Source organism: Nuphar pumila, chromosome 5 (assembly GCF_984573655.1).
Source record: "Nuphar pumila chromosome 5, dmNupPumi1.hap1.1, whole genome shotgun sequence".
Taxonomy (NCBI): Eukaryota; Viridiplantae; Streptophyta; class Magnoliopsida; order Nymphaeales; family Nymphaeaceae; genus Nuphar; species Nuphar pumila.
Window position 1 is genome coordinate 132,417,196 of NC_143253.1, and position 231,327 is coordinate 132,648,522.

Here is a 231,327-nt window from a genome sequence, read left to right on the forward strand (position 1 = left end):
TCAAAACAAGTTTCTTACTAAACAAACAATGTAGATCACATCGGTAACATTTGATCTACACAAAATTATAATTTTTTAAAGAAAAAAGTAATTTCTACTCATTAGTTCCTTACCTTCATTATTAGCCAATATTTACTATATATATATTAAAATAGTTTTTTAATAGAGAAGAGGGATGTGATTATTACATAAAGCAATTTTTCTAAGGGCTTCAAAAATCAATGGCCCACAATGTACCAAAACTTTTATATCCCATATCCCACCCATGTTCAAAATTACAAATATTTGTATTTAAAAAAACTTTTTTACCCTTTGCACATATGAACTTATATATGCAAACTTCTTCTCAAATATGTGACTATTTTTCTGCAGAACAATATTTGTTCTCAAATATCCATCTTTCTGATCTGGCGTCAAAAACTTGTATGTTTATAGTTGTTGAAAAACTAAGACATAAGCCTATAACTTTCATGTTTTCAGTCAGAACCGAAAACCCTTTTAGGGTTCCTGATTATGAGTTTCAAAACCAGAATAGAAACATGCTTTGCAGACTGAAACGATCAAATAATCTATCTTTTAGAGAATGTTTCAACCTAAAAAATGAAGGATTTAAAAAAATAAAAAAAATTTAGACAAAAATATATGTTCACTACACCTATATTACCTTGATCGATGACCAGCTGAGGAGAAACGTCTTCTACAAGATATATTGTTTCTTCTAAATATGCTAACAACGAACAATATGGGCCAAGACAAGAAAGTCCACGTAAAATATATGCCGAGTTGAAGAAGTCTGCATAAAATATACTTGAACTTGCTCATTTGTTCGAGTTCGACTTTACGAGTTTCGCAGGTAAAACAGGACATTCTTATTTGTGATTTTGGACATGCCGAGAATATCTAAAATTACATAGGATTTATCCGTACGGTACGATCGTTTCCCGTAAATAAAATGGTCAGTCGCAGACAGTAGGGGTCGGATGTTTCTGTTCAGGGCAAAAACAGAGCCCTATCCCCTCGCTCGACATTTCTCGCGCTAGGGCATTCTTCGAGTACGGCGTCGCTCGTGGCCATCTCCTTCTCCGGCGTCGCGCGTGGTATCCGGCCGGCCTCATCTCCTGCTCCGGCGGTCTCTCTCTCTAAATTTTCAATGTAGAGAAATTTATTATCATTTTTATTCTTCATCTCTGTGAAATTCACGGTCCTCGTTTGTTATTCGTGTTAATTAGTACATCCTTATCTTTCTGTTATCTCGTTCTATCTTCTCTTGCTATCATGAAACCCTAAACCCTACTTTTTTTTCTCTCTTTTCTCACAAATCTTAGCTTCAAATGAAGTGATGATGCGCTGATTCTTATGAATTTGTAATGCATTTAGTGTGCTTTTGCTAGAAACACTGTGAAAATTACGAGCTAAAGCTTTTAAGTTATGCTTGTTGTGGCTGATTCTCGAAGTTGTTCTCTTTAATTCGTGCTATGGATGCAATTGGATTGAGGTTTTGAGCGAGTCATATTACAATTCTGGCTTCATTTAGATTCTTGTGTGTCCTGTGATAATTAAGCTGTGTTGATGTACCATGTTCTTAACAAAAGGGAAACATCAAGATGACAAACCTCGTAAAGTGATTATCCTACACTAAACCAGTGCACCGTTCTCTACCTTCAACCCTGCTTCAAAAAGTTTCTAAGCACATTAACTAAGAACATTTCTGGTGGGAATTGACATTGGCAGATGCTACCCAAAAGCGCATTTGTTGTTACCCAATCTGCTACCACCATGCTTGAACTAAAAAAGAAATTTCAGACACCATAGATGTTGCAGCCCCACATATAATAATGTGCTATCAACCTACTAAAGAATGGGCAATTGTCTCTGCATGGATAGACCTCTACAGAGTAAGGCTATGATGCTGTTTTCTGCTACAGTATGATGCTTAAGCCTTCCAATTCTGCAAGGCTCTCCATTTTGATCCTTCACGGATTCATATTGAAACAAGTTGATAGGGACGTCATGAACACTGCCTTCTTGAGATCAATAGAAAACGGTAGATACTATGCCTCCTCATTGCTGTCTAAGGTGGGGGTGGGGCAAATATTAGGATGAACTGTGCCTATCACGCTGTCTTTGGAAGCAACAGTGGGGATGGAAGGAATGGAATAGGGCTAGGTTATGAGGGTGTTGGGGCCATTGTTGTTGGTGGTGGGATTGGGTTAGGTATGGGAATTCAGGGCAATAGTGGTTATCAAAGATGTGAGTATCCCATTGGGGTTGCAGGATATTATGGAGGAGGAGTTGGTGGTGGGTGCAGGGGAGGATCATTGCCCTCTTCAACAAAATGCCCATAAATCCTCTTCATTACAGTTTTAGTCTTGAAAAGCTTTTTGCTGTAGCTACTGATTATCTCTTGAGTGGCGTATGACAAAAGACAGCAGATGCTGGAAACAAGAAGCTGGTTGGTGAATGGATGTCGAGCAGCGGGGATATAAATGTGGTCATCTGTTCAAGAAACCCAATATCAAACTGTTTTTTTGCAATCAACAATAACTATGGTGAATCTTAACATCTTTCTGGAAGTTCATTTCAATCAAAAACTTCTCTTTTACCTTCCTAATTATCCTTCACATCCACCACCTTTTCAGTTTTTTCACAAGTCTATTCCCCAAAGCTTTCATGGTGGTAAAATTTGGCAATCAATGGGCACAATCGAAATTCCCACCTCACACATGTATATACTATATGCCAATTAGTTGGTATAGTTGAATCACTTCTCCTAGTGAAGAAACACGGTTCTTTGTTATATATATATATATATATACGAACTAGAGTGTGAATTGAGATTTTCATGGTTTTTTTTCTTAAATCTGACTGTACGGATGTGATCTACATGCTTGGTTTTAGGGGAACCGGCTCTTGAATCATCCAATTGTGATGCATAAGCAAGATTTTTTAAGGCTTGAAAATCGATGGCTCAGAATTTTCAAAAACATTCAAGCATCTAAAAACCATGTTTTTTGTCGAAAAAACATGACCCAATAGTCGATTCCTAGCAAATGGATGATGTTGAACTAGAGTTACCAAAAGCTTCTCAAATAGGTGAGAGGCACACTTCTCAGAAGCTCACTTTGAAAGTGCGATACTCCTCGCTTTCGAAACTTGATGGGAATGCCTATTCTCCCATGCTTTTCCTATGCTTCCTGCACATTTTGTTCAAGTTTTCCTATGTGTTTTCTATATGTTTCTATCAAACTTCTTTTAATGTTGTCCATGTGCTTCCTCTTGCGCTGCCTGCACACTTTCCATATGCTTTCTCTAAATTGGTAACCATCATTTTTTAGATTTGAAAAAAGTTTAATTCTTACATTAAAAATTATGAAATCTAAAATTAATTATTTTACTTTAGTTTTATTTGCTTCCCATTTAATTCTCATATCGCCTTATTTTTCAATTCTTGTTTCACTTTCTAATTGATTCCTCGCTTCCCACTTCCTATAAATTTTAAAATGTATCGCTTCCGCTTTTTGCATCATTTCTCACTCTTGTTTCCTAGTTAGGGAACCTTGTGCTGAACGCATTTGTAGAGTCGGATTTGCAAAAAAGCATCGGAAAGGCCTAGTTCACATTGTAGTTCTCATATTCTAGTGGCTATATATATATATATATATTATAGAGTAATGTGTTCCTTAGGCTCCCTTTTTCATTAGATCTCGTTAGGCTCCTTCAAAAACCGTAGTTTTAAGTATTTTTTCTCACATCTAACACCATAGATGTGATCTATAGGTTTTCTTTAGTGGGAAGTGACTTTTGGATAGCCAGAATGTATACCGGTTTTTCTGGTGATCCAAAATCAATGGCTATGAAGGTACCAGTTTTTCCCAGCTCAGAAAAACATGTTTTTTCATTGAAAAACATGATCCAAGAGTCGATTCCCACTATATCGAGCATGCTAAACACATCTAATGGTTCATATCCATCATAAAACACTTAAAACTTATGGGGCAGAACAAGAAATGCGGCCTAATATGTTCAATTCTCTCTCTCATATATATATATATATATATATAATGGGATATCATTTCCTACCCTCATGGGTAAGGAGTCTGAGGACCCCCCTAGTTAGAACTCATAGGGGGAGGTTGTTCTTACCAAATCTGACCTCATAGATATTTTCAACATGGTCAAAATAGTAGGAATCGACCCTTGGATCATATTTTTTTTGCTGATAATACTGCTGTTGCAATCTGCCTGTGTGGGAGGAATTGGTGATGTATAATCTTTTCTGCTGCCTATTAGTGCAAATAAGGTGTACATTTCTTTTGTCCCTCTGTTCTTCCAGTATTATGGTTGGGTTGGTGTCAAAATTTTATTTATTTGTGAGGTTTGTGTGGTTTTATGGTAATTATGATATTTCATTTATATTATTTAAGCATCAAATGCATATTTTAGAACTTGATTGAACTCTATGAGTCATCATTCACTTCGCTTCTGTATTTTTCTTTTTTAACAAAATTGCCTGAATTTTCTTATTTTTCTTATTGTTTTGAAATTTTCTGACTTTAATTTAAAATGTGTCTTTTAAATAGATTGGTTCTAATCATTTTGATTTGATTTAATTCAGGTGGATTTGGGACTTTTTGTCGAAAGCTGATTTGATTAAAAAGTCTACTCCTAACAACATTTATGCATAACTGATGATGCTTCTATGTCACCATCTTCCTCGCCATCCCTTTTTATCCATCCTCATCCCCAACAAACAACCCTTTCGCATCATCACACCACCTTTCTCTGTCACTCGCTGCAGCCACACTGCTACTTCCACCACTCCACAACCGTCCCTCCTCCCAACTCCGCTGCTCCCACATGACTATAGTGGTGGTTTCACACCAACCCCAATACACATTCCATTAGAGAAGCTCTTCATCCCTCCTGAAGTCAACGTTTCAGCTGTGGATCCTTCGAGCTATCGGATCCTCAAGGGCTCCAACATCGTACTGGGTCCTTATACCAAGGATTCTCACATTTCCCAGGCAGAATTTATCAAGAGCAGCCCCAGGCAGGAGGATTGCCCCTCGGATGGGCTACCAGAGTTCGCCCTTGTTGGCCGCTCCAATGTTGGCAAGTCTTCCCTCCTCAACTCTCTTGTCCGCAGGAAGCAGCTTGCCCTCACCTCGAAGAAACCAGGCATGTCGCTTCTTCCTCTTTCTCTTCTTCTTCGTCTTGTTTCCGTCTTTTGTTTCTTCAAGGGAGTAAGAATCAATAAATAGTTCAAGAGGGTGTTGCCAAGGCCAACAATGTATTTTATGCAAGAGAGTGAGGGTAAGCTAGATTCCACTAGAAAGGGTGCTTCGTAATAGTTGGCCGTCAATGGAACAGAGAGGTGCAGGAGGGGCATCCTTCTGCTATTTGGCTTTGTTTTTCTTGTATTAGAAAAAAATACCATATGGTAATGGAGGTATTCATTACCAATGGAGGGTTGGAACAATATATGATATTTGGAGCTCAGGATGTGAATCATTTGCCGTAGAGGCAATAGATAGAAAGAAATTCTGCTCTCTCCAATTCTTCTTAGTACTTGGGGTAGGATCAAATCAACTACTTGGTGAGATGAAATGATATCAGCATTTAAAAAGCAAAAACCAAGGAAAAAGGAAATAGAAAAGATGGCAGACAGAGTTGCTCTTGTGCAGTTGAACTATAAAACTGTCTTCCTTGTAAATCTTGAAATGAGCAATTAAGTTACATAGAGGTTACAACCAACAGGTAAGGTGCTAAGAGCAAAAATATCCAATGAAGCATCACAATGAGAGCCTTTGTGACAATAATTTCAAGCTTCTGTTGATTCCTATGAATGGACATTCAATTTCTTGATCTTCAACCTTGTCCTCAACAAACTACTGATCTATCAGAACACACTCAGAGTCTCAGACTTTGATCTTGTTGGCAATTCAGACTTTTCAGTCACCCTTTGGTATGAACAAAAAGAAAGGTTGGAACTTGGAAGTGTCATATTCCCTAAGTAGGGTGCATTGAGCATGCTTATGGATAAACAAAACACACGATTACAGTAATGCTTATGCGAGAATGCTATATCGTAATTTAAGGCTTTCCTATGGTGGGTCATGACGTATGATCTATGTCACATGGGTGCGGGTGCGGCACAATTTTAAAATTTTTGGACACGGGGACTCGGCAAAAAAAATAAATTATATATATATATATATAATTTTATTTTATTTTTAAAATGCCACAACACAGCACTGTGACTGTGCACAGTCACAGTCACATACTGTGTGTGACTGTGCACACTGCACAGACTGTGCAGTCACAGTCTGTGACTGCAGCACAGTCACAGTCTGTGACTGCAGCACTGTCACAACACTGTGCCTCTTTTTATATATATATTTTTAAATAAAAAATATAAAAAATTGATTTTTTAGGGACATTTTTGGACTCGGTCAAAGTTGACCGAGTCCAAAATGTGGACGGACTCGGCCTAGACTCGTTGACCGAGTCCGACTCGGCATTGACCGAGTCCGGGCCGAGTCCGAAGCCGCACCCGTGTCGGGGCGTGTCGACTCGGGTGCAGCACCTCCTTAGCCGAGTCCGTGTGACATAGCTTATGATCAAGCATACTTTTTTTTTTGTCAGTTCAAGTGATTGTAGCCTAGTATACATCTGTCTTTTTTAGCATTTAGCACTTATTGTACCTGGGGATGTTCTCTGGTGGACAATGATGAAGAAAGGTGTTTCTCTCAAGTACATTAGTATAATTAAAGATATGTACGAAAGAGTAGTAACCAATGTTCGCACTTATGAAGGGGTGACAACCAATTTTCCTATAACGGTTGGGTTACATCAAGGATCTGCATTAAGCCCTTTCCTATTTGCTATAGTGATGGATGAGCTTACTAGATCAATTAAAGAAAATGTGCCGTGGTGTATGTTGTTTGCTGATGATATTGTTTTGATTGATGAGTCTAGAGCTGAGGTTAATGCTAAGTTAGAATTATGGAGACAGACATTGGAAGCAAGATGTTTTAAGTTGAGTAAGAGTAAGACAAAATATATGGAATGTCGGTTTAGTAAGCAACGAAGTAGTGATGGGAGTGTAGTGAAGCTTGGTGAGCAAGAAATACCGATGGATGACTGTTTCAAATATTTGGGATCTATCATTCAAAAGTATAGAGAAATTGATGGAAATGTAAATCATAGGATAAAGGTTGGGTGGATGAAATGGAAGAGTGCAACTGGAGTGTTGTGCGATCGTAGAATGCCATTGCGGTTGAAGGAAAAGTTTTATAGGATGACTATTAGGCCCGCTTTAGTATATAGTACGGAATGTTGGGCTGCCAAGAGACATCATATTCAAAAAATGAGTGTAGCCGAGATGTGTATGCTTAGATGGATGTGTAGAAATACAATAAAAGATAAGATTTGAAACGAGGAGATACGTAAGAAGGTAGGCGTTGCATCCATTGAAAATAAGATGAGAGAGAATCATTTACGGTGGTTTGGACATATTCGGCGAAGACCTAATGATGCTCCAGTTAGGATGGAGAAATGGGAAAATATATTTGTTAAAAGAGGTCGGGGTAGGCCTAAGAAGACTTGGATGGAGATGATAGGAAAGGATATGAATGCTTTGAACCTCACCGAGGACATGGCATTGGATAGAAATGATTGGAGGAGAAGGATTCATGTGGAAGACCCAGAATGATTTTCTTTTTTGGTTCATATCGCCGACCCCAATTGTTTTGGGATGAAGGCGTAGTTGTTGTTGTTGTATTGGCCCATAACTTATGACCCTCTTGACTCTGCTAAATTACCAACATTTCCCTAAGCATTGGCACTCTTAAGAGGAAACTCATCACTAAAGATTTTTTCTGTTCATTGTAAAATATCACAAAAAACTAGGTCGATATAATCCTCTGCTTGTTGTTTAAGTATGTCCGTAATATATATATATATATATATATATATATATATATATATATATATATATATATATATCAGAGGATTATATTGACCTAATTGTGTGATATTCCAAGATGTTGATGTCTTCCTCAATTTGATTATGGACTCATTATAGACCACTTCAAAAAGTCTAGCTGCGGGAATTTTTTGCTTAATCTGGTTTCCTAGATGTGTTTACGAGCATTTATTTACTAGAAAGAGCATTTATTTACTAGGAAACATGCTTTGGATCAAACTGTTTCAATCACACACACACACACACGTGTTGTTGATTCTCTTTTAGCCGAATGTAAGTTGATCTCATTATAACCAACATATTGTTGCAGGGAAGACACAATGCATCAATCATTTTTTGATTAACAATAGCTGGTACCTTGTGGACTTGCCTGGATACGGGTAAATTCAAGAATGATTTCCTTCCAATGTGATCCTTTCTTGTTATTTTGTTGCACGTCATGGTATGGGATTATTTGGACTACAAGATCAAACTAGATCATGGAACAGGACCTGACAAGTAATGTTCACTTTTCCATCTGTATGAATCTCTAATTGGTTATGTATTTCAATAAGGAACTCCTAAAGGATGCTTATACTCAAACCCAATGTGTCTGATCTAGAATTTCCACTGATTCTAGGCTTGGATCCAATTCAAAGTTTCATATAAATCATAAAATGGACCAAATCTCATTTGGTTCAACTTTTTTATGTTCCTAAGCTATGTCACAAAGATTCGTGGACACGAGGACATGTGACGCGAGTTTAACTCCCAAGTTCGGATTTTTCTTGGAAAATAGGACATGAGGACACGGAATTTTTAAATTTTTAATCAATAAAAAACTATTTTTGGATATTTTAGTATAGTAAAATGCATTTTTATTGAAAATGTCAAAAAGTATTAAATATTAATAAAAATTATAAAAATAATGGCCGTATGTGTCGGTGTGTCTGAGCGTGTCCACTCATGTCACCAGGGCCACACACCCAAAATGCATGTCCCTGTGACATACATAAATATACCTTGTAGATCTTAATAAAAATTGGTAAATGATCTTGATAGTAGAAATAAAAGATGAGAACTCCATTTGTACTAAAGGTATTTGCCCACAACATTGTTTCTAAAGTTAGTGTTGCTTTGTTTGATCAGTTGTGCAAGATTTCTCCAATGCCAAGTGTTTCTGTTTCTTCCAGGTTGTGTGCATATTTGTTGCTTGATGATAATCAATTCCCTAATTGACTTGTCTTTTTAGGCCTTGTTTGGAAACTAGGAGCTGGGATAGGAATTAATGCATTTGGCGAAAACTTGGTCAAACTACCTTGTAGTGGTCGTTTGGAAACTGGTAGCTGGGATGGATGTTTATGCATTTGGGATGGGAAGTGAGGTCCTCTCACCTTTATATTTACACTAAAGAATGGAATCCATGGCTACCACCTCCAAGAGGTGGTAGCTGCCAAATCCAGGATTTGGCAGTTCCCACTTCCTCAAATGGCACTTCCTATCCCAGCTACTAGTTTCCAAACAAGGCCTTATTTGCTCTCTGTCCAAGTTATGGATGGTTTTAAAATAGTCTTTTTGTTGATATTACTTTAATTATTTATTTTATTGTTTATCCTTGAAAAGAAAGAGAATGTAATACATATTTCATCAGTAACCAGAGGAATATATTTTTGGTTAGTTTGATGAATGTCAAACCATCATCAGCCCATGTTACCATGGCAGTGGAATAGCATGCAATTTTTTTCTGAAACAAGCCGAAAGCTGTGTGTGTGTGCCTTTGTGTGTGAATATGGGTTCATGTGTGCCTTCACCACACACACACACTCACAGACGGTTAATCGTCAGATTTTCTAGTGATATTCAAAACAAAATGGTTAATAAGGGGTGGAACATTTATTTGACCAACTTCTTACTTAAGAAAAAGAGTCAAGTATAATTAGAAAAGGAACCATACTGGGGGACAATTAATAGGTTAGCATGTAACGAGATATTGCGGAAATATAAAGAGTGCTTATAAGCACTTACAACAATGAATAAAGGAGACAATATCACAAGTCCACTAAGGGACAATACAAGCACAAGCCTTTAAGAAGGCAACAATATAAAAAGCCTCTTATTGAAAAGAGAGAGAGCTCTCAAGAATGAAAAATATACAAGGGGTTCACCCCTATTTATACAAGAGAGGGAGAGGAGAGAAAGGAAGGTCAAAGGCCTCAAAAGGAGAGCCCAAAAGGGGGCTCCCATGGAGTCGTTGGGAGCCCCCAACGGTCACATTTGTGACCGTTGGGGGCTCCAACGACTCTATGGTTGGAGCCCCTTTTGGTCCTTAAAAAATACAAAAAAGAAATGTAAAAAAGAAAAAAAGAAAATTACATTTTAACAAAACTCGAAAATAGTTGTTTTCTAAAACAACTATGTGAAATTATAAAAATACCCCTATCGGGTATTGATGTATATATATATATATATATATATATATATATATATATATATATATATATATATATATATATATATATATATATATGAGGTACATTTTAACACCCCCCCTCAAACTTTACGAGGAAATGACAGAAAGTTTGCCAAGAAGAAACATGAAGCGAGGAGCCGGAAGAGCTTTAGTAAAGAAGTCCGCCAACTGATATTCTGAAGTGACATACTGTAGAGCAATTGTTCATCGTAAGTATTCGTCACGAACATAGTGGCAATCCATTTCGATGTTTTGTACGCTCATGGAAGGTATGATTGCTTGCAATATAGATGACACTCTTGTTGTCGCAACATAATTTTGAGGCTTCGGTAATATCAACCCCCATGTCTTTAAGCAGACTGCAAAGCCATACAACTTCCATTGTCGTGGTTGCCATAACCCGATACTTAGCTTTAGTGGATGATAATGAAACTTTCTGTTGCTTCTTGCATCGCCAGGCAATTAAAGAGTCCCCTAAAAAGACACAAAAACCAGTAGTTGAGACTCGATCATTAGGATTACTTCCCCAATCTGCATCAGTATAAGCAAGAAGATTCAAGGAAGAAGAGGATAGAAATAACCCTTTATTGATGGTATTCTGAATGTAACGGATGATCCGGAGAACAACACTCATATGCACAGTTGTAGGAGCATGCTGAAATTGGCTAACTGAATGAACCACATGGGTGATATATAGTCTGGTGATGGTTAAATAGGTAAGAGACCCAATGAGTTGTCTGTAGGGTGTGGGGTCTTCCAGAAGAACTCCATCCTCCAACCGTAATTTGGCATTAATAACCTCGGGAGTCTCTACTTTTTTGTCATCAGAAATCCTAAACTTAGAACAGATATTTGCAACAAGCTTCATCTGTGACAAAATATATCCTCGAGAAGAGTATGCAACTTCAATTCCAAGAAAATATCTAAGAAAGCCTAAATCAGACATATCAAAATTATTTTTTAACATATTTTTAACATCAATAATACTATTTTGATCATTCCCAATGATAATCATATCATCAACATAAAGTAACAATATTATGATACTAGTACCTGCATTTTTAACAAAAAGAGCAGTGTCAGTATAACAAGAGTGAAATCCTAACTTTATCATGATATCACTGAAACGATCATACCAAGCCTTAGGAGCTTGTTTAAGACCATACAAGGCCTTTAGATGCCGAAGTGTTTGACCTTGCTTAATATTAATTCCAGGTGGCGGATCCATGTAAACTTTTTCACTTAAACTTTCATTTAAAAAAGCATTTTTTACGTCAAGTTGATAAATAGGCCATTTTTTGGTTGATACTACAACTATTAAGGTCCTGACACTGGTCATTCGAGCTACGGGAGCGAATGTTTCTTCATAATCAATGCCATATTCTTGGGAGTATCCCTTAGCGACTAATCTAGCTTTATATCGTTTCAAAGAGCCATCGCTTTTAGTTTTAACTTTGAAGACCCAGCGACATCCAATAGGTTTTTTGTGTGGGGGTAGATTAACTATTTCCCAAGTATTAGCCTTTTTTAATGCATTTAGTTCAACTTGCATTGCTTCAACCCAATGTGGTATAGATTTAGCTTGATTATAGTGAGCGGGTTCAAAATAAGAATGCAGGGTTATTAAACATGCCCGATAGTTGGGTGTTAAGGAATCATAGGATACAAACCTATTTGGGGGTATTGATATTCTAGAAGATGTCTAACTTGTGGTTCCTCAGTAGATTCAGAAATTTGAGAGTATTTTTGGAGGGCACTAATAGGGTTTTCTTGATTTCTTCTTGAGTAAACATTCATATTTGTATCACTATCATTTGAGGGTATTATATCAAGATGGGACGCCTCACATGTATCTTCTATGTTTTCAAGAAAATCTTCTTGTATGTCATCAATAAGATCATATAAAAATATGTAATCAATTTCATTTGTTTCTTCTATTTTATCAAAATCATTCTCTTCTTCTAGAAAAGTTGCATCTTTTGAAACATATAGTTTATCATTCTTTAAATCATAACATCTATACCCTTTTTGATTTTCACCATATCCTAGAAAAACACATTCAATTGCTTTTGGAGACAACTTATCACTTTTATGTAATAGGACAAAGCATTTGCAACCAAAAATACGAAGACGATTGAAATCGGGTGAAAGTTTAAAGAGCTTTTCATAGGGAGAAGCATTTTTTAATTTAGAAGAGGGCATTCTATTGATTAGATAAGTTGCGGTTAGAACGGCTTCGGCCCAAAACTTCTTTGGAATATTTCTAGAAACAAGTAACGTTCTAGCGGTTTCTATAATGTGCCTATGTTTTCTTTCTGCTAGACCATTTTGTTGAGGGGTCCTAGGACATGACTTTTGATGACAAATTTCACTTTGGGTTAAATAGTTTTGAAATTCGTGAGATAAATATTCACCACCGGAATCGGATCTCAAAACAGATATGTTATTTTGGAATTGATTTTGAATTTTTCTATGAAAATCTTTAAAGAAGGTAAATACTTCTGATTTATGACTAAGAAAATAAATCCAAACATACCGAGTAAAGTCATCAATAAAAGTAACATAATACGAATAGCTCCCTTTAGACATAACCAGAGAAGGCCCCCAAACATCCGAATGCACCAATTCAAAAGGTTTTGATAAAAGAAAAGTTCTAGTTGGAAATGGAATAGACTTCATTTTTCCAAAAATGCAATCTTTGCAATTAATTTTTTTTTCCTTACAAAATTTGTTTCCAAAAGGAAAGAGATACATTTTGGAATAACTTGGATGACCAAGTCTTTTATGCCAAGTTTCCATGTTTTTTTCTTGGACATAAGAACAAAAATAATTTGTAGGGAGATTGAGATGGTCCATATAATAGAGGTCTCCTTTTCTATGGCCTTGCCCAATCCGCTTCCCGGACCGGAGATCCTGCACAAAGCAACCATTATATGAGAAAGATATTTCACATCCATGGTCGGCAATTTGGGAGACCGAAAAATGTTTAAATTTAGTTTGGGAACAACTCTTACTTTTGGAACACAAAAATTTTGAGAATCTTTAAAAGAGCCAATACTTGAAATTTTTAAAAAGGTTCCATCGGCCGTAGAGACACAAGAGTCCTTTGAATTGGTGCAAACATCAATAAGTGCATTTTCATGGGGGGTCATATGAAAAGAGGCTCCGAAGTCAAGGATCCAAGAATACGTACCGGGTGATGATGTAGAAGCAATAGCCGCACCCGATGTGGAGGAAGAAACTTTTAGAATTTGTTGGAGAGCCATAGATATTTGCCCAAGAGTTTCCTTGAGGTCATTGTTCTTGCCTTCATCTTCTTTGATGGTAGTTTCTTCAAGAGAGGCTACCTTAGGCTTGAAAGTTCCATTAAGCTTTGGGCAAGCGGGTTTAATGTGACCCGACTCATAGCAATGATGACAAACAATCATTTTTCTTCCTCCATTGTAGTTTTCTTGTTTCCCAAAATGAGGAGGTTTATAGGTTCTTACATTGTTACCCGATTTTGATACAACAAGTACTTCATCAACATGTTTACTCATGCCAAGCCTTGTCTCCTCTTGAGTGATTTCGGCAATAGCATCCTCAATAGGAGGAAAAATAGATCTATGGAGAAGTGAGGATCTCACTTGCTTAAATTCGGGATGTAGCCCAAAAAGAAATTGGAACAATCGTTCTTGTTCCATTTGTTTTTGTCTTAAATCAATATCTTCCATAGAAACCCATTTTGGCTCTAAAAGAGCCAATTCATCCCATAGTGGGTTTAGGGCACTATAATAGTCTTGAATGCTAGAATCACCTTGTTTGGTGGTCCTAATCTTTTCTTGCAAGAAATATGCTCTTGCAAGATCCTTTTGGGTATACATACCCTTCATAAAGGACCAAGCCTCATTGGCTCTACGAAATTTAGCTATATTAGCACATACCTTAAGCTCAACATTGTTCATAAACCACGCAAGGATTTTCGCGTGATTACTTTCCCAATCTTCCACTTCTTTTTGATGATTTTCAATGGCCTTGAGGCGAGCATCTCCTTCAAGAGCCTTTTCTTGACCTCCTTCGTTCTTCGTGAGCATAAACTTAGGTTCTGGAACGGTACCCATGACAAAACCCCAAAGTTTCTTTCCTTTGAGATTATTTTTCATTGCCGATGCCCACATCATATAGTTCTTTCCATTGAGCTTGAAGGATAGGTCAATCTTTGCCTCCATGATGTTTCCAAGAAGTGAGAAGAGATCAACAAAATATGAAATACATGAACCACACCTTTCCTTCAAGAATCGAGTGACTCTGATACCATGTAACGAAATATTGCGGAAATATAAAAAGTGCTTATAAGCACTTACAACAATGAATAAAGGAGACAATATCACAAGTCCACTAAGGGACAATACAAGCACAAGCCTTTAAGAAGGCAACAATATAAAAAGCCTCTTATTGAAAAGAGAGAGAGCTCTCAAGAATGAAAAATATACAAGGGGTTCACCCCTATTTATACAAGAGGGAGAGGAGAGAAAGGAAGGCCAAAGGCCTCAAAAGGAGAGCCCAAAAGGGGGCTCCCATGGAGTCGTTGGGAGCCCCCAACGGTCACATTTGTGACCGTTGGGGGCTCCAATGACTCTATGGTTGGAGCCCCTTTTGGTCCTTAAAAAATACAAAAAAGAAATGTAAAAAATAAAAAAAGAAAATTACATTTTAACAAAACTCGAAAATAGTTGTTTTCTAAAACAACTATGTGAAATTACAAAAATACCTGTATCGTGTATTGATGTAATATATATATATATATATATATATATATATATATATATATATATATATATATATATATGAGGTACATTTTAACATAGCAGACTAATATCCTTTCTATGAAGGAACAGCCATACCCATTGTGTCCCATATTTTAGGTGCTGGGAAGAGGCATGCTAGGGTGAGTTCTAATCTCATTTTTTCTTATTGAGATTAAAAAATGAGATTTTATCATAACTTCAGAGAATTGAGTATGTCATGGATGACTAGAAAGTACTTTCATTTCTTTTAATTAATGTGATAAGATGAGAGTATCTTGAGAGTTGAGGCAAAACCAATATGGCAATATGCCTCTAAGTTGACTCTTCGGGGGTGTTTGCTTGTCAAGAGGGTGCTGCAGCACCTCTTCCACGGACTCTCCTTCCGCTGAAAAGGAATCGGATGCACCCCCCCCCCCCCCCCCAAATGGGAACCGTTTCCGCTGAAAAGGGGGGTCCAGCGTTGATTTCGGGCTCCCTTTCCTCGCAGAAATGGAACCCGATGTTTGTTTTGCCACTGTGGGCCCCACAGAAACGCATCGACGGGCATGCGTTTCCGTGGAAAGCCCCAGCTTTCGGTGACAAGCAAACACCCCTTAAGATCAGAACAAGATAATTACCTTACTGTCCATCCCCTACCAAATTTTATGGCCACATGGAAGATGCTGATGGTTTTTCTTTTCTCATCCTTTCTCTTTTAATTCTCAGAAGGCTGATGGTTTTCTTCTCAACACCTCCCTTATCTTTTTGTTAATTCTCATAAATACCTGATGAAAAGACAAAGCCTAGGATTAGATGGTATTCCTGCAGCGGCAGGATAGAGATTGTCTAATTGACAAGATTGTTCGCACTTCAACTTGATTACAAGAAAAATGTCTTAAAGGAACGATCATTTAGTTCTTCCTATGAAAACAAAGTGAAATCTAGAATTATGCTAATGCCTGTGAACTAAAAACATTCACTCCTCTGATTGTTTTGGAGAGAACAGTGGATATTGCTTCCTTGTCAAAGAAGTGAAGAAGTTTTGAGAGGGAAAGTAACTCTAGTAAAGAGTTAAAATAAAGTAGTTAACAATTTGATCTATGCTAAGGAAGATAAGCATTTCTATGGTATGCAAAAATTACCTATAAATGCATTCTAAGGCATGAGCATATGCAAACCACATATAAGAGACAAACTGTGTGCAAAAGTCCAGGTAAAATTGCCTATTCTGAGACTTGTTTGAGTTCGTTATAGATCTCCAATTGATAAGAATATTTAAGATGTTCTTAACATGGTGCATGTCTCTCTGGCTCTCGATTATAGCTAACAGAAGAATCTGAAAACAGTTCCTATGATGACTTTTTTTTTAAATGACAAGGAACCCTCGCCGAGAACCAGGTCACTTAATGGGCCCACCTCCTTGCAAGGTAAACTCTGAGTGGGGTCACCAACACCCAAGCCCTTACGGAGCCCACCAGTTCCTATGATGACTTTAAGAAGTCCTTTTAAGCAAGTGCTATGTTTGTGTGAAATGTTTTTCCTCTTTGGGTTCATTCTACATTATTAATATTTGGAATGCCAGTTTGACATCAGCATCATGCATGGTTTTATAAAATTATTTTTTTTGTATTTGTCAGTGTAAATCCTTGTAGCTATTGTTGTTGATATAATATCCATATGAATTTGATAGATATGCAGCTGCACCACAGCAAGCCCGGACTAATTGGGATGAGTTCACTAGAAAGTACTTCCTCAATCGATCAACTCTAGTTTCTGTTTTTCTCCTGATTGATGCCAGCATACCTGCAAAGCAGATTGATCTGGAATATGCACGCTGGCTTGGAGAACATCAGGTAATCCACTGGTTTAGTTCAGAGCACCGTGCACATCTTTAAGGGCTCTTTTCATATATAGGGGCAATACAAGTTTAAAACAATGTTTGAACTCTGACCAATGTTATCATTTGTGAGCACCTAATCATTTTCATAAGGTTTCTTATATCAAAATGCCCCTCATGGTTACGATTCATTTCTGATTTCTTACCTTTCCAAACTTTCTGGAACTAAGTCAGATTGGTCATTTCTGTTGTAGAAAAAAATGACATGAGAAACTGAATGTTTACCAACATTGCTCATTGTTCATTGTTCAGATCCCGATGACATTAGTTTTTACCAAATGTGACAAACGGAAGAAGAGGAAAAATGGTGGCAAGAAACCTGAAGAGAACATGGAAGATTTTCAGACACTGATATCAGAGTTCTTCCAACAGGCTCCTCCTTGGATCATGACAAGCAGCGTCACCAATCTAGGTCGGGATGAGATCCTGTTACACATTGCTCAGCTTAGAAACTATTGGCAAAAGCACTAGAAGTATGATCATCCAGCACCTTCTAAAAACTAAAACCTCTGATAGTCCAGGTCTCTGATAACATATGAGCAGGTGCCTGTATTTGAAAATTGTTCGTGCATGTGTATACAGATTTTTATGCATGATTGATCATGTATATATATTTGCTTTTTGTTCTTGTCCTAATTATGATTAGGTGTTTGTTTGTGATTGATTACATATGCACAGGTTATTGATGATTGTCTGATCTCAAAATCACTTGTTTTTTGGTTTCTTGTCATACATATGAGCAGGAGCTTCTTTGTGATTATGTATGCACAAGTTTGTTTTGATACACAGATATATCAGTAATGACACCTACTCCAGATCCAACGGCTGTGATGCATGCAGATCTCCCACTTTAAGTATACATGCATACCTTAAATGTTTCTCTCTCATCCTTTCTCATGCAACTGCCTTAAATGCACTCTCATTCCTTAAATGTTTCTCTCTCATCCTTTCCCATGCAACTGCCTTAAATTCACTCTTTCTCGCCTTTCCATGCAAATGCATTAAATGGCACACACACACACACACTCTCTCTCTCTCAAAGTTGGATACGGTGGTAGATATTATTAGACATGGATGATGGCATGTTCTCACCTACCAGCATCCATGTTGTTGTATATCTTTTGGTTTTATTTTTTGTGATTTAGATGCCGTTAATCTAGAACAGGACATATCTGAGAAGTAAACCATCCAATCATGGTGTTTGGGTTGCCTGTCCATCACATGGATGAATGGCATCCAAGGTTAGTCAGAGGATCCTCTGCCCTGATCCTGTCTCTAAAAATAAGATGGATTGTCATTGGATTATGTTCGGTAAAGATCATGATATGCCTGTCTCATTCTGTCACTTAGCATAGATCCAGCCGACCACTTCAAGTGGACGGTTGATTATCTTAATTATATGAGAACAAAATAATGAGTCGGTAGACATAACAAAAAAACTTGTTGGCTTTGAATAAGAAAAAATGTTCCTACTTGCTGCTGTACGTAGAAAGAGAGTAGGAATGCAAATTTGTCGGTGATCCAACCCATATTGTCAGATCCAGGTCTGATTCAATTCGCATCATGACTTCTGTCTGGTCACATCTGTGCTAGAATCCAGTAAAAAAATATGTTGTATCCATCTGTGATTGCACTCATTTGCAGCAAATCCACTACCGGTAACTGGATTTGTGATTGTACTATGAGATCTGAATCGGGTCCATATTGACAACTGGACCCACTTCTCAGAAGTCAGATTCAGTATTGGTTGGACATGACCGAGCACTTTTCCAACCCATTTGGTCCCTTTTGTGCGTGTGGCTCATTGTGTGTTTTGGAAACGCTACACAGCTCGCTGATGAATATTAGGCCATGAAATACAAAGCATAGTCATCAGTTTCGTTAACAGGATTTTGTCAGCAATAGAAAATCTTGCCAAAAATTACAAAAATTTATTTTTCTCAGAAAAATACAGTATATAGAGAGATGAGTGGAGCTCTCTCCAGCAATAGAGAGATGAGTTGAGCTCTCGTCCAACAGTAGAGAGATAGAGAGAGACGGAAACTAACACTTTTTTATTAGAAAACCAAAAGACACAATTACATTACATGGATGAAGGTATGTGAGAACATGCCATCGTCCATGTCCAATAATATCCACCATATCCAACTTCGAGAGAGAGAAAGTGTCATTTAAGACATTTGCATGAGAAAGGATGCGAGTAACATTTAAGGTATGCGTGAATATTAAAGTGGGAGATTTGCATGCATCACAGCCGTTGGATCTCAAAAGATCCAATGTCTAGTAAGAGAAACTAGGTGCTCCGGGAGATTTTGCATGCATCATTACTATATATATGGGTAAATATTGACTACTAATGTAGGTAAGGGACTAATGAGTAAAAACCACTCTTTTCTTAAAAAAAATTATTTTTTTGTAAATCAAATGGTACATATATGATTTATATGGTTTGTTTAGTAGAAAACTTATTTTTAATCATGTAACTATGACAAGTAATTAGGTTTTTAAAGGGGTCCAAAAATCATCTACCCGCAATGTACCAAAATTTCATAACTGAAAATATCACATTTTCACATAAAAAAAACCATGTGGAACACATGTGTGGTTATATTGAGTCGATTCAACTTTAACTCATGATTTCTAGCTCATTAGTTTCTTACCCTTCATTAGTGACAAATATTTTTCGTATACATATAGAGTCACTGAAATATTAGAACTGGAAATATGGGCATTTTCAACACTTTTTTTTGCAAATCCAACCATGTGGATGTGCTCGGCATGGTGAATTTGCTAAGAATCAACCATTGGATTGTGTATTTTTTATGAAAAAATGTGATTTTGAATGCTTGAATATTTATGAAGACTATGCGCCATTGATTTTAAAGCCTTAAAAAAATCTCGTTTATGCATCAAAAGAGGATTATCAAAAGCGGGTTATTATAAAACCAAGAATGTAAATCACATCCGTACATTTAGATTCAAGAGAAGAATAACAAATCTATGAAAATCACAGTTCACACATTAGTTCATATATTTTCAGTTCTCATATTCTAGTGACTCTCTCTTATATATATATATATATATATATATAAGAGAGAGAGAGAGAGAGAGAGAGAGAGAGAGAGAGAGAGAGAGAGAGAGAGAGAGAGTTGGTTTCTCCTAACTGTACATATGATGTGGACAGTACTGATTTTCAATGTTCCAAGTTGTGTTTTATAAAACCCCACAGATTGTATTTAACATGACCCATTTAGTAAGAATGGACTGTTGGATCATGCTTTTTTAACAAAAAAAAGAACTTATGAGCTTTTCTGACTTTTGCCAACAAGATTCCTAGCTCTTGAAAAATGAAAATGGCTCAATTCCAACCGTGGCACTAATTTTAGCATATGCAATAATGATGGTAGCTCATATGCTGCTTTTTATTGCCATTCACATTTATGTTGCTGGAGCTGTCTTCAAAGCAGAGCTTGTCATTTTTAAAATAAATATTCAATAAAATGCGTGTGTCATCAAAAGAAGTGGCCAGGCTTGGGCATGGATAGATCCACTTTCTTTTACGTAAAAGTTCAACATTTTCTTTTTTTCTTTTTGGTTAAGCCAAGGTAAAACCCGATTTTCAGCAGTTGTGACCAGCATGGGCGTGAACCTAGCTCGGTCCTCTACTCATAAATAGAGATGTATACGGCTCGGATTCGGGTCAGGTGTAGCTAATACTAAATCCAAATAAATGGATATTGGTTAATCGGATTCAGGTTTAGATTCGGATTCAGATGGAAAAAAGTTAATACATGTAATTAGATTCGGATATCCATTGGAATGGGATGTCTGTCTGATTAGGTCCTGAGATCCTAATCCGAATCTGAATCTAATTACTTATCAGATTTCAGTATTCTTAACCAAATCAAACTAATCAGGTCAGATATTGGATACCTCCTATCCATTGACATCTCTACTGATAAAACTTCTGAGATTCATTGCGCCTTTGGGCAGCACTCTCAGCTTCGACTTTCCGGCAAAGGATGCACACCTTGGGTAGACGTCCTTCTATTTGGACACTATAAGCTGACCCACATTGACATAGTTAGGTCATAGGTGTGCAAAGCCCTGAAAGGTAGTTCTAAGGCAATCACTTATTTTGGAGCCCCAAATTCAAACGTTGATCAGCTGAACCTTTGAATAGGAACTGTTTCAGAATTAATTGTAGGTGAACCACCAGAGGGCTACGATGATTCCTTTCCTAACTTGCAAGCCTTAACCTTTAAAATCTTCAAACTTGGCCTTGCATTGAGGATGTAGGTCACTGTTTGGTAGAAGAAGCTGGGGACTTTTGGTTAACGTATCTCACATGGTCATCTTTGTTGACCATCCCCTTTATCCCCTTCTTTTCCTTTTTTATTTGTCAATTATTTAGTGGATACCTCATGGGGTTCGAACATGAGACTTCTCGATTATGATAGTATGACCTAACCATCCGGCTATCTCATTTGACCTCTATTCAACTCCACTTGGTACCTTAATTTTGCCATGAAACTCTCACTTGTCAACTTCTTTCATTTTCTAGTAGCTATCATAGCAGGCATTAACCATATACTAAAATAACATGTGGGATGCTGCCCCTTTCCTCTTTTTTTTTTTTTAAAGGTGGGTTAGGCAGATCCTACCAGTTATACAACTATACCATTGGGTTTTGAACCTGCAACATCTCAACACAAGGTGACTTGCACTAGCTGCTCCTACCAGACAAGCGGAGCCCCCGTTGGTTGGTGCCCCTTTCCCTTTTGTCCACAAAGAGATACTATAAAATCACCACACTTTTGTTTGACGGACTATCAAATTGAGAAAATAGTATTTGAATGCATTCTTGGAGGCGTAGAAGTTTAATTATAATGCACATACTTATGGACAGTGGACTTAAATACAATAGTTAGGGGATAAAATGTGAATTACGAAATTTTGACTCGTTCTTCAAAAATATAGTTTGCAATGTATTTAAACTACTATGATGATCAATTTCCATGTAAGGTGCCCACAAGGGCTCCACTCATCTGGTAGGGGGGACTTGTGGGTGTCACCAAGTTGACGAGACATCACAAATTTGAAACCCTAAGGTGGCATCCCTTTCTACAAGGTCAAAGCTAGATGTACTCTCTGTTGGGCAGAGGAGAACTCAAGGGTTTTACCAACGGGTTCTCTTAACTAGAACCGCACCTGCTCCTACTCCATATGCTTAACAGAGGGTACATAGATAAAATTATAATGGAACAACACACTCAAAAAGATCACTTTGGTTCAAGAAAAATCAACTAGAATGTGAAATGCATTGTGGGGTGCTCCCTACATATAACTTTTTTTTTTCTGAAAGCGAAAAAATCTTACATATTTCTAAACTTGCTAACCTTTCAAAATAAAGTGTGGCTATAGTTTCCTAGGGTAATAAATAATAAAAAAAGTAAAAAAAAAGAAAGCAAAGTAAAGTAAAGGAGAAGACACTGCAATTATTGTTTAGCAATTTGACATCAACACTTGAAAATAAAAAAGTTCCTCTAATGGTGCAACACAGATTGATATTCATGTACACATATAGGTGTTCTCTGTTTTCGACCAAGAAAGTGAACGCTTCAAGTTTACATGATTCATCAAATCCATTCAATGTAATAAAGTATGTCGATTAGATATCCATATTTTTGTGTTACCAACAAGCAACTACTTGAGGGAGTTTCTCAAGTGACAAGCTTTTCATCTTTACAAGCAAGTAATAACTTTCACGCTCAAGCAGCCCACTTGTAGTATCATTATCAATAAAATATAGGGCACACCCCAAAAATCAAGTTTCATCATATACTGCGGCCAATTCTGCAGAATCAGGGGCACTCTAAAGTCATAACAAAAAGTTGGAGAAGACCTTTGGGAGGAAATGGAAGTGGCAGATATTTTCTTGCAGGACTTATTTTTAAAAAAAATCAACAGTTTTTAAGATGTCATTTTCTCATCTTGAGCACTTCTGGTTATCTTCAAAACTAGGGATATTTTGAAAAACACAGCTAAAGTTTGTGCATTAATAAAAAACACACCTAAATTTTAAAAGATTTAAAAAAGGCACCTAGATTTTTGCACCGTTAACCAAAAAAAACTTTAATCCATTTAACCTAGGTTATCACTAACCCAAGATGAATTAAGAGAGTTAATTTACTACTTAACCCTTCAAAGACTCCTCTCTTTTTTAGGTGTATTTTAGAAAATATGATATTGAGGGTAAAATGATAATTCTACATCACATTTAACAGCAAACATGACGATCTTGGCTTTTTTAATTAACCACTATATTTTTTAAGTGTGTTTTAAAATTTTTCAAAACTTTGGTGCCTTTTTATTAATGACCAAACTTTAGATGCCTTTTTTTTTTTTACAAAGCTGGAGTTAAGCAGACTCCTTTCAGTTATGCAACCCTTAGGATTTGAACTTGCAAACATCCCAACACAAGGTGTCACGTGAACTGAATTCTACTGCCAGACAAGCAAAGCCCCCGTTGTTTTTATTTTGATTTTTTCTGTGAGAAACAGGAAACCCACACCTTGGATAAGAAACTTAACGGCGATCATTATACATGTCATACAGAAATATAGTAGGTATGCCTGTGGCGCATCCCTTGCCCCCCAGGGAGTCGCCTGACTTGGGCATGAGCAAGTGACATGATACCCATACTCTTTGATATGCAAGGGGCTGACGGCCGTGAGAGTGGAACCCTGACCCTTATCTAGCAGTCAAAGCCCCCTCACACTTAGGGATGGCAGTGGACCGGGGGACAGCGGGGGCCTGTCCCACCTTGCCCCATTTGGACCGGAGATGAAGGGCATGAAACATGGATGAAGGTTAAAATCCATCCCCGTGCAGGGATGAACTTAAGCTTTTTCCCACCCTGCCCCGTCCCCGTCACGTTCCTCGTCCCGCTCCATCCCCAATCCTTCTAAAGGATGGCAATAGACCGAGAAAAAATGGGATCCTGCCCCGCCTCATCCCCGTTTGGACCGGGGATGGAGGTGGGGGTGGAGGATTGAATTTTGAGACGGGGCAGGGGTGGAGACCTTGTCCCCCATCCCCGCCCCGGTCCATTGCCATCCCTACTCACACTACGCTAGTCCCCTTGGTACTAAGGAAAATCTTCATTTAGAATCCCACTTTTAGCCAGAGATTCCGACAAGAGCCATGTATTGTGAAAAGACATTTGAAGATCAATTTTTCACTGGAACAGTCAGATAGATATCAGTAGCCGTGGATTGTGTAGAACAAGATTACTTAAATGCCCATATAGAATAAGAAAATAGGTAAAATACTCAACTTTTCAACTCAAAGGTTAAAAATAGTATTTTATAGGTAGATCTTAGCCATCAAATCAATTTTAAGTATCTGTTTTGCAGTTTTAGTGAGAAGTAAGTATCTGAAATGTCTTTGAAGAAAATATGAGACTCTTTTTAGTATATCAAGCAAAAGGTGGGTCTTTTAAATGGGAACTTCCCTAAAAAAAAATGGTCCTTTGTGCATTCGTTTAGCCTTTTTTGAAAGTTAACCACGCAAACGGTCACCAAGGTAGATGAGGTTCGTGAACCAAAACCTCAACAAACTCTCTCTCTCTCTCTCTCAATAAATACACATTCTCACACTATTTGGGCTGAAACCCTAGAGCTCAAGAACAGAGGGGGAAAAGTACAGAAGCCCACTTCTGCTGCTGAGAAATCAATCCAAGAGCATGACGATATCTTCAACAGCAACAGAGGCCAAAAGATGGAGAAATCATCAACAGAAGGGCACAGTATGCGTTCTTGACGCTTCTTCCTACGTGGGTTTCCACATTCTGAAATCTCTTCTAAGCAGAGGGTATGCTGTTCGTGCAGCAATTCAGACTAGTGGTAAGACCAATATCACCAATTTCACCTGCTCTCACATTTTGTTCTTTTTTCGGCTCTTGATATGGGGTTCTTGGTTTTTCAGGAGAGACGGAAATAACAAAGAAGATCAATGAGATGTCAAGGATTGGAGAAAAAATTGAGGTTTTCTTTGTAGATCTTTTGGACTATCATAGCATCCATGAGGCATTGAAGGGTTGCTCTGCTTTGTTCTACTCTGTGGACCAAGCCCATGGTTCATGTGGATACCATGTAAAACCCTCAAATGAAGTCTCTTTTGATTGACATGTTGTTCTTGCTGAAGGACTGAATTGGGGTTTTTGGGTAGGAAACAATGGTGGACCTGGAGGTAAAAGGGGCAATCAACGCATTGGAAGCATCTGCGCAGACAGAGAGTATAAAGAAGGTGGTCTACACTTCTTCCATAGCTGCAGGTATTTGGAGGGAGAACATGTGCAAAGAAATTGATGTTGATGAGAGATCATGGAGTGATACCGAGTTTTGCAGAAAGAAGAAGGTAATTAACAGGAACTGAATATCAGATCATTGTTGTCATCATCATCACCATCACCATCAAAAGCTATCGTAATTTTTTGTTCTTGTTGGATACTTTGTTTTATATAACGGATTCAGGGAAGAGACTAAGCTGGTTACCAAACTCCTAAAGGGGTAGGGCGAACCTGCCTCACCAATTTTTGTTCTTGTTTGCTATTAGTGTGGAATACTCTTTTTAACAGTGTGTGTGTGTGTGCGCGCGTGCGTGCTGGCGGGCGTGTGTGTGTGTGTGTGAATTCTTTTTCTTTAGTTACAGTAAATCACCACGGTGGCATGCCTAGAGGCTTAGACTAGTGAACCGGGAAAAAACCTCGTGGCCTTCCCTTTTCACAGGCTGCCATCACTTTCTTGTTTCTTATTTTGTTTAATGTGAGAAAAAAATTACTTGGAAACTTTTCCTTTTAATCTGCAGAATAGCTTTGGATTATGAAGAAGTGGGAATTTTATCCACTTTCCAGAAAAAACATGGTCACAATAAGCTTCTAATTCTTCTGAAATGCAGTTATGGTTCGCCTTGGCAAAAACACTGGCAGAGAAAGCTGCTTGGGCTCTGGCCGCAGATAGGATGCTCAACATGGTTTCTATCAATGCAGCTCTAATCATGGGACAAGGAGTTACTCAACTCAACTCTGGATCAACAATTTCTTATCTCAAAGGTCAATATATGCATGAGAAGTAAACTTGGCATTGGTGTAATACTGTAATCATGCAGTTTTGATATTTACTACCACTGAGTCACAATTTTCTCAGGAGCACCTCAAATGTATGAAAATGGAGTTCTAGCCCTTGTTGACATAGGCTTCCTCGTCAATGCACATATATGTGCCTTAGAAGACCCATATGCTCGTGGAAGATATTTTTGCTTCAGCAATCTTGTGAATAATGAGGAGGAAGCCATTAACTTAATTAAAACCATCATGCCTTTGATCACATTACCAGAGAGGTAAGAAATTTATTTATTTTTTCACTTTTCCTCATTGGGATCTGAGCAAGAATTTCTGTCTTGCAGATATGAATCTCAAGAAAAAATTACCTGCTCACAAAGATTAAGGAAAAATAAGTTGAACAAACTGCTGGAAGCCAATTCATCCCGAAAATTTGCTGAAAATGGTTCGTGTTAGAGAATGTGGTGATCAAAAGTTGGTACATGTTACATCAGCTGATGTAAATTCGTTCTTTCCATGCTTGAATAAATGGTTATGTGATCTTGCTGGGTATGTGGTTCGTATTAACTTGTAACTCAAAATTGGTTGGCTGTTCAAAAAGTAAGCAAAATTTCCCAATTTACTTTACCTCAAATTGCCTCCGTAAGGGTATATTGGGGGAGTTAGTGTATGCTCAAGAGTATAGGGGGCCTTAAACACCATAACGATCTCCAGCAAGAGCAACGATCAAAAAGACCATCTGGAAGGGCAATCTTCCCTTCATCTGTATTCAGCCTCGCTGTGGCTGAAAACAAACAGTAGAATGCTCAAAGCGTAAATACCCTTGGTACCAGTAGATGGATCCGATGGTTTTATATTCAGTTTCACCAGAAAAAACTCATTCTTTAGACCGACACCATTTTAACATCAGATTGAGTGCAAGCCAGTAGGGTGGCACCTATGTCACATGGATACGGCTGCGGATACAGGGATACAGCCATTTTTTCCAATATGACTTGTATATAAAGGGATACATAACGGCAGTCAAAATGGAGTATCCGTGTGACATAGGGTGGCACCACCAACCATGACCAGTGCTAACCTGGATGGTATCAAGCATGCTATCAGCTATTCACTTTCTCACCACAAGGTTGCAATGACATATTATTGGAAAGCGAGCTCTCAAATGGTAAATGCAGAGTACCATACTCTTGAAGCCCTTGTCATGAAGCAGCAAATAAACTAGCACCATCAAGGTACTAGGCCTCGACAGGTACTCAATGTGCCTTTTTTTCTCCTTTTAAGCACAGGATCACTGGCAAGAGTTGCAATCATTATGTTCCAAAGTATCCATAACAGTATATATTTTTCCCTAGGGAATTGAACAGGTATCCTCTTGCTTTTATCAAATAAAGAGCACCCTGGTGCTCATGAAATCTATAAATGCGATTATCCCTATTGGGCAGCAACTAAAAAATCATTGCTGAACTACTATAGTAAAAACCCAGAAAGGTTCTATCGTTGCTATTCATAGATAGCAGAATGGGATTGTTGTGAAGAATGAAACTGAGCTCCATCAATAAACAAAGGGAAATATGATAGAAGCCCAATGAGCTGAATAAGGGAATGGATTGAAGAAGATAGTTGAGGAGATTCAAATGCAATAGTTGGATAAGGACAGAAGCTTCAACTAGTTAAATGATACACACAGTAACAGATCAAAACAAGCAGAAAACCAAATAAGGGTAAGATATGAAAACTCTACAAGAGCAGCACACCGAAAACAGTACATAAACTATGCTTCATCAACTAACTGTAACAAGAAATCACATTCCAATCCAAACCTTATGGCTCCATAAGGAAGAGACAGAATTATAACAATAGCAAAGAAATTCTTTGATATACCAAAAAAGACATCTAAAGTCATAAGGATTATCAGGTTTTTATCAAGAAACAAAAGTACAGGTACAGTTCACTATGAATACTATCAAAGTATTAAACATCGGAACAGTTTTCCTCAGTTCATGAAGGTGCTGAAGCTATCCAAAAACAATGCAGAGAAATGGAAGAATCGGATTCATTAGAATACTGAGAAGGCAGGAGGTTGTAACTCTCTCCAGTATCACACGGAGAGGAGGCAGCTACCATTTGCCCTTGTCCAATTTGCTATTTTCACTACTCTTCTGCTTCACAGGAAATCCTACAAAACCACAAACCAGTCAAACGAAATGCAAGGCAAGAGCTAAGTAGCTAACTTCCAGGTAACTTGAATTTTTAAAATCAATATGTTTTACAAAGAATATTCTAGAAGTTGCAACGACCTCATGCTACTAGAAGTGATCCAGGCGATTCCACAAAGAAGACTACAACAAAAACTTGGAAACCCACAAAAACACTCCCAACTGTATAATGTCCAAAATGTTCTTGTCATCCTGTGTCCTCTGAAATTACTTCCTGAATGATCACCACTAGTCTGTGCGTCGATCGCTTGCTTCCTTACCTGTAACCACTGATCTGCGCATCGGCTACATCAGAACCACAAACCTGGATACATTGGCCTCACTAGTTCACAACTAAACAGAGATAGGTGATTTACCGAGCAATTGTTCGACTCACCCAACACCTCAGAATTATGGAATGGTTGCATTTCAAACTGCTTTTTCAAGCAAAGAACAAGAGTTTCATATGAAAATGCAAATATCATGCCACAAGAAACCGTATTCATGCAGGGTATCCTTGGTAAACAGATGCCTTAGTTCCTACCAATTCTTAACCAAACCCTAATTGATGACCATCCACGTAACAATACTCCCAAAATGTGGAAAACAGGAACTTATCAAAAAGCAATATCTATCGTTTCTTCAGGCAAAAAATAATCGAGATGGCAGTATGGTTATATGTTTGCATTACCCTAGCTTCCTATTCTGCTCTTACTTTTCAAGAGCTAAGATTGAACACTACCCCTCCTTTTCAAACTAAGATCAAATGCCAAACCCCAATTCTTACAAAAAGGAAGGAAATTCTCGCGTAGTCCTAATATCAAACTCGACTTCTTTTCAGATCAAATGCCAAACACCGATTCTTACAAAAAGGAAGGAAATTCTCGTGTAGTCCTAAGATCAAACTCTGCTTCTTTTCAGATTAAATGCCAAACCCCAATTCTCACAAAAAAGAAGGAATTCACACGTAGTCTTTCGATGGACGACGATAAAACGATCAGGGAAACAGCAGAGAGCCCACGAAAAATCGAGTTTGAGGGATTTACCGGATGACGAAGGAGGGGGCGACCGACGGCGAGGCGGAGCTAGGGTTGATCCCTGTAGTGGTGGGGGAGAGCGGAGGATTCCCGGCGGATCTCCCTCACAACGGCGGCTAGGGCTTCGGGATTGATCCCTCGCTCGCAGAGCGCGATGAGGACGGACAGCGTGTGCCGATCGAGCCCCGTGTTGAGGAAGTTCGACATGTGGAACGCCAGATCCAACGACTCTCGGGCGTTCTGGGAAGCCGCTGGATCCATGGATGCCGTCCGTTTCTGGGTTATGGTTTTTATTTTTTCCCCTTTTCTAAGGCTTTCTTCTCCCCCCGCCTCTCTCTCTCTCTCTGCTAAGCCGAGATGCTTGGATTTCTGTGCTATGATCGGATTTGAATTTGAAAAAAAAAACGGGCGATTTAAAGTGTCAAACGCGCCACACTTCAAAGCTGGGGTGAACGAACCGAACTTAGGGTGTTCAAGCTTGACTCGTTTCTTGCATGAGCTTGAGCTCATTTACAAAAAATATCTATTTGAACTCTGTAAACTTATTGCTCGCAGGGCAAAGACTTCAATCATCTTCATTCTATAAAATAATATATATGTAAAATATATTTATTATCAATAAATGAGTCTATACAAGCTGAGCTGAGACGAACATTAGTTGTTCATGCTCGAGATCGCATTTTAATCGCTTGGAGCAGGTCACATGGCAGAGTATCAATCTTTCCTGGGCCCTACCACCTGAACCAGGGTTTTCCTCGATAAATATAAAAAATAGGGCTTAAAAATTAAGTTGTGAAAACCTTTTTGCAGGCCACTTGTAAACTTTTGCAAATTTTCAAGGTTTTTTTTTCCTAGTTTCAAATGTATTCTTTATGAAGATGAGTAGCATTGCATAGATACTTCATGTTTGGGTTTTATGGTTCAAGGTGTCATTTTTCAGCCCTTATTAGCTCTTTAAATCTTTAAATTCTTGAGTGGTTGTGTTCAAATGTCTTATTGCATTGACATACTTTTTCTTAGAATGATCTATATACAAGATCTTGTTAATAAAGGATTTGGTTATTGGCCATGAGCTTTCATGAAATTAGTGTCTCCCACCAATGCCAACAGGACTGCAGGTAGACAATGCAGTAATACAATGTGAGAAACAAACATGAAGAACAGGTGAACCAATGTTCTGATCATGGGTGCAGCGTTACGGCTTACTGTTATACGGACATAACACCTTATAAAATTGAATGCTCTAAACTGATCAGAACAAGTGAAATTTGTTTATGATTAACTGGTTAGAAGCATAGTTACAAGAAGCACCTTTCTAAGGGGAAGCATGCTTTTGAAGCAAGAAGTGTCACACTTCACACTCGCTTCCCTCTAGCATCCCTTTCTTTTCTCACTCAATTCTCATCACTTTCTACTTTCTCTTTTTCTGTATTTTTTAAGTTAATATTTATATTTTTCATTTCCCCTTCGCTTTCTCTATGCTTCCCATTTGTTTATCCCTTATTTCCTTCACATTTCCTTTTTCGTTTCTTACTTTCACAATTGCCTTCAAAATGAATCTTGCTTTCCAGCTTCCGTTTCCCGCATTGCTTCCCATATCCATTTCGTTTTCTAGTAATTATGGTTAGAAGTGGCAATATTATAGTTGAGAATTAAAGAGTACAGGATGAAAATGCAATAAGTTTTGATTAACTCATGAAGTTACAAGACATTCATACCAACCAATATTATTACTGAGGTGGCTTGCGCGTAGGCTTTGGTGCATTTTATGTAACAGTGCAATCTGTAAATCCTTTGTGGGGTGCACAGATGAAGGTTCAGCTTCCTGTCACGGACAACTCCTCCATGAAGATGCAGTGTCACTCGGCAAAAAATAATCTGCTACAGTAATTATACCAAAAAAGCAAGATAAAAATCCAAACTATGCCTAAATTACGCAAATGAAAATGTCCTTCCAAGGAAAAAGCACTGTATCACAATAAATATGGATGGCCCTCCAAAAGAAACTCATATTTGAAGAGAACTACCATGCACAAAATCCAAATCTTTCACATTGATCATTCTAGATGAAATGGCAAAAATATTAATTAAACTTCCAGGTCTCATCGTCGTTTGGAGTGTGAAATCCGTCTCTTAAATAAAACCAAGAAACCCATTGTGGATCACTGTATGCACTTCTAATCTAAATTCTTCTGTGGTTCCTGACAAAGTTTGTTGTGATCAGCCCAAGTGCACTAGAACATCCATATGCTGCAGTCAGAAATATGGTTGTCGAGAGTACGAGAAGGGCTTTCCACTGTCTTCCGGATGCTAGAACTGCAACGCCAGCTGCAACAAGAGCTAGAACTAATAGTGCCCGTCTCCAGAATTCGAAAGCTTTCACAGCACTGCGGCATTCTTTGCAGTGGACCACATGTCTGAAGTATCGGTTGGCCGGATTCGGAGAATGTAGAGTTCCTACTCCACCTTTTGCAGGCAAAGAAGCAGATAATCCTGCCACCAGACCTGCTGGTGCTTGCTCAAAGACGGCGGGCTTCTTTGGGGGTGAGACAGTGCTGTGACCAAAGTGATAGGGCATTCCATGGCCCACTTTATCCATCCACTTTCTGTACTCAGCAACCCAAGTATCAGAAGATTTTAAATTGAGGTACAATTTACTTGTGGGGACTTTCTCCTTGATAAGAACCTCATTCTGTGATGAAAGAAAACCCATATCTTGTTCCAAAATTTTGCATTGATTCAGATGGCGGTACCATTGTGGAAACAACTTCAGTAGCGGTGAACGTACACTAAACCCGAATCTCACTACGAGAAGAGACTTACCCTGCCCAGCAGGACAACAAAGAAAGAGTCCCGAGAAGTACCGTTTCTTGCCATTCTTATCAACAAATTCTCTGTTATTCTGGAGGACACATGGAGCTTCAAATCGCATAATGTTTGGGTACTCTGTTTCTTTTGCTTTCAACCATTCACCTGCAAACCCCCTATCAGTTCGCTCAGTAACTTTGAAAGATAATGGCTGAGCATCCTCCCTTCTGGCTTTAAAATCTGTGCGGTCATGTGAAACCGGGATATGGGCCGGGTCCATGAGATTTTCAAGGAGTATTGAGTGATCATATGGGAGCTCATGAATGGAAGAAATGTGTTGAAAACCAGGCATGGCAAAGTACTCAAACCAGGGAAGTTTGCTGTCATCTGGTTTCACTTGATCTGACATCCATACCCATACAACACCTTGAGAGTCTCTGAGCTCATAGCTTTTGACACATGCAGCTCGGGGAATTTTTGCACCAGGTGGAAGCTACACAGATTTAGAAAATTAGAATCTTCTGATATTTGACAAAGGAAAGTTCAATGAGGAAGGTAATGTAAGTATTTCAATAAGAATTTCAGCATAGATCAATTTTCTCTGTAAGGTAAACCTGAGGTATCTGTACGCATTTACCATCATCTTCAAACTGCCAGCCATGGTATAAACATTCCAACCTTCCATCAACTAATTGGCCTTCAGAGAGTTTAGCTAATCTGCAATTGATCTAAAGAGTGCATTAGTAAGGAAGTTTTGTAGTTCATGCTAGCAATTCAAAAGGTATTCCAATCCATATTGCTGAATGAGTTGCAGCATGACCAACAGCATGATCATAGAATAACTATGGTGGCTGAAAGGAAAAGAAAAGCACCAAATGTTTTGAAAGCAGACGAAACATCTCTGCAACTTTTTTCTTTTAGGCTTTTAGCAGCCCCTGACATATATTTTTTTGTAATCACATCCTTCTAACATGAACAAAAACAATGAACATTTAAACGCAATTGATCTAAAAGAATGCTTAACGCCGGTTCCAAGCCTGGATAAAGGAGGAAATTTGGTCTAAGTGGCAATAGACACAACTTCAATAGTACAAAACCAACAAATAGACTACCCAAATTTGCTAAAAACAATAAAGAAAACCAATGACCTTTTTTTTTGTGACGAGAAACCCTCACCAAAGCTAAGGAAAACCCTGGGTGACACCCTACAACCACCCTGCCTTATTACCTCTGAAAGCTACGGCCAACGGAGTTTAATCTGGGGTCTTCAACTCAACACCTTCACAACCACCCCACTGGCCTCAGGGCGACCCCGCGGTGGTAAGAAAACTAATGACCTTAAGGGTTTGTTTGGTTGCTTGTGGGGTACTGTACAAATGAGATTCACTTTTTAAATCTTATGATAACTAGAATCTCATGAGGTTTCATGAGATTAGAGTTCTTACACAAATGAGATTCACTTTCTAAAACTACTCTCATTTGCAAAGACAAATGAGATTCACCTTGTCATAAGGATACTTTTTCAGTTTGGATACTTTTGCAAAGAAAGCAAATGAGATTCATGGAACCAAACCTACCCTAAATCACAAATAGATCTATTCAAAACCACAACCGGCGACCAATCCATCTAGATTCCTATAAATAGACTACTCCCAAGGTTCCAATCTGACAAAAATAATTTAAAAGAGAAAATCACGAAGTATAATTAGACCATCCTAAATTTGCTAAGAACAATAAAGAAAACCAATGACGTTAAATCACACATAGAACTATTCAGGATCAGAATACGTAACCAATTAACACCATCAAGTCTATAATTAGACTACTCCCAAATTTTAAAAAAAACATCTCATGATTTTACATGAATACAACAAAACATTTTTTTTGAAAGGCAAAAACATACATGCCACGTATCCAAGGGCGGATCCAGGGGGGCTCGAGCCCCTCCTAAAGTTTTAAAATTTTCAACGTAAGTGGGAAAATTTTCAATATAGTATAGATCTATGATTTTTTTTATGGTTGAGGGTATTGATTTAGATTTTTTTCAGACTTCATGAACATTTAATTAAGATTTTAAGGTTTTTTTGTGTTATTTTTCTTTTCAATAAGCATTAAGCACCCCTCCTGAAGTTTTGAAAATTTTCAACGGAAGTGGGAAAATTTTCAACCAAGTGGGAAAATTTTAAATTAGCATAGATCTATGATTTTTTTTTTATGATTAAGGGTATTGATTTAGATTTTTTTTTTCAGATTTCATGAACATTTAATTAGGGTTTTAAGGTTTTTTTGTATTATTTTTCTTTTCAATTAGCATTAAGCCTGATTATATTAATGACTGTTTTATAATAATTATTCTTTAAAACATATATTGTTAGTATGATTTATTAGTAATTATTTTTTTAAAATTTTACTATGCATTTTGTGCCCACCTTAAGTTTAGATTCTTGGCTCCCCCACTGCACGTATCGGTTTTGTACTATCAATTTATCAAAAGACGAAAAAAACCCATAAATCTAATTTTAAAATTTCAAACACATAAATCTCAAGTCTGAACACCCACATAAAAAAATTTGCAGAAACAGTGTAAACCAACAACAGCAAAAGAAAAACCTATGTGGGCAACGATCCTCATAGCAACGAAGTGTACCCTTCCCATCTTTATGCAAAACAAGCTGCTTATCAAACACGGTGAGGCCCACGGGGGCATCATCAGGCACCTGATCAGTGAGGTAGAGGGGGTACCACTCTTCTTCCCAGTTATACTTCACCACCCTTTCTTCTTCACCCAAAGAGCTCTTTTCCTCTGCACCAATGACAACATCTTCTTCTCTGTCGGCAGAGACACCACGGTCCACGTCTGCTATTGCACCACACAGAAGCTTTTTCAGCTCTGCCTTTCTTGGGTTCCATGAAGAAGAAGAACAAGAAGAAAGATGGGTGTTTCTGAGTGAACCAAATGATGGGGATGAAGTGGGTTTATGGGAGAAAGAAGGGAAAGGAAAGGAGCAGAGAGTGGGAGAGTAGAAGGATGCCATTTTGAGGAGGGAAAGAAGAAGGTGGGAGGTGGAATGGTCGCCATGAATGATCAAATGAGCGTACCAGTGGTGGGGTTCTGGCAGCTCGCGCTAGCTTCTCATGGCCACAAGTTAATGGTGACCAAATTATAGAAAGAATAATGGTTTCTTATTTTTCAATAGTCAATTTTGAAAACAAGGCTTGCTTATATATTTGCCACGTCCATGCGATGAAGTTTTTCTTCCCTGAAGTAGCCTTATATTTTTCTAAATGGCAAGACTAAAAGTGGCAGCACAGTATGATGGAGACTTGATGTTTGGAGCAACTACTTTTTCACAGGGAAACAGACAGTGATGACTTTTGGAAGAGGCCCAACAGTACAAACATTTCCAGGATTTTTTAATTTCCTGGTTTTTTGGGGTAAAAGATTAGAAAACATGGAGATTTGTTTTTGTCTGCATCTAAGGATAGGATATTTCTGGTTGCAAATTTGCCATTAAAATATCCGACCAGACAAGGGTAGCTTAAATATGAATTTGGATATGGATATCTCACTGAATGACGTAAACGGCTAGGATTCTGGTTGGATATCTGACTAAATCTGAATCCGTTTAATCGGATTTAGTAGGTAAAGTTGTATCTAACTAATAATCAGATATATTGAGTTTGTCATCCTAATTTGAATTAGAGTCTGCACAAAATCTGAATCTAATACATGCAAATTTCAAATTTTAAGGTAGTCAGATCCCGATTCGGTTTTAGCTGATGCATATCCAACTCTGAACCGGATTATGATAGATCCAACCTATACTTAATAATGCCTAGATTTCGACCCATTTAAATCCATAAAATCACAGAAAATCAATAATTGTTCAAACTTCAAAGTGATATCTTCAAAACTACGGCAGCTAAACATTATGAGTCTATGACGATCAACATCATTGTCCTTGATATTGCAGGACACTGACTCAAGACAGACACACATGTCCTAGGGTCGTAGGACATGAATGTGTTTCGATCCAAACACATTGACATTCTTTCCCCATAAAAGTATGCACTTATTAGTTGTTACACCTTCATAATTTTCCAAGACCAAATCTGTTAAAGCCAATTTCTAAAATTAAAACTTCAATCTCCATGGTGCTTGCCCCAAGAGGGGTTGGCCTAGTGCTTAGCAGTTAGATGGGCAGTCATGGTTCGATTTCCATGGTTGCTATGCTTAGCATAGGCCTTGGGGCAGGGGTCTTAGCCTTGGACTTTTTTTGCTGTTGGCACAACCATAAGTATGGCAGGCTGAGCCAGTGCCACCAGGTCTTTGTGTCTGGTGGGATTACTTTGGGTTATAAATCCAAAAAAAACTCCATGATGCTTCCTGCTGCTTCAAAGTAGTCACCACATTTGGTCAATGTTACCGCATTGCCTCAAAATGACAGCTTGAATTGGAGTAATCATCATCATAACGCTTTATTCCAACTACTTTGAGTCAGCTTTACGGGTTATGTTTCTTCATTTTTAAGACTCGCATTCATACGATGCTGTTAGAGTTTCATGGTCATTTTCTACTGACGGCAACTTTCTTACTTTATCCAAGCTTGAGATTAGTACTACTAATAGGTAGTATCAAAACCCCCCTAATAGTAGAGGCTTTTCTTTTAGTATGAGAAATTGCTGTACAGGAGTTGCTACAATCAGCATCATATTTATGCAAGTGCGCTTGTACACTGCATTGAACTCCAATTTAATATACTGCTAGTGGGACTTTGCAATCCCATACATGATTCCCTGGTCAAGCATTTTAATGTTACTGTTGGTGCCCTTCAATACTCAAAACAACTCACTAGAGAGGAAAAGTGTGGACGTGTAAATTGGTGAAAAAACTACAAAGCATTGACTTGACCTGATGCCAAAGAAACCATTTAAACCTAATGGGTGAAAAACTAGAGTAATTTTCTCGTTAACAAGTTTGCCAAGGAAACAAAAGTCTGATCAAGTTGTCTGTCAGGCCAAATTCTGACGTACAGAGCAATCCAAACCCACCCACCGGATTTCATTCTTATGGGCACCAAGTGACAGCAGTTTTGTGCTGATCATCTCTGCCTTAAGCTGCAGGATCACTCACAGTGTAGAAACTAACTTTCTGTCATTTATATATGAACTCATAAATGCTTGTTAAAGACTCCTAGAGATACTATTGACCCTATCTTTGTAACTATCCGCTTACAAGTGCAAGGATTTGCTTTGAAAGATTTGATATCTACACTGATTGTGGATGACCAAGTGGCAAAGGTTCATCTAGACATTATCTGAATCATTCTTGTAAGTTTTAATCCAGCTGGAATTAATGTCCTAACGATTATGAAGCCTGCAAAGCAAGAAAGTTGCGTATTTCTAAAACTGGTCTTTCTTTTACTAGCAGGGCCTGGGTTTAGTCTTGAACCATCCCTAGTGCGTGTTAGTGCAATTCATTGCCACAAATATCATTCTCAGGAAAATCTTGTCAAAAAGCAATATTGTGATATTTTAAAAAATCCGATTTTTTCGAGAAAATCTCAGAAAAATATCAGCATATATAAAAATAGGTATATGTATCTCAATGTGTTTGGATCAGTGTTATTAGTATCAGAAAATACTTTCCATGTTTTTTTTCATACATATACAAATAGGTATAAAAGAAACATGAATCATACAGAAAATATGGAAAGTATTTTGTTGGATTAATATTGTGATAAAACACTTTCCATATTTTCAAAATATCGCCAATATCTGAGACATAGGTGCAAATTCTTCCAAGTGTCTAATAACCAACAGTATTTTTTTTCTCACCTATGAGCTGAGTTCATATATAATTCATGCGCCAAAGCAAATTCTAGAAAAAGAGTAAAAAATGGAAGAGTAAATCAATAGCGTGATTGGATTCATGATGCAGCAAACATGCCAACCCATGTTCCACTTGTCTGGGAGACATAAATGATGTGTAAGAGAAGCAGATGGCCATTTACTGATGTCATAAACACAGCACCATTAGTCCATTACCCTTCCCCTCCCACAATGTCCTTGCAAAATGCTAACCTTGCTCCTCTCCCTTCCCTCAGAATTGTCAGTTTTTTCCCTGTGACCCAACATTCTCTTCTTCATGGGGAGGAACACACCAACCATAATGTCTACAATCAATCCACTGTTAATCATCCTAGCATTCATCTCCATTCCACAGCCGTCTCTCTCTAGCCTCTCCTTTGATTTCTATGCAGGGTCATGTCCAAATGTAGAACTCTTGGTGAAAAATACAGTCAGATCAGCAGCTGCCTTTGATCAGACTGCTCCTGCTAAGCTTCTGCGCTTACTCTTCCATGACTGCATGGTAGAGGTAAGATTTTGCAATTTCTGCGCTTACTCTTCCATGTCATTGTCTCTGCGTTACTGTTTTCCTTGCCAGGTAGTCATCTGCAAATTGACAACACACCCAACTGCCACAAAGTGCAGAAATAGTTCAATATTGCACATCTTTGTTTATTTTCTCTTTAATCTTTCAGGGCTGTGATGGGTCAGTGCTTTTGGAAGGGAATGGAACAGAAAGATCTGACCCTGCAAATGCATCTTTAGGGGGTTTTCAAGTAGTGGACACAATAAAATTCATGCTTGAGATGTTCTGTCCAGGGACTGTTTCTTGCGCAGATATTCTTGCTTTAGCTGCCAGAGATAGTGTAGCGATTGTAAGATGTTCTTTTCTCTTTGAGTATTAGCTATTATCCTTATGTTCCAAATTTGACATTTTACCTTTGTTGGTTTGGTCGTCTGCAGGCTGGGGGGCCCTCTGTTGGGATCTTGACAGGAAGAAGAGATGGCAGAGTTTCTTCTGTCTCAAATGTGAGAGCCAATATTGTGGACACCGTTTTTAGCTTGGAGCAGATGGCCCAACTTTTTTCTTCAAAAGGGTTGTCCCTAGATGATCTAGTAGCACTCTCAGGTATCTCTCAGTTAAATTTACCTCCCCACCCCTCTCCCAGAGAGAGAGAGAAGAGAGAGAGAGAGAGAGAGTGTGTGTTCTTCAAAAGGGTTGTCTCTAGATGTCACATTTGATTGGTAGGACAGTCATCTGTTGCAATGATTATGTCCTGCCCTGCATGGTCCCACATCTCACGTCGAGTGTGGGGGTGGCATTTGTGTCACAGCAAAAATGGGACACAACTTCGGCGAGGCGGATTGTCTGACTCCAAGGGGTCTGCTTTGTTCAAGACAAACTGTCCACTGCATCAAACGCTTCTTAAATAAATGTTGCTGAACAAAAGTGGTGGATCATATTTCAGATCACATCGTTTCACAATCAACATCATGACATAAATCAGGATATAAATCAACACGGTAATTAAGATTAATAGTTGATTGAAACGTGAACATGAAGCAAACATGTCGATATCTACAAAATATCAGAATTCAGACAAAAGCAAATGACTAAACAAATGTATAAAACATAATAGAAATAACAGAAATGTGTTAATATTATGTAATAGGCTAAGGCGTACGAAAATACTCTCTTAGAAAAGATTCGCCCTCACATACAGTGCAAATAGGGTCTGACATCCTTCCCTCAGGATACAATAGCCTCGACGATCTGGATTGGTGCACTCCGATGGTAGATCGTCCTTCGAAGACAATCTCTCGGAACCAATGTTGCAAAAAACCCTTCTCTAAAAAAACTCAGGAAAACGAGAGCGAAAGATAGCAGCAGGGAGAGAGAAAACAAAGAGTCAGGTGACTTCCTTTGTGTTTGTAACCCCAGCCCTAACCACGTTTTTATAACCCACGAACGGTTACAAAAACATGGAAGAAACCAGTTACGGAATACGAGGGGCCGTGACCCGATAACGGATCTATCTGTTATCTATTCTCTTAACCCATTATCTAATCCAAATAAAAACAAAAAATCGGGACAAAAAAATCATTGGACTCTGATTGGATATGGCCCGACGGGTAGGTGCGTGTGTGTGTGTGGTAGTCATCCCACTCTCTTGTTCTTTGAAACAAGTGTAAGAGCTTCCATGTATATTATAAAGCCCACAACATTCTTGAAACTCTTCAATATGGGACTATTCAACATCATCAAGTCCAAACATACTCCAAAAAGGAGTAGTACCTGTTAAAATGTAAACTGCAATATATATATATATATATATATATATATATTATTTAATATTATTATATTTTCTTTTATTATTTTATTTTTTTATTTTTTATTTTCTTTTTTAGTATCTAGTTCAATAGAAACTAGATATTTTGATCCAGTCAAGTTCCTGTTGGAACTTGACTGTGCAAGTAGCTGTTGGACTGTAGTTCAACAACTATAATAAATGTTGTTGGACTATAGTCCAACAGCTATAATAATAAATGCTGTTGGACTGTAGTCCAACAGCTATATTAAGAGACGTTGGAATCCAACGTCTTTTTTTGGAGAGCTCAAAATGAGCTCTCCTCTCTCTCCCATTTTTTTGTATATATAGGGGTGAACCCCTTCAATGTAATGCACAATGCTTCTTAAGCATTTTGTTCATGAATAAAGTATTATTTATTTTTCAAGTGTTCTTCCCTTTATACCCTTTCAAGGGTCATGCTTGTAGTGTCTCCAATAGACACTTGTTTGTGAGTTATTTGTGCATTTGTTGAAGACCACCATTTTATTACATGGTATCAAAAGCAACAAAAAAAAATGATCCAAAGCAATAAAGTATTAGTTAATTCACGTTTTCTTTATTTGAATTCTCTCATTTTTTCTTCCTACATCCAACAAAAAGAAATGATCCAAAGCAACGGCGCCCCTGTTTCTTTTGAAAATAGCCAGGATCAGCCATGTGTTTGGCAGATAGCTGGTTAGTTTTTATGGTTTCGCGGTCTACTTCACCACGGGTTTCTATGCATTTCTCCAAAAGGAGCACTGATATGTAATCTACCCTAGAAGGCTGAGTTACTTTAGAACCATATTTTAGATGTGGTCCTATCCAGAATGTGCATCTCTAACTTTATGAATTTTATGGTTAAAACACCAAATGCTGAATAAGTTTATGACTGCATGAACACTGTCATGACTTATGTAGGGTGCGTTTGATTGCCTCAAATCTCAGATCCTAGACTAATCTGGCATGCAAACACGCCTGATCAGACGGCTGAGCGAACAGAGAATCTTATTTAGATCATAGAGTCTGAGATCCTATGATTTGAGATCACCTCGGATCTCAACCCTGGTAGTCCAGAATAGGCACATCTTCATTTGTACTATTGATCTTTTTGCAGGAGCACACACCATAGGAACCGCACATTGCCGTGCCTTCAGTGACAGATTTGAGATGGATCCAAAGGGAAGTCTCACTCCAGTGGACTCTTCCTTAGACAAGGATTTTGCAGCAGAGCTCATTAGCCAATGTCCAGCCAATGGAAATCCAACTGTAACAGTTCACAATGACCCTGTAACTTCTCTGCTTTTTGATAATGTCTACTTCCAAAATCTAATGAGGGGAAGAGGGTTGTTCCACTCTGACTCAGAGCTGTTCACTGATGAAAGGACAAGGGGTCAAGTGCAAGCCTTTGCAGAGAACCAAGAGATCTTTTTTCAGAGCTGGGCCAATTCGTTTGTGAAGCTCACCAACGTGGGTGTGAAGACTGGGGAAGATGGTGAAATACGAAGAGCATGCGGAGCTATCAACCCATGAATGGGGCAGAGAGCTTGTGTAGAGTTTCCCTTGGCAAAAGAAAATAAATAGTTCCAATGGGGAGTTTTTCTTTTTTACTATTACCGTTGGAAAATAATAATGTTTGGCCTTGCGTTGATTATGCAAAAGGGATGGGGTTAGAATTTCTTAGAAATCAATAAATCAAAACCAAATGGGACCGATAAGAATGTTTTACTTGAAGCAATTCTTTCTGGGATAATCTTTTAGTTTTGAGGAGAGGTAATAAATAACAATGCATGGGTTTAACCAGTACACGAGCTTATCCAAGCTAGGGTCATAAATATAGATGTATTGAATTCTCCCATCAATCAATCAAGTTCAGAATTTTCTTTCATTTTCTTTTAGCTAGTTTAGTGGCAGTTAGGGAACGTTGCAGGTTGGAACCCCAAATGGTATGGTTGTATAACTGGTAGGGGTCTGCCTAACCCCAGCTTTCTATGTCGAAAAAAAAAAGTTTAGTGGTTTTCTTTAATTTTCTTATGGTCAGTTGCCAATCTGCTATGTCTTCGGTTGCTGCTACGTCATTTTAATGTTTTATTTTATAACATAGTTATTCATTTTTTATTATTAAAAATAAGAATGTCCAAGAAATATCGTCCAAATATATAATTTTTGGGATGAAAAATAACACTAAATCTTAATAAAAGTTTAAATATTAGCGTACTTTTGTTGTGTAGCATAAACACTTTTTTGTTGATTTTCTTGCCAACGCAAAGAATTTAGTGAACATGATGGCAATCATAAGAAAGAGTGCATTTAACAGTTCTTATCTGAGGACCAAAAGGCACGGCAGTAAATTTTTTTCCGCAAAACCCATGCAACTTTAGCAGAAATTAAAACCTACCAAGGCAAACTGATTGGATTTCTGTAGGGATTACCAAAATCAAGCTCTCAGCTGCTGACATCATTAGCTTCGCAGTCGAAGGCAGTATGAGGTCTTGATACTGAATACCATCGGTCAAGCAATTGACATAGGAGCAATAAGGCAAAAAACTACACATTACATGTTCTGGATGGGTCAGGATAGAGAGAATGTGCCCCCAGTTCCCACAACAAACTGAGTATGTGGGTGCATAGGTCATCAGGAGGAAATTCTAATCGAGAATCTCGAAGAAACACAAAAGATAATTTATCAGTCCTCAGTCGTTACCTCGATCAACTAGGCCAAAATACTATTTAGTGGAATTCTATTTAATTAGATAGATTTTTCATCAGTGATTCCACATGTGAGACCAAAAAAGATACACCCAGAAAAAAAAAAACTAAAGAGATTAATCTGGACCATTGGCAGTTCCTCTAAAAGGATGGTCTCTGCGACTTGTGAAAAAAAGAAAAATGAAAGAAGCATCTCTGAGAAAGACAAAGGAGACTGAAAACAGTTGAACAGCAGAGATCTGAGATTCTCACTATCAAAAGTTCACTGCCGGAGAAACTATTCTGCCACCAGATTGGCCACTGAACCAATAAGATACAGTTGGAAGGCCAACATGCCAATTTGTTCTACCTGTCAATCCTCATAATCACCAGCATTTTCTAGCAAATAGTTCACTGCAAGTTCTTCATTCTTGTCACATGCCAAGAAAGCCTCGATGACAAGTGCCCTGTCGAACCCCATTGCTTCAAGCTGAACAAAATTTAACACCATTTTTTTTTAAAGATTACCATGAAATCAATGCTTACAGATACTAAAGAACCAATACTCAGAAGCTGCTTTAGTCAGAGACTGGACCAAGCCAAACATTGTGGAGGAAATTGGGAAGAATAAAACCTATCCAAGTCTTTCCCTCAAGGCTCACCACAGGCCCCTGGTTTCAAATTTTGCATGTTTTTTTTTATTCTTTTTGGCAAGATACTTACTCGTTCGATAGCCTCCCTCTCCTCTGGCGTAACGCTTATAGATTGGTGCGCGTCTTGCTCAAGCTGTCCAAATATATCTCTGAATCTGAAATGAACATCAATGTCAGTAGCTGCAGTTTCGGGTCTTGCATTTACTGGGTCTAAGCACAACAGCCAATCTGAAAACAACTTGTATTTAAATAAATAAATAAATAATGTTAAAAAACAATTTGGGTCTGAAAGTGTCTATCCAATAGATAAATGAAATTGAAAACGTTGATATACAAACAGAAGATAAATTATGAAGCAAGTCTATAAGAAGTGTGAGAAATAAGAAAAATAAGGGAAGCATCGTGTTGCCAAGAAAGTTGAAACAAAGCAAAACAAACAGAAGGCTATCATTTTGACTCCTGAATGCTAGTCACTATGCACTTAGGAAGTTTTACTCCATACGAGGACCTGAAAATGCAGGGTCTATGACAATGCATACAATAGATATTTATCTCCAGTAATCTTTTTAGCACGACACTGCAGGTATAAGTGATAATGTGATATATGAACAAAATCATCAACCAGTGTCACTGCCAACTGCCAAGCAACATAAATTCATAATACATGGTAAACTACTGCTGGCAAAATGTGCATAATGTTCTCACCCTTCAGAGTCATCTAGTGGTTCATTAATCAGTTGAAGGAATTCTGCTTGGTGCTCCTGAATCAGTCTTAGGAGCTGTGGATTCTGCTTGCTCAACTCTTGAAGCATGGGCTGGAAGGACACTAACAGCTTCAGAAATTGATAACATGTAAGAAAACTTCAAATGTTAGAGTCGAGACAGAAAACACATACCTGTAATATCTGAGGATTTGCTTGGACCATTGAACGTAAAGTTAAGAACTGCAAGAACACGTATTAAATTTCAATTTAGACATCCAAAACAAAAGTATATCTACGTATGACAAAGTTATGCCATTTGAAACATCAATGGTCCCAACATAATTTGTCTACATTTGAAATCACAAAGAAGGGACATGCCAAACACTTTCAAGTTAATGAAGGAACCTTCGCCTTCATTGCACACAAAGAGCACCATTATCTTCCTTCACTTGGGAAGTGTAATAAATGCATCTCCTATCAACTCCTTTGAGTACCATTGTGGCCAACCGTTATACTTAAGTGTATGGCATAAATTATTTGATACCATCATACCAATAATCATGGACTTGATATATTCCAACTTAAAATTCATTGGATAATAAACAATATTCACCAATTGAACCAACACAGGATCCATGATTAGGGCTGGTAAATGAACCAAATGAACCGAACACTGAGTGTTTGGGCTCTGCTCGTTTACCAGTAGACCCAGCTCGGGCTCGGGCTCGGGTCTACATGAGCCAAGCTCGAGCCAAGCCCGAGCCAGGTGAGCCAAGTCCAAGCTGACTCATGCAAAAAAAAGTTACTGTTTTAGTAACACGCCAACAACCTGAGTCGAACTCCAAACCTCAGAGATATAAGCCACAGTGCCTGACCACCCGTCCAATACCACTTTATGATGTAATTTACATATTTATCATATATAATATCTTTTTACGAGCTCATGTGAGCCGAACCGAGACAAACACCCTTTGTTCATGCTTGGCTCGTACATGCTAAACGAGCAGTTTGTGGCTCGGCTCGCCATCTAAACAAGACGATCATGAACAAGTTTTAGATGAGTCGAACTGAACTGAACCACGAGCTGCTCAGTTTGTTTCCCAGCCCTATCCAGGATAAAAATCCCTGCTGAACTATATAACCAAGCTCCATTATTAACATCCAACTTTACCCTTGTTCTTTATACTACAGGGCATCAAAAATCAAAGCAAATCGGTGCATTACATAAATATTGGGAAGATAGGGAACATCAACCGCAATATGCATACCTGTGGATTATTCCGAAGGAAATCGAGAGAGCCACCCCCATCCCCAGTTCCAAGACCAGTCCCCTGTATACACAATATAGACAAAAGTTAGATAACAATGAACAAATATCACCTCTTCTTTCAAAACAAAGAACAAACATCTCAAAAGCACATGAAAGTAGGATCATAACAGAATTAGACCTGAGGAAACAAGTTCAGTGGAGAAGAATTAGGTCCTCCAGAGAGGGGTGCAGTTCCCTCCATGCCTGCATCTGTGGCAGCAGCTGGCACTTGACTTGGTGCTTGGCTTGAAGGAACTCGAGCTACAGGAACAGAAACTTCTGCCGCGGCTGGAATACCCTGCAAAATAATCTTTGTATGAGTTGCATGCACAACTAAGAGTGAAGAATATCCAAATTGAGCTGCTTAAATATCAGACAGAGAGTGTAGCTTACAGAATATAAATAATCAACAGCTCGTTCAGGATTGTTGTAAGCAGCTTGGAGTGCACGTATAACAGTCCCCCTGTCCCAGCTGCCTCCACCCATATCAATTAATTGCTGAATGGTTTGCTCAAGATTATTACCTGCAACTAAGTTAGATGCAGCCTGACCATATGGATCAGCAGTCACCCTGTAATTATTGATAATTAGAAGCATGCAGAGAGAATGTCACAGAAATTGATAGGACAAATGTAGGCAAGCATCCATGCATTAATCAATTTCCAGCCTAGCAGGGCGTTCCCCCAGTGTGTTTGAACCCATGAAAACAGTGTCGTCTTTGTTGCAAAAATACTAGAAGAAATTTCAAGCATCTATGCATTAACAGTTGCCAGTCAGGCAGGCCAGTCTGCCCATGTATTTGAACCCATGAAAACAGTGTCATCTTTGTTACACAAATACTAGGAAAAATTGCAGGAGCATGCATAGAGGCCATAAACGAAGATACAAGATGAGATGGATCTGGTACTGGCCTGACTCTTAACAAGCTTAGGCCAAGGTATAGTTTCTATCAGGCCTACTGCTGAATATGGACCAATTTATACAAAGTATCAGGAAAGAGAGTCCAGACTGGGTTGGGCACTAGTGGCACACATTCTGCAAGTCCCAAGCCCAGGCCTGTTTTAACATAAGCCAAGCCTAGGCCCAGGTTTGATCAAACCTGGCACAAGCTTGGCCCCTTCTGAATTGGGCACCCCAAAAGCCTTATTGGCCTGCCACAATGCTCACCCCCATACAAGATGAATGGAAGACACATTGAACATACAGGAAATGCATGCATGAAGTTACTGAAAGTACAACATCAGACATAAACACTGAAAATAGAAGCATGGCACAAGTAGAAGAAAAAAAAGAAAGGGAAAAAACTTGGCATCTATTCTCTCCAAGCGAATTCTAAAGCATTCAGTATTAATGTTTGCTATAAATGCTTGTGTTCAACAGTCTAAAATCCCATCTTGATGGATGATGTATTACGACCACTATAGCGCAAGAGGTGAAGCATGATGCATGAGACTTTTACCAAACACTTGTTCAAGCTATGATGCTTTATCTCAGAAGTCGCACTATGGATTTCGCTCTTCTCAAAGCTTATCAAGAAATGTTTTTCTTTAATAATCCATGTATCTAAGACAGTTTAAAGGATTCAAACCCAAAGTATGACCCTTAAGTTCTTAATTTATGTGTAAATTCCAAATTTGTCAAACGCAATTATCCTGGACAAAACCCAGTAAATTAACTTTGATCAAGCTCATTCATCTATTCCAGAGACAAAATCATTTAGTAAATTCCAATCTAACAGCTTACAAGATAATAATCCTGCATATCTTAGAGATCTTAAATCCTACAAATAAGCCATGCAATTGGAGGGAACATAATTTAATGAACCTATGAGCACTAAATGGGATAATTTGTACCCCATGTGTATCACGGGGCAGTTCTAGATCAAATTAAGACCTATCCTAAGTAAGTCATGGGAAAAATGCAAATATTTCAAATGTGTCACAAACGGAACCTACAACAGGTTCTTGGGAACAAGGTCACTTTGGGACTACTAAGGAAATCAAAATTGGCAATACACAATAATGACAATATCCTGAAATCAAACACATAATGAGGTTGACTATCCTCTAGTTGTGGGGTTAATGAGTGTTATGTGGATTCTTAAGATGGTGGTGGTAAACTTCATAACTCAGAGAATTTTATCCGCCAAGGCAATCAGAATGTGTTCTTGAAATAGGAACACATCCAACACAGCTGGTGTAAGTTGCCTGACCCTTCAAGGATAAGCAGAAGTAAAAATTTCAGTAAAATTTGCCTCTCTTTTATCAAGTTCATTTTGATACAAAGACAACTACATTGGAATATGATCAATTTATAACCCAACAACCAATATGTGTCTACATCATTACAGTCATATTGCTATATCTATAGTGCAACTAAAGTTGTTCATTGTTGGTGGTGAATGAAAAACTTGAATCATACGCAAGGCAATAAAATCACTGCATACTAAGAATGAATAAACAAACCCAGACACAAAATAAGTGACATAAAGCAACTAAGAGACCAAGTTCACGTTCAAATGACACCAAGGTTTTGGAATATTAGTGAGAAATTTAAAAGCAATGCCCCCTCTAGTAAGCAAAAGAACTCTAGAATAAAAGGAATTAAAAAAAAAAAACTCATACTCATTTGCTCTATCAGCACCTGCTGCAGTACTCACAGGGGTCCTGTTACAACATCATACCAGAATATGATCAAGGAATTACAACCAAAGCTGCAAGGCATTATCAATTTAATAAATGAAAAGATGGGAATATACACTGCTTGTGAAGAAGGCTGTGGTTCAGGAACTGGAGTGGGAGCAGGAACAGAACTGGGAGTTGAAGACTGTTCAAGGTTTAAAAAGAATTTAAAGAGAGCTAAAATAACAATCATAAGGACATAATGTATCATAGACAATGGGTACAGAGACCCCCATAGATACCTGAGCAGAAGAGGCTCCTCCTTGCACAGAGGATTTGCTCTGCAGCAAAAAAACAAAAGAGAGAGAGAGAGAGAGAGTAAAAAAAAGCTAAGTTAAAGAATGCAGAATATATGTCATGACCAACAGAATTATGGATCTCAAAACCACAGAGAGAAAATTGCTGATGCAGATAAATATTAGCTGAGGCAGAAAAGTATTAAATAAAGTTGGAATATCATATTGGCAACAGACAAAAATTTGCAATCAAAGCCTGGTTATGAAAATGGAACATGTTGAATCGTCACACATCTAAGGATTCTGCAGATATTATGCTTTTTTTTGTGCATAAGATTGTGCAATCATTGACTTTAAGTCTTAAACTTATTACAGACTAAGTTAGAAAAAAGTATCCTACACAGGATTCATAGCACATGAACAAAAAGATCCCAATTTGCCAAAGATGCATTAACTATAGTAAATAACATGATACAAAAAATGCCTTATTTATTATAGTAGAATCTAACAAGCTTAAAGGGATGCAGACTAATAGGATCTTTCAAAAGCCAAAAATATACATGTATACCTTACTGAGCATGACAACAAGAAAACCATCTTCACTAACATTATTTTCTTCTAAAGTTGTCTCATCTTTCAAGACCTTGCCACAGTGAATCAACAACTGCTGAGCATATGGAAAGTTGTCTTTCCCTTGTATTTCTTCTATATGCTTCTTTACAGCAATAACCTATAGGAAACATACTAGATTAAAATCCAACCAAAGAAAATTATTCATGATTTACCTCAAAAAAAAAAAAGAGGCAGTGAGAAGATAAACAAATGCATCCACCAAAAGGAAAATGGTGAATATTAATCATAGATTCAGCTTTGAAACGGCGAAACAACCAACCTGCCAATAATTTGTTCATTGTGATACACCTTTTACACTTTACAGTTATTCAGCACCCAAGTTGTTAAGTATATGCAGCTTTTTTACTATAAAATGCAAAAATAAACCATATAACAGAACTGCTGAATATTGCATATGTATAAAGCGATGATGACAAATATAACCATCAACTTTGTAATCCAACTTAATCACTCATGTACTAAGAACTCAGAAATATATTCCCGTGCAAGCATGGAATGACTTTACATCACCAATGTAAACAAGAGTATGGCATTACAAGGGGTAGCAAAGAATATGACCTGAATATAGTTTTTACGATGTTAACAGTCAAAGGGTATAGATTTATGCCCCTCAGTCACTCTATGGTTGTCTGGTGTATTGGTTAGGTACCAAACTTGGTACCAGAGCAACCTCACGTCAGTGGATTGATTCCCAAGAAAGGGAAGTCCTCCCCAAGTGTGGAAAGAGCTAAACAGTGGCAAAATCAGAGAACAGAGGGAGGATCCGTGAAAATGGAAATAATTACATGGAGTTAAGGCTAAGGCGAGACAAGCGCGTGCCCGAGGATGTTAGCAGCAGAATGTGGTAATGGCTCGAGAGACCAGTCAAGGGGAAGGCTTTTTGGTGTTCTGGTCATCTATCCAACATGGTCAGACACTATAGTGATAATTGTGCACATTATACCATACCGGATACTTAAATGTGAAGTCATCCGTAGTAGTGAAAAACATGGAACATCATATGAAATTTTACAAACAACCATCTGTGTACACTCTCAAGGGAAATTGATTGTCACAATCTGTTACATTCATAAACTACGTGCAATCGCTCCGCCAAGGACTCCTCGACTACTTCGAGTTCTTCGCTTTGCAATCACTGGGACAAGGAATTCAACAGAGAGAAAACAACAACCAAACGGGTATAGCAACTAATTACGGCTCTAGGACAGCACTCGCTGCTTGGATTGGACCAAAAAGAAAAAAGAAGAACGATCCCATCTCTCAAACAGGAAAAGGAAATACAATGGAAGCAATATTCGACAAAATTGTGCAAAGGCCAAGTCACAATTTCTTGAAACTCTCCCGTTTCCACTTTGCCCTAATTGTAGCTCTCACACCACACGACCCAAGGGACTCTGAAAGCCCAAATTGTCAACCACCAATCTAAAAACCCATCACCCACAAAGAATTATATATATATATATATATATATATATATATATATATATATATATATATATACGCAAATTATTTAAAAAGAAAGAAAAAGGGATCCCGGAGCAAATGGGACTAAACGAAAACCACGATCTTCTTTGAGGAAAAGGGACGGGGAAAGCTCACCGTATCGCTGGGCTGAACCCTAATCTCGAAATGGCTCCCCTTTAAGGTCTTCACAGTCAACTTCATCGTGACCGACGGAAGAACTCCCCGGAAAACCACCAGGAGTCGCCGGGAACCGCCGGCCGGACGAACGGATACGATCCCCTATCAGAAACAACGGGATGCTGACGGCATCGACGGATTAGACCTGTCTTCCGATTCCCACCAAAACCAAAACGCCGATAACGAAACCCTAGAGGATGATGAACGGCTCGGATCGGGGGAGAGAGAGAGTCTTGAGTTTCGTTCCTGTGAGTGAGGATTTTACTTTATAACCATGGGGCCCTACATTTCCATGGACAGCTGGGCTCTATGCGCATGTCACAATAATACACCATTCGGAGCGTGTCATTATGATGAGATTCGGTCACGGTATGACTCGATGACACGTACTTATCATGCGTATGAACATCGATTTAATATTTTAAAATGTTAATTTATTAAATTTAATAATAGTTTATTCAAAAATACATTTTTATTTATTAAAATATCAACAAATATTTTTTATTGATTAAAATATTCAAAAAAAACGTGTTGCCGTATCTTAATTTTTAAAAAATATTAAAACATGAAAAACCATATACAGACCTTATCAGGATTACAAAAATCAGACCCGGCCCACGTAACTGGGTAAAATACCAGTAGCCGGGTTATCTTCATGGCTTCTAATCTGTAGATACTATCGGAACTTGGGTTGAGACCAGGTCTGTTATGAAATTTCATAGAGCATACCTGGCTCTAGATACTAATCGGCCAGACCAAACTCTTGATCAGACCTCGCTATTTATTACCAAAACCAGATCTATCGGATCCGGTATAGGTCGGGATTGGGTCATACCAAACCACATGTCTAGTAAACACTAAAAATTCCAACATTCAGCTTACCCAGATCCAGATCCGACCCATTTAGTTGAAATTAAAACCACTAATTGAGCCTTCGAATCAAAATATTCTGCCAATTCATGGATTGAGATAACAGCAATTGTGTTCGTTTTAGAATTCATCAACATGCTTCTTTAGGAATGTTGGCTACTTGAGTAAGTCACTTGCCAACTTAGCTGGTTTTTCAATTTGGAGTTTTTTTTTTTTTTTAAATTTGGAAGATATTGAAATATTTAGATATAAGAATAAACTTCTCGTGATAGTCAGATAAGGGTAAAAATAATTACAAATGAACGTACTTCGTCCCTATAATTGTTGGGTACTCATAATTGGTTCTCACATATGTACTGTTTCACAATATTGCATGTGTACTCTCTCTCTCTCTCTCTCTCTCTCTCTCTCTCTCATGCTCAGAAGCGTTTGAGATCTAAAAAGTGATATGTTTGATAAACAATGCATGCACGACTACATTATTATCATCATGAGTGTTCATCTCTCTAAGTAGAGACATAAATTTGGTAATTTCATTTTTTACAACTTGGAGCTTTTTAAGGGACATTGATGCCACCTTTTCTTTATTGGAGGAGCAATGTACTACATTGAGGGAAAAAAAGGTATGTACCAACTGTAGAAAGGGATAAAACACCCCATAACTACCTGTGGTACTATTGGGGCAAAAGAATACATTAAACTGTTGATGGTTTTCAAGAGCTTCTCTTTCAACAAAACCATGGGTATGGAAGCTTTTCATACTTGAAAACCCACTTTATGAGCATTCATTCAATTGATGCAACTCTTGAATGCTAGTACATTCTAGGACCCTTATTTTAACTTGTCTATCCCCTTAATGATGACCTCAAAAGGATGAGTGTTCATCAAATGAGGGGTATCTTGGATGCCGTTCATAGATGGAATGAATGGACAACTCAAACAAAAGCAAAAAACCATGTTTCTGTGATTTCATTCATCCCTATGGATGGACGACATCCAAGGGACCCTTGAGGTTTATGACCAAAAGTACCCATGATAATTTGTTCTGCACTCTAAAAACGGTCGTTGATGATCTAGACATGGAAAGTTTTTTCTTTTTTTTTCAATAGGGAAGCTGGGGAGCAACCCTATGGGATTCCAGCCAGAGACATCTAAGTTATGACATTAAGATCCAAATGGTAAATGTTTGTGTTATAGCACTAAAACTCTATTATATATATATATATATATCCTTTATTAGTTGATTGCTTCACGTGCAACACCTCTCTCTCTCTCTCTCTCTCTCTCTCTCTCTCTCTCTCTCTCTCTCTCTCTCGTTGGAGGGTTGATTACCAGATTTTTGTTCTTTTGGATGATGGGTCTACGCATGCTTAAGCATTCTGGTGGGATGATGTTGATGATCTCAAACATGGGTAGCCATTTGATGGAGGATATGATGAGTTAGGAAGTTTAGGCCCCTATTAGCGCCCATGAAGTGGCTGTAACTGTCTTCAGCTTCACATTGAACCCTTATCTAATGGGTTGAGCTGAGACACGTTGTGGGCATGTGCCCACCCTGATTCGGGAAATTCCCTTTTTTATGGATAGGGTTTTTGATGATTTTTTAATTACCATTTAATTTAGGTTTTTTTAATTGGCATATAAATTTATCAATGTTTGTTAATATTAGTATTTAGGTTTTTGATGTACTTTTTCTTAAATAGTTGCATTTCAATAATTAGGGTTTAGGTTTTTTTTTTTTCAATTTTCATTTAGTTTTTTAATGAGATGGGTATTTAACTAGTTATTTTTGTATTTTTTTAATCAACATTAGACATGATTCCACATGCTTTATTTTAGTTAGAAATTTGGGGGTTTTGTTATTTTTTGTTTCAATTAGCATATGTATGAAAACTATAAATGATGTTTTTTAGGATTCAATTTTTTCATTTAGTTTTTTTTAGGTGAATGAATATTTAATTAGGCTTCAAAGGTTTTTGTGTTTTTTTTAATAATATTTAGATTTTTATTTTATTTTTAAATAATATGAATATGTAATTAAGTACTTCTTTGCTTTTTAAATTAATATTAAACATTATTCTATATGCTTGATTAGAATAATTGCATAATTGATGATGTTTGTAAGAATTAGGGTTTTGATTTTGTATTTATTTAAATGACATGAATTTTGGGTTATGCTTTTAAGGTGTTATGTATTTTTTCTTTTTAATTAGCATTAAACATAAATAATAAATACTTGACTTTGGTTAGAACTTAGAATTTTAGGGTTTTTTCATTTCAATTAGCAAAAATGAGAAATCTATTAGGATTAGGGGTTTCTTTGTGTTTTTCAAATAGCAATAATCATGTCTATCTTTGATTTCTATTATGATTTAATGGTTTTTTGTATTTTTTTTTATTTGTGTTAGTATTCAATATATGTATATTTTATGGAGGTAGTTTGATCATTCAAATATTTTTGCAATATAGACATTAGATTGATATTATATACTTAAGACTTCATTTACCAAAATGACTTTATGAGATTATATCAACCAGGCTTATCATTTTCATTGGTATGGTTACAAACTTGATTGTTTTCACTTTGCATTTCTTGAATATTTGATTTTTAATTCATTTTTTAGTGGATTGTACTTTTTTTAATTATTTATGAAACATTTATGATGTCCTTTATAGATTTTTTGAAAGATTAACTAATTAATTGACTATTTATTTGTAGGATGTTTGTGTTACTTTGTGATGTCTTGTTGAATGCAATTAAAGATCGAAACTTGAGTTTGGCCACAATTTGTCCATGAAAGGTACTTTCTTTAGTCTTTATATCAAATAAAGCTAAATTTTAGAGTATATAGACATGTTTTTATTATACTATGCAGTTATTCATTAAATTTTTTTATTACTGAAACGTTGTTATGTTTCAACAATGGTTCTTAATTATGAAATATGGCACTCTGTCATTCTTCAATTTTCTTCGCACTTGTCAGTATAGTTTATTGTCATAGTAATTATTTTATCATTTTATTGTGCATTAGTGCTCACCCTAGTTTAAATTCCTGGCTCTGCATCCTGGTTGAGGTTGTTTTTCCAAGAAGTCACAAGAAAGGGCTTTTTTGGGGGCATCTGATCATTTAAAAAAAAAAGGAGCAAAAATGTTAATTTGAATACATAACAAAGAAGAGTTAAGGGTTAAACTACAGTTAACCGGATATAGGTTGACAGAAATGATAAGTGAGAAATTTCCTAATAAGTTAGGCGCTTATTTTAAAGTTTGAAAACTTAGGCGGTTAAACATAATTTCACCATAGGTTAGGCGCTCATATGTAAATTTCCCAAAAAGTAATATGATCAAAATCACCATTTTAAATGGTGGGTGAGAACCCAACCTATGAAAATTTAGAGGTCTCATGTTTTTTCTCTTTTTTTTTACCCACTTTCAACTATATCTGAAGCCCCTCTGCACCACAAGACCATCGAAAGAACACTTAATTTGGGAAGTGTCATGGAGGTTCAAAACAGTCCCACTCATGGGCATTTTCTTCCATATCTTTCATGAACTTCTGAGCTTAGTTATGGAAGATGGAGACTCATGCATGCATGAATGCAGAAGATGGGGAAACGTAGTATTCTATAAGTGTCAAAACGAGTAAATAAAGGTCGATTGGATAAAGAAGAAAACTGAGAAGGATAGATCTGATTTTTTGTTTTAATAAGAGTAAAATGGAGATTTAAATTGAGAATGTGAACCGTCAGTCCAGGGAAACTAATCACAGGTATGGTTTTGGTTAACCACCAAATACATGAAGTACGTAGTTGAATTACCATTTTTTTGTGGTATGATTCTGAATCATCAAAGAAAACTGGGTATGTTTTTGTAAATAACCCAAAAATGTTCTTCATCTCTAAGATGAAGGCATTTTCATATCAAAATTAAAGGCATTTTATAAAATGTTCATGTCAAAAAAATTTCTCTTCTTGGAATGCATAGAAAAGTTGCCATTTTCACTTTCCAACTTACGTTTTCCTTCCATTTTGCAGCTTCCAAAATGTCTTCTTGTTGGGCATTGTAGAAAAACCAATTAAGAAATGCATCGGAACCGACAAGCCAAGTTTATTTTATTGAGCATATGGGCAAGATTTCATTTCGTTGATGAACTTCCATAATAGCTGCAGAGTATATTCAATTTGGTTCTCTCTTGATTGGTTGCAACCAATATTTGCCTTCTTTTATTGAATAACCATGCTATTTTCCTTTCAATTGCAGGAGACGGTCTTTTTCTGAAACAAAGATTCTGCAATTCACCGTTAACATCCTGTAATGCTTTTGCTGAAATGCCTTTTGGCGGTTTCCACTTTCCAGGAAACTGGTGGTCTGTATCAGGAATTTTGGAAAAGAGAATCTGTTTTTGGAATTATAAGAAAACATTGTGGGCCTGATTGAAACTTTTCCTTTTATTTTTGAAAGTAACGGCTAGTAGAGGATATCGGTGCGAGGAAGAAGCAAGAAGGGGGGGATCGTGGTTCAAGAGTAGAACAGTGTCAATGATGGGAAGGTATGATACCGTCTTCTGCATTCGTAGACTTCTTTGCCAGTAGAAGCGTGAAGGAGGTCTTGGATTTCCTCTCCCAAACAGAGAGTTTCAGATTTGCTCTGGACCAGACCGTGTACCGTTTCCTCTTCCGACGATGCGGCGAAACCCATTGTCTCTTGTTGGGCAAGCGAGTCCACTGTCACTTGGTCAAGACAGGAACTGTACCGGATGTGTATACGAGCAATACCCAACTGAACATGTATGCAAGGTGTGGAGAATTGCGCGATGCCCACCGAGTGTTCGACGAAATGCCTCAAAGAGATATTGTCTCTTGGAATTCCATCATTGCTGGATATGTTGATCGAGGGAAGAATGTAGAGGGTTGGAAACTTTTGAAAATGATGCAGAGAGATGAGTTCAGTTTTGATCAATATACTTTTGGGAGTATACTTAAAAGCTCGGGTAGTTCCAGCAATCTGAGATTTGGGCAGCAGGTTCATTCTGTTGTGGTCAAGATGGGGTTTCAGTCGAATGTTTTTGCAAGCAGTGCACTTCTTTATATGTATGCAAAATGTGGAAGGATGGGCGATGCAGAATTGGTGTTCAAGTTGATGCCGGAACGAAATTCTGTTTCATGGAACACCATGATTTATGGTTATGTTCAGAATTATGAAGGAGAAAGAGCTCTGCAGATCTTTATCCACATGGAGCATGAAGGAATTATTCCAGATCAAGCTACACTTGCAAGTGTTCTTTCAGCACTGGGTGATCCTGAATTACTTATGGTAGTGAAACAAATCCATGCGAAGATTGTGAAATATGGACTTACTTTTGATGTAGTTGTGGGGAATTCTGCTATAACTGCATATTCTGAGTGTGGGTCAATTCAAGATGCCAGATTGGTCTTCAATGAAATGGAGATCCGGGACCTGGTGACTTGGAATGCCATTCTTGCAGGTTACGCATGCAATGTTCAAGGTACGGAGGCCTTGGGACTTTTTATGGAATTGCAATACCATGATGTCAAACCAGACGTGTATACCTACACTAGTGTAATAAGTGCTTGTTGCAGATTTGAGCATGCTGGGCAAGGTAAAACCTGCCATGGGTTAGCAATAAAAGTTGGTTTAGAGGAGCCAATTCCTGTTTCAAATGCATTGATAGCCATGTATGTCAAATTTGATTACATGGATGATGCTCTTAAACTGTTCAATAAGATGCATTGCAAAGATAGTGTCTCATGGAATTCCATTGTATCAGGGTATTCTCAAAGTGGGCTTGCTGAGGAAGCTATGAAATTTTATTCCCAAATGTTGTTTCATAGTGTCAAGCTTGACCAATACACATTCTCTAGTGTGCTTCGATGTTGTGCTAACCTAGCAACTTTACAATGGGGAAAACAGATTCATGTTTCAATTGTCAAGCTTGGCTTTAGAGCGCATATGTTTGTAGGTAGTTCCCTTATTTACATGTACTCTAGGTGTGGTATGATTGAAGATGCCTTGAAGGCATTTGATGAAACTTCAAAAAAGGGTTCAGTTGCATGGAATTCAATTATATTTGCTTATGCACAACATGGACAATGTAAATCTGCACTTGATCTCTTTAAATTAATGCAAGAAGCACGTGTAAAGCCAGACCACATCACCTTTGTTGGTATTCTGTCTGCATGTAGTCATGTTGGTTTAGTTGAAGAAGGATCATACTACCTCAGGTCTATGGATACTATATATGGCATTCAGCCTAGAATGGAACACTTTGCCTGTGCAGTTGATCTTTTTGGTCGTGCTGGTCTGCTCAACAGAGCAAAATCGGTTATTGATTCTATGCCATTTAAACCTAATGCAATGGTGTGGAAGACTCTGCTTGGTGCATGCAGGGTGCATCGAGACATGGATTTGGCCAAATATGCTGCCAAGTTCTTACTAGAATTAGAGCCAGAAGAGCATTCAACATACATTCTACTTTCCAACATGTATGCTGTTCATGGTGAATGGGATGATCGAGCAAAACTGAAAAGGATGATGCGGGACAAAGGCCTAAGGAAGGTAGCTGGATGCAGCTGGGTGGAGGTGAAGAACAGAGTGCATGCATTCAATGCTGAAGATCGGTCACATCCTCAGGCAAAAGCGATATATGAGAAACTTGAGATATTAATGGAGCAGATCAGAGGGATGGGCTATGTTCCTGATACTGAGTTTGTATTGCATAATCTGGATGAAGAGACTAAAGAGAAGGATCTCTCTTACCACAGTGAGAAAATTGCTGTGGTGTTTGCAATAATGAATGTTCCAAGTGGGGATACCATTCGGATCATGAAGAACCTGCGGACTTGTGGGGATTGCCATACAGCTTTCAAGTTCATAAGCAAAGCAAGTGGCAGGGACATAGTAATGAGAGATGCAAATCGCTTTCACCATTTCGAAAGTGGTTCTTGCTCTTGTGGGGACTATTGGTAGTTAATTTATTGGGCACATGTATGTATATTTATAGAGGATTTGGATATATGGAACTAATATACATGAATATATCCTCCGTGCCAAAAGATGGTTGCTTCAAGACAAAAATCTCACACCTTTCAGCCTTTAATGTAATAGTAGCCATGAGGATTGTGCCTCTGTGCAAGAAAAGAAAGTTTTTAGAGTGCTACTTTTCTACATTTCTATCCTTTTGACAATTTTTTTTTTGTCGCCCTCCATTGATAAGTAGCTGAAATAATTTTGAATCCTCAGCAGGAGGTTTTAAATTATGGATCACGGGTTGAAACATTAGAGACTTTGGTTCATTTTCATCATAAATTGGTATTGTATCTTGCTTATTCTTGATGTTCCATTCAAGTTCTTGAAGTCTTCACTTATTTATCTTTTTGTTGTAAATTATGAGTCTCATGTTAGTTGGGGCACAGATCAGCTACTGGGCCATCAGGAATGTAAAGTTGCTAGTGGAATCAGCAGCAAAGAAAGCTGTGGGACCCGTGGTGTGCTGCTATTATGCATGTTTAATGCTGATTATACCTTAGGAAACTTTGCATTCCTGGTGCCCCGACAGCCAATTCAGTGTCTATTAATTTTTGCTTTGGTCTATTGTCTGTGCTCATCTTTGTTATGCTGTCTGAGTATGCTTGATTTTTTTTCATTAATAATCAACTGTTTTAAATGATTCTTATTAAAAAAATTCTTTGAATGATAAATCTTCACTTGTGTAAAACCATTAATTAATTGGTTAGAGTTAGTTGCCTTTTAGGTTATATTGATTAATAATATAGATTGTTAGCTTCATACAAGACATATACTTGTAGACACCATCTGCATCAAATATATGCTTGCTAGTGTTTTTTTTTTAAAGAGAACCTTTTTTCTGAACTATTTTGGACTTAGTTCCATTATTTGTTATTCTTTTTTAAGTGAAACGTAGAAGAGAATTTTCTTCACTTGTGTAAAACCATTAATTAATTTGTTAGAGTTAGTTGTCTTTTAGGTTATATTGATTAAGAATATAGATTGTTTGCTTCATACAAGACATACTTGTAGACACCATCTGTATCAAATATAAACTTCGCCTGTGTATAACTGTTTAGTTATCCACTGCCGGTCCCAAGCACGGATAAAGGAGGAGGGTTGTGGTCCAGCATAAAAACTTAGTCATACCCTATGAATATGAATCAATATGAGAATTTCGTTGGGGTGTTTCCTACTGAGCGACACGTTGTACTCTATAGGCCCGGAGGCAGTGATAAATGAGTAAGGGTTGCTAGGTTGTCGCCCAGAAGCGACGCGTCACACCGGTGCCCGGGTGTGGTGTCAAATAGGCAAGGGTTCCTTCACTTTGTTGGACGGGTGGGGGTAAAGAAGTTAGTCCAAGACTATAAAATTAGGTTAGCCACTTGGAACATAGGATCTTTAACTGGTAAGTTGGTAGAGTTAGTAGATGTTATGTGTAGGAGAAAGATTGATATTTTATGTTTACAAGAGACCAAATGGGTAGGTGAGAAAGCAAAAGTGATAGAACCTTGGGGATATAAGATTTGGTATACAAGAATAAATAGAAATAGGAATGGAGTATGGATTGTTATGAGTCGTGAGTTTATAGATAATGTAGTTGAGGTCCGTAGGAAAGGTGATAGGATTTTACTTATTAAATTAGTATTAGGTTCGGAGATTATTAATATTATTAGTGTTTATGCACCTCAAGTAGGTTTAGATGATTCCATTAAGCGTCAATTTTGGGAAGATTTAGATAGAGTAGTACAAGAAATATCTTATGGAGAAAGGCATTTCATTGGCGGTGACCTTAATGGGCATGTAGGCATTAGTAGGGATGGATTTGAGAGTATCCATGGAGGCTATGATATAGGAGAAAGAAACGAAAGTGGAGAAAAGATTTTAGATTTTGGTTTGTCCTATGATATCATCTTAGCAAACACTTGGTTTAGGAAGAGAGAGTCTCACCTAGTAACATTTAAAAGTGGGGTTAATACGAGTTAGATAGATTTTTTCCTGCTTAGAAAGAGAGATAGGGGTTGTTGCATCGATTGTAAGGTTATACCGGGAGAAAGTGTAGCTACACAACATAGAGTTTTAATTTTAGATCTTAGAATTAGACAATGCCACAAAAGGGATAGACATAGGATAGATCCTAGAATTAAGTGGTGGGCACTGAAAGGAACTAAACAAGGAATGTTTGTAGAGCAGGTAGTTAAGGAAGCTGATTGGTGTCTCGAGGAGAATTCAGAATCAATGTGGAATAAGATAGCAGGTGGCATGAGAAATGTGGCTAAGGAGGTATTGGGTGAGTCTAAAGGCGGTGCACCGCTAGGTAAGGATAGATCGTGGTGGAATGAGGATGTCAAATTAGCTATTAAGGTTAAAAGAGAGTGTTATAGAAATCTAAGTAAGAGTCGGGATAATGAGAATTTGAAGAAGTATATGATAGCAAAGAAGAAGCTAAAAAAGTAGTTCGGAACGCGAGGGATAAGGTATATAAGGAGGTTTATGACAAGTTGGATACCAAAGAGGGCGAGAAGGATATTTATAGGCTTGCAAAGATGAGAGATAGAAAATCGAGGGATTTGGCTATGGTTAGATGTATCAAAGATGAAACACAAAGGGTTTTAGTCAAAGATGAGGAGATTAAGGAGAGATGGAAAGATTATTTTGATAAGCTATTTAATGAAAGTCATGCTCAAGATCTTGGAGACTTGTCTATTCCTTTTCATGAGATGAATCGTGACTTCATGCGCAAGATTCAAAAGAAAAAAATTGTAGATGCTTTGAAGAAAATGAAATCAAGAAGAGCAGTTGGCCCAGATGGTATACCTATCGAGGCTTGAAAATGCTTGGGAGAGAAAGGTGTAGAATGGTTGACAAATCTTTTTAACAAGATTTGGCGGACAAATAAGATGCCTTATGAGTGGAGGAAGAGTACTTTGGTGCTTCTATATAAGAATAAGGGTGATATATAAGATTGCACAAACTATCGTGGTATAAAACTCATGAGTCATACTATGAAACTTTGGGAGAGTGTGATTGAGTCTAGGTTGAGGAAGATTGTCATGATATCGGAGAACCAATTTGGTTTTATGCCTGGAAGATCAACTATGAAAGCTATACATCTTCTTAGACAACTTATTGAGAGAAATAGAGAGAGGAACAAAGATTTGCATATGGTTTTTATTGATTTGGAGAAGGCATACGATAGAGTACCTAGGGACGTTCTCTGGTGGACAATGATGAAGAAAGGTGTTTCTCTCAAGTACATTAGTATAATTAAGGATATGTATGAAGGAGTGGTAACCAATGTCCGCACTTGTGGAGGGGTGACAACCAATTTTCCTATAACGGTTGGGTTACATCAAGGATCTGCTTTAAGCCCTTTCCTATTTGCTATAGTGATGGATGAGCTTACGAGATCAATTCAATATAATGTGTCGTGGTGTATGTTGTTTGCTGATGATATTGTTTTGATTGATGAGTCTAGAGCTGGGGTTAATGCTAAGTTAGAATTATGGAGACAGACATTGGAAGCAAGAGGTTTTAAGTTAAGTAAGAGTAAGACAAAATACATGGAATGTCGGTTTAATAAGCAACGAAGTAGTGATGGGAGTGTAGTGAAGCTTGGTGAGCAGTGGATGATTGCTTCAAATATTTGGGATCTATCATTCAAAGGTATGGAGAAATTGATGGAGATGTAAATCATAAGATAAAGGTTGGGTGGATGAAATGGAAAAGTGCAACTGGAGTATTGTGCGATCGTAGAATGCCATTGCGGTTGAAGGGAAAGTTTTATAGGACGACTATTAGGCCCGCTTTACTATATGGTACGGAATGTTGGGCTGCCAAGAGACATCATATTCAAAAAATGAGTGTAGCTGAGATGCGTATGCTGAGATGGATGTGGAAATATAATAAAAGATAAGATTCGGAACGAGGAGATACGTAAGAAGGTAGGCGTTGCACCCATTGAAAATAAGATGAGAGAGAATCGTTTACGGTGGTTTGGACATATTCGGCGAAGGCCTAATTAATGATGCTCCAATTAGAAGGATGGAGAAATGGGAAAATATATTAGTTAAAAGTGGTCGGGGTAGGCCTAGGAAGACATGGATGGAGGTGATAGGAAAAGATATGAATGCTTTGAACCTCATCGAGGACATGGCATTGGATAGAAATGATTGGAGGAGAAGGATTCATGTGGAAGACCCAGAATGATTTTCTTTTTTGGTTCATATCGCCGACCCCAATTGTTTTGGGATGAAGGCGTAGTTGTTGTTGTTTGTTGTTGTAGTGTTTTTTTTTTTTTAAAGTGCTTTTTTTCTGAACTATTTTGGATTTAGTTCCATTATTTGAAGTTGTTCTTTTTGAAGTGAAAAGTAGAAGAGAATTTCTGTTAAGATTCATGTAGGAATGATTGGAAACACATGGATTTTGAAATTTTTGGGTATTTATCAAACTTGTATACAGTATTGAGAATGTTTCTACAATTTGGTGTATGGTGATCGTGTATGAAGTTTGTGTTCAAGGATCGCTGCGGGGGATGGAGCGCCATCAGCTGGGGCCCCTACGGCACGGTCCTCCGACAACTCCTCTAAGTGAGCATAGGCAACCACACTCATCTCCATGCTAACCGCTGATGTCACCAAGGGGTTACTGAAAAAAAAAAAACAGAGAGGATTGGCTTTGTCCCTGGACCAGGCATAGTGGTGCCTGGATAGTGGGGGCCACACACAACCCCCATGGATGCGTTGCCCACCAGGTCCTCGAACATAACCCGCTGCTTGGCGCCGCTCCGGGTGAGAACCAAGGAGCTACCCACGGCAGGATCCGGACTTGAGGGACCGACCCCGATTAGAGGGCGTTATCCGAGGACCTGGGCGAGAGAACGAGGTAGAGGAGCCGCAACCCAGGGGGCTAGGGCAGGCTCCCCGACAACTGCAGGTTTAATACTGCCTGAAGGAAGAGCTAGGCGCGGTGAAGGCGCTGATAGCGGTATGGAAGGAGCAGGCGGTACGGGTGCCTCTCGCGTCTCAGAGCCCCAAACTGGTATGAGAGAGAGCATCGTCGTTGTCAGAGTCATGAAACCGTTGGGCGACTCACCGGCAGGGCCCATTAGAACAGCTGAGCGTCGTTGCTCCCTCATCACGACATGCAGTCCCTGCAGCGGCACCGAGGATGCCCCACTCATCCGACAAGGTGCAGCGCAGGCAAGAAAGTCCTCGCCCATGTCGCTCTAGACCTCCAAGCCCTGCAGGTTTGACACCGCTTGAAGGAAGCATAGTAGCGTAGGGGCGCAGGGAGGAAGAACTAGGTGCGGGGAAGGCGCTGCATGCGGTACGGGAGGAGCAGACGGTACGGGCGTCTTTCGCGTCTCAGAGCCCCAAACCGGCACGAGAGACAGTCATTGTTGGAGCCATGAAATCGTCGGGCGACTCACTGGCGGGACCCATTGGAACAACCGAGCGTCTTTGATCCCTCATCACGACATGCAGTCCCTGCAGCGGTACCGAGGCTGCCCCGCTTATCCGAGAAGGTGCAGCGTAGGCAAAAAAACCCTCGCCCAGGTCGCTCCAGACCTCCAAGCCCTGCAGGTATGACGCTGCTTGAAGGAAGCATAGTAAGGGCGCAGGGAGGAAGAGCTAGGTGCGGGAAAGGCGATGCATGCGATACGGGAGGGGCAGGCGGTACAGGCACCTCTCGCATCTCAGAGCCCCAAACCAGCACGAGAGATAGCAGCGCCATCGCCGGAGCCTTGAAACCGGGAGACTCACTAGCGGGGCCCATTGAAACAGCCGAGCGATGTTGCTCCCTCATCACAACATGTAGTCCCTACAGCAGCACCAAGGTTGCCCCGCTCATCCGAGAAGGTGCAGCGCAGGCAAGAAAGCCCTCGCCCAGGTCGCTCCAGACCTCCAAGCCCTGGTTCGCCCCCGCCTAGTACCCCCACATGGCGATGGTGGTGCAGGGTCGGGAGGTGGATAAGATCGGCTACAACGCGACTATGGTGGTGCAGGCTAGGAGGAAGCGATGGTGGTGGTGCAGGCTGGGAGGTGGTGATGTTGGTGGTGCAGGCTCGGGAGGTGGATATGGTCAGTTAGGTGGCGATGATGGTGGTGCAGGCTCGGGAGGTGGGTATGGGGTGGCAATGATAGTGGTGCAGGCTGGGAGGTGGCAAGGAGGTGGTGCAGGCTCGGGAGGTGGATATGGTTAGTTAGGTGGCGATGATAGTGGTGCAGGCTGGGAGATGATGGTGATGGTGGCGCAGGCTCTCGACAGTGGCAGGCTGGGAGATGGCGATGGTGGTGTCTGGGATCTTTCGGTCCCACATGGGACTCCTAAAATGATTTTAAAGAAGTATCACTTTTTTAAAGAAGTCCCACATGGCTACAAGAAACTAACGAGTAGAAATCACTTTTTTCTTAAAAAAAATTAAATTGGGTGGCAGTCATTCCTTCAGTCGTTTGTCAACTTAACTCTAAAGAAGTATCACACTTTTTCAAGATCTTTCATTTTGAATCTCTGATTCAAGAGTTGCTTGACCTCCTATCTTCTACATGTATCAATAATAAAGTAACGTCTTGGCTGAATATAAACAGGGAATGGTTAAGAAGAGATCAACTAAAGCCATATTTTTGTATTTCAAGAAAAAAACTATCAAATCAAGAACGGGATGCATGTTTCAACCCGTATATCACTCTTTTTAATTTGCACATGTATTTTCTAGAATCTCTTTATGCATATCCAGTGAGTTGCTTCATGTACACTTTCTCTTTCAGATTTCAACGTAGAAAAGTATTTTTGACATCAAGTTGACTAAGTATCCACTGATGTTCAATAGCTAAGGATAATATGACTCTAATTGTTTACATTTTTACAACTGGACTGAAGGTCTCATCATAATCTTGTCATTGCTCATGTATAGCACCTTTTGCAATAAGTCTTGCCTTGTATTGTTCGATAGTGTCATCTGGTTTGTACTTTATTTTGTACATTCATTTTGACCCAACTATTTCTATCAAGTGGTCTGGGAACAATATCCCAAGTACCACATTCATGAAGGACCTCCATTTCTTCATTCATCGCTTCAATCCATCTTCTAAAGTTTGTTGCCTGATAAAATGATGTGGGCTCATCTTCCTTGCTCAAAGAAGTTAGAAAGAGTTGAAAATCCAGCGAAAATTTTTCATATACCCATCTTTCAATCGGATGACGAGAGCAAGTGAATCTTCTAACATCGAAGGTTGGGGCAAAAGTAAAAGGTGTATCCATCTCCTAATTAAAATTAGAAGACACTTCTCTTCTTCATCGAGTACAAATGAGACCTTTATACTTTTCTAGTTTCAAGGGTGGTTTTATACTCTCTTGTGTAGTCAACCTGTCAACAGGCATAGTCTCCCTGTCCCTTTGAGCACAATCTGAAAGACAAATATCATTAGTACTAGAGAAAAGCTCAAAATTCAACCAGGGGTGATAGACTTCAACTCTGGAATTTAATTTAGAAGACATGATAGGTTGATGATTGAAGTTCAGTTAATCAAAGACAACATATCTTGATATCTTGATGCGCTTACTCGTAGGATCATAACACATGTATATCTTATAGTCATCTGCATATCCCACAAACCTACACTTCAAGGCCTTGTCCTGAAACTTATGTCTCATTAAACTGTCAATATGAACGTAACATACACAACCAAACATGTGCAAATCATGATAGTTAGGATGAACTCCAAACAGATAAAAATAAGGAGGTTTGTTCTCAAAAATAGTCATGGGCAATCGATTTATCACATGAACTGTTTAATGAAAAGCTTCTGTCCACAGAGTAACGGGAAGATTACTATCATGCATCATACTCATTGCACTTTCAATAATATACCGATGATTTCTTTCAACAATCTCATTTTGTTGAGGTGTACGAGGGCAAGACACCCTTCTGCTTATTCTATTACTTTGGAGAAAAGTAATAGTCACTTGAAGAGAACTCACCTCTTTCATCACAAAAGAAACAAAGAATATTTTCAAAAAATTGATTCTTGACAAATGAGCAAAAATTTTAGAACTTGAAAGTCTCAGACTTGTATTTCATAAAGAAAATACAAGTGTAGCGAGAATAACTTTCAACAAATATAAGATAATATCTAATTTCAGATATAAAGGCAACTGGGGCAAGCCCCCAAACATCAAAATAGATAATCTCAAAAGGTTTTAAAGCTCCTTTATTAATAGAATGTAAAGGTACAACATGACTCTTATATAAGAGACAACTAAACTAGACTTGAGAATGAAATTATTTGAGACAAGCTTCTTAATGAAATAACTACTACAATGACCTACATGACCATGCCAAAGATTTGGCTTATTAGATTCAGAGACGCTAAAAACGCATTTAGGAATCACTGAAGATGACGATGAGAAGAGCTTCAAGTTGAGATCAATGGGACGAACACGAGTAGTAGGATCTTCTTGAAAAACGTATATATTACCCTATCATTTTTCTTCAGTGAACATCTCTCTCATGCAAAGATCATTGACATGAACAGAAGAGGGAGTAAATTCAACTGAAGCATTGATATCATCAATAAGCTTAGAAACAAAAACAATATTTTTTTTTATGTTAGGAGCATAAAGAACCTTTGAAAGACTAAGAGAGGACTTTAACATAAAAATAACAGAGTTTCCAATATAAAAAATAAAATGATGAGATCCATCTTCAATGACTATATTATTTCTACCAACGTAAAGAATAGGATTTAGGAGCTTAACAGCATCACTAGTAACATGAGTCGTTGCCCCGGAGTTAACGTACTAAGTACCCTAATCATTTTATTTTAGATTTAATCATGCCAAAGCTGATAACATCAACTCCTTTACTTCTCCACTGGCTTTTGAACTATCTGTTCCTCTCTTTACTTTTGTTTGTATTGATTTTCCTTTATTGAGGATTAAACCAACAGTTAACCTTAATGTGCTCCTTTTTTATTACATAAGAAACAAGTAGGAATTGGCATTTGTCACTCTGAGTTGGGAGGTATGTTGGGCATAGGTAATAGTCCATGATCTCCTTGTCCATTTCTTTATTGTCCTCCCCTTCCCCGAACATCATAATTTCCTTGTCCTAGTCCATATGCTACCCATGTGGCAAGAACATCATGTGTAACTGCGTGCACATGTGATTCTTCAAAGAACCCTTTCAAGGTCATCTCATATCGTAATAGTTTTGCACGCAGATCTTCAAAACTGGGTAAATCAGGTAAACACAATAAAGAAGTAACAATCATGTGGTAATCAGGTCCCAACTCACTCAAAGTTTGTTGTACTATGTCTTTATCATTCACTGCATAACCCACAGCTGCTAGTTGATATGTAATGGTCATCATTTTGTTCAAGTACTTCATTATAGTAATGGGTCCTTTCTCAACATCTAAAATTCTCTTTTAAGAAACATCACCCTGGTCTGAGAATATGTCTGAACTAATCTATCACACAGTTGCATAGCTGAACAGTCATCTAAAATTGCCACAAACACTTCTTGTGACAATGTAGAAGTGATATAAGCAATCAATGCCTGGTCCATTTTCATCTAGGTTACATACTCTAGGTTTCTGACATACACTGTGATGGATGTTTTTTTAAGATCATTTTCTTCTCTTGATATAAACTCTAGCGGGACTGGAATAGATTCATCCAGATGTCTAGAAAGATCCTAACTCCTTATGAAATGAATGATATGCATTTTTCAAGTCAAGAAATTAGAATTGTTCAACTTTTCATACACGAGTTGACTAAAAAAGCTTGAGAAAAGACCAGATTGGGAAGAGAACAAGTCCATGTTTCAAAAAGAAGAAGAATATGTCCAGCACACAGCCCGACGATAATTTAAGAAATCAATGTATCAAAAGGAAACCTTTAGTCTCAAATAAAAAAAAAAATCTGCAACCTCTTCTTTTTCTATTGCAGAAACAGACTTTAGTATTTTCCTTTTACAGAGTACAAGGAGTCATGCAGACGGCTGAATGTAGACAAAAATTCAGTTTCCTTTGTAAAAGAAACTATATTGGGCTATGTGAAGAGCAACGAACTATAGGGAAGGAAGCACAGATCTGATATTGGTTCAGATCAGATATTGAGTTATGATCAGATCTGATCAGACTAACCGGTTCTTCCCTTTTTTTTAAGATTGAAAAAGAAGAAAGATGAGACATGAAATGAAATCAAATCTAATTAACGCTTTTGATCAGATCTGGTTTGATTTAGATTTGATCACGATGAGTAATATGAAAATAGAAAAATAAAAAATGCAATCCGATCTGCCTCTGATCAGCTCGTTTGATTCAGATCTGATCACGGTAGGTAATATGAAGATAGAGAAATATAAAACACAATCAGATCTACCTATGATCAGATCTTGTCAAGAAAGAAACGATGAGATTGAAGAGAAATAGAAGCAATCAAATCTGCCTCTGATCAGATCTGATCAAGAAAGAAAGGATGAGATTGAGAAGCGATTGGATGTATCAAAAAAATAAACAGGAAGATTAGAAGATCTCTCTGGTCATACCTTTTGAAAGCAATCCCAGATAGCGTGACTTTGATATCATGTTAGAATTTATGACATCCAGAGTATTATCATAAGAGAAGAATGGAGGACGCAGAGAGAGAAGGAGCTGCTGCAGAAAACCCACGATTCCCAATGCAAGAATCGGCATTCACTATTATCATTATATGTTGTGTTTAACATAAAGTTTAGGGTACTAAAATACCCTTTTACAACATAAAGAAACTACAAACATGCCTTAATGAAATGTGTCAGCCCTGTATAAATTAGAACATAATAAGACATGGAATCAGGTCTGGATCCAGACCCGATCATATATGACGTGTTTTCAATAATGCCCGTTTAAAACAAACCAATTGAAAATTACAATTACCATTATTCTGATATAGGTATCTCACCCTTCATAATTAGAGCTTAAGCCAGCAATAACGGCTCCTGTGGTGGTGAATGCCCCTAATACATCTGGGTAGTCCCTCCATGAGGTGTTAATTTGGAGGGATGGGTAGAGCCAAGAATTTACAGAGTTAATGAAAGATTCAAGATTGGGAGTAAGAATGGCCTCCCAATCCACTTGAATGCCTTTGCGGATGCTTTCAGTGACCTCCATATTGGCTGCAAGATGCAATCCCAGCAGAACCACATAGCCAACAACCGCAGTGCCTCTCGATAAAGGCATGAAATTGTACCTGCACAGATAAACATTTTTAACTTGGGCGGACATGTGAATGTGGGAAGTTCTTACATTTTCATCATCTACGCTAAAATTGAGTCCCAAAAACCATCTACAACAAAGCATATGCATTTAATGCACTCAATAGATTACGCATATAAATCACCTAATTCCAGTCTTTTCATTATGAATGAGAACATTTAACCAAGGGTATTCACAATGACTGGACAAGAAATATATACGCGTGTATGAGATTACGTTAAAATTTAAAAAGCATGATATAAAGCAATAAGCCATATCATCTTAGGTGCAAATTCTTTAAGAGCAATTTCAATCATTATAATTTAAGATAGTAGAAATGATACATTTTAAAGCGAAAACATGCAAGTAGTCACAAAATAAACAATAGTGCACAAAAAGAAACAGTGGAAAGTAGGGACATGGTGTTGACCATGACTAGTACATGTCTGATTGTGTCCAGAGATTGTCATGCATCGGGTCGTGTCCAGTGTCATGTAATAGACCATAAGCTTCAGTGTTCAAGAGGCTCACAATCCACGAAGATAAGAATGGTTTAAAATTGGCCCAAAACATCAACTTGACATGAAAATAGTAAATAGGATATGCTAAGCATGATCCAAATGTTAGTTTTTGTAATGAAATGGTGGTCTATTGGATAGTTTTTGTAATGAAATGGTGGTCTATTGGAGACACTACAAGCATGACCCTTGAAAGGGTATAAAAGGAAGAATACTTGAAAAATAAATAATACTTTATTCATGCACAAAATGCTTAAGAAGCATAGTAATTTACATTGAAAGGGTTCACCCCTATATATACAAAAAAGTGAAAGAGAGAGGAGAGTTCATTTTGAGCTCTCCAAAAGAGACGTTCTTATTATAGTTGTTGGACTACAGTCCAACAGCTATTTGCACAGTCAAGTTCCAATGAACTTGACTGGATCAAATATCTAGTTTCTATTGAACTAGATGCTAAAAAAGAAGATAAAGGAAAATAGAAAAAAATAAAAGAAAAAATATAATAATATTAAATAATATATGTATTACAGTTTACATTTTAACACTCCCCCTCAAACTTACGGTACAATGAGCGAAAGTTTTTCCAAGAGGAAGTGAAATCTGAGAGCAGCGAGAGGCTTGGTGAAAAGTCTGCTAATTGATATTCTGATGTAACATATGGCAGATCAATAGTTCCATGTAAGTATTCCTCTCTGACATAGTGACAGTCCATCTCAATGTGTTTAGTGCGCTTATTGAATGTCAGGTTGTTTGCAATGTAGATCGCACTTTTGTTGTCACAACACATCTTTGAAGCTTGCGTTGCTTCAGCTCCCATATCCGCTAGCAATCGTCTGAGCCAAACAACCTTCATAGTGGTGGTTGTCATGGCTCTGTATTCAGCTTCGGTGGAAGAAAGAGAGACCTTCTGCTGCTTCTTGTACCTCCACGAAATTAAGGCTTCACCTAGGAACACACAAAAACCAGTAGTTGAGTGCCTATTATTGGGATCACCTCCCCAGTCAGCATCAGTATATCAATTAAATTTAATGAAGATGAAGCAGGCAAAAAGAGTCCTCATGAAAGAGGAGATTTTAAGTATCTAATAATACGCAAAACTGCTTTCATATGCACGGAGGTGGGAGCATGCTGAAACTGACTAACTGATGTATGAACTACATGAGCTATATCTGGCCTAGTAATGGAAAGATAAGAAAGAGCTCCAATAAGTTGTCTGTAAGGAGTAGGATCATCAAGAAGTTCTCCATCATCAATTTTCATTTTAACATTGACAACTTCTGGAGTGTCTACTTTCTTATCTGTAATTCTAGACCTGAAAACAATATCAAAAGCAAATTTATATTAAGATATCAAATACCCCCGAGGGGAATAATCAACTTCAATGCCTAAAAAATATCTTAATAAACCTAAGTCAGTCATTTCAAAGTGAGTTTTAAGAAGAGATTTGATATTTGCAACTCTTTGTTTGTCGCCTCCGGTGATAATCATATCATCCACATAAAGAAGAAGAATAATGATGCCTGCATCAAATTTCTTAACAAACAAAACAGTGTCAGTTAAACAAGGTTGAAAACCAATATCAAACATAACATGACTAAATCGGTCATACCAGGCTTTTGGAGCATGTTTAAGACCATAAAGAGCTTTTTCTAGACGAAGAGCTTTACCCTTAAGGATACTAATACCAGGTGGGGCTTCCATGTATACTTCTTCAACGAGATTCTCGTTCAGGAAAGAATTTTTGATATCCAATTGAAAGATAGGTCATGTTCTAATGGAGGCCAAGGCTATTAAAATTCTAACAGTGGTCATATGGGTCATAGGAACAAATGTTTCTTCATAATCGATGGCATACTCTTGGGCATATCCTTTAGTCACTAAACGGGCCATATACCTTTTTAGGGTCCCCATCACTTTTGGTTTTGACTTTGTATACCCTAGTACAACCTATAGGTTTCTTACCTAGAGGAATATCTTGGATCGTCCAAGTGTTGGCCTTTTTTAGTGCATCCAATTCTATTTTCATGCCTTTTATCCATTCTATATGATTTTTGGCTTGAGAATAGGATGATGGTTCAACATAGGATTGTATTAATGTAATGGCTGCCCTATATGTGGGTGAAAAAGATTCGTAAGACACAAATTTTTCTGGAGGTCTAGTGATTCTAGACGTTCTTCTGGGTGGAACTTCGGAGTATTTTTGTAATGCTTGCTCTCTACGTCTTGAATATTGTAGACTAACATCCCTAGGATTTGCTCTTCATTATCATCATTTTCAACAACAATAGGACTTTGATCATTGTCAAGGTCACATCCAACATCACATTCATTGGATTTTGAAGTTGGATCAATTAAAAACGAGTATTCGGTGACATCCTTGGATTTTTCAAATTCAAAGAAGCTTTCTTTTTCCAAAAATGATATATTTCTTGACACATATAAGTCATTTTGAAAATCGAAACACTTGTAGCCTTTTTTATTATCAGCATATCCTAAAAGGGCACATGGGATTGCACGAGAGTTTGTTATTTTTGTTGGTGAAAACAAAACATTTGCATCCAAAGACTCTTAATCTAGAATAATCTGGAGTTAAATTAACAAGTTTTTCTATTGGAGTTGTATTCTTTAATGAGAAAAATGGCATCCTATTGATGAGGTAGGTGGCAGTTAGGACCGCTTCAGACCAAAAACTTTTTGGAACCTGATTTGCAATTAGCAAGGTCCTAGTAGTTTTCATAATGTGTCAATGTTTGTGTTCGGCTAAGCCATTCTGTTGTGGAGTGTGTGGACATGATCTTTGATGCGTAATACCATGTAAATTGAGATAGTCTTTGAATTCTTCGGACATAAATTTTTCCCCTGAATCAGTGCGAAAAACGAAAATATCATTTTGAAACTGATTTTTAACCATTTTATGAAACATTTGGAAGTTGGCAAAGACTTCAGATTTATGTTTAAGAAAATAAATCCAAGTATGTCTAGAAAAGTCATCAACAAAAATGACATAATATGTATAACCACCTTTGGAAATAACTAGTACGGGCCCCAAACATCTGAATGTATTAACTCAAGTGGTCGTGAGGAAACAAAAGTTCTACTAAGAAATGGTAACCTTTTCATTTTGCCAAAAATGCAGTCTTTACAAGAAAAATTTTCAGAATTATAAAATTTTCTCAAACTTGAAAAATATTGAATTTTAGTCATATGAGGATAGACAAGTCTTTTGTGCCATAAATCCAATTCTAATTTCTGAACATTATAACAAAATGTATTCTTGGGTAATTCCAAAAAGTCCATGTAACGCCCCGAAATTTAACCCAAATTTGTAGGAAATTTTTTTTTTTTTTTTCAAGCGGAAACCACTAAAAATTCTCGGGTTAAGCATTTCAGAACGATACAGGAAGGTAAAAGCAAACCACACCATTTATTTTCACTTTAATAATAATAAAGTCCAACATCAGAGTTTTCACATTTAGTCTCAAAACAAAAATCTCAATCTGAAAGTAAGCAGAACCGCCAGGGAACAAATGGATCAAGTCTCGGTCAGCGCCTCATCCCGCATCGCTCATAGAACTATTCTTCTCCTGAAAATAATAGAAATTATAGGAATTAGACTACCACGTCTAAGTAGGAAAACTGTAATTATTCTTGCAAGTAGATCATGTGTCAGGTGTGTGATGTGGGTGTCGTGGTTGAATTTCAGTCTAAATATAAACACATAAGTAATTCGATGTAACAACAATAACAGACCTATATAAAAAGGTAAATTATGTAACAGCTATACTTAAGCACAAAAAGCATTTTTGGCATCTTCGCCAATGGAGCAAGTAAGGTATTAAGCAATTAAAGCAGAACTTACACTAACATGAACAACATCCATAATATGAAGTCAATTAACTAATAAATACACAAATTAGGATGTCGTTTCATCATAAGCACTAAATATAAAACATGATGAAAGAGTAAGCAATGGTCTCTTTAATGACTCCCACACAGTGATACCTAACCGTTCTAGTTAGTGTTTATCTTTTCTTATCCCGCGGGTACACCCGGGCCAAGGCAACCATCACAGAAGAGAATGTCCGGGGGTATATTATTCAGGGTGGGTTTATTTACCCGAACATTCTAACTGTGACTGAAATCCCAAGGGAGCGGCCAGTGACCGAGAGAAACTCCCAAAGGCCAAAACCAAAACAGGATGCATCCCTCACTTCTGCAGAAGAACAAAAGAACTACCACCTAGGATAAATTGGTAGTCTGGGTCCCCCAACTCTGAGGACTGGGACCAACGAGTCGCTTTACGCTCGAAACCAAAACACGTGTCCCCAGAGTTTTGTACCACTTACCCTCTCTAAGGTAAGCCCAAGAACTGGGTGGGTTAATCTTTTCATCTAGTTAATTCCCCGAAGTATGGGGCCTTTCCCCAACTTCTTTCTACTATCATAGTAGTAGGATTCTCAACCTTAGTCATTCTACCCAGGTGTATATACCAGTCTTAGTCATTTGTCATTTTAATTGCATAACCCACCCACAGTGCTCCGGTGCCTTTAAACCAATCAAGCATACAATTTATTATTTAATTTCCTTACCAATATACTAGAATCAGACCACCCACCTTCATTAGGTACTCAGCCCGTATCGAGTGGTCCAATCTGTCTTGCCCATTAGGCAAGGTACAGGTCTAAAGATTTCAGTGTTCATCAAGTTATGTGTTGAATCAACATTTAATGTGTAACAACTTCTATGTATGTTCAGCATAATTTATTATCATGTAGGGTCTCAATATGAAAATTCCCCACAACCATGGTAACTACCCATATCTTCAATAGTTAACATGATTTATCATAAGCATGCCATATATCCCAACATAATACATAGACAAAATAGATTAACAGGAATTTACCTAGACAAATTAGGGTTTACATAATGAGAGTGTCAATCGGCCAGCACAAACATGCTGTAATTTTACAGGATGAAACCCTTAACATCTCTCCACATAAATTATGTTATGTTTAACATAGGTTTAAATAATGATTTAGTCAACATAGGCTGATTGTAAACTATGCTACATTCAGCATAACTTTTACAGAATAAAGTAATCAATATCAGTCAATCATAAACTATGATGGTTCAGCATAGCTTTACAGGATAACACATTCAACCTCAGCTAATCCTAACTATGATAGTTCAACATAGCTTTACAGACTAAACCATCAACATTGAGCAATAACAAAAATATCAAGTGGCTGGTCAGAATTAACATGGACAACTGATAATCACCAAGCAATAGCTGTGCTAATCGGCCAGCATAAGTATGCTGTATTTCACAGGATGAAACCATAGCATCTGTTCACCTAAATTATATTATGTTTAGCTTAGGTTTTCATAATAATTTAATCAACATGGGCTGATTATAAACTATGCTAAGTTCAACATAACTTTACAGAATACAATAATCAACATCAGAAAATCATAACCTATGATATTTCAGCATAGCTTTACCGACTAAACCATCAACATTGAGCAATAACCAGAATATCAAGTGGATGGTCAGAATTTAATATGGACAACTTGTAATCACAAAGCAATAGCTGTGCTAATCGGCCAGCATACATCAGTACAAGCATGATATAGGTTTCAGAATAAGAAAATATGATATGTTAAACAAGATCTTTCTAAGCCCAATTTGTAATACAGCATTACTAAAAAAAATATTCAGCCTGCATCATCACAAATCTGGAAACAACCCCTCTAAATTTAGTTTTATCCCCTGCTACTTCAAAAATCATCCCTTTACAAAAACTGTGAAACACGGACAGTCCCCTCTTTATCTTTATCTATTTTATTATGATTATTATTATTTTATTGTATGTTATTTATCCCTTTTTTTTTTTTATAATCTGGACCCCCCCCCTCTTTGCTAGTCGACCCAATTGGTTTTGGACAACCCACCCCCACCCAATCCATAATCGACCTGAAGAAGAAATTAGAGAAACCCTACCATTATCCGGCGAGGGTGTTGCGGCATCCACGAGAAGGGCAGTCGGTCCGGACAACACCACCACCGAAAGGGGTCGGCTCTTCTCTTCAAGTTCTCGAGTTGCAGGCCTGCGATCGGAGGAAGAGAGGTAGAAGAGAGTGAGAGAGGGAGAGAGAAGAAAGAGGGTTCGGGGTCCCTCCTTTGTAGGTGAGTAGCCTCCCGAAAAGGAAGGAGCTCCTTCTCCCCACGGCGGCTGCGGTGTGCTCCCCCCCACCTCCCATCTCTTTATGTGTTAGGGTTCGGCTGAACCCTAACACCCGTAATCTCAAGGGAGAGGGTTTCCCCTCTCCAAACTTTTATCGGGCAACCCATATCGGGTTGCCCCCCCTATTAACCCCTCTTTATTTTCTTAACACGGTGTGGGTCGGATCCGGGTCCGAACCACGACCCGCGATGCTGGATCCGATTGCGGTTTGGATCCGGGTTGTATGGCTAGCAGTGGATCCAAGGGTTGGATCCACTTGGGTCCAACAGTGGGTTTGAAGAAAAAAATTATTATTATTATTTATTTATTTATATCATATTACTAAAATACTCAAATATGCACATTTTCCTTCTGGATCCGCTAACGGATCCCAGGCCCAATTCGCGTTAATTAACTAAATATATATATATTTTTATATATATATATATATAAATATAATTTCTTTATGCTGCATAAAGTTTGCGGTTATTACATCCTTTCCTCCTAAAGAAGAATTTCGTCCTCGAAATTTACCTGTAGGTGCTTACTTGAAAAGGTTGGGGTACTTCTCCCGCATATTAGCCTCCGGTTCCCACGTGCTTTCATCGATGCCATGGTGTTTCCATCTCACCTTAACGAGAGGAATGGACTTTGATCTCAAGACTCGCTCACTTCGTTCCAATATCTCCACTGGTTTTTCTTCCATGGTTAGGTCTTCCCTTATATCTACGTCCTCATATTGGATGACATGTGACGGGTCTTGAAGATATTTTCTTAACATAGATACATGGAATACGTTATGTATCTGAGCATACTGGGGAGGTAGGGCTATACGATAGGCCGTTTCTCCAATCCGTTCCAAAATCTCAAAAGGTCCGACATATCTGGGACTCAATTTTCCTTTCTTACCAAAACGAAACACACTTTTGGTGGGTGATACTTTCACAAATACCCTATCCCCCACCTCAAAAGTGAGTTCTCTGGGCCTTTGATCTGCATAACTCTTTTGTCGACTCTGGGCTGTGAGCAGTCTATCTCTTATCATCTTGATCTGTTGGGTGTAATGTTGTAACACGATTGGTGATTCTATCGACCGTTCTCCAATTTCGTCCCAATACACCGGCGATCTACAGGGTCTTCCGTACAGAGCTTCGAAAGGAGCCATGCCGATACTCGCATGGTAACTGTTATTGTAAGCATATTCGGCTAAAATAACATGCTTATCCCACTCACCTTTCCAATCCAGCATACATGCTCGCAGCATATCTTCTAGTGTCTGGATAGTCCTCTCTGATTGTCCGTCAGTCTGGGGATGAAAAGCAGTACTCAGCTTCAGTTTCGTACCCAAAGCCTGTTGCAACTGACCCCAAAACCGAGAAGTAAATCGAGGATCTCGATCTGAGATAATAGAAACTGGTACTCCATGCAGTCGAACAACCTCTCTGATGTATAAGTCTGCTAAGCTCTCGAGGGATTGATTTATTCGTATGGGTAGAAAGTGAGCCGATTTGGTTAGTCGATCCACTATTACCCATATAGCGTCATGTTGTTTCCGTGTTTTGGGCAAACCCACCACGAAGTCCATGGTGATTTCTTCCCATTTCCACTGTGGAATCTCCATTTGCTGCATCATTCCACCAGGTTTCTGATGTTCTACCTTGACTTGCTGACAAGTCAAACACTTCGAGACATAACTTGCGACCTCACGCTTCATTCCATTCCACCAATACCCACGTTGTAAATCTTTAAACATTTTCGTGCCTCCTGGGTGTATGGTGTATTTGGACCTATGTGCTTCCCCCAATAGTTCTTCCTTCAACTTGGGATCACTAGGGACCCAAAATCGCTTTTTCATCCAAATACTGCCATCTTCCTTGAGTGAGAAATGTGACTTCCCTTGTTGGGCTAGTGACTTCAATTTCTCATATTGGGGATCCTCTTTTTGACCTTCAATAATCTTTGTAAGGATCTCCGGATGAGCAGATAAATTAGATAACTTGATGCTCCCCACGACATCTGAAAACGGTTTCCAATCCATGAATTCCTCCACCAAATTCCACCCTTTTGTCAATAGACTGGACAAACTGCAACCAGCTTTGCGACTGAGAGAGTCAGCTACCACATTTGCCTTTCCTGGGTGATAGGAAATGGTAAAATCGTAATCCTTTATAAACTCCAACCATCGTCGTTGTCGCATGTTCAACTCTTTCTGGGAAAACAGGTACTTGAGACTCTTGTGATCAGTAAATACCTCGAATTGTTCCCCATACAGGTAATGTCGCCATATTTTCAAAGCGAACACTACGGCTGCCAATTCGAGATCATGAGTTGGATAGTTTCGCTCATGAATCTTTAATTGGCGAGAGGCGTACGCTATCACCTTACCATTCTGCATTAAAACACATCCTAACCCAGTACCTGATGCGTCTGAGTAGACCACAAAACCACCATGACCTGAAGGTAAAGCCAACACTGGTGCGGTGGTAAGCTTCTTCTTTAAGATTTGGAAACTCTCCTCACACTTATCCGTCCATTCGAACTTGATTCCTTTCCTTAGAAGTTTGGTCATGGGCATGGCGATTCGTGAAAAGTCCTGAATGAATCTTCTATAATAGCCTGCTAATCCCAGAAAACTCCTGATATCACTGATATTCCTCGGTTGACCCCAATTTAATACAGCTTCAACCTTAGCCAGGTCTACAGCGACTCCGTCTCGCGATATGACATGACCCAAGAACATGACCTTCTCGAGCCAGAATTCGCACTTGGAGAATTTGGCGAACAACTGGTGTTCCTTGAGAGTCCCCAATACGATCCTCAAATGTTCACGATGTTGCTCTATGCTTTCTGAGTATATGAGTATATCATCAATAAAGACAATTACAAACGTATCCAAGTATGCTCTGAATACTCGATTCATCAAGTCCATGAATGCTGCAGGAGCATTTGTCAGTCCGAATGGCATAACTACGAACTCGTAGTGACCGTACCTTGTTCTAAAGGCTGTCTTAGGAATATCATCGTCCTTTATCCGGAGTTGGTGATAACCAGATCTAAGATCGATTTTTGAAAACACTTTAGCCTTTTGCAATTGGTCGAACAAGTCTTCAATACGAGGTAAGGGATACTTATTTTTGACTGTTGCTTGATTCAACATCCGATAGTCTATACACAGCCTCATAGAACCATCTTTCTTTTTCACAAAAAGAACTGGTGCTCCCCATGGTGATACGCTCGGTCTAATGAAACCTTGCTCCATCAACTCCTGGAGTTGTTTCTTCAGCTCCTCCAATTCTACCGGGGCCATACGATAAGGCGCTTTCGAGATCGGTGCCGTCCCAGGCACCAACTCGATATGAAAATCCACCTCACGCTGTGGAGGTAGTCCAGGCAACTCATCCGGAAATACTTCCGGGAATTCACGAACCACTTCAAGTTCTTCTAATGGTGTGACTTTCGACTCGCCGGAGAATACATTTACTAGGAATACTCGACACTCCTGTCGCATATACTTCTGAACCTTTAATATCGATACAATTCGGCCCTTCCCTGTAGGTCTAGAGAGTCGAAACTCAACCTTTGGCAATCCTGGTCGGGACGAAACCACTTTCCCTTGTCGACAGAGAACGTTGGCATAATGTTCATATAACCAATCCATCCCCAAAATGACATCATATTCAGTCATATCGAGCAAGATTAGGTCAGCAGGTAAGTTCTGCCCTTCAAGTACAATTATGACATCAGGGATGTAGTTTACACATATCGAATTATATCCTATCGGATTGTACACATATAATTCATGTTTCAGAGATTCAGTATGTGCACCAAGTAATTTTGCAAATTCTACGGATATGAACGAATGTGTGGCACCACAGTCAAATAGAACAAGTGCAGCACAGCCATTGACAAATACCGTACCTTGTACCAGATTTCCTTTCTCCAACTCTTCCGCAGTGGTGGCATATACTCGTCCCGGCACCCTCTTCTGTGCATTTTGCTGCGGTGTTTGCTGCGGCTGAGATGGTTGGTGTTGCTGTCCTCCCCCGGCATTTCGTTTCTGCATATCCGCCATCTTCTTGTGGCACTGACGGGCATAGTGACCCATCTTTCCACAGTAAAGACATGCTCCTGTGTCTCTAGGGCAAGGTTGTCCATAATGGGACCGGTTGCACTTCTGGCACACCCGATTTTGTCCTTGATGCTGCGGAAGACGATTTCCACCATTGTACTTTTGCTTCTTGTAAGGTGGCTGGTACTTCTTGCCACTGTGATGCTGCGGCGGACCGGCTCCCCGTTTCCCCGGTGTGTCTTTTTGACTCTTCCTTGATCTCTCCCATTCTTCATTCAGCATAGTAGCCACTTCAATGGCTTGTGCGAGGGTAGATGGAAGATTTATCATCACTCGTGGTCGCAATCCGTCCTTGAGTCCGCGGACATACCTAGTTGCTCTGGCTTTATCATTCGCGAACAAATTTGGGCAATACCGCTCCAAGGTCCGAAATTTGGTAGTGTATTCCACCAAATTCATATTTCCTTGGGTAAGCTCCAAGAACTCCTGATGCTTCTGATCACGAGCGTACTGGGGGAAATATGTCTCGAGAAATGTTCGTTTGAAATCTTCCCATGGAATAGTATCCACTCCAGCAAAGTGGATGGTTCGGGTTGTGTCCCACCATTTCTGTGCATCTTCCGTCAAGCGGTATGTGCCGAAGTCCGTTTGCTTATCATCAGGAACAGACAGAACCCGAAAAGCTCGTTCTGTCTCGGCAATCCAACTCTCAGCTAATTCAGGATCAGCCTTGCCTGAGAAGGTAGGCGGGTTCAACTTCAAGAACTTCTCATAGGTGATTGTGTTTGTATTATGCCTTTCACTTATGGCTGCGGCTAACTCCGCCTGATGGCGCATCTGAGTGTCCATGGTTTGAGCCAGATTACCGAGAGTTTCCATCACGAAACCCCTTTGGTCCTGCCATTCGTTCGCCGTGCTCGAACTAGCTTGGGATCGACGATACATCTAATAATCATTTCAATACACACAGTTTTACTATCTTTGAATTGTAGTGTCCCTAAAATCATCATATGTATATATCTATACTTATATAGAAAACAATGCAATTATCATGCCTAATAAAGTAAGAATGATAAAAATATACTCACAGAGCGATCTCAGGATGTGGCATGACCGTGAACTCTGATTTATTGTTCCCAGGCTCTGATACCATAACTGTAACGCCCCGAAATTTAACCCAAATTTGTAGGAAATTTTTTTTTTTTTTTTCAAGCGGAAACCACTAAAAATTCTCGGGTTAAGCATTTCAAAACGATACAGGAAGGTAAAAGCAAACCACACCATTTATTTTCACTTTAATAATAATAAAGTCCAACATCAGAGTTTTCACATTTAGTCTCAAAACAAAAATCTCAATCTGAAAGTAAGCAGAACCGCCAGGGAACAAATGGATCAAGTCTCGGTCAGCGCCTCATCCCGCATCGCTCATAGAACTATTCTTCTCCTGAAAATAATAGAAATTATAGGAATTAGACTACCACGTCTAAGTAGGAAAACTGTAATTATTCTTGCAAGTAGATCATGTGTCAGGTGTGTGATGTGGGTGTCGTGGTTGAATTTCAGTCTAAATATAAACACATAAGTAATTCGATGTAACAGCAATAACAGACCTATATAAAAAGGTAAATTATGTAACAGCTATACTTAAGCACAAAAAGCATTTTTGGCATCTTCGCCAATGGAGCAAGTAAGGTATTAAGCAATTAAAGCAGAACTTACACTAACATGAACAACATCCATAATATGAAGTCAATTAACTAATAAATACACAAATTAGGATGTCGTTTCATCATAAGCACTAAATATAAAACATGATGAAAGAGTAAGCAATGGTCTCTTTAATGACTCCCACACAGTGATACCTAACCGTTCTAGTTAGTGTTTATCTTTTCTTATCCCGCGGGTACACCCGGGCCAAGGCAACCATCACAGAAGAGAATGTCCGGGGGTATATTATTCAGGGTGGGTTTATTTACCCGAACATTCTAACTGTGACTGAAATCCCAAGGGAGCGGCCAGTGACCGAGAGAAACTCCCAAAGGCCAAAACCAAAACAGGATGCATCCCTCACTTCTGCAGAAGAACAAAAGAACTACCACCTAGGATAAATTGGTAGTCTGGGTCCCCCAACTCTGAGGACTGGGACCAACGAGTCGCTTTACGCTCGAAACCAAAACACGTGTCCCCAGAGTTTTGTACCACTTACCCTCTCTAAGGTAAGCCCAAGAACTGGGTGGGTTAATCTTTTCATCTAGTTAATTCCCCGAAGTATGGGGCCTTTCCCCAACTTCTTTCTACTATCATAGTAGTAGGATTCTCAACCTTAGTCATTCTACCCAGGTGTATATACCAGTCTTAATCATTTGTCATTTTAATTGCATAACCCACCCACAGTGCTCCGGTGCCTTTAAATCAATCAAGCACACAATTTATTATTTAATTTCCTTACCAATATACTAGAATCAGACCACCCACCTTCATTAGGTACTCAGCCCGTATCGAGTGGTCCAATCTGTCTTGCCCATTAGGCAAGGTACAGGTCTAAAGATTTCAGTGTTCATCAAGTTATGTGTTGAATCAACATTTAATGTGTAACAACTTCTATGTATGTTCAGCATAATTTATTATCATGTAGGGTCTCAATATGAAAATTCCCCACAACCATGGTAACTACCCATATCTTCAATAGTTAACATGATTTATCATAAGCATGCCATATATCCCAACATAATACATAGACAAAATAGATTAACAGGAATTTACCTAGACAAATTAGGGTTTACATAATGAGAGTGTCAATCGGCCAGCACAAACATGCTGTAATTTTACAGGATGAAACCCTTAACATCTCTCCACATAAATTATGTTATGTTTAACATAGGTTTAAATAATGATTTAGTCAACATAGGCTGATTGTAAACTATGCTACATTCAGCATAACTTTTACAGAATAAAGTAATCAATATCAGTCAATCATAAACTATGATGGTTCAGCATAGCTTTACAGGATAACACATTCAACCTCAGCTAATCCTAACTATGATAGTTCAACATAGCTTTACAGACTAAACCATCAACATTGAGCAATAACAAAAATATCAAGTGGCTGGTCAGAATTAACATGGACAACTGATAATCACCAAGCAATAGCTGTGCTAATCGGCCAGCATAAGTATGCTGTATTTCACAGGATGAAACCATAGCATCTGTTCACCTAAATTATATTATGTTTAGCTTAGGTTTTCATAATAATTTAATCAACATGGGCTGATTATAAACTATGCTAAGTTCAACATAACTTTACAGAATACAATAATCAACATCAGAAAATCATAACCTATGATATTTCAGCATAGCTTTACCGACTAAACCATCAACATTGAGCAATAACCAGAATATCAAGTGGATGGTCAGAATTTAATATGGACAACTTGTAATCACAAAGCAATAGCTGTGCTAATCGGCCAGCATACATCAGTACAAGCATGATATAGGTTTCAGAATAAGAAAATATGATATGTTAAACAAGATCTTTCTAAGCCCAATTTGTAATACAGCATTACTAAAAAAAATATTCAGCCTGCATCATCACAAATCTGGAAACAACCCCTCTAAATTTAGTTTTATCCCCTGCTACTTCAAAAATCATCCCTTTACAAAAACTGTGAAACACGGACAGTCCCCTCTTTATCTTTATCTATTTTATTATGATTATTATTATTTTATTGTATGTTATTTATCCCTTTTTTTTTTTTTATAATCTGGACCCCCCCCCCCCTCTTTGCTAGTCGACCCAATTGGTTTTGGACAACCCACCCCCACCCAATCCATAATCGACCTGAAGAAGAAATTAGAGAAACCCTACCATTATCCGGCGAGGGTGTTGCGGCATCCACGAGAGGGGCAGTCGGTCCGGACAGCACCACCACCGAAAGGGGTCGGCTCTTCTCTTCAAGTTCTCGAGTTGCAGGCCTGCGATCGGAGGAAGAGAGGTAGAAGAGAGTGAGAGAGGGAGAGAGAAGAAAGAGGGTTCGGGGTCCCTCCTTTGTAGGTGAGTAGCCTCCCGAAAAGGAAGGAGCTCCTTCTCCCCACGGCGGCTGCGGTGTGCTCCCCCCCACCTCCCATCTCTTTATGTGTTAGGGTTCGGCTGAACCCTAACACCCGTAATCTCAAGGGAGAGGGTTTCCCCTCTCCAAACTTTTATCGGGCAACCCATATCGGGTTGCCCCCCCCTATTAACCCCTCTTTATTTTCTTAACAGGGTGTGGGTCGGATCCGGGTCCGAACCACGACCCGCGATGCTGGATCCGATTGCGGTTTGGATCCGGGTTGTATGGCTAGCAGTGGATCCAAGGGTTGGATCCACTTGGGTCCAACAGTGGGTTTGAAGAAAAAAATTATTATTATTATTTATTTATTTATATCATATTACTAAAATACTCAAATATGCACATTTTCCTTCTGGATCCGCTAACGGATCCCAGGCCCAATTCGCGTTAATTAACTAAATATATATATATTTATATATATATATATATATATATATATATATATATATATAAATATAATTTCTTTATGCTGCATAAAGTTTGCGGTTATTACAGTCCATGTAATAGAGTTCTCCTTCTCTATGGCATTCACCAATTAGCTTTCCTGACAGTCGATACTGTACTCAACAACCATGAGAAGAGAATGAGATATTACATCCATAGTCAGATATTTGCGAGACAGATAAGAGATTCAAATTAAGTTTAGGGATATATCTAACTCCTGGGATAAAAAAAATGGATTTTTGAAGATTTTCAAGACATCCTATTCTTTTTACTTCAAGAGATGTGCCATCGGTTGTAAAAACCTTTGACACACTTGAGTTATTTTTAAGACATTCGGATAAACTATTAACATTTGGGGTCACGTGAAAAGAAGCACCAGAATCTAAAAAGCCAAGGAAAGTTACCTGGACCGGAGAAAGATGCAACTGCCGCTCCAGTTGAGGCTTCGGTTAAGGAGGATACCCCTTTGAGAATAGGTTGCAGGATTTTCATCAGTTGAGTCATAGATACATATGCATCTTGATCTTTTGACTCGGATTCAACAGATGCAACTCTTTTTTCTTCTCTTCTTTTTAACTTTGGACATTGAGGCCTATAGTGCCCCGGTTCATGACAATGATGACAAATAACTTTTCTTTTATCAAAGTCAGTGTTTTGCCTTCCAAAATGAGGCGGCTTGTAAGTACGAGTATGATTTTCCGGTCTAGACACAGCTAAAACTGAGTCATCATCAACTTTTGGAGTACTTTTTCTAAGTCTATTTTTCTCCATAGTGAGCTCTTCTATAGTATCAACAATAGAAAGAATTTTTCCACGATGTAAAAGGGCCGATTTGGTGGATTCAAACTCCGACCTTAGACCATTCACAAATCGATAGAAATGTTCCATATCGAGTTGCTTTTGGCGAAGCTCGATATCTTCGGCACAATGCCATTTGGGCTCAAGAAGAGCCAACTCTTCCCAAAGTTCGGACAACTCATTGTAATATTCTCAAATAGTTTTATCTTTTTGAGTCATTGTCCGAACCAGTGTTGTTAAAAACGCGCCTCAAGGCGCAAAAAGCGCGCCTCGCCTCAAGGCGCAAAAAGCGCGCCTCGCCTCAAGGCGCACTGAAAAAGCGCAACAGCCTCAAGGCGTACGCCTCATGCGCCTTGAGGCGTACGCCTCAAAGTGAGGCGTGCATTAAAAATCGGATGGCCCGGACCCGAGTTCGACCCGGATCCGGGCCCGTATTCTCGAAAGATCGAGAACCTGTGTCTTTAAAATGACACAGGCGCTTCGGGGCGAGGGAAAGCCCTCGCCCCTTCTCTCTCCACTCCGTCCCCTCTCGTCCACCGCCACTGCTATCGCTGGCCACCACTCGCCGCCGGCCACCACCCGTCGCCGATCATCACCTCTTCCACCTTCTTCTTTCCTCAGCTGAGAAGGCATCGGCGACCCGCCGCGCCAGCGACTCACAGCCACCGTCGTGCGACCACTCGCCGCCGCCACTACTGTCGCCGGCCACCACTCGCTGTCGGCCACCACTCGCCGTCAGCCACCACCCGTCGTCGATCATCGCCTCTTCCACCTTCTTCTTTCCTCTGCTGAGAAGGCATCGACGACCCGTCGCGCCAGCGACTCACAGCCACCGTCGTGCGACCACTCGCCGCCACCACTGTTGTCGCCGGCCACCACTCACCGTCGGCGACCTCTGCGTTTTCCGATGACAGGTAAAGTTATGGGTTTTCTGAAGTTAACGATTTTTTGGGTTTTCTTCTACCCTTTTCATTTTTTATTTTGTTTCTCTGTCTTTCTTTCTAGTTGCTTTTCGTGATTTATACGTAGATGTGTTTGTTTCTGAACAATATGTTCCTTTGTTTTTATGTTATTTTGCATCTAAATATGAATGAAATGATACCATTTTTATCTTTAAATGTAATCGGTATGTTTTCTTTTCATGTTGACTGATTTTGTTCATTAGAATTAGTGGGTTCCTCTTTTTATTAAGTTTCGTCTTTTTTTGTGTGTTGATTTGTGTGAACTCATCTGATTCAGGTATTTTAAGTTTCATTAAAATATGTATTTTTTATCCCTGTCGAATTACTGGAATCAAAAGATCTCAGTCCTCTGATTGGGAATTTTCCATATATTCCCCCTTTCTTATGTTTTCTTTCCCCTGTTGACTGATTTCGTTCATTAGAATTAGTGGGTTCCTCTTTTTATTAAGTTTCATCTTTTTTTTTGTGTGTTGATTTGTGTGAACTCATCTGATTCAGATATTTTAAGTTTCATTAAAATATGTATTTTTTATCCCTGTCGAATTGCTGGAATCAAAAGATCTCAGTGATCTGATTGGGAATTTTCCATATATTCCCCCTTTCTTATGTTAAGCATCTGAAATATTCGAACATAATGGTGACCTCTGTTTAGCATATTCAATATATGTTTTTTTTTTCGGCAATTTCACAATTTCTTGGGGTTGATCTCTGGAGAAGTTCTTGATATACCTTCTTGTTGAATTCTAGGGATGGTTATTTTGTTGGTTTAACATGCTCTTCTTTCTTCGAAAAAAAGGAAGACAAATTTAGTTGGTGTTTTATTTGTGTTTTTAAGGATATTTTTTGTCTTTTGTTGGTGCTTTTTTGTGATGGTATTCATTTCAATCGATGCAAAATTTGTTTGGAGTGCCTTGGAGTTGGTTGGTGTTTTCTTTTTGTTTTTGAGAAGAAATCTGGTATCCAAACCACCTCCACTCTATCTCTACTATGTGTGTGTGGCTATAAGTGTGCATTATTGAATGAACTTTGAGACCCAATTAAAAAACTGACCTAATTATATTTATTATTTTTTTCTCATCAATTATGTTTTTTTCTAGGATTCGTATATAGCTTATACACCAAGATTGTTTATTTTGCATTTGTTTTCATGTAATGTGGTTAGCAGAATGCATGATGTTAATATATATTTTGTGTTATGTATTTTTGCAGTTGAACAATGGCAAAAGATGTAGGATGGGATCATGGAGTTAAACTTACAAATCCTACTAAAGATCCCAAACTCGTAGGACATGTAATTTGCAATTACTGTCATAAACAGACTACAAGAGGCATCTATAGGCTAAAACATCACTTAGCTGGCACAAAGCATGGTGTAAGCATGTGCGAAGCAGTTCCACCTGACGTGAAAAGATTTTTTCAGAATCATCTAAAGGATCAGAGGCTAAAGAAAGAAGAGTTAGAACAAAACAAGTTGGATATCGGGAGAAGTGTTTATTTTGGATCATCAACCGGCGATAATGTGAATAAAGAAGCTAGTGGATCAGGTAGTGATGCAAAAACAAGTGCAGCTGGTCCTATGGACCTTTTTGTGAACAAAGAAGCACGACAAACCACAATAAACACTGCTTTCAAAAGGGCTGAAAGAAAAAATGCATGTCGTGCCATTGGTAGATTTTTTATGCAAATGCCTTATCATTTAATCTTTGCAGCAGTTCATATTTTGGTGCAATGGTAGAAGCTATTGCAAATTATGGGCGAGGGTTCAAACCACCTTCTTATCATGAGATCAAAACGTGGATTTTGAAGGACGAGGTAGATTGTACTCATGAAATTTTGAAAGAGTTCAAAAAAGAGTGGCCAAAGGTTGGTTGCAATATTATGGCAGATGGTTGGACAGATGGGAAATGAAGAAACTTAATTAATTTTCTTATGAACAGCTCATCTGGGACAGTATTTTTGAAGTCCGTTGACATCAGCGACATGGAAAAAACTGGTGCAAATTTGTGTAAGTTGTTTGAAGAAGTTGTTAAAGAAGTTGGTGAAAGTAATGTGGTGCAATTCATTACAGATAATGCACCAAATTATGTGGCAGCTGGAAATATGTTAACGGCAGGAAAAACATGTTTTTGGACACCATGTGCAGCCTACTGCTTGGATCTTATGTTAGAAGATATTGGAAAGATATCAATTTTTAAAGATACAGTGGAAAAGGCAAAAAAATTTACAAGATACATTTATAGTCATGCATGGGTATTAAATTTAATGAGAAAATTCACAAAGAAGAAAGAACTTCTGCGTCTAGCCGTCACTCATTTTGCCACAACATATCTTACACTTCATAGTATTGGATGTTATAAGAAAGAGTTAAAGTCGATGTTCTTATCTTCAAATTTTAGAACATCTAATTACTATAAGAAATATGATGCTAAGAACATTTCTTGTATTGTTCTTAATGATCATAAGTTTTTGGCTGCCATATCATATGCAATTAAAGCTACACTACCTCTCGTGAAAGTGTTGCGGCTTGTTGATGCAGACGAACCTGCTATGAGATTTTTGTATGAGGCAATGGATAGAGCGAAGGAGGAAATTGCTTCAAACCTTGACAATGTCCAAAGAAAATATAAACCTATTTGGGATATCATTGATAGACAATGGGACTTTCAACTTCATAAGTCTTTGCATGCAGCAGCCTATTATTTAAATCCACATTTTCATTATGTTGACAACTTCAACCCTGATGGAGAAGTTATGGGTGGCTTTTATGATTGTGTTGAAAAATTAGTTTCTGATGCAAATATTCGGTTGAAAACTACAACACAAATCGATGCATTTAAAAAGGCAAAGGACTTGTTTGGCAGAGAGGCAGCTGTTACAACAAGAAAATTAAAAAGTCCTGGTAAGTTTGCAATTATGTTGTTATTTGTCAATATTTTTTTTATGTTTTTGTTAATTATGACATTCTTAATGTTTTTATCAATTTTTTATTATTTTATTTGAATGCAGCTAACTCCGCCTGTGTATAACTGTTTAGTTATCCACTGTCGGTCCCAAGCCCGGATAAAGGAGGAGGGTTGCGGTAGGCCTGTGACAGCCAGCATAAAAACTTAGTCATACCCTATGAATATGAACCAATATGAGAATTTCGTTGGGGCATTCCCTACTGAGCGACGGGATGTACTCTATAGGCCCGGAGGCAGTGATAAATGGGCAAGGGTTGCTACGTCGTCGCCCGGAAGCGACGCGTCACACCGGCGCCCGGGTGTGGTGTAAAATAGGCAAGGGTTCCCTCACTTTGTTGGACGGGTGGGGGTAAAGAAGTTAGTCCAAGACCATAAAATTAGGTTAGCCACTTAGAACATAGGATCTTTAACAGGTAAGTTGGTAGAGTTAGTAGATGTTATGTGTAGGAGAAAGATTGATATTTTATGTTTACAAGAGACCAAATGGGTAGGTGAGAAAGCAAAAGTGATAGAACCTTGGGGATATAAGATTTGGTATACAAGAATAAATAGGAATAAGAATGGAGTAGGGATTGTTATGAGTCGTAAGTTTATAGATAATGTAGTTGAGGTCCATAGGAAAGGTGATAGGATTTTACTTATTAAATTAGTATTAGGTTCGGAGATTATTAATATTATTAGTGTTTATGCACCTCAAGTAGGTTTAGATGATTCCATTAAGCGTCAATTTTGGGAAGATTTAGATGGAGTAGTTCAAGGGCTATCTTATGGAGAAAGGCTTTACATCGGCGGTGACCTTAATGGGCATATAGGCATTAGTAGGGATGGATTTGAGAGTATCCATGGAGACTATGGTATAGGAGAAAGAAACGAAAGTGGAGAAAGGATTTTAGATTTTGGTTTGTCCTATGATATGATCTTGGCAAACACTTGGTTTAGGAAGAGGGAGTCTCACCTAGTAACATTTAAAAGTGGGGTTAGTACGAGTCAGATAGATTTTTTCCTACTTAGAAAGAGAGATAGGGGTTGTTGCATCAATTGTAAGGTTATACCGAGAGAAAGTGTAGCTACACTGTGAAATTGTCTATGAAAAGACAATACACATACGAGCACAAATAATATAGAAAAGATGTGCATGAAGGCACTCTCACAACACTTGAACAAAGTACGCAAAAGCGTAAAAATAATAAACATGCACAATGGCATGTATTTTATAGAAAGAACCAAATGCCTGAGTTTCTCAAGCTTAAGAAATACAAGGGGGGAACACCCCTATTTATACAAATGCAAGAAGGTGCAAAGGGGGGGCTCCCAAAGGAGTCGTTGGGAGCCCCCAATGGTCACATTTGTGACCGTTGGGGGGGGGGGGGGCAACGACTCTATTGGGGGACCCCCAATGCACATTAAAAAATGTCAAAAATAAAAAGAAAAAAAGAATTACAAAAAAAAAAGAAAGTTACAACATATTCCAAAAGGGAATATGCGCAAAACAGGAAATGACAAAAATACCATTTTGGGTAAATATATATAAATATATATATTTATATATAGAGAGATATATGTACATATAATATATTATATGTAAATATATCTCTATGTATATAAATATATATATTTATATTTACAATAATGATTTTTAGGAGATACATTTTAACATACACAACATAAAGTCTTAATTTTAGATCTTAGAATTAGACAATGCCGCAAAAGGGATAGACATAGGATAGATCCTAGAATTAAGTGGTGGGCACTGAAAGGAGCTAAACAAGGAATGTTTGTAAAGCAGGTAGTTAAGGAAGTTGATTGGTGTCTCGAGGAGGATTCAGAATCAATGTGGAATAAGATAGCGGGTGGCATGAGAAAGGTGGCTAAGGAGGTATTGGGTGAGTCTAAAGGCGGTGCACCGCTAGGTAAGGATACATCGTGGTGGAATGAGGATGTCAAATTAGCTATTAGGGTTAAAAGAGAGTGTTATAGAAATCTAAGTAAGAGTCGTGATAATAAGAATTTGAAGAAGTATTTGATAGCAAAGAAGGAAGCAAAAAAAGTAGTTCGGAACGCGAGGGATAAGGTATATAAGGAGGTTTATGACAAGTTGGATACCAAAGAGGGCGAGAAGGATATTTATAGGCTTGCAAAGATGAGAGATAGGAAATCGAGGGATCTGGGTATGGTTAGATGTATCAAAGATGAAATACAAAGGGTTTTAGTCAAAGATGAGGAGATTAAGGAGAGATGGAAAGATTATTTTGATAAGCTATTTAATGAAAGTCATGCTCAAGATCTTGGAGACTTGTCCATTCGTTTTCATGAAATGAATCGTGACTTCATGCGCAAGATTCAAAAGAAAGAAATTGCAGAGGCTTTGAAGAAAATGAAATCAAGAAGGGCAGTTGGCCCAGATGGTATACCTATCGAGGCTTGGAAATGCTTGGGAGAGAAAGGTTTAGAATGGTTGACAAATCTTTTTAACAAGATTTGGTGGACAAATAAGATGCCTAATGAGTGGAGGAAGAGTACTTTGGTGCCTCTATATAAGAATAAGGGTGATATATAAGATTGCACAAACTATCGTGGTATAAAACTCATGAGTCATACTATGAAACTTTGGGAGAGTGTGATTGAGTCTAGGTTGAGGAAGATTGTCATGATATCGGAGAACCAATTTGGTTTTATGCCTGGAAGATCAACTATGAAAGCTATACATCTTCTTAGACAACTTATTGAGAGAAATAGAGAGAGGAACAAAGATTTGCATATGGTTTTTATTGATTTGGAGAAGGCATACGATAGAGTACCTAGGGACGTTCTCTGGTGGACAATGATGAAGAAAGGTGTTTCTCTCAAGTACATTAGTATAATTAAGGATATGTATGAAGGAGTGGTAACCAATGTCCGCACTTGTGGAGGGGTGACAACCAATTTTCCTATAACGGTTGGGTTACATCAAGGATCTGCTTTAAGCCCTTTCCTATTTGCTATAGTGATGGATGAGCTTACGAGATCAATTCAATATAATGTGTCGTGGTGTATGTTGTTTGCTGATGATATTGTTTTGATTGATGAGTCTAGAGCTGGGGTTAATGCTAAGTTAGAATTATGGAGACAGACATTGGAAGCAAGAGGTTTTAAGTTAAGTAAGAGTAAGACAAAATACATGGAATGTCGGTTTAGTAAGCAACGAAGTAGTGATGGGAGTGTAGTGAAGCTTGGTGAGCAAGAAGTACTGGTGGATGATTGCTTCAAATATTTGGGATCTATCATTCAAAGGTATGGAGAAATTGATGGAGATGTAAATCATAGGATAAAGGTTGGGTGGATGAAATGGAAAAGTGCAACTGGAGTATTGTGCGATCGTAGAATGCCATTGCGGTTGAAGGGAAAGTTTTATAGGACGACTATTAGGCCCGCTTTACTATATGGTACGGAATGTTGGGCTGCCAAGAGACATCATATTCAAAAAATGAGTGTAGCTGAGATGCGTATGCTGAGATGGATGTGGAAATATAATAAAAGATAAGATTCGGAACGAGGAGATACGTAAGAAGGTAGGCGTTGCACCCATTGAAAATAAGATGAGAGAGAATCGTTTACGGTGGTTTGGACATATTCGGCGAAGGCCTAATTAATGATGCTCCAATTAGAAGGATGGAGAAATGGGAAAATATATTAGTTAAAAGAGGTCGAGGTAGGCCTAGGAAGACATGGATGGAGGTGATAGGAAAGGATATGAATGCTTTGAACCTCACCGAGGACATGGCATTGAATAGAAATGATTGGAGGAGAAGGATTCATGTGGAAGACCCAGAATGATTTTCTTTTTTGGTTCATATCGCCGACCCCAATTGTTTTGGGATGAAAGCGTAGTTGTTGTTGTTGTTGTTGTTGTTGTTGTTGTTGTTGTTGTTGTATTTAAATGCAGCTGATTTGTGGAGTTCATTTGGGCACGAAAATCCTGAGTTGATGAATTTTGCAATTCGAATTTTAAGTTTGACATGCAGTGCATCGGGCTGTGAGAGGAATTGGAGTACTTTCTCATTGGTTTGTGACTTTGTATTTTATTTTTGAAATACATTTTTATATGTTTAATTATCTTATATTTGATTATCAATGATTTGAAATTATAGGTGCATACAAAACGAAGGAATAGACTTGAACAAGAGAAGATGAATGCATTGGTTTTTGTAATGTACAATATGAAATTAAGAGAGAGAAATATGAAGAGGAGGGCTACCAAAGACCCTATATGTCTAGATCATATAGACTCAGACGATGAGTGGATTGTGGAGAAGGAAGATCCTGTGTTGCCAAGTGATCCCAATTGGTTGGAGGATTCATGGTTGGATCCGAACTTCAACATAAATGCCATTGAGCATGTGCCTATTGAAAAAGTCACTTCACCTCATGTTTCACAAAGTGGTTCTAGGCAAGACATGTCTTCAAGAGATCGAGGTAAAGTTATATTCCTTTTACCTAGCTATGAATATAAATGTATTTTTTTAATTACATAACATAAATATTTAATACATGATTTTTTATTAAAGGAAAAAGAAAAGCAAAAGAAGTAATTGAGGACGTGGATGAAGAAAGTGTAGATGATGAAGAGTCAGAGAATGAAGATGAAGAACCTATTTATATGGATTCTTCATATGATGATATGGAAGACTTAAATATTGATGATGACGAGACACAACAAGAGCCTAGGCCCTAATTCATATCATAGAGCTATTGGTCATTTATATGTTTTTTGGGACTTTCAGTTGTAATTGTGAATTTTAACACTCTCATTTTGAAGAATTCTGGACAAATACATTAACATTTGGTTGTTAATGTTAACATGCATTTTTTAATTATGACATGATGTTGTTAGTGCTAATATGCATTTTGTTGTTAATGTTAGTTTTTTATTGAATGAATGCTCATATTTATGCAATTAGATACTTATATAGATCAAGTTGTTGCATTAATGTTACTTTTACATGTTAATCTCATATTTTTTTTGTATTTATTTGAGATTTTTTATTTCGTGTTGGTTGGCGCTTCATCAATAAAGCATTCCTTATTTATTTATAATTTTAGATCATTTTTATAGTTTTTTTTAAGTTAAAAAAATTTATTTGAGGCTTACGCTTTGCGCCTCGAGGCTTACGCCTCGCCTCAGATTTTGGTGGAGCGCCTCGCTACGCCTCAACGCTTTTCACAACACTGGCCCGAACTTTGTCTTGTAAATTGCACACATGTGCAATATCTTTAAGGGAATACATGTTTTTGAGGTATTTTCAAGCCTTATCGACATGCTCAAACTTAGCTAGACTAGAGCATTTTTTAATGTCTATGTTATTGATGAGCCATGACATAATTTTTGCATGCCCTATCCTCCACTCTTTCCATTTCTTTTCATAAGTGGCTAACGCCTTATTCTTCTCTTCCTCCGTTAGAGGAACCTTTTTATCACCCTCTTTCTTGGTAAGAGATAGTTTAGGTTCCGAATCAGAACCATCCACTATACCCCATAAACCTTTTCTCCAAATATGGTGCTTCATAATCGAAGCCCACATTACATAGTTAGTATCATTTAGCTTCATAGGACTGATGGTGATCTTATCATTGTCATCCATCTTTTACAAGGCTAAGAGAGGAATAAATAGGAGGAGAGAGAAAAAAAAGAAAAGAAAAGAAAAAGAGTAAACAAGGGAATAAGAGAGAGAATACAAAACCAAATTTTTTATAACACAAGTTCGCCTTTCTTCAAACAAATCTTCTTGAGCCAAGAACAAGGTGATGAAACACTTTTTGTAAATGTGGCACGAAAATCGAGACGAAAGCATTTCAAGATCTAAGGATTCCGTAGCTCTGATATCATGTAATGAAATGGTGGTCTTCAACAAATGCACGAATAACTCACAAAGAAGTGTCTATTGGAGACACTACAAGCATGACCCTTGAAAGGGTATAAAAAGAAGAACACTTGAAAAATAAATAATACTTTATTCATGCACAAAATGCTTAAGAAGCATAGTAATTTACATTGAAGGGGTTCACCCCTATATATACAAAAAAGTGAAAGAGAGAGGAGAGCTCATTTTGAGCTCTCCAAAAGAGACGTTGGACTCTAGTCCAACGGCTCTTATTATAGTTGTTGGACTACAGTTCAACAGCTATTTGCACGGTCAAGTTCCAACAGATCAAATATCTAGTTTCTATTGAACTAGATGCTAAAAAAAAATAAAGGAAAATAGAAAAAGGAAATAATAAAAGGAAAAATATAATAATATTAAATAATATATATGTATTACAGTTTACATTTTAACAGTTTTTGGTTTTGGATTTAGATCCACGAAAATTAAGAGTGCACCACAGTATCTTATGGTTGTTCGATTACATACAAATTTCACGTCATATCCCTATCCATGCTAAACTCCATACGCACATGAAACCCGAAAGATTGGCTGGGTTTCCTGTGTTGGATCATAGATGATAAGAACATAATTGCCATGATTTGTAAGTCAATTTTTGTTACACAACAAAGAATGCATCAGTACAACATAATTCATGTGTGTGCGTAAGGTGTTCTTGCTATCTATGTCCATAAATATCAACAAGAAATTGACTGATTTCTGAAGATGAATGCAACTTCTAACGATTGCCATCTAATTCCATCCTGTGCCAACACCACCTGTCGCTTCAATGCCCTCTTTTTCTTTCTTGAAAATAACCTAACTCTTATCACACCACTAACCACCGTTTCCCTCCCAGTCACATCACTCAGACCTAGAAAAATAACCATTATATTTCTTTTGTTTGATAAATATTAGATGGAAACAGGAATTGGTTAAAAAAAAGGATCCGTTCTCCAATCACTGCTTCAGATGAATGATGATTGGAGCTGGTCCTCAGGCATCACAAGGACTGGTTGGTGAGCATCATGCTAAACATCCAAAGTGACAAGAATATATCTCAAAACTAGGGTTGCAAACAGGTCAGCTCTTGGCCTGATTCTGACCCAAGGTTGCCAGAAAGGGAAATGGAAATAAGAAACGTGTTGGCAAATGAAAACGGGAAACGGGACTTTTTAAAGTTCATGTGAAACGGGGAAATGTGATATATATATATATATATATATATATATATATATATATATATATATATATATATATATATATATATATATATATATATATTGTGTGTGTGGAGCAAAAGTGCAAATGTTGACAATATGGACAAAGAATATTATAAGTTCACATAATAGCTTACTTTTTTACTAATATTATGATAAATAGTAAGGACTAATAAAAAATTTAATACAATATATTACTACATTGATTACAACTAAAATAAGTAATTATAATTTTGAATAACACGTCTCAACTTTTCATTGAAAAAAAGATTCTTATTTTAAGAAAAACTTAGTAGGTTTCCCATGTGATGTGAAACGGGTTTCCCATGCCTTTTTGGAAGTTTCCCACAAGTTTTGAAAACGCATGGTTTCCGGTTACAGAAATGGTGTCCCAGGAAATGAGTTTCCCACATGTAAGTGGAGTTTCCGGTAACCCTGTTCTGACCCAACTGAAGACAATAGGAGTAGATCCAGGTCAAGAAAAGATGTTATGTTTTAAAAATGGACCGAATACAAAACCCATGCCTTTGGGTTCAGTCCGAATAAACAAAAAACTGTCAAGTTCCGATCCAACCGACCCGTCAGACCAGTAAATGTACATGGTTTGCAACAAGAGAGCATGGGTAGGTTGATTACCAGACTGCCATTGCCACCACTGTAAAAGTTAAGTATTACACCCATTGCCACCGCTGAAGAGGTTTTTCAAGGGAGGCATCTTTCACCATATGTTAATTACAAGACAGCCACCACTGAAGAAATTTTTCGAGGCACCTTTTGGGCCTTGAATCCAATAACAGAAAAGGAAGAAACAGTCCAAAATCCAGAACTCTCTCTATGTTCTGAGTCAGATCTGGATCCACTATCATAAAAGCAGATCAAGGACCCAATTTTGCCTAGGTCTGACCTGGATCCAACCTGTTTGCAACCCTACTCACAGCCGGATTCCTGTCATTCAAATGGCTCTAGTAGCATTGAAGGGCTTTGGGTAGATTTCAATGAGAAGATGCCCTCATGAAATTTCAGAAATTAAGGTGTGTGTGAGCTTGTGTGCTTGTGCTTCTGCAAATATAAAAATAGAATGAGAGACAATTGATTACCAGTAATAAACCAATCTTAATATCCCCTGCTGTATTTTTTTTAGTGCATCCATATCCGTTGATCCATATGCTTCACCACAATAATCGTTACATAGGGTCTGCATGGAAAGTTCACATGTAAATAGCATGTTGTATGCAAATCTCCAAACTGAAATTGACAAATGAAGGAGACTCACTATCTATGTCACAACACACAGACACCAACTGATAGTACAAGATACAAATTAGAAAATTTAAAAAAAAAATAAGACAGGAGGACACACACATTCACTCACTCTTTAATTCAAAATAAAAAGTTCTAAACTCACACTTGTACATCAGTCGAGGCACATCATTTTACTATTTTACTACATAAAATATAAAAAGTAACCTTCTTGGCATATAAACCCATCTTTGAGGTAGAGAGCAATTGCTTCTAGAATGGAAATGGCTCAGAATTGGTTTAAGTGTAAAAATTAACTAGAGCAAACCAAATTTGATCTGGCTTAATTGGATTCGGAGCATAGATATTCGAAGCGCTTAGACTAGGTAGGAATCCCAATTCTTAGGCTCAAAAGTACCATATAGTGGCTCACTCATGTTGTTAGCCTTAGTTGAAGTTTCCTAGATTTGCAATATATGTAACAAAGTTTGCATGAATTGCTACAAAAGTTTGCAATTAAGGTGTTCTTTTGGATATTTTGTACTTTTGTCAAAGTATATTTGTGTTACTCTCATCAAAAAAAATTCTAATAAGATGATATAGCTATTGACTGTGATTTTCATTTCAAGAAGTTCTCTCTTACCTCTATCACTTAATCAATATTTCACATGACTCCCTATATCACTTTTTAAATGATTCTCAGGGTGTCACGTCCGACCATCTCAAATAGCATGTAAAGGGGGAGAGGAGAGAGGGAGAGAGTGTCAGTATCTGATCATATTAATAAGGGAAGAGGGTGAGAGATAGGTTGCACAAGTCAATAATCTTTTGTGTTTTTTGAAATTTTAAAATGAGAAGATAGGTTGCACAACTTGTGTTTTTGAAATGATAACACCATACTTCTAATCCAACAGGATATTTCATGTTCGACCACATACAGCACAGGTTTGACCTCATTCACAACATGCAACAAACTTTGCGCCAGATGTAGTTTGGTATCATGTCACCTATGACACCAAAAATGGTGTCCCTGTGACACAACTCACTATGAACAATATGTAGCATCATGTACCTATGGCTGATCCAAGTTATACATACATATATATAATGTTTTTTTTCAAACCTAAAGATCTTAAGAGTGAGGAGAACACAAGTACATCAAGGTCATCGGTCCTGATTCTTTTATATCTTTGTTTTCCTCTACACAATCTTACTTTATATTTTCAATTTTTCACTAAAAGCTTTCACACCTTTTTGCAAAGTTCTTTCAGTGAGTAATAACAAATGTTGAATTGCAGAATGAATTAACATACAAATGTTGTGGGGATAAGATTGTTAGAAAATAATACATATATGTATATACTTGAATATATATATATATATATACACTCTTCGTAATACAAGAGTATGTGTATGTATAAGTATATGTATATAAATAAATATTTAAAGTATATACATATATTCTTGTATTTTTATTTTCTTATTTCTGTAATTTTTCATTTTATTTACATTTCACTTTTTGTGTACTCTTTTTGTACGTGTACAGTGTAGTCAGCCACTGACTGTTGCACACAGTAATTAAAATAAGAGTTGTTGGGCTTATTCCCAACTGCTCTAATTAGAGCCGTTGGGAATAGCCCAACGACTCTTTAAGAGTTGTAATGCTTTATAAATAAGGGCTGTGAGCCCATTGTAACAGTTGTAATAGTAAGAGGGGTTTTGTCCCCTTATGTTTATCAATAAGGTCCATTGACGCACTTCTCTTATTTTGTGGTGTAAAGCATTTGAATGTTATTTTATGCTATCATATGTTTTGAGTATTTGAAGTATCAAGTTATTTGAAAACTTGATTGTTTGTAAGGCTTTTCACATAGAATCAGAGCGTGGTGTATGATCAACCGTGCATTTGGTAGGCTGCCTCAAAAAGGGTGCTTATTCTCTTTCGTGGTGGTGATTATTTTTTCTCTTCTAATTCACTATAGGTGTATTTTTCCCACACAACACAAGCAACTCCAACTTTATTCCGCCAAACTTAAGAAAGCAACTATAACATTTGGGCGGGACACTTGGAAAAATTCATCAAGGGTCAAGGTTTGTGGGGATTCGTAAGAGGTACTATTCTTGAACCTACTCCCAAAATTATATTAGGTGAAAATGGGATTGAGACTAGTCTTGACAAAAGAAACAAAGCCATGAAAGAATACTACAAGAAATTGGATGAATGAGAAATGAAAAACGCAAAATTTATTTCATGGATGCTAAGTGGAGTTGAGACAAAAATTGTCTCAAACCTATTATGCTTTAAAAAGGCAAATGAAGCATGAGAATATCTTAGAGATATGTTTAACGAAAAAGATATAGCTCACAAGTATTATCTCCAAGAAAAAGTTAGAAATTTCAAACAAGAAGATAAAAATGTAAGAGATTACTTTATAGAGTTATCTTCCATATGAACCCAACTTGCCCAATTTGAACCCAAATGAGAAGGTGGGTGTATAGAAATGCGAAAAGTTCAAGTTGAAGAAGATAAACTCTTTGTTTTTCTCTATGGTTTGAGACCCGAGTTTGAACAAACAAGGGCTTCCTTGCTATTATCTTCATCTTCTCCTCCTATTCATGAGATTTTCACTAAGCTTAGTGGAGAATAAACTAGACTAAATATGAAAAAATATTAGTGTGCTTGTTATTTTTAGCAATGGCCAAGAAGAGGATTGTGCACTTGCCGCATCAAAACCAGGACAATATTGTTAAAATGTATCTCCAAAACCATTGTTGTAAGTATAAATATATATACTTATATATATAGAGATACATATACATATATATCATATATGTATACGTATCTCTCTCTCTCTCTCTCTATATATATATATATATAAATATATATATATATATATATACATATTTTATTTTCTTATACCCGAAAAGGGTATTCTTGTAATTTCACATCTTGCGCATATTCCACTTGAAATATGTTGTAATTTCTTTTTATTTTTTTGTATTTCTTTTTTTCTATTTTGTATTTTTTCCTTTTTCATAAAGGTGCATTGGGGTTCCCCCACCCAATAGAGTCGTTGGGGGCCCTTTGCTTTTGTATAAATAGGGGTGTTCCCCCTTGTTATTCCTTAAGCTTGAGAGTCTCAAGCATTTGCTCTTTTCTATAAAATGCATGCCTTAGTGCATGTTTGCTACTTTTACGCTTTTGTGCGTATTTTGTTCAAGTATTGTGTGAGTGCCTTCGCGCACATCTTTCATAAAGTATTTGTGCTTGTATGCATATTGTCCCTTCGTAGGCAATTTTACATGGTATCAGAGCGAGGTTGGTGATAGAGGATCGTAGGATTCTTCTTTTTCGAGTGCCTTGAAAAGTGTGCTTTCGAATCATTGAAGTTTGAAGTGGTGGATCTTGCTTCTCAAATATTTTAGAAGAATCTTGTGCAAGTCAGTTTTTGAAATCTTGTGTTGGTACGCATTTTCTCCCTTTCTCTTTACTCCTTAATGGGTGAAAAAGAGTCTCATTTTGCTCTTGGCTTCAAACTAAATGAGTCCAACTATCATGTTTGGGCCGGGAATATGGAGGCTCACGTAAAAGGAAAGGGGCTATAGGGTTACGTGAAAGGCACAATTCTGAAACCGGAACCCAAAATTACCGTGGTAAACGGAAGTGAAATCAAGATTCTTGAAGGAGAAGAAAGAATCAAAGCCCTTGAAGAGTATTCTAAGAAGCACGATGAATGAGAAATGAAAAATTTCAAGATTCTTTCTTGGTTTTTCTCATCTGTTGAAACTAAGATTAATGCCAACATTATTAAGTTCAAGAAAGCATCGGAAGCTTGGCATTATCTTGAGAAAATGTATACGTCAAGGGACTTATCTCATAAGTATTACCTTCAAAAGAAGACTCTCTCTCTTACTCAAGGTGAAATGACTATTAGAGAATATTTTGCCGATCTTTCTTCCATTTGGGACGAGCTTGCCATGCTTGAACCAAAATGGAGTGGAGAGGCGATTGAACTCCGTCACAAGCAACTTGAAGAAGATCGGTTCTTCAACTTTTTGAATAAGCTAAGGCCCGAATTTGAGCAAATAAGGTGATCTCTTCTATCATCGTTTACTCGTCCCTCTCTTAAAGAAGTACTCACCAAATTAAGTGGTGAGGAGACTCGTATGGGTTTATGTAAACAAGGATCAAATGTTCTTGCGGTTCCTTATAATTATGAAGAAAACAATGGGGTCAATGTCGTATCAAGACCCAGAAACAATGTAAAAACCTATCGTCCTCCTCACTTTAAAGTTTAAACCACAAAATCAAAGTGAAAATGGTGGGCAAAGAGGGAAAAAGGACTATAGCAAAATTATTTCTCATTTCTGTAAAGAACCGGGGCATATCAAACCCATATGTCCCAAATGGAAGAAGCTTCTCGCAATAGCTACCACCGGTGTACCGCAAAAAGATGAGGCATCTTCAAGTGGATCTCTCTCTCTAAGTCAAATAATGGAAGCCCTTCAACCTCTCCTCAACTATGTCACAGGGGTTTGGCTAGCAGGGTGCCGCACCCGCGTCAACGCGGGTGCGGGTGCGGGTGCGGGTGCGGGTGCGGGTGCGGTCAACCTAATCCTGGGTGCGTTGACCGCACCCAGGGTCATTTCGGTCCATTTTTGTTTGGATTTTTTCTGTGAAATGTGCTGCGGATTTAAAAAAAAATTCTGCTGACAGCTGCTTGTTGTTGCTGCTCTTGTTTTATAAAGGGGCACTTGTGTCCACAACATCTGACGAGCTTTGTTGGCATCCCATGCTATTCCTGCCTCCAAACAATTAATTCACAGCATTGGAAAACATACTGTTAACTTGGAAATGATGATCCATCTTCCTCAAAAATTAAAACCAAAATTCAAGAGCCTTTTGAAGTCTTTATGCTTCAACCATCCAAATCCTTTTTCGTCAAGTATTTTCTCTCTCCATAATAAATGATAATGGTGGTGGTAGGGCCTTGGTGGCTATTAGTATTCACTTTTCTCCTGACGAGATGGGTGCTCTAGCCGTAGCCTTGTGTAGACCTCTCTTTTCCACATGTCAAATCCAATAAATTTCTTTTAGCTGTCAACTGTGTGCAACTGTATATAAAATGAAATTTGAAGAACCCTAGGCAGTGGCGTGGCAGTGGCGTCGTAGGCCTCGTGAAGGCTCTCTCGCCAACAAACCACGTCAAACCTTTCACTTATATTTTTTTTCGTGAAGACCAGGGAGTTTCAGACGTGATTGAATCATGACAGTCAGCAGAACGCAGCAGGTTGGGTCGATCAGATTGCCAATCCTTTCGGTTCATCAATTTTGTCCCGTTGAGCCAAAGTACACAACAAGCAGAACGTGGGTAACAAGTCTTCAAACAAACACACCAGCAAAAAAAAACTAAACCCTGACCCGCGCCGGGGGAACCCCCATACCTTTTCTCTCTCTCTCTCTCTCTCTCTCTCTCTCTCTCTCTCTCTCTCTCTCTCTCTCTCTCTCTCTCTCTCTCTATATATATATATATATATATATATATATATATATATATACATTTTTGCCCCTGCCTCACCCCCGCACCCGGGTTTTTTGGAAGTGTCGAATCCCCGCACCCGCACCCATGTGACATAGCTCCTCAAGAGAGCTACCTCCGGTGCCGCCGTGTCTACTCCTTCCTCTCGAAGTAAAGTCTCTTGGCTTTTGGACTCCAGTGCATCTTTTCACGTCCCCAAACATATTTTCGCTTTCCGATTACTCAAAAAATGTTTCTCCATCTTTTGTTTTCACTGCGGATGGAACCTCTCTTGAAATTAAAGGCATAGGTAATTTTGAAAGTCAAGACTTTTTTATTCCAAAAACTAGATTTATATCTAAACTAAACTTAAACCTTCTCTCTGTTTCTCAACTCTCGGACCATGGTTGCGATATTAAATTCTCTTGTGATAAATGTTTAATACAGGATTGTCAGTCCGGGAAATTGATTGGGGAAGGCTTTAGGAAGGATGACTTATACTATATGGACTCTCTTCAAGTTCCAAAATTTTTTTGTAATGTTACCCGACACAAAGATATAAATGTGTGGCACAAAGACTTGGTCATCCTAATATCACCAAGTTATCTTATTTATACTTTACAAAAGACCTATGTAAAAGTTCATTTTTTTGTAATGATTGTATTCTCGGAAAAATGTGGAGTTTGCCTTTTGAGCAAAGAACTATGTTGTCTTCTAAAACTTTCGAAATTGTTCATTCAGATGTTTGGGGACCCGCACTTGTTGCTTCAAAAGGAGGCTTTTCTTACTATGTAATTTTTGTGGATGACTTTTCCAGATATTCGTGGATCTATTTTCTTAAGTTCAAACATGAAGTATTTTCGTGTTTCAAAATTTTTCATACAATGATCAAGAATCAATTCAACAGTAACATAAGGATATTTAGAAGTGATTCTGGAGGAGAATATCTCTCAAATCAATTTAAGAAGGACCTTAAGGATAACGTAATTGTTCACCAAAGGTCTTCTCCTAAAACTCCTCAACAAAATGGGTTGGCCGAAAGGAAACATAGGCACATCATTGAGACCACTAGAACCCTTCTTATATCCCAAAACATTCCTAAAAACTTTTGGGCTGAAGCATCTCTTGCTTTTGTTTATCTGATAAATCGCTTACCATCTAAGATATTGGGAAAAATATCTTCTTTTGAGGTATTACATAAGCTTGAACCTGATTATAATAGGTTACGAGTCTGTGGGTGTAAGTGTTTTATACTTACTGATAAAAATGACAAACTCTCTCCCAAGGCTATTCCTTGTGCCTTTCTCGGATATTCTGAAACTCAAAAAGGGTTTCGTTGTTATGACCTTAGAGATGATAAGTTATATGTCTCAAAAAATGTAACATTCTTAGAAAATGAAAGCGACTTTGAAAAAAATGTTTCCCAACAAGAAAATGTTGATTACTCCTTATTTGACTTATTGTCTAGCAATGATGACATATCTAGTGATAATGATGCATCATCAAACCATAATGGTGATGTTGGTGAATATAACTCACCCAATGAACAAGAAGGTAGAATTTCAAGTGATCCAATAACCTATTCTCGAAGAAACCAAGATACCTTTAGAAGTGCTATTGATCAATATAGTGAGTTTGTTCCTACTCTCGACCATAGAAGATCTGAAAGGAATAGGAGACCTCCAACTCGTTTTGTCTCGTTTGATCCCTTCTCGCCCCGATATAGGGCTTGTCTTAGTGCTATTCACTCTTATTTTGAACCTAGAAATTTTGAAGAAGCTAAAAAATGTATAGAATGACAAGAAGCTATGCAAAATGAACTTAACGCTCTTAGGAAGGCTGAAACCTGAGATTTTCAAACTCTACCCATAGGAAAGAAAACTATAGGTTGTCGATGGATTTTTAAGGTTAAGACTAAGAGCGATGGATCACTGGAAAGGTATAAAGCTCGCTTAGTCGCAAAAGGATATGGGCAAGAGTATAGAATTGATTATGATGAAACTTTTGCTCTTGTAGCCCGAATGGTTACAGTTAGATGTCTTATTACTATTGCATCTATTAAAAATTGGAACATTTTTCAAATGGATGTGAAAAATGTTTTTTGAATGGTGATCTTAACGAAGAAGTTTATATGGATGCCCCACCAGGCATGAAGATTCCTAAAGATAAAGTTCTTCGTCTTCGAAAGGCCCTCTATGGTTTGAAACAGGCCCTCAAAGCCTGGTATGATAGATTCACCAATGTAATGCTGGAAAATGGTTTTTTCTCCTGTTATACTGATATTGCTTTGTTTACTAAAAAATCTGATGCAGGAATTGTGATACTATTGCTCTATGTTGATGACATGTTAATTACAGGTGATGATGTTCAAGGAGTCAAGGGTATTAAGTCCGTCTTGACTTCAAAATTTGAGATGTCAGACTTGGGTTTTCTGACATACTTTCTTAGAATTGAGGTTGCCTATTCTCAATGTGGTTACTTCCTATCTCAGTCTAAACTTGCTTGTAAGATTATTGATAGGTCAGGGATTTCTGATGACAAATTTGCGAAACTCCTAAAGCCGTGGGATCAAAAATGAAGATTGATGACGGTGTTCTTCTAACCAATCCTACTCCTTAAAGGCAGTTGGTAGGCTCTTTAATGTACCTTAGCATCACTCGACCTGATTTTTCAGGTGCTATTCACATCGCCAGTCAGTTTTAGCACGCCCCTACAACAGTTCATATGAGTGTTGTTCTTCGCATCATCAGATATTTAAAGGGAACAGTGAATAAGGAAGTATTTCTATCTTCCTCTTCTGAATTAAAATTACTTGCTTATACTGACTCAGATTGGGAGGTGACCCTAATAACCGTCACTCCACCACTGGCTTTTGTGTTTTCCTAAGAGAGTCTTCGATTTCATAGCGATGTAAAAAGCAATAGAAGGTTTCTATGTCGTCCACTGAAGCACAATATAGAGTCATGGCATCCATTACCATGGAAATTGTATGGATTCGACGCATTTTAAAAGATATGGGAGTGCTTATCAGAAAACCAACAAAGTTATGCTGCGACAACAAAAGTGCAATTTATATTGCCAAGAATCACACATTTCACGAGCGAACAAAGCATATAGAGATGAACTGCCATTATGTAAGAGAAGAATACTTGAAGAAGGTCATTGATCTACCGTACGTGACGTCTGAGTATCAACTTGCGGACTTCTTCACAAAAGCTCTTTGTTCGCCCAGATTTCATTTCCTTCTTAACAAACTTGTGGTTATCGCACCGTAAGTTTGAGGGGGGTGTTAAAATGTATCTCCAAAGCCATTGTTGTAAGTATAAATATATATACTTATATATATAGAGATACATATACATATATATCATATATGTATACGTATCTTTATATATATATAAATATATACATATACATATTTTATTTTCTTATACCTGAAAAGGGTATTCTTGTAATTTCACATCTTGCGCATATTCCACTTGAAATATGTTGTAATTTCTTTTTATTTTTTTTGTATTTATTTTTTTCTATTTTTTATTTTTTCCTTTTTCATAAAGGTGCATTGGGCGTCCCCCCAATAGAGTCGTTGAGGGCTCCCCAACGACTCCTTTGAGAGCCCCCCTTGTACCCCTTTGCTTTTGTATAAATAGGGGTGTTCCCCCTTGTTATTCCTTAAGCATGAGAGTCTTAAGCATTTGATCTTTTCTATAAAATACATGCCTTAGTGCATGTTTGCTACTTTTACGCTTTTGTGTGTATTTTGTTCAAGTATTGTGTGAGTGCCTTCGTGCACATCTTTCATAAAGTATTTATGCTTGTATGTGTATTGCCTCTTCGTAGGCAATTTTACAATTATATCAAGCCATATAAACCTCATCATTTTAGCAAGAATAGAGGAGAATCAAAAATCATTTGCCATAACTGTAATGAACATGACCATATCAGGCCTCAATGTCCTAGATACAACTATAGGCCTCAAGAAAAACGTGTTGCCGTTGCACCATCAAAACAATATGAGGATACTCTGAATCTCAAAGACCTCACCAAATCATTGTCTCAATTGACGGAAGCATTGCAACCATTACTCAAAAGATCTATTTCAGGAGCGGCAATTCCATCATCTTCTCCTCCTGGTATGTGCTCTTCGCTTCTTGATTCAGGAGCTTCTTTTCATATGATCTCACATAAGTCTATATTATCCGAATGTCAACCTAATTTGAATGCATCTTTTATTTTTACTCCCGATGGCACTGCCTTGAAAATAGAGGGTGTTGAAATTTTTTAAAATAACTTGTCAAAACATAACAAATTTTACATTCCAAAAATAAGACTTATACCAAAACTTCATCTTAACCTACTTTCAGTTTCTCAAATCTCAGATCATGGATATGATGTCATTTTCTCATCAAGTAAATGTTGGGTGCAGGATCGCCAGTTCGAGAAATTGATTGGGAAAGGTTTTAGGCAAAAAGATCACTATTATATGAATTTCCTATGTATTTCAAAGGAATCAATTTGTAATACTGCCCAAACAAAAGATATACGGACTTGGCATCATAGACTTGGGCATCCAAATATAAGGAAATTAAATTTTGTACATGTTATCAAGAATCTTTATAAAGAAAATTTTAAGGTAAAGAATGTTTACTAGGTAAAATGACAGTCTTGCCGTATGGTCAAAGAACTTTTTACTCTTCAATGCCTTTTGAATTAGTTCATTCGGATGTGTGGGGTCCTGCTCCTGTTGCTTCTAAAGGAGGATTCTCCTACTATGTTGTGTTTATCGATGACTTCACTACATATTGTTGGATTTACTTTCTTAAGTTTAAATCAAATGTATTTGCAACTTTCAAAACATTCCATAACATGATTAAAACTCAATTTGAAAGTAAGCTCAAAATTCTCAGAACTGACTCTGGAGGAGAATATTTGTCAAATGAGTTTAAACAATTTTTAGAAAATAAAAGAATTTTACATCAAAAATCGTGTCCTAGAACCCCACAACAAAACAGAATTTCAGAAAGAAAACACAAACATATTATGAAAACTACAAAAACCCTTCTTAAAGTCATAAATTTTTCTAAAAATCTTTGGGTTGAAGCTGCATTAACCGCAGTATATCTCATAAACAGGATGTCTTCAAAAACTTTGTCAAATGAAATTTCTTTTAAAAAATTATCCAAATATCAACCTGGCTATCAAAGACTGAGAATCTTTGGTTGTAAATGTTATGTTTTAAATGATAAAGGAGATAAATTATTCTCTAAAGCTATCCCCCGTGCGTTCATTGGTTACTCTGAAACACATAAAGGATTTAAATGCTATGATATAAAAAATGATGAACTTCTTGTCTCAAGAAATGTCAATTTTGTTGAAAATGAAAGTGGACTTGAAGGAAACACGCCACAAGACATAAATTTTGATTATTTTTTCTTGTTTAAACTGTTGTCTAATGATGAAAATAGTTATGTAGAACCTCCTATTGAAGATAGAACAACAGTTAAACCAATAGTAAACACTAGAAGAAATCAAAATGCAACCAATGAAAGTGTAAATCAAAGTAACCATGAAGCATTAAAAATTCCTTCAGAACAAATCATCATTCGTAGATCTGAATGAACCTCAAGAATTCCAAATAAATTTGCATCTTATGACTCATTCTCCCCTAGACATAGAGCATGTCTTATAGCTATTCATTCATATTTTGAACCCTCATGTTACAATGAAGCAAAAAATTTACCTGAATGAATAAAAGCTATGCATACAAAATTAGACGCTCTTAAAGAAGCTAACACTTGAGAAATTCTAAATTTGCCCATTGGAAAGAAGACTATAGGATGTAGATGGGTTTTAAAGTAAAAACCAAAAGTGATGGATCATTGGAAAGGCATAAAGCCAAGCTAGTTGACAAAGGATATTCTCAAGAATACATAGTGGATTACGAAGAAACTTTTGCTCTTGTTGTCAGAATGACCATTGTTCGAATGTTTGTAGCTATTTCAGCTATTAAAAATTGAAATATATTTCAAATGGATGTTAAAAATGCCTTTTTGAATGAAAATCTTAATGAGGAAGTATACATGGATGTTCCGCCTGGATTGATAATTCCTTAAGGAAAAGTGCTTAAATTAAAAAAGGCATTGTATGGTCTCAAAAAAGCACCTAAAGCTTGGTTTGATACTTTTAACAATGTTATTACAAGATATGACTTTAAATCATGCTATACTGATACAGCTTTATTTATCAAGAATTCTTCTGCAGGTATTATAATTTTACTTTTATAAGATGATATGTTGATTACAAGGAGTGACAAAGAAGGAATCAAGAAAGTAAAACAGTTTTTGAAAAAATCTTTTAAAATGACAGACCTTGGGTTTCTAACATACTTTCTTGGTATAGAAGTATCATACTCTAACAGAGGGTACATATTGTCACAAATAAAGTTTGCTTCAGATATTATTGACAGGTCAGGACTATCAGACGATAAAGTTGTGGACACCCCAGAGACTGTTAGAATGAAGATACGAGCCAATGATGGAGTTCTTTTAGACAATCCAACCCCCTTCAGACAGCTTGTGGGATCTCTTATGTATTTAAGTATTACAATACCAAACATAGCTCATGTTGTACATATAGCCAGTCAGTTTCAACACGCTCCAGCATTAACTCATATGAGTGCAATGATGAGAATTATCAAATACATTAGAGGCAAAATAAATAAGGGAGTTTTTTTATCCTCTCTTTCCTCCTTAGATCTTATTGCATACTTTGATGTTTATTAGGGAGGGGATCCAAATAATAAGCACTCAACAACTGGTTTTTGTGTGTTTCTAGGTGAATCGTTGATTTCATGGAGGTGCAAGAAACAACAAAAGGTCTCACTATCATCTACAAAAGCTGAATATAGAGCAATGGCGACTACTACCATGAAAATCGTGTGGCTAAAACGACTAATTTCAGAAATGGGAATTCATTTTCAGAATGCTACAAGATTATGTTGTGACAACAAGAGCTCCATATACATTGCTCGAAATCATACGTTTCATGAAAGAACTAAGCATATAGAGATAGATTGTCATTTTGTTTGTGAAGAATATTTAAAGAAGTCTATTGATCTTTCATACGTGACATCAGAATATCAACTTCCGGATTTCTTCACCAAGGCATTGTGCTCACTAAGATTCAACTTTTTACTTGACAAACTTTCGATGATTTCACCATAAGTTTGAGGGAGACTGTAAGAAAATAATACATATATGTATATACTTGAATATATATACATATGCATATACATATTCTTCGTAATACAAGAGTATGTATATGTATAAGTATATGTATATAAATAAATATTTAAAGTATATACATATATTCTTGTATTTTTATTTTCTTATTTCTGTAATTTTTTATTTTATTCGTTTTTCACTTTTTGTGTACTCTTTCTGTACACAGTCACTAGCGGACTATGTACAGTGTTGTACACAGTAATTAAAATAAGAGTCATTGGGCTGATTCCCAACGGCTCTAATTAGAGCCGTTGGGAATTAGAGCCGTTGGGAATAGCCCAACGACTCTTTAAGAGTTGTAATGCTTTATAAATAAGGGCTGTGAGCCCATTGTAACAGTTGTAATAGTAAGAGGGGTTTTGTCCCCTTATGTTTATCAATACACTGCATTTGACGCACTTCTCTTCTTTTGTGGGGTAAAGCATTTGAATGCTATTTTATGCTATCATATGTTTACAGATGCAAGCTGAACCACAAAAAAATAGATGATAGTGATACTAAGGTATATAGAATGAAAAACTTTAAGCTTAAAAAGGGAAGCAGATACCAGCCATTAGCATATGTACAAGAAGCACACTGCACAAGACATAAAAAGATGCAAAGCCCATACTTGGCAACCATAAATTTATCCAGTACTTGAAGGCAAACTCTTAACTTATCCCAATTGATTGTCTTAAGCACATGTGAACGTGAAAAGAACTATCAAAGGACACTGGCATGTTTTTAGATGCAGTAAAAATATGAACTAGTTTGGCTGCAAATAAAAGCTGTTTTTTATTTTTCAAGTTGTAAAATCAAAATTTGACTAAACTTATGTTGTCTCTAGAGATCTTGAGACCTATGTTGTACTAAAGCCCTCAAATATAAAGAATGATGTACCTCCCAGGCCGCTATCATTTCAGCATCATAGTCCTCCCATCTTGAGGGTGTACAAGGTGTTCGAATGGCAAAGTCATATCCCTTTTTGCCCCTGCAAAAGATTAGCATTAATTCAAAGCTCCTTCCATTCTAAAGTCAATCTAGACGTGGTGGATGATACACTCATAAAAGGACATCATACATTTTTTGGACGGTAATTCTTGTACCCTCGAGGCACTTCCTGAACATGTAACCTTATGTTAAGCTCAGATTAGTCAAGGAAACAGAGACACATAGTGGCATGATCTGACCAGACAGTGACAGTAATCAGTAGTTAAAGCCCTTCATAAAAAGTTACCTCTCAAAAGCAGTACTGTGGCAGGGAGTAGCTAACCAAAAATCCTCAGCAACAATTTCATGGAGATCAGCACAAGTTTCTGCATTTACAATCTGTACGAAGTACAAAATTCATAGGTTGGAATTTCTGATGGACAAGTGTGAGAATAACACAAGCAGTAAATGACTTAAACAGTATCTTTTAGCAATGCTAAATGGCATTTGCATAATATGAACTTACAGACAGAAAAAACTCATGCTTCAGATGGGGTACTTTTCGTATGTAGATGTGTTCTTAGAGCAATCATGACTCAACGGCTGATATGGCACTAAAACTTGATGATAAAAGACCAAATTTTCTAGTTAATTGATTCAACCCCAACCCTGGCTTTTAGTAAATAAACAATGACAAGCACATTTATAGGTTTAGTTTAAGAAAAAATACCTGTAACTATATTTTCTTGAAGTGGTTAGGAAAAAAACTGTTCAGGACCTATATATACATGTGTGTATGTGCATGTTATGTGAGCATGTCCTCATTGCATGAGCAAGTCTTTCTCTGCTTGGTGCAGTATCAAACTATTGATGATGCAGGAGTAAAGAGATGAGCGAGGAAATTTATACTACAAAAGTAATACTACATTTAAAATTGGGTTGGCTGCTGAGGCTTCTTCTTGCCTTATTCATTATTTTTCAGAGAAAGCTTAAAAGAAGAGATGCACAATTGTCATTGTTCCACCACATTGATCTAAGCCATTGACAGGCTAACTTAATGGCATATAGAATTTTCTAATGATATAAAATCACAATCCAAGATACAATGCGGACAAAGAATAATTTGTCACTATAAGATTAACATGTATCATCATGAAGGATGCAAAAGAAGCCATCCAGACCAAGAAACGATAAAAGCAAAATATATAAAATGAACAGATTTGTCTGACATAATCAATACTGAGTTCCTGTTAAGTTTTGGGATTTGCTTTTCAGGAATATATATTGTTGCACTAACATTGTTGAAAAAGCAAGTTTATCACATAAACATATGCTAGACAACCTTGTAGTCAACTTTACATCTGAGATAAGCACAACTACAATGTATGCATGTAGAAGGTAGTGCAAATAGAAATAGACTCACATTGGGTAATTTTCCACCATCAGATAGGTTAATAATAGCATCTTCCTTATTGTTAACATGCATCGTTTCTTCCATGATTTTCTTCGCAACACCCAAAGTCCTACAAATGTTTTACACAAATGAGAGTGCTCTTCAGGAGAGAGAGAGAGAGAGAGAGCACCACTTACCTCTGATAATAAGGATGATACCGAACAACTTTTGCTTGTCCATTGATCAGTGGTGTATGAGAGCCAAAGCCAGCATTGAACTCCTCACTAAGCAATAAAAAACAAAGAGGTCAACCCCATGAGAAAAAAAGGAAAACTTAATGAGGAACAACACATGCATGCATGCACTTATTAGAAAAAACCACCCGATTTTCATATACCATATTCAGTACAATCCTCTAAGAATAAAGACGAACAATTCAACCTTTCTAATAAACAGAATACAAGACCTTGAATGGAAAATAACACAATTGCACATATAAGAGGTAATATTGAAACTGAATAACCACTATTCCACATTTTCACTCGATATTCTGTATTGTTAAAGCCACGGTTGGCCTGAAATCATATTGATTTTAGCAAATCACATCTGGTTTATGGATGCAGATATGAATCAAGTCTAACAATAGGTTCCAGATTGGGATCTGATCCTAATCTCTACAAGATTCAGTGACAATACTCTCTCTCTCTATCCACACACACACACACACACACACACACACACACATATATATATATATATATATATATATATATACATATATATATGGGTTAATATTTGGTTCTATTGAAGGCTTGAAACTATTGAGCTGGAAATCATAGGCTCAAGCTTTATTGACTCAGTCTGACCATATAGATGCGTTCAACACGGTTACCGGAAACTCCACTTACATGTGGGAAACTCATTTCTTGAGAAACCGTTTTCGAAACCAGAAACCATGCATTTCCGAAGCATGTGGGAAACTTCTAAAAAAGCATGGGAAATCCGTTTCACATCACATGGGAAACCTACTTACTTTATATGGGAAACTCGTTTCACTTATTTGGGAAACATGTTTTTGTACATTTCTTCCAAGTTTTTCTTAAATAAGATCTTTTTTTCAATGAAAATTTGAGACATGTGTTATTCAAAATTTTAATTACTTATTTTAGTTGTAATCAAAGTAGTCATATATTTTATTAAAAAATTTATTAATCCTTACCATTTATCATAATATTAGTAAAAAAGCAACGTTTATGTAAACTTGTAATATTCTTTGTCCATATTGTCAACATTTTCACACACACACACACACACACACTATATATATATATATATATATATAATCACATTTCCTGTTTCACATGAACTTTAGAAAGTCTCATTTCCCATTTTCATTTCTCAACACGTTTCTTGTTTCCATTTCCCTTTCTGGCAAACTTGGTTCAACAAGGTTTGTTTGCTAAGGATTAAACATTGGATCATGCAATTTCAATCTAAAAAATATGATTTTTTGAGTCATGAAAGGTATTGTGGGTCGTTGATTTTTGAAGCCATTAAAGTACCTGCTTACATGTCATAATTCAAAACTCATTGTCTATTAAAAGAAACCTTGTAGATCATATTTATAAGGTCCGATTTACCAAAAAAAAACTTAAAAAATATGAAAAGAATGATTTATACTCAAAAGTTTTGTGCATTCAATAGCACCAAATATTAATCTATATATGCATGTGTGTGTATATAGGTTAATATTTGGTGCTATTGAAGGGACGAAATTATATGAAACTATTGAGCTAGAAACCATAGGTTTTAGATTTCTTTTGTAAATTAAATCCTATGGATGTGATCTACAAGTTTCGTTTAGTGAGAAATGAGTTTTGAATCATATGATTGTGACATATAAGTAGGTTTTTTAAGGGCTTCAAAAATTAATGGTTCACAATGCAGTGAAATTTTATGACTCAAAAAATCATATTTTTGAATCGAAATAACATGATCGAAGGATTGAGCCTTAGCAAACAAACCATCCTGGACACATCTATGTGGTCAGATTGAGTTGATAAACATTGAACCTAGGATTTCCAGCTCAATAGTTCCATATAATATATATTAACCCACTGTTATATGTTTGCCCTGTTATGGTTCCAGATCCAACAAGGCCAAAGACATTCCAAACCAGACACAGATTTCAGTATGTACTACCTATATCCAATAACATGTCTATTCCAGTTCAGACCCACATCATGAATCCAACCCACTTGCAACCCTCACTAAAGGCATAAAAAAGATTGAGGGCCTTGTATACCAGAAGCAAGAAACGTCACACAAGTTTGAGGATATTAATCAAAGATTTTGAAATATGGGTTCCTTCTGAGAACATCTGAAGACCGCCTAGGTGACTCCATAAAAGAAATTGTATACATGGACTTTTAGTGCAATGAAAAGATCCAAATTTTTTACTATCTAAAAATCCAAAAGAGGAAAGAAGGCAGGCAGGCATACAAGAACTCATGAATGCAATTGTGAAGAACATCCAAAACAGTACATTAATCATATTAAGCAGTCACCCATTAGGGAAAAATAACTTCAAAAGAAAGTCTTGCAACCCCGTGCAATGTAGCTGTGGCCCTTGAGATGTATGTAGGCTATATAGGCATAACATAAAGCCATGAATCTAGGAGACAAATCTCTTCCTCAATCAAGTATAAAGACAAATGAATGGTATGAAGAAGGGATGTGGAACAAAAGAGTGTGCAATGTTTTTATTGATTAAAACATCAAGTAAAGGTCCTACCCTAATAGGTAGGATGCATGCCTCATATTGATTAAAATGTCACAAAAAAGGTCCTTCCCTAGTGGCTCAGGCTCCCTGTATTTAAACAAGCCAGTTTTGTTTGAGCTTGATTAAGCACCGCTCATAGTTAGACAGGTAAAGGATATGTGATGTTTTTATCAATTAAAATGTCAAAGAAAAAGGCTCCTGTAGGATGCTTGCCTCATGTAAAGGAGGTGCCGGGTTTGAATCATGCTCCCTGTACCACCCAACCCGTCTCTTCATATTTTTAAATAAAATGAGATTGACTCAAGCCGAGCCTGACTTGCACTTGGCCCAAACCCGAACTTGACCATGGCATGTTCAGAATGGAGCTTGACCAGCCGAAGCACGGTACAAACTTGGCTCTTGTGCAGCCCTACCCACTGCATTAGAAGCTTTTGGGGCTAAGGCTTCTTGGGTTGTGTACCATCTATTTTTCTCTCTTCTTTACTTTCCATCTAAAGCTTATAGTCTACTTGGCAACTGTTATATGTATAGGTCAGAAGACCAATATGACAATGAAACATGGCTTTTCACAAAAGAAAGAGAAATGCAACTTGTTAAATTACAAACACAAAAATCCCAAATACATTGCAAAATATCAGTCCTAAGTAAAGTGATCATACCACCTTCTTGAAAGCTTACAGAAATATTACTCAAATTATGCACCCAAAAGCTAAATTAGTTTGATAACACATAAAAGTAAATAGCTAAATTAGTTTGACAACACATAAAAGTAAATAGCTAAATTAGTTTGACAACACATAAAAGTAAATAAAAAACATAAAATTAAGCTTTTACAAGAAAGAAATAGGGATATTGATGCATTATGAATCAAACATTGATCTAGCTAGCTATAAAATTATCCTTCAGTGTAACCACATAGGAAATCCATCGGTATAATAACATTGGAAGAAAAAACAGATTAGCAATTTTGGAAGTGCAAGGCCCCAACAATTTACTGGGCATAGCTACGAAAGCAAAAAGAGACATGAATAAAACTGAAATGGTATACATCCTATCTAGGGGTGTCAACTCATCAGACCCCCACCAAATTGGGCAGGTCCGAACCCGGATCCGACTAAGAGGTGCTGGTATCAGATCCAGACCCAGATCTGATTGGATCTTTCATAAGAAAAACCATACCTGGATCCGATAAAGATTGCATAAACCAGACCTGGTCCATATCCGATAAAATAATATTTTTTGAAGTTCTTTACATTGAAATTTCGTGGAACTTAACAGGAACTTAGGTCTGACCGGGGTTTGTTATAAAATTTCATAAACCATACCCGGCCCATTTAATAACCGGACCTCATAGGTCCCACCCGAATAGTTAATTGGACCCCTTTGTTACAGACCCCACCAGATCGGTTTATACCCAACCCATTGACACCCCTAATCCTATCACAGGTTCAAAGCAATAATGTGACATATGCCTTGGGCCACATTATCTGGTACAAATGCATTTCGATAGAAAAAGTTTCCAAAGACAGAATAATTGGAAAAAAAACAAAGAATGTGCATCTATGACAAAACAATACATCAATAAAATGATGATAACTTCGATGAATTCTTTCTAGAAGATAGGAGTTAGGAGGGCAAACTGAAACTCAATTTAGTGAAAATGCAAATGAAAACAACCCCTTTATCAGGAAATGCCTGAGAAAAGAGTAGATCTGAACCAATGTGTGTGTGTCACTTTAGTAAAAATGCAAATGAAAACAACCTCTTTATCAGGAAATGTCTGAGAAAAGAGTAGATCTGAATCAATGTGTGTGTGTGTGTCACTTTAGTGAAAATGCAAATGAAAACAACCCTTATCAGGAAATGCCTGAGAAAAGAGTAGATCTGAACGTCTGAACCAATGTGATTGTGTGTGTGTGAGAGAGAGAGAGAGACCTTAGTTTGTTCACCCAAACAACAGGGTCACAAGGTTCAGAAATTTGTCTCCACTTAACAGCCAATGAGTAAACATCATGCCAAGACATAGCAAAACGTCCAGATGTTGATTGATCTTCGCTTGTGTTGTATGAGGTTGATGTCTCACAGCTGATACTGGTGCTACAACCAACACCACCGCGATTCTGACTTAGAATGTTTGGCTTCTCCTTTCTTCGGGTCTTCTTCACACCTCTTCCTGAGGGCTTATTCGAAAGTTTCCAATCTGCATGAAGAGATCGCCATGCCTTTTGAACCTTTTGTGCAATTTCTATAGCAGCCAAGCCCGCCATCCGGTACTGGACCAGATGATGAAAACAAAACAGTTTCAGATAAAAAGATATTGGTAAGGTTAACAAAACGTGACATACAAAAAGGGGGAAAAAAAGCATAAAACTACTTGATGTAATATCAGCCTATCAATTATCATAAGCTAAAACAGACAATAACGTAATCAACAGGACAGATCAAACCCCACTACAATGATCTTTAGGTGAATATCTAAAGGAAGAATGAACAAAAAACATGTGCCCGAAGAAAAGATGGAATACACTGGTTATGTATTTTAACCCGATGCAAATCCATTCTGGTTTCCCTTCAGAATTGTTTTTCAACAAAATATACTTGATGACTTGGACACATGCACATTGACATGTCATAAACAAATAACAGAAATCGCATATAACTCATGAATCAGATATTCATTTATGTTAATAAAAGTTTGTGCAACAGGCCACTATTGTGGACCTAAGAGGCTAAGACAACCCATTAGGAAAGCCAATGAGTAAATTAGCTTGTTCTTATTAGACCTGTCAACTATCACATCATGGTAGATAGCCAAAGTTGAAAAATCACGGATAATGAGTGAATTGCAGCTTAGCCTGAGACATTGTAAGTGCAATCTATTACAAGGCTTCTCGCCCATTCTATGGCTAATCATGTCATCAGATTCAAATTCCAATATTAACATGTTATGCAGATAACTTGTGGTATCCATGCACAGCAATCATTAACAGTGATAATAATGAATTGCAATCCACTAGGGACTGAAGACTTTTGTGTTTTCTTATTTTTTGTTTTATTTTTTAATATTGTAAACATCATATAGCTGTCAGAAGACTCAGAACTGGTCCAACTAGCTGTTGGACCAGCCCCAACAGCTATAAATCTAGCCGTTGGGGCTGGCACAACAGCTAGTTGGGCCAGCCCCTTATGACTTGGAGTGCCTATTTAAAGGCACTCCCTCCCTTGTATATTTTAATGCTTAATGCCAAGCATATTTGAATAAAAGCCTTATTGTTTTTATGTGTTCTTACTCTCTTTTGAGAGACTGTGTGTTGGCCGTTAGTGGCTCTTTGTATTTGGCCCATTAGAGGCTTTTGTACTTGTGAGTATCCACCTTTGTAGACGCTAGTGGCATTGTATTTGTGCACTTGTTGTTTCATTACAAACCGCCCTAAATGAGGAGAAAATTTTAAGTATTACATGGAAATCTAACTGCAAAAGTTACAATAAAACAAAAAGTCATGAAAAACATGGCAGTAGCTGTTGTTGGAGCTAAACTGGGTGGATAAAACTTAAAAAGGGGAAAAATTATAGAAGTTTTTACACAGATTTAAAAAGAGGATGAGACCAGATTCAAAGGCAAATAAACAGGGAGCCATTCAACAACCTACAAGGACTGGAAAATTTCACATACTCATGTTCCCCTGTTATTTGCAGCATGTCAAAGATTATAATAGATGATACAATTGCAATCATCTACGTCTAAACAAAAACAAAGCAATTCTGTTTCTGAACAGACATATGCCTCTCTAGCACCTTTTTTGCTTTTTGATGGCAAATCTGGGGAACAGCAACAGATGGATTTGAATTAAGATACGTCTACAGTGCTGAGACGAGAAGCATATGAGAAGATTAACACAAATAAATGCAATGATATTATTTCCCAATTATAAAATTACAAGTTAACAATTAATGTGCAATTAAGTTGGTGAAGCATGAAATTTTGACCACTAACAAAATGTTTAAAGAAAGAGTATCACATATCATATTGCCATCAACAGAAAGGCACTCTGTGTTTATTTTAACTACACCTAAACAGAGCAAAGTTCAATTTCTCTACAGTTGGCTGAGATAATAACCTGACGTCTGTTAGGTAAGAAGCCGGCACAATCATACTGTATCTTCCTCCCAATCGAATTAGCTGCTTGGAGTAGAACCTTCTTTTGCTTTGTTAATATAAAATCTTGAGGCCTAAGGCGCCCACTTTTTAAGGAAGTAGGTAAAGGAGGCTGTCTGAAAACCCTTTCACAAACATTCTTAGGATGAAGTCGTTTACACCAGTATTCCTGAGTAAAACAGACAGGATAAAGTTATTGTACAAAATCAAATTTAAAAAAAAAAAATTTATGAGGACAAAATGACAGAAAAATGACAAATTAGGACATTGGCATTTCTTGCCATTTTCATTTGAAACATCTTGACCAAGATGGAGAAATTTGGAATAGGGGCAACTAGATATTAAATGCTTCGCAGTCACTGATGACTTCCAAACAACCAGTCACTGATGACTTCCAAATAACCAGTGAAACAAGTAAAATAAGTTTACCTTAAATAGTGGATCAACATCTCCATCAATGTCGAATGAGTTGAATGGCAAATTCGCCCTTGAAGCAGTATATAAAGCAATTTCTTTCTGCAGTAGCAATTACTATCAATGGAAAAGGAAAGCAAAACATGACCAGTAATTAACCAACAAGAATTGTGCCATTGAAAAACAAGAATCAAATGGTGCTACCAGTGAAAAATATGACAACAATCACAGAAAGTGGCTTCAGAAATGTGCAAGCAGATGGATACATGGATTCCTACTTTTACACAACAAATTACATACATTCAGATTTCTATTCTTGAATAAAACCATGCAATGGAATAATTCTTTTAAATGCAACAGCCTGTAAATCATCTTTCTAGCAAATGTTAACATTTTCCAACCAAAAACCAGCATTCAATCACAGGCATTGTAATTGTTGAAGGTTAAATGTAATATAATGTTGTAGACACTGTTGTAAGTATTGCATTGTATCGTACGTATCTATATCAGCTATATTGTATGATACAGCCATGTATTGTACCATACAATACATGATGTATCGTACAATACGTGTCGAGCGGACTTCAAAATGGCCGAAACTTGACTTTTTAATTTTGGGTTTTAAAGACCTTCCTAGAGCCGATTATCTCATTTGTGTAGAGGCCTTTAGAGAAGAACCCATGCACCCTAAGAGGCATGAGAGAGATTTGGGGGCCGATTCGTGCGCAAGGGAGAGGGCTTTTGTGGATTTCTCATGTAAGAGTGCATTTTCATCCTTTTTCACTCAAGAGAGTGGACTAGGGTAAAAAAATCATATTTTTTGTTTCCCATTGAATTTTTTTAGGAAGATGGCATCAAATGATCTGACATGGCAATGGGGCACTCAAGTAGTGAGTGAAAACCGATTGAAAATTGAGTGCAACTATTGTCATCATATTGTTTCGGGTGGTATCGCTCAGTTGAAACATTATTTAGCCGTGACACATCACAATGTTGCCCCTTACATATCAGGGGATTTGTTGAATCTCATGAAATGTCAATGCCAGTAAATACTCACTAGTCTGAGAGAAAAAAACAAGAAAAAAAGATGAGTGAGGCAGAAATGGGGTATGCGCAGCCCTGAGAGGATGTGTACGATGAATATGAGTTCCCAACTTCTGATCCTACGGCCCCTAGCATAACATCTTGAGAAAAAGAAGATAATGATGATGATGTTGATGATTAAGGTTATATTTTCAAAAAACATGGTTATTTAACACTTAAGTGTTCATAAACTTGGTTATTTTGTTTTTGTTTATGTAATACAAAAGTATGTGTCTTGTGGCATGTTCTTAATTGCAACATATTTAATATTTTGCAATGTTCTCGTGAAATATGCATGCAATATTAGCTATATTTAGTTGATGTTTGATGTCTCATGTAGCTCATAAAGACATAAATGCTTCATATTGATTTTATGGTTGTATTTTGTGCAAATCATTGTTTCATGTGTTATGATTTTTTTTTCTGATTTTTCTTGAGCTTTTTTTGGAAAGTTTTTATTGAAAAATTATAATTTTTTACGATACGCTACACTACGTATTTAACTTTGGGCCCGACCGATACAGGTAACGATAAGCTACTTAAAACCTTGGTTGTACATGTGTATAATTAGAGTCAAATCTGTCCAGAAATTTTCATTTTATTTACTCTTGGATTACTTATATTGTGAGAGGCACTTTAGGCAAGTGATTGTTGTAAAAGGAGAGTCGACCCCTATAATAGTATATACCTTAAAAGAAAGGAATGAAGCTTTGAAGTTATGTTTCTCCTCTCACTTGTGCCTTCTTCCATTCGTAGCTGAACTCATAGATGGTATCAGAGCCAAATCAACTCTTAAAAGAGGCTTCTGATTGCATTGGAGGAGGAATTGAAGCTTCTGAGTTTTGTGCCGTCACTGACGGCAACATCAAAGGAATGAGTGTCTCTGCAGTCCCAGGTTTATTTAAGCTGAGTTGGGGTTCTGGTAGAGGCAGATTTTAGGAGTTCTACAAAACAAAGCTCAGTCGATTTGGTGAAGTTTTGGATTTACTGTGATTTTTCGAATATTTTCTCAGTTTTGAGAGAAAACTTGACCAGATTTCAAAAATCAGGTGAATCTGACCGGGCTCTTGGTATTTGGTGACTGGGTTTGTTTCTGTTAGCATTGTTTTTGGTCTAGAAGGCTGCTGAAGCCAGTCTCTTAGCAATAGGTGGAGTGTATTTTGAGATTCGTTGAACCTTGCTCATAGGCTAGCAGGAGGTACTTTTTTTTATGGTTTCATAGTATAGTTGATATTTGGTAGCAGTATTACTGGTGAATATAGCCTTGGCACAGTAGTGTGAGTCTAGGTATTGTTTTTTTGGTTCTGTGACTCACTCAGTGGGTGAGTATTGTGGGTTATTACTTGCGACTAGACACCGATAGTCTAGTTCTTGGTTCTGATTGTGAAGGCTGGATATTGGTAATATTGTTTAGGCATATTGTGTTAAGTTGTTTCCTATATTATATGTTGCCATTGTAGTTGAAAGTGTGGGGAATATGGAAAAGGGAGAACCCATACAATTTCTGTGAAACTAGATGGGACGAACTACACGTATTGGACAGATTTCATGTTGGCAGTAATAGAAGGGTGTGGTCCTGTGGGATACTTGGATGGAACAAGTGATAAGCCTAAACAAGGAGTATTGGAATATGAGGAGTTGATGAAGGAATGGAGGATGAACAATATGAAAGTGAAGTCATGGATACTCGGTTTAGTAGAGCAATGTATTCTCATGAACCTTTCTAAGTTCCAAGAAGCAAAGGATGCATGGGCTGTCTTGGAACAAGTGTATAAGCAAAAGAAGAGGGTAAGGGAATATTAGCTGATGCAGGAGCTTAGGGCTCTCAGGCAAGAAAATGAGACTATTGAAGGCTTCTTTTCAAAGATTCAACAGATATGGGGCGCTTTTGCGCTCATTGGGCCTAATGAGAGATGTGCAAAATGCAAAGATTGCAAGAAATGAATGGAATTGAGCAACAATTCTAAGGAAAGGACACATGTCATCGAGTTTTTGATGAGGCTACAACAGGAGTATGATAATGTAAGGAGCGCCATTCTGCACAGGGCATCTTTACCTACTCTCACCTAGACATTTTCTGAGCTCATAGCTGAAGAGACTGATAAAATCTCTTGAAAGCAAATCATCTGATGAGTCAGTGCAAGCAGTTACTAGGCTGAGTGGGACACGAGGAGCTCGTGTAGGTTCAACTGGGATGCCTAGAGGAGATATGAGTGGTGCTAGAAGTCATTATTGTAAGGAGTTAGCACACATGAAGAATACATGACTGATTCTCATAAAGAAGAAATTTGGTGCAGCTGCTACTTCTCCAGCATTTGGTGCGGCAGTGGGTGAGAATGGCTCAGGGAAAGAGGAGGTGGGCTCTTTGGTAGCAGCTACGTCATATGGATCTCAGCAGGGGATTCATACTCAGATATTAGAGGAGATGCAGCAGATTCGACATTTGTTGGCTCGGTCTTTTGTTTTTGTTGCTCCTCATATTCAGTCTTCTTGTGCCCCTTCCACTTTTGGTAGTGCCCTTGCAAGTACTTCTGGAATGCATTCAGGATGGCTAATAGCCTCAGAGCCCTGCCTATGAGTCTATATTAACCAATTGTAGACCGAGTGGTGGAGCCTTTCGCATTGCCAACGGATCTATTATGAATCTTTCAAAAATTAGTTCTATCACACCGGCCTCTGATCCTAAAAGTAAATTGAACAATTTAGAAGTTTATCATGTTCCTTTTCTTGATTACCAAACAACATTGTAATCTATGTCACAGGGACTCTTCAACTAGGTGTCGCACCCGCGTCGCACACGCACCCGATGCGGTCAACCTGACCCTGGGTGCAGTCAATGCACCCAGGGTCATTTATGTCCAACATTTGGACTTTACATATATATATATATATATAAATTTTTTTTTGCCGCACCCCCACACCCAAGTTTTTTGAAAGTGCCGCACCCCCGCACCCCCGCACCCGCACCCATGTGGCATAGATTGTAATGTTTTCTTTACTATTGTTGATTGTTTTGTGCAAGATCAGTCTACCGGGAGGAGGATTGGGACTGTGCATCGGAGGGGACACCTCTACTATGTGGATCATCTAGATTTGACATCTCAAAAAGTTGTGGAGTCGAGTCTTGGTGACGCAGTTTTGGATCCTACAGTCTTGTGACACCATCGATTAGGACATATTTCCAGTTCCAAGCTACAACATGTTATGTCAAATGATATTCAGGGAGAGTTTAGAGTCTTCGAGTATGAGCAAGTGTTGTGAGTTGTAGGCTTGCTAAAGGTCATGTTCTTCCTTTCCCATCTAAAAGGGTTGAGTATGTGAATTTGTTCAATCTTGGGCACTCTGATGTTTGGGGACCTTCTCTTGTAAGATCTAAGGGAGGTTCTACCTATTTTGTCACTTTCATAGATGATTGTACAAGATTCACTTGGATATATTTTATGAAATATAAAAGTGACTTGCCCAAAAATTTTCAAAAATTTTGCATATTTGTTAAAACTCAATTCTTTGTGAGAATTAAAATTTGGTATTCCGATTCAAGGGGAGAATACATCGGGCATAAGCTTATTTGTCAAAGGCAGTGCCTAGGCGCAGCCCCACCGCCTAGGCGATACAGTTTGGGTAGTGGGACCCTACATTTTGTCCTAAGCACCGCCTAGGCAATTGCCTAAGTCTGCAAAATTTTTTGTTTAAGTCATTGACTAATGTCAACGACTATAAAAGGGGAAAACGGAGTCCCTTTTTCCCCCTTTTATTTGAGTTTGCACTCACCTCTCTCTCGCATGCTAGGGCACGAAGAAGAAGACTTTGGGTCTCTACAGACTACAGGTATGGGTCTCTCTCTCTCTCTCTCTCTCTCTCTCTCTCTCTCTCTCTCTCTCTCTCTCTCTCTCTCTCTCTCTCTCTCTCTCTGGGATCAGCAGCCGCTCTCGGCGATCAGGGATCTATGTGATCCTTACTTGAACCTGTTCAGGAACATCATCCCACCCGTGTTTGATACCTTAGACGTCAGCCCGGTTTTGGGTACGCTCGGTTCGATTTTGAACAACAGTAAGGGGATTTGATCATAGTTTTGTTTGGCACGGTTGTTTTTTATAGATAATTCTTCTGTAGACATAAACTATATTGATTTTGTTAATGGGGGTTGTATAAATTTTGATGAATTTTTACTATAGTGAAGGAATTTTTGGAATACGAGATTGGTTCTTGTTGCTCTTCTACTTATATGATGGTCTGTTGGTTGATGTTGTCTAGACTCTGTGTCTCTGTTCATGTGATGATATGATGGTTTTTGTTTTCTTTATATGCTTGATTTCTTTGACTAAAAAATCTCATAAAAAATGTAGATTTGCAGTGAGTTTTAAGAACACCCTCCTTTTTTTTAATGATCCAATAGGAATGATTGTTTTCTGCAAGTTATAGCAGTTTGGTTCTCAAACCATCAAACATGATTGATTGTTCCCTCAATATTTTATTCACGAGAATATAAAGTTCTTGTTTAAATGAAAAGGATGAACAGGGTCCTTGTTATGTCATCATGACTGCATACTTCTTTTGCCTTTTCTTCTGATATTTGCTATGAAATTTATGCTTATGCAAAGTTAATTGATTTACCCTTTGTTAAGCAGGTTGGGGCAAAGGAGAGAGAGTGTGCTTGCAGTATTTCCGAGAAAATCTTGGAATTTGCAGTGACCAGTGAAATAGAAAAGGTGACAGCATTTGCGCCATCAAAATAAGATATTGACTATAACCAATAGATGACAATGAGTGTAGTGCATTTTAATTTTACTCTCATTTGTGGTTATGTGTGTACATGTGCATGCACCTTAGTTGACAGCATTTGTGCTATCAAAATAACATATTGACTGCAGAAAATAACACTTGCACATGCATGCTTATTTATTTGTTTCTGTAAAAAAAAATATAAAAGCCCAAAAGCATGTTTAGACTATTACTTATTATGTAATATATTATATATTTATATATATGTGATATGTGTCAATGTGCATTTTTGTGAAAGGCTGAATTCATATTTTGGGTTTATGTTAATTGTTGCTTATGCTTACTCCTGTTAATTTAGCGAATTTACATGTTCCTTTTTTTTAGATTCTTATTGTTTTTTAAAACAACGATGGAAGGGGCTTCTTCTGCAAGTGCTAGTGGGTCCACTCCCAGCTCGATATTTCCAAATTTGAAAGATATGCAGAACTTTAAGTGAAAATCAAGTGATTCGGCATGGGAGTTGGCCTATATTAAGGATAAACAAGATCTGAATTTTGTGACGTGCCTTAAATGTGAAATAACTTATAAACGAGGCATATAAAGAATAAAACATTATTTACTTGGGATTGGGAGAAACGTGAAGGCTTGAGATAAAACATCTGTATAAATCAAGCAAGTACTTTCTAAGTACATGAAGGAATCAAAGAAGAAAGATGAAAAAAATAAGAGAGTCAATTAATATATATGAAAGAAGTGAAAGTTTGTTCTCCGCTTCCATTTTTGGCGAAGGGCATGCTACAGTTTCATAGATGGAGGGGCAGCCGAGTAGTACATTCGGCTTGAGACCACCACAGGCAGAAGGGCCTACGGATTTGTACTTTTGAAGTGATCTAGCAAGGAAGGCAAGCAAACAAACAAACCACGTTAGAGAATCGCTTTAAAAAGGAAAAAAGGGAAACAGTGTGTGAATTCATTAGTAGGTGGTCTTATGAAGGTGGAATACCTTTTAATATAACGAAGTTGCCTTCATTTTATAGTATGTCTCAAGCTATAGGCCAATTTGGACTAGGAATGAAGCCTCCATCATATCACCAGTTGCGAGAACCACTTTTGAATAAAAGAACGAAGAAAACGAATGAGTTATTGGACCAATACAAAGTGCATTGGTCCAAATATGGATGCAACATAATGCCAGATGGCTTGACTGATACAAAAGAGAGTATACTCATTAATTTTTTGGTTAATTGTCTTTTGGGAACAATTTTTTTAAATCGGCTTATGCATCAAATGAAGTAAAAAATGCAGATTTGCTTTTTGCATTGTTGAATGATATTGTTAAAGAAGTTGGGGAGGAAAATGTGGTTCAAGTTGTTACTGATAATGCCTCCAACTACGTCAAAGCGGGTAAGTTGTTGATGGATAAGAGAAGACATTTATTTTGGACTCCTTATGCTACACATTGTAAAGATCTATGTTGAAAGATATACGAGAATTTAAAGAGTTGAAAAACATTTTTGAAAAAGCAAGGCAATTGGTAGTATTCATATACAAACATATTTAAGTATTGAATATAATGAGAGCACACACACAAAGGGACTTACATAGGCCTGCAGTGACGAGATTTGCTACTAAATTTTTTACTCTATAAAGCATATATAATTACAAAAAAGGCCTAAGGTCCATGTTTATTGGAGATGATTGGGCAAAAAGTACTTTCTCAAAAATGTCAGATGGTAAAAGATGTGAAAGCATGATTTTGAGTTCCCTTTGATTGACGTGCTTCGATTGGTTGATAGTGATGAAAAGCCTGCCATGGGTTACATCTACGAGAAAACTGACCATACAAAGAAATAGATCAAGGTATAAGTTAATTTTTTTGTATCCTACTAATTATAAATTTTGTTTTTAAATTTTAACTTAGCTTTTATAATGATTATTTTTAGTTATTTTACTTAATAGGTAAATTTGAGTGATGATGAAGAAAGATACGGCCCTGTTTGGAAGATAATCGATAAAAAATGAAGCAATCAATTGCACAAACCTTTGCATGCAGCAAACTTATATTTAAATCCAGCCATATATTATGAGTATGAAAATATTGAGTCCAATGAGGAGATAAAGAATGAGTTATATGATTGCATCAACCGTCTGATTCTAAGTGAAGCGGATCGAGATGCACTAGTAGACCAACTCATAAGATATAGAACTGCTAGTGGGCTGTTGGAATGGACTTAGCAAATAATAAGAGAAAATTGCAAACGCCAGGTAAGATGATTAAATTTCATATAACTCGCTTTACATTATTTTTATAACTTATATATTTTATTTACATCTAATTTGATTTTTTTTGCCATTGGTTGTCCACAGCTCCAGACCTTTGTTTTTGAGTCTTATGCCCCACATGAAGTGTATCCAATTGCGAACGTAACTTGAGTATTGTTGAAGCGGTAAAATATTATTTACAACTAATTAGTAATTATAAAATAATATTTGTCAGTTTGTATTTTTTTTTGCAGATTCATATAAAGAAAAGAAACTGACTTTTGCACAAGATTTAGTTTTTGTGCAATATAATCGGAGATTGAAGCGAAAGTATGAGCAGTGAATGAATAAAGAAGATCTCGACCCCATCGTCTTAAGAGATGTAATAACCATGAATTTTATCAGATAAGTAAACTTGAATTTCATATTAAGAAGCTACTACGAGGATGCTTTCATTGTTTTATTTTATACCTAATTGGATCTCGGATGTCCTGTTCGGATCTTCGATGTCGGATCCTTAAAATACTATTTGGATCTTCGATAATTGGATCCAGATAAATACCTAATAGTAGATTTTAATTTTTGATTTGGATCCTTGATATTGGATCCTCGATATCATGGTAAGATTTGATATTGGATCCAAAACTTATTATGTGAATCTGTGAATTTATAATCAGATCTTAAAAGGGAAAACTTTATATAGGATCCATAGTAGTTTATTGTGAATCCATATCAATCTACCGAAGGTTTGGATCCCAAAATGTATGCCCAAAAAGGTCTGGATCCAAATTACCTTATTTGGATATTGGACATTGGAATTTCTATATGAATGGAGATTCATGCATCGAAAGCGTAAGGTGAAAGGTAAATTTTATTGGAAACATTATAAATTACTTGGAATCCAAGTGAATATATTTGGATCCATAGTGATTTAGCTGGGTCCAAATCAGAAATTTTAATACTAGTAAGTTGAGGAAAAGAAAATCCGGACCCATGGATGGATCCGACCTTTGGATCCACTCCGCAACAATGTCGCGGATCCAGACCGAGTCTGGTTCCCGTGCCGCGGTTTCGGGTTCGAACCCGGACCGCGCACCGCGTACACACGGTAAGTGAATTTTCTTTTTAGTGGGCACTGTGCAGGCCGATAAACAGGGGGGGTCTGTTAGGGTTCTGAAGGAACCCTAACAAATGTAATGAAATGGTGGTCTTCAACAAATTCACGAATAACTCACAAACAAGTGTCTATTGGAGACACTACAAGCATGACCCTTAAAAGGGTATAAAAGGAAGAACACTTGAAAAATAAATAATACTTTATTCATGAACAAAATGCTTAAGAAGCATAGTAATATACATTGAAGGGGTTCACCCCTATATATACAAAAAAGTGGAAGAGAGAGGAGAGCTCATTTTGAGCTCTCCAAAAGATACGTTGGACTGTAGTCCAACGTCTCTTATTATAGTTGTTGGACTACAGTCCAACAGCTATTTGCACAATCAAGTTCCAACTGGATCAAATATCTAGTTTTTATTGAACTAGATGCTAAAAAAGAAAATAAGGAAAAATAGAAAAAGAAAATAATAAAAGAAAATATAATAATATTAAATAATATATATATATATTACAGTTTACATTTTAACACTCCCCCTCAAACTTACGGTACAATGAGCGAAAGTTTGTCTAAGAGGAAGTGAAATCTGGGAGCAGCGAGAGGCTTGGTGAAGAAGTCTGCTAATTGATATTCTGATGTAACATATGGCAGATCAATGGTTCCATGTAAGTATTCCTCTCTGACATAGTGACAGTCCATCTCAATGTGTTTAGTGCGCTCATGGAATGTCTGGTTGCTTGCAATGTAGATCGTACTTTTGTTGTCACAACACATCTTTGAAGCTTGCGTTGCTTTAGCTCCCATATCCGCTAGCAATCGTCTGAGCCAAACAACCTCCATAGTGGTGGTTGTCATGGCTCTGTATTCAGCTTCGGTGGAGGAAAGAGAGACTTTATGCTGCTTCTTGCACCTCCACGAAATTAAGGCTTCACCTAGGAACACACAAAAACCAGTAGTTGAATGTCTATTATTGGGATCACCTCCCCAGTCAGCATCAGTATATGCAATTAAATTTAATGAAGATGAAGCAGACAAGAAGAGTCCTCGTGAAAGAGAGGATTTTAAGTATCTAATAATACGCAAAATTGCTCCCATATGCACGGAGGTGGGAGCATGCTGAAACTGACTGGTTGTATGAACCGCATGAGTTATATCTGGCCTAGTAATGGAAAGATAAGAAAGAGCTCCAACAAGCTGTCTATAAGGAGTAGGATCATCAAGAAGTTCTCCATCATCAATTTTCATTTTAACATTGACAACTTCTGGAGTGTCTACTTTCTTATCATCTATAATTTCAGACCTAGAAACGATATCAAGAGCAAATTTAGATTGAGATGTCAAATACCCCCAAGGTGAATAAGCAACTTCAATGCCTAAAAAATATCTTAATAAACCTAAGTCAGTCATTTCAAAGTGAGTTTTAAGAAGAGGTTTGATATTTGCAACTCTCTGTTTGTTGCCTCCGGTGATGATCATATCGTCCACATAAAGAAGAAGAATAATGATGCCTGCATCAGATTTCTTAACAAACAAAGCAGTGTCAGTTAAACAAGGTTGAAAACCAATATCAAGCATAACATGACTAAATCGGTCATACCAGGCTTTTGGAGCCTGTTTAAGACCATAAAGAGTTTTTTCTAGACGAAGAGCTTTACCCTTAGGGATACTAATACCAGGTGGGGCTTCCATGTATACTTCTTCAACGAGATTCTCATTTAGGAAAGCATTTTTGACATCTAATTGAAAGATAGGTCATGTTCTAATGGAGGCCAAGGCTATTAAAGTTCTAACAGTGGTCATATGTGCCACAGGAGCAAATGTTTCTTCATAATCGATGTCATACTCTTGGGCATATCCTTTTGCTACTAAACGGGTCTTATATCTTTCCAGGGTCCCATCACTTTTGGTTTTGACTTTGTATACCCACCTACAGCCTATAGGTTTCTTACATGGAGGGATATCTTGGATCGTCCAAGTATTGGCCTTTTCTAGTGCATCCAATTCTATTTTCATGGCTTCTATCCATTCTATATGATTTTTGGTTTGAGAATAGGATGATGGTTCAACATATGGTTGTATTAATGTAACGGCGGCCCTATACGTGGGTGAAAAAGATTCATAAGACACATTTTTCTAGAGGTCTAGAGATTCTAGACGTTCTTCTAGGTGAGACTTCAGAGTATTTTTGTAATGCACATGGAAGATTTTGCTCTCTACGTCTTGAATATTGTAGACTAACATCCCTATGGATTTGCTCTTCATTATCATCATTTTCAACAACAATAGGACTTTGATCATTGTCAAGGTCACATCCAACATCACATTCATTGGATTTTGAAGTTGAATCAATTAAAAACGAGTATTCAGTGACATCCTTGGATTTTTCAAATTCAAAGAAGCTTTCTTTTTCCAAAAAAGATACATTTCTTGACACATATAATTTGTCATTTTGAAAATCGAAACACCTGTAGCCTTTTTTATTATCAGCATATCCTAAAAAGGCACATGGGATTGCACGAGGAGAGAGTTTGTTATTTTTGTTGGTGACAACAAAACATTTGCATCCAAAGACTCTTAATCTAGAATAATCTAGAATTAAATTAACAAGCTTTTCTATTGGAGTTGTATTCTTTAATGAGGAAGATGGCATCCTATTAATGAGGTAGGTGGCAGTTAGGACCGCTTCAGCCCAAAAACTTTTTGGAACTTGATTTGCAATTAGCAATGTCCTAGTAGTTTCCATAATGTGCCGATGTTTGCGTTCAGCTAGGTCATTCTGCTGTGGAGTGTGTGGACATGATCTTTGATGTGTAATACCATGTAAATTGAGATAGTCTTTGAATTCGTTGGACATAAACTCTGCCCCTGAATCAGTGCGAAAAACGGAAATATCATTTTGAAACTTATTTTTAACCATTTTATGAAATATTTGGAAGTTAGCAAAGACATCAGATTTATGTTTAAGAAAATAAATCCAAGTATGTCTAGAAAAGTCATCAACAAAAATGACATAATATGTATAACCACCTTTAGAAATAACTGGTGCGGGGCCCCAAACATCCGAATGTATTAACTCAAGTGGTCGTGAGGAAACAAAAGTTCTACTAAGAAATGGTAACCTTTTCATTTTGCCAAGAATGCAGTCTTTACAAGAAAATTTTTCATAATTACAAAATTTTTTCAAACTTGGAAAATATTGAATTTTAGACATATGAGAATGGCCAAGTCTTTTGTGCCATAAATCCAATTCTAATTTCTGAATATTATAACAAAATGCATTCTTGGATAATTCCAAAAAGTCTATGTAATAGAGTCCTCCTTCTCTATGGCCTTCCCCAATCAGTTTCCCTGACTGGCGATCTTGTACCCAACAAGCATGAGAAGAGAATGATATATTACATCCATAATCAGATATTTGCGAGACAGATAAGAGATTCAAATTAAGTTTAGGGATATATCTAACTTCTGGGATAAAAAAAAATTTGGATTTTTGAAGATTTTCAAAACATCCTATTCCTTTTACTTCAAGAGATGTGCCATCGGTTGTAAAAACCTTTGACACACTTGAGTTATTTTTAAGACATTCGGATAGACTATTAACATTTGGGGTCATGTGAAAAGAAGCACCAGAATCTAAAAGCCAAGGAAAGTTACCTGGACCGGAGAAAGATGCAATTGCCGCTCCAGTTGAGGCTTCGGTGAGGAGGATACCCCTTTGAGAAGAGGTTGAAGGATTTCCATCAGTTGAGCCATAGACACAGGTGCATCTTGATCTTTTGACTCGGATTCAACATATGCAACTCTTTTTTCTTCTCTTCTTTTTAACTTTGGACATTGAGGCCTATAGTGCCCCGGTTCATGACAATGATGACAAATAACTTTTCTTTTATCAAAGTCGTCGTTTTGCCTTCCAAAATGAGGCGGCTTGTAAGTATAAGTATGATTCCCCGGTCTAGATACAGCTAAAACTGAGTCATCATCAACTCTTGGAGTACTTTTTCTAAGTCTATTTTCTTCCATAGTGAGCTCTTCTATAGTATCAACAATAGAAGGAATTTTTCCACGATGTAATAGGGCCGATTTGGTGGATTCAAACTCCGGCCTTAGACCATTCACAAATTGATAGAAATGTTCCATATCGAGTTGCTTTTGGCGAAGCTCGATATCTTTGGCACAATGCAATTTGGGCTCAAGAAGAGCCAACTCTTCCCAAAGTTCGGACAACTCATTATAATATTCTCGAATAGTTTTATCTTTTAAAGTCATTGTCCGAACTTTGTCTTGTAAATTGCATACATGTGCAATATCTTTAAGGAAATACATGTTTTTGAGGTATTCCCAAGCCTTATCGGCATGCTCAAACTTAGCTAGACTAGAGCATTTTTTAATGTATATGCTATTGATGAGCCATGACATAATTTTTGCATGCCCTATCCTCCACTCTTTCCATTTCTTTTCATAAGTGGCTAACGCCTTACTCTTCTCTTCTTCCGTTAGAGGAACCTCTTTATCACCCTCTTTCTTGGTAAGAGATAGTTTAGGTTCCAAATCGGAACCATCCACTATACCCCATAAACCTTTTCCCCAAATGTGGTGCTTCATAATCGAAGCCCACATTACATAGTTAGTATCATTTAGCTTCATAGGAATGATGGTGATCTTATCATTGTCATACATCTTTTACAAGGGTAAGAGAGGAATAAATAGGAGAGAGAGAGAGAGAGAGAAAAATAAAAAGAAAAGAAAAAGAGTAGACAAGGGAATAAGAGAGGATACAAAACCAAAATTTTTTGTAGCACAAGTTCGCCTTTCTTCAAACAAATCTTCTTGAGCCAAGAACAAGGTGATGAAACACCTTTTGTAAATGTGGCACGGAAATCGAGGCAGAAGCACTTCAAGATCTAAGGATTTCGTAGCTTTGATACCGTGTAATGAAATGGTGGTCTTCAACAAATGCACGAATAGCTCACAAACAAGTGTCTATTGGAGACACTACAAGCATGACCCTTGAAAGGGTATAAAAGGAAGAACACTTGAAAAATAAATAATACTTTATTCATGAACAAAATGTTTAAGAAGCATAGTAATATACATTGAAGGGGTTCACCCCTATATATACAAAAAAGTGGAAGAGAGAGGAGAGCTCATTTTGAGCTCTCCAAAAGATACGTTGGACTGTAGTCCAACGTCTCTTATTATAGCTGTTGGACTATATTTGCACAGTCAAGTTCCAACAGGAACTTGACTGGATCAAATATCTAGTTTCTATTGAACTAGATGCTAAAAAAGAAAATAAAGAAAAATAGAAAAAGAAAATAATAAAAGAAAATATAATAATATTAAATAATATATATATATATTACAGTTTACATTTTAACAACAAAAACCCAAAGCGATGGGAGGGGGCGGTGCGCAGCCGCCGGAGTGGAAGGGGGGATACCCATCTCCTCCCTTTCCGGGGGCCACCCTCCCTATATTACTCCCCTCTCCTCACCCTCTTCCTCCTGAGCTCTCTCTTTTCCTCTCTATTTCCCCTGCTGCCTTTCTCTCTCCCTCCCTCTCCGCTCTGCCCTCCCTGCGCGTGATTGAGTCGACACGCCGGCCACCCATCGACACTGGCTCCCTCGCAGGTAAGCTTCCACGATCTCTTCCCTCTGTCTTCCTCTTCCTCCCTCTCACGCCCTCTGTCTTCTTCATCTCGTTAATTCCCTTTTTATCTCTCTCTTGACCTCGGATTTCTCTCTCTCTCTTTTGTGTTCACGGAATCAGCGCGAAGAGGGCTCAGTTTCACGGCAGCTGGAGGAAAGCAATAAAAAAATGGGGATTTTTGGTTCAAGGTAGGTTTATTGTTTTTCTTCTTCGGGTGTACCATATGTTGAGCATGTTGTGTGAGGTTTCCACAAATCCTAAATGAAAAGAGGGTTTGGGGGGGGGGGGGGAGTTAAGGTGCCGGAAACCCCAAATCGACAAATTTGGGGATTTCGGATTGCCGATAGTAGGGATCTGTAAATTTGCCGCATACTGTGTTCAAGGATGCAAGGGTACCTCACTGTTTCTTTTTTTTTTCTCTTCACCTTACGGTTGTGTTAGTTGTCATTTTGATGCTTCATAGTAAACGAGTGATGAAATTTGTTTGTTAGCATACCTGTTTCAAATTAGCCTGTCTCCACTTCATGTCATCGCTAAGCAATATAGTTGCACCTATGGGACCAATGATACACATTAAGAAGATCCTATCTTAATATTTATGTTTTTTTTCCTTTCCATCATAAGATGTAGTTTGATCATGTATAGAGTAACGTTCTTTACTGTTCAACTATTCTTCCTTCTCTGGGTAGAGACCGAACACAATATAAAACTGCTTAATATTACTGAGGGCAATGGTCTTGTGTTGATCTGGTGGATATTTGATTGGCATAAAATGAAGCATGGTTTGGGAAAAATGTTAGATCAAAACTTGCAACTGACTTTATCACAGTTGACATGACTCAAAGTTAATTATTTCCTAATTCTATAAGTCTGTGTTGTTTGGGTCTTCAGTTGTATCATTGACTACCATGTATCATTATGACTGAGTTGGCTATCTGTTTTGGAATTTTGTGCTAGGGTGTTTGGTTAGTTATTTGCCTAAAGTCAAATGTAGATTTACAGTTTAAAAGGGGGGGGGGGGTTATAAACTGAATATAATGGCAATTTCTGAATGTGAAATCTATGGGTGTTTATGTATATTTTGGCAATACGAGAAGTCTGTCTTTATTTTTAACATACATAATTTCAGTGAACCTGCATATTTAAAACATGTACAACATATTCTCTGAAGTATTCAATTGCACTAGGTATGTTTAGTCTTTCTGCATTTGATGAAGCACCAAATATGTTCGGATAACGAGTGAGAACTTGGGCTTAGTTGCTAAATGGCATTAGCAGACTCTTTAATTGTTTTTAGCAAACCTATTATTTTATAGGATGGCCTCCTCACATTGTTTCCTTCCTCATTCGATTAAGTGGTGATCCTTGGTTCTCATTGATTAATTAAGTATCTTTCTTCCCTATGGAATTTCTGAATTTCTTATTAGTAAAGAAGTGATGTTTTAGATGTAGAGGTCTGTACTTCTTTCTTTCTTCGCTGTTCATGTAAGATTTATAATCAAAGTCGGTTGCGGTTTGTGTTCTGAAAAAAGGGTTGCACAATCCTCTCAATATCATGATGCTGTGATAGCAAAGAAAAAGTTGCATTTATATCCTATGTGGTTCTTGATAATATAGACAATATATATATCAGTGTTATGACTTAATCGAGATTTCTTTTTCATTTTAGTTCTGAAAATCAGTCTTGACTAACCCTGTCAGGGCACCTTCTTAGAGAAACAAGAAAAGGCAAACAAAGAGAAGATAGATTGAAGGAAAAGAAGAGATTTAAGAAGTGAAAAACACAGGACAGATATCATCAGGTGCCTTAGAATCCATGCCCTACACACAAGAGAAAACAAAAAAGAAAAAAAAGGGCTGCAACCAACAAAATGTCGTAGCAAGATTGCATAGACTGAGCATCACACACACATATATATATGAAAAAAATTCGCTACACTCATGGGTTCCAAACTCACAAGTGAAAAACTTTATTTTTTATATTTTATTTTTCTTGCACATTTGACGCTCCAGATATGATCTACATGTTCAGTTTAGTAGAAACCCACCCTTATATAATGTTTTTCCAATGTGTAGAACAGATTTTGCAAGGGTTGAAAAATCAATGGCCTATAATGTGCCAAATTTTCAGCCCTCTAAAAGTTGTACTTTTCTAACCAAAAATTATGAACCTACCCTTATATATATATATATATATATAGAGAGAGAGAGAGAGAGAGGAGCAGCTGCCTACGACAGCCTACTGTGAGCAAAGGGGGGGGGATCCGAGTTGTTTTTCCCAAATCTGACCACACAGTGTTCGCCATGGTCGATTTGCTAGGAAACAACACTTGGATCATGTATTTTCGATAAATAAAACATGATTTTTTAAGCCTTGAATATTTATGATATTAATAAAAAATTTAAACCATTGATTTTCAAACCTTATAAAAACCTACCTGTGTGTCGGAATCGAATGATGCAAGAGTCCATTCCTATAAAATCAAACACAGAACACATCTGTATGGTGATTCGAGAAAAATATGGAAAAGACCCTTTAAAATCCCGGTAGGCAGCGGTAGGCACGGATCGGTGTAGGCTTTCTCTCTCACTATATATATATAAGCAAAACAACATTTCGGCACAACTAATTTCAGCTTATAGGACATCTTTGCTGGTCATTCTTTCCTGCTAACACCCAACAAAAACAGTGGACAAAAGGAATACAAAGTAGCTAAGATCTTGAGAAGTCGTTGACAGAATTGTTTTAATTTTGCACACACACACCAAAGTCGTTAGATCTTTAAATCCTAATCCAATAGTGTAGTTACAGGGCCAATGTAGAGACAGTGTCCATTAGCACATTACAAGACATAAGACAACAGCCATATAGCTACATGGCTTTCTTCAAGCCAACATCTGTTCTATACTTGAAAATAAATAGGAGCATCAGACAAATAAAGTTTTCACAACAAGCAGCTTGGCTGCAATTTCTTGAAACATATTATGCTAACAATGACTTGAAACTGTATGTTGGTGAAAAGCCATAAAATTTTCAATAATTTATTTGTACCTGATAAAATGCCATGCATTGAAGCACAAATTTATCAACAGAATCAAGCTCCAAATCCAAGACACCATCATAATCCTTGACCTGTAATCATGGTGACACTAAGTCAACAAAGTGCAACATCGAAACAACCAAACACTTATATGTTCTCTTTTATTATACATACTGCATCTGCAAACTCCCCAAGTGCATGGTGGCAAGAGGCACGTAAATACATGCACTCAATATTGGAGCTCTCGATGCTCAATCCAATAGACAAGTCCTTGACAGCATTTCTGCAACAGGAAAACTTGTTTCATGAACATGCACAAGTAACAATCTGTTTTGTGTGCAATACTGCAATCCATTCAAAAACGAGTAGCATAGCATATTGGTGTATGACTTAGGTGCAGACATTAACCTTTTTTGTCCGATCCTGTAAATCCTTTTAATAGACAGATGCTAGATGAACTTTAGTCAATTTCCATTCTATTTGAGCTAAATTCTGTAGTTTGTATATAGTGTTGGTTTAATCATCCAATTGGTAAGGCATACTGTATCCATCAAAAAAGTTCAATACAAACTTATCTTGCATAATATCAAGATGATGCACTGGGAAAAGATGTTTGTGCTTTTCCTTTTCCATCTCTATTTTTTCTTGTCTTTTTCTTTTCTTTTTTCTATTTTTCCCTTGGGGCCATTCAAGACAGCTGGCTTCAATATCATATTTTGTTGCCATCCTAGTCAGATTGCAACACCATGTGGCATGACTGCAATGAAGATCTATAACACGCTAGGAGAAACATCTAAACACTGGACAACATCATTACTATAGCAAGGCAAATTGCAGTGTCTTCATATGGAACAGAAACTAAATTACCAAGTATAAAATGTTAAAATATATGTAATCTATATATTTATATATATATATCTATATATATATATATATATAAATATATTTATCATACACTACCCGATAAGGGGTAGTTCTGTAAACTCGTCCAATAGGGGCATTTTAGTCTTTTTCTTTTTTCCTCTATTTTTTTCCTTTCTCTTTTTCTATTTTTTCTTATTTCTTTTTCTGTTTTTTTTTAGCTTTTGTGCATTTAATGCACAGCCATTGGGGGCCCAACGACTCCTTGTTGGGACTCTCAATGGTCCCTCTCTCTTGCTTTTCTCTAACTCTCACTCCTCTCTTGCCTATAAATAAGTGGGGTCTCCCCCTTTGTATGTGTGGCTTCTTCAAGCCTTTTAGTGCCTTTATAAGATTTTATGTTTTCTAGCCATTATTGGCTTTTATGTATGTCCTCTTTTGGACTTGTTCTTTGATTTCTATGTGTGAATGTCCATTGTAGGACATACATTTCTTTTCCGCATATTTCATTACATGGTATCAGAGCCTTGGTTGTGCTCTTGATTCATATATAGCTAGTTGTCTAGTTTTTCCTCTCTCTTGGTTTGTCCTCCATTCTTGATTATAGGATGGAAGGAGAACAAAAGATTGATCTCTCCTTCAAGCTTAATGGTACTAACTACATGATGTGGGCCGCCGCCATGGAGAACAACCTCAAAGGTAAAAAGCTTTGGGGATATGTTATGGGCACCATTAGAGAACCTCAACTTCAACTTACGAAAATAGATGGTGATCAAGAAAAAGCTCTAGAAGGAAATGCTCGCATGAAGGCTATTGAAGATCACCAATCCAAGGTAGAAGATTGGGAAAGTAAGCATGCAAAAATTCTTGCATGGTTTATGAACAACGTGGAGCTAAAGATTTGCGCCAACATTGCTAAATTCCGCCTAGCAAATGAAGCATGGTTCTTTATGAAAGGTATGTATACCCAAAAAGACCTTACTCGTCAATTCTTTATCCAAGAAAAAATCCGTACCATTAAGCAAGGTGAAATGAGTGTAAGAGATTACTATAACACTCTTGGACCTTTATAGGATGAGCTATCCCTTCTTGAACCCAAATGGGTATCTAGTGAAGATGTGGAAATGCGAAGAGAACAAATGGAAAAAGAACACTTTTTCCAATTTTTACATGGGCTTAGGCCCGAATATGAACAAGTTAGGTCCTCCCTTCTTCATAGATCAAAACCGCTTCCATTGGAAGATGCCATAGCCGAAATATGCCAAGAAGAAATGTGTCTTGGCATGATTAAAGGAGGAGATGAAGTTCTTGCCGTGTCTAAACCCGGCAATCATATGAAAGCATATAAGCCTCCACACTTTGGGAGGCAAAACAACTATAATGGCAATTATAGGAAAGCCATTTGCCATCATTGTCAAGAACCGGGTCATATAAGACCTAATTGTCCAAAGATAAATGAACCTCCAAAAGGGAAAGTTGCTATTATTGAAGAAATCCCACAAAAGGAAGAGCCAATGAAAAGGAAAGAGTCATTTTCCCTTGCTCAACTATCCGAAGCACTTCAAATTCTACTCAAATCGCCGTCAACTTCGGGAGCCGCCATTGCCTCTTCTTCTCCTCCAGGTACGCCTTCTTGGATTCTTGATTCTGGAGCATCTTTTCATATGACCCCTATTGAAAATGGATTATCCAATGTATATAGCAACTCCAAAAATTCTTATGTTTCCACCGCCGATGGTACCTCTTTACAAGTTAAAAGTTTTGGAACCTTAGACTTTTCAAAAGATTTTTTTTTGCCAAATGTAAGAGTAGTACCTCAACTTAATTTAAATATTTTATCTGTCTCTCAAATATGTGATCATGGATGTGAAATCTCCTTCTCAACCAAGGATTGCTCTATACAGGATCTCCAGTCCGGGAAGCGGATTGGGCAAGGCCATAGGAGGGGAAATCTCTACTACATGAACAATTTGAAACTTCCCACTAACTCATTTTGTAATCATATCCAAGATAAAAATATAGAAACTTGGCATCAAAGACTTGGACATCCAAGCTTCTTAAAAATGTACTCCTTTCCTTTTGGAAAGAAATTTTGTAATGAGAAACATTTTGTTTGCAAGAGTTGCATTTTTGGAAAAATGAAATCCACCCTTTTTCCAAAAAGAACATTTGTGTCCAAAAGACCCTTTGAATTAGTTCATTTGGATGTTTGGGGTCCTTCTCCGGTCATATCAAAAGGAGGATACTCATATTATGTTACTTTCATTGATGATTTCACTCGATATGTGTGGATCTATTTTCTCAATCTAAAATCCGAAGTTTTTAATTTCTTTAAATAATTTCATATGATTGTCAAAAATCAATTTTCAACTAATATCTTCATTCTTCGATCCGATTTCGGTGGAGAATATCTATCAAATGAATTTCAAGAATACTTAGAAACCAATGGCATTTGTCATCAAAGGTCATGTCCTAGGACTCCCCAACAAAACGGTCTAGCCGAAAGGAAGCATAGACACATCTTGGAAACCACTAGGACTCTTCTTATTTCCAAAGAAATTCCAAAATGTTATTGGGCCGAAGCCGCCTTAACTTTCACTTATTTGATAAATAGAATGATATCCTCATCCTTACAAAATATATCTCCATATGAAAAACTCTTTGAAAGAACACCCGATTTTAATAGATTAAGAATTTTTGGGTGTAAGTGTTTTGTCCTTACACATAAAAGAGATAAGTTATCTCCCAAAGCTATCGAATGTGTGTTTTTAGGATACGAAGAAAATCAAAAAGGTTTTAGGTGCTTCGACCCCAAAAGCAACAAACTATATGTATCCAAAGATGTTACCTTTTTAGAAAATGAGAACGGCTTTGAGAAAAATAAAGATATTGATGAAAGCGAATATGCTTTCTTATTTGATCTTCTCTCTCAAGAAGATGTGACTCCTCACGTAGAGGATGTTCCTAATGATTTAGAGGATACTCCTCTTAGTAATGTTGAAAATGGAAGTAATGATGTTGAAAATAGGTCAATTCAAACCTATGCTAGGCGTGGTCAAGAAGCTCCCATAAGCGCTTTAGAAAAATATTCTCAAAGTTCCAACATAGAAGAAACCTCTTTAAGGAGATCTAGCCGAATCTCCAATCCTCCTAATAGGTTTGTTTCCTATGAATCCCTAACACCTAAATATAGGGTATGCCTAATTGCATTACACTCTTATCATGAACCATCACACTATAATGAAGCAAAAAACATTCCTCAATGGGTTGAAGCCATGAAACTAGAACTTAGTGCCCTTGAAAAGGCTAAAACTTGAGAAATAACTTCATTACCCACTGGAAAGAAGTCTATTGGATGTAGATGGGTCTTCAAAATTAAAACTAAAAGTGATGGGTCATTAGAACGTTATAAAGCTAGGTTGGTAGCCAAAGGATATGCTCAAGAGTACGGAATAGACTATAAAGAAACCTTCGCTCCCGTAGCTAGAATGACTAGTGTTAGGACTCTTATTGCGGTTGCATCCGTTAAAAAATGACCTATCTATCAATTGGATGTTAAGAACGCATTTCTTAATGGCGAACTAAGTGAAGAGGTCTATATGGATCCTCCACCAGGAGTATCTATTGGTGAAAACAAAATTCTTAAACTAAAAAAGGCACTATATGGGTTAAAACAAGCTCCGAAAGCTTGGCATGACAGATTTAGCAATGTAATGACTAGCTTAAATTTTCGTTCATGTTATACTGACACTGCATTATTTGTGAAAAGTGCAAGGTCCTCTGTAGTTATTCTACTACTATATGTTGATGATATGATCATCACTGGAAGTGATGAGCAAGGAATCCATGATATTAAGAAAATTTTAAAAGAAAATTTTGACATGTCTGTGACATGTCTGACCTTGGTTTCTTAAGATATTTTCTAGGTATTGAAGTTGCATATTCACCCCGAGGGTATATTCTCTCTCAGATGAAACTTGTTGCTGACATTTGTGCCAAGTCTGGAATTTCGGATGATAAAAAGACAGAAACCCCTGAGGTTATCAATGCAAAGCTAAGGCTAGAAGATGGGACACTTCTCGAGAATCCTACTCCCTACCGTCAACTCGTTGGGTCTCTGACATACTTATCCATCACTCGGCCAGACATAGCTCATGCAGTTCACTCTGTCAGTCAGTTTCAACATGCACCTACAACTGTGCACATGAGTGCAGTCTTAAGGATTGTCAGATATATTAAAAACACCATAACTAAGGGAGTTTTTCTTTCCTCTTCATCATCCCTTGATTTAATTGCTTATACAGATGCTGATTGGGGAGGAAATCCCAATGATAGAGTCTCAACCACTGGTTTTTGTGTTTTCTTAGGTGACTATGATTTCTTGGAGATACAAGAAGCAGCATAAAGTATTATTATCCTCAACTAAAGCGGAATATCGTGCAATGGCCACTACAACCATAGAGCTTGTGTGGCTTAGAAGTCTCCTCTGTGATATGGGCATCGTCATCTCAATTCCTTCGAAGATGTGTTGCGATAACAAGAGTGTTATCTATATTGCAAGCAACCACACCTTCCATGAGCGTACTAAACACATTGAGATGGATTGCCACTATGTTCGAGATGAATACCTAAAAGGAACCATAGCACTGCCCTACGTCACATCCGAGTACCAGTTGGCGGACTTCTTCACCAAAGCTCTTACTGCTCCTCGTTTCATGTTTCTTCTCAACAAGCTTTCCGTTGTATCCCCGTAAAGCTTGAGGGAGGGTGTTAAAATATATGTAATCTATATATATTTATATATATATATATATAAATATATTTATCATACACTACCCGATAAGGGGTAGTTCTGTAAACTAGCCCAATAGGGGCATTTTAGTCTTTTTCTTTTTCCCTTTATTTTTTTCCTTTCTCTTTTTCTATTTTTTCTTATTTCTTTTTCTGTTTTTTTTTTGTAGCTTTTGTGCATTTAATGCACAGCCATTGGGGGGCCCAACAAAGAGTCGTTGGGAGCCCAACGACTCCTTGTTGGGACTCCCAATGGTCCCTCTCTCTTGCTTTTCTCTAACTCTCCCTCACTCCTCTCTTGCCTATAAATAAGTGGGGTCTCCCCCTTTGTATGTGTGGCTTCTTCAAGCCTTTTAGTGCCTTTATAAGATTTTATGTTTTCTAGCCATTATTGGCTTTTGTGTATGTCCTCTTTTGGACTTGTTCTTTGATTTCTATGTGTGAATGTCCATTGTAGGACATACATTTCTTTTCCGCATATTTCATTACATAAAATTCTAAGTTAGTGTTGTTAAAAGCACGCCTTGAGGCGCAAAAGGTGTGCCTCACCTTGAGGCGAGGCCCTCTGTGCCTCAAGGCGCCAGCCTAAGGCGTGTGTGAAGAAGAAGTGTTGGTGTTAATCCTTAGTTTTTTTCTTAGTTTCTCAGTTACCTTTACGGCTTTACATGTTAATCTCTCATATTTTTTAGTATTTATTTTAGATTTTCTATTTCTTATTGCTTGTTACTTCATTAATAAAGCATTTTTTTATTTATTTATATTTTTAAATATTTTTTATAGTTTTTTTTTAGTTTTGAAAAAAAATGAGGCTTATGCTTTACGATCAGTTTCTCAGTTACTTTTACATGTTAATCTCATACTTTTTAGTATTTATTTTAGATTTTTTATTTCTTATTGCTTGTTTCATCAATGAAGCATTTTTTATTTATTTGTATTGTTAGATATTTTTTATAGTTTTTTTTAAGTTTTCAAAAAAAAATTGAGGCTTACGCTTTACGCCTCACCTCATTTTTTGGTGGAGCGCCTCAGTAGGCCTCAACGCTTTTCACAACATTGTTCTAAGCCTATAGGTACTTGTGTCGTCAAAAAATCACCTAATTTCTGCAACAAACATCAGGCATGTATTGCTGCTTTTAAGCAAACACATGGACCCAATGAACAATTGCACAAAGAAAATCCATACACAGTTACTTTGAAATTGGTCATCCATGCAAAAGTTTCAACTTTTCCGCTCCTATGACAGCCATAAATGGGCAAGACTTGTCCAGTTATCAGACAAAACCTGCATATATACTGATCAGATGCTATGCAGTCAAAAGCACCACGTGAAGCCCAGGCATCATCCCCACTAGACACCTAGGTGACACCTAAAAGCCAAATAGCAAAACAAATTTTAAACCTAAAATTATTTAAGAAACCAAAAAAAAAAGACAACTAAAAAAATCTAAATATATTTACAAATTTTATTAAGTATAAAAGAAAGATTTCTGTTTGAACTATTCCTTCCTAGGCACTAGCTGAGCACTAAGCCAGCACCTAGCTCACCTAGGTGCACTTTGACCTCATGCACCAAACTGAAAATGCAGTCCCAATCAACCATACACGAGAGAGGAACTGAGGAGAATCAGTTGGCCCTTAATGAAACAGTGCAATGGGTGAAGGGTGACACCTCCAATCTATTTTCTTAATATAATAATAGCACTAATATGGCAGTAAAAAAATACATAATGAACAACAATAAATTAGAAAGAAAACCACATGAATAATGTCCCAGAAGAAAAAGAACATATACAAATATCTACAACTGTGCCACAATTAATGAATGTTATAACTTGAAAGATTCATTTGCTCTTGCAGCTTGACAGATATTCAGAGTAACACCATCCATGTATAGACGGGCATGCATATTCGCTATATTTGAAAGCCATGAAAGAACTCATAAACCTTAATGGTTTATGTAGTTCCTCAGTCGCATTTCATCAGATGAAAAAATTCTGTTGGTTTCAGCAAGCCAAAAAGAGTAGCCCTATCTATGGTCTACATTTAACTATAAACCATAGTTGCCAGATATCACGATATTCTCAGTATATCACATTTTTTAAGGCTTCATTTTCAAAAAAGAAAAAAAAACATACAATGATTGAATGAAAAATCTGTGATTATTCAGAAATTATCACAATTATTTGTCAAAATATTTTTGTACATTAGGCCGGTTATCTTTCAGATACAATCATGAAGTTTAAATGTCAAAATCAAAACAAATACAATCATGATAGTCAAAGATGGCATATGGCAGACTGACATACGGGCACGTGGGTTTTGAGATGTGTCTAGGTGACGACATGGTAAGTCTCAAGCCATTACACATCAAAGACGGTGTTACATGTCTGTTGGCATTATCTTATTTTAGGATTTTTAGTCTTTTGGATTTTAGTCTGAGTCTTGGTCATGAGCTATGTCACATGGGTGCGGGTACGACACGGGTGCAGAGCAATTTCAAAAATTTTGGACACGGGGACACGGCTATATATATGTATATATATTTAAAAAAATATATATATATATAACAATAATAAGACTCGGTCAAAGTTGTGCCCATTAGGGGACACGGCTATATACATATATATATATAGATCAATTTTTTTAGTTTTTATACGTCTTTTGCCCTAAAAATAGACTCGGTCAAAGTTGACCGAGTCCAAAATGTGGACGGACTCGGCCCTGATGCATTGACCGAGTCTGACACGTGTATGCCCCGTGTCCAAAGCCGCACCCATGTCGGGGCATGTCGACGCGGGTGCGTCGAACTTATAGCCAAGTCCGTGTGACTTAGGTTATGTGTATGGATCTTCTATTGTATTTGGGTTCATATATATTTAGGTAGCGTCAAGTTGAGTCAAGCCTGCGTTTGTTTAGGAAAATTAAGGATCCAAGTACAAATAGTGTTAGGGTTGATGAGTTTGTAAGTACTAGCATTGCAATGAGTTTTAACCAATGAATAAAGTAATCTTTAGGCGGAGAAATTAGTAACGGACGTCGGGGTTCCCCACTTCCTTGAAAACCTTAATTCTTTCTTTCTTGCTCCTTCTCTTCAGCCCTTGATACGAATTCAATTTGTATCAATTGGTATCAGAACATCAATTCTTGCATATCTCACAATCACTGAAAGATGAAGATTTGGCATTATCTCAATCTATTGTTTTCCGTCTTCTTTCTCTTTCATTTCTTGGTTGGGACGTTGCCACACTCCACTTTGCAGTGCATGACTGCCATGAGGGTAAAGCTATGTCACATGGGTGCGGGTGCGGGTGCGGGTGCGACACGGGTGCAGCGCAATTTCAAAAATTTTGGACACAGGGACTCGGCTATATATATATATATAACAATAATTCTAGTAAATAATTAAAATTAAGGTAAACAAATCTATGGGCCATGGTTAAAGGAAAAAAACTTGAAACTATGACCTTGTGAAATGGTCCATAATCTGTACTGGTCCAATTTTTGAAATGACCCCTTTACTATAGCATTCACATCTTTGTGATTTGTTCAGTTTTGACATTCAAATGTTTAAACTTTATACGTTAACAGTTGCAGACTGTGCAATGCAGTCTGTGACTGTGCAGTTAACTGTGCAACTGCATTGCACAGTCTGGTTATATATATATATATATATATATATATATATATATATATATATATATATATATATATATATATATATATATATATATATATATATATATATATATATATATATATTTAAAAGATATATAAAAAATTTATTTTTTTGTCCTAAAAATGGACATTTTTTGACTCGGTCAAAGTTGACCGAGTCCAAAATGTGGACGGACTCGGCCTCGACTCGTTGATCAAGTCTGACTCGGTGTTGACCGAGTCTGGGCCGAGTTCGAAGCCGCACCCGTGTCGGGGCATGTCGACTTGGGTGCAGCGCCTCCCTAGCCGAGTCTGTGTGACATAGTTGTAAAGACAACCCAATCCAAGTTGCCTCTCTCTCTCTCTCTCTCTCTCTCTCTCTCTCTCTCTCTCCTTATTGATTTTTCCTCCCCTCATACGCTCTTTCTAATATCTCTCTCTTTTGACATTTTCATCTCTCTATTGCTCCTCCTCTCTCACTCCTTTTTATTCTCTATTTCTTTTTGTCCTTTACGCATTTGTCCTATCCTCTTGCTCAAAAGTAGCCATCAAGGTTGATTTTGTAATGATACCTCAAAAGATCAATAAAGATGCCTACAAGGGCAATAGCACAACACAATCCACAAAAGGAGAACTCGCAACATGCACAAAGGCACACACTTAATATAAAATATATATATATATATATATATATATTATTGAAGAAATATGCATAACAAAAAGCATAAAGAATAGAGACCTCAAAGTCTCCTACTTCTGCAAGTGGGATGGGTTGGAGAGAGACCTACTAGCCGTTGGAGAGCTCCCAATGGCTAGAATAAAAAAGTACAAAAAGACCTATCGACATTCTAAAAATAATATATATATATATACACACACACATGTACAACTCTTAAAACTCCTCAAACTTACAGTGAGATCACCGAAAGTTTGTCAAGGAGAAAATTTAATCTAGGAAGAGGAAGCGCTTTGGTGAAGAAATCCACTAATTGATATTTGAAGATGACATAAGGTAATGATATAGTCTTCTTCAAGTATTCTTCAAGAGCATAGTGGCAATCCATCTTAATATGTTTAGTCCTCTCATGAAACATATGGTCGTCGGCAATATAAATAGCACTCTTGTTATCGCAGTAAAGCTTTGAGGGTGCCATAAGATATACTCCCATATCTTCAAGCAGTCACCTCAACCAAATAACTTCAAATGTAGTGGTGGTCATGGCTTGGTACTCACTTTTCATTGATGAGAGAGAAACCTTTTGTTATTTTTTACACTTCTAAGACATCAATGAGTAACTTAAAAATACACAAAAATCAGTAATTGAGTGACAATCATTCGAATCTCCTCCCCAATTTGAGTCGGAGTAAGCAACTAAATCAAGTGAGGAAGATGATAAAGAAAGTCCTTTGAAATAATTTCCTGAATATATCTAATTATTCTCATAACAACAATCATGCTCACAATAGTTAGTGAGTGTTGGAATTGGCTTACAGTGTGAACTACATGATCAATATCAGGACTGGTGATGGATAAATATGTTAGAGCTTCAATCATCTGACGATACAATGTGGAATCATTCAAAGGCGTTTCATCATCAATTTTTATTTTTGCATTAATTTATTCTGAAATATCGACTCTTTTCTCGTCAGTAATACCAGATATGTCAATAATCTTAGTTACAAATTTATCTTGGGTTAATAAATACCCACGAGGTGAGTATGCAACCTTAATACCAATAAAATATGTAAGAAATCTAAGATCAATCATTTCAAAATTAGTTCCAAGAACATTCTTAATATGACTAACTCGTTATTTGTCTTCACTAGTGATGATCATATCATTTACATACAACAGTAAAATGACTATACCTGCATCAAATGTCTTAACAAATAAATCAGTGTCAATTCAAAATTTAACATGACAATATTGAATCTATCATACCAAGCTTTGGGAACCTGTTTTAAACCATACAAAGTTTTGTATCCAGGTGGAACCTTAAGACCTAGAGGTGGATCGATATAAACTTTTTTTAACTCTTTTTACGCTCATTTGATATATAGATCAATCTTTAATAAAAGCTAGGGCTATGAGGGTCCTAACAGTGCTCATTCTTGTTATGGAGGCAAAGGTTTCCTCATAGTCTATCATGTGTTCTTAAGCATATCCTTTGGCAACCAATCTAGCTTTGTGTCTTTCTAATGTTTTATCACTTTTGTTTTTATCGTGTACACCCATCTATATCTTATTGGCTTTTTCCCATTTGGTAACTTCACAATATCCTAAGTCTTGGCTCTTTTTAAAGTTCTAGTTCAATTTTTATGGCTTTGACCCACTCAGGAAGATCTTTAGCTTGACCATAAGTCTTGGGTTCAAAATATGAGTAAATGTAAGCTAAACATGTTCTGTGTTGAAGGGAGAAAGACTCATAGGATACAAATGCATCGGGGGTTTCAAAATTCTAGTAGATCTACTAAGGTAGGAAGATTCATCTTGTTCTATTTGGATGTACCTTTCTAAAGCACTAGATTGGTTCTTAGTTCTTCTAGAATAAGTGAGGAGAGGTGGCTCAACTTCAAAAGTGACATTCTCATTGAGGTTATTATTAGCATCTACTTGAGGTTCCACATTGATAATATTCTCTTGATCAAGTATATCAACATCATTATCAACATATACTTTAGGTAATAAATACAACATAAATGAATATTCATTGTCTTTCTTAGGCATACTAGAGTCAAAATAGTTTTCCTTTTCAACAAAGTAAACATTTCTTGACACATAATTTATTATTTTTAACGTCATAGCATCTAAACCCTTTTTTATTTTCAGCATAGCCAATAAAAACACAAGAAATGACTTTTGGAGAGAGTTTTTCTCATTTTTAATTTAAAACAAAACATTTACAGCAAAAAACTCTCAACCTACTATAATCCGGTTGAACACCAAAAAGTTTTTCAACATGAGTAATATTTTTTAATAAAGATGATGGCATACGATTTATGAGATAAACAACAATGAGGGTCGCTTCGACCCACAAGTATTTTGGAACGTTATTTGAAATCAAGAGTGTTCTAGCAGTTTTTATAATGTGTCTATGTTTTCTTTCTAATAAATTATTTTGTTGAGGTGTATTAGGACAAGACCTTTGGTGAAGAATGTTATTTAAATCAAGATAATTTTTAAAATCATTTGAAACATACTCTCCTCTTGAATCGGTTCGAAAAATAGATACGTTGAAATTAAATTAACTTTTTATCATAGCATGAAAGATTTTAAAATAATGAAAAGCTTATAATTTATGCTTAAGAAAATAAATCCAAGTATATCTAGAGAAATCATTTATAAACACAATATAATAAGACAAACCTCCCTTAGAGGCAATGGGAGACAAACACCAAACGTCTGAGTGCACCAATTCAAAAGACCGAGAAGAAATGAAATTGTGTCTAGCAAAGGGAAGAGAATTCATTTTTTCAAGTATGCAATCAATATGATTACAATTTTCTTTATTACAAAAACTTTCCAAACAAGAAAAATATGGAACTTTAGATACACAAGGATATCCTAAACTGTTTATGCCAAAGATAATAATCACTATTTTTTATAATATTACAAAAAAAAAAATTGGATAATTAAATAAAGTTCATGTAGCAGTCGCTTCCTTCTCTATGGTCTTGCCAGGATTTAAACTTAATTTTGGAATATGCCTAACATTTGAAACCAAAAATTTCTTTGAGTTTTCAAGAGTTTTATCAATGTTCATATGCCTTTTATGTGTAAAGAAGTTTCATCGGCCGTGGAGACAAAACATAAAAAATGAATCACTCAATAAGGTGGTAAGAAATGAAATGGTTGATATCAGAACAGAAAAAAAGTGAAAGGATATTAATGATCTTCAAATTAAGATAAAGCAATTTGTACACGAACAAAACCAAGTAATTGTAACTAGGGTGCTATGGGGTTTCAAAACCAGTCAAAGCAAAGGATATTACACTAGAATTACCGAACCGACCATCATCTAGACATTATCAAAATACATTGATCTTCGAATGAAAGTAAAACTCAAAGGCACTTCCTAGAAGAATGCTCTACAAAAGTGACAAATGATTTTTTTTCTTCCCTTCATTATCTTGTTGAAATTTATTGAAGTGCGGAGGTTTATAAGTTCTAACATTTGAACCGGGCCTAGACACGGACAATACAGTTTATTTGGATTCTTTTGGCTCCGTAGAAGACTTGAGCCTTATTTCCTTCATGCATACTACTGCCAAAATCTCATGTAGTGAGAGCCTCATGAGTCTCGCGTCTATGTATAATAGCAATATGTACTTGCTCATATTCGGGTCTCAACCCATTCATAAATTGGAAGAATTGTTCTTCTTGAACATGCTTCTTCCATTGCTTGGCATCATTAGTTGTATCCCATATGGAATCACGCTGAGTCGTCTCATCCCATAATCTTTATAATTTACCATAGTATTCTCTCACAGATTGGTCAGCTCGCTTGCATGAATGGATCTTATCTCTAAGTTCCCACATGTACAACTCTTAACAGATTTTACCCCTTGTGGCAGCCTTGTGGTTACCTTTTAAGTAAAAGGAGGAGGAACATCCTTCATCCTTACATTATGAAGTTAGATGAGTTAGTTAGGCAATACACTCACTAGCAAACGGATTCCACTTGGTTGGACCATCTAAGCTGAGCTATAATTCACTATAGGTTGGGAGTTTGGCCTGTTGAAGAGTGTCATTTCATACAGTCCAAGGCCAACATCACTTCATTGATAAACACCTCATTAATTCCTAGTATTCTTGAAACAAGAACTTGCCGTGCCTTTATCAGTTTACAGGCAGAGTCTTGGTCGTTCTTCTTGAACAAGCTACATCCTCACCTTGTTCACTCTTTCTGCAGTGAGATCTCAAGTCAAAGTAGGTTGACTTTAAACTGAAGATGGTGATCAAGGATCTTGAATGGCAGATCAAACTGCAACAAGCCCCTGCAATGTGTCGGACAATACAAAATTAACTCGCTACAGTATAAAAAACTACACAGGAGATGATTAAGATGACCCACAAAAAGTTTTATCAACTCGAGGACCATGTAGCATTATAAGCCATTAAAGAAGAAGATGACATTGATATGTCAAGGAAGAACTTGTCGAACATCAGGAAGTCATAGATGCAGCAGAAAACCCCGGCGACAATGTCAATCTTAAACCAAAATTAGGAACCAAATCTAGTGACAGAACCGACTCCTTTATATTTTTATCTCTTCTAACAAGGGCTTGGGCTCAATTTTACTTGAGCATCCTCTTGAACCAACCCAAATCAACCGAAATAATCAATTGCACCCCTTTGTACCAGCCCAAACCCATTTAGCTACCAAGCTATGGATTCAACCGCTGTTCAGCTTGAACCTACCCTAAAACTAATTACAAAACCATATCCATTCAAGATTAACTTGAATCCAGTTAAACATAATTGTATCCAGTTGAATCTTCAGTTGGATCCTCTTATCCAGACCTAGTTAACCTATGAATATCCATTTGCCCCTTTTCTTAATGTTCACCAACATATCAGGTCTATACACTCTGTGGATCTTTGAGGAAACAGATCCTTACCTTGTTGTATCCTTCTGAGCTACAAGTACTAGATCTAAATCGACAAAGAGATGAGTTTAGTTAACATGTTGCACGAATTGAGCAAAATTGGAAGTGCAAACAAGTGAAGCAACATTTGTGGATTGCGGCTACACATGCCATGAGGACAAGGTGAGCATGGAAGCACAGTGGAGTGTTACGACATGTCCACTGGTATTACTGGTCTTATTTTAGGATTTTCAGCCTTTTGAATTTTAGTTTGGGTCTTTGGTATGAGTATGGGTCTTTTATTGTATTTGGGTTCATTATCTATTTAGGCATTTTGGAGTCAGGTACAGTCCCCAGTTCAAATAGGGATATGGATTGATGTCTATAAATACTACAGCATCGTAATGAGTTTTAATCAATGAATGAATCTTTTAGGCCAAGTAATTGGTAATGGAGATCGTGGTTTCTCGAAAACCCGAAATCTTTCACTCTCTCCTTCTCTTCAGCCCTTCATAAGAATTCACTTTGTATCAATCAATGTATTTCCAAGCTTTTTCCTTCTATAATTTATTAGTTTTTTTATCATTTTGTTTCTGCTTTTTTTATGATATTGATTCTTGACTTTAAAATGCACTACATGTGTGTGTGAGTGCTATATGCACTTACATATTGCTTCTTCTCTCATGACAATCTCGACTTACATAATAAAAGTATCACTAGTGCAAAGGAACGTGCACACTAGTTGCCAAGTAAATGATCAATCTCATGACAATAAAGATAGAGGTCCACATATTTAACTATCAATTTCTACATTATAACAGTAACAATGGTTACCTATGATCCCCCATGGCATGCTGGAGAAGCCCACGCAAATGATAAGCCTTAGAAAGCCTGGATCATATATCAAAAGTACACTTGACAGTTATGTAGATGAATTCAAGTATATTGAAAGACTGCAAGATTACCAACAAGTTTCAAGGTCTTAACCACTTAAAAGAAAACAACTAACAATAAAAAGGAAAATCCAGACCTGCTGTCGATTTGAATAACTCGTTGAAGGCATTCAAGAGCCTTCTCTGGTCTCCCAATCTCTTGGTAAAACTGTCATTCACCAGAACCGTCATGCGTGCTAAAAGTCTTAAAAATTGCATCACAAGGAAATGAGGCATTTCGACATTAAGAGAAAAAGACTTCATATGTTGAGCTTCATGATGTGTCTCAAAAACAACTATATCAACTAGAGAGGTCAGAACCACAGATCAAAATCTGTCCAAAAATAAAGATTTTGGGTCCGACATAAACTTTTTTTTCTTCCTAAAAATGTGAACTAATACATTCCACTACAAGTCTAAGGCAATGCAAGAACAACCACAAACATCAACTACTTATTCCCAAATATGCAACATAGACTAATGAAAGTACACAAATTGTTCTATCTTAAATGCATCTGTTTTTACCTGTGTCCTCACATTGTTTATTTTTCCTCTCAAATATGTACACCAAAACAGACACAAGGAATCATATCCACTCAACAGAGCAATCAGCAGAGATTACTGAATCTTTTAAAGTGTGCATGAAGTTATTTTTCACATATTCGACAGGTAAGAATAGAAGATACGAGAAAAGGTAGCATGTGGGTGAACAAGCATACATGAACAGGCACATATACACGGACACATGAAAGACAAAAGAATGGTGTTAGTAGTAGTATATGTTGCTGGATACTGAGGTTATTTTTCACATTCAACAGGTAAGAATAGAAGATACGAGAAAAGGTAGCATGTGGGTGAACAAGCACACATAAGCACAGGCACATATACACACACATGAAAGCCAAAGAATGGTGTTAGTAGTAGTATATGTTACTGGACACTGAGCTCTTTTGTCTTATCGATGAAAAGCATGCGTGTAAGATAAAAAAACCAAAAACTTAAAATATATCATTACAGATTTTGATGAGTAACAAATTAAACAAATTTCTCACTTCACATGGAAGGGATACCAACATCCTACATTGATGACAGATTATAAGTAACAAACAGGCCAACGGAAATGAATTTTGGAAACATTAGCAACTGTGCTCAATGGGTTCATGGGCCACTGGGAGGAGGGCTACAATTACACAACTCAGACATGAATATGGACCATACTGTATGTAATATGTTCAATACGGATCTGTTGTTTTTCCAATCCAATGAGGCAGGCCAAGCTTACTCTGTTGAGTCCATTCCCAACCATATTTGCAAAGGCATCCAAAGCAAGTCTACTGAATCTAGGGAAGCCTACTGTTGCCCAATGAGGCCTGCAAAATTACACCCCTCTCTGATAATCATGGCAATCATCAATAACGGGCTAGATCAGGAAGTGACCCAAAGGTTGCTCCAATACCTATGACTAGATAAGCTCATTAGTGTCCTTTCTGTTACTGTGTCAACCAGCCATGATCAGTTCACTGACCTTAAGAATTTGACATGGAGGGTCTTCAAGACTCCACTTTTAAATCTTATTGTAGATCATCCGTGGACCATATGCTATTGCCTCACTGAAAAAGCACCGAATTTGGGTGCGCAGTTCCTCCTAGTCTGATTTGTTGGTTGCCAGGGCCATGGATTATAGGTTGTTAGGTCTTGTGATAAGGTACTTAGAGACCTTAGTGTGCAGGAGTACAGCCAGTCACTAATGTGTTAAATCATATGTATTAATGCATATATATATATATACCCGATAGGGGTATTATAGTCTTTTCACAGTTGTTTTATTAAACAACTATTTTTTTTGTTTTCTTTATTTTCTGTTTTTTTTTCCTTGTTTATTTTTATTATTTTATTTCATGCCAAATAGGGGGCCCACAATAGAGTCGTTGGGGGCTCCCAACGACTCTTTGGGAGCCCCCTTTTGGCCTCCTTTTTTGGATCCCATTTCATTTGTATAAATAGAGTTGTATCCCTTTGTATTTCTTTAAGCCTTAGTGCTCTCTCTCTCTCAATAAGAGATTTTATATTTTAGCTTGTGCTTTTCTTAAAGCTTGTGTGTGTATTGTCCCATAGTGGACTTGGCTATCATCCTCTCTGTGTATTTGTCCATTGTTGGACATTGTGAATGCCTTTTTAGCATTTTTTATCTTTCTGCATACTTCGTTACATGGTATCAAAGTCATTCGGTTCATAGAAGCAAAGGCGTGACATTCATCTCTTTACTCATTGTCCTTTTTCTTCACACACTTTGATGGCATCATGAAAGCCAAAATCGATCTATCCTTCAAGCTCAATGGAAAGAATTACATGATGTGGGCATCGGCAATGGAAAACAACCTCAAAGGTAAGAAACTTTGGGGTTATGTAATGGGTTCTATTCTGGAACCCCAATTAGAGCTCACCAAGATTGAAGGAGACCAAGAAAAGGCTCTTGAGGGAGATGCTCACCTCAAAGCCATTGAAGACCATCAAAGAAAAGTTGAAGATTGGGAAAGCAATCACGCCAAGATTCTTGCTTGGTTCATGAACAATGTCGACCTCAAGGTATGTGCAAATATAGCTAAATTCCGCCGAGCCAATGAGGCTTGGTTCTTTATGAAGGGTATGTATACCCAAAAAGACCTTGCAAGAGCATATTTTTTGCAAGAAAAGATTAGAACCACCAAACAAGGTGATTCGAGAATACAAGATTACTATAGTGCATTAAACTCACTATGTGATGAGTTGGCTCTTTTAGAGCCAAAATGGGTTGCTATGGAGGATGTTGAACTAAGACAAAAACATATCGAAATAGACTGCTACTATGTTCGCGATGAGTATCTACGTGGAACAGTTACGCTGTCATATGTCACATCAGAATACCAGTTAGAAGATTTTTTTCAATAAAGCTCTTCCAGCTCCTCGCTTCATGTTTTTCCTTGGCAAACTTTCGATCATCTCCCCGTAAAGTTTGAGGGGGGTGTTAAATCATATGTATTAATGCATATATATATATATATATATATATATATATATATATATATATATGTCACAGGGATTCGGCCAGACAGGTGCTGCACCCACGTCGATGTAATGCGACGCGGGTGCGGGTGTGGCACCCAGTGCGGTCAACCCAAGCCTAGGTGCGGTCAACGCACTCAGGGTCATTTTTGTCCATTTTTGGATTTTTTTTTTAAATTGCCCTATGAAATGGGCTGCGGAATTTTAAAAAAAATCTTGGGGGAGGGGGGGGGGGGGGGGGCTGCCCCCCTATAACCCCCGGCCAGGGGCGGGCCCCCCGAACCCCTGTCGCTGACCACGCAGCGGGACCCGCACCGGGGGGAACCCCAAACCCCCCTTTATATATATATATATATATATATATATATATATATATATATATATATAATACCTGGTAGGGGTATTATAGTCTTTTCACAATTGTTTTATTAAACAACTATTTTTTTGTTTTCTTTATTTTCTGTTTTTCTTTTTTCCTTTTTTATTTTTGTTATTTTATTTCATGCCAAATAGGGGGCCCACAATAGAGTCGTTGGGGGCTCCCAACGACTCTTTGGGAGCCCCCTTTTGGCCTCCTTTTTTGGATCCCATTTCATTTGTATAAATAGAGTTGTATCCCCTTGTATTTCTTTAAGCCTTAGTGCTCTCTCTCTCTCAATAAGAGATTTTATATTTTAGCTTGTGCTTTTCTTAAAGCTTGTGTGTGTATTGTCCCATAGTGGACTTGGCTATCATCCTCTTTGTGTATTTGTCCATTGTTGGACACTGTGAATGCCTTTTTAGCATTCTTTATCTTTCTGCATACTTCATTAGATAATGTACACCACAACCTATTCCCTAGACTCGTGTTTAGACTAGCAAGTCTTCCACTCTTTTCTATATGATCCTATACATTATTCATGGATCCTATGATGCTGCGCCTCTTAGATTCCATACAGGGTGCCAGACCATTCCACTTAGGCCGTTTATTTGGTCGGTCCATGGTCACTAAGGGTAGAGTTTCTGTCCTAATCCTAACAATGACTCCATTAGTCACTTGCTGCCATTAGCTATTAATGGAGACATGTTTGATGTTGGTGCCCTTTCATGCTAGCCAGAGGACAGAATAGTGCTTAATCCGTTTGACCTGGTCTTAGAGGTTCCCTGAATAATTTTATGGACGTCAACAGGTCTCCTTGTATATGTCATCCAGAAAGAGGACTATTGATTGTTCGCCAACCATTGTAGGTTGCTAGGTGTTGTCATTAGGCACTCAAAAAACCTCAACCACAAAGGATAGTATCCCAATGCATCGTTCTATCTACTAGTTTCATGCAGAGAGAGGTACTCCAAGCTCACAAATACTGAGACATTTAAATATAAACAAATATTTGATTCTTGTGTGACTTGAGCCATCAGGGTCACCATATATGAAGAACTAGGGCACTAGCAGGCAGGAGCACAACATTCAGGTTGCAGGTTGCAAATCATGGCCGAAAGTAAAGATTCAACAACCGCTAATTGGCCCATAATGGAAATGTTTGGCCTATGCACTATTTTTAGAAGGTGGATTCCATGTAACATACCTAGTTAAAGCCATGCTTACATGATCCAATGTGCTCTTTATGGAAATTTACAACCCTGAGAAAGATATCTAGGTTGATAAACTTGCAAAGCAGGAACATTGAGACTTGATGTCAATCTTCCAACAAGAGGCAGTACAAGTCGAGCTGCCAGCAAGCGGCTACGAATCAGCTAGTCTATACTTGTTAAAACTCAAAAATTCAGGTACAAGCATGAAAAAAATGATACTACCATTGTTTCTTCTTTTGTGCATCTTAGAAACCCTTTTTTTTGGATTGGCAGCATATCAGAAAACTTTTTATGTTACATAAATTGATACAAGAACCTTTGGCTACCTGATGTATCAAGTTGATGATCCACTGGTATGCTAACATACCTATGCTCATAACGGCATGTAACCTATATTGGAATAAATGAACCAAAAAATGGAGATGGAAGAGTTGAAAAAATGATTTGCAATTAATGGAATGTCACATCTAGAAGTAAAATTACAAGTTAGATCTTCTATCTAAATCACAGAAGACTGATAACAATCAAATAAAGAATTCACATAATCCTATTAAGAAAATAATCAACAATCTTCAAAAAAATCAAAAGAAACAAAAAAATACTTGGAACATAAAATTTTCAAATTTGAAGTGGAAAGAGTGGTAACCACTAGCCTATGCATACCTGTGCCAAGTGTAGCCATCCATCTTCAAACTTTGGATCCAACTGCACGGACTTCTTATGTGCCTCTTCAGCCCTCTCATACTCAGCAAGAGATGACAATGCCAAGCCCTGCCATAGAATAAGAGAAAAGCAAAATGGAAATGCAAGATCTTTCTGAGCCATAGAAGTGAATATACAGCAGCAAACCAAATGTTCGTACAAGGTATGTGTATGCAGATTTGTTATCCTTATCAAGCGCCACACAAGAAGATAAATCCTCAACTGCAGCATTATAGTCTTTGAACTTGAAATTGACAATACCTGCAGTCAAAAGAAAAATTTTAATTGTTTGAAGTTTTAAGAATTATAAAACTGAAGTACAGCCTTCCTTTCCTGAAGAAAAAACTGAAGTACTGCCACTTGCAAGCTTGCAGCACAACTTTGTCACTGGATCAGACGGAGATTATGAATGGATTTTTAATGTATCTCTTTCTCTTCATTTCTAACATCTAGAAGTTATGCAGTAACTTGTAGCATAGAATAGTGCATATGCTTCAATATCATCTATGCAGAAAATGAACAAAGTATTGAATTATTGTCTTGACCATCTATCTATTTTCAACTTTATTATATCTCCTGTTAGTCTCTGCTCTTTGTTCTTCTTCCACTAGTTTATACAACTTGATCATACCTTCTCCAGAATCAAAGCATCTAAAGCCCCCATTTTCTGTTCCTGGACCAATTATTCCATTGTCATAAGGGCGAAACCAACCATGACATACAGCCAGGATATTCAGAAGCTTGTTTCCTACATTTCATATTACATGGTAATGGTTTGACAGAAGATCATGGATATGATGAAAGTGCACACCAGTAGCTTGGCTATACATGCTACAAATTAAACCCAATGTGGCAAACAGCCCAAGCATATAGACCTATGCATGAATCCTACTCTTGTTGCTCTTGGTTTCACAAGCTCACATAAGGGCCACTGCTACAGGTTTTTTCCAAAAGCTTTCAGCTATCAATTTTAGCTAACTTCAAATGTAGAAAGGAGGGGGTTATGCAATACAGATTCTGCATTGTAGCCAACATATTACCCCTTTCATGTAAGATGTCTGACGAATTTGGCTCAAATTCTAGTGCTTTTGTCAGGTCCTCAATGGCCTGGAAATAAAAGAAAATGCACCATTAATCAATAAGATACATGAGATATAAACATGAGACAACATTCTTTAAAGAGATATAAACATAAGAGAACATACCATAAATCTTACATGAACTTTTTTTGGGGGCAAAAAAGTGAATACATGAACTGCTTTTCAGAACACCAACATAAAATTGTTTTAATCTATACTTTTTGTAAGTAAAAAACTCTAGAAAGTCTAAGTTCAATTAAATTAATGCTAACAAAAAATTGCTATAAAAAATATCACATGATAAAGAATAAATTAACAAGGTTCAGTCAATGTCAATTCTTTGCCACATGCAACAACAAAGGTACCACGAGGTGAGCAACATTTCAGAAGTGGTATAGGTAAATAAGTCTAAGAACGAATGCCATCAAAATGAACTCAAACATGGATAGCGGAATGAATTCATCTGGTTACTAAGACTTAATGACCTCATTCATATTTCCTTTAGCCAACATCAGATCATATAATAGATTGAAGCCTTGCTGTGCACACAATTTTTAGAATTTTCCCATCATGTGTCACAGACCAGTTATGCGAAAACGAGAAAAAAAATGAGGTGAACGGGATGAGAACAGGAAAAACTATGAGATCAAGAGGTAAGTAAAAGACATCAAAACAAGATCAGCCTTCTAAAGGTGCAGCTTTTGTACAAAATAAGAAAAAGGCTAGCAACAAACTATATATATGATAATTTTCCGCACATAGTTTCCATTGATTCAATAGGGTGTATTTGGGTACCCAATATTGGGTGGGACTGAACAAAATCAACCTCAAAACTCTTGCAGACAGAGATGTTCCAGTCTCTTAATATAAATGGAGCAGAAGGCATGCTTTTCCATCAATCAGATTCGATAGCTATTCTTTGGTGTGCATATTCTTACTCCAATACATGCAACATAGTTTTTCATTTCTATCTCCACTGAATATTCCCCCACTCTTCCACAAAAAACCAAACCACATCCACCATTCTTCTAAACATAGGGTCTCACAAATAGCCTCACAAGTAAATGCCAATCTTTCCACAATTTCTTCTTGATCACCTTAAGGGCACGTTTGGAAGCAAGAAAAACTCTCATAGGTAAAGAAAATTTTTCCTATGAGAAGTTTTGATATGATAAATTTTCTAAAATGAAAATTTTTCACTTGTTTGGGTACCATGAGAAAAATAAAATGGAAAATCTTAAAAAAAAATGAGAGAGAGGAAGAGGGGGGTGGAGCTTCTCCGACATGGTTTTCCAAGAGGCAGGTGATGGTGGTGGTGGCGAGATGGGTGGTGGTGGTGAAAAATCAACGTGAGGTAGTGGTGGTAGAGCTTCTCCGGTGACGTCTTTTGGGATGTGGGTGATGGTGGGTGGTGATGGATGGTGGGGAGGGTGGTTTTTTGGGAGGTGGGTGATGGTGGGTGGTGGTGAAAAATCATTGTGGGTGGTGGTGGTGGTGGTAGAGCTTCTCTGGTGCCATTTTATGGGAGGTAGGTGACCGTGGGTGGTAGAGGTAGTGGTGAGATGGATGATGATGATGGATAGTGGAAAATCATCATGGGGAATGCAGTTTTTCAAGAGTTGGGTGGTGGTGGTGGTGGTGGTGGTGGTGAGATGGGTGGTGGTGGTGATGAGAGGTGGTGGGGAATGAACCTCACCATTTTCTCTTGGTAGGAAACATTTCGCTACCTCCCCCCATGGAGGAATGTTTTCTATCAAAAAGTGTATTTTTTAGAAAAGCTCTCTCAAATTGGAAGGGTCGAAAAAATAGTACGGATTTTTCATTTTGTATCACTTTTCCTACATCTTTCCCACTTCCAAACATGCCCTAAAGCAACATTCGACCCTCTTCGATTTGAAAAAGTAAATGAAACCATGCATGGACACACGTGCACATAAACAAGCATACATATTTATGTAAACACTCATACAAACATGTATGCATGCACCTGGACACAGGATCAAAAAAATATGTAGCTAGTGATACTTGTACCGATAACCAAGTCATAAATAAAACAGTCTCTGGAAACACAAACACGATAGTCGATACAATGAATAATTTAAAATTTCAATAGTGGATAATAAATCATTGCCTCCAGAACTTCACCCAAGGCAGCACGGGCCTGGCCACGCCTCTTCCATGCCTCTCCAGCCAGTGGATTTGACTGTATAGCCTGAAGCAAACACGATGTGTGGAATTAACATATTTCTAATCTTCATGCAGGATAAACAACTGTAGTTGTGCAACCTTACTGAAGTCTGCAATAGCAGTATCGAGATCTCTTTGAAATGCATATGCTGTTCCCCTTCCAATCAATGCTTCAGGAGACAATGGGTTCTCTTTTAGGATCTATATTCATGACATAAAATTAGCCATGCAACAGATACTGAAAAATAAAAAGTTGAGAAACACGGCAATAAGAAGATGACAACCTGGTTGAAGATGGATACAGCTTGATCATAGTTTCCTTTATTTACCTGTAACAAGAAATTATATCAACTTGGATTTTTTTTTGGCATTTCTAGAATGCATATATTTTCATGTATTGATTTATACATTTATTTATATATGGGCTTATCATTGGTGCAATGGCACAACATATACTACCATACTATTTAGTAGAAAGTCATAGCTGCAGGTATTATTCGCTCAATCAGACGCTATCATGTGTTTGCATTGACTTGTTACTTTGTTTAATAAGAAATATGCTTTGGGTCTAGGGACGTAAATGGGTCAGATTACATTCAGACATATTATTACCAAATCCCGCACTGAATCCAAATCCGAGTATGAAAACAAGAATAGGATTCGACCAAAATAATTTTAAATAATTAGATTCATTCAGATCTGTATAAAATTGATATCCTTCTTCTATTATTCCCAGTATCTAAGAGACAAGGCACATGATTTTTGATGCAGTGAAGGTGCTGGATTCCTTGAGTGCTTGGGGGTCGGCTCAGAGGAATCCACGATCTCAGCGTGTGCAAACGATCCACTAATCCCTAGCCTACCAATGGAAAACTAATGAAATGAATAACAGGGAAAGAATAAGAACAGGAAAAAGGAAAAGCTGCGGTTGTCTTCAATCTCTGCCCTGTGCACGAAACCCTAGAGGGGTTTTAAAAGCCCCTGCTGGATCCGGGTCTCGGGTGTGGACCCGGACCCAAGACAACACCTGTTTGCTGCTGGATCTGGGTCATCTGGGCCTGCGTTCCTCGTGCTCATCAGGAGTGCTCCATTTTGGCGCCTTGGTACCACCATCTGGATCGGATCCACCACCTGGATCCGATCGTCAATCCCCATGTGCAGACTCGGTCCCTTGCCTGGGTCATTTGGTGTAAGCTGGACCCAGTCCTGCTCTGCATCATTCTCCCCTGGTTGGAAAAAAGTCGGCTCTGACGACTTTTTGTCTCCACAGTAAGCAATTAGATCAGACATAGTAGATATAGGAGAATGGTGCTAATCTTCAGGCAGCTCAAGGAGGTAAGACCGGTCAAATAGGCCCGCGAGCCGGGGAAACCCGGTCTCCTTGGTGGGAAGAAGAACTATCTTATGGCCCTGAAAGACAAATGTGTATGTGTTCCTACGGCCATCATGAATGGTCTTACAGTCAAACTGTCAGGGACGCCCCAAAAGGATGTGGCACGCACTCATAGAAGCCACATCACACCACACTTCATCATGGTAATGCTCCCCCATGGAGAATCGAACTAGGCAACACAGGGTGATGGGTACCTCGTGAAAGAATCTGAATAGGGCTTCAAGATGAAAGAATCTGAATAGGGCTTCAAGATAGTGCGCCTTCAAGCTTTGGAGAATAGCCTTCAATCTGAAAATACAAAATAAAGAGAAGAGAGGAGAGGGGGAGAAGAGGAGGATGCCAAATGGAAAGTAGGGCACGTTAAAAGTATCGTGACCCTCTCTTAATAAGATATATATAGGATCTAACACTACTGAACAAAATACATGAAAAATATACAGGATTACAAGTATGCCACCGCCCAAGCATGGGGAAAGCATACGCTCGGATATGGATCCAATATCGGATCCATATTCGATACAAATACAATTCTAACATCCCCCCTCAAGTTGTGCATGAGTTTTCATCATGCCCAACTTGTTCTTCAAATGCCAAAACTGTGATCCAGTGAGTCCTTTGGTGAAAAGATCAGCAACTTGTTCAAAAGTATGTATATATGCAGGGGAGATTTCCTCATCTTCTATTTTCTGACGAATGAAATGTTGATCAATCTCAATGTGCTTGGTACGACTGTGAAGTATGGGATTGAATGAAATTTTAATGGCACTTTGATTGTCAACCAGCATGGAAGATTGAGCAATAGGAAGAGATAATTCCCCAAGGAGGTGACGAAGCCAAGTAGCATCGGCAGTGCCAGCAGCCATGGCCCTATATTCAGCTTCTGTGCTGGATTTTGCAATGGCGCGTTGTCTGCGACTACTCCAACAGACAAGATTAGAATTGAGAAAGACACAATAGCCAGAAACAGATCGGCGTTCATCAAGATCGCTTCCCCAATCAGCATCAGTGTAAGTAGAGATAATATGACCATCCACAGTAGGAGACATGCGTTTATAAGTAAGTTCATCGCCAATAGTCCCCTTGAGATAACGTAAGATACGCTTGACAGCTTCCATATGAGTGTCTGTGGGAGCATGCATAAACTGGGAAACTTGATTGACAGCATATACAATGTCGGGCCGAGTGAATGTCAAATATTGAAGTTTCCCAACAATACTGCGGTAAAGGGTTGGAACAGGATATGCAGGACTGCCATCTGAAACGTTCAACTTTGCATGCAAAACGCTGGGCGTGTTAATGGGCTTACAATCAGACATACCAGAGGATGTGAGAATATCAAGGGCATACTTGTGTTGAGAAAGAGTGAGTGAATCCTCAGTCCTGTCTAATTCAACACCCAAAAAATATCTGAGGTCCCCGAGATCTTTCATTTTGAAGTGTTGTTCTAACACTTCTTTGATTTGGACGATATGAGAGGAAGTATTTCCCGTGAGAACAATGTCATCCACATATATCAATAACCAAGTAGTGATCCTTCCTTTGTGATAGATAAAAAGAGAATGATCAAGAGCACTCTTCTGAAAACCAGCTTCTTGAATGTGAAGGGAGAACCTTTCAAACCATGAACGAGAAGCCTGTTTTAACCCATATAATGACTTGTGCAACTTGCATACCCATAGATTAGAATCATTAGTAGCATATCCTGGTGGTTGTTCCATGTAGACGTCCTCCTTGAGGAAACCATGAAGAAAAGCATTTTTGACATCAAGTTGATGTAATGACCATCCAAAAGTAACAGCAAGAGAGAGAATAACTCGAATGGTACTCATCTTAACAACAGGGCTGAAAGTCTCATCATAATCTTCCCCATGTTGTTGAGTGAAACCTCTAGCCACAAGACGAGCTTTATACCTATCAATACTGCCATCTGGTTTATATTTGATTTTATAAACCCATTTAGACCCAACAACATTCTTATCCCTTGGCCGTGGAACGACTTCCCATGTTTGACATTCATTCAAGGCTTCTATTTCTTCATTCATGGCTTCAATCCAACGGGAATTTTGAGAGGCCTGAGAATAACACTTTGGTTCAGTCTGTTTATGCAAACTGGTCATAAAAAGCTGAAAATCCAAAGTGAAAGTGTTATAGCTTATCCATCTATCCACGGGATGTCTCGCTCGAGTGGACCTTCGTGGATGAGAAGGAACAATGACAGAATCAGTAGTAGAGGCAGGAGTGCGACGAGAATAAACCAAGCCAGAAAATCTGTCTAAAGGAGGATCAGCCATCTGAGTATCAGACATGTCTGCTTCAATGTGAGTACTATCCATCTGGGCATCAGACATTTCTGCTTCAATGTGAGTACTGTCAGAAGGGGCTGAAAAAGTGGTCGGTTGAATCCCATCGCCTAAGATATTAGCACATAACCATGGATCATATAGTCTGGACGCTGAATCATGAATAGCCTTGGAAGAAGTGTGAAACTGCAATCTGAGTTCATCAAAAACAACATGTCTTGAAATATGTATACGGCCTGTTAGGGGATTATAGCACCTATAGCCTCGATAATGGTCTGCATAGCCCACAAACTGACACATTATAGCCCGAGCCTGAAGTTTGTTCCGGAGGCTGGAATCAACATGAACATAGCAAATGCATCCAAAAACCCGAAGCTCATCATACTTAGGATGCTCATGATTCAAAAGAAAGAAAGGAGATTTCCCTGCGAGAAGAGCTAAAGGCAATCGATTTATAACATAAACGGCCGTGTGAAATGCCTCAGTCCATAGAGTCATAGGGAGATCAGTGTCATGGAGCATGCTTAAGGCAGTCTCTACAATGTGTCGGTGCTTGCGTTCTGCAATGCCATTTTGCTGTGGTGTGTGTGGACAAGATATCTGTCTAGTGATGCCATGATTTAGCAAGTATTCAGTAAATTCAGATGATAAATATTCACCACCACCATCACATTGAAAATGCACTATGTTGGATGAAAATTTATTTTGGATGAGGGCATGAAATTGGCTAAACAAACGGAACACTTCAGATTTGTGTTTTATGAAGTGTATCCATGTATAGCGAGAAAAAGAATCAACAAAAATGACATAGTATCTACTGCCGGAAGGAGATGAGACAGGAGCTGGTCCCCAAACATCAGAGTAAATCGTTTCAAACAATTTAGAAGCTCTTTTATTGATGGAATTAAAAGGAAGGGCATGACTCTTACAAAGTTGACAGCTTGAGCACATGCCTGACTCACTAACAGGTCTCAGACTGGATTTGTGCAACAATCCATTATTAACAAGGCTAGAAATAAAAGAATGACTACAATGGCCTAATCGATTATGCCAAATGGACGGCATATCAATTTGAGTCAAATTGACTTCATTCGGACTGATAGGAAAAGAAACAGATGAACTGGACTTGGACACTGGAGGAGCTTCTTTGAGGACGTACATGTTGCCTTCACGAATTCCTTCAGCGAATATCGTCTTGGTGAGAGGATCCTTGACAAAAACAGAGGAAGGAGTGAATTCAACTGATGTGGAAGAGTCATCAATGAGTTTAGATACTGAAATAATGTTTTTCTTGACATTAGGGACGACTAAAACATTGTGTAAAGGAAGAGAAATATGCGGCAAAGAAACATATGCATTACCAATGTGAGTAATTTTGTGGTGAGTGCCATCACCTGTAACTACAGAACCTTTTGCTAAATATGGAGATGCACTAGAGAGTTTACCTGCATCATCAGTCACATGGGCGGCAGCACCAGAATCCACATACCAGACACCATCATCATTTTGCTTGAGATTCAGATTAGAAATAGCTGTCATTAAGAGTTGTTGTGCATCGGGCGTGAATGAGGAGGAAGACGCTCTAGAAATGATAGAGGGGGTTGGCCTGTGATCACGTCGACCTCCCTTAGCTTTGTTCTGAGGATTGTGCCAACATTCAGATTTAACATGTCCTCTCTTGTTGCAATAGAAACATGTAGGGATACGCTTTGGCATGTTAACAAGAGTGCTGCCCTGAGGAGTAGGAAGAATACCCTTTCCTTGTCCGGATGTATGAGCCCAAGTATGTGCACGTTGTCCTGACACACCATGTGTAGAAGTAACTAAAATACTGGGCGAAGTAGAAATGGAAGCATCATGCCTGTGAACTCTACTAGCCTCATGCTGGATCAATTTTGCCTTTAAGTCTTCAAAAGAGGGTAAGACAGGGAGAACCTCCAGAGCAATGCAAAATATATCAAACTCTGACCCTAGACCACTAAGAGCCTGCTGAACTTTATCCTTGTCAGAAATAGGATGGCCAATAACAGCAAGTTGATCGCTTACATTTTTAATCTCATAGAGATACTCAAGTACAGATCTGGAGCCTCTATTTATGCTTTGAAATTGACGCTTCAATTGAAGATATCTAGCTTCTGAAACTTGAGAGTATGTATTTGCAAGCGTATTCCATAGTTGAAAAGCTGAGATATCATCATCTATACCTGCAAGCACTTCTTCAGAGAGGGTAGAAGTAATATAAGCAACTAAAGCCTGATCATGTGCCATCCATACGGCATATGCTGGATTAGGGATATTATCTGTAGCAGTCACCGAACTAGTAGCATCCTTTGTTTCACCCAAAATCAATTCAGGCGGGGCTGGAGTAGAGCCATCAATATGACCATATAGACAATGGCTCTTAATGAAAGGGACTATCTGACGTTTCCACGTCAAATAGTTGGAATGGGTTAACTTTTGGGAGATGAGTTGGGAGAGAAAACTCGAAGAGAGGGTGGACATGATTATGCTAATATAATATTTGCGTTTCCAAAGGTACTCGGCTGAAGGATCAGGCACTCGGCTGAAGGATGAGGATCAGGCACTCGGCTGAAGAATGAAGATCAAACTCAGCAGATCGTGGCCTGGTTGACAGGCGTGATGAAGAAGGCAGACGTAACTCAGTAGTTCGTCGATCGTGGCTGGAGAAGACTCGCTCGTGGCTGGAGAAACAGGCGTCGATCGTGGGTTGCTCTGATACCATGAAAGAATCTGAATAGGGCTTCAAGATGAAAGAATCTGAATAGGGCTTCAAGATAGTGTGCCTTCAAGCTTTGGAGAATAGCCTTCAATCTGAAAATACAAAATAAAGAGAAGAGAGGAGAGGGGGAGAAGAGGAGGATGCCAAATGGAAAGTAGGGCACGTTAAAAGTATCGTGACCCTCTCTTAATAAGATATATATAGGATCTAACACTACTGAACAAAATACATGAAAAATATACAGGATTACAAGTATGCCACCGCCCAAGCATGGGGAAAGCATACGCTCGGATATGGATCCAATATCGGATCCATATCCGATACAAATACAATTCTAACACCTCGTTCCCTTTCTTGAACCATGCCATTTTATAGGGTTGGGACAATTTTTCCGTTTTTAAGTTCAAGGTGGACACAATACTCTCGGACACCATATTCTTGCACGCTCCAGTATCAATAATAACATCACATGTGCGCCCCTCACAGTTGCACTGGGTTCTAAAAATATTATTCTGCAACCATTTTGTCGGGGTCAACTCTCGAGATGTGGTCAAAACATGACGGATGGCTAACAAGTTTTCAAGGCTGCCATCGAACTCTACGACTTTCATCTCGTCATCTCCCTCAACAGGCGACTCACCCTCGTTATCAATATCGAACACGGACTCAACAATGCCCTCTACTAGATGGGTGTTCTTACTCATGGTGGGACACTTGGACGCAATATGACCTAACTCTTGACACCTAAAACATTGAACGGTGGACTCACTGAGCTTACCTTTGGATCTGATATGGTACGCGGGTCCAGACTGATCGGGTTTGCTAGGGTCGACTCATGGGGTGGACTTTGAGTCTTCTTTTCTAGGGGAGCTCGCTCCCCTGATTGGGAAACTCGACTTGAGTTGACTGGACTGGTCACTACGGGATGCCCTATGTTCTTGCCTTCTTTTCAGTTTATCCTCCACATTCATGGCATAACTACTGGCCTGATCCAATGACTCGACTGTGATACAACTGAAATCGTCAGAAATAGCAGGACGGAGACCAGAAATATACCTCGTGACTTGCTGGCGGGCGGTCTCTTTGATCTGCACTCGTAGAGAAAGACGATGGAACTCAGCAGTGTAATCAGCCACAGTATTGGTGCTTTGACGCAGGGTCAGGTACTCCTTGTAGGCTCTCGGCGTGATCTAACGGCACAAACTTAGACTGCATCAACCGTTGCATCTCTTCCCAAGTTTGTACGCGCTCTAATCCTTGTCGCTCCCTCGACCTCTGCAATTCAACCCACCATGTCTGTGCTAGGCCTCTCAACCGAGTAGAGGCTAGAGAGACACGACGATGCTCGGCGACATCGTGGTAGTCGAAGAAGAACTGGACGGCATATGACTAATCGAAGAACTGCTCCGCATCGAACCGACCTGCGAACTTTGGAAGCTCCAACTTTAACCCATACGTGGAGGGGCGCGCTGGTGATCTCTGTTGTCGGGCCTCCACCATTCCTGCAAGATGCTCGTTCCAGAAAGTGTCATCATCCCACACTGCTTTATCTCTGCGGTCCTGTTCGCTTGGTTGCTGGGATTTACGAATTTCGATGACCTGTTGTCGGCGCTCTGGTCGCACCAGTCCCTACTAAATCTGCCTCGGTCTGGCTGGCCCGTCGGCGAGAGCCATCTCTGGCCGGTGTTGTGACACTGGTATGACAGGAGGTCCAAAGTAAGGGGGATGGGATTGCCGGGTCTCGGGCTCTAAGTGGGTAGGAACGGGATAGTACAGGCCTGGGTTAGCAGTTGGGTTGGGATAAGGGTAGTGGATTGGGTTTGGTATTGGGTTTTGAATCGGGACTGGGTTATAGGTTTGAGACTGGTGAGGGTACCGGGATTGGGTGGTGTAATATTGGGACGAATCACCTGATTGGATCTGGATTGGGTCTAATCTTAGACTACGCGTCAGGCCCAGATATGGATAGGTCGGATCGGGGATCGAGTTGTGGGGATAAAGGATCTGGTTTGAACTCGATCCACGATCCAGAGGAGTATGGGTCTGGTCCTGACCCGACTCAAATCCAAACTGGAGCTACGTCCGGGGCCGATATGGGTTTGGGTGGGTAAGAGGTCTGTTTTGAGGTTCAAAATTAATGGGTCGGGTCAAATTCGAGGCGACCTGCAAATCAAACCCAACTGGGTAAGTCGGGTTAGAGGGTTCGACACTCGGACCCGCTCCCGAGGAACCAAAGGGTGGTCCCCGAAACCCAGGCCCTGTATTCGCGAACTCGGGTCCGGACTCGACCAGTGGTTAGCTGCCTTCTTGCTTCCACGCACAGAATCCTCGAAAAAAATTGCCTTCCCGGGTCGTGCCGCCACGCCTTGGATCGGCAGCCAGGCCCACGCCTTGGATCGGCAGCCAGGCCCAGCGAGTTGTTGGGACCCTGCTGGCACGACCCACCCAGTGGGACCGTTCCAGCAACTCACGGCCATGGGCCTAGACCTTCGACAGGACCCAGCGTGGAGCTGGGGTCCTGTAGAGCAGGTTCGGCCTGCGGTGCAGCTGCAGGGGCTTGCTGCAGAGAAAGGGGTACACCCGAGGGAGGCGGCATACCTGTGTGGATCCTCTGGTTCGCCTGGAGCGGAGGAGACAAATCAGAATAGGGAGGGAGAGCCAACGTTGGAACTTTGTTTTGGACAGGCTGAACGTACATCGGCTGACAACCCGGATCTGCCCCCTGCGTTTGGGTTGATGTTGTGCGCCCCTCTCCCTGTGTTTCGAGGGCGACCAGTCGATCCTCCATCTCGTCCAATCGTTTTGATATGCCCACTATGTCTTTGTTCATCCTCGACATATTTTCCTCCATTCTGGTCATCTTCTCCAGCATACGCAGCATTGGATCCTCGCTGCCGGCAACCTCCTGCTCGTTTCCAATCGCCGGATCGCTCCTCGCCTCTTGAACCATATCGTTGATGACGGAGGAGATGTTGGCGCTCTGATACCACTTTGATGCAGTGAAGGTGTCGGATTCCTTGAGTGCTTGGGGATCGGCTGAGAGGAATCCACGATCTCAGCGTGTGCAATGAACAGGAGTTGAAACAGAGAACAGGCCACCGACTCGGTGGTGTAAACTGAATGCTTTGTCTTCTTTTATTTCAATAAGAATCAACTTAACAAAGGAATCAACTGGATGAAATATAAATGATCCACTAATCTCTAGCCTAGCAATGGAAAACTAATGAAATGAATAACAGGGAAAGAATAAGAACAGGAAAAAGGAAAAGATGAGGTTGTCTTCAATCTCTGCCCTGCGCACGAAACGCTAGAGGGGTTTTTAAAAGCCCCTACTGGATTCGGGTCTTGGGTCCGGACCCGGACCCGAGACAACACCCGTTTGCTGCTGGATCTGGGTCATCGGGGCCTGCGTTCCTCGTGCTCATCCGGAGTGCTCCATTCTGGCGCCTTGGTACCACCATCTGGATCGGATCCACCACCTGGATCTGATCGTCAATCCCCATGTGCAGACCCGGTCCCTTGCCTGGGTCATTTGGTGTAAGCTGGACCCGGTCCTGCTCTGCATCAATTTTTATGCCTACAAAGGTGGACTGGGGGTCATCAGACTTTTTAAAAGTCATTCTTGGATGCTCAGATGCCAGGTTTTATCCTAAAATCCCCACTCTTTGATGCCTATAAGAATCAAACTGGATTGGATAAGAAAACCGAAACAATATCCAAATCTAACCAGATCTTATAATCCAGTACGAATCCAGCCAAATGAAGCAATCAGATCTGAACTTTTTTACCAAACAGATTAGTTGGGTTCAGGTCAGTCAAATGTCCAACTCAAACCTGCACCACTGACATCCCTATTTGGATCTAACCGATGCATTAAAAAACTCATATTTTTATAGCAAAATTTGGTGCATTGTAGCAGCTGATTTTTGTATCCTTTTGTCCAACATCAGAATTGTTAGAAAGTGAGTTGGAATACATTGGGTTCAATAATGAACCCATACTTATGCACGTGAAGTGCAAATATACCCATTAAAGGGAAACAACACAAGTACATAATGTGCTAACCCATAAAACCCATAAAAAGGGAAAAATATGACATAAAGTCATAAGTTGCATATCATTGAAGAAACAATGGACAAGGGGTAAAAACCCCATTACAATGAAGCATAAGCTCCCTCAAGAAGTAAGAAATACAAAGGGGAGAGCCCCTATTTATAACAACAAAAAGGAGCCTTGGAGGGGCTCCACACATAGACTTTGGAGCCCCTCCAACGGTCACAAATGTGACCGTTGGAAGGGGCCCAACGTCTATTTGAGTGGGCCCCCCAAGGTACCTTTTGGTACTTGAGAAAAAAGAAATAAAAAATAAAAGAAAAATAAAATAAATTACAATCACATTCATAAAGTGAATGTGCGTAAAACAGAAGAAAAGACTAAAATACCCCTACGGCTAAACAAAATGAAAATATATATAAATAGGAGGATACATATACATATATACCATATATGTATATGTATCATCTTTTATATATATAAAATATATCTAATTACAACAATAGATGGGTACATTTTAACACCCCCCCTCAAGCTTTGCAGGGAAACGAAAAGATTGAAAAAAGGGCAAAACTCCACGAGGCTTCGGCGACTCCAAGAGGCTTCGGCAAGGATGCAATGAAACTTGAAATAGCCTTCCTCCAATTGTCTTCAAATGATGAACCCATTTCTCGAACCATCCAGGGTACTTCCCTTTGTCCTATCTCCAAGATCCTGAGAAAAGAAAAAAACAAAGAACAAGTAAACAATATTTTTGCACTTTAATCAAAAAGGAACATTCCTAACAAGGTGCAAAATTTATGCATAATATGATAGTTACTTTAGTATGAAACGAAAAATTTAGAAAACCAAAGTTTCTAAATCATACATTATGTTAAAACAAAATGAGCGGAAGCAAATTATGCAAAAATTGCAAGAATGCATAATGCATTCATATGATCCACCATTGGACAAATATAACCCCATAATGGGGAATAACAAAATGATCCACTAAGGGATACCACAAGAAGTCTACGAAGAGGCATAACATACATATGCTTTATTGAATGAGAGCCCAAAAAAGGCCATAAAGAGCATATGCATATACGAATCATTATATGAATTGATACTCAAAGAACTAAAACATGCTTCAACCATGTAGTGAAGTTCCAAATAAGAGAAACGAAGTCTCCAAGCATACTTTAGGCAAAATAAACCCAAGAGTTCACAAGGTTTTTAAAAACATTTATGAAAGTCACACTTAATTAAAAAAAAACAATTTACATATAAGGGTGGCAAAAACCATAAGCACTTAATATATAGATTAAATGCTAAGAAATCAACTTGATATGCATATCAAAAAGATGATTTACTTGAAAAACACAAGTCATGAATGAAATTTTGCAAATTTCAATAATAGTTTATTCATTACAAACAACTTCCTCATTAGTCCTCCAAAACCCATAAATCAAGTGTATAAGCTACTAGATCAAGAATATAAAGCCATTAAAGGCCAAAGACACACACAAAGGTGTGTAAAAAGAACCTCTTGTCTACATATAATAATACTTGAAATAAGTGCATCTACGACAAGAACAAGAGAATACATGCCAACATGGACTAAAAAATATCTCTTGTCTACGTAAAAAATACACTTAAAACAAAGTATGTTCAGCTACTAGAACAAGAGTAATAAGCCAACCATGGGCAAAAAACACAATGTATATCTTGTCTACATAAGATGGCACTTGAAATGAGTAAAATAAGCCAACCATGGGCATACATCTAAGCGACTAGAACAAGAACACAAACGCCAACATAGGCTAAAAATCACACACCATGGTGTGAATCAACGTGCCTTGTCTACATATAAAAACACTCAAGTCAAATGTGTTCAGCTACTAGACCAAGAGAGCAAAAAAGCCAACAAAGGGCTAAAAACACACGAAGGTGTAATAAAATTCTTGTCTACATATGATGACACTTAGATAATGGGCATAAAAGGAAAAGACTTTTGAGGCAATAAACTTTTAATGAAAATAAACCTCGAGTGAAACAATATTCCCTTTTAAAAAAGAATACTCATAATAACATTTTGGAATAAATGCAAGTAAAACGTATCTTCAACAAGATACTACAACCGATAAAATAATATTCTTTAGAACAAATGTGTGAACATACACACCAAGAACATTTGTGAAAAAACACAAGAACACATGTGCACAACGAGCACAACATACAGAATCACAAATGTGCAAATGCACTCATAAGATTCATAAACAAATAGAAGGTTGGGCTATAATCCAAAACATCTTGATTTTAAATGTACCTTAAAACATTTAAGGTTACAAATACCATATGTCCATCACATTTACATAGAAGCATCCATAATATCAATGGCACAAGAGAAAAAATGAGTGACACACTCATAATTAGAGATCAAATAACAAATCATTTTAGAGTCCCAAGGTGCCCATAACTCACCTCAACAACCATCTATAATATGGAAGGTGGACAATCTAAAAATGATACAACACGAGGTGCCCATAACTCACCTCGACAAACATCTCTAATATAACAATACTAAGGCCAAATAAATGATGCATTAAATAACATGTGATGGACAAACATAAATGCCACAAAAGGGCAATAAACACATAAGGAATCATTTTCCAAATAAAAGTTTTTACAAAAAGGACCGATTAACAAATTGAATCAAAGGTCCAATATAATCCATCAAAACAATTTTTGCATAAACACGAATTATGCTTAATCTTCAAAAGAAGTCTTGTACACCAAAAAAGGCTTACTATGCAACATAACATGAAATATTAAGCAACATCATGTGTATGAACCGATTTGGAACAAACAAGCCTTAACTATGAAAGACATAAGGTGCAATTAAACGGTGAAGTTGGTGAAGTTCAAAAATAACAAACTTAGGCCAATATAGGCATTCATAAAGATGGTGAAGTTTGAAAAACTTATGAAATCTACTATTGCAACTTAAAAATGGTAAACAATCATGAAATCTTCATAAAAGAGTATATACTCACAAGAAGATTATAAGGACCGAAAGGCTCCTTAAGGAGAGTTTGAACAAAAAACATATACAACTCCCAAAGAAGGAGAAAACTCCATTAAAGTGGAAGACATCCCAACAAAATAGATTCATTAACAAAACCTTATGATAAATAAGATTGTACTATGGCTTAAATAAAAAGTAAACATTTATTGAGGAAAAATTTAACACTCTTAAGTTTTATCAAAAAACATGACTTAATAGATTATTACCTACTCCTAATGAAATAAGTACACAATAAACATTAGTGAAGACCATAACTTTTGTAACGAAATATGCGGAAAAGCAAAAGAGTGCATTAAGCACTTACAACATTCACTAATGAACAAACAAAAGGGCAAACACCAAAACCCACAAGAGACAATCACAACATAAAAATATAAATGTCTCTTATTGAAAAGAGAGAGAACTCTCTAAATGTTGAAAACATCCTTAAGAGTGTAAAGATGGAAAGAAAATCACCATATTCCATAAGACCATTTTAAAACTTAATTCAATCGGTATTATAAAAAAAAACTTTCTTAATTAAATGTTGCTCATATAAAACAGACACATAATATGGAATTTTTCATATATGCCAAACATTTTTCAAAAAACTACATTTCACAAGCATTTTAATCTTAACATACCTTTCTTTAAAGACTAAACATTCATACAAAGGTATTTTCATAAACACGGTTAGGTTTAAAATGTAAATTCAAAGTTCCAACGGTCATAAATTTTTACTGACCCATTAAAGCAAGTTTTGAGCAATCATATATCTAATTTTTCGCCAAACAAGTTATCATTTAAAGTTTTTCAAAGAAAAACATACGAAAACGATTCAATGGAGTAGCAAGTAACTCAAAAAAAGACATAATGACAAAAAGCACACATAAAGAAAAGAACATATTACATTCTTCATACAATACTCAAAGAAATAGAATGCATACTGAATAACTATAAGAAAGACAATAGAGAGAAACGAATACTTCACCATTTTTCTTTAACAAATTCTTGAATACCACGCTTCCCGATGCACCAAAGAGCAACTCGATCTCAACCTTGCTCTGATACCATGTTAGAAAGTGAGTTGGAATACATTGGGTTCAATAATGAACCCATACTTATGCACGTGAAGTGCAAATATACCCATTAAAGGGAAACAACACAAGCACATAATGTGCTAACCCATAAAACCCATAAAAAGGGAAAAATATGACATAAAGTCATAAGTTGCATATCATTGAAGAAACAATGGACAAGGGGTAAAAACCCCATTACAATGAAGCATAAGCTCCCTCAAGAAGTAAGAAATACAAAGGAGAGAGCCCCTATTTATAACAACAAAAAGGAGCCTTGGAGGGGCTCCACACATAGACTTTGGAGCCCCTCCAACGGTCACAAATGTGACCGTTGGAAGGGGCCCAACGTCTATTTGAGTGGGCCCCCCAAGGTACCTTTTGGTACTTGAGAAAAAAGAAATAAAAAATAAAAGAAAAAGAAAAATAAAATAAATTACAATCACATTCATAAAGTGAATGTGCGTAAAACAGAAGAAAAGACTAAAATACCCCTACGGCTAAACAAAATGAAAATATATATATAAATAGGAGGATACATATACATATATACCATATATGTATATGTATCATCTTTTATATATATAAAATATATCTAATTACAACAATAGATGGGTACATTTTAACAAGAATATCACAATTTAATACATGTTCTCCACTGAAAAACTATAGATATCACATATGTAAGGTCAGCTCCACAAAACATTTAATGTAATATTAGAGAAACAAATGAGGCAATTAGATAATATAGCACTATTCATAGTACCATAGAGGTATAGCACACATGCATGCATGTGTACATACAAAATATGTACTTGTACAGACGTACATACATATATATCTATATGCATGCATATGTGTATGTGTATGTGTATGTGCATTCATATATGTATGTATGCATGTTTATCTATTCGGGAACTGTTATGAGAAAACCAAAAAGTGAAAAAAGTCAAAAGCACCAGATATCAGAGGGAGAAAGAACAGGCTAGTCACCAATACTCATGCTCAAGATCATAGAAAAGACATCCTTCTCAATGGGAAATACAGTGGATAAGGGGATAGAAACCTATGGACATAACATGCACCTATGCTTAAAAAAGTCTAAACAAGGACGGTGAAGCACATTAAAATGAACATATGATTCTTAAAATCAGTGTAGAGTGTTAGACACCAATAAGATGCTATATGGTCAGAAATTCTTTTTGAATCTGCCATAGACTACTTGTGCTGATGCATTGTGCTGATTAATCATATGGAATCTCCGATGCATTGTGCTGATTAATCATATTTGTAGATTCATTTATAACTTTAGGAGAACAGCTTATCATACCTGAGCGATTCCCCGTGAGAATCGAAAATCTAAGCTTATTGACTTCGTTTTTGTACTTGCTGGAGAAGCACTCTGTTGATTTGATTTGGCTTTATTGCCCGATTTGCTCCTGTTTGCTAAACTTGTCGACAGTTGCATTGGTTGATCCAAACATACAACTGACCTATTTTGTTTTGATTTGCACAACTCTTCCAACTCTAGTAATTGCTTCAGATCTGCTGACTGACGAACTGCAGCCTCATGACCTTGTTCCCATATTTGTAAAGCATCCTCTTGTTTTCCCAAAGCTGACAATGCATGCCCTGGAAGTAATTTTCATTATGAACAAGAACAAAATTTCTATATGTGCAAGATCCATGCAGATATTAGCATCGTTAAGTGCACCTATTTCCCACACTTACTCAGCTTAAATATTGGTGAGTGGTTTATGATCAGAAACACAAATTAGCTGAAGAGTTCAAAATCATGACTTCTAGGCAATGCTTATTTAAAAGATATCTTTCAAGAGAGACCACCTTTTCTTTTTTTTCCCATTTAACCATGGCAACCAAGTTGTCTTGCAAAATTGACTAGATGAGATGTATGCTTGTGGCTCTGGAACATAATCACAGACCTCGTACTTGGGAAAATATCAGAGATGAAAAATATTGTGATATTTTTAAAAATCTAGTTTTCCTCTGGAAAATATTGGTATATAAAGAATATAAAATAGATACAACATACAAAAATTAATAAAGATATAGATCAATAAAAACTATTCAAAAAGTGCATTCATCGTGTTAAAAATGCAATATTTTCAAAATAGGTGATAATCCAAAAATATCATTTTCTTGTATATAATATCAACCTTTGAAAATATTGTGATGTACTCGAATCGGTAATATTTATGACTATGCTCTGGAATATGATAAGTGGAATGATGATAACGCTACAAAGAGAATAATATGATGATAACAATTCATGTGGAACATAACGAAGAACTCTTATTTATTGCTGACTTGCTGGTAACATGAATGACGTGATGACCATTGTTGTAAACTAACGACGTGCACAAAGGATGTGGTGATGATATCAACATGGGTGACATGTAATCTGATGATGATGATGGCGGCCATGATGAGATCATAACCACCAGTTCGCTCTTGGCAAGGTTTTCCTTGCGAAAATGACTAAATGTGTAACAACTAACAACACAAAGATCAGCCTCTCTCCTCCCTTTCTTCCTTCTCCTCTTCTCTTAATTTGTTTCTCCTTCCTTTTCTCTCTCCTGTGGTTCGACCTCTCTAGCTTCCATTCCTTCCTCCATCCCTTCGTCTGAGTTAGAACAACCTCCCTCTCTTTTGGTTCAAGTTCTAACTCACATAAAAACAAGTCCTAAGAAAAGATTTACAAAATATTTTCCAATCTACCTTTAAAAGCATTGGAAAAGGAAAAAGTTTTTTATTTTTTCAAAAAACTCCAACGTATTCCTATTTCAAAAAAGAAGACCATCAAGCCACCAGTGCTCAATTTGGGGCTTTTGTTAGACCACCCAAACTGAGACCATTGTTCATGGTTTTTGGATAATGGTCCCATTTTGATGAATAGAAAAATAATTATTATTTTTTGATGTTTTAAATCCACTTTTCACATTCTTTGAAATCAACAATGTTTCACAAAAATCCCAAATCCCCCATAATTGATCGATTTAATTTTGTTTAGGCAAACCAAGTGAAATTTGTGGGTTGCATCGTTTTTTTACCAAAATTATGAAAATCTTTTAAAAAATTTATCTCTTCAAAAATCTGGCTTTTTTATCTATACTTTGGAAAAACTGCCAATAGGAGTTTTTCTTATATATACATATACATATAAGTCCGAATCTCTTGGAGTGAACACAAAAATCCAAGTGACTGAAGCCCTCTTTGCAGCCAATCAAAATTAAATAGTTGTATTATTTTTGTCTATATTATATTTTTTATTCCTTTTCATTTAATGCTTAACTCATTCTCTTATAATTACTTTACAGTTTGCTCTTTTATCCCCCTCTCAATAACCCAATGAAACCCTCACTTTTCTCTTATTTAATGTGCATGTCTCCCACATATTTAATGGCCTTTCATATCAACCAATGACCTCTTTACATGTATCCCCCTTCCTATTTTTCAATGCTTTTCTTCTTTCTCTCATTTACCCACCTCAAATACACTTTCCAATGCTCTCTTTGTGTATGTTTGGTTGCATTCAAATGTGATTTGAAATCTCATACAAATGAGAGAATGAATCTCATTTACACAACTAACCAAACATGTGATTTCGAATCTCATGCAAATGAGAGAATGAATCTTGTTTGCACAGCTAACCAAACATTTGATTTGAAACATCATGCAAATGAGACATTTGAAGTGAATCTCATGTGATTCCAAATGACATGGTGGAATATGTGATTTAAGATCGTATGACTTAAAATCACATTTTATTCCATCTCATCTTACTCCAAAACACATGAGATGCAACCAAACAGACCCTTAATCATCATTGGACCAACTCCACTTTTTAATGCTCTCTCTTTCTACTCACTTTCTTCCTTTTCCCCATGCATCTCTCTCTCTCTCATTACCCACTTCCACTTCCCCATGTATCTGTTTCTCTCTCTCCCTCTCACAAACACTTACTCCCATGCACTCTCCCAACACACACCCCATCATTTTAATATCTTTCTTATACCATGCTCTCATCTCTAGTTATCTCTTCTTTCACCCTCTCACCCGTGATTGTTACTCTGGATTTGTAGGGGTCTAGCCCCCCTCTCTCCCTCTTAGTCTTTCCTTTCTTTCTTTCTGGGCAATTCCTCTTGCAAACTCTTCTGGTGAGTTCATACCATAGTTACTGGAAGCGCTACTATAAGGTGGGGAATCGTGATTCCTAAGAAGCGGTGTGGAATCATGCTTCCTACGCATGGGAATCCTGCTTCCCATGGCTGAGTTTTTATTTTCATTGGAATTATAATTCCCAAGTTATGGAATTTAATTCCTCATATATAGGAATTCTAGTTCTTAACCATTTGTAGTGTGATTTTGTCTAGTGATTGAGGCTCCTCTTTTTCGCTTGTCCATTTCAAATAAATGCACAGATTTACATAGTATATAGAATATAAATGCACAAGACTTTTGACTTTAGTCTTATTGTCTTGATTGCAAAAAAAAGTTACTTTTATTGTTTTGAATTAGAATATCTAGTTTGACATGTTTTTCTATATACATGTTGGATTGTTCATTGTTGTGCCCTCTTTTAATTGCAATTGTTTGTTCTTTGTTTCATAATATAGCTAAATCTGTTCAAAACTTCAAATTGTTGAATTCTTGAATAGAGGAGAAATAGCTTATCAACCTAATTTGTATTACTTTTGCACAGCAACTCAGTAACTTTTATGTATCTTATCATAGTTATCAAAAACGCGCTTCAAGGCGCAAATAGTGCACCTCACCTTGAGGCAAGGCCCTCAGTGCCTTGAGGCACAGGTAAATAGCGCAACAAAGAAAAAAAAGAAAGGAAAATAAAAGCACGCTGGCCAAAGGCTCACTAGTTTGATTTCCACTTCTCATTTCCTAAAGATCTCAAAATCCATCACTTCCTACTGCAGCTTCCCTAACCACCTAAAAGCAAAACCCGCTTCATACAACCACACCTGTAATTTTCTTTGTTGATCTCCAAAAAGACTAGTGGTGAATTCATAATACGTTCCAAGGCCATGACTAATCTGTAAGTGTCCCACAAAGAAAACTGCATAAAACTTTTTTGCAGTTCTTTGAGAAAGAACCTTTGAGAAACAAGTAGTTACTAATGCATGTAGCACATTCTATGGAAAACGTATTAGCAACAATTTATGTCACACAGATACTCAACTTTGGCCCCCGTATCGTGATCCCTTATATACTAGACATATTGAAAACTTCATAAAAATGGTTGTATCCCGAACCACAGCCATATCCATGTGAAATAGGCAATAATCTACCACATGCACCACCTGTGTATTATTATAGAAAAAATCATTATGGTAGAAAAATCAAATCAAGTTACTATTCATGTTCAAAGTTCTATTGCAACAGAAAAGACCATTGGTTGATTCCATGACTAAGGCATGCAAATGCATAAGTACCTCACAATCCTACACTTGATAAAACTAAGAATGTGCATGCAGCAGATCGACAGTGGATATCTCACAATTCTACACTTGATAAAATAAGAATGTGCATACAGCAAGTAGATAGTGGAGATTAAGCAAAATGATCAAGACAATGTAAGCATATCCAGAAACCCACATGGTATGTCATGCCAATATGGCATTTCACAGAAAAATTGAGCTGGATTAATAAAATAAGTAGTCAAAGGGGGTTACACCAATTTGACATCACCATTAACTAGTCAGCTGAAGTAAGCAAGCATTAATCATCTACACGGATTGCCTTGTGAGATTTTATATTGTTGCCACTTGTTAATCCCACACTTTTTACCATATAATAACTTAACAACAGCAAAATTTGAAAACAGATCATGCTTCATGCAGCAAAGCAAGAAGCTCAAAGATTCCCTATTAGACCAGTCACCTTGCAATATGAAGGCTACCACAAATCTGAAGGGGGAATTTAAGAAATGCCTCTCCAATCAACTAAAATATTTCCACAAACATTCATAGCAGGGTTTTTTTTTAAGGTAATACATCCATAGCAGATATTCCAGAAAAAACTCGGGGCAGAATAGAAAGAAAAAACAATAGTGCAAGATCAGAACAGTTTGTTGATTTTGTTGCATCACATATGTTGCAAATTATTACATGACACGAAATTCCCATTCAACATTCCTTAATTTCAAGTATTTATGCAACACATGGGTATATCTCACGCATTATACACTATTTTTTCATGGATATGAGTTCAACAAAAAATCAAGAGCAGAAAAATAGCAAAACAGCAAATTGATTTTGGTGCATGATATATTGTAAATTATTTGTTACATGGCACGACACATTGTTCTAACATCCCTTAACTACACGCATTTATGTGACACATGGATATACGTCATGCATCACGGATTCGATCTTTCCAATTGCTAGGAGGTTTACTCTATTCATTATTAAAATTTCAACTAGACGGTATGACTATCTTCGCTTTCAGGTCATCATCAGCAGATCATTCTCAAGTCTTCTAATAAGGGCTTGGCGTAAATCTCAAGTCAACTTGGTTTGATAACTTAAGTCACTGACTCATTCGGGCCATAGCAGAGTTAAGCCATTCTAGAGAATGAAAATCGACAAAATGCAAGTACAGATCCCCTGATCCAATGTGCAACCCTCATTAACTGCTAATATGAACATAAACAACATTGAGCGACAACAAAACCAATTGCACCTGCTACTTAATCAATCTGATCGACCATGCATTCAGTAAAGATAACAACCAAAGAGAAAGAGAAATTCACGCAGCAAAAGCACAGCATAGCAAAACATGCACCGATCAAACCGTAAAAGAGAATTTAATGCAAAAAATATCAAGCATCAGTTTCTCTTTCTCAGATTATACTTCCCACAATAGAAAACAATCCCCATACTGCTAGACCGTAAAATTTCCCAAGTACACCACCATCTATCTGGGACCTTTTGGCATGCAATTCTCAAGTAGCATTACAACCACAGCAATGGCGGCCCAATATACAGTCGGAACCGGCCTAACAACTATAAGAAGAACATCCGGGGCAATACGCCGATCACATAATCAAAAGACAGAAAGAATTCAACACAAAACCTTACCGTCCCAAACATCGAAATGCGCCACAACAGCAGAATGACAAGAACCAGAACAGGAACAAACACAATAAATAAACAAAACCGATCATGTCACCAAGAAACAAATTGTCCAAAACCAAAAATGGAGACTAAAACCCCTTCGGAATGCAACAACTCAAATCGAGCACAGTCAGAATTTTTCCCGAAACCGATCGCGGGGAAGCCGAATTAAGAAACTACAATTGAACCAACCTTTGAGCACGTAAGCCTGCAAGCAGTTCGTATCAAGCTCGAGAGCCCTGTTGCAGTCCTTGAGCACGTGCTTGTGGAGCTCCAACTGGCTGTAGCAGTACGCCCGGTTGCTGAAAACACCACCACCCAGATTCCCATCAGAACAAAAAATCGCCGCGAATCAGTGATCAATGTCGACGAAAACACGCGAAAATCAAGAAGAAGAATAACAAGTAGAAGAGACTACCAAATGTCGTGGACGGAGGATGATTGGGAGAGCAAGCCGTCGAGTATGCGGATGGCCTTGGACCAGTCCCGGGAGGCGCAGGCCTCCGCGAGTGCCTGCCTCTCGGAGTCCGACGCCGCCATAGATGCTCGATCTAGGGCCGGATTAGGGTTTCTGTAACCATTTGGGAATTAGGGTTTTGCTTCTCCTCGTCTTCCTTACTATCGCTGAGAGAGAGTGAAGTTTCTATGGTAGACCCTCTAATGCCTCCAACAAGGGACGCGGAAAAAGATGAGAGGCTTGTTCTTCCCACGACCAATAAATTAACTACCCGCTATCCGCTCGCGGGCTGTCCAAAGGGTCCAAAGGGTGTCTAGGTAAGTTTCTTTTACGAGAAATGTACGGCTTAACATTTTTTGAGTTTTGAAAACAAGTCTTCTTGTTGGTTTGGTGCCAGCAGTACGGCTGAGAAAACTTTAGTGGCAACCTTTCATTCTTTGCTAGTGGGGTGCATAAAGAACCCCCTCATGGGGATCCTCACTTTCATGGAGCTTAAAAAGAAAAAAACTTGATTTTATACACTCCCATGAACTTAAAAAGACTTAATTTTTTTATTTTTGTTGGGAGAAACTGCTTTCGGTGCAGAGACCTGGCCGTGTTGGCTCAGCCTGCCGGTACGATCTCTATCCATGTCAGCGTAAAACTTGGAGGGCTTAACCTCGACCCCAAGGAGTCTGCAAGCTTCAGGATGAGACACATGGGATTTATGTTGGATCTTGGTATGGATCCAATATGGCCAATTGGGTCTCACATGAAATCCAATGACCCACTTAGTGGGCTATTGAGATATGCGCCACCAGGATCATGGTGGGGCTCATTACACATTGGGTTCCCAACATGTTTGGGAATCCAATGAGATAGTTAGGCTGGATAACGGCTACCCAGTGAAGGTTAAATTCTCCAACCACCTGCCTCTGCACATGAACGGAAAAGGTTTAAGGATCCCCTCTGATACAGGTCATTAATCAACTTCATAATCATTTTCTCTTCTCTTCGAGTCCTCTATGTGCACACCCCGATCCTAAATCCATCAGTGGTATCAGAGCTAAGGTTTCGGTGTGTGCATAAACTCATCATCTTACTGAAATATCAAGCCTCCTAAGCTGAACCAGACCGCTATCCGAGGAACAGACGTTCTCGTGCTTGGTTTAGCAGCGTAGCAGCATAGGGAAGCTGTGGAGTTCCCTCCACCGGGTGTCATCGACGAAGAGGTCACCAACTCTGAGAGGTTCTACCTCATCTCCATGACGCAATCCTTTGATAATGTGAACGACAATGCCCTCGCTGGGTACACCCAGTGCTCTCACAAGTCGGTCTGGCTCTCGAGCACCGGCTCCCTCAGGCGTCTTTGTGCGGTCGTGTCCGGCAGATACCTCAAACACTTATTAGAGATTCTTTTTCAGTTGCTCAACCAGATGTACATGAAATTGTAAAGCAGCAGAGCATCGAAAGGCCATTTCATAAAATGCCATTTATTGAAAAAAAAAATGAAAAGCAAAACCTCAAGAGGAGAGGATCACTGAGGAGCTCAGCATCTAGTCGGTGATCGGTCTGCAGGTGAAGCTCCAGAGGCTACATTGGGTCGAGCCCCAGCAAGAAGAGGAAGTTCGGCTAGCAAATCTTGTTCGTTGACCCTCTGAGCAATGGCGCGAGCAAGGCCGTGCAGATCTAGTGCAAGCTCGTCCACCATGGCACAAGGATGAAGGCGCTGGACATCAATGATGCGCTCAGGATCGACTTTGAAGGCTCGTTGTAAAGATGCCAAACATGTTCGTCTGATACAACCTTGAAAAATACACTGCCATAGTGGTTCATGTTGTCCAGTACGTCTGCAACCATAAGTTTATCAAGCACCTGGTGCTCTGCAGGGTGAGCAGGCGTGCCCTCGTCTTGCACCTCACTGTTCTCGTCTTTGAGGTAGTGCCTTCCCGATGGATTTCAAATGAGACCTCAGAGCAGCATGACATCAGATTTCTCATGGAAGCCCTCTCCGACGATGTCTGAAACTCTCTAAAAAAATAAAAAATAAAAGGGAAGAGGAGGTGAATAGGAAACCCCTCATCAGAAAATCCCTCACTATAAACCTGTCAATGTGAAACCTTTCACCAAAAAGGAATACAAACCGAGAAACCCCTTTACTGAGAACCCCCACTAGAAAACCACAGAAAATCGTTGGTCATGCATATCAATGTTGTCTATGTGAAGCAACTATAGGTGGAGATCGCTCCTCTGTTGAACGATTGTGCTTGGTGACCTTTTGTTGTCAGAGTGAGGCGATTGCAAGCAGAGATTTCATCCCCGTTGAACGATCATGCTCTGCTCCTGAGAGAAATAGTTGCAAAGAAGAGGCCTCTGTCAAAAGGCCTTGCTTATAGGACGGTTGTGCTTCGTCGGACAGCTAAGCCCGACAGAGCTGCAACCGGAGTCGGCGAGCAATGAAGCATCAGAGGCAGAAAAGGGGTGAGAGAGGCACTTTGCAGTCAAAGTAGGTGGCGGTGATGGTCATGTAGGATTCGTTTGAAAAGAGATCTCGGTCGAGTCTTTGGGAGCTTCCTGTAGAGGAGTTTCGGCAAGAGAAGGCAGCTAACGGGAAGATCTTGCAGGAGCTCTTGTCGATGAGCTGGTAGATGGCAGTCGGAGGGTGACAACACTGTCATAGGGTGTAGGAGATTCTCAGCCAGTTGGGCGGTTGCCGGATCTTCCAGCGACGACGATGAGATCCACCAGGAGGTCGGTCGTTGACAGATCTGTTGACGAAGGCAGCGGTGAGAGCGATGGTCATCATCCTCGTCCATTTTTTGTGTGTCTCTCAGGTTTCCCTTTTCGTATAAGGGGGAAACCCTAAGAGAGATCCCCTTTTATGAAAAGGGTAAACCACTATAAAAATAAATAAATGAGTTTTTGAAAAGGGGGGCAGTTGCCGCCCCTATTTTTTTTAAGAAGGAAACCCTAATGGCTTGGAAGCTGATACGTTGGTGGTGCAACATAGGGCAGTCGTCGCCATAATGGTGGAGCTGGCGGAGGCGGACAAGATGCAGAGGATGGTCGTGCTGCTGGAGGTGTGGGTGTCGCTCATGGATGAGGGCAGCTCCTCAATGCTCATTTAAGGACGGAGGAGATTCGCTGAACAGTGGATGCAGAGGCCATGGTGGAGGCGTTGTCCCTCCTCTGAGTAGGCAGAGGTGGTGAAGACCCCCTGTGTCAAATGGTAGTGGCGAAGATGCCACTGGTGTTTCTTTTTTTTTCTTCTTTCTTCATGTGAGGCAGTGGAGCAGGCTTCATTGGCAGGGCATCACTGCCCTGCTGGATGGGTGGGTGCTAGAAACTACAACACAAGGTGACTGTCGAATAGGAGGAAGGAAGCATTATTGTCGGTTGAATCGCCGGTGGTAGCCTTGAAGATCCCCACCGGATGCTCACCGAAAATCTTTGGCCGGAAGATTATGGGGAACCTCCGATTTTCGTGGGGTGGTTGCACCGACAGAGCGGTTGTCGAATCTTTAGGCGAGGAGGAGGCACAATTGTTGCATCTCCCTGCGAGGTTTTATCTTCACCGGACTCTCGCCAGAAATATCAGCCACATTGCCGGTCGTAGAAAAACCTGTGAAAGAGAAGAGAAAAAAATGAAAACAAAAGGGTTAGGGTTTCCCGAGAACCGTTTATCTCTTTTTTATCATTTTCATAATTAGTCTGTATTTTATGTGATATTACATTTTTTTACCTCTATTATTATTTTTAAAATAGAGGCTTCGGTTTTTTAGAATTTTAAAAACAAGTTTGTCTCTTGGTTAATACCCGAGACAAGGACATATTTTCTGAAATTACAGAAGACCACTTGAAGTTTTTTGTTTAACTCAAAGATATTATGTTTTGAATGTTCTGTTTTTTTTAGAACTCTTTCTAACTTTTCTGATTTTGCAGAAAAGTGCTTCTGGTTAGCAAAATACCTCCCAGAGTGTCATCCTAAGAGGTTTGGATCCAGTTGGTACTTGTATTTTTATAAAAGACCTCATTGGATCCGGTAAAACTTTTGAATTATGAAATTCTTTGAGTTGTTGCATTATTCTTATGCTTCACATTATGATTCATATTTTAGATCCGACATCGATCCAATTTTGTGGGTTCTAATTTTATATGGATCTATATATGATATGACTTAGTATAGATCCAGTTTAATTAGTTTTGGATCCAAATTGGATCTGGTTGAGTGATATGCCTGAATATGGGATATGGATCTAGATTTGATTCATGTTTTGAATCCAGTTAAGTATATATAGAATATGGATCTTGATTTGATTCAAGATTTATGATTGAATCTGGTTGAATGTTATGCCAGGATATGGGATATGGATCTAGTTTAATCTAGTTTTATGATGGATTCGAATAAGTATATATGAGATATAGATCCAGAGATAAATCTAAATAGATATACATATACTATATGGATCTAAATTTGATCCATGTTGAATCTAGATAGTATCAGGCGAGATATTTGGATCTAATAATGACATATATTTGGTATGGATCCGGGTTTGACACAATCAAATCTAGATAAGTAGAATACTGGATGTGCAATATGGATCCATTGGCATTTGAAATATATGGTTTTGGATATGGATTTGGATTATAGTCAAATCCTGTAAGATCCATGGTTTTATTTAAACTTGTACGAAGATCCATTTTAATATGGATCGTGTTGGACTTGATAGATAACACCTCAAGTCGGATTTGAATATAGAATCCTTCAAATCCAATATAATTGGATATATATATATATATATATGTGTGTGTGTGTGTGTGTGGATCCGATAATGGTTTTTGTTCAAACTAGTAGTTTGATTAAAGCCTTATAATTGGCTTATCATATTTAGGCATATCCAAATGATAAAACTCTCATTAGATATGGATCTGGTGCATATCCAAGTTGGATTTGGGTATGGAATTTATGACTTACTTCATCATGGAAAAACAACTTAGTTTGCGAATAACCTCATGATAGGGATATATCATGAAGAAAAAATCCAACTAGTGTATGTAAAACCACATAATGTCATAGTTTAATGCAAATATTGCTTAAATTCAATGCATGGAAAGTGGGAGTGAAATTATAATTTTGCACATGAATGTGACGATATTTATCTGTAATAATGATAAACAATCATAATGCTCCCTATGGTATATTTGTATAAATGCATGAAGAAATATTTTATTCTTCATGCATAAAATGTTAAATGGTGTTGGTTAGTCACTCTTATGACTATTTGGATCCGAATATACTGATCTAAAATGATCAGGTAGTGATCAATATGTGTTAATGCACATGGAATGTGGGAGTATTTGTTATGTCTGGCAAATCATGAATTTATGAATTTCATGGTACTCCACTAGTGTGCATGTCTATGGTAAGGTCATGGAAGATCCAAATAACCCCATGACTATGTGAGACCCACATTATGATGTATTCGTGGACTGCATGACTTAATATACAGTGAATGGTGAATACTTGAAAGTTATGACGATGAAAAAACAACACAGTTTGTGAATAACCTCATGATAAGGATATATCATAAAGGAAAAATCCAACTAGCGTATGTAAACCTCATAATGTCATGAGTGCAATACATAATGCACTAGCTATGATAAATATGGGTGTTTGTCCCATATGACCAAATGAGAGATGTTGGATCCTGGTATGAATCCAGTGTGGTCAAATGGGTCTCACATGGAATCCAATGACCCAATTAGTGGGCTATTGAGATGTGCATCACCAGGATCATGGTGGAGCCCATTACACATTGGATTCTCAGCATGCTTGGGAATCCAATGGGACAATTAAGCTGGATAACGGGTACCCAGGGGAGGTTAAATTCTCCAGCCACCTGACTCTGCACATGAACGAAAGAGGTTCAAGGATCCCTCTCATGCAGACCGTTAATCAACTTCATAATCCTTTTTTCTTCTCCTCGAGTCCTTTATGCACACACCCCGATCCTAAATCCATCAATTTAAACCTAAACTGCCCGTCAAACAGTCTAAGCCTCGTCCCACTAAGCCAAACCCCTTGGGTAAAAAAGAAGAAGACATAATTACACACGGGAAGCATGCAAAAGATACTAAATAACAATAGGGCTGGTAAACAAACTGAGATGCTTATTGTTCTAATTGGTTCAGCTTACAAGAGACTTCTTTGGACTCTTGAAATGATCCTTAAGAGCAGAGTTATGAGCAGATCCCATATTGTAACTGAGTTGGGCATGAACAATGGGTGTTCGCCTCAGTTTGACTTGTTTAGGGTAATATGAGTTTATATGATGTTTGTGTATCATGAAGCACAAAAATATTGCAACTCAACTGTTTAGATATATTCTCTATGGACCTTTCAAATAAAAAGGTTTTTTTTATTTAAATGAACAAGCACAAACTCAGATCTTTTAGCTCAACTTAAAAGAGCTTGGATGTTAACTCAACTCGCAGGAGCCTGACAAACCACACCTAAACTGCTCAGTCGTATCTGGCTATAAATGAGTTTAGCCTGAACAATCTCTGTTTGGTTCATTCCGCTCATTCACCATTAAAAAGTGACTTAGATCTCATCTATAGTTTCAATTTTGTCATTTGCTTTTTTTTTAACATTGTTTTCCTCTTTTATCTCTCTTTTTTTTCTTAAGACCTAGTTTGTAGATGAGAACTCTTTAAAACATGTAGGTCTTGTTTGGTGGTTTGATAACAATATGTTGCTGGAAAACATGAATTTTGGTTCAATGGATTTCGCTTGTAAGCTTACAACTTCAGGAGTCTTGGAGTTCCATTTTCACCATGGATGTTGTAAGGGTCTCTTTGGGAGTGGACCTACCGCAAGATACAAGAGCATATATGTGGAATCCCTAGCTCTGTCACAAAGATTCTTCAACTTGCCCTCATGTCATGTCCCTTTATGTACCATTTTTAATAAAAATTTTACACAAAAATGGTGTGTCTTGTGTCCTTTTACCCATGTCATTGTGACATAAATCCCTAGTGTCAAAAAATATTTGTGGTGCTACCAATTTTGAAGCTTCAATCCGATTATTTGCACCTAGCAGCTCTAAAAAATAGCCTAATAAAAAAAGGTTTTGCTTTGTCCTAGGCTCCACACCCATTGGGTGTGCGGGTGCCTTTAACTAGTGGGCTCGCTAAGGGGTTGGGTGATCCTACCCCGGGTTTACCTTGCAAGGGGGTGGGCCCATTAAGTGAACTGGTTTTCAGGATGCTCTTCCTCGTCATAAAAAAGAAAAAGAAGAAGTCTCTTTATTTAAATGGGCTCAAGATTGGCTCTACTCATATAAGCAAGATGAGCTAAGCTCGAGCAATACTTGGTTGTACACACTATGAGCTTGAGCAATAATTAGCTGCAAACAAGCTAAGCCCAAACAACAGTTTGGTTTATTTAGCCATTTTATCAAACCTAGATAGTAGGAGTATTGCATGTTGTTTTGACTCAAAACTAGTAACTTTTTCAACCAATCACTTTAGCCAAATAACCCTCTCTTTGTCTAAGTTTTTGAAAATGAGTTTTGGAGGGAAAGTTCACTTTTATGAAAAATAACTATATTGAACATTCTTGAGAAACATATTAGATTTAAGATGTGTAGAGTTAACTTAGAGGGAAAGGCCCTTGAGGGGCTTGTCAATTGAGCTTTAGACTTTGAATTTGGATTTGGATTCGATTTAATATGATATTGGGTTGACTTTGATCAAATTTTTATCACAATTTTTTGGACCTTATAAAACCTTTTTAAAATCAAATCGGTTTGGGAGGTTGACCAACCATTTAAGGGTTATTATAGGCCATATTTGAGTGTGCCACCTAGCCCAACATTTTGGACATTAATGGGTGCATTAAGGGATTTAAGTGTCATTAGTAGGTATATGAAAAACTTTAAGAGCCATTAGTGGGGTACATGCATGGCCTTAAATGCTATTATGGGGCATACCAAATATTATGATCAATGAATATTTGAGGACCTGTTGACCAGCCATCAAACTTAGGTTTATATATACCCTGGAAGGTCCCATATTCTTGTATGACTTTGCATGGCTTGGCTGATGTAGACTCCCTTCTTTTTCATTCTTCTCCTTTTAGCTATTGTATCAAAAATTATTTTCTTTTTCTCTATGGGTCTGCTCAGGATAACTGTGCCATGGTAGTCAGTTGCCTTAGTGCGAAAGATGATCGAGAGAAGCACAAGAAGTGTAGGCTTGATTGTATCTCATAAACGAAGTTACAATTCACTCCTTTACATCAAATTTTTACCTAAAAGGACAACTATCACTTTTAAGAGAACATCACAGTGCATGCCTCAAATCCATTTTGGTTCTTGACATCTCCAAGTTCAACATCTAGATTTTGTAGAAATTTTAACAAATTAAAATTGACATCATGCTCCATGACAACCACGTAACGCGATATTTGATTGATTGTTAAAAATCGAATGGAGTAAGGTATGTTGTTAATCCTATATATAACTTTTTGTTTCATCATCTTGGCAATATGTTATAGCCTTTGCTTTTTTTACCATGTGGTTGCATGTTCATGCATACTTAAGCCTAACTATTGAGGATTTATGAGAGTTTTAATAGATTTTTTCAAATCTCTTGAAACCATTATTATATAGATGAATTATATTGGTGTTTTCATTATTAGAATATACAAAATTAATGAATCAGTGCTTTTGGTTTTTGGCATGTTTTGGATCTGAATTTAAATTTTTGAATCTATTATTGGATCAAATTTCTTATCCTAATCCACTTTAGGATTTTTGTTTTAATTAGATCAATTTAGTTATTTTATACTTGTAGTTGAATTTTAATTTTTGCTTATGGTCTTATATTTTGGTTCTTTTCTACATGTAGCATGTTTCTTATGATCATGGTTTCTATATTCACATTCACTTTCATGTTTTAGATCCATTTGAGATTAATGTTCATTTATTTATACTTATTAACCATGCAAGCTGAATTTTATAGGTTGTGTTCACTTAAGATCATTATTAATTTTTTGATTAGTCATATTAGTCGAATGTTTCATAAGTTCTTGGATTGTTACTTATATCCACTTTCATACTTTGGATTATTTTGAGATTAATGTTTATTTATTTATTATTTATAACCATATGAATTTATTTTATGTGAGTATATGTTGTTATAATTGAAATTGAATCTTGCATTAGGTTTATTTTATATTTGTCAAAGTATGTGTTTGGATCTGGACTTATATCTATTTGATTCATTTCTCTATATCATATTATTGTGTTCTTAAAAGTGTTGTATGCATATGGTCTTAAAATTTATTTTTTTAGATGTGGTTAGGATCCTTACTAAACCGGTCTTTTGTTTAGACCCCTTTTTAGTTGTTTTTTGAATTTCTACCCATATTCAAATTTTTATCCAAGTATGGTTTCAAATTATATTTCTGTGTAACACCTATGATTTTCAGAGTATTTTTAACGTATAAAATAATATTAATAAGGATTTTTATGTGAAAGAAATATAAAAATGCATTTTAGTCAAAGTTGAATTATAAAAGATATTTTATGAAGATTTAAAGATTGATTTTAGTGGAATTTGCATTTAAAAACAAATTTATGAAAAAGATGAAATTTAATAAAATAATTAGTGAATTTAGTATAAATAAAATTGAATATGATTTTGGAAGAATTTAGGTTTAATTTGATATAGATGTAATGTGATTTATTAAATTAGAATTAGTTTTGGTTGGATTTAAATTCCAATTTTTAAAAGTTATGAAAAATATTTAAAAAAAATTTATGGAATGAAAAATAAATTTTAAAACAAGTTTTATAAATTATAGAGGTCTATAGGGTGGGGCATTTCTTTATGTGGGCCCATCCTATGTGGCATGTCAATTAGGTGTAACACTAAAAGTTTGGTAAGTTAAGCCCTAGTTGAAATTCTAGTTGAATGCTATTTCTAGGTTTCCTAAAATGAAATTAGGTAAAATAGAAAAGAAAAAAATATCAAAGTCAACCATAAGGAAACTTTGTGTAGACTTTAGAGGAATAGAAAGGAGACTCTCTAGGGTGGGATGTCCCAACCTAGAGAGCCTCCCTTGGCTGGAATAATATCTTAAATCAAAGTAACAAAAAAAAAGCCAAAACTTACTAAAAAAGTCAAATAGGTTGGTGTATTAAAACTTAATTTTTTATGTTTTGTTTTTAGTATGTTAGAGAGCACAAGAGGGGATGTCCCATGCTTGTGGCCCCCCATGGGCTTAGTTGAAACCTCTTTAAGTGGTAAGATATAATACACTATTATGTATATTATATAGTTACATGGAGTAAGGTTTAGAACTTAGTTATATTCAGAAAGTAAAGTAGAATCAAGGAATTACGAGAGATATAATTTAAAAAAATTCAAAATAGAATTTTAGAAAGCTAATGTTGGAGTTTGAAAATGGTTTGGAAGGTTTTGAAACTTAGAAAAAAAAACTATAAATGGGCCTAGGAGGAGCTCACACCCCCATATTGGTCTTTTTTATTTTCCAACTTCTCTATCTCTTATCTCTTTTTCCTTCTCAGTTGTTTTTCTTTTTCTCACACCCCCATATTGGCCTTTCTTATTTTCCAACTTCTCTATCTCTTCTCTCTTTCCTTCTCTGTTTTTTTTCTTTTTCTCTATTGTTGTTAAGAGGTGTTGGAAGTCCATTAGAGAGAGTTCAACCAAGGAGTTGAAGCAATGTTTTGAAGGGGGTGAGGTTTGAATCTATGAACCGATTGTTCTGTTATTTTTCGTGTTGATAAATTTCGATGAATCGAGGTAGGGGGTTCTAATCCAATCCATGTAGATTAGAATCTGTATATATGGGCATATTTATGAGATTTAAGATTTGTATTTGAGACTTATGTCAGTTTTAATGAGATTAGGATTTGATATAGATTTTAATCCCAAAAATGTTTTTGAGAAAAACTTCAATTTCGGCATAGATTCAAGTTTTTTTCCAAAATAAATAATTGATCAGATTTATAGAGATTGAATCAGACATAGCTATGGTTGTAAAGAACCATATCAGTCCCCATGGACTGGTCAGTTCTTATAAAAATTCAATTTGGAGGCAAAGATTAAGTCACTTAAGCGCTGGATTCGTATATCAGGCCTACGCGATTAAGCAATTTTGTCGATACATATGCTAGTAGGTTCAAAAAATGATTTATTCATAGCTTAGTTCTAATCCAACTTCATCTATGGTTAAGTTCAGTCCTAAGGTATTCTGGATGGGTTTGATTTTGAAAAAAAATATACATGTGATTCTCGATTTACGAAAAGAAAATAAAAGTTTAAAAAAAATCTACCCAATAAAAATTCGGTAAGGGTATTTGGCCTTGTTTGTACCGAGGGATGTGATACAAGGGGATGGACAAACCCTACATCATTCCTAAGTATTTCCTCAACATGAACCAGACTAGATCAACCCTAATATACGTATGAGATTATTGGTTTTTAGAAAGAGAGAAAGACTATGTATATCCTTGTTCGTATAAAAAATAATTAAATAGAGATGCATGTTTATTGTATATCATTGTTTTGTATGGTTTCAATCTGAAATAGAGGTCTGAATCCTTTGTGGTTCAGTTATGTTTAACATTCATATACAAAGTTCATGTTTTTGGTATTGTAAGTCATCATATCTCGAAAGGTGTAATATTGCATGCATTGCGATCTTAATTGTGCAAATTTTATTTTGATAGTTTGTTTAGATTAAAATAATTCATGCATGATATTATATTAGTTAAATGCATTCTGTTTCATTGGTAATAACTGACAAAAATATGGAATTCAGTATTACACATGACTTGGTTTGACTTTTCACCCATTCAGGCAAACTCGTTATCGTGTAAGGCTTCTGACCACTATCCCATAAAATGTTTGTAACTTTCTTGTTTGGAGGAATTTATACGAATGGTTTATGACGTATAATAGATGATGAAATTATGCACATTTTATAGAAATTTGAGCTATGTTCCATGTTTGTGTATAGAACAATTATTGTCACAACATTAGGGCAAATTCTTGCCTAACCGGTTCCCGAACTAGGGATAGGTCGACTAAGCTAAGAAAGGTATTGATTCTTTATAAGAAGGTCTGTATATGAATGTGCATATAGCATGAATTATTCACAGTAATGTGGTGTATGTATGCCTTAAATGTTGTAAGAGCATGACATGTGATGAATTATCTTGCATGTTTATAACTAATGAGACACTACCACTGAATTGCATGTGCATGTGTAGAGTAAAGTGACATATGATTATGTATAAATGTATATTTTTTTTCTCCTCGAGATTAAAATATAAAAAAGATAAATTGTCTGAATGAACACCCCAAGGGAGGCCTAAGTACCCATAGTGTATCGGACGTGATGCGTCAGGATAATAGAAAAAACTTAAGGTCTGATGTCTGCAAGCATTACATGAATTGCAAAATAAAGTTAATTAAAAGAAGAAGAAAAAACTCATGCATGAGGTAAGTCATGGTATGACTGAATAATTGTACGCATCAACTATTTACGAGTATGATCGCGTGATTAAATGTGATACCTGCATAATTGTATGCATGCAATATGTGTGAGCATGATTGCATGTTTAAATGAAATATATGTTAAATGCATGCATGTATTGGTATGTGAGCGTAAGTGTATACATAAACTATTTGCGAGTATGATCACATGATTAAATGTGATACCTGTATAATTATATGTATGTAGTATGTATGAACATGAATGCATGCTTAAATGGAATAAATGTTAATTGTATGCATGGATTGGTATGTGAGCGTAATTATATGCTCAAATGACGTGAGCATAACTGGATACGCAAATACATGCACATGATTATATGCTTGAATTATATGTATGCATAAGATTATGCATGAACTATATTCTCGTGTACACATAAATATATGCATGCAACGTATGTTTGATATGTGCATGAGAAGGTGCATGAATGATTTGCTTGTGTACCAACAAAGTATGCATGCATTGTATGCGTATGATTTTTAAGATCACATCATCCTAGGATGATGTTAGGGTTATGTAGATTATACTGTCACCACTATTTGTTGTGTTATTTGCTTCAATACCAAATAAGGGTCTGCGGCATGGTTTTAAAACCTGATGACTCATCTCATGGCTCGTCTTTGATTGACTCGTGACTCGGTCGGGCCAACTTGGTGACTCGGTTGGGTCATATTAAGTTTATATTTTATATAAATATATATACCATGTATATTTTTAGTATGTAATCAATATATTATATATAATATGTATTATATGATATTTTTATAATATTTTAATGTATAATATTATTAATATATGTATAACTATATTTTTATATGTAATATACATAACATTTATATTATATTTCATATAATATATGTAATTATATATATATGCATGACTTGGTTGAGTCATGGGAAAACTCAACTCACTCGGCCATGACTCGATAAAGTTTTGTACATGGGCGAGTTGTATTGGTTTTTGACTCGGTACTTGAACGATTCAAGCCAAGTCAACCAAGTCACCGGGTTGACCCGATGAGTTTTCAAACTATGTTTTGTGGAATTGTACTAAGACATGATGTGTCTCACTCTCTATTTTTTTCACTTTTCAGTGCCACAGGAATAGGCAGATGTATGTCGAGGCACACAGAGACTGTTGTGTTGGACTGAACTGAAATTGTATGTTTTCTTTTTGTATTTTTGTGTGCAAACTTTGAAATTTTATGAATAAACTCATTTTGTGATATTCAAATTGTTATAGTTTGATACTCTGTGATGCGCCCAAGTTTAAGGATAGTTTTAAATTGGTTCAAAAAAGTCTTCCACTGTGTTTTAAAAAAAATCCCTCAAGCCTGGTGGGGCATTAGAGTCCATGTATGGCTTTAAGAGCCATTATAAGGCATGCTAAGTGATGTAGTCAATGGATATTTGAGGACCTATCGACTAGTTGTCTAACCTAGGTCTATATGTACCCTAGAAGGTCCCTTAGTCTTGTATGACTTTGAATGGCTTGACTGGTATAAACTATCTTCTTCTTTATTTTTTTTCTTTTCACTATTATATCAAAAGTTATCTTATTTTCTCTATGAGGTTGCTTAGGGTAACCATGTCATGGTAGTTAGTTGCCTTAGCATGAAAGGTGATCGAGAAAAGTGCGAGAGGTGTGAGTTTGGTTGTATCTCATAAGAGAAGTTGCAGTTCACCCTTCTGGACCCGAGCTTTTACTCGAAGGGACAATTATTTCTTTTAAGAGTGTGCCTATAAAACTTGCACATTTTTTGTATTTTACATGAAATAAAGGTGAATCTCAAAATATTATTTGAAATTTAAGATGAGATTTAAATCATAAATTGATATTTAAATTGGATTCAGAATGAATTTCACTTAAAAATTTATTCTGAATCGGGTCTTGAGTTTTAATCAGCATAGTTATGTACGAAATGACCCCTTATACGCCCAGGGCCTCACAGGGTTTGAATCTTTTTCAAAAATGGTTTTCTCGAAAAGAACTTGAGTTAGCCTTGAGAAATAAATTAAAATAAATAACTTAGTTATATAAAAATTCAAAATTTATTAATGGACGTTAATTAGGCGTAGAGTTAATTAAATTATATTCATTGGTATTTCATGTAAATTATAAGTTTATTTAGGAAATATTTCATTTGAATTTAAAATGAATTTAAATTGAATTAAGTTGGGATTTCATGGAATAGATTTAAAAAATTAACTAATTTTTTTTAAATGGTAGGAGTTCATAGGCGGGTCGTCCCATCCTATGTGGCATCTTCTTTAAAGCTTTAAATTATAAAAAAGAAAATAAATCTTTCAAATAAAGCTAAATTGAAAACTTACCAAAAAACAAGAAGAGATGCAAAAAGTTAAAAAATTGCCTTTTTTGAAAATCAAACCCCATAAGGGGGTACATCATTTTTAGAGGACTCTAGAAGGGTCCAACAAGGGCTGGACCCATGAAAGGAATAGGAAAGCAAGGAAAAAGAAAAAAAAAAGACTTGCCAAGCAAGCAAGTTGACAAAACGTTAAAATAGAAAGGTCTAACCCATGGGGGTCGACCAACCCATATCATATGTTATTCAAGGTAAGCTACATAATATAATATATAAGTATAACGTATAGCATAATCTAGGCTAACTAAAAAAAAACTAAGAAATGACACGACAATCAACTTGCCATTTTAAATTTTAGAAAGGGGGCTAACCATGGGGGTCAACCTGCCCCCTTCTTTAAAGATTAATTTACATTGTAAAATATATATACTAAATAATGTATATAGCATGCATATCATGTTGTATGCTAGAAAACAAAATGAATAAGAAAAGACTTTTAAAAATAAAAGAAAAGGTAAGTAGCATACCTTGAGATTTAGAAACTTATTCAAGATTAGATCAGGGGCTGAGGTTAGCCCCAACCCTTGACCCAATTCAAGAGCCTATAAAGGTAGAGGAGGGGCTCACACCCCGCTTATCTTGTTCTTTTTGGATTTTTTTTCAATTTTTTATCTCTAAGTTCTCTCCCTCTCCCAAAAACCTTCTCTTCTCTCTCTTTTCCCCTACACCAAGTAGTGGTGTTTTCTCCCTTTGATTTATAAGGGAGGCTTCCACATGGTTTAAGGTGGTGTTAGGAGGCTATTCTTGGGTTTGTAGTGTGTGTAGAACAACCAAATTATACGAAAAGAACCATTGGTTCGTGTAGGAGTGGATTTTTTGTCTAAAGGTAGGGAGATCTATACTTCTCTTGCGAAACAGAATTTGTAGCATGAATTCCACTATTTTTTCATATGAATAGACCCTAAACCAACCATCACATACGTTGGTTTGGCCTAGGGCTATCAAAATATGGAAAAATAATGATTTTTTGAGAGAAAGCTCCTTTGAAAACACATTTTTCACCAAACATCAATTTCTCATAAAATAAAACCTTAGATTTTCAAAATACATAAGTTAGGCTATGATTTTTCTAAAAACTTGATTTGGGTCAATAGTGTATGTCATGTTGAACATCCTATAAAAGTTTGAAGGATGTTCATTGTCGAAATCCTTGGATTTTATGAATTTAGTCTTATCGGGTTTTTAAGAAAAAAATTTGGTAAATTTAGGAAAAACCATGTTTTTTATAATTAAGTCCATGCAATATTTAATCGTAGTTGGTAGAATCTGTACATGTGGACATTTTGTGATTTTTTCATATTTTTTTAATTTCTAATTCTAAAGAAATTTCATGATTTAGTTATTAATTTATGCATTTTACAGAATTAATTTCTGAGAAAGTAAGACATGTGTAAGATGGTCTATTTTTCAAGCCAAACGACTACGAAAAAATAGATTTGTCTATTATGGATTATGATGAATTGATAGGTGTATTTTGGTTTAATTTTTTGAGTTAAATTATATAAAAAAAATTGGATGTATGGATTCAGGTGACCCAATTTGGCCCTATCCGAATGCATAGACCCGGTATTACACTTTTTCGGCCAGACATTTGACCGGTAAAATACCCATAACTTTCTCGTTAAGAAGAGTTTTGATGAGAAGTTTGATGCGTTGGAAAGCTAACAAAATTTCTTACCTATTGTAAAATTTTGGGTTCTACTCATGGATTGAGCATGACTTTGTGATAGTCAAAACAAAAAAAATATACATCTATGGTAAAATATTTGTAACTTTCTCATACGAATAATTTTTTATGAACGATTTGCGGCTATGAAAAGCTGACAAAATTTTCTTCAATCTTTGAAAAATTCAACTTTGTTCATCGAATGAAAATGTTTCTGTTAAATCTTTAACAATCGAGTAGAATTGAGAGTTTCGTAAATTGGAACCGGTCTAAGGACCAAACTCCTATACTTGTGTAGTTACGTATGCTTTGCATAATTTTTTTTTGTATGATTAGTATGTAGAATGCATATTCATGTATAGGTCTGACTTTATGCAGGGTATGACATGCTTACCCTAAGGCATGAATGCATGTTGAAATGATAAGACATGTTTGCTTAAAGGACTATGCATCAAGGGACTGAAGGATCCAAAATGCAAAGTGTGTTGTTTATTTTCAAATGTTGGTTTTGTTGCATGTCTAATCATGTTATGATAATGATAATGATGTTGATGTTGTAAGTATGTGGATGCATGTAAGTCATTTTTATCACATTGCCATGTATTTACATATGCATTAGCCAAAGCATGAGAATAAAAGAGTAATCAAATACAATGCTTCAAAGAATGCATCCATTGCCTAAAAAGTGGTCGAATACTTATAACAGACTCAATTATGATATTGCATGTGAGTCATTAAAGTAATTAAGTAAAACATGTAACATTAAAGTAATTAAATAAAACATGTAACATTAAAGTAAGGTCTTGTAAAGAGAGGGCAAGCAGTACATTCGGCTTTGTGGAACTCCGTTTGAGCACAAAAGGTTGTTCCTTCCCATCCACGAAGATAAGAGAAACCACTACAATATATTGCAACATAGAGAATAAGAAACTTATGAGTAAAAGTCTGATGCATCGAGTTGGATGTGTTGGGAGTCTCTTTTGCTTTGTCGTCCCTCACTCGGAACTAGTGAAAGGTGGCAGACCAGGCCAAAGCCACCCCTATATGTAAAACACTGTCTGAGCTACAACCCTGAACCAGGTTTCTGCCTGTATTTGTACTTACGGGGCTAAGAAGTGATAACTTAAGATGTGTGTGCATTAGTTAGGCATCACATGCATTATTAAAGAAAGAAAATATAATTAAAGATAAAATTTGGTTCATGCATTTAATGACATTTACATATAGTAAGTCCATGGATTCTAATTGTTCATGCATTTTATCTGCTTTGCTTGAAACAATTGATGCATACTTATTTAAATTAATGAATTGTATACTTATGTCAGCTATGCAAATGTGTGATTTATTCTTTAGAATTAAATTATGAAAAGTTGGATGAAAATTTTGTTTTGTCTTCTTGTTTTACGAGTTTGGTATAATCTACCCTACTGAGACATGTTATGTCTGACCCCATATAATTTACTATTTTCAGAAAGTGAGTAGAGGCTTGCATGCGAAGGTAAGAGGTTACAATGGAGACCGAGCCTACCTTTCTTATGCCTTCATGAATTTGGACTCTCATTATTTATTTAAATTTAATTACAAGTGGACAAATGTAATTAATTATGGATGATTGTAGACTTTGATTATTTTATGCATGCTTGAATTTATTTTTAATTCCATAATTATATGGTTATGAAAAGTAGCATGCCAACTTTTAGACCTGATGAATTTTTCGCTGCTATTTGTTAAAATGTTTAAAAATATTTTCATTTTTTTTACCATTTTCAGGTTTTAAAAATTAGCGTGTTACAACGCTATAGTACGCGCCTTCAAATTAGTGCATTCAGATGTATGAAGTCTCACTCCCGTTATGTCAACATGTGGTTATTCATACTATGTTACATTCATAGATGATTTTAGTGGACACACTTGGATCTACTTAGAATCAAATATAAAGTTTTTTCATATTTTAATTTTTTTTATAATCTTGTTAAAAATCAATTTATGATAAATATTAAAAATTTTCCGTCCGACTCGGGGGAAAAGATTATTTCAAATAAATTTTAATTATATCTAAAAACTCATAGTATTTTGCATAAAAAATCTTGTCCTAAGACCCCTAACAAAATGATATTTTTAAAAGAAAACATCATCATTATTGAAACTACTAAGACTCTACTCATTTCAAAAGAAGTTTCAAAAAGGTTTTGGGTCGAATCCGCTCTCACCACGGTCTATTTAATAAATAGAATGCCTTCCCAAACTTTTGAAAACAACTCTCTAATTGAAAAACTCTTTAAAATTTCTCCTGATTTGAAATGATTAAGGGTCTTCGAATGTAAATGTTTTGTGTTTCTTGAAAAATAAAAAAACTCTTTTCTAAAACTATTAAATATGTTTTTCTTGGATATTCCAAAAATAAAAAAGACTATCGATACTATGATTCTAAAAATGATAAACTTTATGTGTCTAAAAATGTAACTTTTCTTGAAAAAGAAAAAAGATTTGATTTTGAAAAACCTAAGGAAGAATCTGAGTATACCTTCTTGTTTGACTTATTGCCTAAGTTTAATATTGAAAATATCAATAATGACGATAATGATAATGTTGGTTCAAATGATGAACCAAGTGAAGAGCGATAACCAACTCATAATCTTTTACAATACTCTATATGATATAATGAAGGGCATGCATGTGCTTTTGAGAAATATAGACAATGAACAAATATTGAAGAAATTAGTGTTAAAAGAACTAAACGAATACATATACCTCAAAATAGGTTTGTCTCCTATGAATCATTCTCTTCAAACTATAGAGCATATCGTCTAGCAATTCATTCATATGTCATCCAATTATAAAGAAGCCAACAACATAAAAGAATAGGCAGAAGCTATGAAAATAGAATTAGATGCATTATATAAGGCTCATACTTGGGAAATCCAATTTCTTTATAAGGAAAAGAAGACATTAGGATATAGATGAATATTTAAAGTCAAAACAAAGAGTAACGAGTCCCTAGAAAGGTATAAAGCAACATTAGTTATAAAAGAGTATTCCGAGAAATATGAAATAGATTATGATAAAATATTTGCCTTAGTAGCTCGTGTGACCACAATTATGACTCTAGTTGCAGTAGCATCCATTCGAGAATGGCCTATATATGAGTTAGATGTTAAGAATGCTTTTTTAAATAAAAAATTAAATGAAAAAATTTACATGAACCCCCTTGGCATGACTATTGAAAATATAATGGTTATTCATCTTCAAAAGATATTATATAGGCTTCAACACACTTCTAAAGCATGGTATAATTAGTTTAGTGGCACTATGTTGAATTTTAGATTTAAATCCTATTATAATGACACTACTCTTTTTATAAGATCTACAGGTACCTCGTTTATAATTTTTCTCTTATATATTGATGACATGATTATCACTGAAAATGATCAGAAAAAATTAAAGAAATTAAGATTATGCTTAAGAAATCTTTTGATATGACTGACTTTGTTTTTTTGAGATATTTTTTAGTCATTAAAGTAGCATACTCGCCAAGATGATACATTTTGTTTCAAATAAAGTTTGTAGCTGATATTATTGCGTGTTCAAGAATTAGAGACATAAAATACACTGACACTTCTAAAGTGCTAAATGCTAAAATGAGAGCTGAAGACATAGTTTTATTAGATGATCCAACTTCTTATAGGCAACTTATTAGATCACTAATGCATTTATTTATTATTAGGCGAGACATTATGCATGCAATACATATTGCAAGTCAGTTTCAACATGCGACTACATCAGTTCACATGAGTGTCGTATTAAGAATAATCTGATACATCAAGAAAACTATATCTAAAGGTTTATTCTTATCCTTTTCATATCTTTAAATCTTATTGCTTGTACTAATTCTGACTCGTGAGGAGATCCCAATAACCGTCACTCAACTACGAATTTGTTTGTTTGTAGGTGATTCACTCATTTCTTAGAGATGCAAAAAATAACAGAAATTGTTTTTATCTTCAACGAAAGCTGAATATAGGGCGATGACTACAACAACAATTGAGGTCGTGTGGATGAGATCCTTACTTTCAGATATGAGTGTTAATGTTTCAAAACCTTCAAAGTTATGACGTGATAACAAAAATGTCATATATATAACCAACAATCACATATTTCATAAATGAACAAAACATATAGAGATAAATTGCCACTATATTTGAGAAGAATAATTAAAAGGAACGATTACTTTACCATATGGTCAATCTGAGTTTCAGATTGCAGATTTCTTCATTGAAGCTCTTTCTCTATCAAGATTTTTGTTTCTTCTTAACAAAATTTTAGTGATCTCACCGTAAGTTTGAGAAAAAGTGTTAAAATATAATGTACATGATTAGTATATAACTGATATACATACATTTATATAATATATGTATACCAAGGGTATTTTGATCATTTTATGACATATAATAAAATACAATCCAATAGAAACTGTAGTGTCTTTTTATTTCATTTATTTGTTTTTTTTAAATGTAAGTCAAACTTGATTGTTGGAAGGTAGTCCAACAAACCATTGGACTACTCCCAATGGTCATAAATATGACCGTTGAAGGCAGTCCAACAATGTTTCTTATATGTGAGGCTCTATAAATAAAGTCTCACAACTTCACGTAAAGTATAAAAATATAAAATAATTAATTTTATTGAAGTTTGAGCTTTAAATATCTATTTTATGAGATTGTAATCGGTCCATTAGAGACCATATTGTATTTTTGCACTTGTGTAGCCCTTTATTGGCATTGCCATTTTGCACCACGTTTCATTTCAACCTGATCCTACAAATGTGTTACAAATAGTCAATTTGCTCATGTTTTTTGGATAAAAAATATGATTATTTAAACATTAAATATTTATAAAAAATTTAAACAATCAAAATTTGAATCTTAGAAAAACTTAGCTCTATGTTAGAATTGGACGATTTGAGAGTCGGTTCATATAAAATCAATCATGTAGAACTAGGGGCATCAACGGGTTGGGTTTGGTTCAGACCCAAGTGGAACTAGACTTGGGCTTGATTTTTGAGTATGATATTAGGTTCAGACCCAGGTTTAATCGGGTCCACTATAAGAAAAACCATATCCTGACCCGATAAGAACTACATGAACCTGACCCGGACCATACTTGGTAAAACCATATTATTTATCATTTTTACCTTGAAACATTGCAGGTCTTAATCACAGCTCGGGTTAGGTCCAGGTCGGGTATAAAATTTTACAAACTATACCCGGGTCCATGTATTAATCGAGAAAATATTTGGGTCTGAACCTGGGTCTTAATTGAGTCTTCTTAATTATCACCATACCCGGATCCTTTAAGATTTGGTTCGGGTCGAGTCGGAGTAAACCCAACCCGTTGACACCCTTCAAAAGCCCAATAAACTGATCGTGTGTTAAAAAAGTGATAAGCAGCTAACCGTGGGAAGAAAGGGAGATCAAGAGAAGGCAAATAAAAGTAACAGAGGTAGTCATCTGAAAAAAACTAAAAAAAACTAACCACTAAAACGGCAAATCCCATTACCCGAGCTCCTTATTTACTTCTTCCACAACAACATTTCAACATGACACCATATCACCACATATTCTTCTTCTGGCTTTGGAAACGAGCGTCGAAAAAGAAAACAAAACAAAACAAAAACACAATAGATTGTCCTTACCAAGTTAAGTTCAAGTTCCTATGCCAAACCAAACACACAAACTCGACCAACCCAAGCTAGCTCACCCGCACCCAGCCCCACCGAGCTCACGGCACGATCCGGTAGGCCTTCATCTTATCGACCCAGGAGGTGAACGACTTGGACGTGTTCCTGAATCCAAGGAACCCGTGCTCCTTGCTCTTGTTCATGTTGTGCACCACGGGGAAGTCATTCTCCAGCACCAAGTCCACGAACCACCACGTGCCCACCTCGCCGAGCTTAGTCGGCCTGAGCCCGTGCGCCGTCACGATCTCCTCCCACACCCCCTCCTTCCCCTTCATCGCCTCCTCCAGGCGCAGGCTCTCCATCCCGCCGGACTCGAGCCCGAATTGCTCGGCCAGCACCGGCCAGAGTTGTTTCCACCGGAAGATGTCGCCGTTGGCGCAGTTGAAGGCCTCGTTCTTGGCGTAGGGGTCGACGGCGGCCCAGATCATATGCTCGGCGATCAGGTCGGCGTCCGACGCGTCGACGTAGCTCTCCCACATCTCCCGGCTGCCTGGGAACGGCAGCGTGCCGGACCCTTCGTGCTTGACCACCGCCGCGTAGACGCAGAGCGAGCCCACCAGGCTCATCTGGCTCGCCGGCGAGAACCCGAAGATCGTCGTCGGCCGGTGGACCGTCCACGTCAGCCCATCCCGCTTCCTGGCCGCTTCGAAGAGGATGTCCTCCTGGGTGTAGTAGAAGTTTGGACAGGCCAGCCTGGGGAGCTCCTCGTGGAAGGGGGGCTCGTGGGGCACGAGACCTTCGATCTTCTCGAAGGGCCCGAAGTAGTGCTTCCCACCCGTGAGGAGGCACACGTGCTGGAGCCCGGGCGCGTTCGGGACGATCGCGTCCAGGACGTTCCGGAGCATCCGGCCGTTCACCTCGCAGTTCTCCGCCTCCGACCACCGGTTCGTCCACGAGGTGTAGAACAAGTGGGTGACGTCCGTCAGCGGGGAGAGCTTAGACAGGGCTTCCTCCGCGTCCGAGACGTCGCACTGAATGTACTCGATAAGGTGGTCCGCGCTCCAGTCGGGCCGCGGCCGCCGGGCCACGCCGTAGACCTTCCACGGACCGCCCGGCGTGTCTGAGAGCGGGAGGATCTCCGCCAGGCTGTTGCCCACGATCCCCGTGATGCCGATCACGAGCCCCACGCTCTCGAATTTCCGCGGCTCCTCATCCTCCTCGGCCTTCTTCTGCAAAATCCGATCGATAATCAGAGAATTAGAAGAGGAGGAATGATGCGAAACGGATAAAAAGGAAAACGATCGCGTTTCTTTCTTTTTCTTGCTTCTCTGGTTCGTAAAATCGAAAACCAACAAAAGAAATTGGAGAAGGGGGAGATCGCAGAGAAAAGGAACACGATGGGTTTCTTTTGTTTTCTTTGCTCTGCGATTCGTAAGAGGGAAAACCCACAAAAAATTCTAAACAAAGGGGAAGAATTCAATCAAGAAAAGTCGATGGCTTTTTCTTCCTCCTCATTCGCCTTACCCTCACAGCACCGATCGCTCCAGCCCACCAGAAACTCATCTTGAGTCTCTCCGATCGATTCTGAGAGAGGGAGAGAGAGAGAAATTGATATTGTGTACAGTCGACCAGAACGTACGAAATGATGAGGATATAAATAAGGAGGACATTTTAGCAAGGTTGTTAAATGCGATGAGGCCAAGCCAGCGTAAGCCTCGAGGCGTTAAAAGGGTATGCTTCATGATCAGAATAATAAAATATATAATATTAATAAAATGTTTCTTTCTAAATTATTTATTATAACTAAATTAATCATATAACTATAACTTTTTTTTTAAAGGCAAGCTGGTAACCCCTATCAGATTTCATGTGGGGGATTTGATCATGGGCCTTCGTCTTGACACTGGGCCCTCCGTTGGTAATCGTATAACTATAATTGTTCTATATATTACAAATTATTATTCGAGTCCAATTCAATACAAAATTATAATATATAGTCTCTCTCTCATATGATTTGGAGCTTGACCCACCAAAGTGGTCAGATATGTTTACTTGGTTCAGCCGTAGAACTTGGGTCCCATCCCATTGCGCCAAACCCTTTTGGGGCGGATCCTGGGTAGGTTGGGCCAGAGCAGCTGGATCTGAGAGATGCACCATGCTCCAACTGTCTTTGACTCTCATCAACAACTGTATTTTCCAAATCAACCTTTTTTGTCTACAGGATATAATTCCAATTATTAGACCAATCTGTTCACTGCTGAAGTTAGAAAATGAAAAAAAAAATACATAAGATATCTGAGTTGAAGTTATAAAGTTCTTATCCTTTTGTGCCAAACAAAATGTTGTCATAACACAGAAGAAACTGGACATGCTAAACATGAAGAAATGCCATACAACAAGCAATATAGAGTAATTTATGCACAAATACTGGAGCGAACAAGTCATCAATCTGAAGTTCTTAGCATTGGTTCTTTTTTCTGTTTGGCCTTGGGTGAATGCTTCTTACTTTCTCTATTTTGTAGTTGTTCCCAATTTTTTCATTTTCAAATTGCCTTGCTTAAAACAAAAGCTAAAAACTTTGGAAGTATTTTTTAAAACCAGACATAATGTCAATCCAGAATCCCAAAATTTCCATGCTGTTGTGTGTGTTCTATAGCTAACAAATGAGGGGAAATGTCGCTGGCCTGCTTCAACTTAAGAAAATTAGCTATAAGATTAAAGTTGACAAGATGAACCACACATGGGTCAGGTGTTCAAAAAAAAGTTCAGAGATCATTTTGCATTACATAGAGCTTGTTAAATGAAGTATTCAAGGATGGTATTTGTTTATCATAATAAATGATTCTCTCAAGTCTAATACATTGCAGAAACTAACCTTATGTAAATACCCAACCCTTGCACTCATAATCAATAGTAGATACTTGACGAAACACTAAATACAAAACTGAATTACATCTCCAGTGAGGTATTTCATGGGGAAAAAATCCATGAATCAAAGAGCCAAAACACACATGGAATCAATGAAGCTCTTTGTCATCACATCCAAGGACCATGAAAATACAAATCAAAGCAAAAAACAAACATATTAGACAACACCAATCTGCTATGCATTATTGAGTCCACAATTTCCAGAAGTGTTCTGAGGAGATGAATGCTCATAGCCAAACATTAATCTATGCTCTTCACAAACTCATGAGAAGCATGAATACTTATTTGGATGGATTTATGTCCTCTGTACATAGATTTGTTGTGAAAGAGAATTATGTTTCTCTCCAATACAATCCATATACACGTGCAGAGTTCAAATTCTTCAACAGTGCTAATTGCTGCTATAAGATGATACTTTGCTGAGTACAAAGAATTAAAAAAAAAGATTCACTACAAAATACACTAATTGCATCTTCTTGGGTGATTCATCCCATAAGATCCTCCGCCACTTTTTCCCTAAATTTCCAATAATACTGTCCTCATTTGACCTCTTTACGAAAGATGGAACTGCTGACTTCCACTTCATATATCTTCTTGTGCTTCCAACATGATTCCCTCTAGCTATTCCCAGATTTATGTTGAAGTTTGACTCGTGTCACTGGTCCTCTGCTTGAGAGTCAATGATGACTTCCACCTATGTATGGTGTCCATATTCCCTTCCTGCTCTACCAGCTTTGGTTAGAAGAACAACAAATAATCATGGGAAAGGTAGGGTCAAAATGACCATGAAAAACAAGTAACATGATGCAAAAGAAGGTGCCTAAGTCCAGACACTGGAATCTCAGTATCAACAAAGAAATTCTTCCTTCAAGTGGAGCCTAGTCGATAGCATGGCAATGAGTTCCATATCAATAGAAACCAAAAGGCATATTTAAGGACTTTAATTTGGACTTCATTTAAGTTGCATTTTATAGGCCATCTAATTTTTTGAACTTGAGTACTGGGCTAATGTCTCAGAGCTTTATACATAGTCTAGGTTCTCAAACTGCAACCTGATTCAGTCAGAGTTTAGAGTCTTCAAGACCTAGAACTTTGAGTACCAAGTTGAGATATTCAGTTCAAATATCAGGATTATGAGCTAGTACCATTTACATCAATAACACATAATAGATTTATGTCTATTTGTATCATGTAGCGCATAAGGTGCAAGTACCCATGCCCAGATATTCAAACAATATATGACTAGCATGGGAAACCTCCTATGAAGTTAAACTTCATTTGTGGAAGTGGAAATCAAAGAGTCTTTCAAATTTTGATATTTACAGATTCCTCCAAGAATGTTAACTAATTTAATTAGAAATAGGACAATATGCCGAATCGATCGAACACAGGCGGCAGGGGGCGTCGCCCCTGCCGGCCTGCTGAAAAAGAAACGGAGACAAAGAAGACAAGGATGAAGAAGAAGAAGAGGACATCCATGGGGGAGAGGGGGGTTACAGATAGAGCAGGGGTGGCAAGGAGCGCTGCCCCCTGCCAGCGGATCTTTCGAAAAAGCAGGGCGAACCAGAGAGAGACGGAGCAGGGAAGGGGGCAACGCCCCTCCCCTGCGAGCCTAACACAGAGTGAGAGAGGGGGAGAGGTCACCTGAGAGGGATGGATGCGCAGGGTTCTTCGGCAAGGGTCGTCGATGAGGTTGCCTGCGTCGATCCCGGCAAACAGAAGAAGGGGATGAAGGAGAGGAAGAACGAGAAGAAGAAGAAAAGACAACACAATAAGAGGGGGTTACCTGCGAGATGACCGGCGAGGGGGAGCCCAAGGACGGATGGGGTGTCGGGCGAGGGAGGTGGAAGCAGGGACTCGGGGAGGTGCTCGTCGGATTGAGCATATCGGCGAGACGGGGCTCCGACGATGGCTCGAGACAGGGTGGGCTCGAGAGTGAGGGGGTTCAGGCAAACAACGAGAGAGAAAGGCAGCGGGGATTCAGAGGGTACCTAGGGGTTGCCCAGGGGTGTCCCCGGCGGCGGATTTTGGCAAGAAAGGGGTGGTCTACACAGATGCGTACGCTCTAAAGTGAAGCGCGTTTCGACTTGAGGCGTGCGCTTCACATGATTGAAGCGTGCGTTTCAAGCCTGAAACGCCTCAATGCAACGCCTCAATACCTTGAGCGTGCGCTTCGCCTATGAGGCGTACGCTTCAGGTATTGAGGCGTACGCCTCTCACAACACTGCATTTTAGTCATGGTATGTGGTTTGGCTGTATGGCTTCGCTGCCTGTTCTATCCTGTCGCGATTTGGAAAGGCGACGCATAGGGAAGAATGGTAGCAAGAGCACCACGCTCATATATCACGAGGCTCTTATCTTTAGCCCTGTACACGTGCATAACTGCTGAATCGTGGGATCAAATCGCGAACGAAGATAGTGCCGCCGTTTCATCCGTGGCCTAAAAAATCCCTCATTTTATCGAGACTCATTGCTTGTTACGATGAGAAGGCCACCAAACATCTGGGCCTCCAGAGAGGTAGACAGAGTGTCACCCTTGAATCACGCACGAGGTGAAGGATCTGGTTCGTCAACCTCCAAAACCCAACGGCCGAGAGATCTTCAATGGTGACAAGAAGTAAAAACACTCGTTGTTTTAAGCTTATCGAAGGCTCTGGAAGCCAGCGTTTAGCAATGAAATGTTAAATCTTGAATTTTTAGCAATTTGGGAGCCCGTATTTGTCAACTGGCTGGAATTGGCATATTTTACCAACAACCAGCTCCCAAACAGCAGTGAGCAAAGTGCAAAGTTGTTCAGAAGGACGTCCAAGCTGGAGTTGGCAACAATTTCTATAAAGTTGTAGCTGGATTGAAATGAGAAGGATTTGGCACAGACAAGTATCATTCTAACACTTGGGGTTTGTCACTGTCAAAATCCCTCACCCCCGCTTTTTTTTTCTGTTGAAAGGCAAGTTGGGGTTAGGCAGACCCCCACCAGTTATTCAAGGTACCACTGGGTTGAACCTGCAACTTCCCATCACAAGGAGACGTGCACTGACCGCTCCTACCAATCAGGCAGAGCCCACAAACACCTAACTTTTGTCATCCCCTACTTCAATCACATCTCTCTCTCTCTCTCTCTCTATATATATATATATATATTTGATGCTATTGAAGGCATCTAGCTATTGAGCACATATCACATTCTTTTCATATATTTTTTAGATTTTTTTGTAGTTAGGATTTGATCTACAAAGTTTGTTTAGTGAAAAATGAATTTTTAATCATGTAATTGTGACATGTAAGAGAGCTTTTTAAGAGCTTCAAAAATCAATAACCCATAATGCACTAAAATTTCACAAGTCAAAACATCATATTTTTAGATTGAAACAACACTAACTAGGGTTTGATAATTAGCAAACAAACCATGCTGAACACATCCATGTGATCAGATTGAGTTGATAAAGCTTGAAACTATGATTTACAGCTAAATAGTTCTATACCTTCAATAGCACCAAATATTAATCCTAGGTATCTAAGGAGAGAGAGAGAGATAAAAATAAAGCATCATTATCGTATAGTACAGGAAATATGCAAGCAATCCTTTTCTTCCACGCTTCTGCAACAAAAAGCAAACCTTGTTTTAATATGTTCCTTTTAAGATTTCTGCCTTTTATAACACAGAAAGAAGGTATGGAAAGCCCATAGAGAAATGAACGACTGTTTGGCGTCAGGGTGCACCTTCATGAACTACACAAGAAATTAACATGCGGCTAAACTATGATCAGTGGCCACATCCAACGTGAAAAGTCTCTCAAATTTGAAGGATGCCAATTAAGTTCATATCCCAGTATTTGGAACTTGGACGATCTGCTTATCATAAAAAAAACTTGGAAGATCTCATCTTCCATTCGTTTCATGGGATCCATTTATTAATTCCCGCTGTCTCGTTCAGTTTTTAGATTGGTTTCTCCAGTGTAACCAAAAGCCCAAGCTGAAGATAGGAACTCTGCATTCAAACGATGGCTTTTTTCGAGTCTTTTCTGACAAAGAAACATACTAAGAAAATTGAATACAAACAAATTTAAATGCAAGAAGATCGTCACTAACCAAGAGATGGAAACAGAGATATATACTAACCAGTCAAATGGACTCGGGTGACCGATTGATTGCTGCAAACATGAGCAGAAACAGTCCCAGAGATGGAAACAAAGATATATACCAACCAGTCAAATGGACTCGGGTGACCGATGGATGGCTGCAAACACGAGCAGAAACAGTCCGCAAGTTTTGGTTGGTGAGCAAGAGTCCGTCCATTGGCACGGCTATGAACTAAAAAACACTCGCAAAACCAAACATTGATATCAATCTTAAAATATTGGATTTTATTTACAAGAGCGGATTCAGGGGTGCATGTGAGGTAATACTGTCAGGGATCCCTAGAATGTCGTTCATCCGAGCGAAGATCGGTACATAACCATAATAGACAGATCGCTTTTGATCCTGGCCATCCATTCCAAATGCTCTAGATGCCCAAGGCTCTAAAAACTCCCTCACAACCAATCCGTCCATGGTGGCTAGATCATGGATGGCATCCATCCAAGAAGTGGGAGGATCGAGTGCAATGTGAGTGCACACTTTTAGTGTGCTGCTGCACCTCATCACCCACCTTTTTTTTTTTGACGACTAAGAAAGCCCCACCATCTTTGGGGTACATGTCAGTTGTGTGGCCCAACAGCAGATAGTGGGTGATCAGATGCAGCAGCACACTTAAAGTATCTAATCATGATCTCAATTCATCAAAGAAGCCCTTTGATTGTTTTACTGTCAGAAGTACCCCCGACTTGATCAACTCTATTTAGTATACGAGGATGCTTTTTTGGGTGGAGAGCAAAACAAAAGTTACTGAAAGAAGCCCACATGTATGGTGGACTGGTAGAGAATCTTAAGGCCATGTTTGGAAAGTGGGAGCTGGGATAGGAGTTAACGCATTTGGCAAAAACTTGGTCAAACTACCTTGTGGTGGTCGGTTGGAAACTGGTAGCTGGGATAGGTGTTTATGCATTTGGGATGGGAAGTGAGGTCCCCTCACCTTTGTATTTACACTAAAGAATGGAATCCACAGCTGCCACCTCCAAGAGGTGGTAGCTGCCTACCACTTTCTCAAATAGCACTTCCTATCCCAGCTACTAGTTTCCAATCTGGGCCTAAAAATCCCTCAGTACTGGAGATGCCAGCCGCATGCAAGGACTGTAAGATAAGAACAACCTACATTTTTAAAACAATATATGGAGGTTTGGTGGGATAAAGGATTGAAGGCAAACCTCAACAAGATGGATCCACTGGAGGTCACTGTATGAGTTGAAGACAATATGCGTGGCAAAAATTGAAAACTTGGACTCCTCTGGTGAGTTGATGTATTTACCAACTTTGACAATGTGTCCATCATAATTTACCGCTTCCAAAAGACTTCTGTTAGTGCTAAATTGTTTAAAACATGGACCATTCACGAGCCCAGCTTGCAAAGAAGCATTCTGCTCATGAAAGGACAACCGCAGGGCTTGCTTTTCCTGTAAGCATCCCCATTTGAAAACACAATGTGTACAAACATGAAAAGCTTGGAACTTCCTAACGAAACCATATTGATGCAAATTTTTGTATTGTACTATATAATAGCCCTATGCACTAGCATTACAATTGTGAACACGTTAATTGAGCGGCTAGCAATTAAAATGGTAAAACAGAGACAGTGTAGCTACCAAAATTGATAAAAAGGCCCATACAGGAAAAATAAAAGGATGGAAAAGGTGTGTGAACATAATTCTAGTGCAATCCATGAGGTGATCTTCCTAAAGAAACTTGAGAACCCTATGCCAGATGCTTCCTCCAGGCCACAGGCAGTGCCATTTTCTTAACGAAACCATGTGTTTGTTGCAACAAATCAGAGAATGACTGTGAGGTTCACATGCATGTCAACTTTCATTGTACGCAAGGGCACATATATTGTAGCCTGCTACAAAAAGGGACTCATATGTTACTGTTTAATTGCCTGCTCCATACTTTGATTAGTTCCATCCAAAGCTAGCAGGTTCTATATTTTGGGATACAATAACAGTCAGATTCTAGATGCAGCAAGGTCTTCTTCAGTTCAATGATCCAGAGTCTTCCGACACCAACATATTGGCAATGACAGATTTTATCATTTATTATGCAAAGATCTACCCGTAGGATGCACACATCACATTCACACAATGCCACGATGTCACCATTTATTGCTTCAAATTTAATTTAAATACATCTGCAGTTTATCTTCACTGAAAACTAAGAACAAAAAACACTTTCAGGTTTCATCAGGAAGACGGTGCAGCATATAAAAACTTCAATTAGGACATGCTCATGAGGTGACAGCAGAAGCACATGCTAAGAAGCAAAAGAGATGTTTAGATTGATGAAAATAATTAGCATTGTAGACAGTACTATGCAGCTTGAAAAGCTTGTTAAATTGAGTAGGGACAAATGATCTTCATATATCAATTCCTTAATCAGCATGGTTTTTATTCTCCTTTTTTTCTCTACTGAAGAGTGGAAAAAAAAAATCTTAAAATCTATAGTAAACAAAACATACAACAACGAGGAATGCAATGAGAATCACCAAATAACTCAAGGACCATGTGATAAGCGCTAATATCCTCAGTTGGTCAAGTGAAAAACATACATGCAATGCTATTGTTGCATGCACAAATGTAGACAGTGTAAGAAGGCCAACAAAATGCCAAGATATTGAGCTGCTTATAACCACAAAGAACAAGAGGTGGCCTCAATTCCTCCGAGTCATACTGCCATTTCTTACCCTAGTTCAGAATTCATGGCGCTAAACTCGACCCCTTGGCAGCCAAAAGGTCATGCAAAAAGCTTACACGTTCCAGAAGTGAACAACAACAACAACAACTACGCCTTCATCCCAAAACAATTGGTGGTCGGCGATATGAACCAAAAAAGAAAACCAGAGAAAAAAAATAAACGATAAAACATTAACATCCCCCCAAAAGATGAAGCACTAAATCCTTAAGTTCATTAAAAAGAGCATTCATTTTTTTAATTCATCTAAGTGTTGGGTCAGATGATATTTGTGAGAGAATTTTCCAACAAGAGGGAGTCTTAAGACAAGATGAGCAATCTCCAAACCATTTTTAGGAGATGAAGGAAATGATGTTAAGGTTAACAGTCTTGTTAACAGAGCTTAGGCAGCACATAAGAAAGGAGCTGGAAACCTATCCCTCCTTAGAATTCTAAGTTCATCTATATCATGGAGAATGTGCATCCCAACTTTCTCAAACCAAAGCATGAGATTCTAATGGTATTTTATACTTGTATGGATCACTCCACATGATCCATACTTATTTTGTCCATCACCACTCATCAACCACAAAATACAAAACTAGGAGAGCTACAGATATCAGCATATTCCCAACAAAATAATAAATCTCCAATATATTGCCACAAGATCTTCGCAGAACAGCATTAAATATATTTTATTGCAGCATTTTGAAAATTCATCAATTTCAAACATTACATAATTGCAAGAAACTTCGCTATATAAACAAAGCCTTTCTTGGACTCTATGGTTTTTAAGCTTTTATTTTTAATCCCCATATATTATTGCAGAAAATATCATTAATATTTTTTTCATTTTTTTCTTGTGCTTTTATAGATTTGCAAGACCTAGAATTTCCCAATAAAAACAGTTTTCTAAGTTTTCCCAAAATTGTCTAATTGCAAAAAAATTAATAATACCTTTTTTCTTTTTCCCTTTTTATTGTCTTTTTTATAGATACACAAGACCTAGGATTTCCCAATACAAACAACTATTTTTCTAGATTTTCCCCAAACCTGTCTAATTGGAAACCACAAATTCAGATATTGCTGATGATGATTCATATGCATCCTTGCTAAAGTTGACTGTGTCAGTGATGCCCTAATATGGCAATTTTCTTCATTTAGATATCAATCACGAGTGTGAAATTCATAAAAATTTGAGAGGCCACGCCAAAGTTAATCCAACGTGACACATCCACTAATGAGATGCATCCCGTGATTATGCCTTCAGCTGCCCAAATGACATGAAGACCAGATGAAAATTTTCCCCATGAGATCTTCAAGGCTCGAGTCACGACACCCCCACAATATTAAGGTGCCCAACCATTCAAATGTTGAAACTACTGAAATGTGTTAAAATGTAATATAAACATGTAAACATTGTAATATATTTATATATATAATAATAATATTATACTATATTATTATTATATATATATATATTTATTTTATTTTTATCTTTCCTTTTCTTTATGTATTTTTTCTGTTTTTTTGGTATCTAGTTCACGTAGAACTAGAATACCTTTGTTAGTCAAGTCTTAGTCTTTCCTTGACTAAACAAAGAGATGTTGGACTAGGTCCAACGGCTCTAAATAGAGTTGATGGACCTAGTCCAACGACTCTATTGAGTCTCTCTCACTCCCTCATCTCATGTGTGTATAAATAGGGGTGTAAGATCTCGTATTTTGGTACTTAGACATTTCTTGAGATTTTCAAAAATTTGTCTAAGTCTGGGAGAAAAATCGTTTGAGGCTCGATTTTTAAACCGATGCCTTTGAGTCCGGGTTTGACCCAGGTCTCATTGACAAGGTCAAGGCGAGCCAATCAAAACGTAGTAGAGAGTTTTATTTTTGACCTTTAAATTCAAGCGAAATTCGAGATAATTTCGGACGAAAATCAGAATTTTATATATGTGTTATATACCGTTGGATGCGTCTCAAAATTCTAAGCGCAACGATACTTTATTTTTCTCGATTCGGGCTACAGTTGGCCCAAAAATCACATTTTTCTAAAAATGTAGCAGTTTGTCGAGATGGATCCGGAGTTGGATCGGATTGGATCCAAGGCCTAGGATCCAAATTATTATGGATTTGGGTCCTAGTTAGGTCTTATGAGAATCTGGACTTGATCTGTGTCTTACTCCAATTTTTGTTTTGGGTATGGGTTTGGATCTTGGATCCGAATTCAAATCCAAGCACAACGTTTTTGTAACTTTAAAATTATCAAGCTTTATTTTTGGGGTTAAATAAGGTTAGGGAACCTCCTGGATTAATTTGGTAATTTTTGGAATTTTTTATATATTTTTTCATTAATTAATATTTAATAATTAATTAATATTTAATAATTAATTAATATCAATTCCGAAATTTAATTGTTGGGTTGAGTGGGACTCTCTAAAAGAGTCCCTAAGCTTAACTAAGAGAGTTTTAGGAAAGTTAAAATTCATAAAAGAAAGGAAAAGTCAACATTTAGAAGAGTTTTAATTTTTTTTTTTTTGGAAACCTACTATATAGAGAAAGTCCCTCTTCTTTTTGGAAACTCGCTCAAGAGAGGGGGCTAGAGAAGGGGGAACGTGACTCCCTCTCCCTCACTTTATAAAATAAAAAAAAAAGAGAAGGAAGAAGGAAAAGAGAAAGAAAGAAAGAGGAAGAAGAGAGAGAGAGAGAGAGAGGAAGAAAAAGCCATTTTTCCAGCCCCAAGCCCTTTTCCACCTTCATTTTCATAGCTTGATTTAAGGTACGAGTTTCTCTATTGTCTTAGATGAGAAAAAAGGACATGGATTCGTATTTCATGTGGTATTTTCGTGAAAATCCATGGATGGAATCAAGGTATTTTCATCCTCTTGAAGGTTGATGTGTAATAAAATAGATGTGGATGTATTCTTTTGAAAACAAAATTTTAAACCATGAGAAATATGGCTTTTCATGTGTGCGTCAAGGTAGATTTGACCTCCACGATTTTCCAATGTATAAGGAAGGGATTATTTAAAACGTATGCATGTCACTGCATAGTTAAAATCCACATAAGTATATCACGATTAGGCACATATATGAATGTAAGCTATACTTACAAGTATCCTTGGCTTTTTTATTTCGTTATGGTTGCATCTATATATATATATATATATATATATATATATATATATATATATATATATATATATATATATATATATATATATATATAAGTGCATGTGGGTTTGTTTACGCATGCATATCCGTAGGTGCATCAACAAAAAGCATGCTTTCTTGGCAAGGAATCGGTTTATATTCGAACATCTGAATGAAGGACATGCATACTGAGATTCTTTTTCTATTTATGCATAAGCATACCTGAGGTTTTGAATCTTTTTTTTTTTTTATTTCTGTTGGTATGCTGTCATAAAAAAAAGGTATGTCTTTCGCTGTGTTGGGCCTCAGCCGACCACAGTCAGCTGAGTCATGTGCTAGCAGCCCCAGCCGACCGGCTGGGGTCTCGACCCGGTCAGTTGAGTGCTGGCCATGTAAAAAAAAAACTGCATATGCATGCAGCCCGAAATTTTGTACAGGCATATGTAGGCATTATCGAGCTGAAATGTGAGTATTTTGCATGCTATTTGTATTTCTGTTTTAATCCTTTTTACACAAAAAAAAGAGGTTAATTAGTTTTGTGAGTGTTCGGTGGGCTGGCTGTCAGACCAGCCGAATATTGATCGGCTGGCCTGACATACCAGACCTCCCTGGCTAAGTTGGGGTCTGGTCAGGCTGGGCCAGACCCACCCTGAAGTCGGCTGGGCACCTAACAGTCCAGCCTAGTGGGTCGGATGGACATGTCGGGTTCTGTCAGGCCCAGTCCAGCCCTTGGCTGGACTGGTGCAGGCTTGGCAGCACCCTTGACAGGCCTTGACAGACCTGCCAAGTGGGATATATATATATATAGGATATGTTTCTTTGTGCATTTAAAAGCTGCAGACTTTGCAAGGTGCATGTAATTCAATATTTTTATTCACATGTGTTAACTTGATATGATCTACTTTAGCATTTTATTATTTCAGGATTTGGGTTCAAATGCACGCGTACTAAAAAAAAAAAAAACAGGAATGTGTATAGTCATGGGATTTAATTTCCAGATTTCGTTAAGTTTGGTTGAAATATCTTTATGCATGCAATAGAATGAAATTCACACATGCTTGCATTTAGTATGTAATGGGTTACCCGAACTGGTATTGCATAGTTGTATTTTCATGTCCATGAAGATAATGAAATTGATATGCTATTACATGTTCATAATGGCATGAGTGTTTGCATGTGTTGATGGGTTTACACTTGGTTTTATGCATGCCAGAGAATGACATTACATACATGTCTAGGCTGTTTATAACATGCATGTTCATGGTAGTAATGCATAGTCGTTTCTTATGCACGTAAAGACCTGAAACCATCATGTCTTGCATAGTTCAGTGACATGATTCATAAATGGAAGCATGCAATTAACCTTGATATGTGTGAACTCGTGCATATGCTTATGAATTTATTGTCTCACACACATCTCGAAAGTTTGCATACACGAATATGCATTGAAAAACATGTAAAAAGTAGTGCATAGTGGCATGTGATTGAGGATTTTTGCTTATGAATGCAGTGATGATCAAATTGGGTCATCCTGGGTTGTGTAAGCCTTGAGCAAGTGTTGCTCTTTGATTTAATTGTTTTGATTCATTGCAAAAAAATCAAATGTGATAACATGGTTTTACTGCACTGTTTTCTGTTGCTACGGGCTATGTTCTCGTGAAGAGCTTGGCATGCTGATTTGAAAGCTTGTGTTATTAATTTTGCATGTTGATTTGCAAATATAAAAGAGATGAATTAATAACCAATAAAAGAAAGTAAAGAACAATGTAATTTATGTTTCCTTGATGTCTTTTTTTTAGTGTAGGAATCTTGGATGTTGTGGTTTGGGGAAAACCGTGAGAATACAAAAACTCTATGTGCATTGTTGTTGCCCCTGAACCCAATATTGAGGTTCTTCTCCTGGCAACGGTTTTAGGGAGAGTTCGCCACTTTGCCTGGGGTGGTGTGTTTGACACAACTATTGTTTTTTTGGTATACCAAGAAAGTGGCGTCAGTGGATGTTTTTTTTCATGGTGTTTCCGACATTAGATGTTGTTTTTCGATGTTTTTTCCGATGAATGATGTTGTTTCTTAATATCGGTCGAGGTCTAAGTTTGAAACCCAGTAATAAAATACAAATTATGTGCTAAGCTATCCTGAAAACCTAACTTAACCTCGAGGATTTTTACCTGTTTGGTGTATCCACGGGCAACGGTAATTAAAAAGAGGAACTTAAATTATATGCATTTAATAGGGCATGCATATGGAAAGAGGGAAGCTTAAATGAAATATAATAAAGAGTTCATGCATTGCACATAAATCATGCATATTCCTGCTATGCATTAGATCATGCATATTTACTTGTCCCCTTAGTTGTTATATGTTGATGAATGCATGATGTTGTTCTCTAAATGCATGTTAAATGCCCTTATTGCTTAAATTGTGATTTATGTTGCTTAATTAATGTTCCCTCATGCTTAATGTTTATTTCCTATTTGTATGAGTTGTTAATTGTCTTATGAATTGGTTATAATTGTATCCCTTTAAAATATTGCATGAATCTTATTTATGTCCTTTATTCTTACTTGAATCATTAGAGGGACCCGTACGAAGGATTCTTCGGATTCTGACACTCTACTTTATTGGTCTTTTGCAGACACCGGTGATCAGTGAAGTCGACTCGCTTCTAAGGGGATACGAGAACCACAATTGCTTCAGACTGCTTAACTTACGGACAGAGTGACTCTACTTTTGTTTCTTTTAGTTCTTTTTATTTCCTGCAGTTGTTACTTCACTTTTGACTTGAGTATGAGACTATTATAGATTCATTAATAAAAGAGTTTGGTTGGTTGGTTATGGATGATAAATGTAAGTTCGTTTGTGGTGCATGGTTATCCAGCTGAAATTGGAACTGTAAGAACCTCAGGTCTCTAGGAAGATTTCTGCAATTACTTAAAAAAAATTGCATTTTCAAGGTGTATGAGTTGGGGTCGTTCGAAAGAGTCAGACCCCACTCATTTGTAACCTTATGCTTATTAAGCATTTTCAATGTTCAATAAAGAATTATTTTTATTGTTGTTCCTTTTATACCCTTCTTAAGGGTTGTGCTCAAGTGTCTTTATGGACACTCTTGTTTATGGATCTAAGTGCTTTTCTAGAAGACCCTTATTTCATTTCATGGTATCAAAACAAGGTTAATCCTATATCGTGAAGATCTCTTGCCTCGTTTTCCATGCCTAGATTGCAAAAGGTGTTTTATCACCTTGTTTGTGACTCAAAAAGCCTCTTTTGAAGGAAAAAGGGAAAAGAAGATTCGTTGCAACAAAATTTTGTGTTTGCTCTCTTTTACTCTCTTTATTTTTTATTTTTCTCTTTTATTTATCACTCTTGTAAAAGATGGATGATCATGATAAAATCACCATCATACCCATGAAGCTAAATGACACAAATTATGTAATGTGGGCTTCAATTATAAAGCACCACATATGGGGAAAATGGCTATGGGGCATAGTGAATGGTTCTGATTCAGAGCCTAAACTAATCATCACCAAAATGGAGGGTGATAAAGAAGTCCTTTTAACGGAAAGAGAGAACAACAAGACTTTGGCTAACTATGAAAAAGTTAAAAAGACTGGAGGATAGGGTATGCAAAAATCTAGCATTGACATAAAAAAATGCTCCAGTCTTGCCAAATTTGAGCATGTCAATAAGGCTTGGGAATACCTCAAAAATATGTATTCCCTTAAAGATATTGCACGTGTGTGCAATCTTTAAGAAAAAGTTCAGACAATGACTCAAAATGACAAAACCATACAAGAATATTACAATGAGTTGTTCGAACTTTAGGGAGAGTTGGCTCTTTTAGAGCTAAAATGGTATTGTCTAGAAGATATTGAGTTCCGTCAAAGGCAACTTGATATGGAGCATTTTTACCAATTTGTAAACGGTCTAAGACTGGAATTCGAGTCGACCAAATCGACTCTTCTTCATCGAGGAAAAGTTTCCTCTATTGTTGATACTATAGAGGAACTAACTATTGAGGAAAACAGAATTAAGAAGAATACTTTAAATTCTGAAGATGATTCCGTTCTAGCTATATCTAGACCGGATAATCATGTACGTTCTTACATGCCACCTCATTTCAACCAACAAAATGTCGACTACGACAAGAAAAGGGTTATATGCCATCATTGTCATGAACCAGAGCACTATAGGCTTCAGTGTCCTAAACTTAGAGAGCTAAGAGAAAAGAGAGCTGCGACTGTTGCATCGAAACCCAAAGATCAATATGCACCAGTTTCTATGGCTCAATTAATGGAGATTCTCCAACCTCTCATCAAAAGAGCTTTCTCTTCGTCTGAAGCTTTAACTGGAGTAGTTGTTTCATCATTTTCCGATCCAGGTAACTTTCCCTGGCTTCTTGACTCTGGTGCTTTATTTCGTATGACTCCCAATGACAAGAGCTTATCCGAATGTTTTAAAAATAAATCAAGTGTGTCAAAAGTTTTTACAACTGATGAAACTTCTCTTAAAATAAATGGAATAGAAAATTTTGAAAAAATCCATAAAATTGATTTTTTTTCATTTTAGAAGTTAGATGTATTCCTAAATTAAATTTAAATCTTTTATCTGTTTCTCAAATATCTGACTATGGTTGTAATGTCTTATTTTCTTCTCATGGTTGTTAGGTACAGGATCGCCAGTCAGGAAAGTTGATTGGGGAAGGCCATAGGGAAGGAGGACCCTATTATATGGATTTTTTAGAAATGCCTAAGAATGTTTTCTGTTATAATATTCAGAAAATAGAGTTGGATTTGTGGCACAAAAGACTAGGTATCCACATATGGAAAAAATCCAACAATTTTCAAAACTAGGAAATTTTTGTAATTCTGAGAAATTTACTTGTAAAGATTGTATTTTTGGCAAAATGAAAAGATTACCATTTTAAAACAGAACTTTTGTTTCTTCCAGACCACTTGAATTAGTACATTCGGATGTTTGGGGTCCTAGACCAATAATTTCAAAAGGTGGATTTGCATATTATGTCATCTTTGTCAATGATTTTTCTAGACACACCTGAATTTATTTTCGTAAACGTAAGTCTGAAGTATTGTCATACTTTCAAACATTTCATAATTTGGTTAAAAACAAGTTTCAAAATGATATTTCCATTTTTCGCACAGATTCAGGGAGAGAATTTTTGTCAAAGAATTTAAAAATTACCTTTTCTTACATGGCATTACACATCAAAGGTCTTGTCCATACACACCTCAACAAAATGGACTGGTTGAACCTAAACATCGCCATATTATGAAAACTACTAGGACATTATTGATAGCAAACCAAGTTTCAAATTTTTTTGGGCAGAAGCTGCCTTAACTGCTACCCTATCTAATTAATCGGATACCATCCGCTTCTTTGCAAAATATAACTCCAATTGAAAAACTTGTGAATCTTTCTCCAGATTACTCTAGATTGAGAGTGTTTGGATGCAAGTGTTTTATATTTACGAACAAAAATGATAAACTTGCTCATCGGGCGATTTCCTGTGCTTTCTTAAGATATGCCAAAAATAAAAAAGGTTATAGGTGTTTTGATCTTAAGAATGAAAGATTGTATTATCAAGGAATGTTTCCTTCCTAGAAAAAGAGAGCTTCTTTGATTTTGAAAAACCTAAGGAAGTTACTCAGTATTCTTTTTTGTTAGATCTGACATAAAAATCTGATGAATATGATTCCGAATATAACTTTGATAATGATCAAGGTACTATTGATATTGATCATAATGTTAACAATGAAGAAGGGCAAGTCCATAAAGGCGTTGTTGAACAATATTCAAGACGAAGAGAGACTAATTTTCCATGCACACTTGAAAGATATTTTGAAATACCAACCAGAAGGTCATCCCGAGTCTCGAGGCCTCCTGAAAAATTTGTGTCATATGAATCCTTTTCACCTACGTATAGGGAAGTTATTGCATTAATACACTTATATGAGAAACCATCTTCGTACTCTCAAGCAAAAAATCATGTCGAATGGATAGAAGCCATGAAAGTTGAGTTAGATGCACTTGAAAAGGCTTCTACTTGGACTATTAAAGATCTTCCTTTAGATAAGAAACCTATAGGATGTCGATGGGTTTATAAGGTTAAGACCAAGAGTGATGAAACTCTTGAAAGATATAAAGCTCGATTAGTGACCATAGGCTATGCCCAAGAATATGACATTGATTACGAAGAAACCTTTGCCCTTGTTGCTCGTATGACAACAATCAGAACATTAATTGCCTTAGCTTCCATCAAGAAATGATTCATATTTTACATGGATGTCAAAAATACATTTCTAAATGAAAATTTAGTTAAAGAAGTGTACATGGAAGCCCTTCCGGGTCTCAATATTCTTAAAGGTAAAGCTCTTCGATTAGAGAAAGCTTTTTATGGTCTTAAACAAGCACCAAAAGTTTGGTATGATAGGTTTAGTCGTGTTATGCTTGATATTGATTTTCAATTCTGTTTAACTGACACTACTTTGTTTATTAAGAATTCTGATGAAGGGATTATTGTGCTTCTTTTCTATATGGATGATATGATTATCACCGGAAGCAATAAACAGAGAGTTAAAAACATAAAAAAACTTCTTAAATCTCATTTTGAATTTAGGTTTATTAAGATATTTTTTAGAAATTGAAGTTGCCTAATCTCCTCGGAGTTATTTGATATCTCACACTAAATTTGCCTTTGACATTGTTTTCAGGTCTAAAATTACAGATGATAAGAAAGTGGACACTCCAGAAGTTAGTTAAAATGAAGATTGATACAGAGAACTTTAAGACTCTACTCCTTACAGACAGCTTGTCAGAGCACTTTCTTATCTATCTATTACCAGACCAGATATAGCACGTGTTGTTCACACAGCCAGCCAGTTTCAACATGCTCCCACCTCTGTTCACATGGGAGTTGTTATGCATATCATCAGATACATCAAGTCCTCTATTTCACGAGGACTTTTCTTGTCTTCTACTTCTTCACTCGATTTAATTGCATATACTGATACTGATTTGGGAGGTGATCCCAATAACAGACACTCAATCACTGGTTTTGGTGTCTTCTTAGGAGAATCTTTAATATCGTGGAGATGCAAAAAGCAACAGAAGGTCTCTCTCTCATCTATCGAAGCTGAATATCGAGCCATGACTACTACGACCATGGAAGTAGTTTGACTCAGACGTCTGCTTGCCGACATGAAAGCTGAAGCAACCCAAGCTTCACGTATGTGCTGCGACAACAAAAGTGCGATCTACATTGCAAGCAACTGAACATTTCATAAACGCACAAAACATATAGAAATGGACTGCCACTACGTCAGAGAGGAATATCTACACTGAACAATTGATTTGCCATATGTTACATCAGAATATCAGTTAGCAGATTTCTTTATGAAGCCTCTTACTGCTCTCAGATTTCACTTTCTCTTAGAAAAACTTTCGCTCATTGTACCGTAAGTTTGCGGGGGAGTGTTAAAATGTAATATAAACATGTAAACATTGTAATATATTTATATATATAATAATAATATTATACTATATTATTATATATATATTTATTTTATTTTTATCTTTCCTTTTCCTTATGTATTTTTTTCTGTTTTTTTGGTATCTAGTTCACATAGAACTAGAATACCTTTGTTAGTCAAAGTCTAAGTCAAGACTTGACTAAACAAAGAGACGTTGGACTAGGTCCAACGACTCTATTGAGTCTCTCTCACTCCCTCATCTCATGTGTGTATAAATAGGGGTTAGACCCCTCTCATTTGTAACTTGAATGCTTATTAAACATTTTCAATATTCAATAAAGATTTACTTTTATTGTTGTTCCTTTTATACCCTTCTTAAGGGTTGTGCTCAAGTGTCTTTCTAGACACTCTTGTTTGTGGATCTAAGTGCTTTTGTAGAAGACCCTCATTTCATTTCAAAATGAACCATAAAATCTATTGATGCCAGATTACTATATTACAGTAAATTGTCTACCAATAAAGGTTTTATCATAATACATTATTTACTGCCTTGCAGCTGTATATACTGGTGTTATCAGAATCATATCATATGTTACTATAAGTTGTACCGTAGTATTGATTCATGAACTGATACAATATGAACCCCTGTATCATTAATATTACGGTTATTGGTCCGTATTGAACCGGGGTGTATTGTACGATACACCCATATCACATGAGTCACTGCATTCTTTTTTTAACTTTTCCAGCAATGCGAAAGCGGTGACTGACCACTTAGAGGCAGCCTCTTCAAGACTCCATGGGTCATTTTGACCCCATTTTTTACCTTCTCCCTCTCCAAGCCTTGTTTCCTTGCTAATCTATTGATTTTTGAGATCAAATCAACAAAAAAAATAAGGATTTTTGCTAGACCTGAGCCCTAGATGTGCAATTTACCCACAATAGACCCATTTCCATCCTAGACAAATTGTTTTCCTGTTAAAACCTTCAAAACCAAGACTTAGGAGTTTGGTTTGAGTAAGATTGAAGTTAGAGAAGGGTTTAAAGCACTAAAACTGAGGGTAAACTTATTTCCTTTGATGTTGTTTCAAGGTATTTCTTCAATTTCACTTTTAACCCCTTTTTTGAACCTTAGGTGTGTTGTGAGCCTAGTTATGTCCATTTTCACCATAAATCACCTATTTTTGTGTTCTTAAATATCAAAACCGTTACCTTAAAAGGTTGATAGATGGTGGAAGATGTCCAAACGATCCAACATCGAAATATTGCAAATTGGTGGACTTGGGGACGAGATTGAGAGGGACTTTTGTGGTTTTGTAATGCATTATGGATTATATGGATTTAAATTCCACATTATTGGGCATAACAACTCTACTGCGTGATTATGTATTCATCATATTCCTTTTGATGCTCGTGTTTTCTTACGGGGCTTGTCTGGTAGGAGCAGTTAGTGCATGTCCGACCTTGTGTGGGACGTTGCAATTTCAAATCCAATGGTATGGTTGTATAATTGGTCAGTCTCTGCCTAACCCCAGCTTGCCTATCGAAAAACAAGAAAAAAATCAGCTTCTTCAAGACTCCCTATAATGAGGTCTTCAGCACTGTTGTCATCTGTAATATCCATGGTCAATCAGTTTTTGCCCTAATTATAACAAAACTGACTGAAGTTACACTTTTGTTTTTTTTTGAAAGGCAAGCTGGGGTTAATTAGGCATACTCCTACCAGAAGAACAGCCGCCCTATATGGCAGAGGAATTCGATCCGGGGCCTTCAGGACCCCGCTTTACTACATGGGATACCACCTCGGTAACTGAAGTTACACATGACATTACACATTGTATCCATAATGGTTGAAATCTAAAAATTTTCATTGAGTTTCGAAGGAATCTCCAGTCAACTATGTCATAGGCTTTGACGAGATCGGTTTTGAAGAGAAAAAACACAAAGCTGTGATACATAATATCAATCATTTCATGAGCTATTAAGATGCTTTCATAGATATTAGTTTCATTGAGAAAAACACACTTATTATAAGATGGTATTTGTTGAAGGATAGTTTACATAAAGAACACCATAACCTTTGGGATAATATCGTAAATGATATTTCAGGGACTAATTAGGCAAAAGTCAATTAATCTTGAAGCACTTTTTTTTTTAAGATATCAACCTTATACTATGATTTCTTTCCTTATTTATGTGTTTGTACATGTTTTACAATAATGGGGTTTTCTTAATATTTTTAAATAAAAAATATCACCAACATTTTTTTTTTGGTGTTGAATCTATGAATTGCCAATTATGAGGTGGGCACTTTAACCATTCGGTCGTGGATGTTCCTTATGCTTAATCAAAGGGAGGGTAATTTTTTGTTGCAAGTAGATTTCAATTGAAATATAAATTTTTTTTTTAGGTAACTAAAATTAATGAAACAACATCAATTTAGTTATTGTATTTTTGAATTAAGAAATATCAAGAATTTTCCCTGTCAAATATGAATATTGGAATATAGAACCGTTCCAAGACCCGTGCCATGCAATAAGATTCACTCATCACTATCTTCGTACCCCCATCTCATGCTATACGCCTCGTGAGATTTCATTGTTGCACGCTGTTTTTAGTGTTTACATTAGGGAGCATAGTAGGTCAGAGGCAGCTCTTACGATAGTTCATCAGAGTGAGCACGAGAAAATTATAAGCCATTTTTTTTTAATTTAAGCACACAGCAGAAGAAAATTATTATTTTTAGTTCCTTTGAAAACATTAGGAAAGAAATTCAGATAAAAAAGCACAGTATCAAATACAATGATTTAAAACAATCACATCAATTGATCAACAAGTTCAGCTTAAAAAAATAATGAGTGAACTACAAATAATCCTCTTACAAAATTTACAATTTGGTAATATCAGTGATAACCCCAAAACACATAGAACCCCAAAAAATATAATGGGTTCACGATCTAGCTCTAGATATACTTGAGTTGAACGGCTTCTTGAATTTCTTTAGGAGTGATCCACCTGTTCAAATCCTTTCCCATATCTCTCATAACGGCTTTAACTTGAGGATCTGTCTCTGTATTGTAGACTTGGAGAAATTCTTCTGACCACTTCTTTGTATGC

General features: G+C 37.5%; 8 protein-coding genes and 2 long non-coding RNA genes across 14 annotated transcripts; 6 read left to right on the forward strand and 4 right to left on the reverse strand.

Annotated features, from left to right (window-relative positions):
- Positions 1-836: 836 nt before the first annotated feature.
- Positions 837-17,768, forward strand: LOC149838788 (GTP-binding protein At2g22870-like). 3 transcript variants are annotated; one of them, XM_090006817.1, is made up of 5 exons: positions 837-853; positions 4,616-5,178; positions 8,298-8,367; positions 16,893-17,055; positions 17,352-17,768. In XM_090006817.1, the coding sequence occupies exons 2-5, from the start codon at positions 4,689-4,691 to the stop codon at positions 17,568-17,570; spliced, it is 942 nt and encodes a 313-aa protein (XP_089862943.1). In that variant the 5' UTR covers positions 837-853; positions 4,616-4,688; the 3' UTR covers positions 17,571-17,768. The 3 variants fall into 3 exon arrangements, with proteins under 3 accessions (XP_089862943.1, XP_089862942.1, XP_089862941.1); XM_090006816.1 differs by lacking the exon at positions 837-853 and adding an exon at positions 950-1,152; XM_090006815.1 differs by lacking the exon at positions 837-853 and adding an exon at positions 958-1,129.
- A 6,994-nt stretch (positions 17,769-24,762) lies between these two features.
- Positions 24,763-26,775, forward strand: LOC149838789 (cinnamoyl-CoA reductase-like SNL6). Its single transcript, XM_090006808.1, has 6 exons — positions 24,763-25,006; positions 25,089-25,255; positions 25,332-25,520; positions 26,061-26,214; positions 26,309-26,501; positions 26,568-26,775. The coding sequence occupies exons 1-6, from the start codon at positions 24,847-24,849 to the stop codon at positions 26,677-26,679; spliced, it is 975 nt and encodes a 324-aa protein (XP_089862934.1). The 5' UTR covers positions 24,763-24,846; the 3' UTR covers positions 26,680-26,775.
- A 4,635-nt stretch (positions 26,776-31,410) lies between these two features.
- Positions 31,411-35,403, reverse strand: LOC149838790 (protein TIC 55, chloroplastic-like). 2 transcript variants are annotated; one of them, XM_090007794.1, is made up of 3 exons: positions 34,877-35,403; positions 32,881-32,983; positions 31,411-32,759 (listed from the first exon to the last, which is right to left on the reverse strand). In XM_090007794.1, exons 1-3 carry the CDS (start codon positions 35,299-35,301, stop codon positions 31,641-31,643), a joined length of 1,647 nt encoding a protein of 548 aa, XP_089863920.1. In that variant the 5' UTR covers positions 35,302-35,403; the 3' UTR covers positions 31,411-31,640. The 2 variants fall into 2 exon arrangements, with proteins under 2 accessions (XP_089863920.1, XP_089863921.1); XM_090007795.1 differs by having other exon boundaries at positions 32,881-32,994; positions 34,984-35,319.
- Positions 35,404-38,636: 3,233 nt separating this feature from the next.
- LOC149838791 (peroxidase 18-like) lies at positions 38,637-41,979 on the forward strand. The gene is made up of 4 exons (XM_090008319.1): positions 38,637-38,714; positions 38,812-38,991; positions 39,080-39,245; positions 41,564-41,979. Exons 1-4 carry the CDS (start codon positions 38,637-38,639, stop codon positions 41,977-41,979), a joined length of 840 nt encoding a protein of 279 aa, XP_089864445.1.
- A 1,196-nt stretch (positions 41,980-43,175) lies between these two features.
- Positions 43,176-51,170, reverse strand: LOC149838792 (ubiquitin receptor RAD23b-like). The gene is made up of 12 exons (XM_090007796.1): positions 50,950-51,170; positions 49,286-49,447; positions 48,724-48,762; positions 48,559-48,626; positions 48,425-48,466; positions 46,194-46,371; positions 45,940-46,098; positions 45,760-45,822; positions 44,684-44,731; positions 44,493-44,602; positions 43,858-43,942; positions 43,176-43,624 (listed from the first exon to the last, which is right to left on the reverse strand). The coding sequence occupies exons 1-12, from the start codon at positions 51,013-51,015 to the stop codon at positions 43,508-43,510; spliced, it is 1,137 nt and encodes a 378-aa protein (XP_089863922.1). The 5' UTR covers positions 51,016-51,170; the 3' UTR covers positions 43,176-43,507.
- Positions 51,171-56,413: 5,243 nt separating this feature from the next.
- LOC149838793 (Pentatricopeptide repeat (PPR) superfamily protein) lies at positions 56,414-59,107 on the forward strand. The gene has a single exon (XM_090008320.1). It carries the CDS (start codon positions 56,414-56,416, stop codon positions 58,847-58,849), a length of 2,436 nt encoding a protein of 811 aa, XP_089864446.1. The 3' UTR covers positions 58,850-59,107.
- Positions 59,108-69,550: 10,443 nt separating this feature from the next.
- LOC149838794 (suppressor of RPS4-RLD 1-like) lies at positions 69,551-185,802 on the reverse strand. 2 transcript variants are annotated; one of them, XM_090006818.1, is made up of 23 exons: positions 185,489-185,802; positions 185,263-185,372; positions 179,250-179,551; positions 163,596-163,640; positions 163,411-163,512; positions 163,256-163,336; positions 161,086-161,152; positions 160,206-160,306; positions 160,007-160,114; positions 154,828-154,898; positions 154,632-154,688; positions 139,077-139,185; positions 138,914-138,994; positions 121,046-121,132; positions 120,579-120,785; positions 118,396-118,733; positions 113,876-113,962; positions 113,709-113,808; positions 112,593-112,684; positions 112,437-112,475; positions 112,256-112,346; positions 98,433-98,530; positions 69,551-70,126 (listed from the first exon to the last, which is right to left on the reverse strand). In XM_090006818.1, the coding sequence occupies exons 1-23, from the start codon at positions 185,608-185,610 to the stop codon at positions 69,835-69,837; spliced, it is 2,787 nt and encodes a 928-aa protein (XP_089862944.1). In that variant the 5' UTR covers positions 185,611-185,802; the 3' UTR covers positions 69,551-69,834. The 2 variants fall into 2 exon arrangements, with proteins under 2 accessions (XP_089862944.1, XP_089862945.1); XM_090006819.1 differs by lacking the exon at positions 112,437-112,475 and having other exon boundaries at positions 185,489-185,800.
- LOC149838795 (uncharacterized) lies at positions 94,133-94,481 on the forward strand. Its single transcript, XR_016431988.1, has 2 exons — positions 94,133-94,259; positions 94,346-94,481. It is a non-coding gene; the product is annotated as an uncharacterized LOC149838795 (long non-coding RNA).
- LOC149838796 (uncharacterized) lies at positions 94,576-94,836 on the forward strand. Its single transcript, XR_016431989.1, has 2 exons — positions 94,576-94,670; positions 94,763-94,836. It is a non-coding gene; the product is annotated as an uncharacterized LOC149838796 (long non-coding RNA).
- A 21,900-nt stretch (positions 185,803-207,702) lies between the features above and the next one.
- LOC149838797 (3-oxo-Delta(4,5)-steroid 5-beta-reductase-like) lies at positions 207,703-209,460 on the reverse strand. Its single transcript, XM_090006809.1, has 2 exons — positions 209,352-209,460; positions 207,703-209,056 (listed from the first exon to the last, which is right to left on the reverse strand). Exons 1-2 carry the CDS (start codon positions 209,388-209,390, stop codon positions 207,929-207,931), a joined length of 1,167 nt encoding a protein of 388 aa, XP_089862935.1. The 5' UTR covers positions 209,391-209,460; the 3' UTR covers positions 207,703-207,928.
- Between the last annotated feature and the right edge of the window lie 21,867 nt (positions 209,461-231,327).

Excerpts from the sequence above, each read along its gene's own strand:
- LOC149838793 (XM_090008320.1), top strand. The coding sequence starts at position 56,414 with ATGATACCGTCTTCTGCATTCGTAGACTTCTTTGCCAGTAGAAGCGTG.
- LOC149838794 (XM_090006818.1), bottom strand. The coding sequence starts at position 185,610 with ATGGCGGCGTCGGACTCCGAGAGGCAGGCACTCGCGGAGGCCTGCGCC. Across the intron at positions 163,337-163,410 it reads CTATTGCAGACTTCAGTAAG|GCTATACAGTCAAATCCACT; the intron begins GTTGCACAACTA and ends TGTTTGCTTCAG. Across the intron at positions 120,786-121,045 it reads ATGTTGATCCACTATTTAAG|GAATACTGGTGTAAACGACT; the intron begins GTAAACTTATTT and ends TGTTTTACTCAG.
- LOC149838788 (XM_090006817.1), top strand. The coding sequence starts at position 4,689 with ATGATGCTTCTATGTCACCATCTTCCTCGCCATCCCTTTTTATCCATC. Across the intron at positions 8,368-16,892 it reads GTGGACTTGCCTGGATACGG|ATATGCAGCTGCACCACAGC; the intron begins GTAAATTCAAGA and ends TGAATTTGATAG. Across the intron at positions 17,056-17,351 it reads GCTGGCTTGGAGAACATCAG|ATCCCGATGACATTAGTTTT; the intron begins GTAATCCACTGG and ends TTCATTGTTCAG.
- LOC149838791 (XM_090008319.1), top strand. The coding sequence starts at position 38,637 with ATGGTAGAGGTAAGATTTTGCAATTTCTGCGCTTACTCTTCCATGTCA. Across the intron at positions 38,715-38,811 it reads GTTACTGTTTTCCTTGCCAG|GGCTGTGATGGGTCAGTGCT; the intron begins GTAGTCATCTGC and ends TTAATCTTTCAG. Across the intron at positions 38,992-39,079 it reads CCAGAGATAGTGTAGCGATT|GCTGGGGGGCCCTCTGTTGG; the intron begins GTAAGATGTTCT and ends GGTCGTCTGCAG.
- LOC149838792 (XM_090007796.1), bottom strand. The coding sequence starts at position 51,015 with ATGAAGTTGACTGTGAAGACCTTAAAGGGGAGCCATTTCGAGATTAGG. Across the intron at positions 48,763-49,285 it reads TTGTTGTCATGCTCAGTAAG|AGCAAATCCTCTGTGCAAGG; the intron begins GTATACATGTAT and ends TTTTTGCTGCAG. Across the intron at positions 44,732-45,759 it reads TCCTTCGGAATAATCCACAG|TTCTTAACTTTACGTTCAAT; the intron begins GTATGCATATTG and ends GTGTTCTTGCAG.
- LOC149838790 (XM_090007794.1), bottom strand. The coding sequence starts at position 35,301 with ATGGCATCCTTCTACTCTCCCACTCTCTGCTCCTTTCCTTTCCCTTCT. Across the intron at positions 32,984-34,876 it reads GAGGATCGTTGCCCACATAG|ATTAGCTAAACTCTCTGAAG; the intron begins GTTTTTCTTTTG and ends GATCAATTGCAG. Across the intron at positions 32,760-32,880 it reads AATGCGTACAGATACCTCAG|CTTCCACCTGGTGCAAAAAT; the intron begins GTTTACCTTACA and ends AAATCTGTGTAG.
- LOC149838797 (XM_090006809.1), bottom strand. The coding sequence starts at position 209,390 with ATGAGTTTCTGGTGGGCTGGAGCGATCGGTGCTGTGAGG. Across the intron at positions 209,057-209,351 it reads GAGCGATCGGTGCTGTGAGG|AAGAAGGCCGAGGAGGATGA; the intron begins GTAAGGCGAATG and ends CGGATTTTGCAG.
- LOC149838789 (XM_090006808.1), top strand. The coding sequence starts at position 24,847 with ATGACGATATCTTCAACAGCAACAGAGGCCAAAAGATGGAGAAATCAT. Across the intron at positions 26,215-26,308 it reads AACAATTTCTTATCTCAAAG|GAGCACCTCAAATGTATGAA; the intron begins GTCAATATATGC and ends CAATTTTCTCAG. Across the intron at positions 26,502-26,567 it reads TTGATCACATTACCAGAGAG|ATATGAATCTCAAGAAAAAA; the intron begins GTAAGAAATTTA and ends TCTGTCTTGCAG.